At 44.2% G+C, this 287,513-nt stretch overlaps 8 protein-coding genes and 1 long non-coding RNA gene across 18 annotated transcripts; 5 read left to right on the top strand and 4 right to left on the bottom strand.

Moving 5' to 3' along the window:
- Positions 1 to 10,764: 10,764 nt before the first annotated feature.
- JDP2 (Jun dimerization protein 2) lies at positions 10,765 to 32,116 on the bottom strand. Of its 2 annotated transcripts, XM_077323265.1 has the most exons (5): positions 28,556 to 28,598; positions 26,931 to 27,008; positions 16,744 to 16,967; positions 12,450 to 12,554; positions 10,765 to 11,881 (listed from the first exon to the last, which is right to left on the bottom strand). In XM_077323265.1, exons 2-5 carry the CDS (start codon positions 26,935 to 26,937, stop codon positions 11,696 to 11,698), a joined length of 522 nt encoding a protein of 173 aa, XP_077179380.1. In that variant the 5' UTR covers positions 26,938 to 27,008; positions 28,556 to 28,598; the 3' UTR covers positions 10,765 to 11,695. The 2 variants fall into 2 exon arrangements, with proteins under 2 accessions (XP_077179380.1, XP_077179381.1); XM_077323266.1 differs by lacking the exons at positions 26,931 to 27,008; positions 28,556 to 28,598 and adding an exon at positions 31,697 to 32,116.
- Positions 32,117 to 32,142: 26 nt separating this feature from the next.
- On the top strand, positions 32,143 to 41,906 carry LOC143830584 (uncharacterized). Of its 2 annotated transcripts, none has more exons than XR_013228533.1 (2): positions 32,143 to 32,326; positions 39,798 to 41,906. It is a non-coding gene; the product is annotated as an uncharacterized LOC143830584 (long non-coding RNA). The 2 variants fall into 2 exon arrangements; XR_013228534.1 differs by having other exon boundaries at positions 32,974 to 41,906.
- Positions 41,907 to 99,109: 57,203 nt separating this feature from the next.
- On the bottom strand, positions 99,110 to 102,577 carry FOS (Fos proto-oncogene, AP-1 transcription factor subunit). The gene is made up of 4 exons (XM_077323264.1): positions 102,269 to 102,577; positions 101,413 to 101,658; positions 100,792 to 100,899; positions 99,110 to 100,651 (listed from the first exon to the last, which is right to left on the bottom strand). The coding sequence occupies exons 1-4, from the start codon at positions 102,407 to 102,409 to the stop codon at positions 100,034 to 100,036; spliced, it is 1,113 nt and encodes a 370-aa protein (XP_077179379.1). The 5' UTR covers positions 102,410 to 102,577; the 3' UTR covers positions 99,110 to 100,033.
- A 47,442-nt stretch (positions 102,578 to 150,019) lies between these two features.
- TMED10 (transmembrane p24 trafficking protein 10) lies at positions 150,020 to 169,521 on the top strand. The gene is made up of 5 exons (XM_077323263.1): positions 150,020 to 150,312; positions 155,267 to 155,387; positions 162,731 to 162,804; positions 168,026 to 168,152; positions 169,134 to 169,521. The coding sequence occupies exons 1-5, from the start codon at positions 150,073 to 150,075 to the stop codon at positions 169,253 to 169,255; spliced, it is 684 nt and encodes a 227-aa protein (XP_077179378.1). The 5' UTR covers positions 150,020 to 150,072; the 3' UTR covers positions 169,256 to 169,521.
- Positions 169,522 to 180,691: 11,170 nt separating this feature from the next.
- On the top strand, positions 180,692 to 216,527 carry NEK9 (NIMA related kinase 9). Of its 2 annotated transcripts, XM_077323255.1 has the most exons (22): positions 180,694 to 181,133; positions 184,877 to 185,054; positions 186,825 to 186,880; positions 188,557 to 188,627; positions 190,526 to 190,631; positions 192,588 to 192,719; positions 192,961 to 193,071; positions 193,470 to 193,534; positions 195,748 to 195,798; positions 198,578 to 198,770; positions 200,105 to 200,249; positions 200,895 to 201,095; positions 201,504 to 201,550; positions 201,926 to 202,081; positions 202,478 to 202,586; positions 203,352 to 203,513; positions 204,727 to 204,897; positions 205,070 to 205,132; positions 207,617 to 207,810; positions 212,082 to 212,246; positions 213,270 to 213,479; positions 213,959 to 216,527. In XM_077323255.1, the coding sequence occupies exons 1-22, from the start codon at positions 180,939 to 180,941 to the stop codon at positions 214,079 to 214,081; spliced, it is 2,904 nt and encodes a 967-aa protein (XP_077179370.1). In that variant the 5' UTR covers positions 180,694 to 180,938; the 3' UTR covers positions 214,082 to 216,527. The 2 variants fall into 2 exon arrangements, with proteins under 2 accessions (XP_077179371.1, XP_077179370.1); XM_077323256.1 differs by lacking the exons at positions 212,082 to 212,246; positions 213,270 to 213,479; positions 213,959 to 216,527 and adding an exon at positions 208,001 to 208,225 and having other exon boundaries at positions 180,692 to 181,133.
- A 2,012-nt stretch (positions 216,528 to 218,539) lies between these two features.
- Positions 218,540 to 223,215, bottom strand: ZC2HC1C (zinc finger C2HC-type containing 1C). Its single transcript, XM_077323257.1, has 3 exons — positions 223,060 to 223,215; positions 220,949 to 222,206; positions 218,540 to 219,357 (listed from the first exon to the last, which is right to left on the bottom strand). Exons 2-3 carry the CDS (start codon positions 222,185 to 222,187, stop codon positions 219,049 to 219,051), a joined length of 1,548 nt encoding a protein of 515 aa, XP_077179372.1. The 5' UTR covers positions 222,188 to 222,206; positions 223,060 to 223,215; the 3' UTR covers positions 218,540 to 219,048.
- A 53-nt stretch (positions 223,216 to 223,268) lies between these two features.
- On the top strand, positions 223,269 to 226,149 carry ACYP1 (acylphosphatase 1). 4 transcript variants are annotated; one of them, XM_077323260.1, is made up of 3 exons: positions 223,269 to 223,336; positions 223,909 to 224,004; positions 224,293 to 226,149. In XM_077323260.1, exons 2-3 carry the CDS (start codon positions 223,921 to 223,923, stop codon positions 224,506 to 224,508), a joined length of 300 nt encoding a protein of 99 aa, XP_077179375.1. In that variant the 5' UTR covers positions 223,269 to 223,336; positions 223,909 to 223,920; the 3' UTR covers positions 224,509 to 226,149. The 4 variants fall into 4 exon arrangements, with proteins under 4 accessions (XP_077179375.1, XP_077179376.1, XP_077179374.1 ...); XM_077323261.1 differs by having other exon boundaries at positions 223,333 to 223,387; XM_077323259.1 differs by lacking the exon at positions 223,269 to 223,336 and adding an exon at positions 223,357 to 223,493.
- A 1,741-nt stretch (positions 226,150 to 227,890) lies between these two features.
- On the top strand, positions 227,891 to 256,518 carry MLH3 (mutL homolog 3). Of its 3 annotated transcripts, none has more exons than XM_077323250.1 (13): positions 227,891 to 228,182; positions 229,367 to 232,654; positions 235,125 to 235,223; positions 236,651 to 236,721; positions 242,030 to 242,134; positions 244,719 to 244,791; positions 246,803 to 246,874; positions 247,674 to 247,782; positions 250,700 to 250,859; positions 251,624 to 251,647; positions 253,014 to 253,092; positions 253,592 to 253,743; positions 255,883 to 256,518. In XM_077323250.1, exons 2-13 carry the CDS (start codon positions 229,435 to 229,437, stop codon positions 256,060 to 256,062), a joined length of 4,344 nt encoding a protein of 1,447 aa, XP_077179365.1. In that variant the 5' UTR covers positions 227,891 to 228,182; positions 229,367 to 229,434; the 3' UTR covers positions 256,063 to 256,518. The 3 variants fall into 3 exon arrangements, with proteins under 3 accessions (XP_077179365.1, XP_077179363.1, XP_077179366.1); XM_077323248.1 differs by having other exon boundaries at positions 227,891 to 228,193; XM_077323251.1 differs by lacking the exon at positions 235,125 to 235,223 and having other exon boundaries at positions 227,891 to 228,193.
- Positions 256,519 to 256,677: 159 nt separating this feature from the next.
- Positions 256,678 to 266,949, bottom strand: EIF2B2 (eukaryotic translation initiation factor 2B subunit beta). 2 transcript variants are annotated; one of them, XM_077323252.1, is made up of 8 exons: positions 266,660 to 266,949; positions 264,704 to 264,824; positions 262,121 to 262,269; positions 260,559 to 260,722; positions 259,747 to 259,842; positions 258,372 to 258,509; positions 257,879 to 257,945; positions 256,678 to 257,024 (listed from the first exon to the last, which is right to left on the bottom strand). In XM_077323252.1, the coding sequence occupies exons 1-8, from the start codon at positions 266,826 to 266,828 to the stop codon at positions 256,867 to 256,869; spliced, it is 1,062 nt and encodes a 353-aa protein (XP_077179367.1). In that variant the 5' UTR covers positions 266,829 to 266,949; the 3' UTR covers positions 256,678 to 256,866. The 2 variants fall into 2 exon arrangements, with proteins under 2 accessions (XP_077179367.1, XP_077179368.1); XM_077323253.1 differs by lacking the exon at positions 266,660 to 266,949 and adding an exon at positions 266,460 to 266,479.
- Between the last annotated feature and the right edge of the window lie 20,564 nt (positions 266,950 to 287,513).

The following is a 287,513-nucleotide window of genomic DNA, read 5'->3' as shown; positions in this document are numbered from 1 at the left end:
TTATTTTTTACACTGTTTTAGGCCGAAAATCGGGCCCGTGAGGGGGGGGGATTTTTTTTTTCACTTGGGGGGAGCGTGGCAACGATGAAACGACAGCTCAAACACACCTGCCAGCTGATGGGTCTCTCCATTGCAACGAATCAACACATATTCGTTGCAATGGGTGTGTTTAAAAAAAAACAACCTTTCTTAAAGGGAAAGGGGCTGTTTGGGAGCATGCTAACGGCTGCCCATTGGCTGCTTGACGGCCAGGGGCGGGACGAGCTTGGCAATAGCGCTTCCTTTCTAGCAATTTTTGCTGAGACCGGAAGCTTGTGGGAAACGATAGAAACGCAACTGGATTCCACTACAAAGTCAGGTATGCATAATGACGAATTGCACTATTTTAAATGGCGATTTTTCGTTCAGCAAACAATTTGCTATAAGGATCCCGGTGCGGAAAGCCCCATAGAACTGAAAGGGGCCATACAGGCCAGCTCAGTGCAGGAACTGCCTGACACATCTGTCACAAGTGTTTGTCTAGCTGCTGCTTGAAAACTGCCAGTGAGGGGGGACTCAGCACTTCCCCAGGCAGCTGATTCTACAGATGAACTACAGTGTACAAAAAATTCCTAATATCCAGCCAATATGTTTCCATCCATAATTTAAACCCATTTAAATCCTGTCCTCACAGTCCCCTGTCCTCTTCTAAGTGACAACCTTTCCAATACGTAATCAATCAGATTGCCCTTCAGTCTCCTCTTCTCCAGACTGAACATTCCCAAGTCTTTCAGCCTTTCCTTGTAGGGTTTAGTCTCCAGGACTCTATGGCAGATGAGTCAATGTTTTCTTTCCTATATCCAAATTGTGCTGGTTTCAGAAGAAGAGGAAGAGTTGGTTCTTATATGCCTGAAGGAGTTTCAGCTTACATTCGCCTTCCCTTTCCTCTTCCCACAACAGACACCCTGTGAGGTGGGTGAGGCCGAGAGAGCCCTGATATTACTGCTTGGTCAGAACCGCTTTATCAGTGTCATGGCGAGTCCAAGGTCACCCAGCTAGTTGCATGTGGGAGAGTGCAGGATCGAACCCAGCTCATCGGATTAGAAGTCCGCACTCCTAACCACCTGCTCCTTTCTGTCCACATCCGTTTTGAAGTGAGATCTCCAGAACTGCATACTGTGCAGCCTGACCAATGAGGTAGACAGCGGGACGATGGTATCTTGTAGTTTGGATGTTCTGACTCTGTTGATACACCCCAAGACCACATTGGCCTTTTTTGCTGCTGCACCACACTATCTGTTCTTATTTAGCTTAGTTTCTACCTGTACCCCCAAGACCTCATTCATACACACTGCTACCTAGAAGCCTGTCCCCCATCCAGTAGGAGTGCTTCTCATTTTTGTGGCCCAGTTGCAGACCTTTGCAGTCTGCACTAATCCTTGTTGAACTGCAGATGGATCAAAGTTTCCTGTTGAGCCTTGAGACAAGCAGGATGCCAGCCTCATGCATCTATTGACATGGGTTTGGCCAAAATAATTTCTCCAGTGGCCCCAGGGCCAGCAGGTATTCATGCATCATGAGTATAAAATGGCAGCGGAGAATGATGTCAGCCACACTGAGGTTCCCCTGGGGAGAAAAGCAGGATATGAACAAAGTTCACATATGAGAGACTGGAGCTCCATTTGCCTTGCAAGTTCTTTGTTTAAAATCCATAAACCGAGACATTAAAAATGCAGTTGTGTAATGGAGGAAGTCTGGGGTACAACTCTCCTTCAGAAGTCATTTGGGTTCTTTGGAATAACTGAATGAATGGATCATGTCATTCCAGAGATGAGACTAGAGCGGAAGTGCTGCAGGCTTTAAGAAAGATGAGCAGGTGACAGAGAAAACAATCTTGCTTCTCTATAATAAGCTGGTGAAGTAATGATGTCATTAATTCACCTGGTCATTACAGAAGGAAACCGCTAACAGAAGGGAACCGTGGAAGCGCTGGAAAATTCTAATCCAGCCAACTCATTGCCATCTGGCAGTGAACTACAATAATTCAAAGGGCCCAGTAGATGGCTCCAGAGGCCCTTTATAGCTCCTCCTGGAAGGAGAAAGTTGCACACAAAATTTTCTATCACTTCAAAGCCTATAGTTTTGACAGTGCTGTTTTGGGACCTTTCTAGGCACTGGAAGAGCATCACAGCTGTGACTGAATTAGCTGGGAAAGGTAGCTCTAGAAAGCATTCCCATTTGGGGGAAACAGCACTTCTCACTTGCAACTGTTTAGAAAACAATTCCCCTGGGGATACAAAGGTCATAATGCTTTTGCTGTGAATGGGACACCAGAGCTATTATCACAAGCAGGTGACCTTCAATTGGACTGCTCCTGATGAGGCCTCCATTTAGAAGCAAAAACAATTCTAGCTGCAGAAGTCACATCTGTAAACCTCTCCAGGAGCAGTATAAATAAAGAAGTAAAGGGGGTTGGGGTGGGTTCTACTTCTCGTCAAAACAAAGTGGGAATCCAGTGGCACTTTGAAAAGTAAGAGCCAGCTTGGTGTAGTGGTTAAAAGTGTGGACTTCTAATCTGGTGAGCCAGGTTTGATTCCCCGCTTCTCCTTCACAATGCAGCCAGCTGGGTGACCTTGGTCTAGCCACAGCACTGATAAAGCTGTTCTGACCAGGCAGTGATATCAGGGCTCTCTCAGCCTCACCCACCTAACAGGGCATCTATTGTGGGGAGAGGAAAGGGAAGGTGATTATAAGTCACGGAGACTCCTTCGGGTAGAGAAAAGCAGCATATAAGAACTAACTCTTCTTCTTCTTCTTGTAATTCTGGGTATGAGTGTTCATGCTCATGCTTATGCCTAGAATAAAACCTTGTTGGTCTTAAAGGTGCCATTGGACTCAAACTTTGTTCTGCTGCTTCAGACCAACATGGCTACCCACCTGATCTTGTTTGTATCTGGTCATTCCAGCTGTGGAATGGCTGCCCTTGAGTGAAACAGGAACAAACTTCAGTTAAAATGCATCTTTGGCATCTTTCCTCACCTAGATTGTTAAGAATATCTAGGTGGTCACTCATGACCACATGACCTTTGTAAGGAATTGTCCACTAGGAGGGTCAGGACTCCCAGCTTCCATTCCCAGGTCAGAGACCTTGCCTCTGTGTCTTCTGCTGCCCACTGCCTGCTGGCCACAGGGACAATTTACTACTTTGTGTGCCCCTGTAGAAATAGTTGCTTGCAACTGCCAGCCTTTCCCCATTTTACCAGCTTCTAAGACATTTTATCAGCTTTTAAGACTGTTGTTACCCTCCACGAGCCTATGTAGGGAGTGGTGGGAAATAAATTTAATAATAATAAATAATAATACACTGGAGTTAATAATTGATGTCGACATGACAATACACTATATGCAGATTTCATAGACAGATGATGGAAATTATTAGGGTAATAAGATATTGGGAAATGGTTGCTAGAATGATTTCCAAAGGAATCATGTGTAATATTGAAATGACACCAGAGTTCATTTTGCTGAATGATGTAAGCTTGTATTCCTAAAACGTATTCCTAAAGACTACTGCTACTGGTCTTATGCAGGCAAAAACGTGGAACCGGATGCAAGTTCTAACAAGGAGGTCTTTCTTAGATAACATCAGGGAATATTATGTACTTGTTAAACTTCGAGCATTAAAGGGTGAAAGGAAGATATACAGGATTTTGATTCAGCATAGCTTGAAGGTTTGTTATGAATGGAACAGACCGTGTAATGTTTTCTTTTGCAATAATAAATCTAGCCTATCTGTTAATTAAAATATGGTTTCGATAGGATCTTGGCCAGGCCTGACAGAATGCTCCCAAAGCGAATCCCAGTGGGTGCCTTGATAGATTTCTACCACTAGAGGGCAGTGGGGGCATTCCCAACAGGCAGCCCTCTCTGCGGGAAGGCGGCGGATTTCCTGGCATGAGCGCCCTTCCAGGCAGGCGGGCCTTTTCAGCAGCTTTGCTGATTACATTGTTGGGCTATATAACCTGACGGCGCCACGGACGTTGCTACGGTGATTGCTCGGGTCACGCGCGTAAATATTGGCGCAAGACTGGCGGCTCTCAAACTGCTCCCCCCAGCTGTCCCTTGAATACAGGTCTGACCTGGAGGCAATTATCAGGTGATGTTATTTAGCTGCAATGCCATGAAGAGCGTTAACTGCCCATTACTGCACGTTAGCCCTTTATTAAAGAGAGAGTTTTTTTCCTAGCCAGTTGGCAACCTTGAAGCGTATAGACCAAGGGTAACCAAACTGTGTCTCTCCAGATGTCCATGGACTACAATTCCCACGAGCCCTGGGAATTGTAGTCCATGGATGTCTGGAGAGCCACAGTTTGGCCACCCCTGGACAAATAGCATTTCTCTGCAAAAACCTGTTGTCCACACTTAAGAGTTGCCAGCATTTCTACTTGACCATGGTCTTGTGACAAGCAGAAATGTAGTCAACAAAACTTGGAGCATGAGTGTGAACAGGAGGAGAAAATGTGTCTCCTGCTTAACCATCTGTGGGCCAATCTGTTCTTGAGGGCACAGGACTAAGGCCAGCAAGAAAGCCTTCAAACCTGGCAGAATGGCAACAAAAACCTCTGGAACCAATGGGGCAGGCTTGCAGTTTCCCTGCCTGTGCCACGTGTACCACTGCAAACTTCTTTACTGGTCCCTCTAGCTGTCCCCGGAATATTAGTCTGAGCTGCCAGGAACTAGCTGGTGACTTCACACCATGAGAAGCTTGAGCTGCTCATTGCCGCTGCTTAAAGCTCTACTGGAAGGACATGGCCTTTCCCCCCACGGTCCAGTTGGCAACCTTAGCCAACGTGCCTGTGCCATCATTCTGAGTGGATGTTCCCTTACACCATCACTGGGATGCCTGCACTGTCCCAAGTCGTCGTTGTCATCATCATTGTCATTGTCATCGTCATCATCATCATCATTTTCGATTTATTCCCCGCCACTCCCGCATGTGGCAGGTTACAGTGTCGTATAAAATCCCCATTAAAACACCCATTAAAAGACATCAAAACCCCCCAACAAGGTGGCAAACCCACTCCCAACCCCCACTACTAGAGGGGGTGGAGATGGAGGTCTAACAATGTACTACTCAAACCCCAGGGGGGGCATCGATTTACCTCGCCGAGCCCAGCCTCAACCATAGACCTGGCGGAAGAGCTCCATCTTGCAGGCTCTGCGGAATTCTGAAAGATCCCGCAGGGCCTGTAGCTTACCCAGGAGCTCCTTCCACCAGGTAGGGGCCAGAACCGCAAAGGCCCTGGCTCTGGTTGAGGCTAGGCACGCTTCCCTGTGGCTGGGCACGACCAATAAGTTTTCACCCGCAGATCGCGAGGCCCTGCGGGAGGCATAGGGCTATAGGTGGTCCGTCAGGTATGTGCGTCCCAACCCACGTTAAGCCTTAAAGGTTAAAACCAAACCTTGAACCGGATCCAGACAGCAATTGGCAGCCAATGCAGCTGCCTCAGCACAGGCTGGATGTGGGCTGTCCAAGATGTACCAGTAAGGACCCTAGCAGCTGCATTTTGCACCAGCTGAAGTCTCTGGATCAAGGACAAGGGTAGGCCCGCGTAGAGCAAGTTACATAAATCTATTCTGGTGACTGTTGCATAGATCACTGTGGCCAAGTGTTCGGGGGACAGGTAGGGCGCTAATAGTCAAACCTGGCAAAGATGGAAAAACGCCTGGCCAGTTACTTTCTTGACCTGAGCCTCCATAGTCAGGGAGGCATCAGTGGTCACACCCAGATTCCTGGTCTGGGATGCAATGGTAAGTTGCGCCCCTGCCAGGGTGGGTAAGCGTGCTTCCTGATCCCACCCCCTACCACCCAACCACAGGACCTCCGTCTGTGGTTGCTCACATATCTCAGGCTGACAACTCCAGGGATTTCATGGTCGACTATTCTAGGGGAAGTTCAAACAGGTTTTCTTCATCCTCGCTTAGATGAGGAACTTAATTGTGACCGACTGTGCCTGCAGAAGTGGGTATACTCCATTTAGAAGGGAAGTATTGGTTTTCTGGTGACCTTTCAAGAACTATCTAAGCCTCTGTCTCTAGCAGGCCTATCCTGAGTCATTAGTCACTGTTCCTTTGGAGTTCTTCAAGATGGGAGCCTTCAGTTCTCTCTGCCCTCTCTTCCTCTAGCCACCAACTGTTGTAATTAAACTAATTTGCTCATAGCTGAGACCCAGGCAAGTATGACCCCCCCCCCCCCAAAAAAAATATGACCTTAGCTGAGCTGCAGCCAACATGGAATTGACTGAAATACAGCAGTGGGACCATGATGGGAATGGAGCCTCACACAATTCCTGGAGTGGCAGAATCACACGGAAGTCCCTCGTAATACAAGAGTAAGGATTCCATGGCTGGAAGGCATGTAGTGGTGCCAGTGTGGTGTAGTGGTTGAAGACTGATGGACTCTCATCTGGAGAACCTGGTTTGATCCCCCACGCCTCTACCTGCAGCCAGCTGGGTGACCTTGGGTTAGTCACAGTTCTCTTAGGGCTTATCTCACAGAGCAGTTCTCTTAGAGCTCTCTTAGCCCAACCTCATAGGGTGTCTTTTGTGGGGAGAGGAAGCAAAGATGTTTGCAAGCCACTTTGGGACTTATTTGGGTAGGGAAAAGTGGAGTATTTTTTTAAAAGCTCTTCTTCCCGTGTAGCCTCCTTGCTGAACCCTCACCAGGTCTGGAGAGTGGAAATCCTTTGAATGGGGGGCGGGGGCTAAGGTTTCCAATTGGACAATAGGGTTGCCAAATCCAGGTTGAGAATCTTATGGAGATTTTCAGGACAGGGACCTCAGCCAGATATAATGTTTAGGTGTCTCCCTTCTGAGGCATCCATTTTCTCCAGGGCAACTGATCTGTGTAGTTTGGAAATTAATTGTAATTCCGAGGGATCCCCAGGTCCCACCTGGAAGCTGGCATCCCTAATGGACAGAGAAAGATGCTCTGCCCCTTTTGACCCAAAATTAAATAACATCTCCTGTTAATTGCTGGGAGATTAAATTGATGTTTTAAAGGGACTGGCTTAAAAGCTGACATCCTAAATAAAGGCTTGCAGGATGAAAGAAAAGCAAGATATAACTCTAAGCAAGCAAGCAGGCAAAAATTGTTTAGAAGGAAGGTTAAAAAACTGGTACTTTTAAACTTAGAAAACTATTAGTAGATGGGTGTGTCCCAAAAGAGTCTATTTAAACTGGGGAAGATGCGAAGAGACTTGAAAGGGGGTGGAAATTCCCTTTCAAAATTCAACTCTCTAGATATTTATGAGTTAAGGCAAAGCAAAAGTATTCCATCACAGAGCATGTTCTTGAGGCCGCCTTCTCATTATTTGTGCCTGCATATCCAAGTGGTCAACTGGTAGCCACTAGAATGCTCCTGGTCCCTTGAACAAAGCAGAAGAAGTTCTGTAGCCTCAACAGCTGCACGTCAGACTCAAATTGACACTAGATTTTCTTTGCACTGAGATGGGATGCCCTATACCTGATGAACATCTCCCTGCCAGGCAACTCAGAGAGGAAAATAGCAGCATCCCAACTGCAAAAGTAAGACCTCTGGACCTGGGGACCAGGCCTTGATATTTACTCCAGTAGTATTCTGGCCTTTGTTCGAATTTGGCTGGGATTAAGCCAAGCAGGGTGATGTGTCGTCCCTCACTGGCTGGAACTCGTGGTACCATCTAGCTTGTTGGCTACCAGTGCTTTGTAACCCAGTTATTTATTCCCAGTTGTACTAGCTACCCCCAAAGTAATGTTGTCCCATCTTCTTTTCTGGCAAAGCTCCTTTGTGACAGGCAGAAATGCAACTGGTCACTTGGTTTTCCTTCCCCTGGACATGCAGTGGGTGGACCTTTCAGGGGCAGTGTCCAAAGGCACCTTTAAGACCAACATTCAAGATACAAGCTGTCATGAGTAAAACTTGGCTGGTCTTACAGGGGGCACTGGACTCACACTTTGTTCAGAAATCAGTAAGAAGTTCTGCTAAAGCTGGGTAGATGCAAGAGCCACTTACCAGCACTAATTCCTTAAGGCCTCAGAAATATGAAGTCTGTTAACAGATACAGAAGCTGCCATATAAAGTCAGGCCTTTGGTCCGATACTGGCCAGTTGACTGATTCTCCAAGAAATGGAGGTTCTTTTCAGCATGACCACCCAACGATCTTTATGACACCAGGGAACACAACTGGACCCCGGTGCCTATGAAGTGTGTCTCTTTCACTGAGCCATGGGCCTGGGCAAAGGATCTTGCTGAGTTTGCTAGGGTCACTATGCCAGAATGTTGAGTCCAGAACCCACAATGTCAGTCAATGTCTTATCACTGAATTCTCAGACTAAAAACACTGCGTCTTTCTATTAATGAGACATGCAATCTCTTACTCTCAGCTGCAAATATTCATGTTGAACAATAGTCTTAATCAGGCAGAATGTAAAAATAGCTCATTCACAACACTACAGATAGCACGGCTGACTACCACTCTTTGCCTTGTAAGCCCTTCAAATGCACCGTGGCTGAATCCCAGGCATCTCAACACTGCAAGGACCCTGACCTGACTCTGCAGGGAAACCGCCTTGTGTATCTTGAAGGCCCTTGGTAGGCATGAAGGGACTTCTAGCATTGCACTTCGAAGTTCCTTTCTTTGGCAGTCAAGAAATAATTTCTCCTTGTTGAAGAATCCCGTATAACTTGCAGATTTAAGGACCCAAAATTAAATATAAGAAAGAGGAGCCTGCTCTCTTCCTGTTTGTAATCACTTCCATTCCTGGTCTCCCAGAAATGAGTGGGAAGGAGGAAGGCAAATATGTGGGATTTGAAAAGGGGAGAAGTGGTTGAGAGTTAATCTATCCGGATCGTGAGAATGCTCCCCCTGCTTTGGGTCTGATCTGTGAGAGGCAGCTGTTGTGATTAATCCCAAGTGCATCCTGGAGACCACATCCTTGTTCCCTCCTGTTTCAGAGCTGCTAACCAGACTCCAGGGTGCCAAGCTTGTGGTAATGGCACTGTGAGACACCATCCTTAGTGGTTTGCCTGCTAATAAGGCCTGGCACAGCAGCAGCTGGTCCAAGCAGGAGAGCTATAGTGGGAACTCTGGCAGACTCAACACAGCTGTTCTTTTCTCTGGGCTGGCCAGGGGCTGTCCAGTAGTGGGGTCTGGCCATGGGGAAGTGCACAGGCCCCACTTGTTCCCAATGTGCTCTAGCTGCAATTAGGAGGCACCATTTGTTGCAAGGACATCTGCTCAACACTTTTTTAAAAAATGTGTAATGGTTAACAGCCAGCATAATGTAGTGGTTAAGAAGAGCAGACTCTAATCTGGAAAGCCAAACCTGGTTCAATTCTCACTCCTTCATGGATGGAAGGCTGCGTCAACCTTGAGCCGGCTGCTGGGATTGAACTCCCAGCCTCATGGTCAGAGCTTCAGACAATATGTCGACTGCCTTACCACCCTGCGCCACAAGAGGCTCTTTAAAAGACATATATGCACATTATTGGCTTAGTTTTTAAACAAATGTAAAATAGGGTGGGCTGGATGTTTGGCAGAAAAATATATATATCAGCAGGTAGTAAAGAGGCCACAGGTTTCCTCTCTCTAGAAGGAAGTCCCATTCTTCTTTGAGGACTGAGCTTCAAATTCCCTCCTTCCACGAAGTTCAGACAGCAGCTGTACAGAGTTGAGCCTTCTTGGTGGCTACCCCCCCCCCCAAACTGCAGGTATACCTCCTGAGCTTATTCAAGGCTCATCTCATTGCAAAATAAATTTTATTACTTGGGATTGAGGACTGACTGGCTGATGCAATGTCAAGAGGTTTTAATCTGGGGTTGTTATAATTATGAGTTTTGAATGGAATTTTTGAAATTTTATCATTGTTATAAAATTTGTTGAAAGACACCTTGAAAATCAAGAACAGTAAACTAAAAATACTTAAATAAAGGACTTCTTCACAGAAGGCATGCCTAATTCCCTTGGAAATTCCCACTTCTTAATTTCCTACATGCATTATCCTGTGTGAAAATCAACACAAGCTTTGATTTTCATTACAAACAATTTTGGGGAATGATTCAATGGTACAGTACAACAGCCACTTGCATGATTTTCACTCATTCTGTTTTTCCCTAGTGAAACTAAAAGGAATGACCCTCAGGAATGAAACCAACCTCAAATACTCTCCACTTCACATTAAATGCAATATTCCCTCCTCCCACACCTGAACGAACAGCAAGCAGCAATTAAAAATAACTTAGCCTATGTTTAAATATTCTAACATTTCCCACTTTTGCATAGACTGACAGGTGTTTGATATGAAACACCACAGAGCCATGCTAAGAGACTAACATTCCTTTCCCCTGTAGGGTGCACCTCCAGCCGACATTCCTGACTCCTTTATTTCAGGGATGGAAGGAAGGAAGGAAGGAAGGAAGGAAGGAAGGAAGGAAGGAAGGAAGGAAGGAAGGAAGGAAGGAAGGAAGGAAGGAAGGAAGGAAGGAAGGAAGGAAGGAAGGTCAGCCACTTTTACTTGGCATCAGAGTACCATGAGTACTCAGGGGAGAAGAAAGGGGGGATAAGTATCTAAAGAAACCAGTATTGACGCAGTTTTCTTTGCAGGCTCCCAATCGCTAGCGTTTTTTACAACTAAGTATGTAATGCCATCTGATAGGCTCTGTACTCAGCACACCCCACCGTGAGCCTGTAACTACAATAAATCCAGGGGAGTGAACCACTGAACAAAGCACAAGACAGTGAAGGATAAGTAAAAGTTTAACATTTACTGAGAGATACAGGACTGAGTATTATGAATGACATACATGGATGGACATGGCAGCAGAGCCCGTGTGAGGCCCAGGCCCGTTTCCCAGCATGCCAAGGGAGAGGAGCCGATGCCACCAACATAAGTAACACAATGGAGATAACTGTGGCATATGCATATGTAACAAAGAGACCATAATAACATACATTTCTATGGGATCACATCTAGTGATTATATAAATCCATATAGAGACTGCTGTATAAAAAAAACCTTTGTAAAAAATATAAAAAAGTGTAAAAATGTGCATTTTCAAGGCATGGCCTGGACAGCTGGGCTGTAAACATTATACTGAGGGTGTGCTTGTGGGGGGGCGCCTGCGCCACAGTGCCACAGACAGGCCAAGCAATGAGACAGGACTTGTGTCAAGTGTTTGCCATTCTTGGTTTCTGGTTTCGTTTAGTTCTGAAGACAGTGCAGAGAACACAGGCCGGGATGCAGAGTGGAAGGACGCGGGAACTAATGCCGGGGCAGCTTTGCCTGCGGCCCACTTCCGCCTCCCCTTGTCCAGCTGTGAGAAGGGGGAAGCCGCACCACCGCCTCCCCATGCTCCAACATGTTCCGGGCTCAGATGGACTCCAATGGCTGTGTTGAAGGTTCTCCAAGGCCGGCAAATCGATTGAAGAGCCACGTTGAGGCTCCAGGTGAGCCCTCACAGCAGCCCGCCGGGCCAGGAGACCGGCTTCCCTACCGCTCTTTCTGTGGCCACCGTCTACATTCCCTCCGTTTGGTTGTCGCATGTCATCCCCAAGGAAGCACACTGTGTTCCGTTTGCACCAATCTTTGGTGCAGAGTTCTTTGTACAGTACATAGATGAGAGACTGCCAAAAAGATCTTGCTTGGGCTTTTGGTCCCTGACCCACCGGGCCCCCTTTCATTTCTTCTCTAGCTGCTCAAGCAGCGGGTTGGCTTCGCTCTCGGGCGTTTTGACACTGTCTGTCCGCACGATGCAAGTGGGGCGGTGGCGGTTCAGCATCAAGATCAGCTGCTGCCTCTCCTGCTTCAGCTCCTCTATCTGGGCTTTCAGCTCGGCGTTCATGAGCTCCAGGCGTTCCGATTCCTAAGGAGGACCAAGGAAACAGGAAGATTTAAGTTGCACGGTCCGCAGGGGTGACTCCACGCGAGGGGCTGTGGCTGACTGGCAAAGCACCTGCTTGGCAAGTAGTCCCCCGACATCTCCAGCTGAACAGATCAGGCAGGAGATGATGTGAGAGACCTCTGCCCCAAACCCTGCAGAGATGCTGCCAGACAGAAAGCCCAGCGATCTGACCTCTGGATACAGACACTTCAAGTGTTCCCAGGGCCCAGGCAGAAGTCCTGCCATCACTCCCAAGAGCCAAGCTCCCCTGTTCATGCCACATGGTCAAACGTTCACACAACACCCAGAGGAGGAAGGCCACGGGGACTTCAACCGGAACCCGACGTCTTCAGCTACATTTTAACAGGGGAGCTACGCAGAGGGACACCCAGGTGCCCAACCAAACAGATACACTTGCTTGTGCTTTGAGGGGGCCCTTTCTAGTCCCATAAGCACAACCCACCGCAAGAGGTCACTGTTAGGAACATGTGGGGCATCTTCTTCAACTAAGTCTCTACATGGAAGCCGTGGGCTCTGTCACACCACTCACCCGCTGCAGGAATTCTGTCCTCTCCTTCTTTTTGTTCCGACACCGAGCCGCAGCAACTTTATTCTTCTCTCGGCGCCTTTTCCTCCTTTCCTCTTCTTCGTCTAACTAGAGAGAGAGAGAGAGAGACAAACAACCTTGCTGCTACATCCAGACGGAAAGGAAGCCAGCGCTCCAGCTTCTCTTTCTGCCTTGGCACTGGCTATTCCTCGTGGGCTTTGCTGCACAGATCTCACGGACTGCTGAGCTTGGATTAGGCTGCAGCTTTCAGGAATGTAAACGTTAATAGTGCAATATCCTAAAGAGTCGCACCCTTCTAAGCCCACCGACTTCAATGGACTTTGCAGATGAAGAGCAAGCATGCTTTTATGGTCCCACGCCAGTTTGATTACTAGGAAACCGTTTTCGTTGATGCAGCATGATTCCAAAAATTGTTACAAGGCCCCTATGTTCAATATTCATGGTACTCCAAATCAGTGTTCGAGCTGTGTGCAAATGCAGAGAGGGCCACCAAATACTCTTAACCTCTGAAGAAGGAATCAGTTTTACAATCAAGGAAAAATCAGATCAATCTGTTTTCTTGCTCTAAGTCATAAGCCTCGGTAGGCACCCCTGTTGTGTAAAAAGCACCTGTGAAGCTGCATTACGCTGACTCAAATCTTTGGTCAACCCAGGGCAGCCTTGTCCACTCTGACTGGCAGCAGCTCTCCAGGATCTCAAGTCAATATCTTTTTTGCTTGAGCAGTTGTGGCGGGAGGGACCCATCAAGTCCCAGCCCACTTCTGGCAACCTGGAGGGTTTTCAAGGCAAAAGATGAACAGAGGTGGTCTGCCATTGCCTGCTATTGCCCAGCATCTTCCTTGCCCTGGACTTCCTTGGTGGCCTCCTATCCAAGGACTACTCAGAGCCAACCCTCTTAGCTTCCAAGACAGGATTAACCTGGGCCATCCACACCAGGGCCACATCAGCTACCACCTTATCCTAGTTAACAGAGCTCCCAGGGACTGAATTTTCTGGGACCTTCTGCCTGTGAAGCAGTTCCTGGATCACTGAGCCATGGCCCTTCCCTTCTGGTGCCACAGGATGTATTCCCTTCTCCAGCAGTCCAGTCTGAGCTTCCTGAATGGCATCCACGGTCCATGGGCTTCTCTTTGTGGGCAAGCATTGAAAGTCCACCCCAAAAGACTTCTCCAATAACTTATATGGCCCCATCTGTTCGGTGACCATCTAACTCCCATGGAGAGGAGGCGCCATCAAGGTGGAATGGATGAGTTTGATTTTAAATTTAATTATGAATTTTAGAGTTTTGAAACCTGTTTATAAATGTTGTATATTTTAAACTTCGTAAGCTGCCCTGAGCCTCAAGGGAGGGAGGGAACTTACATTTTCTCTGGGCAAGGACAAGACTCCTTAGGGTAAAGGCCCCTTGGGATTAAGGCTGTTGACACTTTTTAAAGCTTTATTACTTTACTGGACTAAAATCAAGATTCATCCTTGCAATGAAACTTACCAAATGCTAAATATGTGTGCTTTTTGAAGGATAATAAAAGAAGCATACAGATTCTCTTAAGTGCAAAATATTTTTTTTTACGCTTCCTGTAAGTTTACCAATAATATTTTCTCTCACCCTGTGTGGAAAGAGCCAGGACAACTTGGACAACGGTACAACTATTTCAGCCCTACTCATTGATCAAAAGCGAGTGTGTGTTTGGGGGCGGGGAATCTTGAATAGGGATCCTATTTTACACATATATCCTTTTGAGTGTTCAGGGTGCTTCATATGCATTATCTCTGCAGCTATAATCATAATAACTCCCCTCCCTCCCTCCCAACGAAGTCTGACAGCAGCTTAGCGAAGACAATCCAGTACCTTCACAGAATAAGCAAAGCAGAGACTTCCAGCCTGGCCTCTGTACTAGATCTCTGTAACAATCCTGAACCTGCACAACAAAATTGAGTCCAATGGCACCTTTAAGGCCAACAAAGTGCATGCACACTTCCTCAGACACGAAAGCTCACACTTTGAATAAATCTTTGTTGGTCTTACAGGTGCTACTGGACTCTGATTTTATTGTGCTATTTCAGATCAACACGGCTACCCATTTGAATCTGTAAATATGTACATTCGTTGTTACCCATTAAGCTATTGCTGTGAAGGAAAACTTCCACTGTTTTAGCACTAGGCCATAAGACAGTGGTTCTCAACCTTCCTAATGCCTTTGACCCTTTAATACGATTCGTCTTGTTGTGGTGACCCCCATCCATAAAATTATGCAAGTGTTCTTTCACAGAAATTAAACCGAAACCGACCAATGGCATGAAGATCCATTGTTCATGATTGTATATAATTTTTTTTCTCGGGGTTTCTCAGTTCAGTTCCTCCTCTTGTCCCACCATGCTGATCTCACTCTTTTCCATTGCTCCAGACAGATGAACGCTCTATCTCGATCTACCCCGCAAGGATGTTGTATAGATCAGTGGTCCCCAACCTATTTCTGGCTGGGACCGGGGGGGGGGGGGGGGGAGAGTGGCGCTCGTCGGTAGGCACAAACGCGCAGGTGCAGAACTGCCATGCCTGCGCATTTGCGCTCGCGCCTCCACCCCCGCAGTGCTCACCAGAGGCCACAAACACGCAGGCGCAGAGCTGCCGCTCCCCCTTCTCCCCCAGCGTGGCTAGGCTTGAGCGACTCGGCCACCAAAGCGGCCGATCGCTCCCAGCGCAGGGTAGGGAGTGCCGCACTGCAATGGGGAGGGAGGCATGTCCACTGGTGCGCCGGCGCCCACATCTCCCCCACCCCACTGCGGCCCGGTGCTGAGGGCTCCACGGCCCGGTACCGGGCTGCGGCCCGGGGGTTGGGGAACACTGGATGGCGCCCCCCCACAGCCAAGCTGCTTGCGCTGCCACGACTTCTGTGAAAGGATTGTTCAACCCCCCAAAGGGGTCCTGACCCCCAGGTTGAGAGCCACTGCAAAAGGAGAAGCTTGTCTCCAATTTTCATTGTCTTTTGGACTTATTATTATTCTGTTGTTTGGAAAGTAAGACCCTCACAGCAGCTGATACTTATTACACTGTGTCTGTCACTTATTAGGTGCATCTCACTTGTCTCTAATCTAAGACGCAGGATATCTGATCACGCATCTACTTTACTATGTGTAGTTTGGCCTTAGAAGGAAACTCACACACAGCAGCTCTGTTATCAAACATACGTGTGTGCAGGGCACCATGTTTGAACAGGGCTCAGAGTGAGGCCGAAAGAGAGGGGAATAAATATGGTGTGCTCAGAGGTTTGGCATAGAAATGGAAAGTTCTAAAGCAGGCTTAAAAAGGAAAACAGAGGCTGTAAAGGAGAAAAAATCAGAATTATCAGAGAGAACAGAAGATCCAGGCAGTGAGGAATGAGGATCAACATATCAAAACCCAGGACTCAAAGACAGGAGGGTGCAGAGTGGTCTGTGCAGGCAAACTGGCAGTGTGTATGAATTTAGGGAAGGGGAACTTAGTTATAGGGACTGAGCACAAGCACAGAATAAAAATTGGCTTTGGCAGACTTGCAGGGAGGAGGGTGGAAATTAGATTTAGTGCTTCCGACTGGCCCAGGGGGGGCAGGGCAAGGCGGATGTCCCACTTGTCCAACCAGAGAAAAAGGAGAGTGGCTGGAGATGTGAATGGAGCTCAAGTGGTCCATTCAAACAAGAACCGGCTGTGAAAGAATCTTTGGTATGAAGGGAATGAAGGCAGCCTTTCCCTAGATTATAGCTTTGCTTAGGTCTAAATATACAATATAATAGCCATGGTGCCTTCGTCTTGCTGTGTTGGGTTTGCTTCTTCTAAAGGTCCTGCATACCTTAGCTCTTTCCTTGATTAGCCAGCCATTGTTAGAGGGGGCTCAGATGCGGACCTGCCAAGGATTGAAATTCTTTTCACCAGCCCACCTCCACCCTGGAGATTTTCTGTAAAATGTGGAAGAGCATTCCACCTCTGCCAAAGGAAATTTGCCCAAATACTGGCAAAAGAGGAAGGAGAGATGCCAACAAAATGGAGGCACATCAGTCTTGCCAACACCTCATCATGAAAGACAGCCTACACGGATCAGAAGGTAAGCCCCTTGAAACAGGTAGCCAGGTTTGTTTAAAACTGTGCCTACAATTTCATTTGCTTAGTTATGGTTCATGGAAGCTGGCTTGGTGGATCATTGTTAAAATGATACGTCAGTAGGAAAAATCCCTGCTTCTGGATCGCTGGAGGCAACATTCTACAGGAACAGCTGGCGCCTGGCAACATCTCTTTGAAACTCACCTCACTTTTCACCGGCTGAGGCCTTTTCCCCAGTTTCACTTCCAGGAAATGCAGCGGTGAGATCATGGCTCCGATGTTGCGAATGTCAGCATACTTGAACTCTTCTGCTGTCAAGGTGGTACCAGGTAGTCCCGTCAAGGGGCCAAGGCCAGGCAGAGCTCCAGCTGTCAGGGATGGGTCTGGAATCTGCCCAGGCATCATGGCAAGAGATACAATCCCACAGTCTAGAAGAAAGAAACAGCAACCAATAGTCACTACAAAAGTTAAGCAGCTATAACATTCAGGGAACAATTTGTTTGTTTCTGTCCAAGTATCTTGTCACAAGAAAACCAATCCGTATTAAGTCTGGCTTTCAGTGCAGTGAAGAAATGTCTTTCAAGGAGGTCATTCTGACCCTCTGAATGAAATCCAGTTGAACACAAGTCTGTTATTAAGAAATCCCATTCATACTGTAGCTGTAATGCTGTGCAATGGTTACATAAGTTGGTGGGAAGATAACACCAAGGTAGGTAGTTGGCTGAAATAAAACCTTATCAAAGCTAAGATTACCGAACAGTAAGTATTTTGTATTACAATCCCAAATCCATACTACTCTCTAGTCAAGTATGTAGGCTGCTGGGCAGAGAAAAGGAAGAGTTTATTGATTACTATGCCAGAGGACGATATAACCAGTTTTGTGAATTTTGCTTTTTAACAAAAATTTACAAGGCAATGATTGCTTAATCTAGGAATCAGGTTGTTCAGTATATTTGAAGAAGAGGAGTTGGTTTTTACACCCCGCTTTTCACTGCCTAAAGGAGTCTCAGAGCAGCTTACAATAGCCTTCCCTTCCTCTCCCCACAACAGGCACCCTGTGAGGCAGGTGAGACTTGAGAGAGCCCTGACTGGTGTGCTCAGTCAGAAAAGCACTATCAGGGCTGTGACTGGCCCAAAGTCACCTAGCTGGCTGCATGTGGAGGAGGAGCTGGGAATCAAACTTGCCTCACCAGATTAGAAGCTGTAGCTCTTAACCACTACACCATGCTACCTCAAGAATGATTAAGCGACAGACAGCTTAAAAGGAATTTAGCAAGCTAACCACACCAGTTATTTAAGACTAGGAAGGTTGGAGTTATATCAGGTGCAGTCTTTGGGCTGATCCTGCGTAGAGCAGGGGGTTGGACTAGATGGCCTATATGGCCCCTTCCAACTCTATGATTCTATGATTCAAGGCAAATTATCAATTTAATCGAAAGTTACAATATAAAGATGCCATTGGGGGGGGGGGTAGCATTCCCATGCCCTATCTTCCAGCCTACCAGCAATATGGCAACACACAATGTGTTTGAAAAGGATAGGATAGAAATCCAGAACTCCAACTCAGTGAATACAAAAAGCAGAAGAAATAAGATAAACTTCATATCCAAGGTAAGATCAACACTAATGAGACAGATACTGCTCTGCCACTAAATCCAAATACTCATCTGTAACTACCATCTCTCCAAGAGGTTAGGAAAAGTCAGGAAGGACAAATGTTTGATACTATCAAGTGTGAGGTAAGAACCAGAGTTTATGACAACTACTTTAAGAAAAATAATATTAAAAATCATTTTCAATGGAAATTGTTTATTTAGGATATTCTTGTGCCCATTCTTTTGCTCAACAGCCATCATAAATGGTTATGTTTATGCAGAATACATTTTGAGCCCAGTGGCACCTTTAAGACCAACAATGCTTTTATTCAAGGTATGAGATTTCATGTGCATACACACTTTCTCAGATACAGTGAGTTTTCATGTGCACATACACTTGCTCAGATACAATATCATTGTGCATGCATGCAAAAACGTATACCTTGAAAAAAACTTTGTTGGCCTTAAAGGTGCCACTGGACTCAAAATTTGTTCTGCTGCTTCAAACCAACATGGCTACCCACCTGAATCCCATGTTTCTACAGTTACATTCCACTTGATCTCAGAACTATGGGCACATTCCAGAGTAAGTTAAATACAAAAATTCCATTTGAATCCAGAGACACTTGGATGACCATTTGTGTATGTGTGTTAAGTGTTGTCAAATTGCTTACAACTCATGACAACCCTATGAATTAATGTCCTCCAAAGCTTTTTATCTTCAACAGCATTGCTTGGGTCTTGCAAACAAAAAGCTGTGGCTTTTTTCATTGAAGTCAATCCATCTCACTTTAGGTATTCCTTGTTTCCTGCTATTTTCAACTTTTCCGAGCATTATTGTCTTTTCCAGTTACTTGTCTTATGATGAGACCAAACTACAGTAGCCTCAGCTTAATTATCTTAGCTTCTAAGGAGAATTCAGCCTTGATTCAATCTAGAACCCAATTCTTTGTCTTTTTGGCAGCCCGTGGTATCCATAAACTCTGCTCCAACACATTTCAAATGAATCAGTGTTTGCCCTAGCCCAAAGTGTATAAATTCCACTGAAATCAACTGGACTTAGAAAGTTAAGCACATATGCAGCCACCGACATTCGTGTTTACTAGGAAACAAGTCCTACTTACATCCTAAAAGGGAGCTTAGGGCTGCAATCAGCCCCAATAAAATCAGTAAGAGATTCACACACCAACAGTTTAGCCTAAATTCACTGAAGTTAATGGGCTTACAGGGAGGGGGGGTCACTTTGTTTAGGACTGAAAGAACAGGGGGGGGGGAATCACATGACTAATCACTGTAATTATACCAATTAACTGCTAAAGCAGTGTTAACAAACTGAGAACACAGATTTAGATGGCTATAGACAATCCACGGGGAGGGAAGGCACCAATGTCATCAGTTCTCAGAAGCTAAGGAGGGCTGGTACTTGGAAAGGAGACTGCCAAGGAAGACTCTGCAGAGGCAGGCCACGGCAAACAGCCTCTGCTTGCTGGGGTCTCCATCAGTCAGCCGCATCTCGACAGCACTTTACACACACAGGCAATCCATAATTCAGGTGGTTTAAAGGAAGGTCTTTCCAAATGGACTAAAAAGTTAGCCTTGTCTCTCTTTAAACCCACTCCCTTGGTGGGTTGTTATAAAGACACTTCTCTCCAGAAACCAGATGCTGTCTAAATCTATGGCATCCCTGTAAATGTGAAAAAGGAGAGCCCCGGTGAGCACTGTTGTTCAGAAGACTCTGTTCAAGCCTGCAAAATGCCTGGCAACCTAAGACTCCGTCGATTTCTTCATTCTGCACAGCGTTGATCCTTGCAACACAAAGAAAACCCACAGCCTCTCACACAGTAGTGGCATGCCATTCCCCCAGCCCTGCTTCTTTCCCTCCTCCTCTAATGCTGCTGTGCAGACAGGATTCCCATCTGACCAATGTGCCCAATCCTCTTTTCCTTCCTGGTTCCTCTCCTCTGCATCGGCCAGGACTGCCTGCATACATGGCCACCCACAGGGCATGGATTAGGTCATAAACTGGGCCTCAAAATGTATTATTCCTTTAATCGTATATTTAAAATACGGGCTTCCTCCACCTCCTCACACGCTACTGTCACAGGATTGTTGCTGGTGCTAAAACAGTGCTATTAGGAAGCTGCCACTATTAGCCCTGGAAAAAGAACCGCCTTTTAGACAAGCCTGGGAGACATTTTCCAGGCCAGCAATTGTCAAGACAGTCCAGAAGTCAACATAGTTTACCTTCTTGAGATTCCTACACATATCTGCAATTTAGAATTCTTAGCCATTTAGACAGTGGCCTGATCCACATCAGCCACTATCTGAACTGTACTTCCTTTTAGGAGGACTTTGAAAGCAATGCCCCCAAGTTTTGTGTCCTAGGACTGAGAGCTAAGATTAGCTCTCAAGAAACAGATTATCCTCTGGGATCACAGCTTGCAACATGTGAAAACATTTGCATCCTACATCTGTATAAAGGATCCAGACCAATGGCCAGTGTGGTATAGTGGTTAGAGTTTTGAATTAAGTTCTGCAAGGAACAGATTTAAATCCCCACTATGCCCCAGAAGCTCAGTTCTTGACCCTAGGCCAATCTCTCTTTCTCAACCTAACCTACAACCCAAGGTGACTTTTGGGAGGCTAAAACAGAGAAGGGGAGAATGATGCTGTAAGCTACTTTGCAGCTACCATTGGGAAGAAAAACAGGACATAAATATAAATATCTAAATAAATAAGTTGTGCTCTCCCATGGACATCTGCTGCAAATGCAGCACTGCAGGTACCTCACGTTTTCTCCTGTGGACAAGGTGTGCCTTCCACTGGATTTGCAGGGTGCAATTCAGAAAGCAGCAAGAAGAATTATGGGCCCAGCATTATGGACCCAAACCAATTCAAGTGCTCAGTGGCTGCAAATCTCATGGCTACTCATTTGTGCTGGCCTTTAACTTCCACTTCAGAATGTTTAATTTCAAGATGCAATTCAATTTCATCAAGCCAGGAAACCAAGACATAATTCCCAGCAGGTACAGCACTCTGAAGAGTCCTTCCATCACATGTTTCCTAGGACCATGATGCTATTCCACAGGTTCACACTTTCAGAACAAGCCCAATAATGTGGCACATCTGTAATGAGGATCTCCTGAGGGTTTTTTTCCAGATCAAAGCAGCTGAGGAGGACCAAGAGTCGGGACCATGCCCCTGAGAGAGGTTCTAACCATCTTTCTCCTGTGCTGCTTTTCCAGTCAACATACCTCAGAAATGTTATTTGCCCCACAGAGAGAGATTTACAGGTATTCACATGATACTGGTACTCTGCTCCCCCATGGAACTAATACCTGCTCTGTTAGCACCACAACTACAATCGATCTCCCTACTCCTAGCTTTCTGGCTGTACAGAACTAAAACAAAAAAAGTACAAGATCCCAAACATAGATCTCCCACATTACATCATCACAGAGTCGGACACATTAACTAAATCAGGAGGGTGTTTACAAATTGTCATGAAAGTAACATGGAGGCTTTTTTTAAAAAGCTCTTTCCATTATAAAACAGGAGAGAAATACTTGAATCTGGGCATAATACCTCAGAGCTCCCATTACTGTTTCACTTTACTTATAAAGATGCTCGCACAAAAAGGGCTAGATACGAACAAGCGCCTTGCTGTTGTCCTTAGGATAATTCAACCCCATTATCGTCTGCCTCAGTCCAGCCTGTGCAAACTTAAGCAGAGTTACGCCCCTTTAAGCCTGTGAACTTCAATGGACTTAGAAGGGTGTAAATTATGCTTTAAGGCTATGCCATTAAGCCTCTCCATTAATGAAATTTTAACAGGGCACAGCCTGGGGGTGGGTTCTGTTTGTCTTGTCTTGTACAAAGTGATTTCCTCTTCACAGCATCTGACGAAGTGAGCTCTGACTCACAGAAGCTGATGCTGGGATAAATGTTCATTAGTCTTTAAGATGCCACTGCTCTTCTGCTTTATTTTGCCACAACAGACTAATACAGTTAATCTGTCTGGAACGTCTCTTCCCTACCCGGCTAGAATGCAGACCTTGTTTCCTGCAGAGAAGGATTTTGATCTGCTTTATCTGTTTACTTCTACTTGGATGGTAGGAACACACCTTCAAAGAAGTACCTCACAGTAAATAGACAATCTGCCATCCTGGCATTGAATTGAATGAGTAATAAACTTAGTAAAATACAAATCCAGCAAAAGAATATCTGGCCATCAGCATTCATTCTGCAAAGCTGCTTCTGCAGTTAGACAGGTCGTTTTAAGATTAGCTAGTGTGCAATCACTTTCAGCTGAAATAATCCCAGCTCTGTCCCTTAGTCCAGTGGTCCCCAACCTTTTTATCACCGGGGACCGGTCAACACTTGACAATTTTACTGAGGCCAGGGAGGGGGGGTAGTCTTTTGCCGACTGACGTCACTGCCGCCACCTGAGCCCCTGCTCCACTTGTTTTCCTGCCGATACCCCTGACTTCCCGCCGCCAACTGGGGGGCGCTGCCTGCAGCAGCTGCGCAGTGCCACGCCAAGGGGGAGCCCCAGCTATGGCGGCTGCTGGAGAACATCAAAGGTGAGCCGGCGGCAGAATGGTAGGGCAGCCCCTGAGGCAGCAGCCGGGGAGGAGGACGAGGAAGAGCTGCGGCCCGGAACCAACTGATCCCCGGACCAGGGATTGGGGAAAGCTGCCTTAGTCTCACAGTGAATCCCCAGCCTGAAGCTACGTGGATTGGTGGAGATAGAAACAATAGACTTGGAAAGCAGCAAAATCTGGAGCTGGGCAGAGAAGACAATCAAGAATTCAGATGGGCCAGAACACTTAGCAAAGGTCAGCACTGAATTTCCTGCTACTTATATAGCACTACTGCAAACATAGATTACTCCCTCCCCATATGTAAGCCTTTTCATTATTTAGTACAGAGTTCCTGTTCCTTTTTCTATCACCCCTTCCTCACCAACTAAGTGATTATTCTATATAATCCCCTTCAGTTTACAAACGAGCTGGGTTGTCCTGTGTTAAAGAACATTATACGTGTGCAGAATGGGCCCTAGTTTGTGACAGAATTTTTCTCTCAATAAGAAATACTGAAGCCTGTTATATCAGGTATGATGGTGTCAGAAGAGATTCAACTATCAAGCTGCTATAAAGTGAAAACTACAGTCACGTGGAGATGCTGAAACTTTCTACTACCCACACTTCTCTCCCTAAAACTGCCTTTTAAATGCTGTATCTTTTCTATTAAGGTTCCAAGATCAGAAGTAACACCCACAATTTTTGGGGGGTGAAAAAGTACAAATTGGGGAGGAGACACACACAAACACACACACACCAATTTACCATAAGAAGCCTTTAATTGGCTCCACCTTTGCCCCTTCTAGTAAATTGACAGTAAAGTTGATTTGGACATACAGGAGTCCAAACATGAGGTTCGATTTAGTCCTAAAAGGATTATCCTCCTGATAAAAACACACAATTATTTACTTAATTTATACCCTGCTTTTCTTCCCAATGAGGACTCTAAGTAGTTTACGTCATTCTCCTCCATTTTCTTCTAACAGCAGCCCTGTAAGGTAAGCTATGCAGAGAGTGTGCGTCTGGCCCAAAGTCACTCAGAAAGATTCTGTGGCATTTTGGGGATTCCAACCTGGGTCCCCCAAATCCTAGTCTGATACCTCTAACCACTATACCACTCTAGCTCTCATTTTTTAAGATGATGGGATCTTAAAAGAGTGTTGATATTTTAAAAGAGCTAGCTATCAGGAAAAACAATTCACAGAGTAGTTCAGCAGTGGAATCAACTGCCTAAGGAGGTGGTGAGCTCCCCTCTCACTGACAGTCTCCAAGCAGCAGCTGGACAGATACTTACCCTGGATGCTTTAGGCTGATCCTACAATGAGCAGGGGGTTGCACTAGATGGCCTGTATGGTCCCTTGCAACTCTATGAGTCTATGACTCTATTGTACAAGAATACCAAATAGAAACTCAGCTTGGAAGGGATTCCACAAACTGGGAGAGAGTTTAAGTTGGGTTGCCATGTAGGTCTGCAGCTGAAAAACAAATTCAAGTAAAGACCAACATAATTAGCAGGGTAAAAGCTTTCAAGAGTCAAAATTGCTTTCATCAGATCTGATGAAGGGTGTTTGGATTCTCAACAGCTTATAGTCTAGAACAGGGGTCCCAAACCTGAAGCCCATGGACTACATGTGGCTCCCAACCTCTTTCTGTGAGACCCTCCAACCTGCTTGTCTTCTGCATTTTCCCTCTGTTCTTCCTGTCCCATACTGTTCTTCCTGGCCCAAGAGGCATCATCTACTGCTGTTCATCCTGTCCGTTTCTTGCAAAAAAGACAATAGCAACATTGTTTTGGTCTCCATGGTTCCTTCTCTCAGCCCCCTCTTGTTCTTATATTCTCCATAATAGCATTTTGGCCATTCTAGGTGCTTTGCTAGCCAGCAAAGCTCAGGCAGAAGAAGAAGCAGAAGAAGCAGAAGAAGCAGAGTTGGTTCTTATATGCCGCTTTTCTCTACCCGAAGGAGGCTCAAAGCGGCTTACAATCACCTTCCCTTTCCTCTCCCCACACCAGCCACCCTGTGGGGTGGGTGAGGCTGAGAGAGCCCTGATATCACTGCTCGGTCAGAACAGTTTTATCAGTGCCGTGGCGAGCCCAAGGTCACCCAGCTGGTTGCATGTGGGGGAGTGCAGAATCGAACCTGGCATGCCACCTGGCATGCCGCACTCCTAACCACTACACCAAACTGGCTCTCATACCACTCAGCTTTTCAACTCGCCCTCTCCATGGATTACAATATTAAAACTATTTATGTATATAAGGAAGGTAAAGATGCTGTATGAATGGGTTCAAGAGATGTCAGGTCTGCTTTTGCAAAAATTAAAGGCTGGAAAGGGACAGTAAAATGCCTAATATTTTTTGTAAAAAAAGGATACAAATTATTTTGCATACTGAACATTTGTAGAGGCTCCACCCATCAAACTAGTGACTTCCAAAGTTACTGGTGAGGCTGCTGCTACAAGCAAAAGCATTCTTCCTTCCACAATAAGAGCTGATTGCTCTGAATTCTGGCCTTGCTTTCTTCTGCCTCTCTTCCCTTCCTCACTTTAGCTAGGAGTCTTCTTATACATCTGTGATTGCAGGAGCCGGTGAGTGGCCCCTCTCTTAGCAGGGAAGCTTATGGGATTCCCCTTCTCACATCTTCCTCCAGCCAATTCCCCTCCCCCTGGCTGCCATTTTACTTCTCAAGATTGAGGATGGCAAGCAGTGGTGTGTGTGTGCACCCTGCATACAATCTGAAGCCAACTTAATGGCATATCCTCTGTCCCAGGTGGAAGGCTCCCGTCATTCACTCTTTCTATCTACTTGCCCTTTTTTGGAGGGCCCCCAATTTTAACATATTAAAATTAAAACGTATTAGCTGGTGTATATTTAAACTTCAAGGGACTGTTTTTATTAGGAAAAATCTAATAGTATTCAATGTACTTAGGATTGCAACACAACCATCTGGTAGGCCAGATTCACAATCCATTTTTTTTAAATTTGTTCCTAGACTGTGCATATAGCCCAGTGCTTCTAAGAACTGTAGTGGATAGGGCAGAGCAGGGGTCTCTTCTCTTCTTTGCCATGGTTGAATTGAAAATCCCTAGCTAATAGCAGCTAGAGTTGAGTGGAGTGGATTTAATGGGAAAGGGATGAGTTAGGCCCCTAAAATTATACTGCTCATATTTTTATTTATTCAAGGATAACATTGAAACTCGGCAACTGCTGCTCTGCTAAAATCCCTGTAAGATGTCTGCAAAAGGAAGTTGTTTCAAAGAAATGAAAAACTGTAGATGAGCACCATGTCTTCAATGACAAATGGACTACTGAGTACTTTGTTTAAACAAGGATGAAGCAGTTTGCCTGATATGTCTTGAAACTGTCTCATTATTAAAGGAGTACAATATTAAAAGGCACTTTGAATCCTGTCACAAGAGCTACTCAATCAAGGAGAGGTGCAAGTAAACAAGATAAGCTATCTTAAAAAATCAATGTTTTTGCAGCAAAATAATTTTAGAAAGCATGTTGAAGAAAACCTGTCTACTGTAAGGACCAGCTATCATGTTGCTAAATGTACTGCTGAGAGTGGTAGACCGTTCTCTGATGATGAATTTGTTTAAAAGTACACGGTTAAAGTAATGGAGGAAATCTGCTCTGAGAAGGTATCTTGTGTTAGTTGTGTCAGTTTATCTGCATCTATAATCACCAAGCTTGTTGAAGAACTAGGAGAAGTGCTGCATGTGTCACTTGTTGTCAAGGCAAAAAGTTTTGCTTTTTTTTCTTTGGCATCAGATGAGACCAATAACAATATAGACACTGCTCAACTACTAATTTTTATAAGGAGGATAGATTACAACTTCATAATTACAGAAGAGTTGTATGCACTACAGAGTTTGAAAGGCATCACAACTGCAGAAAACATTCTTCAAGGTGTGCTAATCAGTAGAAAATCTTGGTCTGAGTTGGAATAAATTGAAAAGCATCACAACTGATGGTGCAAGAAATATGGTAAGAAGCAAAACTAGTGTAGTTGCAAAAAGCAATGAAGATATATTGAAATTAAATGTTATACTTCCCATGCAATTTCACTGGTATAGTAAGATTCTTCAGTGAGGAAGCGTGATGCATACTGTTGTATCCAACATTAATTACATCAGGCATCACGGCCTTGTTCATTGTCAGTTTCAAAATTTTCTCTCAGAGATAGATGCAGAATATGGAGATGTATTGTACCTTGCATAAAACAGGTGGCTTAGTAGAGGCAAAGTCCTCAAACGTTTTTTCAGTCTTCATCATGACATTGATGTCTTTCTTAAGGAGAAAAGAAGATGTCAAGAAGCACTTTCTGACCCTGGATTTTTGATTTGGCTTTCTTACCAGATATCACAGAGCATCTGAACACATTAAATCTAAGGCTTGCAGGGGAAAGGAAAGCTTGTGTGTGACATGTATTCTGAATTGAAAGCTTTTGAAGTAAAACTAAACATTTTTGTGAAGCAAGTTATTGAAGGTAAATTTTCAAACTTCTCATTCTGCAATGGACTAAAATTTAGGAAGGATGGGAATTTACAATTCAATGTTGAAAGACATATCAGAACACTGAACCTATTGCAGGTGGAATTTCATAACAAATTCACTGATTGCCATAATCACTGGCAGTCTTCAAGCAAAGGTTGGATACACACTTTTCTTGGATGCTTTAGGATGCTTAGGGCTGATACTGAGTTGAGCAGAGGGTTGGACTAGATGGCCTGTATGGCCCCTTCCAACTCTATGATTCTATGATTCTATAAGCTTGGAAAGGAAATAAGAATGTTTCAGAATCCATTTAAAGTAGCACCAGAAGATGCAAGTAAATATTTTTCAGATGGAACTAATTGATTTGCAAGCCAGTGATAATCTCAGAGACATTTACAAAAAAAATAGTCTGTTAGATTTCTATTCCTTCCAATGAGCACATGCAAGCAGCAGGCTTGAGGTTTTTATGCTAATGTTCAGCATATATTTTTAGTTCTCATCTTGCTAGCAGGCGTAATTTTACTTATTTGGATCACATAGTCTCTCCAAGGATTCCCACAGATTCTCCATATGGATAGAAGAACAAGTACACACATCCTCCTCCAGAATACCCAAATAAAATAATATCTACATGCTCAAGTGTGCACATGCCCCAATTTGTGTGACACCCCTCTTTTTTTGGGGGGGGGGAGAGAAGAAGAATGCACATTGGACCTAAGTACATAGATGTATGCCCCCTCTCCAAACCATTCATCTTTCTATGTGCCTGCTGAAGAAGGTAGAGCAGCTGGATGTATACAGGCAAATGTATGAACCAGAGCTTAAGATTTTCCCCCCCTCCAGTATTCATCATCCAATGAACATGCTCATTTAGCAGCTCTTCACACCCTTGTATTTCTAACAGAGTTTGCTCTCACCTACACAATTCATGCCAACTACACCATTTAGTTCCTCAGCTGGCACAGCAGTTTGTGTTCAATCACTACGGTAGGAATGGGCCATTAGTGGATCAAGATTTACATCCGGACTTCCACTCCAAGGCTCACAGATTGCAAACCCAAATGCAACATTAAAAAGGTGCACTTATGTGCTCAAAAGGGAATCCAGCTCCAGAGAACTGCCAGCACAGCAGCATGACAATTTCAGACCTCCTGCAATCTTGGCCATCACTACACTAAAGAGACCATGAAGCCACAAGTTGTATCTACAGAATGGTCTTTCTCGGTCTCTCCTTCAAATAACAACATGAAAACATTACTTCTAAAAAGGATGATTTCAACCAGCACCACCTACAGCAGTGGGGTAGGATAGAGTAGCAAAGAGAATATAAGGTCACCTACTTTACAACGGTCTCTGCAGCAGCACAATCGGTAGGTGCTACTTATGACTCTTCTTCAGCAAAGGTCACAGCCGTGCAGAAGTTTACAGGATCACAACAAAGAAATCACTAATAGTTGCAGAAGAGGCAGGCTATTTCTGGGGCCTTGGTGAGGACAAAGCTCAGAAGTTACTGAAGGCGGCCATTTGCACTGAATTTCTCAAGGAATTCTGCTAAATCCTCCAAAGCAAACCAAATCTCAAGGCAGACAAAATTGTTGCCCCTCATTCGGAGAGGCAGATTTGGACCTCAAGTCCTCTCTACCTACCTGCATATGAGCACATTTAAATTATCAGGAAGAGCATAAAGAATCTGATATTCTCGCAACAGTTCTCAGACATCCCCATGTAAAAACAAGTTATGGGTTCCCAGAGGAAATATGCTCCCTCCCCAAAAAAGCCCTGCTGAAAATTTTCATGCAAGCTTCAAGAATCAAGCTGAAAAATTCCTAGCTTGACTCAGTGAAGTATTTCTCTCTGCTCAGCTCTGCTTTGCTCTCCAAGCCCCAACGCGCGCACACACACACAGCGTTTGGCAGTGGTTGCGTTCCAGAGCTGGTAATACAAGCCATGAAGAAAGCTGCCAAGACAAGCAAGAGAAAGAGCCAGGCCGCATTTCATTGGCCACCATACGCTGCATATGGCCCGGGAACCAGCCAAACGAGTGCTCTCACCCACCTTGAGGGCATAGGAGACCCTGTGTTTTCAAATACACCTCCACAGGGCCTTCATTAAAGAGAAATGGAAACACTCCCGCTTGCTCTTTTCTCTCTCCGGTTTTCCCTATCCTCTCAGTTTGGTCTCCAACCTCTTTCTCTACAGGGGATCGGGGTGGGGGATCATGGGAGGAGGGGAAAAAGAGACACATGCACACACAGAGAGAAAACTGCCTTCTGGAAATAAACTCAGAATACTTTAACTCCACTTTATTCCTGACTACTAAAGTGAACAGTGCATGAACAAACAGGTAATCTCAAGGGGCTGCCTTCTTTTTCTCAGGTTAGCTGGCAGAAGAAGGGATGTTCATGGAATCACACATATGCAGCCTCAGTCCCCCTGAGTTAACAAAAAGTACAAACACTCAACTGGAACTGAGATTTTGCTGGTTTTCAAAGCATGCAGTGATTAGCCTGCACTGCCACACTGTAATGTGCAGACCAATGAAGTGAGAAAGAGAGCTGCCTGGAAAAATACCTCTGCTGCTGGTCTAAACAGACTGAGAATCCTTCAGTCATTAACCAGAAAACAGGTTGCAGGGCAGAATCTGCATGGATGGATCTGGAGGGCTGATATATTTGTCTCTATAATACCTAGGTCAACAGTATTAGCCCAAAACATTGAAGAAAAAAGGGGGGGAAACTCACAGGAGACAATTTTGCCCACAGTTTAGGCATAAGAACCATCAAGGATAAATGCAGTTGATGGTTCTCTTAGTAACAGCAGCTCCATCAGATGCTGTGTGGCAGAATAACAGTAACACTGGAAATATGCTATCCCAAACGCTCACACTCCATGACATGCCAGAAAAGGTGTGACTAAACCAACAAACGCCCCAAAGGTGTGGAACTTGCAAATCTCCAAAACCACTTTTCTGACTCCTTTGGGAAAGGCCCTAAAACACTGAAGTATCAGGAGTGTGTCCGTGACACCAAGGCTACAACCGACCATGAGCATCTTCATACCTAGCATGAAAGGATGGCTCAGCCTCAGAGCAGCCCCAGTTCCCACTATTCCTCCAGATCCAGCAGCTGTGGAAACTGAAGGAAATGCACATCCCCAGGTCCCCTCGCTCAGGATAGGAGTGGGCAACAGGAAAATGTATTACACTGAATCCAGAACTACATGGAATGCAAGAATGGAGGGGAAGTCATTGCTACCTTGAACATTTTTGTTCCATGGCCCAACACATGAAGTGTGGGAGTACATTACAGCTGCTTTTCTGGCTATTTGCAATCCCCTGGGGGGAATTCCAAATTCCCATGTCTGTGGCCTTTTCCCCACATCTTTGTGGGACTGTCTAAGGCCTACTTAAACCCATCAAAAGTGGAGCTGAGAAGGCAGGGACAGTTTTTCCAGCCTGTTTCAGTCAGCTGGCCATAATGCACAGCCCATCTGCAGCTTCCTTGCTGGGGGAGGGAAAGCCATGGGTGCTTCTCCCACTTAACCCACTATGGAAGAGCAGAGATAAGCCACAAGCTGGAATGGCAAAGGCTGAGATTTGGGGATGCAGAGATATGTGGGGAGAAACAACACCGTTTAGAGACTTCAAGTAATGCACAGAGAGAAGAGACAGCTCAACTATGTGGCAAAGAGAAACTGGGGAACGGTTAATCAATAATGTGGTTAAGAAGAACACATTGAGTTAAAGTGGTAAAAACAGAGGCAGCTCTCTCGATTTAGCAGCCCCCAAGTTATTTGAACTATGTAGATAAGTAATAGGGTGACCCCTGACTGATGCCTCTGGCACATGAACCTTCACACCCCTGCTGCAGCAAAGGCTGATCCGCCTACGGTTCTACGGTTTCATTATGAGGGATCCTGCCTTCATGCAATGGCGAAATTAGATGAACTCCAGTTTCTTTTTCAACCCAAAATACTGAGCCGCACGGAGGTAGAAGAGGACTCTCTGGGGAACCCGTTAGAAGGAGCCGGTCACCATCCTGCAGTGGTCTGGCATCTGGCATAGGATCACCCCCATGCACTCCGCAACTCCAGAGCAACTTTACCCCCCAGCCTCCCACCCAACGATCAGGAATACCCCCCCCCCCGAGGACATCACACTGCCCCGTTCGTCCCTCACAAGGCCCTGGAAGGCTCTGCGGGCGCCCTCGCTGCCAGTCCGCCCCGCGGCTGGTAAAGGAGAACCAAGACGACGGTGACCCGGGCAAGGGGCCCGCGGCGGGGGGCTCGGGCAGAGGCGAATGCTGCTGCCCCACGCGCGCGGCGAAGCTGAAGAGGCCCAGCCGGAGGCGCCAAACACTCCGGTCCGAGCCCAGCCTTTGCAGGCAGGCAGCCCGCCCGGCCGCCCGAGAACACGCGGACTGTCCGCGAAGCTGAACCCGCCGCCCGCCCGCCTGCCCGCCGCGGTCCAGCGCCTCACTCACCGTGCCGAAGGCGCAGGCGGCGAGGGTGCCCGCGGGGCCCGGCTGCAGCGGGAGGCGGGTCGCCCGCTCAGCTCCACCGCCGCTGCCCTGCTCGGAGCGCGGCTCTCGGCCTCTCCCTCCAGGCCTGGCGGGCCGACGCGAAGCGAGCCGAGTTCGGGCCCGGGAGGAGGCGCCGTCGCCGCTGCCCCCGCAGGGACGCCTGGGCGGCGGCGGCGGCGACAGCAGCAGCGGTGCCCGCCGTGGCTGCCCGGCGGCTCCGTCCCTCGCCGTCCCTCCCGCAGGCTGTGTCGGGCGGCTGGGTGGGTTGCATCAGCCCCGGTTATATAGCCACCCTTGGGCTGGCGGGGAGGGGTCGGGAATGCGGAACCGGCCGGGCTGCCAGCTCCAGACGTCAGGGTGGGAGGGGAAGAGGGGACCGCAGGGGAGGAGAGCGCCGGGCGGGGGGCGGGACCACTGCCACGGGCAGCCACGCCGCAGGCCGCCGCCTCTCAGGCCGCCGCCGCCGCCTCAGCCCCGGGGCTCGCTTCCAGGGCGGGGACCCTCCGCGGCGCTCGAGGAGGACTCTGGGCACGTGCAGAATGCCTGCCTTCGTTGCGTAACAGATGGCGAGGGAAACGAGAGGGCTTCCAGGTCAGAGGGCGCAACTTCCCCGTCAAATTTCGTCCCTTGCGGAGGGAAAGCTTTCCCTGATACACATCTTCATTCGGGGGCGAGCGCTGAAGCGTTCAGCCGGCGCCTTAGGGTGCCTCCGGTGCCGGAGGGCATGCACAGAAACCTAAGAGGGACGTCTGTGGATGGATGGCCGCCCAGCCCATCAGCCATACACTGCAGCCCTATACAGAGTCGCAGCCTTCTAATGCTATCGATTCAAATAATGTCGATCTGTTTAGGACCCTCCTTACTTTGCTAAATTTCCAAGAAGTATCCACATATTATGTTAAAGGGAGCCAGCAAGGGGAAGATTCACCCACAAACATGATGCTTAAATTTCATTGTACTGGACAGTAAGCACTGGCTTGATAAATATATATTTAGTTTCTACATGAGGGGATCTAAAAACGTCTTTCTCCATTAAATATAGAGATGGCTTTAACCTTTGTGATCATCCATGATGCCCACTTCTCAGGTATTTCCTAGGCATGTAGAAACCTTTTCTGTTGATCGAGTGATCTTCTAGCACTTAGGCTGTGTTATAGAAATGGGACCTGCCTCCATGATCTTCCATCCAAATTGCATTTCTCTCCATACCATTTGCCCTTTCGTCCTTTCTCTTCCAGTCTCTTAGAAAAGAAGCACCAAAGAAACAAGAGACTGACTACATCAAGCAACAGAGAAATAAGTTTGTGTGGAGATTTGACTTAATAGCATTGATCTTTAAACATATGTTTCTTAAATAACATATCTTTACTTCTTTGCTTATGCATTTGTTGGAGAACCTGTTGTTGAGGACCTTTCTAAATGTTTGTTGGGCCATGTTTTTGATACTGATACTGATAAATTGGTTTTTCTATTACCAGACACTAATCCTTTTATTAGTTATAGTGTGTCATTGTTTGCACTGGCTGCAAGGAAAATTCGAGCCAAACTTACCCCATCAGGAGTTAATATTTTTAACCTTTTTGTGCCTGGTATTTACTGGGATCTGACTTATTTTCATACTTTTGTTTATACTTATTATCAGATATTGATTTAAATTGTATATACTGTATATGTAAGAACCTCTTGTGGTGCAGAGTGGTAAGGCAGCCATCTGAAAGCTTTGCCCATGAGGCTGGGAGTTCAATCCCAGCAGCCGGCTCAAGGTTGACTCAGCCTTCCATCCTTCTGAGGTCGGTAAAATGAGTACCCATCTTGCTGGGGGGTAAACGGTAATGACTGGGGAAGGCACTGGCAAACCACCCCGTATTGAAAATGCTAGAGAGCGTCACCCCAAGGGTCAGACATGACTCGGTGCTTGCACAGGGGATACCTTTACCTTTACTGTATATGTGATGTAGGCCTTTGGCTATAAACCATAAAACCTATTCACTCATATCTTTATGATTCAATAATTTGGTAAAGCCCCATTCTGTTTGGAAGGGAGTGTACATCGGACTGCAGCCTTAAGTATTCAAAAATACACAATTTATATTCACCTAAATATACTTCTAGTTAAAATATATGACTACAGAAAGGGAATCAAACATAGCCATGTTGGTCTAAAGCAGCAGAACAAAATTGGAGCCCAGTGACACCTTTAAAACCCACAAAATTTTATTCTAGGTATAAACTGCCATGTGCAAAGCACACTTCTTCTGCAGCTCTGACTCTGATCTCTCATACTAAATTTCCTTCAGATGAATAAAGAAAACAACTGTGTGCATAGTACAATTCTATATCTTCTGTCTTTCTAAGAGCATGTGATCTTTTGCATTTGCTTGCACAAAAAGCATGGAGCATGTTCTCAATCCTAGCAAGATGATAATGCATGCCCTATCCACCAGGCTGGATGGTGTATGGAAAATGAACAGAGATGGAACACTAAGGGCTCTATTTAGGCCTCACTTCAGAGAAAAACATGGTTCTTATTAAACATCTGCTTAAATTCTAATCTAAATAGGCTGCTTTCTGGAATATTCCCAGTAACTACTCAGATTAGGAGAAGGTGTGTCTTACATTCCTTCTGTCCCACTCCAACTCCCATTCTATCCTTGTCTGGAATACCACTGTAATGAAGCCAAAACTCCTCCACGCACAAGTGTATATTGCCCATAACTGTGTTATCTGGAGTTGGTACACAAAGCACTTGTAGCCAGTGTTCAGTCTGTGCTGGGATAGGAGAAAACCCAGTTCAATATATGCAGCTGTGAAAGAAATACACTGAGCTTTTCAACAGAATTTCATTTGGTTTAGAAGAGTAGCAAGGATCCATTTCTCAACCAGCATTATATCAGCAGAAGAAACAGTAATGAAAGGCAGTATCAATTAAAGAATGAGAAAATGGAAGACCAAACCAGTGATTTCTTTGAACACGTCTGTGGAGACTGGCAAATAAAAACTACCGTTTGCTCATGGTCATATCAGTTGGGAATAGCCAGGAGTTGCAGGGCATGCAGAGGATGGATGCAGAGGAGGCTGGGTAAAAAGCAAAAGGGATGCTTCATAAAATATCACCAAAAGGACATTTCACCAAGAATATCTCTCCAGTGCTGTTATTAGTGAATGCAATTTTGATCAATACCACAGAGACTGAAATGACAAATAGCCAACTGCACTCTGGTGTGAGCTGAAACTATCTTGAAATAAAAGTTATAAAGAATGTATTAAGAGCCTTAGTGGGAGTGTGCAGTCATGAACAAAAATGTTATTATTTGACAAAAAGCAAGGAGGAAGCAATAAAAGTAGAGTGTCCATTAGAAATCATTAGCTTTCCTTTTGTGCAGAGCAATCAAGAAAGATAGCTAAGGATTTAATGAATTTTTAGAATTATAATCACATGCTTAAGCCCTGTTGGATCTTGTGGGAAAGCTTTACTGATGGAAGGATTGCCAATTGATGGAGCAGGACTTTTCGTGTAGTTGCTGCTTAAAATGCTGCTCCTGGGCCATTACAAGATCACCTCTTCCCCCCAAGAACTGCATGAGGGAGCAGTTAGAGGTCTGCCATGCGAGGGGGGGGGAATGAGTGAAAATCACCCAGCTTGTGAAAATTGTCCATGGGGTCAAACCCCATGTGATTACATAGGCCTATTCTTAAAGTGTTGCTCTTATTCTATTCCTTCTTTAAAAGGTAGCATTGCTTCTTAAGTCGGCATCTAGTTAAATCTATAAATCCCTTAACAGAGGGACAAAACTACAGTACAAGGCTCCAATCCATTTCCCTACCATTGCTATAATTGTTAGATTCCGCTCATCAATGGCAGCATTGGAGGGAACAGGATTCCAAATGACCACGAGAATTCTAAGCTCCCTTAAATCTAATAATGCCCAGAATCAGTCCAGATAATTTCAGCGTCCTTACTGGAAAAGGGGAAGGCACTGGCAAACCACCCCGTATTGAGTCTGCCATAAAAACACTAGAGGGCATCACCCCAAGAGTCAGACATGACCCAAGTGCTTGCACAGGGGATACCTTTACCTTTACCTTTACTGGAAAAGATTCCCACCACCAGTGAATATTTTTTGACAGTATCATCTGGGAATCTGGATGGTCATTTTGTATAATTAGGTCTTCTGCTGCTGATGATGATTATTAACAAAGACCTTGAATGCAGACGGTTTTGGTTCTCTGATAATAAAGACAAGAGTCCCTCTTCTTGGCCCAGCCCTTTAATTTACAGAGAAAATTCCTGGTGGGTCATTGAGGACCAGTGGCAGCCAGGAACAAGCTGAGCTGTGTGGCCCATGAAGCAACGAGGCCTGCTTGACTCAACTTGCTCTAGGATTGTTTTAACATCCAATGCTTCTGCCTGCTGGCCTGTAGTTTGTTTTCCCATTTCTGTTTTGCATGACACAGACTGGGTCATTCACTTGGGATCAGAGAAGATTGCTTCTATATTGTCTCCTTGCTTCCTGAATAGTCAGCATTTTTCTACATTAGCCAACCGCCTGTATGTTACTCAATCATCTTAAGCCAGCCAAATTTTCTGTACTCTTTTTTTCATCCTCCTAATTATTTCCTCTGACTCCAGGCATTAGAATTTAGATATAGAGTTCTCATTACGATTTCTGTTACTGCATGCTCTTGATGTTTATTATGACATTAGTATCTATATGTCAGTCCAAGCAGCAGTGCTCATGGATCAAAGGTTGTCTTATGTCACAGTATGAGAAAAAATAATAGTAAGGAAAATAAAGTAGTTCTCTCCATTCTATAAGAAACAGCAAGAGAAGCAATCCATCTCCCATGAACATGAAAATGATGACCTGTACACAAGAGCCAGCTAGATATCAGGGAGCATTTTTAGTCAGCGTAGTTCAGCAGTGGAATCAGCTGCTTAAGGAGGTGGTGAGCTCCCCCTCAATGGCAGTCTTCAAGCAGTGACTGGACAGATAGTTATCCTGGATGCTTTAGGCTGATCTTGCATTGAACATGGGGTTGGACTAGATGTATAACTTGTATGTATAGATGTCTAACGTATAGCCCTTTCCAAATCTTTGATTCTATGATTCTAAATCAATTCAGTTTCTGAGGTGCAGTAGTTTGTGAGCATGCATGTGTGAGAGTTAAGATGGTTGAAAGGGCCGCAGTGGACCAGCTACTGGTGTTCCTGGAAGTCTGGCTTTCATCCTGGCCACAGGGTGAAGATGGTGCTTGTCGCCCTGATGGATGACCTCCATCGCAAGTTGGATTAAGGCAGGTCGGCCATGCTTGTTCTGTTAGACCTGTCGGCCGTGCTTGAAGGGGTCGACCATGAACGGCTGGCACACTGCCTCACCGGGACAGGCTCGATTCTCCCCCCCCCCCTGCTATTTAACATCTTTATGCGCCCTTTGGCCCAACTGATGCGGAGTTTTGGGCTGGGCTGTCATCAGTACATTGATGACACACAGACTGCCTGAAGCAGTCTGATCTCTCTAGGGGGTTTAGCTCAGTTTCTGTTCTTGTTATGTTGTTATTGTTGGGATCACTGAAGATGTGTTGTTTAGAACCACTGTTGGATTTTTATTGTTGTATATTGACTATGTTGTATGTTGACTCGTTCCATGTATCCCCCTATGATGTTGTATGTAAACCGCCCTGAGCCATATGGAAGGGCGGTATAGAAATCAATCAATCAATCAATCAATCAAAATATATCTCCTCATGGACAGCCGCCCAGACTCCCCCCCCCTCCGGAACCATTTGCCAGATGTTTGGAAGCCCTGGCTGAATGGTTGGAGCAGAGTCGTCTGACACTCAACCCCTCTAAGATGGAGGTCCTGTGGCTGGGGAGGGTGGGGGGGCAGACCAGGAAGCACGTTTACCCACCCTAGCAGGGATGCAACTTACCATCGCATCCCAAGCTAGGAATTTGGGAGTGACCATTGATGCCTCTCTAACTTTAGAGGCACAGGTTTCAAGCCAAACCCAAAGAAATAAAAAGATGACATAAAAGCATAAGCCAGGTAAGTCATAAAGCATTTTTTATTAAATGTCTTCGTGTCAGGGGAAAGGTAGTACGAGATTACCCCCAGTTGCCACTGTACCTAGTGCTGTTCTATAAATAGCGAGCCTCGCACGCAGAAGACTTTCCCGCCCGCGTCTTCCCTTGGCCAGCGAGCCCTTTTCCTTGCAGCGCTCCCGTCCCTCTCGTGCCCCCTGCGGCTCCCCTTCCAGCCTTCCCCTCGGAGTTCCTGGATCCCGCCCCTTTGCCTTTCTCTCCCGCCCTTTTTCTCTCCCCGCTTCCATGCTGGAGATCCCCGCCCATAGCGACGAAAGGAAAACAGCATCACAACATTCCCGCCCGGGGAGGCCAGCAGTCAGGATTGCTTCCGAGAAATCGGAAGAAAATGGGGAGGAGGGAAAGAGGGCAAGCTGTGCAGCGGGAAAGCGGGCGGCTGGGCGGCTAGCGCAAAGCTGGGAAATGAAATGCTGCCGCCCGGGGTGGGGGTACAGAGCAAACGGGAGCCTGCTGGATTAGAAAGTCTAGGCAGAGAAAGTAGCTGAATGGTGTTGCCATGTTGCCCCCACAGGACGGGGTACAAAAGAAATAGCTCCTTGTTAGACCTAAAGCCTTTTGAATGGAAAGCCCTCATGCCTGATTTTTGCATCTACCACTAAAACCAACATGAGGAGTGAGGAACGCACAAGAGATGGGCAGAATCGCAATGCACAGAGTCACTGTTCAGAAGCCTAGACTGGCATCAGTTATACTCATAGTCTAATCTGGAATTCATTTTTACTTACTTTGATGTGGGAGTTTGCAAGTTTCCTTGGGCAGTCTGATGCAGAGTTCAGTGAAAGTCAAAAGGCTGTTTAATCTCTCACCAGTCTAGATTAGTCCAATAGAATATGCATTGCCTATTTTGTATTTTCAACTTTGAACATCTGTATTGGTTAGGAGAGCATAAAGGGTTGGGTCCTTGTTACCAAGGAATTAAAATAGACAACTCTTTAAGAAAGATCCCAAACCAAAACATGTATAATAGCGTTTTTTGAGAGTCACCTGAATGACACAAAACTGTGAACTTTTGAGCACTCCAAAGCTCTTAAATATGTAAGTCATTCATTACCTTTGGATTTTTAATCAGATGAACACAGATATCTGGATCTTTTAAGAAACAGTAAATGGTTAATTAGGAAGGGTTGCATATCTTTAGGAGAGGGTAGCAGGGGTTTAAAATAAAAATGAATGTTTTTTTATTTATTCAATTTTTGAACCCCAAGTTTCCTCCAAAGAGCAGCCTTCTCTTCTCACAACTGTCCTATATTGTAGTTCAGTTTGAAAGATTGCTTCTGGTCCAAAAATCCTTAACTGTGATTTGGGGATAGGTTTTCCATATCTATGATCAGCATTTCAGCTGCTGCATTTTGCACTCCAAGCATACTTACATGCCTCTCAGCAGTAAGTGAAATGAAGCAACAGGCCACCAAGGAATCACTGTGCCAGCAAGTGAAAGGTTAATATCTCAGCAAAAAACGCTTACAGGATACAGCCTTGACCAAATATATGACATGTTTATGGTCCATGGATATGGCCAACCTGTTGAGACTCCCTGCTAGTGAAGGGTTAATACTGCACAGGGGAATATGCAGTCATAGGTGTGGTTTTCTTTTCAGTGCTCAATAAAGAAACATTTTCTCTCCCAACCAGTCTGGACAGGTGAGAAATCGGAAAAGGACTGGAGCCTGTGCTTCCCACTGACACAAAGCGGAGTTGTTAGCACAGGCTTCCTTGTTTGTACGCAAACTCCATCAAGATTACTTAACTCCCTGCTGCCTGATGTCAGAGTCCCCTGACGGCCTCTACGAAGTCTGCTTTCTGCTTATGGCTCTAATGGCAGGATAACGGGATATTCTAAATTGCTGGGGAAAGGGAGGGGAGCAAAACAAAATTAGATCTAGTCGAAGAGGCAGTACACAAACCTTCACTCACAATGCTCTGTGATTTGACCCTTGACTATGTCACTCTTTCCTCCAGCCCAAGTCAGTCTTGACCCACAGGCTCCTCGGACACACCAGACCATCTCGCTGCAACTCTGCCAATTTGAAATAATGGACTGGGGTGGAGCCTGGAGTCGGGAAACCATCTGCGCCTTCTGCCTGATCCTGCAATGAAATCATAAACTACGTTTGAGATACTACACCCACTATTTCCAAGGGAACAGATGATGGAAGACATAAATAACACAGGGCCAGTAGGTCACGGGAGGCTGAATTCTGTGAGGGAAGAAACCTTTCCCAATATGTAATCAACTATTGCAGCAATCACATGATCTGAAATTTATTATGCTGGCCATGGCAGGTAATCTGTGCAGGTTAGGATATAGGATTAGGACACAAAACCTTTTAAAAGTGTCAATGAACGGGTTGTAGTACATGAAAAATAATAAAAGTTCTGATTTCATCACAGGACAGCATCATGTATTATTTAAACCGTTTAGTAAAGAGTCGGAGGACTAGCCATGTTAGTCTGTTGCAGCAGAAATAAACAGTTTGAGGGTTCCTTAAAGCAACAATATTTTATTCCAGCACAAGCTTTTGTAGGCTACAGCCTATGTGAGATGCAAAAAGTGGGCTTTAGTACATGAAATGCTTATGTGGAAACAAAATCTTGTTCATCGTGAAGGTACCACAAAGACTCCTGTTCATTTTCCTTACAAAATAAGTCCTTGCATGTACACAGCTGTGTCACTCCTTCCTGTAGCTGCAGCACTTTATACATGTTTAGAGTTACCCAAACTGAACACATTACAAGGAGGAAATGTGAGGTGTGCGAGTCAATTTCAGCATTTATGAAATATCAGTGGCTGTAATACAGGTGCATGTAAACTGTAACTAAAATAATTTTTTTTAAAGGGAGTTAAGATAGAAGAGAGATTGTGAGCACAAAAGCAGGAAGGAGTACCTTGACTCCAGGCATGGTCTGGAGATTTTGCGTAGTCTCAGGAAATGGAGATCCAGCCACACTTGCATAAAGTGATGGGCAGAAATTTGTTCATGCCATTCACTACTACCTTGGTGTCTTCCACATAGGGACAGAACTGTATGGTTTCTCCATTGCTGGTGTGACTACAAATTAAGCACAGCAACAATGGGACTTCCACATGGTTGTTTCCCCCTGTAGTTTCCCTGCCTTAGTCCCCCAGAACTGACCACTCTACCTCTCCTGGTTCAACAGGGCTTTTGCAATTTTTTATAAAAATTGCTCTAGAATATTACTATATCAGTACTCCATTGAAACACAAGGTGCAGCAAGTTCTTTGAATTCCCAGCTTAGGTGGGGAGGTCCCTTGCCCCTTTCCATGCCAAGCTGTTCCTTTTCCATACATCTCCGCAAAGGAACAGGCTAAAGGCTTTTTAAAAATGAAAGCTGAGAATTCAGAGAATCTGTTACACCTGTCACTGCCATGGTGTACTGATATAAAGAGATTCTAGTGCTGACTTCTTTTTAAGGATCACTGTGGGGAGGGATGGCTACTTGCAGGGACGCAGTCAAGGAAAATTATTGCCATTTGATCCTGGTAATCTGAAATTTCCCATACACAGCATCCATTACAGCATTACTGTGATCTGTCCTAAAACTTTGGAGCAAAGCAGGTTTGGAAAAGATTAAAGAAAAGCCTGGGAAATATCCAGAGGAGCCCAAACGCACCATGATGCTGTGGAGAAACAGGAAAACCCAAAAGCACTAAATTTGGGGCAGATAACTCTTGCAGAAGACACCTGTGAAACACAAGATAATGGTTTATAGAAGGCCGGGAGAACACAAGGTATTAACATCTATACTGTGCAGCTATTTCTGCAGCAAAATGATAACACCCAGTATATCACAGAGAAAACATTTCAGGTAAGAAGTAAGACATACAGAAGCCAGTGCTCCCAGAGGATGTATATATATTTGAAAATATATAAGACTACCAGTTGTGCTTGCTTTCTTACTATGTAGAGGTTGCTGGGTTGTACTGAGTATTTTATAAAAATGGTGTACAATTTGTGTCTTTCAATAGGAAAACCAGTTGTGTTGGGAAACTAGGTTTCACATATTGCTTATATATGTACAATGAATAAATTCTAATATTTTGGTGTATATTTATTTATTCATTCGGCTTGTGGTGGGTTACATACATATACATTAAAACCCCAGTTTTAAAAAGACATAAAATCACAATCGTAATCCAGTCTGAGAAAGAAGATAAGGTGGAAAAACGACTAATCTTAGTAGTCCCAAAAGCAAGTCATAACAGGGTGAGAGGAAGGAGGGTGCAGATCAGAGAATCAGAGAATCAGAGAGTTGGAAGGGTACTCATGGGTCATCTAGTCCAACCCCCTGCAGTATGCAGGACACTCACAACCCTATCGCTCATCCACTGTAGCATGCCACCCCCTTAAGCTTTCACAGAATCAGCCTCTCCGTCAGATAGCTATCCGGCCTCTGCTTTAAAATTTCCAAAGATGGAGAGCCCACCACCTCCCGAGGAAGCCTGTTCCACTGAGAAACTGCTCTAACTGTCAGGAACCTCTTCCTGATGTTTAGATGGAATTTCTTTTAAATTAATTCCATCCCATTGGTTCTGGTCCATCCTTCCGGGGCAAGAGAAAACAACTCTGCTCCATCCTCTAGATGGCAGCCTTTTAAATATTTGAAGATGGCTATCAAATCCCCTCTCAGTTGTCTCCTCTCCAGGCTAAACAGACAAGTTCCCCCAACCTTTCTTCATACGTATTGGTCTCCAAACCCCTCACCATCTTTGTTGCCCTCCTCTGGACACGCTCCAGTTTGTCTACATCCCTCTTCAACTGGGGTGCCCAAAACTGAACACAGTACTCCAAATGAGGCTGAACCAGAGCAGAGTAAAGTGGTACCACCACCTCCTGTGATCTGGATACAATACTCCATTTGATACAGCCCAAAATCCCATTTGCCTTTTTAGCCACTGAGTCACACTGTTGACTCATGTTCAATGTATGGTCTACTAAGACTCCTAGATCCTTTTCGCACATGCTACTGCCAAGACAAGTCTCCCCCATCCTATATTGGTGTGTTTGGTTTTTCCTACCTAAATGCAAAACTTTACCCTTGTCCCTATTCATTTTATTCAGTTTAACCCACTTCTCAAGCCTATCAAGATCATCCTGTATTCTGATTCTTTCAGTTGTATTTGCAACCCTTCCCAGTTTAGTATCGTTGGCAAATTTAATAAGTATTCCCTCTAAACCCTCATCCAAATCATTTATAAATATGTTGAACAACACAGGCCCCAGGACAGATCCCTGGGGAACTCCACTTGTCACTCTTCTGCAAGAGGATGCTGAACCATTAACAATTATCCATTGGGTACAATCTGTCAACCAGTTATTGATCCACCTGACAGAATTTGAATCCATACCAAATTTTATGAACTCGTCAACAAGAATATCATGTGGAACCTTATCAATCACTTTACTGAAATCCAGATAAACTACGTCCACAGCATTCCCCTGATCCAGCAAGGTAGTAACTTTCTCAAAAAAAAGAGATAAAATTGGTCTGACATGATTTGTTCTTGTGAAACCCATGCTGAGTCTTAGAAATCATAGCTCTCTGTTCCAGCTGCTCAAGGACAGACTGTTTGATGATTTGTTCCAAAATTTTGCCAGCTACAGATGTCAAGCTGACAGGTCGATAGTTTGCTCTTTTTTCCCTTTCTTGAAGATGGGGACAACATTTTCCCGCCTCCAATCATCTGGCACCTCACCTGTTCTCCAAGAAGTGTCAAAAAGAATGGATAGAGGTTCAGAGATTACATCTGCAAGTTCTTTTAGTACCCTTGGATACAATTCATTTGGCCCAGAAGACTTTGTTTCATTTAAAGAAACTAGGTGTTTGTGACTGCCCCAACAGTGATCCTAGGCGACCATTCCCATCTCCCCTGTTGTGTTACGTTTCTTCCACATTGATCACTATTTCCCTCAGAAGACAAGACTGAGGAGAAATAGTATATAGATGTCAGATGTCAGAAATAGGAGTAATAGATGTCAGATTGCAAACCGTCACAGAATGGCTGAAAGAGGGGCTATATAGATCTCCCTGGCCATACCAGCCTCAACCATAGACCTGGTGGAAGAGCTCTGTTTTACAGGCCCTGTGGAATGCTGGAAGCTCCCACATGGCCCACAGCTCTTCTGGGAGCTCATTCCACCAGGAAGGGGCCAGGACTGAAAAGGTTGTGACACGTTCCATAACAATAACGTGCAAAATTATAATGCTTATATATATGAAAGTATGCTTTCTTGGCTGTAGGGAAAATGAAAATATCTGTTGCATCCGTTCCTTATGTTCACCTCTGCCTTCACTGGGCAAAGCTACAGCACAAAAGAACCAAGAAGAGAGGAAGAGCTGTCATTTGTTTAGGCAATGAACAGGGTGGTGATGAATGAGTGTTTGCACAGTCACAATTGCTAGCTTTACTCCACTATGCCTTTGGGCATGGTGAAGGGTTAAATCCGGTGGCTAAATGCTTCATTCTACCCATTGAACCAGAAAGTCTTTCTTTCTTCCTCACATTTTTGTGTTGAGGAGTTAATGAAAAGAGAGTGAAAAGCTGCTGTTTATTTTGTCCCCGCTAGCGCTGTGAGGGGAGTTCTTGGAGTCGGACAGTGCTACCACTGTGGCATCGCAGCAGTGAGGGAGGTGAACCGGGAGCTGAGAGGTGAAGGTCCCTGTTTAACAGCTTTCCGTTTGTTTACCAAAAAAATATTATTCCATCATAAAAATGCCCAAAATAGTTCCCGTCTTGACAGACTGACTGGCAGCTGTCCAGCTCTGCAGGGCCTTGCTAAATTAAAGGAAACAGAGTAGCTAATCTGGTACCAAGGCAAAGGCTCAGAACCTGCATATTCTTGGGACCATTACTGGAGCAAATGCTTGGGAGCTTGGGGAGGGGGTGTTCGCATTTGACCTAGGGATGTAGCAGAATTATCAGGCAGAATTTTTAACGTGGTATCAGATAGGCTCAGCCATTCCTGAATGGTCAACAGTGACTGCTACTTGGACTAATCCCCCCTTCTTTGCTCAGCAGAAGAAAACACAACTGTGTAATTCTATCTCAGAGTTCTAGAAATCGGATGAGGACAGGGTTGCTTATAATCCTATTGCAACTGTGAATCTAAAGATACCCCAGTGTGGTAATGATACCCCAGGAAGAAAAGTGGAGAGAAAGGGCTTGGTAGAAGAGACCCCAATACTTGACATTAAGTTTATAGATCCAGCTTGGTGTAGTGGTTAGGAGTGCGGACTTCTAATCTGGCAAACTAGGTTCGATTCTGCATTCCCCCACATGCAGCCAGCTGGGTGACTTTGGGCTTGCCATAGCACTGATAAAGCTGTTCTGACGAAGCAGTGATATCAGGGCTCTCTCAGCCTCCCCCACCTCACAGGGTGTCTGTTGTGGGGAGAGGAAAGGGAAGGCGACTGTAAGCCGCTTTGAGACTCCTTCGGGTAGAGAAAAGGGGCAACTCTTCTTCAGTAATATCAGGGCTCTCTCAGTCTCACCTTCCTCACTGGGTGTCTGTTGTGGGGAGAGGGAAGGGAAGGCGACTGCAAGCCGCTTTGAGACACCTTTGGATAGAGAAAAGTGGCATGTAAGAACCAACTCTTCTTCGTCTTCTTCTTCTAGAAGAGAAATCAAAGTCTGTTGACAACAATTCCTTCTCTCTCATCCCCAGATCCATAGTGAAGCACAGAATTCCAATTAAACTGCAGCTGAGCAAAGCACACCACAAAGAGCATAAAAGATTAATCACAGTTCATCTGAGGAGGGCAGCATGAGGTGACATCACTCTGCCCCCTCCCCCCATATCTGTAAGTCCACAAGTGGGTCCTTTGGTCACGGGGCATGTTGCACAATGGGAACAATTTGCAAAAATAGTTTCCACATGAATGAATTTATTGCCTGTAAATTTTATAAATAGATAGATACAATAAAAAGATCACAGTTTTCTTCTGACATGAAATTCAAGGCAATGCATGTAAGATTTCCAGGGATCACACCCTGATTGAGACCAGTTTTGCTTCACAGGTCCTGCTTTGTACCCTCCAATCATACACCATTGCCGGCTGGAGACCCAAAAGATGAGCTTTCCCATGGAAGCATCACCTCACCATGTATCAATGCTAAATATTCTTTTTAAACCCTGCTAGATCAAACCAGTGCTCCATCTAGTCCATCATCCTGTATTACACAGCGGCCAACCAGCCCCTCTGGGAAACCAAAACAGGACGTAGAGCCCAGGCCTTCCCCTGATGTTACCTTTTGACACTAGCCTTCAGAGGTTTAGTGCCTCTGAAGTGGAGGTTCCCTTTAGTTACCATGGCTATTGCCCTGTCCTCCTTAAATAAGCCTAATCCCCTTTTAAAGCCATTTATACTGTGGCCATCACTATATCCTCTTGCAGCAAATTCAACTTATTGGAATTCCATTGCTGCACTCTGTTCCAATGATACCATACAGTTCAGAATGTCAGTCTCCTGGGAGGAGGAGGAGAAGGAGAAGGAGAAGAGAGGAGGAGGAGGAGGAGTTGGTTCTTACATGCCACTTTTCTCCACCCGAAGGAGTCTCAAAGCAGCTTATATTCACCTTCCCTTTTCTTTCTCCACAACAGACACCCTGTGAGGTAGGTGAGGCTGAATGAGCCCTGATACTACTGCTCGGTGAGAACAGCTTTATCAGGGCTGTGGCGACACTAAGGTCACCCAGCTGGCTGCATGTGGGGGAGCGTGGAATCGATCCTGGCTCGCCAGATTAGAAGTCGGCACTCCTAACCACTACACCAAGCTGAAGGACATTGAAATTACTGCAATAGTCCCTACTATTAAACAGATATAAATATATAAGATCAATTCTGCACTTAATGGGGGGGTCATTGGACCAATGGCAGGTTTGAACCCTTCCGTAGAGTAACCTATGGCATTAGGGTGTGTGTGTGTGGGGGGGAGAATCTCATCCTCCCACCACTAGTCATTTGGCTGTCAGTTGTTAGATGGCTGTCAGTTGTGTCTGGGATGGCAGACTTCCCTTCTCTTTCAAGCCTGGCAAAACAATGGTTTTCAGGCCACTGTTACCCTTTCCTGTTGTTGTGCTGCTGACTGCCTTTCAGCTGCCAAAGTTTTCAAACCCCTTCCTGGAGGAAGGCCATAAAGATACCCATTTTTAGCACAGATAGTGTTGCCCAAGTGTATATCTTAGATTTTTTTCCCTCAGTGTTGGCCCTTACATGGTGGAATAACCCATCTGAAGTTGTCAGGAAATCCCCAACACTATTAATCCTCTGGAAAAATTGCAACACCGGAATTTTTATGAAGTTGTTGAAGACCTGCTGTTCGTAAGGCTGTTTTTCATATTAAGGTTAAGAATGGGGTTCTGAGTTCTCTGCTTGTTTCTATTTGTGTTTTTGTGTTTTCTTCTAGTTATTATAACATGGTATCCCCTGGCAGGGCCAATTCCAGGTTTCAGTGGGCAGAGAGTGACCTTGGGCAGAGAGTGACCTTTGTCACCATTCATTCCTCCCTGTCCACCTGCCTGCATAATTCTCCCTTGTAGGGTTTCAAAGTCCGTATAACCAACTGGCAGAGGGAGACATCTCGAGTGGAGAGGGAAAACCAGGAAGTAAACACAACATCCCTGAGCACATCATGGATGCCAGAGAAAACACTCTGGTTTGTGGGCAAAATCTCTGTGGTAGAATTAACTTCTCCCATAGAGTTCTGTTCACAAACCAAAGCATCATCCTCCAATATCACTGACCTCCCTACATCACTGACCTCCCTACATCACTGACCTCCCTATCACTGACCTCCCTACATCCAGGTGATGCAGGGATATCACATTTACTTCCTGGTTTTTGTTCCCCAGGTTTCTGAAAGCCCTAAACTGGGATCCAACTGGGGATTGTGAATCCTGCTCCCCTGCTGCTGTCTAGAAAATCTAGAAGAGCTATTGTATACCAGAGAACATCCAGTTTGGATCTGCCCTTCACATTCAATGCATTGCAGACACATTGCCTCCCCTTGCAGCCTTGAGAGAAGCTGTATATGTCCCAGCCAACAGACAACTAACAACTGTTCATTTATTGTGCCATAAACTGAGCATATGGAAAGTGCCATGGATATTCTTGGCAGTTTTTCTCCAAGCCCAGAATAGATGGGGGATAAGTATTCCATTGAGCAGAACATTGTCAAAATGTGGTTTTATTTTTATCTTTTAATCTATTGTGTTTTTATGGAGTAAACTTTGTTTATAAAAGTTCTTACCCGTCCTAAAATCCTGAGCTTTGAAAGGATTCTAAATCTAAATATATGAATAACAGATCCCCTGCATGCCTCCTTCCCATTGTTAATTTCCTAGCTTCCTCTGAGCAAATTCATCTTCTGCCCTTGCCCCATTCTCATCTACTTCCTCTTCCATTATCATTCTGTGCTCTGTGGTGATTTGCTCCTTGAGTCAGCAGTCTCTCCTGAGCATGCACTTCTTCCAGAAAACCTCCCTTACATTCCTACCACATCACATTCTTTACTGCCTTTGAGAACATGTGTAGTCTGTCTTCTCTTTGCGAATTTTCTGCATTACTTGAACACACACACACACAAATTCACTTAGGAAAGAAAGAGAGAACAGTTTTTTTCAATTATTATTATTATTATTATCTAAACACTGCCCACGGCGCTGCGGGCGCCGCGGACTAAATAATTCGCTAAGGGGTTCTGGGGCGGGATCTGTCCGTGATGAGGAAGGGTCCGGATTGGACCCTTCCTCTGGACAGACAATCGGAGGGACCAATCGGCAGGCGCAAAGCGCCTGCCGATTGGTCCCTCTGATTCCCAGCCCCAGCAACTGCTTAGTAGTTGCTCCCGGCCTGACGCGGTGTCAGGCCGCCGCCCCAGGAGCTGTAGTTTGTCGTTTGAGAGCTGTAGTTTGAGAGCTGTAGTTTGTCGGCGCAGCAGCACCAAAGTCAGCGAGAAGCGGGGAGCCGTCGGCAGAAGGTTTAGTGGTGCCGTGGCAGCAGGGTCTTTTGGGGAAAGGCGGGCCAGCGGGCAGGCGTAAGTGGAGGGGGTGGGGGTGGGAACGGCGCGGCCTTCAGGGGCTGGGGATGTGCGTCATCGATCGGGGTGGGAAGGGCAGGGGCTGTGGCGGGCGGGTACGGACGCTCGGGGTGGGGGTGAGAAGGACTCAGGTGGCGGCTGGAGGTCCGTAGCCGGGGCAGGGCATGCGGTGGGTGGAGGGGAAGTGTTTTCCCCGAAGGCCAGCGCCGTGGGGCAAGGCTCCTGCCCGGCAGCTATCCGGCAAGGATGGCGGGTCAGGAGGAGTGTGGAGTTAGCGGCGGGCTGTCCTCGAGACGGGCCAAGTGACCAATAGGGAGGCGCACTTCACACTTCGCGGCTCCTGATTCGCTCCTCAGAGTTTTTATCCCGGACAGGTCCCACCCTAACTCCTCCCCAACAGCCCTTACTCTTTTATTTAATCCGCTCTGCAGGAGCGGATTAAAGATTATTCATTTATTATATTTATATACCGCCCTCCCCGGGGGCTCAGGGCGGTTTACATAAGAACAAACAACAATACATAAAACAATCTATAAATAAATATTTTATATTTTCTAAGAATTAAATGTATTTAGGAACTATTTTAATTGTAATTAATCTATTATCTGTCCTTCATAGTATTTTCTTGTTACAAGAACCACAGGGATGATGAGTAAACCTCTGCTGTCCTGTATCCTTCTGCATTTCTGTCCACAGGCTGAATCATTTAGTCAATCAAGTATTGAGCACAACATACTGTGTTGCTTTAATCATCCTCTCTTTTTATTTTTCCTCTTGCAACTTTCCAAACTATCATCAGTGTACCAATAAATTACAGAATGTAGCAGCTTACATTGATGTAGCCATACATCTGTTTAGAGCAGCCTTTCTCAACTATTTTACCATAGAGACCTGAAACCGGTTTCAAAACCTGAAACATTCTTCAGACTTCCAGAAACCCCAGAAGTAGCAAAACCATGCAGAATATGGTTGGGAGGCATAGCTGTGTACACACCCAACCAGGGCCCCTCCCCTTCCCACCCCCTCCAGGTCCATCGTTGACCATTTTGGGAGGGGGGGGAATGCGTATGACATGATATGGTCATATTACCCAATGAATATTTAACAAGTTTAAAAACGTATATAAAATTAGTTAACCTCCACCCATTCTAAGGCCATCAAGAAACCCCTGAGGTTTCACAAAACTCTGGTTGAGAAATCTTGTTCTAGAGTGAAAGGAAAACGAATAGCAGCCACAAAGCATCACTGGAGAAATACACTGGCTAGGACATCCTTTTCAAATGCAGCATCTTTCACACTGTAAAGATGCACAAAAGTCAACAGTAGAAAAAAGCGGGTGTCCACTAGCACCTCAAAGGCTAATAAAATTTGTGGCAGAGTGTAAGATTTTTGAGAATCACTGCAAAAGTGATCAGGAAACGGGAAACATTGACTGGCAATAGGGAAAGGGAAAGCTAAATCTTGGGAAATATATTCACATGACTATGGAGGACAGAACTCTTCCACCAGGCTTTTGGATGAGGCAAGGTGTAAAATGAACATATTTGGCCCCTCCTCCTAAGTTGTTCCCCAAAATCCCCCATCTATCCAGGTAGCATTTCTATTCTCTTGCATTGGGTGTTGGCAGTCGGGGGAGGGGATTAGTTGGTCGAGGTGTGTGGGTAGGTTGGTTTTTAATTGCTTTTTATTATGTTTCCTGTTTTAAACTTTGTATTTTGTATTCTGATATTGACCTCTGTGAGCCGGCTGGCCAGAATCAGTGGCCTATAAATCCAAATAAATAAAAATAAATAAATACATAAGCTCTCTTTTCCTTTTAGTATCTCCTCCATCCTATTTGTTTTCTAAAAGAAATAATATATGTTTTAAAAATACTTTAAAATGAACTTTTAAACAGTGATTTCCTGTTATTTCCATCCACAGCATTGCTCATTTTGGATCCTGCTTCTTACTCACTGGCTTGGCCTCAGTCGTCTTAGTCTATATGTTAAACACTGTTAAGTACTAAAATAGGTAAGTCTGTTCATAGTCACCACCCATGTATCAGCACAGCACAGTCATGTTCTGCTGCTTTGTAATCTGCCCTTATGGAAATAGGAAGTGAGGGCAGCTCTTTTCTGAATCCCTCTGCTGATATGCTAAAAGGGGAGAGAGACATTAACATGATCAGAAAACTTTTAACATGTTAAATATAAAAGGGGTATTATGTGCTAACAGTATTTTCAAAAAGAGTGGAACTCACTAATAAACATTAAACTATAGGATGCTTCCTAATGACTGTGCTTAGAACATGGTAAATCTGACATTCTATGCACAATGGTATGGGGAGTAAACATGCATAGGTTTGGCCTGCTTGTGAAGTTGCAGTTTCCCACCTTTGTAAGGGGAAGAGTAGAAGTTAACTCTGAGGCCAGAGGTAAATGAGTGATTTGCACACCCATCTAATAACTGGGATACTCGGGGAGAGGGTGCATAGAGCATGCACAGGTAGCTCACTTGGAAGTCTCCCTGACCCTAAGGATCCCTTAACCCTGGCTTACCTGGATGGAATGCCTTATCCTTATCCTTGCAAGAGCAGGACTGATGTTTCTGAAGAAATATTTCTGTTTGAGGTTTATTATGCATGCACAGATTACTTTCAATTTTTACTGCAGTCGCGTCAGTAGGGCTTTGCTTTGAATGTTGTGCCTGCATGCTGCACCTTCTATTCCTTCTGATTTTTCTTTTGGAAATTGTGGAATATATATTCTGCATACCAATGAAAACAACTGTATAGTGTTGCGGTGAAAACATTTCCTTGTTTTGGTGGGATGTGGTTAGTTTCTCCTTATTGCACTGGACCTGTGCTTTTTGTCTGTTTGTTTTTTGAAATAGGAACTAGAGATTCTTCAAGGAAGGTAGGAAACAGCAGGGTGTGCATTGCACTGGTGGTACCCCCCCCATGCAAATGACCACTTGAGCCTGTCCCTTTCATGAGTCCCACAGTCCTTCCTTCCTTCCTTCCTTCCTTCCTCCCTCCCTCCCTCCCTCCCTCCCTTCCTTCCTTCCTTCCTTCCTTCCTTCCCCGCTGCTATTACTCTGGCAACCTGTTTGGCATCTCCTCTTTTTAGGCATAATCCTGTGAAACATTTAACTGTGCATACAAGTGCTACCTCTATCCAAACTTTTAAAGCTTTCCCTGCAAATCATTTTTTCTCCACTGATCCAAGATTAGAGATAAACTCATATCACTAAACTCAGCTCAGATGTAAAAAGAAAATGTGGGCAATAGAGTGGCTTCTGAGGGGTGAGAAAAGGGCAGGGGGGAAATACAAGGGAATCTGTATGCTTTTGAAATACCTTCAGCTTGGAAGAGAAGCAAGGAGAGAAACCACCACAAAACCACTCTCAGGGAGGTAACTTGGGTGAGGGGGGAAAGCCTTTGATATTGCTCTATCAAGGTATGAATGACTCTAGTCAAAGCCAGCTGGCAGAAGCAGCAGCATCCATCCAGTGACTCAGTGCTGCTTAGGCCTGTTGGCTGCTACCCTGAGCCACTCAGGAACCTTCTTGATCAGATGCAAGATGAAGTCCATATAACTATCAGTAGTCTCTGTCCTGTGTGAACTGATGGATAGGTGGGGTGTAGATTAGGTAGATGGTCATGGCCTAAGGCAATGTCTTTGCTGTGACAGCTTTTACTTGAACACCATTATTAAGAACAAAACTAATGTCATCATCATAAAATCTCTTCCTATTTCTGTCCACCTTATGAACATGAGAGTTAATCTTCACTGCATTCTCAAAACAACATTAGGGTGACTTAGAGAGGCTGGTAAATGCATCAAATGCAAGAATAGTGAGGGGGAAATCTACACCAAGAAAAATGATCTTCTTTGAATTGCCTATTGGGAAAATGAAACACTTGAATGTGGCTATATTAGCTCAACAGTATTTCAAGGGGTAGTCAGCCATCATTGCCAAGGGTGTTCCTGTCAATAATATCTCATATATCATCATGTTCTTTGCACTGGTACTAAAATGATGGCAGCTACTAGGTTAAACTGCACTGAGCCTTAGGGGCGGGTGGTATAAAAATGTAAGGAAGGAAGGAAGGAAGGAAGGAAGGAAGGAAGGAAGGAAGGAAGGAAGGAAGGAACAAACAAACAAACAAACAAACAGTGGGAGAGATTAAGAGAAATGGGCATTTTTCACAGCAATGGGTCATTTAAGAAAGTGGTTCATCAAGATGTAGAACACTGGAGGAATCCCTGAGGCATGTTCTGGCTGATGAATATGCTAAGGCGCCTCTCATTAGGACTGGAAAATGAACTCTGGCACCAGAGGAGTGTGTCACTGACACAGTAGACTAGGAAGTGAAACCTAATGCCCATCTTCCTTCTCTCTCACCAAAAGAGGCACCAGCCTACGTTCATATCAGAATTGCTCAGCTCAGAAAACAGGAACTGCCATAGATATGTGTTGGAGGTCTTCCTAAGGTCTTACTGCCCGAGGAAAAAAAGCCATTCCCTCCAAAAAAAGCCATTCCCTCCAAAGGAACTGACCTCTGTTGTCTGGAGATCAGTTATAATACCAGCAGATCTCAAAGCCCACCTAGATATTGGCTGCCCTAGGTACCAATGTGTTAATACATTCAAGGCCTGATGCTTATTGTATGTTGTTTTTTATGCCTTGGTTTTGCTATAATGGTTTTGGCTTGTTTTTAATGGCTGTGCTTTTAATTGTCTCGTTTTATTCTTTTAGTTGCAAACTGCCTTTGCACAGGTCTATAGAAAGGCAGCATATAGATTTTCCAAATAAATATATAACTAGATGTCCCATCCCTGGGTACCCTAGCCATAGGGGAGGAGGGGAAGAACACGGGAACTGCCCTAGGAATGCCAGCGCACTGTCATGGGGCAAAGGAAAAAGGACAATCAGGGCAAGGATCTCAAGGTAAAGTAGCCAACTCTGGGTTGAGAAATAGCTACAGATTTTCAAGGTGGAGCCTGGAGAAGGCAGGGAGTAGAGGGATCTTAGCAAGGAGCTGACCCTCTAAGGCAGCCATTTTGTCCAGGGGAACTGACCTTGACTGTCTGTAAATCAATTGTAATGTGGAAGATCTCCAAGCCAGCTCAACGGCAAAGGTCTCCTTGTGAGAAAATGCCTACTCGGGAATAGGTACAGGACAGTAGGAACTGGGTAGATCCAGGAGGAGGATCAGAAGGATCCAGCTGAAGGAGTTAGGAAGGAGACTACCTGGCTGGAACTTGCTAAGATGTAGGAAGGAAAGTAGCCAACCAGCCCTCGGTTCTCTACAAGGGGTAGAGACACAGGACTACCCTGGATGGGGAAAGTGGAATTCATGGCCAGGAGGCCACAACTACCATTGTGTCAGACTTAATTGTCGTAGCAACTGCCTGCAACCATCCTACTGGAAGCTGAGGTGGCCAGAGCTTGCAGCTATGAAGCTATCAAGAAAGACCTCAGCAAAGAAAACATGTCTAAGAACCTGGGTGAAAGCAGGTAGGGACAAGCAACCTGGGCTGCAAGTGGAACCAAGTGAATGAATAAAAGGGGAAACTCTGGCATCTCTTGGGCCTTTGGCCACATGGATAACATATGGACTCTTCCTGGATGGATGAGGCCCTTGGCGGGGGGGGGGGGGTGTCACAATAAGCAATTAAGGCAGCTAACATTTAAATTCATCCTTCTGACTGTCCTTTGCAATTTGATTTGCATACAATTATTAGAGGATTCAGCTGCTCATTTCTGCTTATTAAACTTCTATTACATTTCTTGGCTAGTCGGGAGCATTAATAGTAAACTTAACATATAACCAATATAAAACGTGCAAAAGTTTGATTTTTTAAAAAAACAAACAAGAGAACATTTTAATTAACATTCAGGCAATAAAATAAAAAACCAATAGCATGTACTGCCAGGAAGATGCATTGCTTGCTACTGCATATAAGTATTTGGGGGCTTCTCAGTTCAGTTTTGCTTCTTGTAACAAAATGCTGAGATCACAATAAAGAGCTGGCTTAATTTGCAATGGTCCTGGCTTCTTTTGAACACATGGATTTAACAGGTCTGATTCGGTACAAGGCAGCTTCATATGCTAAAGTGTCGGCACACATGAAAGAGGAGAACGTAGATTGAGATCCAGCTTGCAGTATTAGTGGCTTCTAATCTGGTGAGCCAAGTTTGATTCCCCACTCCTCCACAATGCAGCCACCTGAGTGACCTTGGGCTTGCCACAGCACTGATAAGGCTGTTCTGAACAAGTAGTAATATCAGGGCTATCTCAGCCTCATCTACATCACAGGGGGTCTGTTGTGGGGAGAGGCAAGGGAAGGTGATTGTAAACCACTTTGAGCCTCCTGTTAAAGCGGAATATAAAAGCCAACTCTTTTTCTTCTTCTATAAAGGGTGCTGGCTGTCTTAATGCATGAGCATCTGGGCAGTTGCCTGGGGGTCCCATAAGTATAGGGGCCCCATGCTAATCTATGTATGTGTGATATGTGAATGGACAAGCTGTGTTGATTAAGCTTTCCTGTACATGTTTTTTTAATGTTTAAACACTGATTTTGTTGGAGTTACTGATAAATGAGTTTATCAACAATTTATAACAATTTATTTGTTCCTCTGGATGGTTGTATAGGTAGGGCCCCAGTGCAGTACTTTGGCCAGAGGCCTATAAGGCTGTATTATTTCCATTCAAAGCAAAGATTTGGGTGTGCATGTGTCACCACCTCCTCTTCCCCCTCCACAAAAATGGGGGAAAAGAGAAGCACTGCTGTGGCCACTTTACAGGGAAAGCTAAGGAAGTGATTACAGCAGCTCTGGCCAAGGGATAGAGAACTTTCTGTAATTGCTTGGAGAATGACCAGTCCCTCCCCAGTGACCTCCTCCCCATCCCCGGCCTTTCTGATGCATATGACAAATGAATGGATATGAAGAGTTGAAAACTTGAAAACAGAGGCAGAGGATGAAGAAAGAGGGTGAAGAGTTCCCTTTTGGAGCCTCTAACTCTTCGTGTTGAATCAGGAGGTGGGTGGAAGTTGTTTTAATCTTTCTCCTTTTCAGAACTTGGAAAGAACTTTCCTCCATTTCCTTTCCCACTTTCTGCCTCTTAGCAGTTCTGTAGGGTGATATCATTGGGGTCTTTTCCAAACTCAGACTCAGACATTACAACACCAGGTCTTGGCTGCTGCAGATACCACCAGCTACACCCTGTGTTCTTGATCCCTCCTCCTTGAGTACTCCATGAGTATGAAGGACTCCCTACACCTCCGTTTAATGTCTAGGAAACCATGAACCTAATGTGACCTCATCTCTGGATACGGTACCTGCATCAGCACAGCTGCCTTCAAAAACAGTTCTCTTAAAATAGACTTTGGCAGTTCCAACAGTTTTAAAGCAAGTAAGTCACCCATTGCTCTCTCCCCGTCCTTTGGTGGTTTGTTGGACGTGCCACAGCCCAAGTCTGACTACAAACACTGCCCTTTGTGTTTTACCTCTCTGTGGGAGAAGCGTGCCTTACTCTGCACACACTCAGAGGCACAAACTGCTTTTATGGCTGCTTCACGTCTTCTGAAGCCTTGTCACTGAAAACAGATTCCAGAGCTGAGCTGTTGGCTCCAAATCCACTCTTCCCTCTTTTAGTTCCCCAAGACAGCAGGAGCCCCAGCCAGAAGGGGGGGAGCATGAAACAACTGAGAAATTAAAGGTGAAAAGGAAAATTGAACGTCTCTGTGATTTGGAGTTTCAGTAGTACAATAAAATGGATGCTTGGCATTGAATAAGTGGACATTCACATGTTTGGCATTATTCTGTAATGCAATATGGCCCTCGAAGCTAAAAAAAGAATACTCTACGGCTGATTTTAGGGACAGGGGGTGCATTTCAAGGAAATTAATACGTAAAATGAAGAGAGACTCAGGATTGCATATGCCAAAATGAACCAGCACTGCAACAGGAAGTATCTTGAATGGTTGGGTTCATGTATCCAGCGAACCCTACATAGTTGCCTCCAGCAGCTAGAAAGGCCCTGCTCAGTAGAATGGCTTCTCCTTTGTACACAGAAAGTCCAGGGTTCAATCCCTGACACCTCCAGTTAAAAGCGTCAGATGTGAAAGACCTCTGATGGAGTAAAAGACCTCTGAGACCCTACAGTAAAGATTCCCAACTGCAGCCTTCCTTCTCCTGTCTTAACGGACTCAGCCACAAGGAATGGGCCAATTCCATTGCTCCCCTACTCCTAGTGTGAGTGCTCTCATGGTTTCTGTGCTTGGGAGGAGGCAGACCCTGCACACCTACTCCTGCCTTAAACCAACTCCTACCTCTCCCCCCTGTCCTCGAGCCTGTTTACGTGGGTGGCGATGTCACTTCCAGTGACCTGTCACTTCCAGGGGGCCCACAGGAAGGCATGGCCAGCTGATGACTTCCGGGGCTCCTCGAAGCCTGGAAAATTATGTCAGGGGTTCCTCCTTGAAAAAGGCTGCCATTTAGAGCAGATGAGGCTAACTTTGAGAGATCAATGGTCTCTGAATCAGTAGAAGGCAGTTTCATGTGTGCTCATGTGATGGGCTTGTGGCCCTTCAGTGCCTACATATAGCTGCCATGGCTGTGCAAATCAAGGTAGCCTTGTAAATAGCCTCAGCATTTATTTATTTATTTATTTTTAAATTTATACTCCACCTCTCTTGACAATGTCGCCTTGAGGCTGCTTACAGAATAAAACAATAAAACAATCTTAACCCCGCCCGTGGCGCCGCAGGCACCGCGGACTAAATAAAGAATAGAATAGAATAGAATCATAAAGTTGGAAGGGGCCATACAGGCCATCTAGTCCAACCCCCTGCTCAATGCAGGATCAGCCCTAAGCATCCTAAAGCACCCAAGAAAAGTGTGTATCCAACCTTTGCTTGAAGACTGCCAGTGAGGGGGAGCTCACCACCTCCTTAGCCAGCCTATTCCACTGCTGAACTACTCTGACTGTGAAAAATTGTTTTCCTGATATCTAGCCTATATCGTTGTACTTGAAGTTTAAACCCATTACTGCGTGTCCTCTCCTCTGCAGCCAACGGAAATAGCATCCTGCCCTCCTCCAAGTGACAACCTTTCAAATACTTAGAGGGCTAGTCCCCTCTCAACCTCCTTTTCTCCAGGCTAAACATTCCCAAGTCCCTCAACCTATTGTCATAGGGCTTGGTCCCTTGGCCCCAGATCATCCTCATCGCTCTCCTCTGTACCCTTTCAATTTTATCTACATCCTTCTTGAAGTGAGGCCTCCAGAACTGCACACAGTACTCCAGGTGTGGTCTGACCAGTGCCGTATACAATGGGACTATGACATCTTGTGATTTTGATGTGATGCCCCTGTTGATACAGCCCAAAATGGCATTTGCCTTTTTTACCACTGCATCACACTGCCTGCTCATGTTTAATTTACAATCCACAAGTACCCCAAGGTCTCGTTCACATACAGTGTTACCTAGAAGCGTATCCCCCATCCAGTAGGCATGCTTTTCATTTTTCTGACCCAGATGCAGAAGTTTACACTTATCTTTATTAAATTGCATCTTGTTCTCATTTGCCCATTTTTCCATTGTGTTCAGATCTCGTTGAACTCTGTCTCTATCTTCCGGAGTATTTGCCAGTCCTCCCAATTTGGTGTCATCTGCAAACTTGATGAGTAGTCCCTCCACCCCCTCATCTAGATCATTAATAAATATGTTAAAAAGTACCGGGCCAAGCACTGAGCCCTGAGGTACCCCGCTACTCACCTCTCTCCAGTCTGATGAAACACCATTGACAACAACTCTTTGAGTGCGGTTCTCTAACCAATTCCCTATCCACCTAACTATCTGAAAATCCAGATTGCAGTCCGTCAACTTATCCATCAGAACTTATCCATCAGAACAGAACTTATCCATCAAAGCCGTAAGGGCTTGGGGGGAGGAGTTAGGGCGGGCTCTATCCGGGATGAGGAAGGGTGCCGATTGGCCCCTTCCTCCGGACAGACCTTCCATTATAAATATGGATTGCAAAAAAGATGTATTTGATTAAAACACTTCAAAATAAGAACCTACAAACCTACAAAAGGGCAAGTGTCAAAAACATTAGGAACATTCTCTACCCACCCACCCAGCCCCTCTCAATTGGCCAGTAGAAACTGAACTTTGGGATAGGATGATTGTTAAATATATATTTATACTTATATACTTATAATTATATACTTATACTTATATACTTATACTTATATAGTTGTTGTTGTTAGGTGTGAAGTCATGTCCGACCCATCGTGACCCCATGGACAATGATCCTCCAGGCCTTCCTGTCCTCTACCATTCCCTGGAGTTCACCGAATGCTTCAATGACTCCATCCAACCACCTCATTCTCTGTCGTCCCCTTCTTCTTTTGCCCTCAATCGCTCCCAGCATTAGGCTGCTCTTTATACATTATACAATTGCAAATAGTTAAAATAAATTAAGGTGACATAAAATAACATAATAAACATTAGAACAGTTTAAAATACGCCAGCAGCATCAATGACAAATTGCAGTATAAATTATTGCCATTTAAGCCAGGAATTGTTCACTATCAAAAGATCTTCAAGATGGGGGAGGGAGTTTATCAGTCCTTTGAGTTCAATTCCGGTTCACAAAAACATAAGGGGAATAAAAACGTTCAGGTTAGTGATTAATGGCAAGGCATTTGTCTTAGGCTTTGAGTAGCCAAAGGGAATGAGGCTGAAGGAACACATAACATGAGCAAGGGAAAGATAATTGGGTTTATGCAAGATCTGTGAGCTTTGATCCTGTGTGGAGTGCAGCAGTTACAAAAAAAGAGTATTTTCCTGACTCCTTTAACCCAACACTGTCATGCGGACCTGATTTTTCTAAAGAGCAGACGCTATGAGCCATGCTCACGCGATGTATACATTAACTTTGTGCAAGCAGTCATGGAAACTCTTGGTAAAAAGCACACAGCTTTTGACTTCTGCCATTTGAAAAAGACTGGAAGGATTAAAGTATTTCAAGAAATGCTGTGAGCATTCATCTTAGCTCTAATATTTCAATTTCTAGAATGACCATATCAGTAATCTGAGCCTTTCATACACTTTTTACCTCTACTGGGAAGAAATTTCAAGATGCATTCCAACCACTGCGAATTCCCAGGATCACTGTTCACTTCTAAACTTCCACCAACAAAGCTTGCAACATCTTCAAGGAGCTTAACAGGGTTGTCACAAATAATGGCATGCCCCTGATGCTAAATGGTAGCTATTTCAGAGTACAGTTGTGGCCAATCTGATTATCAAATAATGAGAACAGTGATCTGAGACAGGCTCATAGACTTGGTGGTCCTCGTAGGACCACCTCTAGGAATATATAGAGTTGTTGCTGTGCTTGTGTCTGGGTCTCCCAGACCATGTATACAAGAACGGAGCTATCTAGGTTCTGCCAGGCCTGCAAGACCGAGCTCTTTCACCAAGTGTTTGGTTGACACCAGGGGTGCCCATAGTTATGAACTTGGGGTCCTGCCCTATCTTAAGCCAGGGGTAGTCAACGTGTGGTCCTCCAGATGTTCATGGACTGCAATTCCCATGAGCCCCTGCCAGCATTTGCTGTCAGGGGCTCATGGGAATTGCAGTCCATGAACATCTGGAGGACCACACGTTGACTACCCCTGCTCTAATGCACAGAGAGGAAGAATAGCAACAACAAAAGTTTGAAGCATGAGAATATAAAAGGAGCTCTGCTGGACTATCAGACCAGTGATCCGTTCAGTCCACATCCTGTACTAAGAAGACCTGCCTCTTTCCTTCACTAGGCGATACATGGTCCATGTGTTTGCAACCCCACCCCCCTCACACAATAACCTACCCATGCATATCTCCTAAGATGACAGAGGTCACAAAGGCAGAAATCTATGGAGCAATCTGAGTGGTTAAATGGATGTGTTGAACCATCTAAGGAAATAACTGATTAAGCAAGGAGCATTAAGGAGTTTTTCCACATGACCATTTTTGCCAACTAAAAGTATTTAATTGTCCCATTAGTACAAATGCATTGATACATTGTATTTCTGTTATATGTACAGCATATTTTATAAGCAGCAAGGAACAATTTTTATAATCTGCATAATTCAGTACATCTTCCATATGATCCCTACCCAACCTTTGTAAGTGCAGCATGAATTGTGGTTGCTGGAGTGTCACAGGAAATTTTACCAGGCCTAATGTGTTATGAAATTTCAAGGACAGGGGGGAAACTGGCTCTTAGCCACATTCCATTGTTGCTGAATATACCGTCTCATTTCATAAATTTTATTTATAAAATTGATCTGGGATTATCCACTCCCGCTCTGTTATACAACTTTAAAAATACAATTCCAGTATTTTACACTGTTGTCCTGTTTTGCGCTCTGTATTCCTCCATAACCAGAGGCAGCAGACCTCTGAATGCTGAGGCTGGGAGGCAACATCAGGGGAAGGAGGCCTCCGTGCCCTGTTTGTTGGTCCTCCGGGGGAAATGGTTGGCTGTTTTGTGAAATGGGATGCTAGACTAAATGGATCACTGGTCTGATCCAGCAGAGCTCTTCTTATGTTCTTACGATCAAACACAGAGGCAGGACTATAAATACCCTTTCCTTTTCTATAAGTGACAGTGTCTCCCATCACCACACATGGGGAATCAATAACTGTGCTTAGACAGGAGAGAGTTAGGAACGTAAAAATCAAAGGCGTCTTGGAAGAATTTGGGAAAACAGACTTAAGGAAGGAAATCACCGAAAGCCTGGAAGACTACTTAGAGGAGGAAGGGATTCGGATTGACAAAATATACAGAGTCTATTCAAAGGCGACCGCACGCAAGAAGCAATCAAGAGACATCTTTGTGGGCCCTGACAGCAAGGCTGCAAGAAATACTCCACCCAAAAAGCTTCAGGCAACGCCGCTGAGCTCGGTGGATCAAGAAGCACAAATACTTCAAGACCTGCCAGCAGATACATCATGGAAAAGTGCACAATTCCATCTTTTGCGACCACCTGAAGAATGTGACGAACAGTGGAGCAATTACCTGGTCTCTCTTAGGAAAGACAGCAGCAACTTTTAGGTTAGGGCCAACATACGATGGGAACTCACTATATATTATTTGGGATAATAATAGATTGTATTCTTATATGTATTAACAATTACTTGGCTAAGAAAGACAACAGTAACTTTTAGGTTAGGACTAATATGCAATGGGAACTGAATATGTTCTTTTTAAGATAATAACAGACTATACTCTTACATGTATCAACAATTATTTTGCCAGCTGGTTGTTTCTTTTTCTTTTCATCTTTCTGTAAGCACTTTATATACAATAAAAATAAATAAAATATTTAAAAAAAAATAACTGTGCTTAGACAAGGAGGCTACAGACAGGTTATCACACTATCGTTGCTAAAAAGCAGAACTGTAAGCATTACGGAACAGCTAAAATGCAGTTGAACACACATGCATGAAGGCTAAAAGGTGCAAGCAAAGTGAACATGAGATAAAAATGTGGGGATGGGATACAAATAGCCAATATAGCCCCTCAAGACTGCATCAGCATTGGATCCCAGAAGTAACCCTTAAGGAAGCAGTAGTCCCACTCACTGACCTGAGATTTAATTTTAGCTAAAGTGTGTGTTGTTTGCAAAACAGATTTGAAAAAATGACAGGCAAGCACCAAAGAAATCAGAAGAGTAAATAAGTTTAGACGGCAAATCAAAAGAGGAATAGCAGAAGGTGCTGGGTATGTTTAATTTAATGCAAAGATGATTAAGGAGAGAAATATTCAAATATTTAGGGGTGAGCAACTGTTCACAATGTCTCCTGAAGAGAGGGCAAGAACCCGCAGAAGTACAGCCCGCATCCTTTGGGAACAATTTGTAGTTAGCTTCACCTGTCATAGGAATTAGAATTTGGAACCAATTTTTGGCTGAAAATCAGGATAAAAATTATAATAATAAACACTATGAACTTCCATATCTATACAATAATAAAGAACCTGCCTGATATGAATGTGGAATCTCTTGGAAGTTCTCAAGGGGTGCCGAGGAAATTCAAGACATCTTGGCAAACAGACACAAAGGCAATGACGACCCTCCTCCAAAGCCCTTCAAGCCAGTGTGGTGTAAAATGTTGGATTAAAATCCAGGAGACCCAGTTTCCTTCTCCCTCCTGGAAATGCATTTGGTGACTTCAAGCCAATCTCTCTTTGTCAAATCTACCTCACAGGAGTTTCTGTGAAGATAAAATGGAAGACGGGCTAATAACGTACAACACCCTGTCCTCACCTCTTTTCCATTAAGGAAAGGCCTACAACAAGTCTGGGAGCCAAAATAGGATTACCAACCTCCAAGTGGGGACAGAAGTTTTCTGAGGGTTTAACTCCACACTACACGGATCAGTTCAGCTGGAGAAAATGGCAGCTTCAGAAGTCTAACTACAGTACACAGTAGATTTGTGGGGAAGCCCTTCCCAGATTTCTTTCTCCACAGACACCATCTCCAGCCTTCCCAGGCCAGAGATGGTGACTCTTAAGCACCTGGCCCTTTGAATGGTAGATGTGCAGATAGGAGGAATTGTACTGTCTTTGTCAGTCCTTACTACTGCAGACCTCAGACCTAGTACTAATAAGACCGTGTAAGGTACAGCTGCAATATGCAAAACCACAGACTTATTAGAATCCAATTTTGGCAGGACCATATTCCCCACTAAACAAATGCTTTGCAACCTTTGTATAGAGAGAAGGATCCCTCACCTATCACAAACTCTTGTTTGAGCCACTGCACCATCTACTGGCCAATATTAATAACTGCACAATTTGAAGAACCTTATAGTATTAGGAAATTGCATTTCCAGTAATCAGAAAAATACATCCGCACAATAGAAATTGATCAAAATGCTGGGGCAGAAATTTTACAGTTCTAATCACTGTAAAAGAAAACTTCCAGTGTATGTAAGGGCTGTTAAGGGAGCTGTTTCCCAACGCAATTTAAACCGTACTTGAAAGATAGCTAAATGAGAACTAGTTTCTGTAACAGAAGGCTGGCAGGCTGAATGTAGCCCCCTCTTTTCCTCCTTATGTCAGGAGCTGCAGCTGGAAGTCAGCTGCCTGAACCTCATGGAGGATATGTGGAAGGGGTGGCAGAAGCATCTTGTTCGTCTTCTTTTCCACCCTCCTTTAAGGAGGTGTGGATGTGGGCAGTGATCCCCCGCCCCCCACAAGCCCAAGGCAGCTGCCCCTGTTGCTCGTTGGCTAAAAGTGACCATGTACCTAGTCCAGAGATAATAGATGAGAAAAGAGAGGACAGTCAAAAGACAAGAGGTGCAGAGAGAAATGTGCGCTGAAGGAGAAGATGGAATAGTTGAAAGACCAAGGGGTAGAGAACGATCCACGTGGTGGCGTAGAAGAGAGAAGAGGGCATAACAGAAATATAGGGTACAAAAATATCTCTGGTGACTCAGGAAAATAGAAAGGGATCCTGGCGACATGAAGAAAATAGGAGGTAACTAAGGAATTGGGGCTGTGGGAAAAGAAACCAGATAGGGGTGATAGATTTGAAAGAAGGACCAATGCTAAGACTTGTATGCTATGAGATATAGAGAAACAGGGTACTATGGGGTATGTAGAAGGAAGAGATGGAGCACCCAGAGGAGAGAATAGAAGGGGTTAACAGAAAGGGGGCATAGGAAGGACTATGGGGGGCACAAAAAAGTGTGACTCACAGGACACGGATAGGGTAATGTGGGATTAACAATTAATAATTTACGAAGAGAATACCGACTTATTTGCCCCAAAATTCTTTTCCACAATTGACACTGTGATTCTGTCCTCTTGGAAAAGAAATATAAGACAGCATGAGGTGAGAGTTGGGAATCCAACATCAAACCAGCAGCAGACAGTGAAAAATGTCCTGTCAAGCCATGATCAAAGCAGACATTCTGGCAGCTTGATTTTTCACTGCTAGGCTTAATGTTTTTTCGTATTATAGGAATATACAGAATTTAATAAGTAAAAATAAAGAATGGTCTTGGTCTAAAACAAGATCATAGTACTATTATAGACATACTGCATTGCAAGGAAAAGTGGCGCCATCTTAATGCGGTGTTGTTGTGTATTGGTGCAAGGCCGTTGTGATGCCTCAACTGTTACAGAGGTCATAAGCTTGGGCCACCCCAGCCCAGTTTTGGTGAACTGATATCTGCCAGGGAAACAAGGCTGTCCACTCACTGATTGGTGATGATGGCAGATGGCAGTATGTTGCTCCCACTTTTCACTGAACTTGTGCTTCTATGGAGCCTAGAAACAGAAGCTGAGCACTGGCAGTATATTTCAAAGATAGGACTTGTGAGCAGCAATTTCTAAGGGCAACACTTAAGGAAGGGCTGTGACTCAGTGTTTGTCATGCAGATGGTTCCAGATTCAGTCCCCGACATCCCCAGTTAAAAAGGAATCAAGTAGTAGGTGATGTGAAACACCTCCTTGACCTTCCTCAGCACCAGAAAGTAGCTGCTAGTCTGACCATACTGGCCTTGATGGTCTGCTTCATGTGTTCAGTTTCACTGAGAAGTACCTGAAAACTAAATCCCAAGCCAGTCTTCTGCTCAGAGGCTGTGCGGGGGCTGTAAAGGGAACTAATTTTTCTTTCACTGTAGCAGGGAGGTCAATGTCCAGTTGTTTACAAGTGACAAACTGCACTTTGAAAGGTTTGTTTAGCAGATAAGGACCCGTTTCAATCACTCTCTCTTGCTATTTCCTCCTTACCATCACTCTCTCTTGCTATTTCCTCCTTACCATTTCTGGCAGGAAGGCAACCTTTGGTGTCTCTTTTCTCTCCTCCCTTTGGAGAATTGGCTGTAGAATGGGATTGTAAAATAATCCAGTTGTTCCTGTGGTGACCCGTTGGCAGCAAGATGGGATGACACCATCGAGCAAAGACCAAACTCCCCCACTCTCATACACGCAAGTCTGTTTGGTGAAGGTTATGTTTGCTTTGATGGCATGTCTAAAAGTGGGAGAGGAGAAAGTGAAAGAGAGCTCCTAGGAAAACTGCTGACTTTCTGCCCTTATCTGATGCCCTGGGGAAATGACCCTGCCACCTCCACAAAGCCTTTGTATTCTGTGTCATTCACATCCAAGGATCTCTTAATTACAGTGGAAAGCCATTGCCTAGGAATATTTATTTACTATTTATTTATATTCCACCCACCTTCAGAAACTTTCTTTGGTGGCCCAAGCAAAAATATCCTAACAACACTCACGACCTTTGCTTGATTTGGATGATATGTGGATATCATGGAGACCAAAAACCTTAAAAGGTAAAGGTATCCCCTGTGCAAGCACCGAGTCATGTCTGACCCTTGGGGTGACGCCCTCCAGCGTTTTCATGGCAGACTCAATACGGGGTGGTTTGCCAGTGCCTTCCCCAGTCATTACCGTTTACCCCCCAGCAAGCTGGGTACTCATTTTACCGACCTCAGAAGGATGGAAGGCTGAGTCAACCTTGAGCCGGCTGCTGGGATTGAACTCCCAGCCTCATGGGCAGAGCTTTCAGACGGCTGCCTTACCACTCTGCGCCACAAGAGGCTCTTCCAAAAACCTTAGATCAGTGTTATTTACATTTTAAATGCTGGGAACAAAGACTGAGAACTTCTTGGCCATAGTCAATAATGGAAGGTCTATGGCCCAGCTGGGGTTCAGATCAACAGCACACAGACTGAAATCCAACCTGCCAAGTGACAACTGCCAGGGGACTTTCTTATATCTACGTTTTAGGGGCTATATATGGGCAGACAGTACCTGCACAATGTTGAAATACATAAGATCTATATTAGACTTTCTCAAGCTGAGTTTCATGAAACCCTGGGGTTTCTTGATAGCCCTGGAAGGGTTTCCTGAATAGATGGGAGTTAATGAAGTTTTAATATATGTTTTTTTTTAATTTGTTAAACATTTATCAGGTGATATGACCATATATGGTCATGTTAACCTATCCACCCCCATCCAAAATAGCCAATGATGGGCCTGGAGGGGGTGACCAAGGGAGGAGCCCCAGGTGGGTGTGTACACAACTATGCTTCCCAATCACATTCTGTGCCATTGCACCACTTCTGGGGTTTCTCAAAGCCTGAAGAATTTGTCAGGGGGGTTTCACTGGTAAAAAAGTTGAGAAAGGCTGATCTACAGAGTGCATGTTTGAGCAGAATATAGGAAATGCCCTGCAGAAGGCATCAGAAGAGATGTGTAATTAACATCAGGCACTTCCTGGTGTTTTTCAAATAATCTCCTCTGTGTCCTGATTGGTTCAACTGGAGACTTCCTGCTCCTTTGAGCACACATCCTCCCTGCTTGCCTCCAGAAGAACAGAGCAGTCAGTTAGAACTCTCTCCTCTCCTCTTTTTATATAAAGTTGTTTCTCTCTTCTTAATAAAACTGTTTTGACAAAGGATTATCGTTGGATGTATTTGGTTGTGACACAGATGTAACAGAATTTATTTTTGCTATATATTCCCTGTCATGTAAGAAGATCATAGTCTGACGAAGGGTGCTCGCACTTGAAAGCTCACGCCTTGAATAAATCTTTGTTGGTCTTAAAGGTGCTACTGGACTCTGATTTTATTGTGCTACTTCAGACCAACACGGCTGCTCATTTGAATCTAATAAAACTATTGTATGCTTTTAAGCAGCCTGGTGCCCACACACAAGAGCAGGAGGTCCTTCATGTCTAGAGATGGCATGGTTAAGGGTACCCTCGGCTGCCTCTCCAGCCTTCACAGCCACGTGTTCTCTGGCTTGGCACATGAGAGGCAAAACCACCTCGCTTCAAGGTTTGCAGTATAAGACACCTTACAGGAGCTGCTCTTGTGCTTTGCTTGGGACTTAGGATTGCCGATTCCAGGTTGGGAAATTCCTTGATGTAAAGCCTAGGGAAAGTGGGACTGGGGAAGGGGAGGCACCTCAGTCGAGTATAATGCCATAGAGTTCAACCTCCAAAGCAGCCACTGTCTCTAGCAGAACTGATCTCTGCAGCTTGGAAATCAATTTTAATTCCAGCAGATTTCCAGACCCCAACTGGAGGTTAGCAACCCTAAAAGGGTATAATCTTTCCTTCATACCATATTGATATAAACTTCCCCACCCAAATCATAAAGCTGCTATTTTCCCCAGTTGGGAAAAACACGTAGATATTTAGGAAAAATAAAAGCACTCAAGCCAAAAGGCCATTTAAATCAAGAGAAATTGCATGGGGGACCAACCCATCCAATTCAGGTCTCCTTGTGGCCTAAATTGATGGGAGATCTGATTACAAATTTGCAATAATTAATGTAATTGATTTCTTTGATTACTAGAAATGAAATTTCTAGGCTAGATTTCACCCCAAAAACCCGAACCATGTCCATATTCAAAATCCCAGAGTGTTCAGCATTGCTCACAAATGTGATGTTTCCGGCAACACCAAAGGTGCTGAATGACAATCGTTGTATGCAGCCACACAAGTCCAGAACACGGTCTGTTTCAATTTGGGGGAAAGGAAGGAGGAAGACCTGGGTTCAAATTGATCTGAATTCAACAGGATCAACAACAGAGGGAAAAAGCAAGTGCAGAGCCAGCCCAGTTCTCTTGGAGGACATGGCAGCTTAAATGACTGTATGATACTGCACATGACTGTATGGTACTGCAGAATGACTGATCACCATCCCCTTCCTGAATTTTGCCATCCTGAACTCACCAGGAATTTTCCAACCTGTCTGGAGTTTGTAACCCTACCTGGACTTGGAGCACCCATCCCCCACAGTAGTTCCAAATCCTCATGTCTGTTCATTTTTCTGGGGGGGGGAGGTTGACAATCACCTCTCTCAAATATTAGTCTCAGAATAAAAACATCCAACATTAACAAATTTATTTTTATTTGTCTTAATTTATTTTTAACATTCTGGGTTTTTGTGTGTGTTTGTGTGAGTTTTTAAATAGCATTTATTTTGTTATTTGCCCTGAGTTCCATTAGTTGGGTAGAAAGGTTGGCTTGTAAATATTTTAAATAAATAAAATTATCTTCCCCCTAGTTTTAAAAATAAGCATTAACATTAATATTAAAACACAAAGCTCCAGTTTTTATTATTGGCATCATTATGAGAAGGAAAGCAATCTGGCATGCAATACACAGTTTCCTCTTACTATTACAATTCTACTTGCCAAACCTAATACTATTACATCACAGGATAATCTAGATGTACACAAAAAGTCCAAACTCTGCTCCAGGAAGCACACTTACCAGGTCATATAGATATATTTCTTTCTTGCAGATCAAGTCCAAAGGGAACAAGTTCTGAAACAAAGGTGCAGGGCAGAGTACTAATTATCTGAGTTCTTTCAAAATCATCACAAAGTCCTTTCTTCCTCAGAACAATTTTATTGCCTAAAAAGAGGGGGAAAGTTTTTTAGAAGACATTATGCTATTGTTTAAGTGAATAACAACAGAACATGTTTACAAACAGCACTTTAAACACAAAAGAAAGATGGCTGATCACCTGAACCACAAAAAATGGAGGCAAACCAGTGAGGGAATCAGCATTCGTTGTAGTGACAAAAATATGAAGAGAGATCTGGTTCAATCCAAAGGCCCAAATGAATTTGTTAGCTCCTGCTTTATAAAAATTTGTTAGCTCCTGCTTTATACACACCCTATAATGACTGTGGCATGACTACTCCAAAAAGATTCCCACCTTCTGCTGACCATTCATCAGATTCTTTCTAGAACACCTCTTCACTTTCTCTGACAACTTATGTGCATGGGAAAATCTCTTGAGGAAATCCATAAACCAACTACATTATCCTTCTTAAAGCCTTTTCTCCCACAGTGCCTGTCAAACCCTGCCAAATTACTGTGGATGACTGTGCAAAACATACTTGTTTCACTGTCACCTGAATAAGCCTGTTCTTTCCTACACCTGTTTAATCTTGTCACAAACCAAACATTTAAGTCCTTTTGAGGCAAAGGCCATTTTCCCCATATACGACAGCAAAAATGAACTCTGTTACCTCATGAAGAGTAAAACAAACTCAAAGCAAATTAAGCCAAGCTACCCATGAGCATTTTTGTACATGACATTTAAAACTGCAGTTTACATTAGATTTCTGCAGTCTACCTCACGTTGTTGCAAACTTCCTGTGAGGGGGCGGAGGGGGAGTCTATACCTTTAGTGGAGTTGTTTGTGGTCATATCCGTCCTTGCTAAGAGGGGCAATTTGCCCGCAAACACCTTTATTCAATGTTGTCTGAACCCCATTATTATATTGCTTTACAACTGCATCCTAGCACTAGAAAACATAGAATCATAGAGTTGGAAGGGGCCATACAGGCCATCTAGTCCAACCCCCTGCTCAACGTAGGATTAGCCCAAAGCATCCTAAAGCATCAAAGAAAAGTGTGTATCCAACCTTTGTTTGAAGACTGCCAGTGAGGGGGAGCTCACCACCTCCTTAGGCAGCCTATTCCACTGCTGAACTACTCTGACTGTGAAAAATATACAAATATGTATCAGTTTTCCCAAATACTGACCAGCAATGATTGCACTCATGCAAAAACAAATAAAAGTTTACTCTTTAGCTTTCTAGGTGCTGCATGGATTCGTCAGATGACATCACCCTTAGCCCGCAAGGGTAGTCAGGAGCCCACATTTTACTCCTCTCTTTAGAGACAATGGCTATTTGCATGACAATGGCACACCTAAGAATTTTTATTAATTCCTTCACCCTCTGAATGTTCCTTCCTTCACGCCACACCAAAGGAATTCCATTCGCTTTGATAAACTCACCCAGCCCACCTAAACTCATTTACCATCCTCTTGTCTCAGGATTGTCAACACACTGTTTGCATTTTGCTTAAATCTCTTAATGAAGGCTTCCTCAACCAGGGTTTCTTGACAATCCTGGGGTTTCTTGACAGCCCTTGAAAGGTTTCCCAAATGGGCAGGAGTTAATGTGTGTCATTAGATCCCAAAGTACTGGTCACTTTTGCCCGTTTCTTCAACTGAACTTCTACACATTGGAAGGTAGCTATCCTCTATTGTACCATCTCAACCCTGTTTTTCCTCTTGTGTTAAGCTTGTAATTCCAGGGGATCCCCAGGTCCCGCCTGGAGGCTGGCATCCCTACATTTAGACCTTCTCTTGTCATGCACAAAAAGTCAGGAAGTACTAGATGCACCTGAAGCACTACTAACCAGAACAACTTTCCAAATGTTGAGGTGAGTAGCTGAAGAAATGGTGCACCTGAGCTGGCCTTTCTCACAGCTATCATAACTGGGTCAGAGCCTCATGATGACATTTGTTATGAATTTGCCACATGTGAGCCCTGAATCTTCTGACGTTGCAATTGTTCGAGAACTATTTGATCCAATGCCAGCCTCAGTAGTGCTGCCTATTGGCAGAGTTTAAATATGCAGGAGTACAGTACAAAGCTGCTTAAAAGAATAAAATAGTTTTTAATGAAGAAAAACAAACTTTACATAGAAAAAGGAAAGAGAAACCCAACTGTCGAATTCAGGCTTTCTCAACCAGGGTTTCATGAAACCCTTGGGTTTCTTGAGGATCCTAAAGGGTTTCCTGAATGCGTGGGAGTTAATTAATTTTCTATATATATTTTTTTAATTTGATAAATATTTATTGGGGGACCTATCATGTCGGCCCACTCACCCCCACCCCCAAAATGGCTGATGATGTGCCGGGAGGGGTGGGAAGGGGAGGGACCCTGGGTGAGCTTGTACACTGCTGTGCTTCCCAACCATATTCTGCATGATTGCACCACTTCTGGGGGTTCTTGAAGCCTGAAGAATATTTCAGGGGTTTCTCAATGGTTAAAAAGTTGAGAAAGGCTACTGCCTTCATTCTGTCTGTTATGGAGGCAAGCAGAGACGTAGTGTGCTCAAAGAAGCAGAAAGTCTCCAGTTGAGCCACACAGGAGGGGCATATACTGGAAAAACATCAAGAAGTTCCTAATCTAAACATGCTAACTAGCTGTCTTCTCCAATGCCCTTTGTAGGATATTCTTCTTATGTTGCTGACTCATGCACACTACAGATCTTGCATATCCCAACACTGCCTTTACCTCACGGTTCAAAAAGACTCAAGAGACATCCTGTGAGAATGGATCTGTAAACAATAACAGCTGGGAAAGCCTGGGCCAAATAATCCAATCCCTTGTTGATCACCGAGATCAGGAAGTGAGTCTACCCCATATCTCTAGTTAATTGTTCATTCTGTTTGTTCAAATCATTTGACTTGTTGACAGACTTTGAACAGGGGGATGTGATAACCTGAAGGTTAATCTCTTGCGCACCAGGAAATAACCAGACTGTTGCAAGGCAGAGTTAAGGCATTATTAAACTTGGTTCTTACCAGAAGACTGTGTGTGGTCTCTATCTGTTCTCAGTAATCCTTGGAAACTAGGCCCAGTTTACAACAGGCGGTGACAAAACTTGGGAAATAAAATTTACAAAGCCCATTTTTTATATAAGAATGCACATTCACAGAGAATAATATGTGCTTTGAGAACAACAGAGGTGTGATTTGAGAACAATAGAGCTCTGCGGCTGCGTGTGGCCACAAGCTGGCGTGCCGCCACCGCCCCTCCGCGCCATGGCGCTGGCCGCCTGAGGCTTCAGTGATTGCCGAGGCAGCTGAACCGCGCCGAAGCATTCACCCCTAGTGGAGGAATGGAATGGGACCGATGTCATATGGCAGATTAGCTGACTAGAGGTGAAGGTCCAGGACTCCTCATATATGAATTGGATGTCATTGTCTGACACGAAGGTATCTTGTAATTCGTGTGTCCCAAAGGTTTTCTGGAGCGCCCTGATGCCTATACATGAGGTCATCGAGGAGATGGGAACCACTTCCAGCCACTTCGAATATGAGCCAACTATTAGCAGGAAGGTCTGTCCCTGAAAAGGCCCTGCAAAGTCCATGTGGTTGGGGTTTTGAGGAGTTTGTTTTATTGTGAAGGTTGTTTTAGTACTATGATAAGCTGCCGCGAGCCAGCAGGCTAGGAGTAGCAGCCTAGAAATTGAATGAACGAACGAACGAGCACCCAGGACCACGGCGTACAAGTTGACTCCCATTTCCTGGCATTTCTGGGTGGTTTTCCTGACATGTTTGGCAACACCTGACCCAAGTAGCTTTTGGCTAATGTCTTCATATGTACTATTCCTGGGGGACCTTCATGAAGTGCTATAAGGACCTGGGGTTGCAGCTTGGGGGGTGGGGGGGAGCATCATGACCTGGTTGCCCCAGAGCAAGCAGCCCTTGTGGGTGGAGAGTTCCTGTTGCTGGGCTCAAAAGGGCAGAGATGTACTTGTGCCAGTCTTTAGGCCGTCCCTTCCACACCTAGTTGAGAACCTTGTCTCAGGCCGATGTGGAGGCGATGTTGGAAGCATGCAAAAACTGGGGGAAATCACAGACATATACAGTTTGAGAAGCCCACCAAGAGCCCTAATTGGCCGTTAATGTAGTCCTTTGATTAGTCCATAAAGTTCAGGATTATGAGCCTATGACTAGTTCTGTTTGCAAGCCTTCATTTGCATGTTGGTTCATGTTAGCACAGAACTGTCCACATACATAACACTTTCATTTTAGAAATCTAATTTGAAGGGTATTCGAACGAATAAAAATTGATAAACAAGTAATAAACTTGTTAGATGTCACAATTTATGTTCACTTGTGTTCGTTTTGCACATGCATAACAATCCTTCCACAGAACCAAGCATTCCTACATATATTTATTTAGATTTATTATACCCAAAAGGAAGACCAGATTTTTTCCCCCAAGTGTGCCATCAAACAGCAGGGGTCATCTTATGTTCAAATAAAGATTGCAAGTATGTAAACGTTTTAGTGGGAGTTGTTTTATATTCAGGGTCATCTTCCTTTTAGGTAGATATGGTATACCTCTTTTCTCCACAGTGGTGATCCAAAATGGTTTACAACATCATAAACCTACCTGGTTCACTCAATCAGGCCGAAATACTGCTGCTCACACAATCAGCTTGATGGGAACCCTTGGCTCCTGCTAAAGTGACTGTTGTGCAAAAATAAAGCACACCAGTCTTCTGCCTGTGCTAAACATCCTCGCTTTCTAGTTTTCTTTGAAAACAAATTCTTGAAAATTGTCAAATGAAAGGCACGAAAATTTATTCTCATGAGACCAGGTTAAGACAGAAATAATTGCCTTTTTAGTGGTAAAGAGAAGACACAACTAGTCCTCTGTTAGTACTTACACAATATTGTAAACTTAATCCTAGAGGAACCATTATGAGACAGAACACGTGTGAAAATCCCGGGCTAATGTGAAGTTACACAGTGCAGCCATTTTGAACACCTGGGCGCCTCTTGGTATCTTTGAACTAGTGTTCTGTTAATTCGTAACACTTTTTCATGCCAGATTCAAAGCTGTTTTATTATTTAATGGTTTTATAGATTTAAAGGCAGCATATAACAATATTAAAATTAACAAGCAATAAAGTATATATGATTGTTTCTTTTTAAAGTTTTACAAAAAGAACCTCCTATAGGTTCTCTTGCATGTAGTCTATATTTGGAACATGCTAGCCTTCAGATTATTCGGAAAGGTGGGAGGTTCCCCCCTCTCCATTTCCTTCTTGTTGTTTTTTGGGTGAACCCATTCAGCGCAACTAATTCTCTGTTTATTTTCCTCAACTGTGTTTTTAACAGAAAGCAACCACAGGGGCTGTGATTTGAAGGGACAGACAGGCAGGGATGCTAGTTAGCTTTTTCCTCTTGTACCTTATTGCTGCTGAAAACATTGCTATTGCCAAATTGTGCACACACACCCCTGCCCAAAAATTATTTTCTCCCCAGAATGGGTAAGAGGAGTGGCGGAGAAGATGATATCTGGTAGGAGAAAGTCTAAGGAGTTAAATAGCCTTCTGCATTGACTGTTTAAATTTCAGCTCCCGTGGCTGTTCTTTTTTGAACACGTCATTCCATGGGGTAATGTGAAATTTGCAAGATTAAAATAAATAAATCAGCATTTGTCTCCCCACCCCCAAAAACACAGCATACCAGTTCCATTCAACCAGAGAGCGTTGCCAATAACATGGACAGAAAAAATCCAGCCCCTTTAGCAGAAGCATAACGGGGTGCCCTTTGCTTAAAAAAAGCTTCACCTACCCATTTCCACATTTTAAGCTTCTATTGTAAAGGGGCAACCCTACAGCCAACTGATGCCGGAGTTTCCTACACTAGAAAAAATGCTGCAAGTCTGTGTTTGTGTCCTTCACATAGAGAGCTACTGCACTGTAGGGGGAAAAATACACACTGGAATGGGGGCCCCTGAGTTCAAACCACAGCATTACTCAGACCCTGGACATTCAATAAAAGCTAGTAGTGTAGTTATTACCTTCCCACATTTCATTCATATACCCTGGGAGATCACTGTGACCGCAGATGACACCTGAGTCACAAGTCAACCACCAGCACTCGAGGGAATTTCAGTGTCAACATTGTGTAACAATTCTAGAAAGGGAGGGGGAAGAGGCTTAGAAAATATGCTGCGACTCCTTCTTGAAGCAACGGAAGCCTCGGCACTCCGCTTTATGTATTTTATTTGTTATTTCTGTTCTATATTTATTTATTTATATACATGATGATATACATGATGATGCACCACAATATTTTAATTTTTACGTTGCCATTTTAAAAAGGAAAAACGTAGCAAAAAACAACAAAATCTTTCCAAATGGTCAGTCACAAATCCATGCCAATAAGTTTTTGAAGTATTAAAGTACTGAAGGGGAAGGATAGAGGGAGGGGAGAGACCTTAGTTCAGTTTATTGGAATTTTGGTCCTGTCCACACAGTCAGCCTAAAGATTCTGGTAATCACCTCCAAGGCCATACATGGTCAGGGCCCAGTATACCTGAGGGACCACTTTTTTGCCTATGCCCCTGAAGGAGCCTTACGCTTTGTCACCACCAAACGGCTAGTGATCCCTGGCCCGAAAGAAGCCCATTTGACCTCAACTAGGGCCAGAGCTGGAGGAGATCAGGTCCCTGACAGAATTAAAGCAGGTCTGCAGGGCCTGCAAAAGGGAGCTCTTCTGGCAAGCATTCAGTTGAGGTCAGCTGGAATCAGCAACACCCACTGGGCCCCTGAACCTCCCTACCAGGAATCCATGTATCTGAAACTAAACCATAGACCTGTTTGATTCCTATTCTGTTAAACTGTTATAGTCTGTTACTGTTGCCACTGTAATATTCCAGTTTATTGACTAAACTGAGTTTAATGTAAATTGCCCTGAGCCTCAGGTGAGGGCAGTATATTCTGAGAGTTTTCTTGTCAATGCCCAATCAATGCAAAATGTGAGTTAATGACCTTTAAGGAAATATTTTAAAAATTAGAAAAGGGGTTCAGAAAATGGAGCAGGCACAAGGGAAGGATGCTTAGATCTCATTTCTGTGAATAATAAACAATATCGCCATGTGGCTGGGCCCGACCCCCTAACCCGAGAGGTGTGTTGCTTGCCAGGGGCGAAAATTAAAGATGTTTCAGAAAGGCTGCCCAAACTCCTCAAATCTACGGATCGCTACCCATTTGTGATGGTCCATGTGGGAACGAATGAAATGTCCCTGAATACCATCGCTCCTATTAAAAAAGACTATCAAGATCTGGGGAGGAAGCTCAAGCAAACGGGGGCACAAGTGGTATTCTCTTCAATCTTGCCTGTCAAGGGAAGAGGAATGCGTCGGGAGAGGAAGATAATGGAGGTGAATCACTGGCTGCGTAGTTGGTGCCGGCAGGAGAGATTTGGTTTCTGGGACCATGGGATAGGCTTTCTTGAGGAAGGCCTACTAGCACCTGATGGACTGCACTTATCGAAACTGGGGAAGAATGTGTTTGGCAGGAACCTGGGGAGATTCATCAGGAGAGCTTTAAACTAAAGCCACTAGGGGAAGGAGACGATCAACATAGGGAGTGTATGGAAGGAAAACTATCGGAGGCAGCCCAACTGGCAAGGCCAGCTCATAGGGAACCAAAAGTAAAAGGATTCAGATGTCTTTATACTAACGCCCGAAGCATGGGCAATAAAAAGGAAGAGCTGGAACTTCTCATGCTGATGGAAAAGTATGATCTAGTAGGCATCACAGAAACTTGGTGGAATGATTCTCATGACTGGAATGTAATGGTGGATGGATATGAACTGTTCAGAAAAAACAGAATAGATCGAAGAGGTGGAGGAGTGGCACTGTATGTGAAGAAAGGGCTTACCTGTCAGGAAATTCTAGTGAAGGAGAGCATATCTACAGTGGAAAGCTTCTGGGTGAAAATAAGCGAGGGGAAAACAAACAGTGTGGTGGTTGGTGTCTGCTACCGACCGCCTGACCAACGAGAGGATGTGGATGCTGCACTTTGTGAGCAGCTTGAGAAAATATCCAAACGGCAGGACCTTGTCATCATGGGTGACTTCAATTTCCCAGATGTGTGCTGGGAAACAAACTCTGCGAAGCGTCCTCAGTCATGCAAGTTTCTGACCTGTCTGGCTGACAATTTCATTTATCAAATGGTAGATGAACCCACAAGAGGTTCAGCCATACTGGACTTAATACTGACCAACAGGCAAGAGTTGGTGGATGAGGTGAAGGAGGTGGGGACCCTAGGGGGAAGTGACCATGTCCTCATAGAATTCCTTTTGAGATGGGGAGCCAAGGAAGCTTGTAGCCAGACGCGGATGTTGGATTTTCGTAGAGCAAACTTTAATAAACTCAGAGACATGATGAGTGTCATACCATGGACGAGAATGCTGGAAGGGAAGGGAGCATGTGAAGGGTGGGCGCTACTCAAACAAGAGCTATTGCATGCTCAATCAATGACTATTCCAGAAATACGAAAACACTGCAGGAGCTCTAAGAAGCCTATTTGGATGAACAGAGAACTTCAAGAGGAACTAAGAAAGAAAAGGAAAATGTTCAGGAAATGGAGGGAAGGACAGAGCTCTAAAGAAGAGTACCTACAGGTTACTAGGCACTGTAGATCAATCATCAGAAAGGCCAAAGCTGAGAGTGAGCTAAGATTGGCCAGGGAAGCCCACTGTAACAAGAAAAGATTTTTCAGTTACGTGAGGAGCAAACGTAAAGTAAAGGAGGCAATAGGCCCGCTGTTGGGTGTGGATGGACAAACTCTAACGAAAGATGCAGAGAAAGCAGAAAGGCTTAGTGCCTATTTTACATCTGTTTTTTCCCACAGGTCAAAGTGTTTAGGCACGTCTAGAGATGGCTGTAGCCAAAGGACAGTGTCTGGGTGGCAGGTTAACATGGATAGAGAGGTTGTCGAGAGGCATTTAGCTGCACTGGATGAGTTCAAATCCCCTGGTCCAGATGAAATGCACCCGAGAGTACTCAAAGAACTTTCCAGAGAACTTGCACAGCCCTTGTCCATCATCTTCGGAACCTCTTTAAGGACTGGAGATGTCCCGGAGGACTGGAAAAGAGCAAACGTTATTCCGATCTTCAAAAAAGGGAGGAAGGATGACCCGGAAAACTACAGACCAGTGAGTCTGACCTCTGTTGTGGGGAAGATAATGGAGCAGATATTAAAGGGAGCGATCTGCAAACATCTGGAGGACAATTTGGTGATCCAAGGAAGTCAGCATGGATTTGTCTCCAACAGGTCCTGCCAGACCAACCTAGTTTCCTTTTTTGACCAAGTAACAGGTTTGCTGGATCGGGGAAATTTGGTTGATGTCATTTACTTGGATTTTAGTAAAGCTTTTGACAAGGTTCCCCATGATGTACTGATGGATAAGTTGAAGGACTGCAATCTGGATTTTCAGATCGTTAGGTGGATAGGGAATTGGTTAGAGAACCGCACTCAAAGAGTTGTTGTCAATGGTGTTTCATCAGACTGGAGAGAGGTGAGTAGCGGGGTACCTCAGGGTTCGGTGATCGGCCCGGTACTTTTTAACATATTTATTAATGATCTAGATGAGGGGGTGGAGGGACTACTCATCAAGTTTGCAGATGACAACAAATTGGGAGGACTGGCAAATACTCCGGAAGATAGAGACAGAGTTCAACGAGATCTGAACACAATGGAAAAATGGGCAAATGAGAACAAGATGCAATTTAATAAAGATAAGTGTAAAGTTCTGCATCTGGGTCAGAAAAATGAAAAGCATGCCTACTGGATGGGGGATACGCTTCTAGGTAGCACTGTGTGTGAACGAGACCTTGGGGTACTTGTGGATTGTAAACTAAACATGAGCAGGCAGTGTGATGCAGCGGTAAAAAAGGCAAATGCCATTTTGGGCTGTATCAACAGAGGCATCACATCAAAATCACAAGATGTCATAGTCCCATTGTATACGGCACTGGTCAGACCACACCTGGAGTACTGTGTGCAGTTCTGGAGGCCTCACTTCAAGAAGGACATCGATAAAATTGAAAGGGTACAGAGCGACGAAGATAATCTGGGGCCAAGGGACCAAGCCCTATGAAGATAGGTTGAGGGACTTGGGAATGTTCAGCCTGGAGAAAAGGAGGTTGAGAGGGGACATGATAGCCCTCTTTAAGTATTTGAAAGGTTGTCACTTGGAGGAGGGCAGGATGCTGTTTCTGCTGGCTGCAGAGGAAAGGACACGCAGTAATGGGTTTAAACTTCAAGTACAACGATATAGGCTAGATATCAGGAAAAAGTTTTTCACAGTCAGAGTAGTTCAGCAGTGGAATAGGCTGCCTAAGGAGGTGGTGAGCGCCCCCTCACTGGAAATCTTCAAGCAAAGGTTGGATACACACTTTTCTTGGATGCTTTAGGATGCTTAGGGCTAATCCTGCGTTGAGCTAGATGGCCTGTATGGCCCCTTCCAACTCTATGATTCTATGATTCTATGATTCTAATAGGTGCTCCTGACATTTATACAATCACATTCTTCACAGCAATCTCAATAGTTAAGAATCAACAGCTAGGAGAAGTATCACATTTTCTCTACTACACAATGTTGCCCTGCAAGCGATTTAAAATATGGCATATCTGCAGCAACAACAAAAGAAGGAGAAACAAAGGAGCAGTTGGAAGATTGACAATGAACTAAATATTTCATATGAAAATTTCCCTGTGTCCAGTGATTTAACATGGCATGGCTCATTCCTTATGGGAAACTTCCAAGAGGTCTCCTTTCCTCTACTTCAGAACAGACTCTAAGGTACTTTTTCTTCTTGCCCTCAAGTCACAGCTGAGTTATGGTGACCCCCTAAGGTTTTCATGGCAAGATATTTGCAGAGGTGGTTTGCCATCGTCTGCCTGTAACCCTGGTGTTACATGGTAGTCTCCCATCCAATACTAGCCAGAGCCAACCCCTACTTAAGTTCCAAGATGAGAGGGTACTCGCAGCAAATAATACAGTCAGTGCAGCTTACAAGTTTGATTCCACTCTCATTCCGGCATGATTTCATTTAGTAGGTTTTATTTATGCCACCATGCTTCTTAATTTATTATATATTTACAATATTTATATCCTGCTTTTAAAAGAGAAACTGTGAATAGGTATGGCCAAGTATCTCATAGATTGAATTTTCCTACTATTTTACTTTGCTTTGTCCCTCAGTGCCCCTTTGCTGCTTTTTGCACATTTGTCCAAACATACTTCCTTGTCTCAGGAAGCAGCATGTTTACTTTGGACTGGGTAATTTTTCAACAACAGTGCTCAAAGTGCACAAATACTCCATTGCACCATTACACACACACACACAAAATGAAATAAGCTGCATTTCATTCAGAATCTCAGCCTATGGACATGTTCAGATGTTGCTGTCTAACACACACTATTATAATAGTTATAACTGTTATGATGGAAGTTCATAGTCTGACGAAGAGTGCTTGCACTCGAAAGCTCACACCTTGAATAAATCTTTCTTAAAGGTGCTACTGGACTCTGATTTTATTGTGCTACTTCAGACCAACACGGTTACTCATTTGAATTACACGCTATTCAGTTTTTAAAAAATGGTTCTCCAGCTTTACCTCACAACTCGGATGGTATCTTTTCTTTATTCTTTCCTTTATATCTTTATTTACACTTCATCCTGGAGAAGAGGAGATTGAGAGGGGACATGATTGTTCTCTAAGTATTTGAAAGGTTGCCACTTAAAGGAGGGGAGGGAAAGGTTTCTGTTGGCAGTAGAAGATAGGATCTGCAGTATGGCAGTTAAACTATGTGTAGAATGATATCAGCTAGATATCGGGGGGGGGGGAATTCAGTCAGAATAGTTCAGCAGTGGAATTGACTGTCAACGGAGGTGGTGAGCTCGGAGGTGGTGAGCTCCGCCTCACTGGCAGTCTTCAAGCAATGGCTGGACAGATACTTATCCTGGATGCTTTAGGCTGATCCTGTATTGAGCAAGGCAGTAGACTAGATAGTCTGTATGGCCCCTTCCAAATCTTTGATTCTATGATTTTGGGGTTTTGGGATGCTCTTGTTTTCCCATTCAAATAGCCTTGGAAGGTATACTTGCCAAAAACTGTTACATGCTATGGAAAGCACTGCCATACTATTTCTAGAAGCAGCAGCAGAATCAACAAGGTAACAACAGTGTTTCATATCACCTACAACTTGATAACTTTTAACTGAAGATAATAGGGATTGAATATGAGACTATTGAATATGAGAGCTAGTTTGGTGTAGTGGTTAGGAGTGCGGACTTCTAATCTGGCATGCCAGGTTCGATTCTGCGCTCCCCCACATGCAACCAGCTGGGTGACCTTGGGCTCGCCAGGACACTGATAAAACTGTTCTGACCGGGCAGCAATATCAGCGCTCTCTCAACCACCCACCACACAGGGTGTCTGTTGTGGGGAGAGGAATGGGAAGGCGACTGTAAGCCGCTTTGAGCCTTCTTCGGGTAGGGAAAAGCGGCATATAAGAACCAACTCTTCTTCTTCTTCTATCCGCATACAAAGCAGATATTGAGCCACAGCTGCCTGAAAAGCCGATGCTGTGCTACTGAAGCTCAATGCCTCCCTGGAGCATTTGTACAATTAAGCAATTGTGTGTAGTATATGCCTATATATGCCCTACTATCAGTTTCTTTTTAAATATTCCTTTGCTGACTTCACCCATTTTGATGAAGTCATACAAAGTAGGTTCTTAGATGAACTCTTCTATATTCTAAAGAGCCTTAAAACAGCTTACAACCACATTCCCTTCCTCTCCCCAGCGGAACACACTTGACTATTTTCCGTACAAGGAATCTGTTACTGGACAGCCTTTGAATGTTGGTGGGTTTTAGAGCTCCCTCCACATGATGTCACCTTTATCCCAAGGCTTTCCAGTAGCGGGGTCAGGTCTTGGCCATTTTAAACTCGTGATTTTGGGAATCAGACCATTTCCACATGGAGAAAAGCTGCCTCATCAAGCAAATAACTTGTTTTTTTATGCTATGACAGTGGCCAAAATGGAAATTGTCAACCTTATCTCCGATACTGGCCAGGTTGGACAAACAGATTCTTCGTGCGGAAATAGTCCCAATGATAGGACATTCTGGAGGTAATAGGATTTACGTCCCATTGGTGAGCAACCAGGGATAAGACCATATGGAAGGGGAAATGCGCAATAGTCTTGGCAGCTTTGTCCCGTCCTCGCACCCACCCTCCCCTATTTCCTGCTCTGAGTAATTTTTTTAATGGCACAGTCCGCATTGCAGCACAACTGCAAACCTACATTGTGAAAGGTAAAATAAAATCTTCTTTAAAGTATCCACAGACTTTTTGCGATCAGACTGTTTTCTGGAGGTGGGGAATGAGCTGGGAAAGGGGGGGGGACAGGTGATCCAGCAGCCTTCTTCTGATCATACAGGGGTCTGAGCAACTTGTTTTAAAGCCAACCTTTAACACAAAATGTCTTTTTGGGCTACAGGGCCCATGTCCAACCTTCTCCTATAACCCAATTAATTGATGCAGCATTCTAATAGCACAATCCTATGCATTGATTTTAGTGGTCTTAGACTAGAGTTACTTTGCATACAACTGCACTATTAAATCACTCAAATTGAAAGCACCAATCAAAGGCAAAGTATTTATTACAAAGTCACATGTTTATAACAATGCACCATTTAATTTTTAAAAGGCAAAATAAAGTATGGGCTTGGTACTCAAAACTAGTCATTATCACATTCTCAGGATGTGCAAGATTGTCTTGAGGACATAACAGCTATCAAAGCAACTAGCAATTAAACTGCACTTAAGGCAAGACTGAGGGAGCATGAGAATCAATTAATATTAATGGTAGTTACCACATGATACAACAAGCAACCCAATAAGAATAAATTATGACTTGTGACTCAGCTGGCTGTGAAAAATGACATGGCATCTTTAACGGTATAGTTGATGTAATATCTCTCTGTTATTCTCCATGTATCCCCCATATTTTAGATATTTCTCCATAGTCAATCTACAGCAATTGCGATTTTTTCTCTTTGTTGTCTCACTTCTTTTTTATATATAGACTGTAACACACCAACCGGATTGTGCATATTTTTTAGCTGAACAATTAACACATGTCTTTTGATGGGGTCCTGTCATTCCCTCTTATTTGTGTCTACAATCATGGTCAACAACACTTCTAAAAATAAATGTGCAAACAGCTCTTTTGAGCCATGTGAATTTAAAAGGAAAGTACCTGAGCCACAACCCAAAACAGGTTATATTTGCTGAAATCAATGGAAATTAGTGGGTTTTTTTACTCTGTATTAAGTTGTGGCCGTTCTTGTGAAACACACAGAAAGGGCTTCGTAGGATTTTAGCGTATTCAGTACTATCAGGATGCCAATAATGAATTTAAAAGTTTGTATTTTGTGAAAAGACAGTTGAGTCTTTAGCATTTTACAATTGGGATTTTACATTTCACTGAAAGCAACTATTGCAGACCACGTTTGATTACATTTACATGTATACTAGTAATCCTATTGATTGATTCACAGAATCCCTGTTCATCTGCATGAAAAATGTACAGCTTGAATTATTTAAATAATTCTTGCACAGAAATGCCTAATCATAACCAGTTATTCCAAAATTACTTTGGAAGCCCGTCTCTTATACCTCTAATCCTAAACACATGATGTATATACACAGAAAAAGAGTAAGGTTTTATATTCTGCCTTACCTTTAGGAGTCTCAAAGCAGCTTACAATCATCTATCCTTTCCTCTCACAGACACCCTGTGAGGTAGGTGAGGCTGACACAGTTCTGAGAGAACTGACTGGCCCAAGGTCACCCAACATGTATCATGGGGAGGAGTAGGGGAATCAAACCAGTTATCCAGAACACAGTCTGCTGCTCTTAACCACTACACTACACTGGCTCAAGTCACAACCAAGTTATGGGAAAGGTTATTCAAGGCAAGTGCAAAGCAGAGATTATTTGTCATTGTTTTGATTTAGAACCACTGTTGGATTATTGTTGGTGTTACTTTTGACTATGTTATATGCTTAGGTCATTCCATGAATCACCCCGCAACATTATATGTAAACCTGAGCCATATGGGAAGGCAGTATAAAAAAATCAATCAAACAAACAAACAAATAGCCTTCCTCTAGAGTAGCCTTTTTATAACTTTTGACTGTGGAGGAGCCTCTGAAATAATTTTTCAAGTTTTGAAGCGCCCCCAAAATGATGCCAGCTAGCTACGCCACTCTGACACATAATGGCAATACTAGTTTCTCACCCAGTGTGATTCTTCCTTTGTTGCGCAATAAGTTTTGCCACCAAGTAATTTGCTTTTGGGGTTATTTACTGACTGCCTCTTGTTTAACAAAAGTCTTCTCTGTGTCTTCTATTATTCCAACAGCTGCCTCGACTAAGATGGAGTGCCCAGCTCCCTCATGCTTGGGCAGGGAGGAAAGGGAACAATGACAAGGGCCAGTTCACTAGCTTGTGGCCAGGTCCATAAACGCAAAGGGGGAAAGACCATGAGCCCCATCCAAAGCTACTGTAGACCCTGGATGGCAATCCCAGCTCTAGAGTCTTCCTTGGCTGACAACCACCCAAGCATCAAAAATGCTTAGCTTCTGAGATGTGATGAAATCAATCTATACCATACCATTTCGCATCCCCTAAACATATTACTTGAAATTAAATCTCACTGAACTAAAGCCAGCGGACAAAGTGTTACACCTGAACCTAGGAAACCCAATTTCAAATAGATGACCTTGAGCTGGCCAACATCTTTCAGATTAATCAACTTTGTGGGAAAAGTCCTAAATTCCTTAGAGCAGGGGTAGTGAACCTGTGGTCCTCCATGGACTACAATTCCCATGAGCCCCTACCAGCATAAGAAATACATAAGATGTAAGTGGAATAAAAAAAAATAGGGAATGGAAATGGAATTACATTTTTTCTAAGGGATTAAACTTTTACTATGAATTTAACATTGCTAAAAATAATCTATACATGGCATCTTTCACCCTTCAGTTTACAAAAAAAATTCAGATTAGAGGAAGAAAGATGCTGGTTCTGTGACAAAGAGAGAGCTGACTTTTTGGACGTGGGTTGGGACTGGCCTAGAGCCCTTTTATACTGGGACAAAGTGATTCAAATTATATCAAATAGTCTTAAAATAAAGATACCATGGAACCCAGAAAACATATTACTGAGTTATTTTCAAGAAATACAACCAGAGCATAAATAATTTTTTATTTGAAGAAATAAATAAATAAGATGCCATTTCCTTTTAAATGACAAAGTTTTCAAGGGCACCTAACACTGAAAGTCAAACACCCCAAATCCACTTAAACATCACGGAGGCATTGGCATTTACATTTACAGAGCAATTAATAATTAGGTATACATTAAAGAAATATATATCCTTCTCTCATATTCCCAGGCCTAATACAGATTTATGTATCGGCAGCTTATGTAAATGATGCCAGTGTTGACAGAAATCACATTTGGCACCTGAGTGCTATTAGAGATGGCATCATCACCTGGCTAATTAAAAAGCGGTTCACCTTTAAATAGGAAGTAGTTACATAACTGGGGTAGAAATATTTCTGTGTGTCTAGGTATTGCAATCCATAAATACATGCAAGAGCCATTTATATAATTTCATGTAATCAGCAAGCTCAGTGTATTCATCCTTTTGCATGTATTTATTTATATTCCATTTTCTCCCCAGTTCAGACTTGAAATGGCTTTTAGAACATCATTCTCCCCTCCTCCGTTCTTCCACAACAACAGCCTTGTGAGGGAGGCAAAGCTGAGAGTTTATGACAGGGCTCAAGGTCACCTAATGAGCTTCCATGGTAGAAGTAGGGATTTGAACCCCAGTTGCATAGCTACCACACTGGTTCTCATGCACATCAAGTTGCTGTCTATCCTGCAATTCAAAATAGTTCAAATTTCAAAATCCCACTGAGCCACCCTCCTAGTCTTAAAATCCAAGATCCTTAGGATAAACCAAAACCCCTTGCACAACCAAAACCACAAAAGGCTACAAGTGTTTTTTTTTCCCCTGGTCAATCATATATACAGTTCAAAAACAGAAAGACTGCATATTACCTGTACTATTTTGTTGTTTCCTGTAAACCGCCCTGAGCCTTCGGGGAGGGCGGTATAGAAATACAATAAATAAATAAATATTCGTTAAGGCCACCTAAGCATAATTCTATTTATTTTATTTTTCTATGTTTATCATCCACGTCTCATTGAGACCTAAAGTAGATTATAAAATCATACAACAATGTAAAAAGACAAGTAAAATACATGCAATAAACAATGCAGTAAAACTGGGTCACATTAGGAGAGAACAATGAAATCACAATAGCATAATACATCTAAGGCAGGAAGATGGGGCTAGTGAATAGATGTGTGTGATAAATTATAAGTTCTTTTCTTCTGAAAACACAAATGCATGTGTATCCATGCTGCTTCCAGATTGTTTAGGTTTTAAAAAGTTAATGGAGTTATTTGCTACAGATGAAAAAGGAGCAACAAGAAGAATGAGTGAGAACCAGTGAATGAGTGAGCAACTGTGGTAGACTATTGGATTATGATCTGTGAGACCACATATCAACAATCTACTCTGCCATGGAAGCTTGCTGAGTGATTTTGAGCCAATTGCATACTCTCAGCCTAACTTACCTCAAAGGGTTGTTTTGTGAGAATGAAGCAGAGACAGGGCAATTATATAAGCCAGGGAGAGCTCATCTAGGCTTATGCAGCCTTCCCCAGAAGTTTGGGTGGCTGCTAACATCATTAGACATCATTGGAGCCCACTTGCCCCAATGGTCTACAGGCCTAGTCTCTCTCCATAATGGAAATGGCAAATGGTTGGGCCCTCAGCTCTTCCAGGAGCTCGTTCCACTAGGTCAGGGCCAAGACTGAAAAGGCCCTTAGGCCAGGGACCGCCAACAGGTTTGCACCCACAGATTGGAGGGTCCAGCAGGGGGTATAAGGCAATAGGCATTCCGTCATATATGTGAGGTTCAGACCGTGGATGGAGCTAGGATTGGAGCCCACTTCTTCAGGTAAGTGGTAAAATTGAAAGAAGTGGGAGAATGCCTTTTGTTTTTCCCCAAACTTGTAACCTGAAATCAAAATTACCGGTGTCTGACGGCAGTTACATTTACTACAACATATATATATATAATTTTAAAATGCATTACTACATCTGAAGAAGTAGGCTGTCCAGTGCACGAAAGCCTATGCAAGGGTGCCCAGACCAAAACCGAATTTCAACGGCAAATCATCATTTAAGGCGCTTAAGTCTTTAGGGTGCCCCGGGCCTTCTGCTTTGTTTGGCCGCAATCAACTAACACGGCTGCTACCCCTCTGGAATAGGCCGCTTTGTTTTGCTGCAATGGACTACGAGGGAGGACGAAAGGCGCCGCTGCCCCTCGCAGTAGACAATGCAGGGTGGTGCATTGAATCTCTTCACCTAGAAGCTATTCAGCCCTGCCTGAAAGGCGGCGGCTTAGTCCAGCAGGCTGCTCCGTGTGCGCGTCGCCCCCACCCCGTCCCCCAGTTATAGGGAGGGTTCGTTCGCCTCCTCTCTGTTGTTCTGCTTCTATTTTTAACAGGAGCCGAAAGGCAGCGGGGGGTCCTCCCGGGAGTTCCTCAGGCTCCCTCGAACAGAGGCGAGAGGCTGCCTCTCCTTCCCATACAAATGGGCAAGACTGGCCGGACTATTCCGCGCGCTCCTCTTTCCTGTTACCAGCTTTTCGCGGCGTTCCATTCTGGAATCTTCCCCAAGCCAGAGCGAGCCACTCGTGCCCGCAATATAGCGTAGGCGAAGGAACGTGCCTCCACTTCCGTATATGGCCATTGCCGGAACTATTACCGTCACGCCGTCGGCTCGCGGCGTCTCTGCGGGCTTCCTGACGTCATGGCGCTGACGCGCCCTGCCAAGCGCCCTAGAAACTAAACAATAAACAAGAGCACTTCTAGCGCAGGCGCAGTCGGATGAGAGACGGGTTCCCGAGGCTGGAAAGTTCAATGCGGCTAAAGGGGGCGGGAGCGGTGTGTGTGCTGCGGGTCAAGCAAGGCGGCCTCAATTGCGCCTTTCAAGCGCAGCCGGGAACTCCTTTTGTTTGTTTTTGTTTTCAGGGGAGCGCCAGTGATGCTTCCTTCTTCTTCTATGAAAGGTTGGCTCAAAAGAGCTAGAAAATCCCCGTCCTTTTTTCCTGTTATAAATTCATTGGGTGAATATCGCTTCTTAGCTGGAGATCTGCATCGACATTTATTTGCAAACACCCTGCTAGAAACAAAGAAAGGAGCCTTCTCTCGATTTCCATCTCTTTGCGGAGTAGCTTTCAGCATTCAGCTTAGGGGTAGCTGATGTACCTAGGTTCAAATCCTTCCAAGCTTACTAGGTAAAGTTGGTCCAGCCTAACCGTCCTCACAAGGTTGTTGTAAGGACCAAAGGGTGAACGATCTACGGGCTCGTGAGTTAGTTCAGTACGATATTATATATGAATTTTTAAACCCTCCAAGATAATTGCACTAAGAGTTCATTTTCTCATATCCTCTCTAATTATTTTCCTCAGTGTGGGGTAATGGGAGTAGAGTAAAAATGACAGGTTTGAAACAATGCTTACAGTTTATATGCAATGCCTTTTATCTTTCCCCTGAAATAAGTTCTCAATAGTGGCCATGTTTAATGGATAGAATACAGTTTTTCACAATCTTCAGTTTGCCACTGAAAACTCTTATCGTTTTCTCTGGAGTGTGGCCACCTCAGCAAAATAACTATATCATGATAATAAAAAAGAATCCTTTAGTTAAAAGTGCTTAAAATATTAAACTATTGATGCGAATTCCTTGTCTTGTGATCTATATTCTTTAATTATAATTTTCCTGTAAAAGCCCTCCAAAAAGTTTTAATTCATATTTTATCAATCTAACTGTACAATAGTTTCATTTTAATATATAATGATTTTAATGTAGATTTTATTTAAGAGGGAATCACATAAGTGGAGGAAGTACAAAAATCTTGCACAAAAATTGCCCAAGAATCAGTTTTCCTCACTTTACATATGTTATTTTCTTTTGTCCTGCTAGCATATACAGATCTGTTATCCATTACTGAATTGCTGGGGATATTTTCAGTTTCTAGTATTTTATAATGTATTTTGTTGAAAATAAGATTAACTGCACCACAATTCAGAATTTACTTCAATGGTTTATTTACTGAAGAGATTTACAACCTAGGAGTCACCTTTAGGTTATTTGAGTTGTTTCCAAGTTCCTGGAATATTCATAAAGCCCTTCTTTCAATGAAAAGACACACTTCATGTTTACCACATTTCAGAACTTTCAGCCAGGAAGTTAAAATACTCTGACAGCTGTATTTGTGAATGTTGCTTCACTGGCCCTTCATCTTCACTGAGATTTTTGTATTTGCATCCATAAGCTTTCTACATCTATAGCCTCATATGAATCCAGTATTGTTTATGCCATAATTTTTGGTTCACTAATCTAGGCTACCCAGAGTAGTAACTGGGAATATTGTTAAATCTTAAAATGTTACATTTCCAGATATTCCAAGCACCGTTTACTAAAAGTTGTATAAATTTAATCAAATGCCAAATAAGGTACCAGTTTTTTAAGTAGCAACTGCTGCTTTAAATAGTTTGAGGGATCTTTTCCATACAACTGCCTATTTCCTAATGAAAATCATCTTTGTTTCTAACTATATTAAAGCAGCATGAAAGATCCCAATGCTTGGTGATATCACTGGGTACCTGGTGGTACTATTTAAACACTGCATTGGTTTGGGCTCTACAAGCACACGTACTCAAAAGCAAGTTTCACTAAGCTCAGTGAAACTTGCTCCCAAGTAAATATATAGGGATTTCAATCCTAGAGAGAGAAAAAATCACATAATATGTGACATTTTGTGAAATCTGTGATGTCTTTACAGCAAGGAAATTATAATGTAGTTTTACCATATCCATGGCATTTGTGCTGACATACAGATGTGTGAGTACATCTGCAGTTAGAAAGCAATATTACTGATATTTTTCATAACATTGATATCTCTGATAATGATTTCTCATAATAATCAAATCTCACAGATGGTAATAGTTTATCTGAAGAATCTTTGATGATGCACACTATCACAGATAGTGGTTAAACAAGAAATGGACGTGGTTAAACAAGAAATGAGAAGACTGAACATCGACATTTTAGGAATCAGTGAACTAAAATGGACAGGAATGGGTGAATTTAATTCAGATGACCATCAGGTATACTACTGTGGACAAGAATCTCGCAGAAGAAATGGAGTAGCCTTCATAATCAATAAGAGAGTAGGAAAAGCAGTCTTGGGATACAATCCCCAAAATGACGGAATGATCTCAGTTCGAATCCAAGGCAAACCATTCAACATCACAGTGATCCAGGTCTATGCCCCAACCACTGCTGCTGAAGAGGATGAAGTTGATCAGTTCTATGAAGCCCTACAACACCTTATAGAAGCAACGCCAAAAAATGATGTGCTTATCATCATGGGGGATTGGAATGCTAAAGTAGGAAGCCAAAAGATAACCGGGATAACAGGCAGGTTTGGCCTTGGAGTACAAAATGAAGCAGGGCACAGGCTGGTAGAATTTTGTCAAGAGAATACAATGGTCATAGCAAACACTCTTTTCCAACAACCCAAGAGACGACTCTACACATGGACATCACCAGACGGTCAACACAGAAATCAGATTGACTATGTACTCTGCAGCCAAAGATGGAAAAGTTCTATACAGGCAATAAAAACAAGACCAGGAGCTGATTGTGGTTCAGATCATGAGCTTCTTGTTGCAAAATTTAGGCTTAAATTGAAGAAAGTAGGGAAAAGCACTAGGCCACTCAGGTATGAACTAAATCATATCCCCGACGAATATACAGTAGAGGTGACAAATAGATTTAAGGAATTAGATCTGATAGACAGAGTGCCTGAAGAACTATGGACGGAGGTTCGCGACATTGTACAAGAGGTAGCAACTAAAACCATCCCAAAGAAAAAGAAATGCAAGAAATCAAAATGGCTGTCTGGGGAAGCTTTACAAATAGCTAAGGAGAGAAGGGAAGTGAAAGGCAAGGGAGAAAGAGAAAGATACACCCAACTGAATGCAGAATTCCAGAGAAAAGCTAGAAGAGATAAGAATGCCTTCTTAAATGAACAGTGCAAACAAATAGAAGAAAACAATAGAATGGGGAGGACCAGAGATCTTTTCAAGAAAATTGGAGATATGAAGAGAACGTTTCATGCAAAGATGGGTATGATAAGGGACCAAAATGGTAGGGACCTCACAGAAGCAGAAGAGATTAAGCAAAGGTGGCAAAATTATACAGAAGAACTATACAAGAGCGAGCTTAACATCCCTGATGACCACAGTGGGGTAGTTACTGACCTGGAGCCAGACATCCTGGAATGTGAAGTCAAATGGGCCTTAGGAAGTCTGAGCAACAATAAAGCTAGTGGTGGTGACAGCATTCCAGTTGAACTATTCAAAATCTTAAAGGACGATGCAGTAAAAGTGCTACACTCGATATGCCAGCAAATTTGGAAAACTCAGCAATGGCCACAGGATTGGAAAAGGTCAGTTTACATTCCAATCCCAAAGAAGGGCAATGCCAAAGAATGTTCAAACTACCGCACCATTGTACTCATTTCTCATGCTAGCAAAGTTATGCTCAAAATCCTACAAGCTAGGCTCCAGCAATATGTGGACCGAGAACTTCCAGAAGTACAGGCAGGATTTCGAAGAGGTAGAGGAACTAGAGATCAAATTGCCAACATACGCTGGATCATGGAAAAAGCTAGGGAGTTCCAGAAGAACATCTACTTCTGCTTCATTGACTATGCTAAAGCCTTTGATTGTGTGGAGCACAACAAATTGTGGCAAGTTCTTAAAGAGATGGGAATACCAGTGCATCTTATTTGTCTCTTGAGAAATTTATATGCAGGTCAAGAAGCAACAGTGAGAACTGAACATGGAATCACGGATTGGTTCAAAATTGAGAAAGGAGTTCGGCAAGGCTGTATACTGTCGCCTTGCCTATTTAACTTGTATGCGGAGCACATCATGAGAAAGGCGGGATTAGAGGAGTCACAAATTGGGATCAAGATTGCAGGGAGAAATATCAACAACCTCAGATATGCAGGTGATACCACTCTAATGGCAGAAAGTGAAGAGGAACTAAAGAGCCTGTTGATGCGGGTGAAGGAGGAGAGTGCAAAAGTTGGCTTGAAACTCAACATCAAGAAAACAAAGATCATGGCAGCCGGCCCTCTCAATTCCTGGCAAATAGATGGGGAAGAAATGGAGATAGTGACAGATTTTATTTTCCTCGGCTCCAAGATCACTGCAGATGGGGACTGCAGCAAAGAAATTAAAAGACGCTTGCTCCTAGGGAGGAAAGCTATGGCAAATCTAGACAGCATCCTAAAAAGCAGAGACATCACCCTACCAACAAAAGTGCGTTTAGTCAAGGCTATGGTATTCCCAGTTGCAATGTATGGCTGCGAAAGTTGGACCATAAGGAAGGCCGAGCGTCAAAGAATTGAGGCTTTTGAACTCTGGTGCTGGAGAAGACTCTTGCGAGTCCCTTGGACTGCAAGGCGAACAAACCGGTCAGTTCTAGAGGAGATCAGCCCTGACTGCTCTTTAGAAGGCCAGATCCTGAAGATGAAACTCAAATACTTTGGCCACCTCATGAGAAGGAAGGACTCCCTGGAGAAGAGCCTAATGCTGGGAGTGATCGAGGGCAAAAGAAGAAGGGGACGACAGAGAATGAGGTGGATGGATGGAGTCACTGAAGCAGTAGGTGCAAACTTAAAAGGACTCCAGGGAATGGTAGAGGATAGGAAGGCCTGGAGGATCATTGTCCATGGGGTCGCGATGGGTCGGACACGACTTCGCACATAACAACAACAACTATCACAGAGCAACTACAGAATCTCCTTTTTATAGTCTAAATATGTTTTATTAATATAGTTCACTCATGGACACACACAAAGATATTCCACATAAGATTTTCATGCTTCATAATTTAAACTACACTAAAAGAAATGCAATATCGTTTTCCCATTATAAAATTACAGTGAAAATGTTCTTATGTTGCAGAGCAACAACTCTCTGAAATATATTGAAAGTGCTAGTCAACCTGAAATTGGCTTTGCAATGTCTAAGATTAAATTCCATGTCAGGAAAGTGATTTCTAGCTAGGTTCAGTTTTATTAGGTGATGTATATCAATGGATTCACATTGGCTTTGTATGCAGAAAGCTCTGGATTCAATCCCTGGCATCTCCGATTTTAAAAGTATGGTGTGAAAGACTTCTGACTGAAAACCACTGCCAGGTCTGTGTGTTCAGTGATCATTGCTTCATCACTGTCTGTATGCCAACAGACAAACACATGGATGCTAATTATTAGACATTAAATCTCAGAGAGCTGTTTGGGACGTTTCTGAATCAGTATGGGTAATATTATACTGCTCAAGATGTCTGTTTGCTCTATTGTATGCACAGATTGAAACAGAATGTCAGTGCCTTTTTTTCTGTTCATACCTTTCCCTGAACCTTGGAAGAATGATCTCTTATATTAAAAATAAATGAAGTAAACTTGGTTTTGATGTGAGTCATGTTCTTCTTGTTAACATAAAATATATATGCCACTACTGCAGTTTCTGTTGAAAGAGTTCTTCACATCAAAGTAATAGGATACAGAGCCAATGTGGGGTAGGGGTGAGAGTACTGAAATAGGATCTGAGAGACCCAGGTCAGAAGAAGAAGAGTTGGTTCTTATATGCTGCTTTTCTCTACCCAAAGGAGTCTCAAAGCAGCTTACATTCACCTCCCCTTTCCTCTCCCCACAACAGACACCAATCCCCTACTCTGCTATGTAAGCCTACTGGGTGACTTCGTACCCAACATACTCTCAGCCTAACAAGGTTGTTGAGAAGATAAAATGGAAGAGTAAAGAATGAGGTCCTGCTGGGTCCTCATTGGAGAGAAAGGGGGGGGGGTTATAAATAAAATTAATAGGATATATAGTCACCTTAAATAACCTGGATCGTATATTTTCAAATTTTGCATAGGCATGATGAAGGCACAACAGAGTATAGGAGTGTCATATATACTATTCTCACTGGTATTCCTTCTGAGCTTATGACTACAGGAAGCCGCATTCAGCAGTAATGTGGAGCCGCACAGGGTCTTGCACTGCCATTGCTCATTTTAAGATTATAGCAGCTATATTCTGCTCAGGATATTAACTGCTTGACTCATAGAGGGGAGAATAGAGGGAACGTTGATCCTCATCATTTATCATTAGGATCACTTAAATGAGGAATCTCCATGAACTACTAGCAGTATTCTGTCTTCAGAATAGTTCATACATCCCCAGAAGACCCAGGAAAAGATCAAGAAAAGATCTGCTGTACTCTGTTTGTAAAGAAGCTTTCATTTTATTTAATTTTCACTGGGCTTCTTAGCCAATAGCTACATTTCTGGTGTTTTTCCTAGTCCATGTTATATTGCTAGAAGAGAGCAAAACTTGGTAGCATACCTAAGAGGGAGAGGGAAGTAGATTGCAATATTTGCAATTCCTCAGAACCAGCTTTTACTCATGAAAAGAGTGACCCTTGACTTAGATAGGATTCTTATTCCCTGGCTAACTGAGAAGGTTTCATTCTTATACTTCTCAGGGAATCCCTTGACAAGCTTTCTATTTTTGTGGTATGCTGCTTGATGCAAGAATGATTCTCTTCCCTCTGCAAACTGTGTGAAATCATATGTACTGGATTCCCCACACACACTAGTAACTATAAGAAAGGAAGAAGAGTCCTGCTGGATCAGAGCAGTGGTCCCATCTAGTCCAGTATCTTGTTTCACACACATGCCTCAGAGGGTCAACAATAAGGCACAGAGGTCAGAGTTCCCCATGATCTTGCCTTCTAGCAAGAGGTTTACTGCCTATGGAAGTGTGGATTCTCTTTTGCTATCATGGCTAGTAGCCACTGATAGACCTATCCTCAATGAATCTGTCAATTCCCCTTTTAAAGCCATCTACAATCATGGCCATCATTAGTGCATTGACAATGAAAGCCACAATGTAACCACTCACAGAGAACAGAAGTACTTTCTCTTGTCTGTTCTGTATCTATTGTCCATAGCATCATTAGTTACCTCCAATATATTACAGGAGATCTCTTTGCAAGACAGAGAATCATATCACTAGTGTAATTACCACAAAAAGCATACCATGTTGTTTCGTCTGGACAGAACATCTTGAATGCACCTGATGGCAAAGGAGTGCATCCTTAATTTCTGTCTACATTGACCACTGGTGATGCAAATTTCTAGTAGTCAGTGCTTGTGTCCTTTGCTGGTGTACCCTATATTTCAGTAACAGTGACAATCTTTGTTGGTACAGATTATTTCTGAACATTTCAGAGGCACCCAGAAGCTATTTATATTTACAAGTGAGACCTGCAGAGCCATTCCCACTGAAAGGAAAAGGGGACATCAGACATCCTGCACCACAAGGAATTGTGTCAGAGTGATTCTCAGACTTTTGGCTAAGATAAAATATTATGTATCAGAATGACTGTTCAATAATGCATGGCTTTCATGTAATGCTTTGAACTTTAGTCTACTCAACTTTGCCTATTTGATTTCATTTGTTAAAAGTTAACCAGAGCTATATTTGCGTGGTTCCGTACTATCCAGTGCTTGTTTTCAAGTACCTATGAGGTGGGCACTGAATTAAGTTGCATTGATAAAACTACCTTTTTAAAGTAGCTAATGCAAACATTTGCACTTAGAGTACAAGAGTTGTATTATTCTTTTTCACAATGTGAAGATACCTGTAGAATACCTGTGCACTTTTTTTGGCCGTCAAGTTGCAACCAACTTGTGTCAACCCCATAAGTTGTTCAAGAGACATTCAGAGGTGGTCTGCCATTTGCCTCTGTTTAGTGACCCTAGACTTCCTTTCTCTTATAGTTAGTGATTTCTTAATGTCTAGTCAGTATTGTACCATTAAACTCCGAATGTATGCCAGGTGTATGATGGTGAGGAGTTTAGGAAGAGGTATAAATGAAATTAGTATATGGATGGGAGACCACTAAGGATATGAAGTCGTACTACAGATAATGGCAAACCACTTCTGTTTGTCTCTTGCCTTGAAGACCTTATGGGGTTGCCAGCAGTTGGCTGCAGCTGGACAACACTGTTCACCACCAACCCCACCAGTATGAATGGACATGTGAATTTGGTACTACATTTGCCAATCTGGACTGTACCACCAGTGCTGATCCCAACAAGGCCTCAGCTGGAAGCAGTTAAAGGGATCTGACCAGTCTTCATGTGGCAGAACTGTCACGTAAACAGTGAAAATGCCGGACCATTGCAATGTGCAGTTTCATGCTTCAGAACTTCTACTAGAATAGACTTGGTATAACATATAACAGTGTTCCCTAGTGATTAGAGTGTTGGACCAGAACAATGGTTCCCAAACGTTTCGGGCTGCTGGCCTCTTGGCTCCCAGGCAACATCTCTAGTGCTTCCCCATGAACATATGAACACGGACCTTTTCCCTGGTGTTAGGTCAACTGCAAATGTATATTGCCTACACTTTTTTGTGTTGTTGTGCAGTAGCCAGTTTTTAGTACAGAAAAAGTACATCAGTACTTTGTAAAAGCCTCACTGGGGAGAAAGACTGATGAAGAGAGACTATAGTCAGGAGTAAGCAGAAGGTGGCTTTTCCAGCCTCCCAGAGATGGAGACTTCTGGGGAAGGGTTACCAACGCTGGGTTTCCTGGAGATTTGGAGCCTGGGAAGGACAGAAGCACTGCAAGACCATAATCCCATCCAACCCACCTTCTGAAATCATTGTTTCCTTCAGGAAGGTAAACAGCACTGGGATGGGAGACCACCAATAAAGTCCAGGGCTACTACTACTCAGAGGCAGGCAGTGGCAAGCCATCTTGGAATACCTTTCACTAGGACAATGCAGACAGAAGGAAGTCAGACTGCCCCCAAATTCCTCACTGCCTTCCCTGGAACCTTCCAGCACCCTAAGGGGGGTATACTGTTCACTTTGGGAATCTTTTGATTGGAATGTGGAAAGCCTCAGGTTAAAGTCTCAGCCATGACACTCAACGGATAACCTAGAGCCAGTCATTATCTCAGCCTAACTTGTATCACAGGAGCATTATGCAGACAAACTGAAGGGAAAGAATAACTATCTAGGCCTGTGGTCCCCAACCTTTTTATCACCGGGGACTGGTCAAGGCTTGAAAATTTTACTGAGGCCCGGGGGGGGGGGTAGTCTTTTGCCGATGGATTTTGCCATCGCCTGAGCCCCTGCTCCGCTTGCTTTCCTGCCAGTGACCCTGACTTCCCGCCACCCACTGGGGGATGCTGCCAGCAGCAGCTGCGCAGTGCCATGCCAAGGGGGAGCCCCAGCCATGGCGGCTGCTGGAGAGCACCAAAGGTGAGCTGGCAGCAGAGTGGCAGGGCAGCCCCCAAGGCAGCAGCCGGGGAGGAGGACAAGGAGGAGCTGCAGACTGGTCCCGGTCCCCGGACCAGGGGTTGGGGACCACTGATCTAGGCTACCTTGAACTTCTTGGAGGAAGGATGGGTTAAATGTGTATTAAATACACACCCACACCCCACTTGCTGGAACAGCAATAAATTATATCACATACTAGCTTTATTTGATTATAAGAGAGTTGGGGCGTTGTTTCACCCTTGCATCCAAGAAATCAGTCAAACAACTAACTCAGAAGACATCAGCATCCCACACTGTTGTGGGGTTCCCACATCAATTTATGATAAATATTAAAAGGCTTTTTTCACTTTTCCACAAGGTATATTTCTGAGGGAGGATAAAAGACATGAGGTAAAGGAAAATGAAAGACTGAGTAGCTGTAGGAAATGAAGACAGAAGATCAGAGTCAGATACACTCAAGAAGGAAACAAACAGGAAGCCTGATGTGACGAAAGAGCAATTATCTGAACAGAAATAATCACAAGCCTAAAGGAAGTATTTCTCCACTCTGTGAAAGAGTTATTTAACTGCCTCCACTTAACTGATAACTGAGCTCATGTTCTTTACCAAGAAAGAACTTGAGTTTATAGAAGACTGCAGTGTTAACTCCTGTGAGCACATTCCACTGAACAGCATACCTCCAAACAGAGGTGCATAGAATGGCTACTTGAATTTTAAGTAGGCCTATATTTTGATATGGGGATATGAAATGGTATAGTATAGCTCAATCTCATCAGATCTTGGAAGCTAAGAAATATTGGTACTTGGGAAACCACCAAGGAAGTCTTTGCAGAGGAAGGCAATGGCAAACCACATCTGCATCTTACTTGCCTTGAAAATCCTCTGAGGCTGCCATAAGTTGGCTGCGACTTGATGGCACTTTACATACACATTTTGGTGTATTGAGCAACAACCGTTGCTTAGGAATTGGACTAAAATTAGGTAGGCATTCAGCTAGTTAAGACTGGATTGAGGAAAGCATTTAAAGAAAACGTAGTAGTACCATTTCTCATTGTCTATGTCTGAGAAAACCAAGGTTTTGGGCCTGGCCGGTGTTAAATTATCCTCACATGAAATCAGTGTAAATCCGCAATTAGGGAAGTTTGGTAGTAAAGAGATGACACCATGCCTCAGCTGCATTCAGCTTAAATGCTTTTATTGACAGTGTCTTGAACACTAAGCAAACAATGCTTAAATTTAATCCAAATTCACTTTCCACATGTCAATACCTCAAGGTAGAAAAAAATAAAAATATAAATATCTCCATAAATAAATTAAACACACAATAAAAACGTTTTCATGGAAAACTTATGCCCAAACCATTCAACAATCTCAGACCACTTCAACAATGTATGATCAGTTAAAGTTACGATGAACATTAATGTACACGGAGAACTATAGTACGTGGACAACACCGCTATTTATTCATCTACCAGAAAATAAAATAGTCTCTTCTGTTTTTCGCAGTTTAAAGTCGGGTCATTGCTAAGTCATCAAAAACACAATATTGCCAGGAACACAGTAGTTATTGTTAATCAGCTGCACTAGATACGAGTTGAAGATACCCAGCACCATGTTAAAATTCCAATCATTTAAACCAACAGATTAATTAGTTAATGCTAGTGAATATTAAAGGAAGGGGAAGAGGAGGGGGAAGTCACCAACCCAGCCATGTTGAACATGCTACAAAAAACTACCGGTTCTCATGGGTGGGGGACAAGACAGAAATTCCATGCGATTTTGCTACATCTCTGGAAGAGGTATCAGGCTCAGGCCCGATGGCAGGCAGGCTGCGGAGCAGTCCGTTAGCAACAAGGTCCTTCCACTCCAGATGGGCTGCCCGTACGAGCCGCCGGCACAGAGGCCGCGCTTGGTCTTTCCCAGGCCTCGGCTGAGATCGCGCAGCTCCACGGGAAAGAGGAGAGGCTCCTTCGCGGCCTAAGCCCCATGCAGGCGGCGGCAGCGGCAGCGGCGGCAGCAGCAGCAAAGAGGGTGAGGGCGGTCTCCGCCGCGGCGAGGCCCCCCGGCCCTGCGGTTATTCCTGGCGGAGGCAGCCCGTTCACAAGGCCAGCAGGGTGGGCGAGCTGAGCGAGTCGGAGGAGGGCTCGTTGCTGCTGCTGCCCTTCCTGTGCGCGGCGGCGCAGCTGGGGAAGGCGTCGGTCTCCGGGTAGGTGAAGACGAAGGACGAGGTGTAGGTGCTGGGGCAGGGCGTGCAGGTCACCACCGGGGTGCACAGCGGCTCCAGATCCGCGTTGCCCGCCGGGCCCAGCGGCTCCCAGTCCGCCGCGTAGAAGGACGACGAGCCCGACAGGTCCACGTCCGGCACGGAGCGCGGCGTCTCGCGGGTGGAGCGCGAGAAGAGGAAGTCGTCGAAAGGCTCGGCCTTCAGCCCCACGCCGGCGCCCTCCTTGACCGGCTCGGCCTGCGCGGGCTCGTGCAGCATGGGCAGCGCGAAGGCCGCCTCCTCCTCCTCGGACTCGGGCGAGCTGGCCACGGGCGCGTCGGCCAGCAGGTCCAGCGAGGAGACGGCGAGCTCCTCGGAGAACTGGAGCTCCTCCGGGATCTTGCAGGCCGGGCGGTGGGCGGCCAGGATGAACTCCAGCTTCTCCTTCTCCTTCAGCAGGTTGGCGATCTCGGTTTGCAGCGAGGACTTCTCCTCCTCCAGCTGGTCGGTCTCCTGCGGCCGGAAAGAGGGAGGGACGAGTCAGTCGGTGGCCTCCCGGGGCGGGGGGGGGGGGAAAGGCCTGGGCAGAGAGGCCCGGCGGGACGGGCAAGCAGGGGCCCTGCTGGATAGCTAGCCAGGCCGGAGATACTCACCGCTTGCAGGGTGTCAGTCAGTTCCCTCCGCCGGTTACGGCATTTAGCAGCTGCCATCTTGTTCCTCTCCCGACGGATCCTTCTTTTCTCCTCCTCCTCTGGCGTCAGCTAGAGAGAGAAAGCGCGACGGTCAGCCTCCGCCGCCTGAACCCCAAAAGTTCATTTCCTGTCCCCTCGTCAGACCGCAATCAGTGAACCTGGCCCGCCTCCCAGCAGGAGATCCCTAACAGGACTTGGCTAGCTCCTATTCTCGTGCAACGTAACTTTTAGGCATGTCTATACAGAAGTCAGCTATGCTCAATAGGGCTTACTCCCACATTCAGCGGGTGTAAGATTGCAGATGTACAGTGTAATCCTAAACAGGTCGATGCCGAATCTTGTCCAACGGGGCTTATTCCCAAGAAAAGGCTCTTAAGGCTTGCACTCCTAATATCTCAGGGGGCACGAGCCCCACCGGTCTGCAAAATAGGCTTCTGTCTGAGGCCACGTGACTTCCGCGTTGGAAGGGACCGACCCGTCAGCTTTCTCGCAGCCCCCTCCCTCCCTCCCACCCCCACCCCCACCCCTCCCCTCCCCACTCTCCGCCCCGCGTGGCCACTGGCGTTCTTACTGCCTGCTCACCTGTTCAATTTTGCCCCTCCTGCCAATGCTTTGCCCTCTGCTTCCCGTAGTCTTGACCATGCCAGCCCTGGAGTAGGCGGTGGTTGCAGGAGCAGGGAGACCGTAGGGATGGGTTCGGTTTTGGGAAGGAGCCACGGAAGAGATAAGGGTGGGTTGGACCATCCATTGCAAGTCTGGGCTCGTGGAGATGGCAGTCACAGTGGGAACGAAATTGGCACTGGAAGCAGATAGGTCGGTGCAGAAGTCCTGGGAAAAGAGGAGGCGACGACTCGGGTTAGTAACAATCACGGGGCGGGTGAGGTGCAATGCACGCTTATGACAGGTCTTTGTGCCCAAGAGGCTGGTGCGCTATTTTGAGCAAGGCCTGCAGTCCCTGAGGCCAGATTGGCTCGGACGCTGCTGCTGCCATCATCAGACTACACATGAACAGGGGTTTGTTATAAATATCTCTGACGTCTGCCGTGACGCAAGCGCCGCTTAGGAGTCTCCTGAATGGAGCCGCGTTTTTATCAATGAAACGGCTTTACGCACCCGCTGCAGAGCGCCGCTAGGGCCGAGACCCCCCCCCCCCCCCCATCATAGCGCCAGGCTACATACTGATAACACATGGCAGATTTTATTTCCCCACACAATTGAGTATGTAAAAATATTATATATATATAATTAGGTAAAACATAAGTTATATACACAGAAAATCAATTTGGGGAAAACATGCATCGTATAAGTCAGCTCAGCTCTTCTGGAGCCCCCGCTTGTAGAACCACTTCTGCCCTATAATTCTAGTTAAGCAGCCGAAAGATCCGGACAGCCCTTCTCCCAACCCTATTAGCAACAAAAAAGTACGCCGATTCCTCACCTGTGCGTTGACAGGCGAGCCCATGCTGGAGAAAGAATCCGCTGGGGATGGATAGTAGGTGAGGCTGTCTCCAGCCGGAGAAGCGCTGCTGCAGCGTGAGGAAGACGCATCGTAGTCAGCGGTGAAGCCCTGATACATCATGTCGGATAGCCTGGGAACGGACAAACCCTTCGGGTCGCTGTGTCTATCCCAGACGAGTATCCGAACTGAGCGGGTCTTTGGCTAGGGTGACTTTGTACGCTTCAGCCACCTCTCTTTCTTTCCCCGCTTCAGTCCCTCGGTTTAGCTCTGCTGTTGTAAAGTGCGGTACCTCCGCCTTTTATTGTGTACAGCTGACTTTCTTGAATGGGAAATACGTCACGGCCGTACCATTTCGCAAGAGAGGGAAGCAGTAGCAGTCACGCTCCGCCTTTGAGGCAGCGCCAAGTGCCCGTCACCGTGACAGTCTTTCTTGCCATGCGCGACAAGCACTTCACGAAGTATCGTTACGCTTACGGATAGGATTTGAAGGGGGTCTTCACCTTCAAAAGCGAGGAAAGTAATTAGCGATCCCCCCTTTGCAGCGTGGTACGATCTAAGCTCGGGAACCCACTGACGCAGATATCCTTATATGGTATACATCCTGTGCAAAGGGGTGTGACTGACGGGAACCGCTCCAGGGCCGCGGCCAAAAGAGTTGCTGCGTGCCTGTGGCAACGGCAGGGGGAGCGGGGAGTAAAAGCAGCAACAGCCGCAGCCACGGTTTATGCATGCAGATTCCTGTCTTGTTCATTTAGTGCTGACCAGACATTGAAATAACGCCTTAAAGAGACAGAGCTGCATTTGTCCATTGAGCCCATCAAGAAGAAAGCCATCGAAATCTGCGCAGGGTTCTTTCCTTCTCTGATTTTCTTAAATTCGGGCCAGTACATGAGCCATTGAAATACTGTTGTATTTCAGGTATTGCTTCATTTGACCCAAATGTCTTTGAGAGGAAATACTTATGGGAACATGCCAGATTCTGAGGTGACAATAAGAGGGTATCTGATACACTGCATAAAGTCAAGAAGATACAGAGCAAACTTTCTTTCACAAAGAGGGGTTAAAAAGTTGCGTGAAGGCACATAACCTCATTTATGATTTCTGGTGCTGGACTGAATGAGTGAAGTAACTATTATGCAACAAAAAGTTTTTTTTCTGGAGACCATTAGTTGTTACCAGCAATGCTAGTTCTCCTTTAACCTTGCACCTGTCCTGAACTATAGTCATTTCTATTTTACAGGTGTGTAAATGAGGCAGCCTTGCCCACATCCTCTTGTCTTCTCATGCCCCACCCCAGTCTGTGGCCTGGTGAGTTTAATTTACAAGTGTCAAGTACCAGGAAGTAGTAATAATTTTAAACTCATATTTTGTTTTATGCAAATTTAAGATATTAATATTTTCAACTGAAAATTTTTAATAAACTCAGGAAGTGCTCAAACAATAAACTCCAAGTGACTTTGTACTGGGATTTAGGGATTTGGAACTAGTTTTACAGTTGTCTAGTATATTATATTTGTAACTAGTTTTATATTTGTCTAAGAAATGTATGGCAAAAACTTTCCTATAGGGGGTTGGACACAACTGAATGGATAACATCATCATCAATATATTAAAATTTTGATATTGTAATTATATAAAATGGTTCTTTCTTTTCTCAGATATCTTAGGATGCAAACTTAATGCATATCCCATTGCATTCACTGCAACTTAATTCCAAAGACATATATAGGATCAGACTGTTACCCATACTGAAGATGCTTTTCCTTCCCATATGAATATCTTTAAACTATGATCATATACATGAACAACTAACATTTATTTATTTAAATTAATGTACATTGTCCCACTTTTCTCCATATGAAAGGTACAAGCAAAGCAAATATGTAGCCCCTGGAACCTTCCCAGAGCCTTCACTTGAGAACATACAGAAGCACCATTTTTCCACATCTTCTTAAGATACAAGAAATACAAGAGACAGTGCAGATTAAAGGCAATCACTTTCTGGTTTGCATAGGTTGCCTGAGTGAATGAGCAGGGAAATCCTTGACGCAACCACCGTAGGCAGTTACAAAACTTCCAGTTGTTTTAGTTGTGTCAGCATTTTATCTTGTAGTAATTAAACACCAAACTGCAAGTAAAGAAAGTAAGCCTTACATCATATAGCCTGTATGCAGAAGCATAAAGGATATTGTAGTAATTTCCCAGCTAATCCTTCAGGGCTTGTTACGGCACTCTGAGGCACACAGGACTTGCGAGAGGGAGCACTGACTTCAGGTAAACACCACTAAAATGCTTAGAAACAGCAGAAATCTTAAAGGGATTTCCATGAGACTATTCTGGAACAAATCATGTTCAGAATTTCGATAATAATAACAGGTTGCATACAGCACTTTTACTGAATACATAAAGCTTCTCAGCTTTCTAAATCAAACATATATTGCTAGCCACAGAATACACACAAAAATGACCAGAGATTTGTGGACCCTTAAAAACTAACCAATTGATTATGACAAAGTTTCCCCTCCCCCTTAGTCAGATGCAGGTACATACTGATGCTGGTATAGGGGCTAGTCTAGGGCCACCTTCCAAATTAATGGCAGAACTCAGATATGAACTGTTGTCAGTTCACTGGTCACCCTCTCAACCATTATATATTACACAAAAAGATAGGTGATAATAGGGCCCACCTCTTGTTGCCAAACAGAGGAAATGATTCCATTACCTTTGCTAAGGAGTGCAAAAGGTTCAAATATGCTATTGAAGCAGCTGTGTGTTGACAGGGTAGCAAGATTTGGAGCCACACAGAATGCTTCTTCAGACAGGAAGCTACATCTCATAGCAATGCTAGTATAACCGATTTCTCCCCATAATGTGACCTTATTTCCCCAGTTGCTTTTGCATCTGTTTATCCTGCTGCAAACACACACTGTACACACACAAACCCAGTTTATGGTATAGACTGGAAAACTACCATGCAGCTATTTCCATGGGAACCTACATTTATTGTCATTGCAAATAAACTCCATCCTGTCTCTGGAGCCGAATTGTTTCTGCGTGTTGGACCAAAATACCACACATGTACAGGACCTCTGGAAAATCTAACCTAACGTCCTTCCTGAAGGCTTGCCGGGGCGGGGCGAGCGTGGAGTCTTGGCAGATAGTGCACGATTCATATTGACAGCCTCACGAAGCGCTTAATCACGCAAGGCGCCTACGAGGAGGGGGCGGGGGTCTGCCCACTGAAAGGTGTGGGGCTCTGCCAGGAGCCGCGCCCGCCTGTTCAGTATTGATGGGATGTCCCAGAAACGGCTAAGGGTGAGAGAAGTGGCGCTGGGATGCGCTCAGCCTGTCCCCGGCGGCCGGGAGGGAGGGAGGGAAGGAGGCGGCTGCTGGGAAGCAGCCAGTGAGCTGCGGTAAGAGGCGCAGGAGGCTTCTCTGCTTTTCCCGGAGTTTGTTATGGTCGCTGCTGCTGCTGCTGCTGCTGCGGGGAAGCCCAGCGCTACCCACCCACCGCGCCGAGATGACAGCGAGGCAGGGCCGGGCGCCAGACCGCTCTCGCCTGCCGCGGGAGCCAATGAGGAGCGGCCGATCGGCGAGGCCGCAACAGCGAGCCTGGTGGTGTGTTGACAACAACAAACAGCAGGTCTCCGGCGCAGTTTCTAGGCAAGGGAGGAGCTTCGTGCAATCCCGGACCCGCGCCGATCTTGCTGGAAGGCCGGCCCTCCTGCCGCCTGAGCTCATCGGCTAAATGCGGCGATTGATGCCGCCGCGTGGTCACCCCCAGCCCTTCAGGATCTGGGCCACGGGGGCGGGAGGAATTGGGCCAAGCGCTATTCTGGGGCTTCCCCGTCAACGGCAGCGGCGGCCGTCCAGGCGGCTTGCCCTGGGAGGGGAGCGATACTTCGCCGAGGAGAGGCCTGAAGGCCTGCCTGACTTCCCTAAAAGTTGCCCTAGTTTGCTGAGACGCCGGCGGAGGCTGGGCCGCGATCTCTGTGCTGAGGCCAAAGTGGAATGGTCCCTGCTCCGCCATCCCTAAATGGCTAGGCCGCCGGTCAAGGCCCACAGTGTTTGCAGACAGGGAAAAGTTAATCTCCCCTCCCCAACTGATTAGCCTAGTCCTCTGGCCAGAGGGCAAAGGGAAGGGGATGTGTACATGTAATTTTTCACAAAGGTCAGAACTATTTCATTTTCTCTGGCCGTTGTAACCATTTCACATATTACTCTCGTTTCAGTTAACCAATTTTTAACGTTTAAAATATGTAGGAGTTTCTCTCATCTCACTGGCAGAACAAGCCTTTCAGATCCGTTGCTGTAATTCCCATTTCACAAATAGGGAGCTGAGGCTCACAGACAGCAATTTGTCTAAAGTGACTAATGCGTCATGGCTTAACAGGGACTGTCATATCCTAGGCCTTAACCTTTGCTACCTTTCCTTGTGCCAGGGTCAAGGAGGTTATGTTGTTTGAGGAATTCACTAAAATGTATTCCATAACCATCAACATAATGTCTGGTTCAGATTTTTTAAGCAGAATCACTCCCTATTCAAAGCATTACTGGCAGCCATTGCCCTAGGCTGCAATCCTAAAAACACTTTTCCTCAAGTAAGCCTTGCTGAATAAAATGGGACGTCTAAGTAGGCCTGCTAAGGATTACTCTCCTAGAGGTGTATAGCTTTAGCCTTAAACTGGGGGGGGGGGGGGGATTATGCATGAGGCCCATTACAACCTGAGTGGCCAAAGAGGACATAAAATCCTGAACCAGCCCAAAGTGCGGTTGCCATGAGTGATGGACTCTAGAACAGTCGAGGTGTCTCCAGCTCTAATTCCAAGCCCCCCTCCTTCCTTGCTAGGTACGTCTGATAGTGAACCTAGCAAGGAACCAGCATGGTACAGTGTTGAACTAGGATCTGGGAGATCTAGGTTCAGATTCCCATTTTGCAAGGAAAGCTTGCTGGGTGACTTTGGTACAGTCACTTCTCTGAGCCTAACCTACTTGACAGGGCCGGACAGAGGAAAAAATGGAGGCACTCAGAAAAACAAGCCATTCTGTGTTCCTAATGGGAGAAAGGGAAGTTAAAAATGAAGTAAATAAACTAGGTAGCCAGGAAATTAATAGAAAGCCCAATCTATCCCTGGAACCTAGTGTAAGAGACAATCCATGCTACTCATAGTTTCCAACGAGACTCTACAAAAGAGAAAAGATTCACAGAGAATGAGAGCTCCTCAACCTCCAGTGAACGTTGGATATAACAAATGCCAGACATTGTAGCCCAGGTAAAAGCTGCTGTCACCACTACTAAGAAACCCACAACCTTCATCATCCAGTCAGCCACAGAGAAGCCATAAGAAAATTCCAGCAGAAATACAGACAAACTACAGATTGGGCCTCCTTCCCCTTGTCTCCCCACCTATACCATCTCCTTACCTGTATGTATTACCAGCAAACCAGAATCATTGGTGCTGAGGGTAGGTATTTTAACTTGGCTAATTTTTAAAATTATATGAATATTTATGCTTCTATTGTAACCAGTGTTATATTTGTTGTATACCGCCTCAAAGGGGGTGGACAGCAGATAGGAGGTCAGCTCAGGGATATTATTAATCTATCCCTATCTACTGGGGAGTTCCCTGAGTAGCTGAAGGGGGCGGTGGTCCATTCTCTCCTTAAAAAACCATCACTGGACCCATGGGACCCAGCCAACCACCGCCCAGTCTTGCACCTTGTGTTTTTGGGTAAGGTGGTGGAAAGGGCTGCCACGGACCAGCTCCTGGTGTTCTTGGATGAAACTTCAGCACTTGACCCATACCATTCGGGCTTCCATCCTAGCAATGGAGTGAAGACCGTGTTGGTCACCCTGAAGGATGATCTCCAGCGCCAGCTAGATTGGGGTGGTTTGGCTATCCTCATTATGTTAGATCTGTCAGCTGCCTTCAGTGTGGTCAACCATGAGTTATTGGCCCACCGGCTAGCTGGGGTGGGAATATGGGGCACAGCTCTTTGTTGGCTGCACTCCTTCCTGCAGAACTGGACCCAGAGTGTAGAGGGGGATGAGTTGTTGCGGCCCTGTCGACTCCCTTGTGGGGTCCCGCAGGGAGCAGGACTGTCCCTTATCTTATGTGCCCTCTGACACAGCTGGTCCGGAGCTTTGGGTTCTGCTGTCATCAATATGCCGATGACATCCATCTCTCCTTAGGGATGGCCATCTGGACTACCCCCCCCAGAACCATTCACCAGATGTTTGGATGCCGTAGCTGGATGGCTCGAGCAGAGTCACCTGAAATGCAACCCCTCTAAGATGGAGGTCCTGTGGCTGGGAAGAAAAGGGACAGGACAGGAAGCGCATTTACCCATTCTGTCAGGATTGCAACTGACCACCTCGGCCCAGGTCAGAAATTTGGGAATAATCCTGGATGCCTCACTGACCACAGTGGTGCAGGTCACGATAGCAGCCCGCTGGGCATTTTACCATCTTTGCCAGGCTACTAGCACCCTACCTGTCCCCTGAATACCTGGCCATGGTGATCCATGCAACGGTCACCTCCAGAATTGATTTCTGTAACTCACACTATGTGGCCCTGCCCTTGTCTCTGAGCAGGAAATTATAGCTGGTTCAAAATGTAGCCTCACAGGAACAGCTTGGAGGTCTGATATCCAGCCAGTGCTATGGCAGCTGCATTGGTTACCGGTTGTGGCCCAGATCAGGTTAAAGGTTTTGTTTTTGCCCTTTAAGGCCCTTTGTGATCTGGGACCCACATATTTGAAGGACTGCCTGTTGCCCTACGCCCTCCACAGAGCCTTACGCTCTGCGGGTACCAACTTATTGGTCGTTCCAGGGAAGCTTGTCTGGCCTTGGCCAGGGCCAGGCCCTTTGTGGTCCTGACCCCAACCTGGTGGAATGAATTCCTGGAAAAGCTGAGGGCCCTGCAGGAACGTTTGACATTCCGCAGGGCCTGTAAGACAGAGCTCTTCCGCCAGGTTTTTAGTTGAGGCCAGGCATGAAAAATTGGATGCTCGCCTGGGGAGACACTGCCACCACGTTCTGAGATCATTGGCTGGTGGTAGTTGGCTTAAGTATCCCCCTGGGACCCCGAGTAGCCGCACCGGGAGAGAGGGTGTCTGTTACTGCCATGAATTGTAAACTGTATGGATGATAGTTTTAATGGGTTTTTAATGGGAATTGTGTTTTATGTGGGCTTATTATGTAACCTGCCACAAGACAACTTGCCTTGGGTGATGGGATACAAGTCAAATAAATAAATAAATAAATAAGATGGCTAGTCTGAGAAGGGCAGTATAAAAATCTAAACATAAATAAACAAACAGATAATGATGAACGAGAAGTGATATCATAAATAAATAGATTATGAGCTAAAAGTGATGTCATAATTAAACAGATAATGATGAGCTAAAAGTGATGCTAGAAATACATGCTTAGGTCGGTGTTGTTACTGCATTCCAGGCATATGCTTTTCTCTGTCTCCCCCATTGCTACAGCTGCTTCCTTACCACAGTGTTAACTGTCCGGTCCCCAGGCTAAGAAACACAGGACTAACAAAATTTATTTCAGCCTAAATGTTCATGAGTCAGAACTCACTTCATTAGATACATGATTTCACCCATGGCAGACATATTTATAAAGGGAGGCTCATTTGAATAATTAACCAAAGAGAGAGTTCAGTCCATTCAAACTGGGTAAGGACCAGTCCCAGCTACTGATGGATGGGCAAAGTAGGATTGACATAAAATCAGACTTAATCAAGGAAGGTGCAGTGTGAGACATGACAAGCAAAACTAATCAACCTTCTTAAAAGGAGAATCATGCTGAGTTATTAGCACATATAGTGAGGGAGGAAACCCAAGTCCTTGTTCAATCCTGAGTGAAAAATAGTGTCGAAACTCATTAATTAAGCATTTTCTTGTTGGATTCTCCATCTGCCATTTTTGTAGACCTTTAAGAACTGCAATAGTTTGATAGACTGATTATTGCCATAAATTGGATGTGACTTGAAGACATTTCATACACACACACACACACACACACACACACACACAGGATAAACAGGATAAACAGTTGAACCAAGATGAATTTTATATGGCTCCTGTTAATTGAGACAGACATACCCCATCAATTTCTTCCAACTAGATTCCATTCTTGTTCTCCTCCAACAACCCAGAAAGGAGTGCAATTTTGTTCCTTAGTGCGTAATAATGAAGAGTTAAAGACAGAGAGGTCACTAGGAGTTTTGTACTAGTATCACTTTGGGACAGAAGTTAGATAGGCAAGCATGGTTATGTTTCACAAGCCATCTTTCAAAACTCCTGCACAACAACAGTATTCTTTCTCTCTTTCTCTCGCACACACAAAACAGTATAAATTTGTTAGCAAAATTTCAAGAGGCAAAATATGTTTCCATCACATGGCGTATATCTTTACACCACTCCGCGGGAGCGGTATAAATAAAACAGTAAGGGTGTGGGGGAGGGCTCAGTCCGGGATGGGGAAGAGAGGCCATTGGCCCCTTGCCCCCGGACTGATGAGCTGGGAGGCGCTTTGCACCTGCCCACCCCCCACCCAGGGCCTCCTTCGGCCGACAGCCAAAGGCAGGAAGGCGGCCGGCCGGCCGGCCTACCCTACTGTGTGGCCCTTGGGTGGGGGGGGCTTTGGGCTGTCCCTTGGCCCAACCCGAAGCCCCGAAGTTGGGGGGGAGGCAGGCGGGGGAGGCTTCGGCCCGGACCAAGGGACAGCCGCGTCGCCAACACAATGGGGCTGTCCCTTGGCCCGCCCCCAAGCCCCACTGTCGGCTGGAAGCCGGCCGGTGGGGGGAGACTTTGAAGCCGCCTGTCAGTAGTGGGGGGGCTGGTCCGGCTTCAGCGTGGGCCTCGGTGCCCTGCGCTGAACTGGGCGGGGGGGCCTCCCGGCCTCCCACACCCACCCACTGCCCACTAGCACCCGCTATATTTTTTATACAGCCGGCTTAATTTCTAGTACTTTAATAAGCCAGAAAAAAAGTTCATGACCTATACGTATCGAGCTTCTCTTTCTAAAGGCAAGGAAACTGAAAATGCGTGCATGGGTTTGTGGTTTCCCCCCAGAATTGTACGCACACACTTACGCCACACATGTGCGTGCTGAAAAACAAAGAGGAAGGTCATTCCAGTGGTATCAGCATGCACTACCACAGAAACAAAACAGAACCTTAACACAAACCCACCGCTGACATGGCTGAGAGAATGTTCACCACTGTTGTTTACACAGCCCAGTTCATGCCTGAAGTTGCATCATCCTTGTGGCCAAGACTTAGCTCGCCACAACTTCTGCATAGTTTTGTATGTGCATTTGTGTGACGGCAGCTTTTAGGTACCTTCCAGTGGGGATTGGCTTCAACTTTACTAGAGGCTTGCTGAACCACAAGAGCCGTGAACAGTTTTAGAGCGCACATGAGGCTAATAGATAATAAATAGGTCAGGAGATAACAGACAATATGTTGGTTCAAATGCGTAGCAGTGTTGGTCTGAAGTAGCACAATAAAATCAGTCCAGTAGCACCTTTAAGACCTTTAAAAATAAGAGATTTATTCGGCTTTCGAGTGCAAGTCTGACGACGAGATTTATTCATGCCTTGAATAAATCTTTGTTGGTCTTAAAGGTGCTACTGGACTCTGATTTTATTGAGACAATATGTTGGTAATGAAACAGGAAATTCAGCCCCTTCTCAAGTTGCATATACATATAGAATAATGCTGTCAAAAGTAGTCACTGTAATTGAGAGAGAAGAGAGAACTGTATGCAGATGGCGCTAAGACATAGTGCTCTTCCCTTGCTAAACAGCACATCTTTCATATCCAAAGGAGAGACTATGGTTTTTTAACTCAATATCTCTGCATTCTCCTCCATTTTACTATCCCATCCCACACAGCTTTTGTCCATACAGTTTCCCTGATCCCCAGCATAGCCTTTTTGGGATGCTCAAAAGAAATCCTTCTACTTGTTTTCACCAGCAGAAAAATTATTGGATCCAAGCCCATGTTCCCATTAAGAACAGTGCCTCCTATTTCACATTCACTTCACTGTGTGGCTGTTGCCATAATAACTGTTGTGAAATTTTCTCAAGTGTTGCATTGCTTGTTATACTATTAACCAGACAAAAGTTTATTTCTAAGTGTGCTTTACAGGAAATACAAGTTGACCAACAAACTGTATTAAGTACCCTTTTCTTCGTATAGATCCAATAGGGCTACAGATTTTGCCATTTGACTAGAATCTTCTCACAGCATGATGGATACTTTTGTCTTTGCAGCGTAATCTAGACCTATGACATGGTACAAATAATAATTAATAGAAACGGTGACGGTAGAGTGGGTGGTTTATATTTTCTGCAGAGTGAAATGCTGTACCCAGCTTTCTGCTTAAGGCTACAAATGTCCCTCATCCAGCAATTAAAACATTTTAAGTTTTCTGCCCATGTTCATTTCTGTCCCTACTTGCATGTGATATCTGACTAATTGGAGCAATTGGTAAATTTTTAATTGTAGCACAACTATACAGGCTGAACACAGGATATTTGGCATCTCCCAAGACTGTCTCTTGACCCTCTGGCTTAACTAAATAGTGCCATTCTGACCTTGCAAACTAGACAGAGGCCATTGTGAGAGGATTCTATGTATTAGGTAACCCTGAAATGGATGGCCCAGGCTAGCCAAATCTGGTCAAGTCTCGGAAGCTGATTAGTACTTGGATGGGAGACCACCAAGTAAGTCCAGGTTACCACACAGAGGCAGGCAGTAGCAAAGTACCTCTATTTGACTGTTGCCTTGAAAACTCTACAGGGTCACCATAGGTCTGTTATAATTTGACAGCATTTTCCTCCACTACCACCACCACGCTGCCTGACCTTGTGGCTAACAGAGTCATGGCATCTGTTAGGTGGTGGCACTGTGGAGGAAGGGAGCTGGGACACTGTCCTAGTTGAGACAGTGCTGGCAGGAGGCTTCACCCTTTTTTCCCACCCCCTGTTGGCCTTCCCATCTCCATCTCCATCTCCTGCCGTGGCCACCTTCCCCTTGAGGGAACAGTGGGTAGGCTATGGGTGTAAAAATCAAAGTGCGGGAATCAGTTCTGGTACGTATGGAAGGGGGGTCGGGGCTGTCTTCTCATCTCCTACTCTTTTTTCCAGCCTACATGACACAGAGCCCCCATAGTAATAGTTAAGACGGGGGAGAGATTTTTACTTACTCTTGTAGAATCACTGTGTATAGTGGTTAAGAGCAATGGACTCTAATCTGAATAACCAGGTTTAATTCCCGTCTCCTTTTCCACATGCAGGCAGCTGGGTGACCTTGGGCCACTGTTCTCTCCTTTGAGACTCCTTTGAGTAGTGAAAAACAGGGTATAAGAACCAACTTCTTCTACTGCTTGATTATCACAAGACCACCACTTGAAACAGGAGAATCCAGGTGTACTTGCCTAACAAAATCTATGCCAGCATACATTTTTGTAAGCTAGAGCTCATTTCATACAATGCAACTGATGAATGAAGTGCTGGTTCATGGAAGTCTATGTTGGAATATCTTTTGTAGAAGGAGGTTAGAGAAGGAGTCACAAATGTGGCACCACCACAGAAAAGGCCTTGTCCCATGAACTACTCATCATAACTTTCAGTGATGAAGGCACTCAGAGTTGGACCTCTAGCAAAGTTCTTAACATTAACAAGGTCAGCATTTAAGGATAATGTTTTTTTAAATATAATCACAATTTGCAGAATAGTTCTAAAGACTGTAGATAATGATAGCTTATTGGAGGCACCAGTAATTAGCCTGACAAACTCAACCAATGTGCCCCCCCCAAGCATCAAGAGTAGTTGCAGAAAACTTTCCATGGATCAGCCTTGCCCATGGTCCCTTATCATGTTCATCATATTTCTCAAAAATATATCCTTAATATTCACCCACCATTTCCAATTATGGCTCTCCTGTTTGTAGCACGTGGACAGTATGAGAGGACCACAGTGGACTGCAGGTCTCAGGAAGTCAAAGAATCTCATCACAGGAAGTGAGATCAGATTACCCAAATATATTAAGGCTGCAAACGCAAGCTCTCTTACTAAATAGTTAAGTCCCTCTGAATAGAGTGTACCAAACAGGATTAGGCTCAAGTTGTAAATAAAATGCTCACAACATTACAGGAACTGATCCTTTTCAGCCAAGCATGTATTATCCTCTTGTCCTAGTTACAGGAAATCACATGAGTACTGTGCTTCCGGAAACCACAAGGGGAGCTATCAATACAATCTTGTAAGATCAAATAGCAAGTAAATCCAAGCCTATTTTCACACCCTAAGGCATTCAATATCAAGCCAGACTGGTTGTTCCCAATATGCCTGCCATCTTTTAATGATCCCTGGATAGAAGTAATTCAAGGTGCCTGCTATTTGCATGTCTCATTTCTCACCTTCCAGTCTGACATATGGATATTAATGTCTTAGTATAAGACAAATGTTTCATAGAGTTAGTCCAGTCATTGTAGATGGCTCTAACAATGATTCCATGTAATTTCCCTAGGGGCACCTTCTTTGGAGGGGCTGTAATTCAGACACTGTACCTCCAAACCTCACCAAACTTGATGGGCATGTAGAAGAGAGTCAGTCAGAGAGCTCCTATGAGCTTGGTATTTCTAGCTTGCACATGATCTGTTATATACACTAGTAAACCTATGCCTGTCAAAATAAAAGCAGCAGGAGGCCTCCCTCTGATGCTCTTCTACATGGCCCCCCCCCATTGTTTTTAAGTTTGGTAAAGATTTAGATTGAGTGGGGACAATCTGTATGGAAATGTGTCCGTTCATGAACCACCATGAACACCTGGCAACTTCATGACGGTTTACCAACCATTAACTTCACAAAACAATATCAAAAAATTATTACAAATATTTATTAAACAAAGTGCACCAATAATATATTAAAAACAAAGTAAAAACAACACATATTTTGTTTTTAATATATTATTGGTGCACTTTGTTTAATAAATATTTGTAATGATTTGTTAATATTGTTTTGCAGCTCAACTTTTGGGTTCCTGACTTATGTTCAGGTTGGGTTTGGGTTCCCTTTTTGGTTTTGCATTAACTTCACAAACCATGAACTGGCCAAAAACTGTCACAAACTTTCGTTTGTGGGCCAGTTTTTGTCCATCCCTACTCTTAGGCTAATCTTGCCCATGTGCATTTGTTGCTGCAGGGCATGCAATATATTTGCAATATTTGCAAGACACTGTTGCACTCACTATGGAAAGGTAACTATGTTGACTACACTACTCTTGCTCTGATCTCTGTCTACTATGTTGACTGTATTGACTAAAGCAGCTGTCCCCAACCCCCGGTCCGGAGACCGGGATCGGTTCGTTGATCAGTCGGTACCGGGCCATGGCTCCTCCTTGTCCTCCCTGGCTGCTGCCTCGAAGGCTGCCCTGCCACCGGATCACCTTTGGTGCTCCCTGGCGGCTGCCATGGCTGGCGTGGCACTGCGCAGCTGCTGTTGGCAGCACCCCCAGCGGGCGGCGGGAAGTCAGGGGCACCAGCAGGAAAGTAAGTGGAGCAGGGGCTCAGGTGCTGCCGACGTGTCTCGGCAAAAGACTGCCCCCCGCCCCCCGGGCCTCAGTAAAATTGTCAAGCGTTGACCAGTCCCCGGTGATAAAAACGTTGGGGACCACTGGACTAAAGAACATGGCTGGACTAAAGGGACCAAAAACATGTCATTCAACAGCCTTTAGATAACCCAGTATTAGGATGGTTTTTGCTCAAGAACACAGTCACTCTTTAGCTGAGCACCATCTCTGTTTCTAATTCTGTACTTTTCAGACCACGGAAACAATAGTTGTGTCACAAGAATCTGAAAGAGGCTCAATCTTGTTCATTTCAGAACAGAGCATGAAAATACACTGATAATGACATACATCTGTTGTAGCTAAAAAGAAACAGATTGGAATGCAAGATGTTGGCTGCTCATTTCAGATACGATTACAAACAGCACTGGACAGCAAAATGACTGAATCTAATACAGAGCCAGAAGAAGTCATCTGTTCTCCGTGGGAGAAAATCTGCCACAGCACGGCGTATGGTGCAGGTTGTTAACTGTGCAGGCCAAAGAAGTCTACGGCAGCCAATGAGCTTAGATTACTATAATTCTATACAGCATGGGTAGTCAACCTGTGGTTGTCCAGATGTGCGTGGACTACAATTCCCATGAGCCCCTGCCAGCAAACATCTGGAGTACCACAGGTTGACTACCCCTGATCTACAGTAACGAGTTCATGACCTGAACCAGTGCAAGTGTTGTGGCATTCCATAGAGTGGGGGTCATCAACCTCCGGTCTGCATCCCGGTACCGGGGTGCGAAGGCCTTGGTAACGGGCTGCCAGCGGCCATGCCTGCCTCTCCCCCTCCCTGCAGCAAGAAGCTCACCAGGCCGCGAGAGGCCTGGCTAGCTTCTTGCCACGAGAGGGTTGGGGAAGAGGCAGGTGCGGCTGCCGGCACGCCGGCGGACACAAATGCACATGTGCGGAGCTGCCGCGCATGCATGTTAGCGCCTCCTGGTGGTGAAAACGTGCATGCGCATCACCTCAGCGCATGCATGTTTTCACCGCCAGGGGACTCTAACGCGCATGCGCAGTCCCCGGGCCGCCAGCTCTTTTCCACCCCCCGGAGCCAGTCCTCAACCATAAAAAGTTGGGGACCGCTGCCATAGAGAACCTCTACATTCTTGTCACTACTATACAGGATAGGACTGTAAATGTCTGACAGTAAACTTTTGTCATCTCTCATCTGTTTTTATGGTGGTAGAAACCTTTTGATTCTATGATTCAAGTGGGGCTTGGGAACTAGGGGGTCTGTGTCCTTGAGATTCTACTACTGTAGCTGGAAGGGAATAATCATCCAGGTCAGTATTATGGCAGAAGGGTGTATTATGGCAGAATAAGAAGTCATAAAAGAAGTCACAATTTTACTCTGTGCGCAACATTTGGTTAGAAGTACATTTCTCTAGACTTGGACTTGGATGTTTCATATAGCTATCATGGTTAATCAATGCTATCTTTGTCTTAATTAAAGGATTACATCCAAAATTATTGGAATATGCTAGTTCTATAGTGCATGCTTGGGGAAAAAATTAAGAGTTTCCTACAGGGGCAATCAGAGGAGATGTGTATTTAGCATAGTCATATTAGGAACTTCCTGGAATTTTTAAAGTATCCTCCCAGCCAGTGTCCCGATTAGCTTATTTGAGACTTCCTGCTCCTTCAAGAATGCTTCCTCCTTGCTTGCCTCCAGTCAGTTAGGACTTTCCTCTTTCTTTACAAAGTTTGTTTCTCTTTTTTAAAAAAAACTATTTTATTCTTTTAAGCAGCTTGGTATTTCGCTCCTCTTTGCATATTCAAACTCTGCCATCAAAAACAACCTACATTTGTTTTTAGCTGCCACTTCCACCTCATGGAAAAGACAATTATTAGATACTCCCTCAACCTGACATACATAAGTGTTGTCAAGTCACAATTGATTTATGACAATCCTAACAAGTGAGAAGCAGAAGTGGTTTTCCATTGCCTTCCTCTGCAGAGTCTTCCTTGATGGTCTCCTATCCAAGTAGCCACCCTCTTTAGCTCCGAGATCTGAACAGACCAGGCTACACCATGCTGCCTTTCCTCCTTCCTCAACCCTGCAGTAGGCCCCTAAAAGAGTACTACGATCACTACTCTCCATAGCTGACCTGTACAGCCTTCAGTGCAGACTTCATGTTACCCTCCCACCCTTTTACATTACTGTCACTCATTCCTGGGTTCATCCCACTTATCTTTGTTTTGACTGACCTGCCTGACTTCAGGCAGGGAGGAGGAATGTCTTACACTGGGAAAGGAGAACTGTTGCTACAGTTGCAACTGACATGCTCAACATAATATTTTGGGAAAGTGACAAACACCATTGTTGGCTTCCATTATAACAGCTGTTGCTCATACCTTGAGCAAAACACCTGTATTAATTTCAATGGAGGGGCCTGTTTTCCCAGCACAAACAATTGTTGTTTTAAAAACCCATTGTTTATGCCTTGCCTTTCTGCCTTCCTAAGAGCCACCAAGGTGGGTTAGCTTTTACCGTTGAACAAAATTGGAAAATTCTTGTATGCTAGAAAGTTGAGTGCTTGTTTCAGAGTGTATGTGCTAACAAAAAATCCTTGGAATGGAGGGATTAAGCTGTAAGGATGTTAACCCTGGACTAGCTATTTGTCCCCTTGTTGTGGTCGATCACAGTTGCCCTTAGTATTGTGGCATAAGCTTTGTAGGCTAAAGTTTATCAGATTCTCATAGCAAATTACCTTTAGCCACTAAAGCTTGATATTAAAGATAAACACTTGTGCCTCCTGTTTCACTGACAAAAGGATAACATTTAACGTATGTGCTGAAGATCTTATTGCTTGCCATTTCCCCCTGCAAATGGGTTCTAAATGAGTTAATGAAAGAGTCAGATAAAAATATTTTCTCTTTACAACTATAAAAGGCCAGTCACCGTGTCCTCACTTACAGTGTCATCCTGTGCACACTTACACCCTTCTAAGCCTACTGACTTCAGCTCTACTAAGGAGGGCTCATGAGGGCAAGTACTGAAATTTTGAGGTGTTACGTATTTTTATGACTTATAAAAATACATAACACCTCAAAATTTCAGTACTTGCCCGATAACGGTCTAAAGCAGCCTTTTCCAGCTTTTTGACTGTGGAGGAGCCCCTGAAATATTTTTTCAGGCTTTGAGGAGCCCTGAAAGTGATGTCAGCTAGCCATGCCCCCTACCATGCCTCCTGGCAGTGACATCACTTCCCATACCCTTAGCCCTCCTCTTGCTCCCTTCCCCCGCCTTTATTACTACTATGGGGGCTCTGCCTCATATAGGTTGGAAAGAAGAGCAGGAGCTCAGAAGACAGCCCAGACTACCCCCATCCCACTTCAGAGCTCACATGGGCCCATGGACCCCTGGTTGGGAATCCCTGGTCTAAACCTTAAAATATAAACATACTTTGCAGTGTTTGAGCAGAACTCCAAAGAGGTAGCATAGAATCATCTTAAAGCAAATAAATAAATAAATACAATTTCAGTTTTAATTATTTTGGGGGGGAGAGTTTAAAAATATATATTATATGGCATAAAACAGCAGACTTGTGCTGTTGGACTCTGCTTGTTAAGATAAGAATTAGCTCCTGTTACACTTCCTGTACTTTGAAACTGAGGGCTACTTTTATCTTAAGCTAATATTGAATGATAAAAATTTATTTTGTCATGCTATCAGACACAGCGTCTCTTGCACTCATAATTCCTGCAGAATGTAGGTTACAGTTCTCAGCCACTTACAGCTTTATTTATTTCAAAATTTGATTTCCCCCTCTAAACACACACACCTTTTGCCTACTAAAAAACAAACAAACATATTCTGTGTCAGGAGCCAGCCCCTGGAGGCTGGTGATGAGGCAGCAGAGGAGGAAGAGGAGCCTCAGCCAAGCACCAGCTGGGAAGCCTTGAGCACAAGGGAGCCTCTGGAGCTTGCCTCATCCCCCTGGCCATGCCTACTTGAGGTTGAGGCACAGAGTGTTTAGACTGGGTGCAACAACTGGAATTGTTTCCTTGTTCACATCTGTGCATCAAGACTCCCGCCAAGCCTGATCTCGTGACTCCGGATTGACCGGATTCACTATATTTGACAAGACACAGGTAGAGAGAGGGCTATAATAAGGGTGGAATAAATCCTTTTACGTGGGGCTCCAAGACAGAGAGAGATTTGGACACATTTTATATGTGGGAACATCTTGCTTTATGTTTTTTTACCACCTTATATTTTTACCACCTACTCTGTACTAAATTACACAGGCATATTTAAATATTAGATCACTAAGGAAAACCCCAAAAGGTGTTGAAATGCATTTGATTTTTGTATCAGGTCATTTGTCCATGTGTCAATATGCTCTGGATTTGTGCAATAATGTTGTGCAACTAATATTGATGTTTTAAAATTTTAAATGTGCACATGAATGTAATAAATATTTGCATTTCAATATTTAGTATATTCTTCTGTTGCTCAACCTCATAGATTCCTAATGTGACTACTTGCTACCTGCCTCAATCTCTTGGACTGTCTACTGCTCTGCCTTGCTGCCTGCCTTTTGATTTCTGAACTGTGTACCGACTCACCTCTGGCATGCTACTTAGACTCTCGTAACAGACTGCTTGTTTCTGTCACCAGCTGGGGACAGGCCATCATATTCTGTGTCACTGAATACCACAAGAGCTTCTTGCTGAGACAAGGCACACCACAAAATTATCAGGTCCAATTTATATCCTGATTTTTATCATTTTGGAGAGTGGTAAGAGAAATATGCCTTTGTCTTGGAGGAGCTGTGGTTTAGATGACAGATGTGAGCTTATGTACAAAACTTTAAATGCCTATGTATAAAGTGCACACAAACTTACATTATGGCTACAGTGCACCAGTCAGCTGTCCAAAGTCATTCACGTATCTCTGATGGCTTATTTGTGGTCATCAGATGCCTTCAAAAATAGCAACTATTAAACAGTAAATAAACTATTAAACAGTAAAGACCATGTTATTATCCATCATACAAATATACACAGGTTCTATCTTTTCCAGCCAGCCTGAACTGATCTCACTAACACTCGGTTGCTGAATATATTTCAAAACTATCTGTTGAGTGTATTTGTCTTCCATCCTTCCTGAATATATTTCAAAACTATCTGTTGAGTGTATTTGCCTTCCATCCTTCCACCAAAGTGCTCAGAACAGCCGACATGGTTCTCCCTTTTGTCCTCGCAACAACTCTGAGGGAAGTGAGGCTGAGTGAAGGTGACTAGCTCAGGGTAACTCAGCAAACTTCATTGTAAAATGGTAATTTAAACCTGGGGCAGAGTCTGCACTTACTTTGTTTATTCCATTGTCAATCCTGTTGAATTCAGATCGTTTTGAACTTGGATCTTCCTCTTCCCCCCCCTCCCCATTGAAACAGGATAGTGTTCTGCACGTGGTTAGGGTAGTTCAGAAGGGGGGGGGGGGAGCCAAGCCTCTTTCTTGCTTTTCTTGAAGGGGAGGGGAAGAGGAGCCAAGCAGGGAGCCTCTTTCTTTTCTTGGAGGTGGGGGAGAGAGGATCAAAAAAGGCAGAGAAGGGAGAAAAAATCCAGGACCGACAGAAGTTGAGAGAAATTAGGGGCTTCTCCTTTAAGGCAAGTTTGTCACATGACCACCTGTGGCCAATCACGGGTCCTCTACCACAGAGGAGAGCCCGGATTCAAAACAGCCTTTAAATATTGAGCATTAAAAGCACTCTAAGATATCGCACAATAAAGGTAGGGTCACTCCAGATCAAACCTTGCTGCAGAAGGAAAATTTAAATCACCCCAAATCCAAATGGAAATCTCATTCTGTGTAGAGGGCAGGGACTGAATCGATCTGGGGTTGGAATAAAAGCTCCATGCAGTTTACACCCAGGTCTCCGGCCAGCCACAATATCACACTGGCTGCTGGAGGAAGAGCCACTCCCCAGAACACTTTGATTTATTAATTCCTCTGAGCAACCCAGGACTTTAATGCTTCAAGAAATGTTGTGCAATTTACCCTTGATATCAGCACACCAGCCACTGAAATGAACCAGTCTTTTTGGGATTTCCCAAAAAGAGGAAATTCTGTAATTCTTCTAGACAGAAATGTCAGCAATCTATCAATTATTATAAAACTGTGTACAATTAGGATTACAGAATGAGTCTTAATTAAATGCACATTGTAACTAAGCTAGGATGATGGGCCACAGCTAACTGCAAGATGTGACAAAATTGAAGCAATTTTTACCAACTCAGCAACTGCACCATTTTTACCAATTTAGCAACTGATTTCTACTTTTTGGTTTTCATCCCAGTATTAAATGTTGAACTGACAATTATTCCTCCTTTTTAAAAAATACAGTTCCATCCAACTTTTGACACCTCGCAAGTTGGATGTCAATGGGGAATCTGTGCACGTGCCACTGATATCTCACGCGCTGGGTGTTCCTAGAGATTCTGTTTCAGGGAAAGCCCAATTATACCTTTGAAAAGCTCCAAGTCCTGTGCATGATGAGGCAAGTTAAACCTGCAAGTTAAACCTGCTCTGCAACTCCACTTTCCTGACTGATGTCTAATCCAGTGAAGTGATATCTATCTCCTCTTGTGCTGGCTGTCTATTATTTGGGGGAAGCCCTATTATTTCCTCCCTGTTTCTCAGCAGAAAAAACAGAAGGGGAAAAAATTGCCCCTGCCAATCTTCTGCTTCTAATTTCAGCCTTTGATGGCTGTTCTACATTTTTTTTAATTGAGAAAAATCATGGGATTGCCTTTCATATTTAGTACAACCCTAAACCAGACCCCTTTAAGCTAATGTTTGTAAATATTTCCAAGTAGTTATCCTCTCAAGAGAGATAAGAGAGGTCTGTGAAAGAAACACAATCATCTGTTCCCATCCCCTTGGCAATGGCACTAATGCAACTCGCTCTACGCTGGCCTGCCCTGATCCTTGACCTGGGAATTGCAACTGGTTCAGAATGCAGCTGCCAGGGTCCTCACAGTAACACCACGTAGGTCCCACATCCAGCCCATCCTCCAGCAGCCTTGCTGGCTTCCAGTCGAATTCCAGATCAAGCTTAAGGTTTTGGTTATCACCTTTAAGGCCACACACGGTCTGGGCCCAGTTTACCTGAGGGATCGCCTTTCCACCTATACCCTTCAAAGAGCCTTGCGCTCCACCACCTCCAACCTCCTGGTGGTCCCTGGCCCCATGGATGTCCGCCTGACCTCAACCAGGGACAGAGACGCAGTGGGCCTGCTCCTTTCGCCACGTGGAAGCCTTTCCCCACCCCCCCACCCCCAATGTCCTGGCTTTGCCGCTGGAAAAGGAGCAGGGCTATGTCTTTGATGCGGTGGCCCTGCTCCTTTCCCGGCGGCAAAGGCTCTTTTTGCAGCTCCTGATTGGCCCCTTCGAGATGTTATCCTGGACTCGCCCCATCCCTTTCTCCTCCCACATTGCCCTTTTTATTACTACCGCTCCCACAGAGCGGTTTACAGATTCTACCATTCCACAGTGCTGTATACTGTTATCACTACATTGTTGTTATTCTTATTACCACATTATTAAAAACTGAGTTATCTGTATTGTTTCTCTTTCATGTAAACCACCCTGAGCCTTTGGGGAGGGCAGTATATACATAAAATAAATAAGTATTGCCTGTCATTGTACATTAAAGTGGCCTCGCAATGTTCCTTACTCCTTTTTTATACCTCCATCATATGCTATGTTCTCAAACACAACACTGCTATACATCCCTTCTTGACAATTTCACTGCAATACTCCCATCTCCAGCATGGTTTGATGGCAGTGCACATGCTGCTGACTCCCTGGGAAACAGTCTTTTTTCACACTTAAAAAAAGGTTTAAACATAGCAATGGGGGGAAGTGCTGCCATACAGGTATCGCTCTACTCAAGATTAGAATTTCCCTTCCAAGTTCAACCTGTAGGTGAGTTGTTGGAGTTTCTGTCTGCTTTGCTGCATATTTAACGCTTGTTCTGGCTGGAAAAGACATTAGTGCTAGAAATGCTGAAGGCAGTGGGAAAAGAGGAAGACCCAACATGAGATGAATTGACTCAATAAAGGAAGTCATGGACGTCAGTTACCAAGACCTGGGCAAGGCTGTTAAGAACAGGACATTTGGGAGGTCATTAATTTATAGGGTCACCATAAGTTAGAAGTGATTTGACAACACTTAACACAGAGACGCACGCACATGAAGTCTACCACTCATTTTATTTTTATTTTTATTTATTGCTATATGCTTTACAACCACTGGGCATCAGAAGGGGCATGATGATCATTGACTATTGATTGTTGTATCTTGTAAGATGTCTATCAGGCTCTACTTTGGACGATCAGGCAAACTCTAAGATGATTTCTGTGTCAGATTCTGAAGAGAACAAGTACTTAAAGTATGGACACATAAGCACGGAGGAATTCCTTCCCTTCCTGGGTTCCAAATGTCACATGGTAGAGCCAGAAAGGGAGTTGCACACAGTCATAGATTCTACAAAACACATCCACAAATGCACACAGCACAAATGCCATCCCATGCATGTGCGTAAAGTGTCATTTAGTCATTGCTGACTTATGGCAACTGCATAAGGTTTTCAAGGTAAGTGAGATGCAGAGGGGGCTTGCCATTACCTTCTTCTGCAAAGTCTTCTTTGGTGGTCTCCCATCCAAGTACATACCTGGCTTAGCTTCTAAGAGCTGACAAGATCAGACTATATTCCACCATTCCACATCCCATGCCACATTACAATTTCATGTTCAATGTACCTCAAACGGATGTGATGGGCTAGCACAGGAAGGGCTTTTTGATAAAAGCTGTCTGTATTTCACACAATAGATGAGTAATAAGTGCATGACCATATGTGGAAGAAAAAAATTCTGGAGACGTCCTCAGCCATAATCAGGTGAATGCCCATCCCTGGGCCAGGCAGGAAACAGATCTACTGCCAAGAACAATGCTCCACCCATACAGTAGCAAGGAACAGAACATGTAATGGCATTGACCTATCCCTGTACGTGATCTTAAGTCTTCTTATGCTGATGTATTGTGTACACACAGTATGTGGCAAAGTTCAAAGTTATTAGTGTATGGGAGCCGTATGGGAGGATGGTATAAAAATCTAATAAATAAATACATACATAAACAGTGTCACTGGATGAAAGAAGTAAGCATATACAGACACCTCTGAAAAGATGCACTGGGAAAAAACAGAAGGGGAAAAAGCAGGAAAAAAAGCAGGAAGGCTAGGAAGACACCTCAGGGAAAAGACAGTTCTAAGTCAAGCCTGATTACAATTTTATCGTTTAAATGGTAAAATTAAATTACATTGACATCTTGTCAGATCTCAGAAGCAAGGTTGACCTTGGCTAGTACTTGGATGGGAGACCACCAATAATGTCCAGGATTGCAATGTAGAGGCAGGCAATGGCCAGCCACCTCTAAATAACTCTTGCCTTGAAAACCCAACGAGGTCACTATACATCATCTTTGCATTAACAGCAAAAATAAAAACTATACTGATGATTTAATATTCATAGATACTGAAGGCCATGTGCCACTTCCCGGGGAGTGTCTACACGCACACCTGTACAATTACATAGTGACACATAATTTTTTATAGAAATACAGGTATTAATGCATATGTTGTATCTACTCTCTACACAAAGTACACATGAAGCCGTGTCCGACCCATCGCGACCCCATGGACAATGATCCTCCAGGCCTTCCTGTCCTCTACCATTCCCCGGAGTCCATTTAAGTTTGCACCTACTGCTTCAGTGACTCCATCCAGCCACCTCATTCTCTGTCGTCCCCTTCTTCTTTTGCCCTCAATCAATGTATTCTATACGTGTATGCAATCATATAAGCATGAGCATGCTAGAGTGCCCTGATCTATGAGTGCAAGTCCCACCCTCATCCCTTCACATAGTTTCTCCTCTCTTCTCACGTCAAAGACTAGCTAAAAATGCTTTTTACTATTTCGAGAACACATCAAGGCCCTACAGACACACTGACAAAAACATTGCGGGCATAAATCTATAAACGCTGCCATTCTGCGCGCTGAACCCCCTTCTCCAGTCTCACGGCCAGGTGGGCTCACCTGTTCAGACCGCAGTGGAGGCTACCCCCCCCCCCTAAAGTTCTACGCCAGGTCCTGCCCGGCCAATCCCGGCTCTGTTGCCGAGGCTTGGCAGGATCGCTGACGTTGCTGTGGAGACAAGGGGACGTTGAGCACTCACAAACCCATTGACGTCAGTACGTCGTCTCCACGGGAACCAGCCCTGCGACGTCACTACTCCTTCTCCCTTCTCCTTCAGGAACCGGCGAGCGACGCACACCGAGGCGTCACCAAGCTGGGCGGAGGGAAAGTAGGCGGCCCTGGTTGCCATAGCAGCGCTAGGAGGTGGGGCCCGGTCTCCAAAGCAGTGCGGAGGGTAGGGCCTGGTTGCCTTGGAAGCGCGAGCGACTGTTTTGTTTTGGGTGGAGCGGTGCGATTAAGTGAAATGCGAGCGCAGGGCAGTCGGGGTGTTTGCGGTGCCAGGGGCCCCACAGGAGAGGGAGGCGAGTTTGTTTTGTCTTCGAAGCTTTTTGTGGCCGGGCGTGTCTCTGGTTTATGCCGTAGGCAGCAACTAGTGGGAAGGGAGTCGGAATTCCCTCTTCACTCTGGGGCAAAGGTGAAGAGCGGAGATGCCGACAGCCCCCGCAACAACACAGGGCCGGGAATGCCTGTCTAAATTTGGTGTGGGGGTGGGCCACTGGGTACTCCTCCCCTGTCCCCTGGGCAGAAAAACAAGCGGAAACAAAAATGTACTCGAAAAGGGAAGCCCCAACTCTGGCAGCCTTCAGGAGCACCGACGCATTTCTCCTGTAGTTTCTTTTGTAGTGCTGTATTCATAACATCAGAGTCCAGTAGCACCTTTAAGACAACAAAGATTTATTCCGGGCGTGAGCTTTTGAGTGGAAGCACTCTTCGTCATAATCATAAGAATACTTCTCAGGAAGGAAGCCTCACTAAATAACGATAGATTCAAATGAGTAGCCGTGTTGGTCTGAAGTAACACAATAAAATCAGTCCAGTAGCACCTTTAAGACCAACAAAGATTTATTCAGGGCATGAGCTTTTGAGTACAAGCACCCTTCGTCAGACAGTTCTTCATCAAAGTGCTTGCACTCGAAAGCTCATAAATCTTTGTTGGTCTTAAAGGTGCTACTGGACTCCGATTTTATTTCACTAAATAACATGAGACTTATTTCCAGTTAGCTCGGCTCAGACTTGCTCTCAGAGAAAGCCAACACTCCTAGAGAGTCAGAACCTCTCATTCTAAAAGCTGAAGCAACAGGATTTTATTTATTGTATTTACCAAGTGCTGTAAACCGCCCTGATATGGCAAACCCAATAGGGATGGTCTATAAATGTGGTAATAGGTAAAACATGTGCATTATACATAAACTGATGATGTCTGAGAGGGTAAGGAGTCCACAAGAGCATGCACTATTTTGTAAACATTTTAATATTTATTTTAAAAAATGGTATGCAGCCGTTTCATCCAACTGTGGGTCCCTAAGCCAGCAAACAAGACATTAAAACAGCATTTAAAATAAAGTATGCATGAAATACTTTAAAAACAAAAACAAATAGACATACCAACACAATACAACCAGGGAGGAAGGTTAATAAGAGTCACAAAACAAAAAAGTCTTCACCTGTTGGCAGGAGATAAGGATAGAGGGAAACAAACAAACCTTGAGGAGGGAGTTCCAAAGTTTTGCCACCACAACTGAAAAGGTTCTTTCTCAGGTTGCTGTCTCTTGAGTCTAAAATGGCAGGGGCAACCAGAAGCAGGGCCTCCAAAGATGACCACAGTGGACAGGTGGAGTCATATGGGAGATGGTGGTGCTTAAGAATGTTATATGACAGTAATACATTTCAAGCCATGTTTTTGTCAATTGCAAAGCAGTTTACAAGTACTAAAACTAGGGTTGCCAACTGCCAAGTAGATACTGGTGATCTCCCGCTATTATAACTGATCTCCAGATAGCCAAGGTCAGTTCCCCTGGAGAAAATGATTGCTTTGGAAGTTGGTCTCTATGGCATTATACCCGGTTTAAGTCCCTCCCGATTCCTGCCTTCCCCAGGCTCCATCCCCAAAATCTCCAGATATTTCCCAACCCAGAGCTGGCAACCCAACCCTAACTAAAAGGAACACCAAAGTAAAAAAACCTTTGCATAGTACTTATTAATTATTAAATTTATTTGCAAGTTGATTTGCTCGGTAAAATGTTTCTGCGGTAAGCAGAACACATGGATAGCAGTCCCCTCAGTTATATAGAATGTATCTTAGTTTCTAGATGTCTGGTTGACGAGTCATACATTGCAGAGCATAGGAGTAAAAGTTCTAGGATGCATTTTTATGTGCTATGATTATTTTTATTGTAATCCTACCATAAAGCATTCCTTAAACCTCCAGCTCTTGGAATCATGATGATTTCAGAACCCTCATAAGTGTGAAGAAACGCTTCAGAATCAGACATTTAAAAAAATTCACAAAACAGGTAGCAAATAGCATGAATTGGTGATCCTTTAAAACAGCATTTTATTTCAGAATTGTGTTATTTGAGGAGCTGACTCATGGCACGGGATGTCTGCCAGACACTGCATGTCTGCCAGACACAGGGTAGAGTCTCTAGTCAGATGAGGGAAGACCCACCTACAGGTAGTTCCCAGGATGACGCTGCCAGAGGTGTAGTTGAAAGCACATATACTAAGCAAGTTATGACACCTTTGAATGCCCGACAAACTGGGAAATAAATAATGCCTAGTAAGAAGGGGCTGAAGGTGTGGTTTTGAGGTAGAAGCACATGGGCACTGACCCAGTTTGGTATCTTTGTGTATCTTATCCTTTCTTCAACTTGCAGGTGCCAACACATTTTCTCAAGCTGCTGTTGTGATTGTTGCTATATGTTTTATTCCAGCTCTGTTTGGTTTGGCAGATAAATTAATGCAGGGTCAGTTTAAACTTGTTCCTGCACCACACCTAAGTACTTGTTCTCACATTTCACATAAAAGGTTTACCTTTTATCCAAGGCTTTACCTTGGATCTCAGTGTTGGCTGTGAATTAACATTGGCTTCTCAAACAAACAGTGATCTCCCTGTAACAGAAGTAAATAACAGTCGGGTACATGATTATAGATCTCTTCTCTTACAATTTTTTTAGAAGTTTGCTCTATACTAGATTTTCAGGTCCAGTCCTCTTGAGAAGATGGGATATAGGTTGCTGGATAAACCCTTAACCTCATTTCCTACATGTCCACACCTTCTCTCTTAACACTATGACAAGTAAGACCACACCCGAATCCTAAGATTTATCTATACATGCCTATTTCACCAGCTTATATTCCTTAGCTCTTACATGGTGAAATCTTCTTGTCTGTTATATCTGTTTTTTACCAGACCATGCTACCGTGTATTTACCAGCTTCTTGATTTGCAGACCTTATTTAGATATTTATATCTAAATGGGAACTCTAAGTAGCTTACAATTGCTGGTTTCTACATGTTGTTACAGGCTTAAAAGCAGGCTAAGTGACACTAGCTCAGTTTTATTGCAGCTCTTGTCTTGGGGAAGTTTCATTTGTGTACTACTGGTACAGAGAGTTCCTATTGGCTGATGATGTGACAGTTTCACAGTAACTTACTGTGTTGTCCAGTGTCCTCCAGGCAGCTAAAATGATGTTCTTGTGAGCAAAGAAATGTACCAGAGAAGGCAGGAAAAGGTAATGTGATGACGCACACAACACCACTATATTTTCTTGCATAACAGACTTGCCCAATATCTGGATGAATCTGGGTAAAAGCACTTTCATGGTTGGTTTGAGTGAAACAAGAAGTGATAAAGATGTTGGATCCTGTGATTTAACAGTAGCTTGTCCTAACAGCTGTCCTCTTTGTTCTGATTTTCAGTCATGCCAAGAGGATACAGATCTTTAAAAAATAGCTGCTTTTTAATGTTTTTAAGTTAAATCAAATTACTTTTTAAGCCACATTAGAAAGGTCTTTCTCAGTCCTTGGGATATTCTTGAAACGCCCTTCCAACACTTCAGAGGGGAGGGCACCATCCCTTGCTAAAGGCCCTCCTTTGGTTTTTAATTTCCAAAGACAATAGATAATCAACTGGAGCTTAAATATTTCTAGAGCTAGGGGGATCAAATAAATGTGGAGATCACAAAAAGTCCAGTTGACCAAATCTTTGTTTGACCATAAGTCTTGCTTGAGCCAAACAAGAATGCAATAAGTATAGGGGGGAGGGGGAAGCCAAGGCTAGCCATTTTTTGTTTCATAGCAAGCAGCCATTTGGAAGTAGAGGCAACAGCCCATCAGTAGCCCAGTGTGCTTTGAACCAAAGATAGATTTAGGCCAAGGCAATTCTGGCCTCCATCATCAATCCAGTTTCTAGCCTAATCCATGAGCTGGAAATACACTTTGGTGCTTGGAGGATGGCTCTAAAAAATTCCAGTTGGACCCTTTCTAGTGGCAGAAAGCACAATGGAGAAGGGCCTAGCATAAGGTGACCAGATTGTAATACTGGCAAAGCAGGACATCATTGCCCGCCCAACAGCCCGGGCTTCCCCCCCCCCAGTACCTTGGCGGTCGAGAGGCAGTGGGTTGCAGGATGGCTGGTGCACCTGCGCGGCCTCTGTCGGCGCAGGTCAGGTGAGGGCTGAGGGCGGGCCTCTGCCTGGGGCGGCTGGTGTGCCTGCGTGGTCTCTGTCGACGCAGGTCAGGTGGGGGCCAAGGGTGGGCCTCTGCCTGGCGCGCCTGCACATTCAGTCTTACGGTGAGCGGGAGCTGCATCGTCTGTAGCGGTGGAGAGGTGCATCTGGAGGCCAGCCATAGGGGCCAACCAGGGCAGAGCGCCGCTGCCGGCCATCCTGCTAGCTGGGGGGCAGGGAGGGAGGGAGGCAGGGAGGGGGCTCCGGCTGGGCCATGGCGCCGTCCAGGAGCTGCCGCAAGTGGCAGACAGAAGCGGCAGCGAGGAAGGAGGCGGAGAGGCATCGGAAGCGGGACCTTTGAAGACTCCGGCAGGACATGGGACTTTTCCGTCAAAGGCGGGAGTGTTCCACCATTATCGGGATGCCTGGTCAGCTTAGCCTAGCAGGGTTCTATATAGCATCTGTGAAATTGTCTTAGTATGGATGAGCTCCAGTGCAGCTTGAGCAAAAAAGGCTCCACTGGTGCAATAGAACTTCACTATACCCTGGGCAGATATTTCACCCAGACTTGAAACATTCATGCAATGCTCTAAACTAGAATCAGAGGTTCTTGAAAAGGAATAATAGATGGAGATCAGCAAGAGCTGTTCCAGGATCTGATTTTGTTTAGTATGTAATGAAGGTAGTATTGCCAGCTCTATTTTGGGAAATACCTAAAGGTTTCAAGGTGGAACCTGGGGAGGGTGAGCTTTGGGGAGAGGAGGGACATTAATGGTTGAGGCCACAATGGTTGGAAGTCATGTGGGCCACCTTCCTCTCCTTGGCTCCCTTCCCTGTGGTCATTTTTTCTGGTATGAAACAGAAAGGCGAGGTGGGGGTGGAGAAGCTGAACTTTGTTTTAAACTGTTTTAATTATTATTTTTATTTTTTAATGTTGTAAACCACCCCAAGCACAGGTGCAGAGTGGGGCAATATAAAAATCAAATTATAAATAAATATATTTTTTTTTAATGGCTGTTTTCTCCACATGAACTGATCTTTGTCATCTTGAGTTAAATTAAGAATTCAGCACTGGCTATCTCCAAAAAAGAAAAAAGGATTCCTTCATATGTATAAATCCAAAAAGAAAAAAAAATAGGGTGGTTAACTGTCTAAACAGAAGCACTGCCAAGAAGAATTTGCTACTCAATAGGCAGGATCTATGGTGGACTTTTGTCTCTTCACTCCTCAGCACCTCCTTTTCAGAGTTGCCAGCAAGCTCTCCCAACCTTCCCTCCTTGTTTCTTAATTATATTGTACAGTTCTGTTAACTTTTCAAAAATGGCCACTATCCAAAAACAATTCATTTTTTGGTTTGTGTGTGGAAGCCATTTTTAAAGCTTTGTGTGCAGCACAGATTGTGCTGGTGTTTTAGCTGTCAGAAACAATTCATGAAGAATCACGATATGGCTTCTTACAGTAATTGCCTGGCTAGAGAGATAACTTCTCAGAGCTCACTGCCTCCTAGCGATGTCCTGGTACGTTTCTTCCCAGCAGCTGACTGGCTGTGAGCTTCTCAGGGTAAGTTCCCTGTTCAAGACCAAATAAACTGGAACCTCAGTATACCTTAAATATTCTAGCCTGAGCTTCCTGTAACATAAATATGTGACTTTCTCATAAGTTAGGGTTTCACAAGAATCAATTATCCTGTGTCATACCACAGTTTGTATGGAGACTGTCTTATTCCTGTTGTGGCCCCTTTAAAACACCCAAATGGTATTATAAATATGTACCCTTAAATATCTCATGAGGGAATATGAGTTTTGCCAGGGAAATTACTGGAACTGTCACTGGGACAAGAGCAATCTTTGCCAGAGATGAAATCTAAGAAGCCCCTGTGCTCAGTGGGAAAGCACGTTGATAGGATTAAAGCATAAATATATAACCTATTTTGTTTGTAACACACTTGTTTTAGCTTCAGGGAGGCTGCTATGTTTTCATGTGTATAGAATATGGCTCATTCACTCCTAGCATTCACTCCACACTATTGCCACTGATTAATGATTTGCTTTACTATGATTTGAAAAGTCTGTTTGATACCATAGAAACCATTTTGAGGCATAATGGCATTTTGTGTATGGGAAATTCATTTAATGAAGATCTGGAAATTGTGTTTTTGGTAGGTGGGCAGAACTTGAGCTCCTTTTAGAAACACACTAAGATCTTTGCGTTTGGGTTGGTATGAAAAATCTGTATGTCAATTTCAGATGTTGTTTGGGATTTCACTGTGGAAATGATTTTAAAGAATGAAAGAATGTTAAATATTTCATCTTATTTGCTTATAAAAGCTCCAAAACTTTGCTTGTGCTCCTTACATGTAAAGAAAAGCATTTTTTTCCTTTGGAGGTTTTAAATGAGCAAAACCCTCTGAGTTTAAAAGTCCCCCCTCCCCTAATCTGGGCAGAAATCAGGTAGGAAGGAGGAAGTCAGTCAATGTTCCAGGCTCACCTCAGCTACCGAAATGCTAATAGGTCTTCCTAGAGACAACAGGAAGGTCCAGTCCTCCCACCCCCTCCAAAGCAGGGAACAGAGTCCTGGTGGTGGCAAATACTAGAGAAACTTTAGGAAGGAATTCCTGAAGAATCTCTAGGAAAAACTTATCTGACCCAGCTTGGTCAGTGGGAAGGAAAGAGAGGTGATGAAACTCAGGGAAGAAAGAAGGAGGTCTCTTTGGATGCATCACAGCAGACAGAACTCTTAACTGAGATCTGGATGAGGCAAACATGGACCATGTGCTTGCCTGGACAGCTGAAGGACGCTTCAAGATAATGAAAACATTGTAGTGAACTGCAACCTCCTAAGCTAAAGGGCCTACCCTATATCTTAACATCTGATAGGGCATGTATAGAGAAAGGGACAGTGGGGTTGCATTTTACATGTTTTTTTTAATCCTTTGCTCAGTATGGAGTTGTGCTAAAAGTATGCTTATCAACATTTCATTTTTAATAAATATTTTATAATTTTTTTATGCTGGTAGTGTTTCTCTGTATCACATAGACACCCACCATCTCAGACACAGTATTGCCAGGGAGAAGCTCAGCAGTTGGCAAGCAGCTATGTCACCAGGGGTGAGCAAGGTATAAACTGTCCCCATGGTGACCAGGTACTGGGCAGCAGGAGACACAGGCAAGGCCTCATATCTGGGAAGGGAAGCTGGGAGTCCTGACCCTCCCAACGGGTACTTCCTTTGGTGGCGGTGGCAAGTTACCTAAGAGAGAAAAAGAAAAGTATCTCTAGGGGTAACCTTGGAGGGCAGGGTGGAATAGGGCCAGAGCAGGCCCATTCCACCAGACATACATGTCTTCATTAGAGATTTGTTAGGTTTACGTATTTAACTGGTAAAGTCTGTGCAGCAGATCAAAGCTTTGTATAATTTGGAGAATTGGTCTTATTATAATTTCTTCCACAGTTAAAGGCTAACTATGTAGCTTTATTTTAATTGACATTTTATCATGTGCTTATATTGGTGCTTGTTCCAAAAATGTGCAGAGAGGAGTAGATTGTACGTAACAAAAAGCCAGGACAAAAAAGCCCATCTGTAAAAGATAATGGTATCGCCCAAACGACACGCACTCAACACTCCCGAGTGCATACACGCACATAGTACTGTTCAGCCTCTATGAGGAAAAGTGTGTGGAAATATTTGGTGCTGATTAGCTGCATTTGAGCCAAAGAGAGAAAGCATACAGAGCAATGTGGGTCATGGCTAGATGCTTTATATAACCCAGAGCCGCAGAGAAAACCAAAATAGCTGCCTCCCTGCTGCTCAGCTAGTCTCTTCCATCAAATGTGGATAAAATTAGAGCAGGCAGTGACGCTCACCTACGTCTGCACAGGGACTCCAGGGAGATAGAGAAAGCCAGACTCGGAGCTCTGCCATCAGTGGCATAGACTGCCAGAGTATTCAAGCAGAACCTGTCACTAGGGCAAATTCATGGGTACCTTTGTGAAGGGAAAGGCTAAAAGAACAAATAAATGGCTGCTAGCTATTAATTTTGGAGAAATTGAGGAGATATACTCCATTTATATGAAATCATCTCCAGAAAGAACATTTAATAGAGATATGTTTGAATTACTGCTATAATTTTGTATTAAACCTACATACTGGTCTCTGTGCAACAAATAATTTTCTCAGATGGCAAAGCAGGTAGAGAAGTAGCTAGCTTTAATTAAGGAGAGGTTGCTTATCTGTGCTCCAGAAAAGTGATCCGTGGAATTGGGTAAATTTTCTGACTAGTTCAGGCCTTGAGATTTTCAACTGTACAATTTTGAAGAAGGCCAGAGTGCACTGAATATAAAAGAACAAAATGCCCAGGCTAGAATGAGCATTAGATATTTGGATCCATATTTAGGCATGTAAATAAGCTTCAGGCTGATTTTTCAGAGATGCTGGCTGCAGTTCTCATTGCCTTGAAAAGGGCAATGATCAGTGCTTTGGAAAATGAGGCCAAAGCTTATTTAAGGGCCTATATATGGCTTTAAGTGTCTAACATCGAGCTTATACTTTGAACATTAGTGTCCTTTGAATAGCCTAGTTGTCTCAGAATGGAATGTGAAGTCTGTGGTTCAGATTTTAATTAGAGATGTTACTTTGGGCAGGGGGGAGGGGGAAACAGAGCGCAAAACTGTCATAGTGTATGATTAGAGCTCAAACCATAGAATCATACAGTTGGAAAGGATCTCCAGGGTCATCAAGTCCAACCCCGTGCACAAAGGAACTCACAACTACCTGCCCATCCACAGTGGCTCCAGTTTTAGGCCCAAGAGATTCCACCTCCAAAAATCTCCAGCCTGGCCTGGAGAAAATTCACCTACCATCCCATAGTGGTGATCAGCAATTCCCTGGATATGCAAGGAAGGGCCACAAGAGACAAACACTGGCACATCCCTTTCTGCCCACTCACAATCTGCCTAAGTTCATAAAATCAGCATTTTTGTCAGATGACTATTTAGCCTCTGCTTAAAAACTTCCAAAGAAGGAGAACTCACAGAATCACAATCACAGAATCACATTTGGAAGGAGCCATACAGGCCATCTAGTCCAACCCCCTGCTCAACGTAGGATCAGCCCAAAGCATCCTAAAAGCATCCAAGAAAAGTGTGTATCCAATCTTTGCTTGAAGGCTGCCAGTGAGGGGGAGCTCACCACCTCCTTAGGAAGCCTATTCCACTGCTGAACTACTCTGAATGTGAATTTTTTCCCCTGATATCTAGCCTATATCGTTGTACTTGTAATTTAAACCCATTACTGCGCGTCCTTTCCTCTGCAGCCAACAGAAACAGCATCCTGCCCTCCTCCAAGTGATAACCTTTCAAATACTTAAAGAGGGCTATCATGTCCCCTCTCAACCACCTTTTCTCCAGGCTGAACATTCCCAAGTCCCTCAACCTATCTTCATAGGACTTGGTCCTTTGGCCCCAGATCATCCTCATCGCTCTCCTCTGTACCCTTTCAATTTTATCTACGTCCTTCTTGAAGTGAGGCCTCCAGAACTGCACACAGTACTCCAGGTGTGGTCTGACCAGTGCCGTATACAATGGGACTATGACTTCTTATGATTTTGATGTGATGCCCCTGTTGATACAGCCCAAAACTCACCACATCCCTTCACCATGCTTCTCCTCAACTCCCTGCCTCAACTGCTAATGTGCTCTGTGGACATCACTGAACACTCCTCCATGGACAGGCTCCTCTCCTGCCATAGCCACTCAGGCTATGAGGCCCATTTCCTACCATGTTCAAAGGCCAGATGGCCACACTCTCTGCTGCCATATGGACTAGGTGCACTGCCACGACCCCAGACCTGTGTACCCTGAGGAGCCTTCCATCCTGGCTCTTGCACACACAGCTTTCCCTGATGATATGCTGCTGCCATATGTTCCCATTCCAGCCCTGCTAGAGCAGCTGACTGAGCCAGTGCCCAATGGATCAACCATCCAACTGTGGTTCCTGAGAGCAATACACTGGCCTCGGCTCTAGAGCTGCACTGGTCTACAAGGACTCATGCCACAACCTGGTACCTCCAGGACTTTGTTCACCACCTACTTAATGACTACTTAAGTGGAGATGGGTGTTGTGTATGCAGTTCCCCAGAGGACCAGAGCTTGAGATCACAGCTGGGATCGTAAAGCAACCAGTCAGGAGCTTGAGACCCCAGCTGGGGATCATAAGAACAGCAAATTGGGAACAAGGATTATGGCTGTCCTGTAACCAATGAAATGCCAGAGTTAATGGCCAATGAGAGGTCATCGCTTAGGACCAATGAGGTTACTGGGCAGAGAGCCTTTTGTTCTGTATATCTTTAACACTTTTGCTCCTCTTAATATTTGTGAAACAGCCTCCTGGGCGGAGACTGTCCCCCCCCCCCAGAGCGCTGCCTGCCGTCAGACCATCCCTGGTAAGCATGGCAGGAGCACTGTGCCTCCCCGGGGCGAGGGCGGGTGGGGTGGGCCCACTGGGGTGCCAAGTGAAACCCACCAACCCTCCTCTGTTACAGTCTCGCTGAGCAACTTCCCCCCCTCCCAACACACAAACACACACCATGCTAGTGCTCATTGTATTGCCTACAATGGGCTTTACTTCTAGTTTGTTTATAAGGTGGGATTGTTGGTGGGTTTTTCTCAGTTCACTTTGGCCTCCTATGCTAAAATCACAATGAAGAGCGGATTGAACTCCCAGAGTCCTAGCTTCCTTGAAACCACGGATTCAACATTTAATGCTCCTGTTAGCAGATAACCAGATGTTCTCATAGGAAACTCACACAGTTTCCCATTTGTTTTCCACAAAATATTAAAGAGGTTGGGGTTTTTAGTTACATTTATTTATTTAAACTTTGCTTTTCTCCTCAATGGGGACCCAAAGCGACTTACATTATTGTTTTTATGTATTTATTAAATGTATTATATTTGTATGCTGTCTGTCTTTTTCCTCCCCACTGTTTATGCTCGTAACAATTGCCTTATGAAGTAGGTCAGATTGAAAGAAGAGCTGTTTTTTCTCCCTCTGGGGGTGAGGACATCATCTTGGGTGATTTCTATCATTCTGTCGGGGAACCAGGAACTCCAAAGTTGTTCTTTCTTATTCCACTAGGTGAGAGTTACCCAGCCCTCAGTTTGTTCCTTCCCTAGACAGAAAAAGTAGTGTGGTTTGTACCCTACCCTTCTGCTCCTTTCCCCAGGACAGATATGTGATCTCCCTCTCTCCCTTCTCCCTCTCTCTCTCTCACTCTCTCTCCTTCTCTCTCTCTCTCTCACAGAGAGAAGTCTCCACATCTTTAAATGAAGAGAAAGAGCTTGGGAGAGGCACTGATTTCTATGGCTAACTTATGTTATTTAGCCCCACATACGATCAAATGGATATTGCAGGTTTTTCAGATAAAAAACCTCCATATCTGTTTTCCCAGAAGTCACAGTTGTATCAGTTTCTGTACTAACAGCAGTAACCCCTCTTTCAAACATCCGTAAACTCTCTGGGGCACCTCCCCCCCTCCAACCCTCATGTCTCTCTCTAAACCAAAGAGAGCCTCTGACTAGTTCCTATGAATCCAAGTGCTCAGCTATATTTGTTGGTGGAAAAAGTAGCAAGAGGATTATTCATACAGTATAGCCTAATTTAGTAGAGGGTCTTTCCAGACAATGTGGTTTTTTGGCAGGGCATGTTCTTCCATTGTGAAGGGATTGCTGCTGCCTAGCATTCAGTCCATTAAATGCAGTTGCTTAGAAACAGCTATTCTTGTCAAATTGTGAAAATCACACTTGTTTTCCTGTGAGGATGGTGGCTGAACCTATTTATTTATTTTGGGAATTTATCTATCTCTACAAGGTCTCATGGATACTCAAAGTGGCTTACAACACATGATATTATAATAATAGTTAATAAATCATATCACAATTGCAAAAAATAGGTACTAAGAGCTCAAAGCATTAACACAGCTTAAAAATAGCACATCAGCAGTGGATAAAATAGCCTATTTCAGCCTCCTCACCCCATGCTTGCTGGAATACAAAAGTCTTTAGCAGATCTGAAGGATAAAAATAGGCCTGACCTGCTAAACTTCTTTGCAAAGAAGATTCCATTGCTGAAAGTGCCATTGTCATGATTCTTTCTGTCAATTTGACTTTAGATGAAAAACAGTTTTGGAAGGAGGCCCCTTTCAAAGATCTGTGGGAACAGGGAGTCTCACATGGGCTAATGGATGATGCACTGCAACAAGGTCCCCACCATTTCAAAAAGGTTTTCTGTATTTTGTGCTATTTCAAAAGCATGCCAGCAAGGTTTTACTTTCTCTCAAAACATCAAGTATCAGGTGCGTGACATAGCCACACAGTTAGTCCACAGGTACACCAGTGTTTCCTGAAGCTAGTTTGCAAACATCCTTCAGCAGTTCTCAGGGAAATCATGGCTCACTGAAGACTCCCAGGTGCATGCATATGCACATGGGTGCCTAAAGCTGTGCACTGATTATTGAACTTTAAATTGGAAACATTTTAATTGGGCAACACTAGTGGACCTGCACATACATTTAATATGTGAAGCAGAGTTCAGACACCCTGAGCTGCAAGTAACCTACTGTGAGGTTTCTACCAGACTTGTCTCCATCTCCGCAGTAATGTCTGTCTATAGCTATTCATGATTCACACCACCAAAAATTACAGAATGGATTGCTACCACAGACTAGTCAGGAGCTATTGTGAACTTACTTGTTCCATCCAATAATGATGCAGCATCATGAAGGCCCAAAAGTATTAACTCATCCCTAGGTCTGCCTGTGGATGATGATCAGATATACTGTAAAGGTGATAGTTGGTACATGTTTTAATTCATGGGGAGGGGAGGAAGAGCATTTGTTTTTATCTTGACCTTCCTCCAAGGAACTGAGGGTGGCACACAGAGCTCTTATCACCACTTCATCCTCTCAACAATATTTTAAGTTAAGTTAGATCGAGAGAGAGAGAGAGCGGCTGGCCTAACGTCACCCAGTGAGTTTTATGGCTGAGTGGCAATTTTATAATAGGTCTTCCAGATCTTGGTCCAATCACTAAAGCACACAGGCTCTCTACATGTGTGGTTATGTTTTTTGCATTACTGAAATTTAGGAAATGGCAATGTGTTTTTGGAGAAAAAAAATTACTGTAGCATGTTCATAGTGGAAACCATGCTGTTTTCATAGAATCACAGAATCATAGAATTGGAAGGGGCCATAAAGGCCATGTAGTCCAACCCCCTGCTCAGCGCAGGATCAGCCCAAAGCATCCTAAAGCATCCAAGAAAAATGTGTATCCAAACTTTGCTTGAAGACTGCCAGTGAGGGGGAACTCACCACCTCCTTAGACAGCTTATTCCACTGCTGAACTATTCTGACTGTCAATTTTTTTTCCTGATATCTAGCCTATATCGTTGTACTTGTAGTTTAAACCCATTACTGCGTGTCCTTTCCTCTGCAGCCAATGGGAACAGCATCCTGCCCTCCTCCAAATGATAACCTTTCAAATACTTAAATAGGGCTATCATGTCCCCTCTCAACTTCCTTTTCTCCAGACTGAACATTCCCAAGTCCCTCAACCTATCTTCATAGGGCTTGGTCCCTTGGCCCCAGATCATCCTCGTCGCTCTCCTCTGTACCCTTTCAATTTTATCTACGTCCTTCTTGAAGTGAGGCCTCCAGAACTGCACACAATACTCCAGGTGTGGTCTGACCAGTGCCGTATACAATGGGACTATGACATTTTGTGATTTTGATGTGAGGACTATGACATCTTGCGATTTTGATGTGACTATGACATCTTGTGATTTTCCTGGTGGAACTGCCATCTGAGAAGCTAGCAGTGGTCCCTCTTAGGCAGCAGCAGTCCTCTGGGACACCCTGATGGGTGAGACACCTGCCAAAGGCAACAGCAGCACAGCAACAAAGCTCTATTATGAGTTGCTAGCATCTCCTACATCTGTTTGGAAGCATGGAGGGAAGGTAAATGTAGGGAAGCCAGACTCTAGGTAGGACCTGGGGACCCCCAGAATTACAGCTCATCTCTAGATTATAAAGATCAGTTCCCATGGAGAACATGGATGTTTTGGAGGGTAGATTCTATGGCATTGTACCCTGCTAAGGTCCCTGTCCTCCCCAGACTCCAGGAGATTCCCATCCTGGATCTGGCACCACCACCCCTTCCCATGCTGGTGATCAGGGCAAACCTAGGTGAGTTGAGGGTCAGATGGACAAGGGGGTTGCAGTGGGTGGTTGGAAGGGGAAGTCTTCCCACACAACACCTCTGCCCACACGCAGATGGATCTTGCAGAGCTCAATTAGGCTAGCATTAGGTACTCTGACAAATGATGATTTAGCAGCTCATGGCCCTGTTCAGCAGTATTGATCTCTCTGTCCTGTTGCAAAAAGGAGGGGGATTAATTGGCTGATATTTGAATTAAAGCAAGATCAAGATAACAAAGAGAGAAGATATGGTTTTTAGACCCCGCTTTTCACTAACTGAAGGAGTCTTAAAGCAGCTTACAATTGCCTTCCCTTCTTCTCCTCACAACAGGCATCCTGTGAGGTAGGTGGGGCAGAGAGAGCACTAACAGGACTGCTTTGTGAGAACAGCACTATCAGGACTGTGAGTAGCCCCAGGTCACCCAGCTGGCTGCATGTGAAGGAGGAGCAGGTAATCAAACCTGGCTTGCCAGATTAGAAGTTGCCGCTCTTAACCACTGCACCAATCTGGCTCTCTATGGTTGGATCAGAATTCTCCCACCATGACCAAATGTATTTCCCCTCCAATTCATTGAAATTCTAGCATGTATCCCCCACCCCATTATATGAGAAAGGTTTTTGGTCCTTCAGTAACCTAAAGAGGAACTGAAGAGTGTGAATGCTTCACTCTTCAAGACTTGTGCATATTTCTTCTTCATACATTTGGTCCCTAAACCCTCAAAATAACTCCCTATGGCTTCCTGCACAAAGAGGAAGTGGAGGCCCCCGATAGATTCAGCCAGAATAGCACCCTGTCTTCTATCCAAGGGGATTTCACTGTTGATAATTCTTCTGGAAATCCCCCTTAGCTTCTCCAGCAGCCCCACTAGTCTGGCTGACTCAGTGTGAGCTGCAGACAAATTAGCTGAGAGATGTCTGCAAAGCACCGTCCAGTGCCATCCTTCAGTAGCGCTGGTCATTTGAGGGGCTCCCGAGACTCCTCCTAGCCATCCCACATCATAACTCCCTCTTGCATTTTATTCCTATCTGCCTGCCAAGGCCACTAATGCTTGTCCTAGTCCAGGTAAAATAATCTCCATCAATGCAACTGTGATATATCTGTTGATTTAGAATTAATCTGAAAGGTCTTTCACTTGCTGTTGGCTTCATCTATCCTTCAAATACATTTTTGGCTTCAAGAGACATATCCTCAGGATTGCAGATTTGCATGAAATCCAGATTGAGCACATAGGCAAAATAAGATGTCTTCATGGAGATGTCTTTAGGGAGATCCTGCATGGAGCAGGGGACTGGACTAGATGACCTGTATGGCCCCTTCCAACTCTATGATTCTGTCAAACAGTGGACAACCTGTTGGTGGACTGCAGCCTTTATTGGTACTTATGAAAGCTGGTTCATGAGATAAAAACTGCAGGAGTCTTGACAGGAGTGCCTTCTGGGTTTTCATTGATAGCCATTTCCAGCATAGAGAAAGGCCACTGTTCCTTCCCCATGCCCTGAAACCTCCAAAGATTTGCAGGTGGGTTTGCAAGAGACAGAAGCTTTTCTAGTCAAGTCAAGTCAGATTTTATTGCATGTAGCCATAGGCCATTACAATACAAAAGGAAAATATAAAAGGATTTAAAACATTTCAAATCAGTAATAAAAAGAATGTGCAAACTCAGACAACAATCACTTAACACCATAAAAACATTTCCAGACTACATATGTTCACCTATCCTAAAGCTCCTCTAGGTACTTGCTCTCTGCAACACCACTCTGGCCCTTATTTTCTTTGCTGCAAGAGCAAATAATGACATTTTGTTAGAAACAAATGAATTAGTATCTGCTAACAAAAACAAGTTTTTCCTGGTCGGATTTATCATTTAGCCCATCTAGTAGGCCAGCTAGAAATTTGGCCCTAGGATCTGTATACAATGGGCAAGTGAGAATGTAAAGTGGGAGATCCTCCAGGACTAAAGCTCCACAAATACAGAAGCATTGATCTTTTGGTGTTTTATGGTATCACCCACTCAGTACAGCTGTTGGCATTGTTTGAAATCGCATGGAGGTAAAAGCTACTCTGAGACTATGAGTTGAAAGATAGACTAGATAGGAAGATCTCAAATGGTTTGTTTTGAATAATTTGTACCAGGGTGAACTTTTAGATTGCGGGATTAATGATCTATCAATCAAGGCATCTGAGATAAATACCCAGTATCTGAGTTGGTTATTATCTCCTTAAGAGTTTAACAGGTCATCTGGGATGGAATAACGTGACAAAATGTTATTTAAAAGTCTGGAGTGAGAAGGATCTTTGGCCAACAAAAGCTTAAAAGATTGTTCACTAAGTGAATTTTAACTTGATGTTTCATGCTTCCATTTCTTCCATACTTTTACAATGGCCAAATGTATGTGAGCCCTGATAAGAGCTGCTGATGTCCCCTTTGGAAGGACTAAGATGCGCCTGAGAAAAAGATTTTGAATAGTTTCTAAGCTGGTAATAATATCTTCCTTCCAACCCCAGATTTCAGCAGCATACAAGAGGTGAGGGACTTGCTAGTAAATAGTTTCAAGTCTGGGTCTATAAGATGTCCTCCCTTTGTGTAGTAGAATGTCAGAATAGACCCAACTAACCTCAGTGTAGAGGACTTGATGGTTTCTAGGTGTGCATTCCAATTCAGGGTCTCTTTAAATGTGACTCCCAGATATTTGAAAGAGCTACATTGTACGATAGGGTGCCCGTGTATACTCCAGTGTGATTTTTTGGGTTTTTTTCTAAATACAATTACTTTTGTCTTCTCATAATTAATGTTGAGTGACTCCTCCTTGCAGTATGCACCTAGTTCTTGCAACAGCCTTCTTAGTCCTATTTTAGTAAAAGAAATTAGGGCCATGTCATCAGCATACAATAAAATGGAGATTTTTTGTTGGCCAAGAGATGGTGGAAAAAAATGGGGACCGGAAAGCCTCTTACCTATGTTGTTTATATACAGATTGAATAGGAGGGGAGCCAATACACAACCCTGTTTTACTCCTTTATTTGTTGGAATTCTGTTAGTCAAAGATCCTGATGTTCCTACCCTGATTTGGGCATGTGTGTCTGTATGTAACTCACGTAATAAAGAGAGTAGCCGTCTGTCAATGTTTGTTCCTGCTAACTTTGACCATAAGAGGTTTCTATCAATGGAATCAAAAGCTGCCGCCAGATCAACGAATGCTACATATAATGATTTTGTTGGGCCATTTATACCAGAAAAGGCTAGTTGATATAAGGTTTGGCAGTGATTAACAGTACAAAGACCTTTTCTAAAACCTGCTTGTTGGGGATGTATACCCTGATTTTCATTCACCCAGTCTTCCAGTTTATGTAGCAAAAACTTGCTATACAATTTTGCTGATATATCCAACAGGCTTATTGGTCTGTAATTTTGTGGATCCATTCTGTCACCTTTCTTAAAAATAGGGACAATAATACTCAACTTCCATCTAGATGGCATTAGACTCGATTCATTTATTTGTGTAAAAACTTTGGCTAGCATAGGTGCCCACCGTTCTGAAAAGGCTTTAAACAAATCTGGGGGAATCAGATCTTACCCAGGCCCTTTTCCAGAGGTCAGTGAGAAAATAACCCCCTAATTTCTACCTCTGTTACTGGGGGCCAAACTGGAAGGTCTAAGATGTCAAGGAAAGCTTTTCTAAGTATTTCTTGTCACCAGAAGAGGTAAAGCAGAGGTGTATTTAGGTCCTTCTCCCCATCTAAACTTACTTAACTTCTAGGCAATAGCCAATGATCCAACTTTGGGGGAGGGATGAGGGTGGTCTGATTGCCCTCATGCAGTACAGTTGCCAGGTACAGAGCCTTGAGAAGACTCTTATTCTTTTATGGGTTGGCTAGGCTAGAATAAGACGATCGGTGTTGCCACCACACCCACTCATTTTTTGGTGCCTAGAGTATTGCCTGGGCGGTGGCTTTCACAAATCTCTTTAGAGGCTTCAGTCCAGGACACCATGCTAACAATAGCTGGTATGCATTAATTTTCTTGCTTGTTCTTTTCTCAGTGTTCTTCTGTTTTAAGGGCACTTGGGAGGAAAGCTCATGGGAGACCACCAAAGGGATGCTATGAGGAAGAAGACAATGGCAAACTATCTCTACTCATCTCTAACCAGCAATGCCACATGGATGGGGTCAACAGCATAATCTTCTTTTTACCTCAAACCAATTTAGCTGGTGAGTCTGGCTCTCCTTACGGAACTTGAGAATGCAGAAGTACCCCATCTGGTCTAAGTCACACTTATTGTGGTTTGGATGAGGCACCAAATGCTGGAGAAGTCTTACTTTAGAAAAGATATTAATACTGTTTCTCTCCATGTGCCACCCTGGTTTTCTGTGCCTTCCTCATGTGCCCTGGGGGAGGAAGACTTCCTGTGCTTGTTCAGTGCTTCCCATTCCTACCTTTCACACACTGATCTCTTCAGAGTATGAATACAGTCTGCTGATTCATCAATATGCATCAAGCTAACTTCTCCTTTCCCTAGAGGAATATTTGAAATAACTGAACATTCAGACTGCCACATTTACTGTTTGTGGAAAACTATCTAATAGAACAAATAGTGTCTTCAAGTCTTGTACAGCACTAGGGAGACCCCAGGTATATAGATCTGCCCTGCTTTTGGAAGTGCAAAATATTATTTTCCTCCCATCTTAGCGCAGTAGTTAGGAGTACCAACTTCTAATCTGGTGAGCCGGGTTTGATTCCACGCTCCTCCTCCACATGCAACCACCTTGGGCTTGCCATTGCACTAATAAAGCTGTTCTTACCAAGCAGTAATATCAGGGCTCTCTCAGCCTCACCTACCTCACAGGGTATCTGTTGTGGGGAGAGGAAAGGGAAGGCAGTTGACTCTGGGTAGAGAAAAGCAGCATATAAGAACCAGTTCTTCTTCGTCTAGACCAGGGGTAGTCGAACTGCGGCCCTCCAGATGTCCATGGACTACAATTCCCATGAGACCCCACCAGCGAATGCTGGCAGGGGCTCATGGGAATTGTAGTCCATGGACATCTGGAGGGCCGCAGTTTGACTACCTCTGGTCTAGACCAGTGGTTCTCAACCCTCCCGCTGACACGACCCATGCTGCAGTCGCGGTGGCAGGAGCAGGAGTCACAGTAGCAGGGATCGCGGGTGCAGCAGTGGTCATGCCAACCCAAAGGGAGGTGTAGGGTTGTGCGTGCGCTGGTGAACATGGAAGGCCAAGGTGGCCAGTGGTGCAGAGGGGTGGTGCCAGTACTGGCACCAGTGCACCAGCCGGCACCCATGGCAGCCTCCAATCCCCCGCCCTCCTGTTCTTAGGACACATGGGATCCCCGAGAAAAGCACTTTGGGGGACATGTGGGGTTGGATTGGGAGGGAAAAGGTGATAGTCAAGCATGCTCTGTTGGATCCAAACCTATGTCTGCCTAGTAGTGCAGACCTAAGCAAAGCAACACCCTAAACCCATTGACTTCAATGGACATATTGCACTGTACAGCACTTTTCTCTGAAACTGGGCAGATTGCACTAATTAATTTAGATTGACTCCTACCTCCCTGAGGTAAATTTTTCCCTCCAAAATAAAATGTTGTTCCTTCATAGACTGAATAGCTCTTGTAGCATTGTTTCCTTGTTAAAGAAATGAAGCTCACTGTCCCACACTGTCAGATTTTTTGGCTTAAACTAAGCCTTAGGACTTTTTGGAAATGTGCCCTCTATTCTTTAACCTCTATCATGAAAGCACCGAAGTGTTGACAACAAACAAATAGAAGATTTTATTTTACATTGAGGGTGAGGGTAGTTGGAACAAGAAATTCAAGATTTTTCTTGCACAAATGAGATATTTCCCTCCTAGACATACCAGTATCCCTCTGACTACTAAGGAGACCTATGTGCTTTCTTTCATACAAGTCTGAGGAATCCTCACACCTGATTTCCCCTTTTCTAAATGGTCAGGGATTCTCATTCTTTCTTTAGAAGAATTCTCCTTCTAATTTGACCTGAACTGGGAGTATAACTTCACTGCCCAAATTCCCACTGCTAAACATCTGCCCCAGTCCACCTGACAACATGTAGATCAGCTTTCAGTAAATTCATTTCTCTAACTAAAGTTTCTTCTCAGACCAGATGGCCAGGTAAGGCACACAGAAGGTCTCTCAGACTGCTCTCTGAACCAGAATTCGATTAAATTCCTTCCAGCACACAATTGGCATATCAATGCCTTCTCAGCCTTGCTGGCCAATCAGAGCTCAGAGCAGCCTGACAGTTTGGCTGTCTCTCCCTAGTGAAGATTTTTAACCCTTCACTTTCTTGTTGCTCTTATTTCAGCACTTGGACCTTAAAGTGCTGTCCATAAGAGTCCTTACAAGTTGTTTTGGGTATAATAAGTCTAAAATTCATGGAGAAAGCTAGGGAGTACCAGAAGAACGTCTACTTCTGCTTCATTGACTATGCTAAAGCCTTTGATTGTGTGGAGCACAACAAATTGTGGCAAGTTCTTAAAGAGATGGGAATACCAGAGCATCTTATTTGTCTCTTGAAAAATTTATATGCAGGTCAAGAAGCAACAGTGAGATCTGAACATGGAATCACTGACTGGTTCAAAATTGAGAAAGGAGTTCGGCAAGGCTGTATACTGTCGCCTTGCCTATTTAACTTGTATGCAGAGCACATCATGAGAAATGCGGGATTAGAGGAGTCACAAATTGGGATCAAGATTGCAAGATTGGGATCAAGATTGCAACAACCTCAGATATGCAGATGATACCACTCTAATGGCAGAAAGTGAAGAGGAACTAAAGAGCCTGTTGATGCGGGTGAAGGAGGAGAGTGCAAAAGTTGGCTTGAAACTCAACATCAACAAAACAAAGATCATGGCATCCGGCCCTCTCAATTCCTGGCAAATAGATGGGGAAGAAATGGAGATAGTGACAGATTTTATTTTCCTGGGCTCCAAGATCACTGCAGATGGGGACTGCAGCAAAGAAATTAAAAGACGCTTGCTCCTGGGGAGGAAAGCTGTGGCAAATCTAGACAGCATCCTAAAAAGCAGAGACATCACCCTGCCAACAAAAGTGCGTTTAGTCAAGGCTATGGTATTCCCAGTTGCAATGTATGGCTGCGAGAGTTGGACCATAAGGAAGGCCGAGCGTCAAAGAATTGAGGCTTTTGAACTCTGGTGCTGGAGAGGACTCTTGCGAGTCCCTTGGACTGCAAGGCGAACAAACCGGTCAGTCCTAGAGGAGATCAGGCCTGACTGCTCTTTAGAAGGCCAGATCCTGAAGATGAAACTCAAATACTTTGGCCACCTCATGAGAAGGAAGGACTCCCTGGAGAAGAGCCTAATGCTGGGAGCGATCGAGGGCAAAAGAAGAAGGGGACGACAGAGAATGAGGTGGCTGGATGGAGTCACTGAAGCAGTCGGTGCAAACTTAAATGGACTCCGGGGAATGGTAGAAGACAGGAAGGCCTGGAGGATCATTGTCCATGGGGTCGCGATGGGTCGGACACGACTTCGCACATAACAACAACAACAAGTCTAAAATGCATTGTTTTTCTAAAGTATTTTTTGTTTGTTTGTTCTGCTGTCAAGTTGCCGCAGACTTTAGGCAACCCCATAGGGTTTTCAAGGCATTAGATGTTCAGAGGTAGTTTGCCACTGCCTGCCTCGACATTATGACCCTGGTATTCCTTGGTGGCCTCACATCCCAATACAGATCATGGCTGAGATCTGATGAGATTGGGCTAGCTCAGGCTATCCAAGTCAGGGTGAAGTCATTATAGGTCCCTGCCAGGAAAGTGAGTTTTGCTGTAGCTATGAGCCTCTTGTGGCGCAGAGTGGTAAGGCAGCCGTCTGAAAGCTTTGCCCATAAGGCTGGGAGTTCAATCCCAGCAGCCGGCTCAAGGTTGACTCAGCCTTCCATCCTTCCGAGGTCGGTAAAATGAGTACCCAGCTTGCTGGGGGGTAAACGGTCATGACTGGGGAAGGCACTGGCAAACCACCCCGTATTGAGTCTGCCATGAAAACGCTAGAGGGCGTCACCCCAAGGGTCAGACATGACTCGGTGCTTGCACAGGGGATACCTTTACCTTTATGTTGGAAGCTAAAAAGAGGGGGTAGAAATTTCACTAACAGTACTACAAAGGACTGCAAACTAGGATGCAACTTTATGTGCTTAAATAAGAACCTACATTTAGCAGTGGTGTATCAAACCAATGGTTCATCTAATCTAGTACTGCTTCAAACAATGGTCATACAAGAATGGCAGACAACAGCCCTCTTCTGATGACTGCTTCCTAGCATCCATCATGCAGTGGTTGACCCCACCCCCACGTGTGCCCTAAACACATTTACTGTTGCAACTGGACAACAGCCGCTAGATCCCACTGATTTCACAAACTAATTTTAAGATTCAGGTGGGTAGCCATGTTGGTCTGAAGCAACAGAACATAACATCTGATGAAATGTGCATGTCCATGAAAACTTATACCCAGAATTAAACTTCGTTGGATTTAAAGGTGCCACTGGAATCAAACTTTTGTTCTAATTTTAGGATTGTACATCTGAAAGGTGGCCAAAATAGGCTGCATTCACATACAGTTGCATATGTGCTGCGTGTCCAAACAATTATTCATAACTGGGCTTGCCTTATCTACAAAGTGCACAATTGCTCTACTGCAAGAAGAGCTCAGCATGCAAACGTGTGAATGCCATCGTCTGATTTAACAGAAAATCTGTGTTTTGGAATAACTTTCTGGAATATTTTTGTTAGTCTTCCACCGGAGCTCTGTTAGATTTGCAGCTTAAGGTTTCTCTAGCTGACAGGTTTAGCATGGTGACCCTAGAAAAAATGAAATCCTTTACATCGCACGTCTTTACTGTGGATCACAGCCAACTCTGTTTTCGAAGAGGGCCCCTTTTTTTCGTTCTTATCGCTTCCGGGCTCAGGCACCGAGGCAATGTCTTGCTTCCTACACCCTTCCCCTGCTCAGTTCAGAAACCCCTCGGTGAAGGGGGAGGGGGGGTCCCTGCTCAGTTCGCGCGGAGGCCTGCGGCCTGCCCTGCCTCGCCTCCTTGCCTTCCTCACGCAAGCCGCGCCGGGTCACGTGGTGCGGGCCGGGGCGGGGACAGAATCCCGGCCTGCGTCGGTCTGTCGGACCAGCCGCCATGCTGTTGCGCTCGGAGCCCGGCGGCCGCCCCCGTGCCAGGCCGGCCTTCGCCCCGCTCCTCGTGCCGCTCTGCCTTCTCCTCCTGCTGCCGGGCCCCGCGCGGCCCATCTCCTTCCAGCTGCCGGGCAAGGCCCGCAAATGCCTCCGGGAGGAGATCCACCGCGACACGCTGGTCACCGGCGAGTATGAGGTCGCCCCGCCGCCAGGCTCGGCCACCGGCCCGTCTGCCGACCTGAAGGTGCCAGGCGGGGGGCTGGGGAGAGGGGCGGAGGGCGCGCGGGCGGGCGGGCGCGAGAGGCACGCCCTCCTTGGCGGGAGGCGGGAGAGAGCCCGCTCTTCCCCTCGCGCGCCGCCCTCGTGCCCCCGCCGCCGGTGGGCGTGGAGAGGTGTCCGGAGGCGGCGCGCGGGCTCCTTAGCCGGTGGCGCTCGGCCTTCCCGGCCCTTCCGCCTCGAGGGACACGTCAGCCCGGCTCGCCGCTCCTGAGGAGGCTGACAGGCGGAAGGAGGGGAGAGGCCCAGCCCTCGCTCGCGTGTCTTCGCCGCGGGGATTGAGCGGGTGACGCCGCGCGCCCACTGGGGCTGCTTTGCACCGCTCCCCCGTGCAACAGGTTGCCTTCCATTTTAGGAGCGCGCTCAGGGAATCTTGCAGCCGGCGCTGCTCCTTTGCCCATTGTGATTTCCTCCTCCCCATCTCGCCCGTTTCTTCTCCCCTTGAGGCAATCACTTCCGCGTAGCAGCTACAGACTGAGAGTTTTTAGCACGCGAGAAGAGAAAGAGCCTAAGGTCAGCCCTCAAAATAAGTGGCCTGGGGCCGAACCTTTTTATCACCGGGGACCACTCAACGCCTTTTACTGAGGCCGGGGGGGGGGGTAGTTTACTCCTCTACTCTCAACCACTGCCCTAGTGCTTTCTGATCGCTATGGTAATGTTCCCTTCAAAATAAGATACAGACACGCCACAAAAATGAAGTGTGTTGTAAAGGGCTGGGGGATGAAGTAAAGGGCGGGGGGGGGGGGAGAAGGCATCCTTCGGGGCCCACCTCCAATTAGTCGAAGGACCACATGTGGTCAGCCGCCCACAGGTTGGGGATCACTAGCCTGGGGAGTTTAAACGTAGATAAAAGATAATGGGAATTCACCCACCTCAAAGACAATATGGGAGAACGATTGTGAGGTTGCTTGATAAGTAATAATGCTTAGCCCTTAGACAGCCCTGTTGAGTGCCACAGGAACATTATTTTGGTGAAACAATTGTCAAAATATTGAAATGGATCGGTGTTACCCTCACAGTTCTGGTGAGGGGTTGAGAGAGAGGGAAGAGCTTGCCCAATGCCATCTAGGTGCACTGAGAGGCTGGATGTTTCTGATTTGTGAAGGAGGGGGTAGGCCTCTAGTGATAAGATTATGACATGGAGGTAGGACTACAATGACACTGCCATCAATGTAATGAAAATCTGGAATAGCTACTTATGCCCTTGTATATATGGATGAAACATCTTGTTGCAACGAACCAGAGTGGTGGGGTTTGGAACTCCATTTTGAGCCCTCATCCCACCTCTTACACCTAGTTCAGTTTACCCTGTTGCATATTGTCAATATGTTATATGTTTCCTTGCTAGAAGTCAGTAATGTGGGGTAGAACATAAAATCCTGGATACATAGAATCATAGAGTTGGAAGGGACCTCCAGGGTTATCTAGTCCAGCTCCCTGCAGAATACTGAAAATTCACAGCTACCTGCCCAACCACAGTGAGCCAAATTTCATGTCCAGATGATGCCCCCCCCCCAAAAAAAAAGCAATCCCTGGCCAGTCTGGTCTGGAGGAAATTCATCTTCTGACCCCAAAGTAGTGATCAGCATTTCCCTGGTCAAATGTTGGTGTTGATGGAAGGAGATAGTAAACTAGGGTGCTTTTTAAAACCATATTTCTTTGTGGTATATAACTTTGCCATTTTAATTTAAAACATATCTCTCTTTGCTCGAGGCAGTTTACAAGGAAAAAAATGTTGTAGCTCTTCTCAATGGATTGTGTACTTTGCAACTCATTAATTCCCCTCTGTAGGGAAGGTTTCAGTTCAGAGATGATAATGAGTCTTCGTGCCCCTTAGGAGCTTCTCATCTAAAAAGATAATTGCAGATGAGGGTAGCTGGTAAGTCTGTGGCAGTAAAATTAAAAAAGAATCCAGCAGCACCTTAAAGACCAACAAAACTTATTCCACCATAAGGTTTCATGACTCAAAGATCATGATCGTTTCTGAAGTGTTCATAGAGAATCAAATGGGAAATGGCTGAACCAGTGATCATTAGGCAGTTCAGACTACCTCCTTGCCAGACTTCAAAAAGGATGTGGCATTTCTTACTCAGCATAGATGCTAATATCTAAGTATATCTTTACAGATGTTAATTAGTTCAGGCATACTTGGGGTAGGCTACCCCTGGCACGTGCGCCATTTTGTTTGCTGGCATACCATCATATTCACAGGTGACATTGCTTGTTTGTTAGCATGATTCGAAAGGGTTGCTTACCCCTGCTCCAGTCTTACCTTGCGCTACACCTATTTTATATTAATCCTACTTCTTTGTGTATCTGTCAACACCTTGGAGGTGTTAAAGGTAAAGGTAAAGGTATCCCCTGTGCAAGCACCGAGTCATGTCTGACCCTTGGGGTGACGCCCTCTAGCGTTTTCATGGCAGACTCAATACGGGGTGGTTTGCCAGTGCCTTCCCCAGTCATTACCGCTTACCCCCCAGCAAGCTGGGTACTCATTTTACTGACCTCGGAAGGATGGAAGGCTGAGTCAACCTTGAGCCGGCTGCTGGGATCGAACTCCCAACCTCATGGGCAGAAAGTTCCAGACAGCATATCGCTGCCTTACCACTCTGCGCCACAAGAGGCTCATTGGAGGTGTTGTGGCACCTTAAAGACCTATTTCTGTTTGTATTTATTTGGAATGTTTTTATACTGTTTCTCCAAAAACCTGCCAGAAGCACCCTACAAAAAGCCATAAAAAGACAAAAAAGACAGTAAGTAAAATCCAGCATTAAAAAAGGCTTAAGGTAAAGGTAAAGGTATCCCCTGTGCAAGCACCGAGTCATGTCTGACCCTTGGGGTGACGCCCTCTAGCGTTTTCATGGCAGACTCAATACGGGGTGGTTTGCCAGTGCCTTCCCCAGTCATGACCGTTTACCCCCCAGCAAGCTGGGTACTCATTTTACCGACCTCGGAAGGATGGAAGGCTGAGTCAACCTTGAGCCGGCTGCTGGGATTGAACTCCCAGCCTTATGGGCAAAGCTTTCAGACGGCTGCCTTACCACTCTGCGCCACAAGTGGCTCTTAAAAAAAAAAGGCTTAGTGCAGCATAAAAACATAATTACAGGATAGTTTAAAACAGCAGTTTCCAGGTTAAGACATTATTTTTAAAAAGTCAGTCAATTTTAACATAGGCTTTCTTGATTAGAGTTCACCATATGTAAGTTTGGTGCCTCTACTTCAACCCAACCCCCAAGCCCAGAAAGGACAAAAAGGGACAAACTTCTGTAGACTTCAATGGTGCCAATGGTTTCAATGGCACCGAATCAATTTGGATTTAGTCAAATTTGATTGAATTGATTCGACCTAATCAGAACAAACCATCAGTGGTCCAAAGCAGTGGTCCCCAACCCGCGGCCCGGTGCTGGGCCGTGAAGGCCTTGGCGCCGGGCCGCGGCTCCTTCTTCCCTCCCCCCCCGAATCGAGAAGCTCGCCAGGCCACAAGCAAATCGGCCGCCAAAGCGGCCGATTAACTCGCGGCCCGGCAAGCTTCTTATTTCGGGAGGGGAGGGAAGAGAAGCTTGCTGAGCCGCAAGCTAATCGGCCGCTTTAGCTTGCGGCCCGGAGGGGCCGGGAGGGGGAGCCGCGGCCGCCGGGCCATCTTCTCCCCCCACTACGCCGCAGCGGTCCGCAGCGAGCGTAAGCTTGCGGACCGCTGGTCCAAAGCGAAACGGTCCGAATTTTTTTCCTTGCACATCCCTACGAGATACCCCAGTTAACCTAGTGATTACAACTAGTTTTCTTTTCAGAAACTAGCAGTGTATGAATACTCTTGTCCGGAGCAGTTTCTGGTTGGGATCATAATTCTTTGTTAGCATCCCATTTTTGTTGTCTTCATGGTAGCTCATTGCTGAGTTGTTTGCTCTCTGATTGTGACATCTTGGCATTAACAGTTATGCTTTCTGTTCTGGAGGAATGTGCCAAATGAGCCCGTTGACTTCATACCGGAGGCTCTTTAATGGCTGTCATCCCACTTGATCCCAGTCACATGTGGGCTCTTATTGTTCAGGCCAGCCGTGTGGGGAAAAGAGCTGTACTTGTGGAGGAGGATGTTACTGCGCATAACGCTGGAGCATTGTAGAACATCTTTCAGACTGATTGCTCCCCCACAATTGTGTAGGCTGACTGTTAACAATTTGCCCTTCATGTGCTTAGTTTTGTGGGCAATGTTCCTGGCTGTAAATCGGCAGCAGTCATCTGGTGCCAAAAGAAAAAGGAAATAGAATTGGCCTGATTTAAGATCTGCTTCTGGGCATATTTCAGCTGAAGCTGGGAAAGGATTTGCTTTGTCTGATTGAATCATAGAGCTGAAAGGATCATCTAGTCCAACCCCTTGCACAATGCCTTCTTGGTGCCTTCTCTGTACAAAAACACACTCAGTGATCCCTCTAATAAATGAGACCTATGTTATTAATATGCTTCCAGTGATCCTAAGCCTGCTTTGCTAGTAAAAGTGCAAACGTAGTGTCTCGCTGAATAATTGGTTTCAATTATGCAATCGTCGTCTGATTAGTGTAACTCATAGCCTGCTGTCATTAGAACCTGCTATAAATTTTCAGTTAGTGGAGTAAGTGCCTGTTTAGTAACAGAGGCCTACCCTACTTGCTAGCCTGTTCTCCCTTCCCCCCTTTTATAAAGAAGGAAGAGGCTCCCTTTTGTTTCAGTGAAAGCTTGTATGGGAATGTTTTCAAGTTAATAAATGCAACAAAGACATTTTTGACAACCTTAATTGATTTGAAATTTTAAATTGAAATGAAAACCACCTCTTCAGCTATAATTGGGGCAAGGGAAGGACAGAAATTAAATATTCCCAGTGTTTTAGAAATGCCTTATTGATGTTTTTTTAACCGGGTTACTTCTCCAACTTTTCATTGCTGCTGCAGATCACTGACTCATCTGGGCACACACTCTATGCCAAGGAGGATGCCACTAAAGGCAAATTTGCTTTTACCACAGAAGACTATGACATGTTTGAGGCCTGCTTCGAGAGCAAACTCCCTGTGGGTAAGTGTGAAAAGGCCCAGTTAGATGCTCCTGACCTGACTTGCCTCTTCTTTCTCTTTTATCTTCATTGAGTACATTTTAAGAGAGTTATATTTGGCTCTGGGCCGAGGGTGTTTGCTTTTTCCAAGTGCTTTGGCAACTTTTGGAATGTGAGAGAGCATTTAATCCCAGAAGATTCATTTCCTAATGTTACTGGTGAAAGCCAGTTGCTGCATTCCTTCCCAGAAGTGCCTGCAGTTGAAATCAGAATTGCTGTAAGGCACAAAGTAAATGTGATCCCAGAAGCATATACCCCCCAAAGGATATTAAGATCATCTAATTCCAACAGACTGGTGATCCTATCCCAAAAGAAGTACATCTGGCCTCAACCAGGGGTTTGGGCCTTTTCAGTCCTGGCCCCCACCTCGTGGAATGAGTTCCCATAATAGCTAGGGGTCCTGCTGGAACTAGGTCAATTCTACGGGGCCTATAAGACGGAGCTCTTCCTTTAGGCATTTGCTTGGGCCAATGAAATTCAAGACGACATTGGATAAACACCCACTGGGCTCCCTCTACATGGGTTGAGCACAGAAACCAAAGCACTATGAACTAATTGGCTAATCAGCTGGTGTGATTGGTTTTAAGGTTTTAATATATGAAGTTAAGTTAAACTATTGATAAATTGTTTACTGTTAGGTTTTTGTGGATTTTATAATGTTGGAAACTGCCTCCACCCAGCTTGCTGGGAGGGGCAGTGTATTATCTCTAAATAAAATTAAAAAAAAAACTCTGGATGAAGAAATCCCCTTTATGTCTTTCACATAAATGAAGATATGCAGACTTGTTAGAATTTTTTGGGAAAGATTTCCTAGAATCACAAAAGATCTGTTTGCACACACTCAAAATGACATGGAGTGACTTCCTATGGAGTGGGCACAGTCAACCCAGTCAGCAAACCGTGGAGGCAAAAAGGAGCATCGTCAGCTGTGTTAATTCTGTGTTAATTCTCACTTCTTCTGAAGGGGACGCTTTTGCTCCTTTTGCACGTGCCATGCACAAATACAATCCCTCCCTCTTTACATTGATGCTTCCGTACTTGAGATGGAGAGGGTTCCGTTTGCCCCCTGCTACTCATTCTTTTGCTGCGTGGGACTTCAGTCTGGAGGTTAGTCTGGAGTCACTCACTTTTGTACTCATGCTCTGATGAGCCAAAGTAAGTGTCCCTATTCTAGCACTGATGCATTGTCTACTCCTTGAAAGCAGAACGTGATCTAGCACACATGGCTACAGCAGCCAAAGACTTCTTGCATTGGTGCATTCTGTCTTAATAGAAAGAACGGGGAAGTGTGCAATATGTTGGTGGTATACCAAGCCTTGGGGACAATTGCCTAACAAATCCTGTAGCTGACATTTCCTGTGGAAGTGACACAGTTGCTCTTCTTCCTGCAGTATATTTCAGTTGAAGTTCAGGGTAAATATCTCATATATCGGATATAGTTAATTGGCAGTTTTTGCTCTATGCTGAGGCTTTGCCAAAAATGATGTTTGGTCTATGTCTCACCTCAAACTCCTATGCCATATGATTCCTGTATTGTGATCCCACAAAGCACATGGCACTGAATACCTTAAGTATTGTACAGTGTACTCCATTGGTGTGCAATGCATTATGGCCCTTTGGAGGATAGGAATCCCCTTGACTGAGATTGCATACCTTATGGGAACAGAATCTGGATTTAATTTGAGTGGGCATTGCCATTTGAATGTGTATCACTGAACTGCCCATTCCCCAAGTGTGCATTTGTGTTTCATACATTAGTAACTTCTATATCATTGTAGAGCCACATAGTAGAACCTGTATAAGTAGGAACACCCTTCAATTACATAACAGCTCTTTTTGCCATCTGGATTGTCATGAACAGTTCACTAGGAGAATTAGGTATCCTTCAGACTGTCTGTTGATTAGTACCAGAGCTGTTTCTTCCTAAATATAGGCATTCCTGCAGCTGACAGAAGTTATAGATAGCCCAGTTCTCATAAATGCTTCTTTACTAGCCATGATGGCTTGTTTATGGGGCCTGTTACTACTTGATTGTTGCTTACCAATTTTATTCATTCAATCTCCATAGAGGTGATCGGGTTGAGTTTGAACACCCATTGTGTCAAATCTGTGCACGTAATTTGTGGTGTAGTTTGTACTCAGTGACACTTATACTGGCTTTTTCTTGCCTGCAGCCTCTGTGCTGCTGAGTTTTGGTATTGAGTATAGCCTGCACATATAGCAAATTATGCTACAGGATTTCTGTACTTGAAAGTCTGCTTCTAGAAAGTTTTAAACCAAGAAGATATGAATGGTCTATGATGGTTTTGCCATACATTCAGATCGATCCTGTCTGTGGAGTTTCTTTGTCGAAGATAATTCATCAGGACTTTCACATTCTGAAGAATTTAACCCCAAGCAGCTTATTCCTTCACCCCTTTGGGGTGCTCTTGAGAGGATGCTGCGGCAGCAATAGTTGTATGGTTGCATCTGCCTTGGGGAGGCAGATCCATGACAACAGACATTTGGGCCGTTGGGCCAGGTGGGACCAGAGTAACTGGGATTTCTCAAGCACTTAGCCACAAAAATGGGGAAGAGGAAGTGAAAGGCACAGCATGCTAGACATAGGGAGGAGTGCCTCTTAATGAGTTTAAAGCTAGCAGTGAGCTTTTCTCTTGCGACATTTTGCTCTTGGAGCCCAAGATGGTACATATGCAGTTTTCAGCTTGTAGGTGTTCCAGCTTCTTGCAAGTATGTAGAGGAGACCAAGAAGGCTTATGGCATATGCCAGATATTGTTGTTGGGTCATCGGTTAACTGTGTATCTTAATTGCAATTTTGCATAATTTAGGGCAACATTCCTTTTCGATATCACTAATGTGTAAAAATTTGTTTTTAATTGCAACCACATTTTTAAGTTACATACAGTGCATTCTTGTTTTATTAATAAAAGTCCAGCGCCTTTTACAACCAGATAGTTGAATCAGTAGGCCTGAACTGATTTTTATCTGTGAATTTCAACCTTCCAAGTTTTGGGAATAGATTTTACTGAATTTCTGAGTCAAATTGGAGTTAAGGGGAAGCAAATTCACAACTGTGGTGGCAAGAACTTCAGATTGCCTCATCAGTATGTATACATTAGCCCTGTTTTAGCCCCATCATTCTCAGATTAACTGTGAGCAGAGTTTGTGCAAAAAGGTTATGCAAGCTACTTTTCATATGAATTTTGTGTTCGAATCGCAGGGCAGCTCATTTTGCAATGATAATAGAACATGCTCAGGCAAGAAAGAGGCTATATTCAGACGTCACAGTAGGCTCCAGTTAACCTGAGGTTGTGCAGGTATGGGGGCATGACTAAGGGTTTCTTGTTTGAAACAAGCTCTGGGTTTATGAGACCCATGAAAGCTGGAATCCAGTGAAATCAAGTAAATAGACACAGTCTGGATTAACATGGTTTATAATCCTAGCAGTGGGAGAGAAATGTCATTTCAAACTGGGAACCCTTAATTGTGCTCTGCGGGAGAAGAGAAAGGCAGCACAGGGTTGCCAACAAGCCATGCTCAAGTACATTTCAGCTTAATTGGACCTTGTTGTAACTAAGAGTGTGCAAAAAAAAATTCCATTGATCCAGTAAAACAAAGATCCGGTTCAGTCTAAGGATTCAGATTTGAGATTTCTGAATCGCTTTGGCTCCATTATGACCAATTGAGCCGTCTCTGGAAAATCTTGCCTGTCTAATGAGTTCTCTGGTATGGTGGAGTTTGAGGTAGAGGCACCAGATTTGGAGCATAGCTGTTGGATCCTCTCCTCAAAAGAACCCTCCAAGTTTCAGAAACCTTGGACTGCGTGGTCCAATTCTATGGGCACCCAAATAAGATGGCTCAGTCCTCCATTGTTTCCCATGGTGGGTAAAAAAGGGTAAGGCGATACAAGCAGAATGTTCTAGAAAATCTCTGCAATGAAAGTGAGGGGGAGGGAATTTTTGCAAGAGCAGCCCAGCAGGAGCACCTGTGCCATACTGCTCTGCAGAACCAGATGTCACTGTGGCAGCACCAACCCAACAGGACCAAGTTCACCTTAAAGAATCTTTGAGGTGGAAACTGAGGGGGAGGGGGCAATTCTGCTGAGACAGCAGGACCAGCAGGATACAGTTCAATGTATTAGCGCCCAGCAGCAGAACCCTGTGCCACCCTAATGGTGCCCAGCATTGTGGCAAATGCCAGTTCAAAAACCCTGGGCAGTAATGTACTGGTCCTGCTGCCCAGGATTGTGATTCTGTGTTACAGCTCTGTTGAGCTGGCATTTGCCACAATGGGACACTATGTTCTACTAGCAGGTTGGCTCTGTGTTCTGCTGCTGGGCACCATTAGGGTGGCGCATGGTTCTGCTGCGGGGATGTAGTACATTGCACTGGTTCTGCTGTCCCTTCAGAATGCCCCCTGCCTCTCATTTTCCACTTCAGAGGTTCTCTGATGTGAGCTTGGTCCTGCTTGGTTGGCACTGCCACAGCAGCACTGGTTCTACATAGGTCCTCCTTCTGGTCTGGCCTTGCAAAAATGCCCCCCACCCTTTTATTGCAGAGATTCTCTGGGACATTTTTGGGCTTATATTGCTTTGCCCTTTTTTCCCACCATAAGAAACAATGGAGGATGGGGCCTTTCTCTTTGTCCGTCCATAGAATCGGACCCCCTAGTCCAATCTTTTTGCAATTTGGGTGTTCTTTTAAAGAGAGGCTCCAGCAGCTATGCTGCAAATTTGGTGTGTCTACCTCAAACCCCACCCCCACCAGAACACTGAATAGACAGGCTAGATTTCCCATTGACTTTCCCCATTAGTATGTTATGCTAGGAACTTTTCTGCTGAACATAGCATGCTTCTTAATCCATGTCTTAATTGACTGGGTTTTTTTGAGCCAGCCACACATGAGAAAGTTTCCTGATTGTGTAGATTTATGAGGCTTCTTGCTATCTTTTTTTAAATGTATTGTCCAGTCAGTTCCTGTATTGTTGCCATGTGTTTGGCATAGTATAGCTCAAATGTAGTTTTTACATCTGTTTCCTGAGAGTCCAAAGCTCTAACAATGTTTTGGCTGTTTAATTTGAATTATTTGTCAGTAAAATGAAAATGTCCAGATGTTCTGTGGCTGTAGCGATCATTTAAAGGTAGCATGGAAGCTAATGGATGAGTAGTAGGATGGTTGGGGTGTTTAACAAGCATGAAACTACACCTTGGATGTCGAGGCAGCACCACGGGAAATACTCCCCCTCCCCCCCTTACACTAAACACTGGATCTACTGTGCTGTGCTGCCACCTTCCTGTGAAATAAATCCTCCTTGGATTGGAGAGTTGCTGGGTATAATAATAATAATAATAATAATAATAATAATAATAATAATAATAATAATAATAATAATAATAATCTGAGACATAAACATGGACCTATTTTGTGTAGATAGAGGGGTGCCAGGTCAGTTTACATTATGCTCAGTTTGATTGACTTCTTAGTAAATATGCATAGGATCTGGCTGTAATGGAGACTTTTTAAAAGTTGCTCTCACTTTCTGTTTGCTCTCTTTTAATTGAGACCTCCTTATTTGATTGGTGGAGAGCTACAATCACAATTACCATCAAGCAAAAGCCCATAGTTACTTATATCCCTGGCATGAGACTTGCACCTCAGAAAGGTTTGCAGTTTACCCATTGCTTTGGAACCCCCTGCCAACCACAATCTTCAGCATAGGGCAGGTCCCACTTTGGCCCATTATGCACGGCCGCTGAAAAGGCGATTTCGGGGCACATGGAAAACGCGGAGGGGGAAGACGCGAAGCACACCGGTTATGCACGGGATGGGGCGCGACGGTGGCAAAACCCAGAGTAACCAATTATGCACGCGGCGATCCCGGTGCCGCTTCTGGTTGCGCCCTAGTCACCTGGAAGCTGTGCTTTCTCCCGCGTTTCGCTAACGCAAGTTTTTCGGCGGCATGCACCGAAGCTGCGGCCGGTTGCAGCCGGCACCGTGCGTTATCGGTGATTTTAGTCGCCGCCATTCCACCCCGAATGTGCGTTATTCCCCCCGTGCATAATGGGTCTTTGGGAAGCACTGCTCTGGAGAGCCTGTGTCACAGAGTATCACTGCCCTAGAATTTACTTTTAGAGGCAGGATTAAACCTTGAAGAACCACAACTGAGCTAATGTCTCTTAGAATGGAGTCTGGGAATAAACTGAGTGGAAGGAACATTTGTTTAATTTGCTAGGGCAGCTCCTTAAGCAACAAAGAAAAGATAAATGGAAGGTTATATTGAATGATAAAGCTTTTGGGGCATAAAAAAGCTGGTAAACAGAAGGAAAGATAAGCCCACAGTACAAGACCGAGAAAGGTAACACGTCATTCAGGCAATGAGCACTGAAAAGCTAATCTCATGTTGAACTGAGGCAGTTTAGTGAAGTTCTTTCCTCAAAGGACCAGATGTTTGCTCAAAATAGGCTTCCAATAGGAGACAATTTATTTATTCAAAACATTTTTTGCCACCTTTCTACCGAGTCCGGAGCATAACAACATAAAAACATTTAAATAATCAAAACATTTAAAATTACATAAACATACAACAAACTGTTGATCTGGCTTGGTAGTTTAGAGGCAATTTATATTTCTTGTAGGTAAGCAGAGCACTAGGCTCTAGTGGTAATTTGCAAGCCCTTGACAGGTTAGGAAGACATCAGGAGGAGGAGAGATGGGAAAAGAGAGAGTTTAGGCAGTCAATATAGCAGTGACACATTTTTTTCCATTCCTAGATCCTGTCCCACTGTGTGTCCTATATATAGGTCTTGGTACATTGTCCCCAAGTGCCAGTGTAGTCTGCTGACTGACATCTAGTCTAGTTTAATAATTCATCTGTGGCTAATTATTTCATCTCTTCCTTCCAGTCCTTTCTGGGCTTCTGTGCCTATTTCCATTTCAATAGAATTCATCTTTTAGCTTCCTCCAGCTGTTCTGAATCTAAATGATTTGTATGTTTCCATATTGCTGGTGAGGGGAAGGGGAGGGCACTAGGAAATCACAGAGCCTTGTGTCCTGCATACTTCACATGCTTAGTTGCAGCTTGTTTCTGTTAGTTTTGGGAGCTTTGGCTTCAACCAATTCTATCTGCAGATTTATGTTCTCTTGTGATTTTTAGGCACAGCTGGACTGCCTTTCCAGCTATCCAGAGACTTGTATGGGAGGAGAACTGCAAATCCTTCCTTAATGCGATGGGGTTGGGGGGGGGGAGCTGGGAATTTCCTGGCAGGCTGAGCACTATATACAATGAATCCTTTCATTGCATTTCCAGGAACCGGGCGGATGCCAGACCAGCTCGTGACCTTGAACATGAAGCACGGAGTGGAAGCAAAAAACTATGAGGAGGTACATCCCTGCTTGCTGCCTGTGATCTTTTCCTGGCACTCACGTGATAGTGTATGTGGCCCTGGGGCTCACAATGAGAAGCTGCTTTCTCAGCCATTATGACAGCCTGCCTACACTCTAATTTAGAGCTCATTTGGGGGAGCTTTAAAAAGTTGCTGCTCCATTTGAGGGGGTAGATTGTGCCCAAGGACATACTTTTTTGCAAGGAAGTAGATTTATCTAGAAAATGGTGATTTATTCCATTCCACATTCAGAAACCTTAAATGGAAAGTAGGATAGTAGTCTCAACACATAACCTTGCTGTAGAAGTATTAATGTCCTTTTAGTAGCACTTTTGTGTTTTAAAAAAGTAAGTCATATAAACATGACTGGCAGGCAGGTTCTTGTATTAACAAGTTTTTATGTAACATCCACCAGCACTTTTAAATGCTGAGTTCTTCATTGCCGTTAAAGCAGAATATTTGGATATAGTCCTACAGCAGGAATTACCCCCAAATTATTGATTAAACTTGAAAGTAGTCTATCTCTTGCTCCCTCTCTCCCAATTTCTTGACACCTTGGACATCTTACTATTTTGAGATGTCGAACTTGGGTTCCCATTGCTCAGCCACAGTAGCTTCCAAAACTGTGTAGTTACAGCAATTTTTGTACTGTACTTCATAGAATCGGTCCTGTGGGGCCTGTAAAATGGAAATATTCCACCAGGTTTATGGTTGAAAATAAGACCCACCAAGAAAAGCTGGCCTCAGCACTAGGAGACAGGAGAGGAGAAGAAATAGATGGAAGATCAGTTCTGTATCAAACCCCCCCCCCATCTATAATCTATCTATTATAGATAGATTATGCTGATCTGGCCAAACTGGCTCTCCAGATGTCCATGGACTACAATTACCATGAGCCCCTGCCAATATGGTAGTCATGGTAATTGTAGTCCATGGACATCTGGAGAGCCATAGTTAGGCATCATCTCTGTTAGAGAAGAAATCATGTATAAAAGAGACCTAAGTATTTATCGCATCTTGGATAGCCGGAGGTCATCCCTTCATGTTTGCTCAGACCTATATGCGTTTAAGCAACGTGAAGATATATTTAGATTTGAGTCCAGTAGGATCTTAGAGACCAACAAGAAGTTCAGGGGATAAGTTTTTAAAAGGCAAGGCTCTTTCATCAGACCCAGTAGAGGCAGAGGTAAGCTTCTCAAAAGCTTCTGCCCTGAAACTCTTGTTGGTCTCTAAGGTCCTACTGGTCTGAAATCTAACTGGTCTCCTGCATATTTAGGGCAGCTACCCTCTGAAACTATCTTCATGAAGATATATTGTTCTTTTAGTTTCTTCAAAGATTCCTAACCCTATCAAGGGTCCAATTCCACTAAAATCAGCATTCTACCAGAAAGTATAGATACCCGTATTTGCCGGCGTATAAGACGACTTGGCGTATAAGACGACCCCCCAATATTTCTACTCAAAATATAGAGTTTGTTACATTACATTACAGTACTATGGGCCACTATGGGCAGCTATGTCTATCCCAACTGAAGTGCACCCGGCGTATAGGACGACCCCCCCACTTGGAGGCATGTTTTTCAGGGAGGGAAAGTAGTCTTATACGCCAGCAAATACTGTACTTAGTGTCATATGATAGCTTCAGTTTGTCCCAGATTACTGTTTCATTACAGTCTGTCTGAACTTCCTATGTGCACATACATAACAAGACATGAGTTCACTGTCACTAGCTTTTTAAATTTCATCCTGCATAAATTTTAATGAGACGGAGCTCATTTCATCAGAGACATGAAATGTTCAACCAGTAGGCAGATGTATACAGATGAAGAAATATCAGTTCCATAATGTGCTTGTGAAGAGTCGTAGTACCTTACTTATACTGGATGGAAGGAACTAGACAAAACTGCTTGGTTAAGTTTATTAATCCTCTTCACAGTTGCCGTACCAAAGGTTGATTGTGAACATGTGTAGATGCATTATACTGAATCAGGCCATTGACCTGTCAAGGTTAGTATTATCTACTCAGATTAGCAGTAGTTCGCCAGGGCCTTCTTCACTACTCCTCGTGCCAGTCGCCCTTACTGGATATGCTGGGGATTGAGCCCAGGACCTTCTGCATGCAAAGCAAGTGCTCTGCTACTGAGCCATGGTCCTCCTTTAAATAAGGAGGGGTAGTACTGAGGCTACAAGGAGGAAAGAGAGAGAGAGCCCCATGCACACCCAACAGTAGTTTTGAGGCTGGGAGGGAGAGTGAGAGACTTGGCAGTCTCACTACAGCACAGAGGGGTTTTTTTAACTTGCCAGAGACAAGAATAACGTGTGCAGAGTCAGCAGGCTGGCATGTCTGCTTTGTTACAAAAATTGAGTTTTGTTTGTGCTTCAGTTGTTGTAGATCAAAGGTGCTTCTGTCAGCTGGTTTCCTGGCAGTGGGTACCACTAAAGATGAAGGGGTGAGGAAATACTGGATAGAGCAGGGATCAAACTCATGCAGGGATTTGTGGCAGTCCTTACTGTTCTGATAAAGTGAAAGGCTCCTTAGAATGAAAACTTGGTAGTAAGAGTCTTTAACTAGGGTTGGGTGCTTCAGCGTCTGAAGCGGCCGTTCGCACCCAAAGCAGCCAGCGCCACAGTGTGGGGGGGAGGGGAGCTGCCAGCGCCTCCCCCCCCCCCCCCCCGAGCTGCAGCGCTGGCTCCTTTGGCCACGAATGGCCGCTTCGGACACCGAAGCGCCCAATCCTATAACAAGACCCTTGCTTGGTTTTGCTATAATGGATTAACATGACTGCTCTGCTGGAACGGATGTTCTTGTGTCCCATACTGATCCTTTTGGAGTAGTAAAAATTGGCATGGAAATCAGCATGCATTGTATATGCCAGTTGTGTTGATTTTAACAACCTGTTAGTTGTACTAGTTTTCTCCTGAAAACTCCCAAGACCACGATTTTATAGCTGATTCTGGTCTTGTAGAATTTGTGACACAAAGTCTCACTGTGTGGGACAGGGCTAGAAGCTGTTCCATACATAAGATTCCCCAACTCCTTCAGGCTTCTTTACAGAAAGGGCACAGATTTTCAGTGTTTTTCCTCCACTAAACAGACAAGATGTTATTTTGTTTGTTTCCCTTTTTGCCGGGGGGGGGGGGGGGCAGCTATACTGAAACGTGTTAGGGGTTCACCAGAAACAACCAGATTTTGCTTGCCACAGTTATGGTTTTGTAGGTATTTAGACAGTTATCTTATTATTTGGCACTGAAATGTTAGCACTATTGCTGAAAAGATGTACTGTAAAATTGTTAAATTATGAAGCCCTCCTGTAACTTTTGTAATTGCTGAGGTTTTGTTGCCCCCTTGTGGCCCTCCAACTGTCACTGCTGTGCTAAATTTATAGTTGTGTGTTTCTTTTATGTAATTAATTTACATTATTTCTAGTCAACCTTGGATGGATCATGAAAAGTTATAGAATCATAGAATCATAGAGTTGGAAGGGGCCATACAGGCCATCTAGTCCAACCCCCTGCTCAACGCAGGATCAGCCCAAAATTATGATTGGTTTAAAACCTGTACTCTGGACAAGAGGCTACTGTTGGGGCAGAATATGTAGAAAGAGAATTTTCTCTTCCTTGTGGTGTAATAATCAACCAAAAGGGTGACTGCAAGGAAGAAATTGGAAGGCAGTTGAGACTGGGAAGGGTAGTTATGATGGAGCTAGCAGGGGTGGCCAAACTGTGGCTCTCCAGATGTCCATGGACATCCAGCAGCACCCCATTAGGATGTGAATTGTAGAAACCTGCAGCCAACAAGAAATATGAGAACAGAACTTAAGCATAGTGTTTTTATATAATTTGTTAAATGGTGTAAACATGACATGGTACGATCCTGTTCACAGCAGCAGGCAGTATGTAAACTACAGCCGAAGTATCTTTCAGAGCTATTGTGTTATTGTACAGTCCGACTACCTGTTGTGGAAAAGCTCTCTCAGATAATTCAATTCTGCATAGTTTGCAAATAGCCAGGATTCAATACATTGGAAAGACACTGGAAGGTGGGAATGTGGTTTATCAAGTAGAAGGCTTCCTGTGTGCTGTAGAAGATCAGAGGATTTGGCTGTAATTTGTAAACAGTGGTCTTGAACTTTTTCAAACTTGGGGACACCTTCAACCCTTTCATGCAGCACAGGTTCCACTTTTAATTTATTATATTTGTCCATCTCCTACCTTCTCTAGTGTTACCAGTAGTAAAAGTGATTAATGCAAAAGTGGCTCCCCAATTTTGGCAGTTGCAGTTGATTCAAGCATGAAAGTCTCTGTTTTCTGATTCCAACAAACCTATAATAATTCCCATAACTAACCCCCCCTCAAGTAGTCACTGCTTCTGTTGTCATAACTTGGTGCTTGGGGGAGCAACAGTGGGAGGGCTTCTGGAGACCTGCCCCTGCTGGTGGACCTCTTGATGGCACATGTGTTTTGACTCGTGTGTGACATAGTGTAGGACTGGATGGGCCATTGGCCTGATCTAACATGGCTTCTCTAAAGTAAGATTCAGGACCTTGGCTGTTTTCCCCACCTCCATCTCTGTTATAGTAGAGAGAGAGAATAAAGACCTTAGTGGTATTGTTATAAGCTTAAAGTAAGAGCTGCTTGTTCAACACTAGGAGCATCTTCAGGATACCTGAGCTAATGTTCCAGGTTCTTGCATATGATATATTTAGAGGCAAAAGCGGAAGTTTTTGGTCCCATAAATGCCCGCATCCCATGTATCTTTTTGAAGGAATTCTGTGGTTGTTCACAGTCATTATGTCTCCTGTGTTCCTAGCACCATTTGTGGAGGCATGGTATGATATGGCACCTACTTTGCATGCAGTAGATCCCAGGTTAAGGACCTTGTACTTCCTGTTACAGGTGTCTTCTTGGGTCAATAAGGGTTGAGCAAAAGGGGCATGTTGACCCTCCTGTACTTTTTTGCCTTACACATTCTGTGGGAAAACAGAAGTGGGGGGAGATTTCTGGACCTTATTTGGCCAGGTGCAAGCCACAACAGAGAATCTGCAGCTATGGGGCCACTGTTGAGAGTGAGGGCAAACAAACAAACAAAAAAAGACGCTTGACTGCACAGTAATATTATAATGTCATACTAACCCTGATTGTCATGTCATAGAGAAAAGTGTAAGGGGGAAGGTGCTACTGGTCAGTGCCTTCTGCTTCAGTTATTTTTTCCTCCCCAGATTGCTAAAGTGGAGAAGCTGAAGCCCCTGGAGCTGGAGCTACGGCGCTTGGAAGATCTTTCAGAGTCTATTGTGAATGACTTTGCCTACATGAAACAGCGGGAGGAGGAGATGCGGGACACCAATGGTAAGCACTTGTGTGCATCCCAGTTGGAGATAGGGACTTAAAGCCTACTGGATATTAGATTTGTTGTCTCATTTTTATATATTTATTATATATTGGACATATTCTGCCCCTTGGGACAGTTCATAACAATGAAAAATACAATTTAAAACCAAACCAGAAAAAACAGACAATCCCAACCACCACCACCCCTCTGCCATGCAATGGCTGGAAAGGCCACTTTCCACCAAAGGTGGGGTGGTTCGAGGGGGGAGCCCAATCACTGTTCCACCACCTAGCCTCAACCAAATGCTTGGTGGAAATGCTTCGTCTTGCAGATCCTGTGGAACTGCAAGAGCTCTTACAGGGCCATCAGCTCTTCTGGAAGCTCATTCCACCAGGTTGGGGCCAGAACTGAAAAGGCCTTGACCTGGTCGAGCCCCACTACACCTCCCTTTGGGCCAGAGACCACTAGCCTGTTTAGATTTGCAGCACATAATGCCCTGCTAGGGGCATATGGAGATATGTGGTCCCTCAGGTATGCCGGACCCTGACTGTGAATGGACTTAAAGATCAAAACCAAGACCTTAAATTTGATTCGGAACACCACTGGCAACCAATGCAGCTGCCGTAGCACAGGTTGGATATGGGCCCTCCATGATGTTCCAGTGAGGACCCTCGCAGCTGCATTTGTACCAGCTGCAACTTTCGGGTCAAGGAGAAGGTAGGCCAGCGTATGAATTACAGAAGTCTAATCTGGAGGTAACAGTTGTATGGATCACAATGGTTAGGTTTTCCGGGGCCAGGTAGGGCACTAGTAGCCTCACGGCATAGGTGGAAAAATGCCAGCTTTGTGACCTGAGTCTCCATGGAATGGGAGGTGTCAAAGTCACCCCTAAATTCTTCAAATTAAGAAGTACTAGACCCATCTATGGAACTGAGGTGAAAGGGCTTGAGATTCTTGATGTTACTTCAAGTGATGAGTTTTGTTGCTTTTTGTTTCAGAGTCAACCAACATCCGGGTATTGTACTTCAGCATCTTCTCAATGTTCTGCCTCATTGGACTGGCCACCTGGCAGGTCTTCTACCTGCGTCGCTTCTTCAAGGCCAAGAAGCTGATAGAGTAAGGGGAGAGGGCAAGCTTCTCATCTTTGAAACCCCATCAGAACAACACAGAGACCCAGTGATGACTGTTCAGAGCCTCTTCAGAGTTGACCTGCCAAGTGAAGCTTTCTTGGAGGAAATGGCCCCTAAGAGAAGGGAGGGAAGTGCGGGGTACAAAACATAAAAGAGGTTCCTGAACTATTATTGGATACGGTTGGGAGGGGGTGGGAGTTGTGGTTTTAAGCGACTGTTGGGCAAGGATGAAATAAAACATTCTTGGAGATGGTGACAGTTGGTGTTTGCACTGTCTTTTTCTCTCCCTTACAGATAAAGTTAGGTAACCTCTTCCCACATGTCACCAACCTGGTTCTCTTAACCTTTTGCACACACTGGGGTTGCTATACTTGCAGCAGTTACCACAGAGCTTTTGGAGGGAATGGATCAGATGCATGGGGAACCAGCCTTCAGTGAAACAAATCTTGTTGCAAATGTTCGGCAACTTCACTTCTGGAAAGGGCATGAAGTAGAAGACAATTGTTGGGATATTTGATATTTCTGTTAGAGGCAGGAAAGGCACTTAATGGTTGAGAATATATGGATCATATTGCTTAGAGTACAGAAGAAGGCCTTGGTGGAGAGACTTCTCCGATGCTTGTTGTCATTCTCTGGGGATACCACTTCTCTTGTTCTGCAATGGTACTACAGTTCTTGAAAGCATCTTGGATACCATGAATGACTCTTCTTTTTATAGTAAGAAGTGCTTGCCAGATGTGTACTTCAAATGCATCCCAGGTTTATCCCTGTGCTTGGGAGAGGGTTGGAGATGGAAAGTCCATGCTCCATTGGCCAATGTAAAATCTGCTAGAGGTAGGAATATGACGGCTTTGTGGTGATTTACAAAACTGCAAAGTTACAGCCATGTAATATAATGCATAATGATGGATATATAAAATAGCTGGATAGTCTCTAAATAATTTTGATATGAAACTTGAGGGGTGGGGAGAGGGGTGGAGAAAAGGGGATCCAAATATTTTGCACATGGTTATTCTGAATTTTAAGTTGTCTTTTCCATTGGCCTCACACAATTTACCTTACACATTAAATGTTGCTATTAAAATGTTGTGTAGTTGGCAGGATAAACCTTTATTAATTGTCAGCTACATACCACTCATGTGGTTATAAACTCTTAGCAGCTGTTTGAGACCACTATCAAGTAAACAGTAACAAAAGAATTATTTTCTAAGGCTCAGGTCACGGAGGGGGCTGTCGGACACTAGCAAATATCTACCCCACCCCCAATATCTGGAAAAGATATCAAAGGGTGTAATCCCTACAGTAGCATCTTTTTATAGAAATATTAATTTCTTGTTTAGAGTTGATCTTAAATATTCTAGAACAAAAGGGCTAAGAATGTAGGTAGAAGTCTTCTCTGGCTTCCAAATCTGCCAAGTTTCAGATTTGTGTTGAACGAGAAGATTCAGTGTAGAGTAACAGTTATGTTGATAAACCTTAGAACTCCTTCACAGGTTACTTCTCTTTTTCTGCTTTCCAAAAACAGGGTGGATCCACATGCTTCAAATATATTTTTTGGAATTCTGTGTCTTAATAGGTGTGCTTTTTTTGATTGGGGCTGAGGTGCATAGGGAGAAGGGTTTTTTTTAAAAAACATTTGGAAGCTATTACTACATTAAAAATAATTATGTAATAGCAATTAATAGTGATGCTTAGAGAGTTGTGCTACATAAGACACAATGATAACGTAGATTCCTTATTTGGATCCAGTTGCACATCTGAAGTAGCTGAAAAGGCCGTGGGGAGAAATCTGTTTTGGAGTAGTATTAGAGTTTTCCAGTTAATCACGTTGTTGCCGATCAGGAATTATGACTTGGTTTGGTAAAATGAGACGGTTTTGCCTTAGCTGCACTGAAGTAGCTCGATTCTGGATTTGTTTCTAACTCTTGTGGTATAATTGCTGTCAAGTAGAGCAGGCAGTGAAAACCTGCACAGATTTATCTGCAAATATCAGATTGGGGATTTGTCACTTTCCCCCCTCAGGAAATGTATTTAGGAAGAAAAAAATCCTTTAGAATGGTGTATCTGTGAATGCCTCTCAATCTCTTTTACTTTAATTCAGTTAACCATCCTTCCTGCATCTGTGACGTAAGCGGCTTATCATTTCTACATCACTCTCAGTATACAAATTATGCAAAAATTCTGAACCTATTTATCCTCCACATCATAGGTCACCAGCCTTTTATTTAATGACAGCTGATTATTACCAAGTTGTGTTCCATTCCAGAAACAGAACATGGAAAAATGATGCAATCACCTAAGCAGCACAGAGAAAAATACTGTGAAATAAAAGCTTTTTTAAAAATAGTAAGACTGATGTTTTTCTCTTTTCCTGTACCTTCTAGCATTTGCTGGTAGGGGCTCCTGGGAATTGTAGTCCATGGACATCTGGAGGGCCGCAGTTTGACTACCCCTGTTCTAGAGGATGTGTGAACTGTGGCAGCTAGTGAGCTGCTGGTAATTTTGTAAGCTAGTTGTTGGAGACTGCTGCCTCACACAGAGGAAGCTTGTTGGTTAAGTAGGATTGTGAACCTGGGAATCCTGCAACAAAACCTAGAATACTGATTGGGGAACCAGACTTACCTCCGAGCTGGTGAGACTTAGTTCTTCAATGAAATGGCCTCCCAATTTATAAACAATTTGACCCAATTTGACTACAGGGGTACAGGTTTCAAGGTACTACGGAAATGATGTCTGCTGGCCACATCCCCATATGCAAATAAAAATAAAAAATAAAATTAAAATATGCAAATAAATATAAAAAACAGCACCCCACCCCACCATGGCTGCAATGTCCCATATGCAAACAAAAATAAACCAAATAAAAATAAAAAGTTTAAAAATCACAAATAAGCCCATCTCCACTGACTGCTCTCCAACACCTGGCATTCAGGGCCCTTCTTCCTCTAAGCTTAGAGATCCCACATTTATTATTTATTTTCTTGCATTTCTATACTGCCCTCCCATCACACACATCAACAGCAATCACAACAGTGGTCCCCAAATTAACAATATTACAACAGATTCATTTGAAAACCCACTTTAACAGAACCCCTAGGAAGGTCAGCTTGGTTCAGGTCACAGAGGGGGTTAGGATTAGGCAGTCGGACGACCAGTGGATGATGCTGGGTCGGACACCCTCAACCAAATGCCTGGTGGAGGAGTTCCTTTTTGCAGGCCTTGTGGAATTGATACATGCCTATCAGGGAGAACAAATAACCACAGAATTGTCCCCCCACCCCTCTTTTTAAACTAGAGCATTCACCTTGCTCCTGTTTAGGATTGGCAGAGGCCCGGGCTACAAAGCCTATTCAGGGCCATGATATGCATTGATTGGCATTCTGGAGTTATGCCTGTCCTGTGAGAACCTCCCCCCAGTACCTTGGGCAGCGACGATGGTGACGGCTGTGACCAAGAGGTTCAGGGCAGAGAACATGCAGGGTGGGGAAATTGAGCTGGTGTTTGTGGACGGCAGTGGCTGGAGGCTCCATGCATCTTCCATCTTGGATTCCTCACACCGCAATACATCTGAGGCCCTCCAGAGGTACAACCTGGTGCAGTACACATTGAAAAACCCTGTTGTAAACCCACTCTTTGCTAATGAATTAGACCCAATTTGCTAATGAATAAGTGATGCCATTTTAGAGGAGGTGTTTGCCATTTAAAAATTGCTGCAAGCAGCACTGCTGATAACAGGCCATCTTGCTTCCCCCCTCAGTGGTGAAACAGCCTTTCCCTACAGCTCTTTCAGCATGACGGAAACAAAATCACCTGATGCCTCTGTAGCACAGGCCCAATCAGGATCAGGCCTTGCACTAATATTTAAAAACCTTTGTTTTCCTCAAGATGGTATCAACTGAAACAGGTTGGACCCATAGCTGCTATAACATATTTGGTTCTCAACTCACATTCAAGAACTGTATGCTGTTCTAGAATGCTGAATAATCCATTTCAGAGAATGGTGAAGAAGTGGGGAACCAGGGTCAGCTAAAAGTAAATATGCCTAGAAATGTTATGGATGAGACAGGCACAACCAATGTTTCTGATCTCACAGTTAAATTAAAAATTGCTGTTACCAGAAACCTCTATGACTTACAGAAATGTTAGTTGACAGCTGTCTTCTAGAGTTTACATAGTGGAGCTGACTGTGGTCAGTTATGGTGTTGTGCAATAAATTTTCTGAAGAGGTAGTGTGAAGGTGGAGATAAGCAATTTGTCAGTGTGTTTGATGTTTCCCTTTTTGCTGAATCCTTTGAAGGCAAACAAGTTGATTCCCCTTCCAGAACCCAAGGTATTGGGAATTCTTAGTAATTGTAAAAAAACAAAACAAACCCACAAACATTATGTAATAAAATCAAATGTACCTATTTTTGCACCATTGGCCTTGGCTTTGTTTTTTCAGGCTTTCAGGAAAATGATATAGTGGGGGAAGGGAAAATGAGATTTCCCCAGGAAGGCCTTGTGAGTCCTCCGCTTGTTCGGTATCTCTTCTTTGATGTTCTGCCCAAGATTTCTATTCATGTAATGAATACATTTACAGGGAAATTGAAGTGTGTTATCTCTGGCCCAAATGATCAACTTGCAGCTTGAGAAAAAAAAAACATGTAGCACTTCTAATAAATTATGTGTTTTCTTAAATTGAGGCTTCTTGAGACTCAAAAATAATTATTGAAGGAATATTTAACCCTTCCTGTGGGATTGTGATAATTGGATGCATACTTCACCAGCGTGATATCACTTTTTCAAGTTGTACATGAATCGGATACAGTATGTGTCGTCATCCCATTCCCAAACGTAACGAATGTTCCTGAAGGAAATGTAAATGTTAACAAAGTAGTTTGCTATCTGCTTACAGGCAGGTTCAGCTAGTCAATCTGCACACCTATATCAGTCTAGTCTCCTTGCAAGCTCCAACTAGCCTGCTTCAGATCTGCTTTTCCTGTGTTTTGATTAGTGCACAACAAATTATGCTGCAGGCTGTGTTTAATTAGATGAAGTCTAAAACCAGGCAAGTCTTTAAGAAGGGGAATTCCTAGCGACTTTATGTATGATGCTGTTCACATGCCCTTGTTTGAAAGTTTTCAAGCATGTATATACTACCAAGTTCAACCGTCTGCTAAACTGAAGTAGAGGAGAGTGAAATAAGAATATGACTTCAGTTACAAGGAGCATGCATTCTTTTATATTGCTTTATCCCACTTATGAAAAATAAAATGGACTGGAATTATGCAGCTAGAAAATGATTAATCCAACATTATTTGTATCAAATACTTTATTTATTTATTTATTTAGATTTATATACCGCCCTCCCCGAAGGCTCAGGGCGGTTTACATTAAAACTAGTCAACGATACATGAAACAGTCTTCGTTAAAACATACAGTAATTAATAAGAGTGGTTGTAATCATATAACAGAATGTAACAGTATAACAATATAATAACTTCACTCAGTTATCTGTTTTTATATTCTTTGCACCTTACTTTCAAACATACAAAAACTTATCTTGTAAGGTGGAGTAGTATTTATTTAAAAACCTTGTCCTAGTACTGCAATAGGCTCATGATGGTATTTTGCTGTAGACATACTGATGCGGGTGTACATTTAACCAACAGTAACCTGGAGCTTAACTACCGCTATAGATTCGGCTCCATTTTCTTGCTGCTCCTCATAAGATGCTTGAAGAAGAAACTGTGTGCGTGCATGCGCACAGGTGCGCGTGCACCATGGGCAAACGGAATTTGATAGACTGCCCTTTTTAAAAGCATTCTTATTTTACTTGGGAATATCTTCTTCATATGTTGGGCTACAGCAGAAAGAGCCAGCAGCAGTTAATTCCCTTATGAGGTGTCAATACAGTCTGTATAGAAGTGATTTATGCCCACAAGGAACAAATTGAAAACAGTTGTCAAGTGCACACATATATATGGAGACATTTTGTTCCATCTGCCCTGTTAGGGCAAACTGTCTTTCATGTAAAGGTTTTGGCTCCATATCTACTATATAATTTCAGATGTCTCTTGTACAACATTATATGAGCAAATGCCTCAAATTCAGGATCTTTTGTTGCATTTTGTATTGAAACAGAATAGTCTAGCAATACTTTTGTTCACTGCAAATCAAGTCTGAATGACGTATTTTTGTGCAATTAAAGCTTAAGAAAAGACTTGCTGTCTATTTTGGGTCTGTTAGAGGATGTTAATCCTGATTACTTTGAATTTGTGGAAAAGATGTTAATGATGATGAGACTTGTAGTTGTGGAAAAGTGCTGTGAGGGATATAAAGTACATGAATTAATATGTGACATAGTAAAGAAACAGCAGTCTTTGAGAACACGTAACACATTCAGAGACACTCAGTGTTAATTGCATTTTGTTGTTGCATAGGGTTTATTTGTGTGCTTATTTTTATATGAATTGTGTGAATCTTTTTAAAAAACTGCCAGGCCAGCATTATTTTAAAGTACTAATCTGAAGGACAGCTGGAACACTCCATTCTTTAGATATAAAAATTTAGGAAATATTCTGCATGCTAAAGGTGGTGTAAGTAAGATAAATGTTTGCCCAGATAACACTGGGCAAGTCCCCAGATAATTTTCAGGAGACATTTCTACTATTTAATTGAACTAAATTTAATAGGTCTTTAATGTTTATAAAGGCCTGGACTTTTTATTTCAAATATATCCTACCTTTTATGATGCAGACCTTAGCATGGTGTGTGTGTGAGGGGAGGGGGTTGTGTGTGTCAGCGAAGCTAACTGCAATCCCATAAAGGAGTTCAGACTCTGTCCAGAAGCTAAACTCTTAGCAGAGTCATTCAAGGTGGAACGGTCACAGTTGAGACACAAGGTGCATCCACCCTCTTCAGGCATCAAGGGCCATATCAGCAGAAGAAAATGAACAGTTCCAATGGCGATGAGAGCAGAGGAATCCTTGAAGTGTAGCTACTAGGCAGCAGCAGTAATAGAAGGTGACACTAGTGGAGGATCTTTTGTAGACAACACTTCAGTTAGTGTTGTACAGTTAGTACTGTGCAGAAGGCAATGATAAACTGCTTCAAATTCTATGATGAGATAATCCAAAATGATAAAATATATAATTCTGGAAGATGGAGGACCCAGGTTGGCTGACAATCAGGTACGGGGGAAGTGCTGAGGACAAGTATGACTAGTGCTATTCTTAATGAAGCAGCTGGACTGAAGCCAAAATGACATCCAGTTGTTGACATGAATGGATGCAAAAAGAAAGTTCAAAATTGTCTGACGCACGGTATGTGAGAAGTATGAATCAAGGTGAGCTCCAAATTGGAAAACAAGAAATGAAATGTTTAACTATTACAATCCTGAGAATGAGTGAACAAAAGGATTAGAACATTTTCTGTCAAAATTATTAAGTATTTTACTTGGGAGCTAACAATACAGAAGAAACTGAGTTGCTCTAATACTGAGGTGAGATGTAGCACAAGCAGTCAGGAGCTATAATGCAAAGTTTGACCAAATAATATCAGACTTCGTGGAAAGCATATCAACATAACCATCATTTAAGTTTGCATGCCAACTGCAGATGCTGATGAGAAAGAAACTGAAAGCTTTTATGTAAGAGTCCAGGAAGAAACTGACCACGCCTCTGAACAAGATGTGCTAATAAACATAGTATTGAATGTTGCTGGAAAATTTGAGTTGGGAGCATTAAATGAAGCAGAAGAGTGAGTCATAGAATTCTGTGACAACAATTGATTGTAAATACACATTTCAGGCAACCAAGGAGATGACTGTATATGTGGACATTACCAGACAGGTAATACAAAACATTAAGAGCACCAAAATATAATCTAAGTAGCATTCTTAAATAGTTTTAAGACCATGTAAAGAACAGATTTGCATTCCTAAGTTCAAATGAATGTGAAACAGAATAACTATGGGTTGAAACATGAGATATTATCATGAAAGAATGCACAAAGACTATTCCTGTAGCCATAAGAAAAGCAGCGATGGATGACTAACTGAACTGTTATAATTAATAAAAATAGATAAGTAAAAGGCAACAGAAATAGACTCAAATTATGGCCTCCACTGCATCTTCAAGGTCATGCTTGGCTGAAATGGAGGCACAGGTCACAAATATAGCTGGCCTAGTGTTTTACCATCTGTACTAGGTGAAGCTATTAGGGGCCTATTTGGTTTCAGGAGACCTAGCCACAGTGATCCATGCAACAGTCACCTCCAGGCAGGATCACTGCAGCTTGCTTTACACAGGGCTACCCTTACCCGATCCCGAAATTACATCTAGTGCAGAATGAAGCTGCACAAGTCCTCATAGGGAGGGCCTATATTTGACCTGCCCTCCAACAGCTGCATTGACTACTTGTGGAGTTCTGGATCAGGTTCAAGGTGTTGGTATTGACCTTTAATGCTCTATATGGTCTGGACCCTGTGTACCTGAGGAACTGCTTCTCCCAATATGTCCCCTGGAGAGCACTATGCTCTGCTAACACCAATTTATTGGTAATTCCTGGCCCTAAAGATGTTTGCTGGGCCTCAACCAAAGCCAGAGCCTTGCCAACCTGGTGGAATGAGTTGCCTGTTGAAATCTGGGCCCTGACAGAGCTGCCAAAGTTCTGCAGGACCTGAAAAATGGCAGTCTTCCACCAGGTTTATGGTTGATGTCTCCTCCTTCCTCTTGGTTTCCCCCTTATTTAAAACTATCCCCAGTCTGGTTAGCCCAATATTTTGTTGTTTTGATGTGCAGCCTGTACTCTGTTCAAGAGGCTGCTTTTAGGACATAATATGGAGAAATAGAATGGTTTCCAGTTGTCAAAAGTATCAGGCAAGGACGTATTACTCTCCTGTTCTCTTCAATCAGCATGCAGAACATATAAAGAAAGCTGAATTAGATTTAGATGAAGGCTGAATGAAAATTGATGGAAAGAATACTGAGATACACAATGATACCACATTACTGACAGAAAATAGTGGAGAAATTACTACTGCTGAAGGTTAAAGAAGAAAGTACCAAAACAGGATTACAGCTGAACATCAAGACAAAATTATGACTACTGAAGAAATAAAGGTAAAGGTAAAGGTATCCTCTGTGCAAGCACTGAGTCATGTCTGACCCTTGGGGTGACGCCCTCTAGCGTTTTCATGGCAGACTCAATACGGGGTGGTTTGCCAGTGCCTTCCCGAGTCATTACCGTTTACCCCCGCAGCAAGCTGGGTACTCATTTTGCCGACCTCGAAAGGATGGAAGGCTGAGTCAACCTGAGCTGGCTGCTGGGATTGAACTCCCAGCCTCATGGACAAAGCTTTCAGACAGCTGCCTTACCACTCTGCGCCACAAGGGGCTCATACTGAAGAAATACACAAGTTCAAAGTTGATGAAATTAATCAAGCCGTTTTATTCCTTGGCTCCATCACCAACCAAAAGGGAGATTGCAACCAAGAAAACAGGAGATTGAGGCTGGGAAAGGCAGCCTTCCATGACCAAATTAGAAATGGTCCTTGAGTACAGAGAGGAGGGAAACCCTTACAAAGGTAGAATGCCAGCAGGGAGTTGGGGGCAATCCAATGTACTGCACGGAGTGCAACATTTAAGATTATCTGCCAGCTGGATAGAAGTCATGGATGTGCACTCAGTGCAAGGAGCTCCTGTTCCCAGGGAACAAGGCAAAATGGCTGTTTGGGAGAAGCAGAGACAGGCACACAGATAAGTATTCCACTCTGAGAACGGCAGCCTTGCTGCTGTCAGGGAGTATGAGGGTCATGGAGAAACATGTTACTTTGCAACATGATGAAATGTTTTTAATATAAATAATAAAGGAACAGTACATTCTATATAGCCTGATAGTATAACCATCTTCAGTGGATTCAAACTATTCCCATCAATTTGTTTACAAATAAGAACTAATCAGATGATTCTAGATTTGTGTTAATATCACGTTTTAATTTTAAAAAAATTAGTGCTTGAGGATCCCAATAACACGTTAAACTGCAAGCCACTCTGAGTTCTTGTAAGATCGAAAGGCAGCTAATACTTTAAATAAATAAAAGGTATACTATATATTTACTTAAAACATTTCTATTCTGCGTCTTAAAGGACCTGAGGCAGGCTACCATACAACGTGGACAACATTTAAATTAGCAAACCTTAATTAAATACAAACTAAAATACAATCTTATTTTAAGATTCAAGTAGGTAGCTGAAGCAGTTTTGAGTCCAGTGACTCCTTTAAAACCAACAGAATTTTATTCAAGGGATAAGCTTTCATGTGCATGCACATGTCTTAAGATACAACATTTTACTCAAAGAAGAGTGCATGCACACAAAATCTCATACCTTGAATAAAACTTTGTTGGTCTTTAAGGTGCTACTGGACTCAAAGTTTGTTTTTATTTTAACCTTACATTTTATTCACAAGCATTTGTCCTGCTACAAAAAAGCAACAATATGAAAAAGTCTTTAAACAGGACAGTGTAGGTTAGTCTTGGCTTGGAAACAATCATATTAACTAACATACAGAAAAAGTCAGGGAATGTTTTCAGGTCTTTCTCAGCTTCTGTTTACAGTTCCTCCAGAGTCTGGGATTGAACAATTTAGGATACAAATGCCTCTGAAGATCGGGTACTAGTGCCACTCGAAGCAGCAGGGATCCTTTTAAATTCTGCCACGCACTACCATGGATAAGCTGGGAAATTATCCAAAGGAATTACATCTCTTGAAGGGGGTATGACTGTATTTAGGATACTACTAAAAAACTGAACCTCAACACCATGTTAAATCTGCACACCTGGTGAATATTGCATACGAGCAGGGATGGCCAAACTGTGGCTCTCCAGATGTCCATGGACTACAATTCCCATGAACCCCTGCCAGCAGCATACAGGCAGGGGCTCACGGGAATTGTAGTCCATCTGGAGAGTCAATTTGACCACACATGGCATTACAGGACGCTCACAAGGCAAAACGTTATTGGGGGCAGTGGTATCTTTTTCTGTGAGGACTCCATGCAACGCAAAAGCTTACACACTGTTTTGTTGGTTTGCAAAAGCTATTACGTGGCTTTGGGATTTAGATTTTGCTATGACCCAGTACGTGCTGAGCTGGATAGCCCAGGCTACCCCTCTCCCCCGACATCTCAGGAATTAAGTTGGATCAGCCCTGGTTACTTCTTGGATGGGAGACCACCGAGGAAGTCCAGGCTTCCTACCCAGAGGCAGGCAATGGTGACCGCCGTCTCCTCGAGAAACGGGGCCATTCGCTACAAGCCACGAAAGGCAACACGACCGGGAACTCTCCAGCGGTCCCCCGCCCCGCCCGCATCAACAAGCGACCTCCCACTTCCCCCGCGTTATCAGCTCGGAGGGAGGCGGGCTAATGGCGGCGGCGATGAAGTGGTTCCGGGTCGGCGGAAGGAGCCGTCAACATGGAGCGCTTGGGGGCTGAGGGGCCTCCGGGAGGCCGGTGAAGGGGGAGTCCAGGGGACCCTTTTCCTGCTTGGTGGGAGGGGGGGCGCGCGCATGCGTACGGCATCTCTGGCGGCAGAAGCAGCGGGAGGAAGCCGCTCGCGGTCCCCGCCTCGTGCCCCCTGGATCCCCCCCACAGGGCTGCTTCTGCCCCCCCGGCAGGCGGCGGCGGAGTCATGTCTTTGGGCGAGTACGAGAGGCACTGCGACTCCATCAACTCCGACTTCGGCAACGATTCGTCCAGCAGGAGCGGCCCCCGCCCCCCGGCGCCTCCCGCCTTGGTCGGCGAACAGGAGGAGCTGCATTATGTCCCCATCCGCATTCTGGGCCGGGGGGCCTTCGGGGAGGCCACGCTGTATCGCCGGACTGAGGTACTGGAACCCCGGTTCCCCCCCCCCCCCCCCGCGTCCCTTGGAGACGTTTGTCCAAGTTACGGAGCCTGCAGCCCTGGGCACGCTTCCAGGCAAAAACGCGAGGAAGCTGGGTTTTCCTTCGGGAAAGTTTGTGCAAAACTGTAGATCTGAGCACGTTCTGAACTGGCGCAGATAGTCCACGAAAGCATATGCCGGAACAAAATGATGTTAGCCTTTTAAGGTGCCACCGGAACGCCTGTTTGGTTTTTTGCAGCAGCCTTGCTGCTCATCTGGAATTCTTACGGGGAAGTACACGCTGTTGAGTGCAGGGTGACTTTACTTTAAATATCCGTTTCGCTGTCATAACTTGTCTCCCTGCTACAATCTTAACTCAGACCTGCTAAGAGTAATGCAAGCTTAAATGGACTCCCGGGAATGGTAGAGGCCAGGAGGGCCTGGAGGATCATTGTCCATGCGGTTGCAGTGGGTTGGACATGACTTTGCAACTAACAACAACAACTAAAGTGATGCTCAGAGATGTGTAGGGGAATGGGGTTGTCACAAGGCTGTGCAAAACTTTTTTGAGATAAAAAGATTTATATGCTGCCCTCAGACAATTTCCAACATTTTAAGACCATACCAAGTGGTGAAAGCTTCACTCTTTTAATTTTTGCCTATCATGTAGTTGATTGAAGTACAGGTGTTCAGGGAAAGGATGATGGTATACTTAGGAATCACTGAAATCACTGTACGAGAAGCAAAATTCCCCTTGACTGAAATACTGCTAGCAGGAGATTTCAATGCAAGGATAGGCAAAGATGGCTCTGCACTCTCAAGGGCACTGGGCTTGGACCCAGATGAACCCCTACCCAATTGTCTTTCTGATACAAGACGTTCCAAAGACTCTCATATAAATAATGCCGGAATCTCATTGGCCAAATTTTGCATACGTTTTGACAGATTGATGCTAAATGGCTCGTTCCCCCAAGATCATCCTGGGGAATTCACATTTGCCTCTGGGAGAGGTAGCAGTGTGATTGACTATATATTGTTTCCCCCTGCTTTGAAAGACCAATTAGAGGTATTTTGTATTGGAGACCGCACTGATAGCGATCACCTCCCACTGATATTGACTATCAAGATGTCTTCTCCCCTAAGGTCATCTCCACCAATGGGCTCTGAAAATGTCCAAGGTACCCTATGTAAGATCCCGTGGTCACAAAGCACTGCTGGAAAGATCAAACATCTATTTACTGCCAGTACTTTAACAACATTTAACTCCATACCCAACATCAATGATAATCCTTCTGAGGGTATAAAAGATTACAATAATATAATCACTCACATACTTCAGCTATTTAGCCCCCAATCAAACTCACAGAAAATAACTCAAAGAAGAACCCTAAATCCCTGGTTTGATGATGAATGCTGCAAATTAAAATCTCAAATCCATTCCATTTATCTTGATTATAGGGAATCCAGTGCTAAGCTTATGCCTGCAGAATATTTCCATCTGAAAAATCAATTATATCAACTAACAAAGAAAAAGCAAAGTGATTATATTAAAGAACAATGGGTATACAGGAATACTTTCACTGACTGTTAAGATGTGCCCCCCCCCTTTATTCCTTGGTTTGTGTCTTTGGGACCTGGAAAAGTTTCAAGATTCCTTAAAATAGCCCCTGGGTCCCAAAACTAGTAAAGCATTCAAATCTGGGATTTAAAAAAAAAATCAGACTACCCAAGGAACTGATTCTAGGGGGAGAACTCTTCCCACTGGCTGCGCTGGGTTCAGGCTCTGCAAAGGCGCTGATACTGCAGGGATAATACTTCATGCTGGATCCACCACAGCCCTATTTTGTTAAACAGCCCAAAAGAGCCCCAGCTGAGCCAGGGAGGAGATCTCCCTCCCACTTACTTTTAGGCTTTCTACTGTAGTCTCATTTAAAGGGACTGCAGAGGAAAGCCCAAAAACATCTGAGCGGCAGGAGCAATCTGCTCCCCCAGCTGTTGTTTGGGTTTGCTGGTAATTCCCAGATATATCTTTCCTCTGGTCTGCCAGGAAATTGGGATGTCAAAATACACCAAAAAATACGAGCAAGGTGTTTTTCAGGTATAGTTTCAGTTTCAGTAGACCTGATTGCACTTCCGTGCTGATCAGTTTTAAGATAAACCTTTGAAGTGTAGCAGTTGTAATGCCCTTCTTCAGGGACTGTTTCCCAATGGCTTGTGTGACCTGAGTATCCTGATGTCATCATATCTTAGAAGCAAGCTAAGCACAATCAGCCAGGGTTAGTACTTGAATGAGAGACCACCAGGAAGTCCAGGGTTGCTATGCAGATGGCAAACCATCTCTGTATATCTTTTGTCTTGAAAAACGTATGGGGTGGCCATAGGTCAGTTGTCAGTTGATGGCATTTTCTACAGCCACCATGTATGCATCATTCTTGGAAGTGACAAAGCATTTCTTGATTCTAGAAAATAGGCACGAGAAGTGAGTGAATGGTATTCCCCTTACTGAAGTTGTGGCTGTCTCAGATATTTTGATACAACTATGTTGTTAAAGGGAGATAAAGCTGGCCATAAGGTTCCTGTTTGTAGAGCATCTGGGAATTTGTGCTAAGTTTCTTTGTTTGAATTTCCATGTGGCTGGCTCCAGTCTCACCTACCCTGCAGTTAGCTTCCAGTTCTAGCTTTTCATTTGGATAACTGGGGAACAGTGGAATTTGGATGTTTGGAAAAAAATATTGGACAAGTATGCAAGAATATTGTTTCATTGTTTTTAAACAGCTTCCTATGCTGGCAGAAAAAGAATGATGGGATGTGAGAAGAGAGATAGAATGGCAGCTGTACAGCTGCATTATATTTCTGCAAGAATTTGCAGGCATATCAGTTACGGTTCATAGCATAGATGCTAATAACAAAGACTTCTTGGACTCATAAAGCAAACACAAATGTTAAGGAAAAGAATTTCAGACAGGTTTATTAGTACAGTCTTTTTATGGCACGCATAATTGAGCTCTGATTGTTGGATGTCTGAAAAATTCAAATGCCAACTGGATTTGCTTTACCACAATCTGTTCTTTGGTTTAACAGATTTAGATTTCTCATTGCTTTCTGAGGTGGATATAGTAGTAGGTTGCCAAATGGCCAAATCTATGAGCATTCCCTGAATGTCTACATATGGGAAACCGTTTCCATGAGAGCTCCCAGATTTCTCCCTTGCTTGCTATTACTCCCATTCTGTTACATTTTTATCAACTGTGTGAGGTTATTACTTTAGCATTTCCATGGCGGTTTAATCTTCAATGCAATACCAAAGAGAAGCTACAGAACACTAACACAGCTCCAGGGGCTTGCTGGATAGAATCATAGAGTGATGTGAAATTTGAAGAGTACGGATGAAACGTGGATATTAAATGTGGGGAAATATTGTTCCCCTTGGCTGTCTTTTCTATATAAATGATTAGCAGTAGTATCTAGCAGCTCCCATGAGTAAAGCTTTTTGTTGTTATGGAACATACTCTATGTCTTGGTAGAGTTATGTGTAAAATAAAACCATATTCTTTTTTTTTTCCAAGCTTATACCATTTGGTGATTATTGAAAAGAAAAAAGGATGCTAGTTGTAAATAATGCATCAGAAACAGTAAAAAAATTAATCTGAACCCCATATATTTTGTCATATCTATTTCTTGTAACAAATATCTAGCCTTGTGTAGCTGTGTAACAAAACATTTAACTAACGGTGCTTGTATTCCAGGATGACTCACTTGTGGTGTGGAAGGAAGTGGATCTGACAAGACTTTCAGAGAAAGAGCGACGTGATGCTTTGAATGAGATAGTTATTCTTGCTCTGCTGCAGCACGACAACATCATTGCCTATTACAATCACTTCATGGATAATACCACACTGCTGATTGAATTGGAATATTGCAATGGTGAGTGTTTTCTCTCAAACAGCAAACCCCTCTCCCTTCTAGAAATCTAAACCAAATTAATCTTGGAAGACTGCCATTTATGGTTTGTGGACAAGTAATCTAAAACATACTTTGTGGGAAGCATAAATAGCTAAGGAAGAGATGGATTGAAAATTGGACAGTGTCAAATGCAAATAATATTTGCAGAGTAAATAAAGTAGAGGCTGTGTTAAATGAATTCTGTATTTGCTCTGCAAATATTATTTTGCTTGAAAATAAGCTTTTAGTCATTGCCTAACATACCACATGAACTGTTAGATATTGCTGTGGTTGGATTTGCAGTGCCATATTGCACATATAGGATTTTAGTGATCACAAAATGAAGTGGTTCAGCAAACCTCAAACACTTTTGGAAAATAAAGCATAGAATATGAGACATAATGTCTTGGATGTGAGCCCCCCCCCCTCTTAAATTCATGGTTGATTTGGGTGTTATTTTTAGCTCATTATTATCAGTCTTCCTAATGAAGGATACTCACTGCACTAAATCAGTTCTTGTTACTTTGGGTCTGAATGGCATTCAAATTCAGAAACCATTATAATTGGTAATATCAGTGTAGCACTTTCACTTTTTCTTAAAGGTCATTCGTGTGAAGGCAAATCCTTATCCATCCATGGTTCCTCTATATATTTGTGAAACAGCCTGGGGGGTGGTATATGTCTGGCGGTCCAAGTTGGAATAGGGTCAATTAGGGTTTAACCGGCAAAGCAGGCTGCACCCTGATTGGCCCTGCCCCTGCAGCTCCCGCCCTCTGTCCCTGGACAGAGCCTCTTTGCTCTCAGACACACCTCAGTGCCTGGAGCCAGCAGCAGGTAAGGGGAGAGGGCCTTGGCACAGGGTCCTGGTGGAGGGCCTGCTAACGAGGGCCGCTGGGCCTGCTAGGCTGGGCTTGCTAACTGCTAAGCAGGGCCTGTTAATGAGGGCCTCCCGGCCTGCTGCCTGCCTGCTAAGGAGCTCTGTCCTGGGCCAGCCCCTGCCCACCCCACTTGATCTGGCTGTGAGCTGTGGCCCAAAGCCACCTTGAGCTGCCTGGCCAGGGGGTGGGGGGACCCTTTCAAGGCCTGTTCTTAGGAACGGGCTTTGAAGCTAGTCTGAAAGACCTGGTGGACTGAGCTCCCGGGAGAGCTGCGGGCCCTGCGGGATCTTTCAACATTCCGCAGGGCCTGCAAGATGGAGCTCTTCCGCCAGGTTTATGGTTGAGGCCGGGGCTGATAATAGATCTATGCCTCCCCCGGGGACTCGGGTTCTGGACCCGAAGCAAAACATCATCAGGACCTCCTCTCCACCCGCTAGTAGTGGGAGGGAGGGGGGGGAGTTGAGCTGCCATTCTTGCCATGCCGGCAATATTGGCAATGTTATTATTGTTTTATGGGGTTTTAATGGGGAATTGCTATATTGTTACCCGCCACGAGCCGCAAGGGAGTGGCGGGCTATAAATCTAATAATAATAATAATTATTATTATTATTATAATAATAAGTGGTTATTTTAAAAGCTACATTTGTGTCCTGAAGAAGAGCTGTTGCGTGAATACACATTTTTTATTATTTTTTAAAATTACATTCAGAGTTCCTTGTGATCAGATTAGGGTACAGTCAGCAGCACGGGGAAAGATGGGCTTGTTTTTCATATACACGAGATTTTAGGAATACCATGAATTCTTGGAAGGATTTTTAGTAAATACTGATACAGCAATTACAATCAGTAATGAAATATTTCTCTCATTTACAGGAGGAAACCTCTATGATAAGCTCTTGCGGCAGAAAGACAAGTTGTTTGAGGAAGAGGTAATATGAATGATAGTGGAAATTAACCACGCAGCTAGTTTGCTGTGGAATCTCCTAACCTTTATGTTTTTTCAGTTTTTCTTTCCCCCTTGGCCTTCAGACTATTCTCTGCTAATCTTTAAATCGCTCCTGTGGAGCGGTATAAATAAAAGGCTAAGGGGTAAAGCCTATTGGAACTGTCCATAGAGTTTTCATGGCAAAGATACTGGAGTGGTTTGCCATTTCCTTCTCCAGTGGATCACCTTTTGTCAGAGCTCTCAGCTATGACCTGTCCGTCTTGGGTGGCCCTGCACGGTATAGCTCATAGCTTCACTGAACTACGCAAGCCCCCTTGCCATAACAAGGCAGCGATCCTTGAAGGGGGACAGCATCTAGACAGCATCCTAAAAAGCAGAGACATCACCTTGCCAACAAAAGTGCGTTTAGTCAAGGCTATGGTATTCCCAGTTGCAATGTATGGCTGCGAAAGTTGGACCATAAGGAAGGCCGAGCGTCAAAGAATTGAGGCTTTTGAACTCTGGTGCTGGAGAAGACTCTTGCGAGTCCCTTGGACTGCAAGGCGAACAAACCGGTCAGTCCTAGAGGAGATCAGCCCTGACTGCTCTTTAGAAGGCCAGATCCTGAAGATGAAACTCAAATACTTTGGCCACTTCATAAGAAGGAAGGACTCCCTGGAGAAGAGCTTAATGCTGGGAGCGATCGAGGGCAAAAGAAGAAGGGGACGACAGAGAATGAGGTGGCTGGATGGAGTCACTGAAGCAGTAGGTGCAAGCTTAAATGGACTCCGGGGAATGGTAGAGGACAGGAAGGCCTGGAGGATCATTGTCCATGGGGTCGCGATGGGTCGGACATGACTTCGCACATAACAACAACAAAGGGGTAAAGGGGAGGAGAAGGGGTGGGCCAAGTCCATGATAAAAACTCGCAGGGGCCAATCAGGAGCCGTGAAGCACGGCTCCCCAGTGGCTGCTTGGCCCGGCCTCGGCTGGCCTGGCCAGGGAGTCTCCGAGCCAAGGGAAGAGGCTTCCTCGCAGGTAAGTCCGCCGGCCGGGGTCCCTTCGCGCTGAGGAAAGGAGCAGGGACGCGGCAGCCCTGTTCCTTTCCCGCCCATGAGCCACGGCCCCGACTCACCAGCCATGGTCTTCTCCCCACGCCGTGCGCCGCCCGCCACAAGGGGGGTGGGGAGCGTGGCACATCTGGCCGCGGGACTGCCAGGCCCCGGGGAACCTTCGCCTCGTGAAGGCTTTGCCGGGGAGGGGGCTTTCCACCTAGTAACTAAATAACAGAGAACAGAGAAAGATATGCAGTGTACCTCTCAGATCTAGCAGTAATAAATGATAGAATACAAAACAAAGCTTCTTCAGAAACAAGTATAGATATGAGCTTCTAAACATATGCAGGACCCAAACAAAGATTCATAAAGACCTTTTTGCTTCCCAGCTGTCCTGAAAGGTTAGCAGCCGTCAGTCCTAATTATTTTTAATATTAAGTTACCAATTTCTTCAGCGCTTCTTGCCCTGCATCTTGCAGGCCACGTGAGCAAATTTTTTGGGAGAGATTATTCTGGGAAAAGGATCACAGCATTGAGATCTTAAGAGACCAGTTTCCCTGCAGTCTGTTAATTTCCATAAGAAAGATTAATATTTTTGTTTTACTCAAAGGTTTTCTCTTTGCAGATGGTGGTGTGGTACTTATTTCAAATTGTATCAGCGGTGAGCTGCATCCACAGAGAAGGAATACTTCACAGGTAGATGCATTTCATGAAGCTAGAGCTAGTAGTGATCTAGTTTCTGAAAGTAAGACCTGCTTGAAAGCCTTGTTTCTCCTTCTGATGCAGAACTTCTTTCCTCTGGTAAAAAGCGAAAAGAGATAGGAATTTTGTGTTCATGGTCTTTGAAGGACTGTCATTTTCTTCTATTTGTGTCAGTGCTGAATGAAGTTGCTTGCGTTCCTTATTCACTGCATATATTTACAAGAGGTAGGAAGCTCAGCACGTGGCTGCAGCAATTCCAGCACCCCTCCATGGGGCAAATATGATTGACAGAGAAAATGTTTGTCGATGAGATGCTAGTTTTCTGGATAAAGTACTTACAAGAAATATAAAAATTGGTGAAACAACAACACTGGAAAGAAAATAGTCTGATGCAGTTTATGTGCATGACGGATATAGGTGCTTTCCTGAGTCACTTTCTCATGAAACTCTGTGTAACCAGACTCTATGATGCTGAGGGAGACTGAACCCCAAGAAAACAGTGACCTTTTGTGAGATAGAGATTAAGAACAACCGCTTGTGAAACAGTTCTCACTCCAGCTCCCCCTAACCAGTTTGGTGTAGTGGTTAGGAGTGCGGACTTCTAATTTGGCACGCCGGGTTCGATTCTGCACTCCCCTACATGCAGCCAGCTGGGTGACCTTGGGCTTGCCATGGCGCTGATAAAGCTGTTCTGACCAAGCAATAATATCAGGGCTTTCTCAGCCTCATCTACATCACAGGGTGTCTGTTGTGGGGAGAGGAAAGGGAAGGCAACTGTAAGCCGCTTTGAGCCTCCTACAGGTAGAGAAAAGTGGCATATAAGAACCAACTCTTCTTTCACTCTCACTACTTTGAGAATGCCCTGTTTTGCTTCTGTAAGCCTAGTGGGAAGTGGAATTTTTCAGCTGTAACTTATAAAGATGTTGTAGATGTGATTTGTTTGCATACTGTTAGTACATTGTTAAGTTTAGCTTCTTTATAACGACAAGATAATAACACTCAACACTAGTTATTACAGAAGGCATATTGTTTGTTTGTATATCAGCTGAAGTTTCCGGGTCAAAGCCAAGGGTAGTCCTGTGTAGAGCGAGTTACATAAGTCCAGTCTGGAAGTGACCATTGCATGGATCACTGTGGTCAAGTGGTCCGAGAACAGGTAGGGCTCTAGTAGCCGATCTTGGCGCAGGTGGAAAAATGCCGTGCGGGCTACCTTTGTGATCTGAGCCTCCATGGTATGCGGGGTGTCAAAGATCACCCTCAAATTCCTGGCGGTCAGTGCATTAAATTATGCAAATGGTTTGCTCCAAACATCTGAGCATCAAAATCGAACTTCCTGGTGCAGGGGAGTGTAAAATGGTTATCCAGTTTGCCCAAAATCCATATAGCGATAGCGCATATGGCAGTGTCTTATTTACGGAAGATCCCAGTTAAAAGAAATCTTTTGTTGCAGTTGCTGGGAAAATCCTTTCTCTCAAGCTGCCTTATGTACAGACAACTGGTCCATCTAGCTCAGTATTATCTACACTGCCTGGCAGCAGCTTTCCAGAATTTTAAGCAGAGAACCAACTCTTAACTTGAACAGGAAATAGCAAGGATGGAACCAACCTCTGAATTGGCTTGTGTCTTTAAAACAGAAATTATGTGAAACAAAACTATTAATTGATATAAAACTACATGTAGAGTTACATGAGTTTTATTTTTGTTTCCGTTCACATGTTCCGTTCACTTTTTTGCAGTGAAACTCAAGAGATGCTCTAACCATGGAGAGGAATTAAATTAAACCTATAAGAATAAAATTAACAAAAGATGAAATGGCACAATGCAAGTCCTAAGCATGGTGAACTAAAGAATTGTGTCAAACTTTTCATTCTTTTTTTTTTCTCCTTCTGTAGAGATATAAAAACATTGAATATCTTCCTCACTAAAGCAAACCTCATAAAACTGGGGGATTACGGTCTGGCGAAAAAGTTGAACTCTGAGTATTCCATGGCTGAGACGGTAAGTGCCCGCCCTGAGTTTGAGAGAATATTCTTCCTACTCCCCTTTGGGATGCTGTATGTGTGGGCAAAATTTGAGTCATGATGGCTTGATTTTGGTTTCTTTCCATATTTCCCTTTTGGGTTTTCTCATCAACATTTACAGACTATTTTATTGTACAGATCTGCTGGTGGAAAATGTATCTTATTCTAAAAATATTAATAGGTGATTAGACTGAGATATAATTTTCCAAACCAAGAAATGTAGCAATATTAAAGGAGTTATTTTCTTCCTTTCAGTATGTAATTCAGTTCTTTTGGCTTGGAATGGTTACCAGTCCCTACTTCCTGACAAATATACTGGTGTTGTATTTGTCTGCCATATATACCTGTAATATTTTAGGTGTCCTTTTACAAAAAGAAAAATGAAAAAAAAGCAGAGGCACATGGAATCATCGAGAGCAGGGTCTGTCCTATTTCATTATCGCTGTGAAACCGAATGATCTTTCCACAGTATACCTCAAATGAAATAACTGAAACTGATCTAAGCCAAGTAGTACATGATGCATCCAAAAGGTTAGGTAGGTCAGGCCATCTAAGTTTATGATATTTCCCTTGGCACCCAAGCTTGCACTTGCAAATCCCTACATATCTTACATTTCTACATATCGTGTACTATCTGACCTCATTGTGTTGTTGGTCTCCTATTATGTTTAGTTTATAAGTCATTCCTTAACCTTCATTAGGTTTCCTTTTTCATGCATTTAGCCATTTATTTTCATTGCAATCTTTAACCGCTCCTGTGGAGCGGAATAAATAAAAGAGTAAGCCCTAAGGGGGAGGAGAAAGGGCGGGCTCTGTCCAAGATAAAAACTCCGAGGGCCCAATCAGGAGCCGCAAAGCGGCTCCTAATTGGGCCCTCCGTGTGTCACTCCAGGGCCAAGCGGCCAATGGGGAGCCGCGCAAAGCCCAGCTCCCCATTGGCCGCTTAGCCCAGCCTCGCTTTGCCCAGCCGGGGACTCACTGCACACAAAGAGAAGGAGCCTTCCCCGACGGTGAGTCCCCCCCCCTGCTGGCTTCCCCTCACCAAGACACACACACACACAACCCCCCTCACACACACACACACAACCCCCCCCCATCGCCCCGCTGCTGCTTCCCCGCCCCCACAGAGACACACACGCACGCACACACAAACCCCACTGGCCGCCCCCCCCCATCGTACTGCCGCCGCTTCCCCACCCCCACAGGTACGCACGCGCACACACACACACAGAGCTACCCACCCATGGCACTCTCCCACCCCTTCCCCCACCCCACACATCCATGCACACTCCTCTCTACCCCCCTCTTTCCTGCCCATCTCCCCCTCCCGATTCCCCCCCCACGATTCCCCCCCCACCCTTCACACACACCCTGTCCCCTCCCATTTCACATTCCTCTCTGCCTGCTTTCCTTTCTTCCTTCTTACTTCCTGACTTCCTCTATTTCTCCTTCTCCTTCCTGTCTCTCTGTCTCTCCCTCTCACTTGCTTCCTGTCTTTCTCCTTTACTTCCTTTCTTTCTCCCTTCTACCCATCCCTTCAACCATCCCTTGCCCTTTCTCCCTCTCATACCTCCTTTCCTCTTCTTCCTTCTTTGCCTACAGTCTGCCTCCCCATTCTCTAGCACCCGCTGTCTTCCTTCTACAGCGGGCTTAATTTCTAGTATTATTCATAGTGCATCTCCAGTTGGTTACACACATTCGATAACTGAAAGGCAATTTGCCAGTTGTTAACAGGATTGTAATACCCAGTAGTTAGTTATAACATCACAATCTTAAAAACTAATCATGTTTTGGGGTTGGATGGAGGTTATATTTAAAACAGGAAACATGGCAGTTGCAGGAGTAATATAACAACTCCTGTAACTTAAGGTATGACTAGTGATGACAAGATAAGAATTTGGATAGAATATCTCTAATATTTGCTTTTGTGTAGTTGGTAGGAACCCCATACTACATGTCTCCTGAGCTCTGCCAGGGAGTAAAATACAACTTCAAATCTGATATCTGGGCAGTTGGCTGTGTTGCTTTTGAGCTCCTCACACTGAAGAGAACTTTTGATGCTACCGTAAGTCACAGCTCTGATGCTGCATAGTTTTCTCTTAATTTTGTCTCTTGCTTTGCCTGTGTGTGTTGGTTGGGAAAGACTAACCCAGTGTGGCAAATGTATGAAGTGAGAGATCTAGGTGTATTGGAAATCTCCTCTTTAGGGGTACTAGGGCAGTAGTCCTGAACCCTCTTGCTGATGTCCTACTTGCCTACTTAGAATGATAGATAATAGCTTCTCTTATTTCATTATTTCCTTTTAGAATCCTTTGAACCTCTGTGTGAAGATTGTGCAAGGAAACCGAGCCATGGAGGTTGATTCCAGTGTGTATTCTCTGGATCTCATTCAGATGGTGCATTCCTGCCTTGATCAGGTGGGTGAGATAACTGCTGCCTGCTTTGGTGTTTATAATACATGTCTTTAGAGTGAGGGAGACTGGTCTTGGGTAGCCTTCAAAGATTAGGGATGTAAATTTCTTGGCCTTTTGTGCCTGTGAACTCTTAATACTTTGATTTTGTATTCTTAGCTGTCCAAGAACCCTAGCAACAAGAAAGCAGCCACCCCAGTGCCCTTGACTTTGGAAAGCTCAGTCTGCACAGCTTAAATATGCTAGTTTAACTTTTCACATTCTGCCTAATAACTTTCATTCTTTAGCTTTTTGGAAAATGGAAAGAGGTCACAAGACTGTGGTTAGCTGTTATGCCCTAAGACTTCATTGTTTAAAAAATGATCCCTTTCCTTAGGGAGTGACCTGTCCCTCACCTCTTTCAGGATCCTGAGAAGAGGCCTACTGCAGATGAGCTCCTTGATTGTCCCCTTCTCAGCTTACGCAGGAGGTAAGCGGTCACACATATCTTGAACATCACGAGTCTTCGTTTTTTAATTTACTTCATTTATACTCTATTTCTCCCTAGTGGGGGACCCTAGTTCAGTTTTGCCTTGGAGTCTGAAATGCTATTTCGAAGGGCAGAAGAAGGGCTGTTATTCAAGAGTCCTCGGAGGATGTCTCTGAAAAAGTCAGGTCTTGCAAGAAACAAAGGGATTTTTGATTGTACTAGCAATTTAAAAATCTAAACACAGAATCTCAGCTCTTGTCTTACATTATAGAGCAGGGGTAGGCAAATTGTGGCCCTCCAGATGTCCATGGATTACAATTCCCACGGGCCCTGTTTCCCACGGGCAAATGCTGGCAGGGGCTCGTGGGAATTGCTGTCCATGGACATTTGGAGGGCCACAGTTTGCCTACCCCTGTTATAAAAGGTAAAGGTATCCCCTTGTGCAAGCACTGGGTCATGTCTGACCCTTTGGGTGACACCCTCCAGCGTTTTCATGGCAGACTCAATACGGGGTGGTTTGCCAGTGCCTTCCCCAGTCATTACCGTTTACCCTCCAGCAAGCTGGGTACTCATTTTACCGACCTCGGAAGGATGGAAGGCTGAGCCAACCTTGAGTCGGCTGCTGGGATCAAACTCCCAGCCTCATGGGCAAAGCTTTCAGACTGCATGTCTGCTGCCTTACCACTCTGCGCCACAAGAGGCTCGTATAACCCCTGTTATAGAAGTACAATAAACCTTCATATGGGGATAATAGAGCCTCTTGTGGTGCAGAGTGGTAAGGCATCAGTCATGCAGTCTGAAAGCTCTGCCCATGAGGCTGGAAGTTCGATCCTAGCAGCAGACTCAAGGTTGACTCAGCCTTCCATCTGGCGCTGTAAGTGTGTCTGGAGTGTCCGAGGCCGGGCGGGCCGTGTGCGTGCGGTGCAGGGGCTGGCACCGCAGCCGCGGGCGCCGCTGTTGCTGGCCGCTGCTACGGCAGGTTGTGGCGCGGGCCGGGGCCAGGTGTTGCGGAGGAGGCGGCGGCAGGGCTGTGGTGGCTGGCCCTTCCTGGGCGTGCTGTGAGGCAGCGACCGGCCAGCCAGAATGCAAGAGAGGAAATGGTGGCGGCCAGTCAGCCACATGCAGGCAAGCTGGAAGGGGGGGCCGGATTGGGAGGCGCAAAGTGCCTCCCGATTAGTCAATCCAGCAGCAAGGGACCAATTGCGAGCCGCAGTGTACGCGGCTCACAATTGGTCCCATGCCGCCGGACTGACAATCAGAGGGCCCAATGGGCAGGCGCTTCGCACCTGCCCATTGGGCCCTCCGATTGTCAGTCTGGGGGAAGGGGCCTATCAGCACCCTTCCTCATCACGGACAGGGCCCGCCCTCGGGGCCCTTACCAAATTATTTAATCCGCTCCGCTAGGAGCGGGTTAAAGATGATAATGAAAATTCACTAAATATCAGGGCATCTGATTGTCAAAAGGACAATGGGGCTAGAATTACATACTGGGCACCAAGCACAATTCAACAACCAGTGTTTTCCGTCAGCATACAAAGTGGTAGGGAAACAGCATTTACAGAAGAATGTGTTTGTGTATAACTTTTCTCACTTGCCATGTCTCCTGTATTCTCCCAGCTTACTTTCCCAACTAAATTTGCTGGAGATGAAAAACAGATGAGGGTGGGGTGGCAAAGGAAAAGTAAGGGGGGTACTTAACACTCCTCTCCCCATCTGTGCATATCTGCTGCAAACACATTGCTAGAGCTCCACTGTTAGCCTACTGAAAGGAACATCCTGGATGACGTCTGCAGATTAGGGGGAACATCTTCAAATTCACTGCATGGTGCTTTTTTTCACTCATCCATCCCTCCACCTCTTTCTTTATGTGTAAAGACTTGACGTCTAATGTAAGAAGCATAAATGAATGCTGTGTTGCACTTACATAAGACTTTTGCTGTTTCCTCATTCCCACAGTAGGGCTGCACTTTGTTTTCACTGGCACCCTAGGAGCAGGATTTCAGGGAGCACAGCAAGCTGTTACAGGATGGCACGGTCACTGAGGTTTGCTCATATTTCACCACTTGATGGTGGAGCACCAGTCCACCACAGAGGAAGTGATTCCTCTGTGTGGCTTGTGGTGTTGAACAAGCCCGTTCTGATCTTCTATGAGAAGCACAGTAGCAACAGACGGTTGCTGGTTCTTTTGTAATGTTTATTCTTTCTTCTGGCAGGGAGATGGAGGAGAAAGTTGCACTGCTTAATGGCCCAAACAAGCGACCAAGGTAAGATGGGAGGTTTTTGTGTGTTGAGTGACACTGAAGAAAAATCAGTCCTTAGTAGGGTTGCCAACCTCTGGGTAGTGTTGGAGATCTCCTGGACTTACAGCTGCTCTCAAAGCAACAGAGATCAGTTCCCATGGGAAAAAAATGGCTGCTTTGGAGTGTAGATTTACTGTGGGACAATCCCCAGACTCCACCCTTAAAATCTTCAGGAATTCCCCAGCCAAGAGCCAGTGGCCCTAGTCTGATAGGATTCATTCCTTGCTTGTTTGGAAATAACAGTGAAACAATGTTAGGTTTAATGACATTTTCGATGTATGATTTTATAGGATGTGATAATGATCATTTCATAAAATTTATGGTTGTCCTTTTTACCAGTCACCCTAAACTTGAAATGACCTCCTACCAAATTGCATTCTGTCTGCTTTACCTATTAATTCAACAGCTGTATGATTTTATAATAACAACTAGGGGCCTGCCCTGTTGCATTCAGGAATACAATGGGAGTTAGATTAGGGGGGGTGGAGTGGAAGAACTCTGCAGACGGCCTCCCCCTTCCCCCAGGACCTGGACAGGCTGCAGGCAGCTGTTATGGAACTCAACTGCAGGGGCAGGTCTCACGCAGGAGGGATCTGCAGCCTCTGAGCCTTGGAGGGAAGTGGAAGGAGGAGGAGGTGGTCAGGGATGGGGGATGGAAGGTCACTGGGCAGACAGGCAAGCCATTTGGAGGAGGAGGCACTCAGGGGCAGGACTGCTGCCCTGAGTGGGTGTTAAGCACTGAGTAGCAATTAAGCCATGAGACACGCTCCTCCTCCAAGCCATACCAGAAATATGTAGATCAGATAATAAATTACAATTATGATGCAGTCTACAGTCATCCTTTATTTTTTGCTTGTGTGTAAACATTTAGAAGATGGTAATTTTCTGGACAAGACTGTATACTGTTACTTATTCATAATTTTTGCTCATATCAGTAATTGGAGAAATTCAGAAACCTTGTATGTGTCATCAGATTAGATTGCAGTTTTAATCTGAATACATTGGTGATACTTTCTGCTATTTTGCTCATCTGTTCTTGAACTATCTATGTAGCCTTTGAATAAGTATTTTTTCCCAATAGCAAAAAAAGTCACCAGACTTTCTATGCAAAATAAGAACATTATGCAAGAAAAGCCCTGCTTGATTGGTCCAGTGGTCCATCTAGACCAGCATATCCTATGGCCATCTAGTTAGGGCTAGTAACAGAAGCTGAGACCTAATGTTGCCTCCTGGCTCTGAGATTCAGGCTTAGTGCCTCTGAATGTGGAAATTCCCCGTGGCTAGTAGCCACTGATAAACCTAAACACTTTTAAAGCTGCTTATTCCTGTGACCATCACTGCATTCTCTGGCAGTTAATTCCACATTTTAGTCACTCTCTGTGTAAAGAAGAAGAAAAGTTGGTCTTTATATGCTGCTTTTCTTTACCAGGAAGAGTCTCAAAGCGGCTTACAATCCCCTTCCCTTTCCTCTCCCCACAACAGACACCCTGTGAGGTAGTGAGGCTGAGAGAGCCCTGATTACTACTGTTTGGTTAGAACAGCTCTATCAGTGCTGTAGTGAACCCAAGGTCACCCAGCTGACTGCATATGGAGTAGGAGCGGAGAATCAAACCTGGCTCACCAGATTAGAAGCCACTGCTCTTAACCACTACACCAAGTACTTCTATTTGCTTGTCCTGAATCTACTGCCCATCAGCTTCATTGGATGCTCTTAAGTCCTACTATTTTGTGAGAGGGAGAAAAAATTCTCTTCCTCCACTGTCTTCACTCCACGCATCATTTTATAAACCTCTATCAGGTCCCCCTTTCTGGCGTCTTTTCTAAACTGAAATGTCTCCAGCCTTTCATCATAGGAAAGGTTCTTCAACCCCCTATTATTTATGTATTTATTGTATGGCATGTGTAGATACAGCCAGGATATCCCACAATTGTCTGATTGCCAGACAAGTAATGTTAGGAAGTGATTTGCCATTGCCTGCCCCCATGTCACAACCCTGATATTCATATGCACAGTAACTTTATTGGCATAAAACTAGGTTATGAACAGGAAAAATGCTAATCATACTACACCAATAGTTCCTTATTTAAAAACAATATTCATTGGTGGTCACTCTTCAAAGTGCTACCCAGGGCTGACCCTGCTTAGATTTCGAGATCTGATAGGATTGGATTTGCCTGGGCTTTCTGGGTCAGGTAACCCCCTAATACACCTCCTCTGTACTTTTTCTAGCTCTGCAGTGTCTTTTTTGAAATATGGGGACCAGAACTGTACACAGTACCCCAAATGAGACTGCACGATCGATCTGTGTAGTGGCAGTACCAATATCAGCCCTTTTATTTTCAATGCCTTCTGTAATAATCTCTGTTTTTCACTGCTGCAGCACACTGAGTTGACACTTTCATTGAGTTGTCCACTGCAACTCTTAAGATCTTTCCCCCTCAGCCCCGGCAAATTCAGACCCCTTTAGCCTATTCTTGAAGCTGGGATTCTCCCTCCTCCCGTGTGGCTCGCCTTACACTTATGAACATGGAGCTTCCCTGCCACTTCCCCTCTTCCTTTAGCAATCCCTTTTTCCTATGTCATCCAAAGACCATCTGTTACTCTGGCTGGTCTTCCTGCTCCGGATATATATTTAACAGTCTGATCTCTTCATTCTCTTCCAGCCCCTCTGCTGTTGTAGGACCTGGAATGGGCTTTATGCTGAACAGCCTTGACTGTTCCTTCCTCCCTTGTGTTTTATAGATCAAGCACCATGAATGAGGCTCCCATTGCAGTGGTGACTTCACGCACTAGTGAAGTGTATGTATGGGGAGGTGGAAAGTCCACTCCTCAAAAGCTAGATGTCATCAAGGGTGGCTGCAGTGCACAACAAGTCTGTGCAGGAAACACTCACTTTGCAGTGGTGACAGTGGAGAAGGAGCTCTATACATGGGTGGTAAGTAAAATGTGTTGGAAGAACATGGGAAGCTCAGGATGGAGTGGTAGAATGAGTGACTGTGTTTGAACCCCCTCCCAGCTTATTAACGTAATAAAGGAGGCCTTTCAGTACATGAAGATGTTGGGTACAAGCGTTAAGAATGTGCCTTACTTATGTCGTATCTAATATTTTCAGTGTCAGGAATTATTTGCCTTATGAATGTTTTTATTTCATTTTGACATCATGCAGCACACAGCTGTCCATGTATTGTTGCACAATCCTGAGTGGGGATTTCTTTAACTGAACAAATATTGTCAAATCACTGCAACTCAAAAAAGGTATTAAGAGTAATCAGCAAGGTTGATGGTTGTTGTTACAGTATAAAATGAATTAGTTAGTGTGAAACTTTAAAGAAACGTTGTGATGATAATAGTGTAAATTTCTGTAAATATGGACTTATTTTTCCTTTTTCCTTTATTTCTGTACTGTGTTCATTTTTAACTGAAATTGTATGATAATCTTGTTGTCCCAGTTAAAGCCAAAGAAAAAATTGCTACTTAAAAAAAAAACAAGTTGTAGAAGGGCAGTTATGTGGCCATTCTTCCTGCTTAGAGGTGGCTGTGTTTATATGGACATGGCCAGAGAGAGAAGTTTCATGAAGATTTTGCTGAAGTTTAGAGAGCAAACAGTCCTTTCTCCTGCCTCTCGTAACAAGTGAAACCATAATGACATAAAAGGGTTCAGTGGCATTCTTGGATTTGTGGAATATTTAACCCAGTGATAACCAGCAATTGAGAGGTCAGTTGATTCTCATGACAGGACTAGACATGAGAGAGAAATTGACCTGTGGCCTGCCCAATCAAGACCAGGGTCCAAAAGGCTTTTCTGTTCCCTCCTACCAGCGATAACCCCCACCTTTTGAAAATCCTCCCTCAATGGTTGGCCATCTGAAAAAGCATTCTATGGAACTCAATAATTTTATTTATTTATTCCCCTCATTCCTACTCTGCCTTTCCCCTCAGTAGGATCCCAAAGTTGCTTATGCCATTCCCTTCTCTGTCACTTAATTTTCACAGCAACAACCCAATGAGGGAGGTTAGGCTTAGAGAAAGCAAGTGCTTGGTCTGGTGTTGCCTAGCAATCTTCCATGGCAGAGTGGGGATCTGAACATGGTCTTAGTCCAGTACCCTACCCACTATGCCACACTGGCCACATTCACCTGGAGGAGTGCATTGCCAGCATTTGCATTTGCAGCTCTTTCCAAATCTCTGCAAAAACCTTATACTCTTTTATTTGTTTCTGGGAATTCTAGCTAAATGTCCTTCAGTATCCTTTACTTCTGTATTTTACAGAACATGCAGGGAGGCACCAAGTTGCATGGCCAACTGGGGCATGGAGACAGAGCCTCATACAGGCAACCGAAGCATGTGGAAAAACTGCAGGGCAAGGCTATTCGCCAAGTCTCTTGTGGAGATGACTTTACTGTGTGCATCACGGGTGAGAGGCAAATATATGGCAAAGTTTATAGACTGTAGTAGAATTGAAAGCTTTAACTGTGAAAAAAAGAAAGTGACCTTTGCTACCAAGAAAGCATGAAACATAATGGCAGTGGCAAAATGGGACAATGTATCCTTAGTTATAAAGGAGCTCAGAGCTCCTTGTAGAAAGGGCAGGATAAAAATGTGCTAAAATAAACACATGAAGTTGCCTCTTACTGAATCAGACTATTGGTCTATTGAGATCATCATTGCTTGGCAGCATCTCTCCAGGCCCCCAAGTGGTGGGCTTTCACATTATCTGCTACCTGATTCACTTAATGAAAGATGATGGGGGTTGAACCAGGGACTTTCTGCATGCCAAGCACTTTCTGCATGCCAAGCACATGCTCTACCACTGAGGCATGGCCCCATTATAGAAACGGAAACTTGCGTAGATATGGAATCCACTAGTCCCTGCATGTAGCTGATCTCATTTGATAATAAATGATTTGGTTTGATAGAATTAGGTTATGTTATATTTTAGCCATGCTGTGTTAAAGTTGCAGATAACCTCGAGCAGCCTTTGGCTTTTAGTTCAGCACATCTAGTAAGTAAAATGAGGTCCTTTTCCTGTCTAATTCAACTGACCCATCCTTTTTTGCAGATGAAGGTCAGGCCTTTGCCTTTGGCTCTGACTACTATGGCTGTATAGGGGTTGACAAGGCTTTTGGCTCTGAGGTTCTTGAACCTGAGCAGCTGAACTTCTTTCTCAACAACCCTGTGGAGCAGGTATCGTGTGGGGATAACCATGTGGCTGTGCTGACCCGAAACCGAGAGGTCTACACGTGGGGCTGTGGAGAATATGGTTTGTGATTTATTTTATTTTCAGCCTTTATTACTGGGGGTGGAGCGATGGAACAAAGTAGATGAACAGAGACTTCAAAAGACACGTAGAAACTTCTCAAGTTTCAGAATGTGTAACTACAGTGCAGTTGCATAGCGAAACTATTGGAAAATATTAGTTGTTGGTGAAAGGATTAGTTTTCCATGGAGCCAAGGTTGTAGATTTCAAGAGGAGTCCATTGTAAAAAAAATAGACACTAGAACTGTTTTCCATCAAACATAGAATGTTATATCCCTGATTGTAAAAAATGCCTCAGTCCTGTTTCCTCAAAATTGGGCAAAATTCCTTCTAAAGAACAGTCATTTCTCTATAGTGTGGTTTTAGCATGAGGAGTAAGGGCTATGTCTGATTGTGTCTTTCCAAATACAGGACGCCTAGGGCTGGATTCAGAAGATGATCATTCCCTCCCTCAGAAGGTAACACTAGCTGGTCCTCTGCCATACGTAGCAAGCTTCAAGGAGGTTTACTGTATCTCTGGTCTGGAGCATTTTTCTTTGATGGGACAGCAAAACGGTCCAACAACATTTTTTGTAAATCTGGCACAGTTATTTCTACCAATTTGGTAGTATTCAGATGGTTAAATGTTGCTAATGGAAGAAATTAATTCTAAGATCAGTTGATTCCAGTGCACTGCAGGTGGACCTTCTGAGATATTAAGTGCATCAGTCCATATCTCTGCATCTATTGTTGTATTCTGGCTGAAGCTTTGGTTTCTGCTTTCCTGCCTGGAATTGTTGGTGTATTGATGTTTTGTGTGTCTCACTTATGGTCTTTGATGTTGCTTTTTGTAGGTGGAAATTCAGAAGACCTCCAATATTGTCTCAGTCCAGTGTGGCAGTGATGGAACCTTTCTGCTCACACAAGCTGGCAAGGTCTTAGCTTGTGGCCTGAATGAATTCAACAAGCTGGGCCTGAACCAATGCACTTCAGGGATCATTAATCATGATGTAAGCAGCAGTTCTGGGATTACACTGAAAATGAGAGAGGGGGGAGCGGCGTTATGGGATCATTCTATCCACATCTTTGGAAGAAGTATGGAATATAAATAAATGGAAATGGCAAGGAAGTTAGTGTGTCTGTTTTGCTTAGGATCTAGTCAGAGCCATAAAAGGAGAAGAGAGGGAGGGGAACAAGTGTTATTTACAAAATCTCGCAGAAAGTTTATTTCAGTTCTGCATTATGACTGTTTGTGAGAAACCTGTACATAGTTTAGAATTTGATCTAAACAAGACCTGTATCTATACCTGTGTGACTTATTGAAGCCCTGCATCTTATCTTGTGATCCTTGTGATCCATGTGATCCTGGCATTAGATTTGTCACACTGATTTCTCTCATCCTTTAGGCTTACCAAGAAATTCCCTACACCACCATCTTCACTTTGGCCAAGAAGCTCTCTTTCTATAAGATTCGCACCATTGCCCCAGGAAAGACACACACAGCTGCTATAGATGGTAAGATCTGCTGAAACGGCATTCAGCCCTGCAGTATAGTCCCACTAATTTCCTGTAGGGCGGATTTACTGAAATCATCTTAACTTGTGTCATCTTCAATCTGCTGTGTAGCCTAGTTCTATAAACCAGTGGTCCCCAACCTTTCTGAGGCTGGGGACCGCCCGCGCATCGGGCCGCGCCCGCGGGCCGCACCCACATGGGCCACGCATGCACGAATGCGTGGCCCGGCCCTGATTCCCTCTCCCCGCCCTCCCGCAGTAAGAAGCTTCCCGGGCCGCAAGCTTGCGGCCTGGGAAGTTTTTTACTGCGGGGAGAGGGAGCCGCGGCCCGGCGCCATGGTCTTCGCGGCCCGGCACTGGGCTGCGGCCCGCAGGTTGGGGACCACTGCTATAAACCATTGTTGGTAGAATGGTCTGGTTTCTACCACTGTGTATAGAACCATGAACACTGAAATTCTTGCTGTGAGGCTGACTGTGGTTTCTGTTCCCTAGAATGATAAGGAATGTTCCATATAGTATCATCATATAGTATCCATATAGTAACAGCAGTGGAATTTCAGAACTTTTCAGGCATAGGCCTGAGTGTTCATGGAAAAGCTATTGAAAACACTTAACCTTCCAGTGATGTAGCAGTAATGGACGTTGCAACGTAACTGGTAGTTTTTCCGCTACCTTACTATGACATGCACTGATATTCGTGTGGCCCAATGGATTTTCCTGCAAAGTTTAGCACCTTCCTGTCCTGATTTTTTGTTTTGCTTTTCAGAACGGGGCCGTCTGCTTACTTTTGGTTCCAACAAGTGTGGGCAGCTGGGTGTCGGAGACTATAAGAAACGTTTGGGTATTAATCTGCTTGGAGGACCCCTTGGGGGAAAGCAGGTTATCAGGGTTTCCTGTGGTGATGAGTTCACTATAGCTGCTACTGATGGTGAGTATGGCCACTGGTGGGCTGGTGATGTATTTCTGTGGGCCTAAAGATGGTTAGTTGGAGAATGGCAGCACAAAAGGGCAGATAATTACAGGAAACTCTCTCTGACAGTGGGAACAATTTGTATAGTCAGAGTGTACATCTAATGGTTGTGGACTTAATTATTATTGAACAAAAATTAGTCTCCATTGGCATTGATCTGAACTCCGTACTACCTCTGGAAGAAAAATGTATCTTCCGGATTATTAAACAGAGAATACTAGACCATGAGCAGCAGGAACTCATACTTACCCAGCCTCGAGTCAGCTCACCAGCATTCTTTGGCATCACTATGCAGAGAAATATTATGTCTACATATTTGCATCTTCTTGATGTCCCACCCCTGAGAAGAGCTTTTCTCCTGGCATGAATGAATGCTTTCCCCTCAAAGGTCTTACAGGGAAGATTCCAACGTAACCCATACCACGCGAGACTCTGTCCATGTGGTTCTGGCTGCCCTGACACTGTCTCACACATTTTGTTAGAGCCAGTTTGGTGTAGTGGTTAGGAGTGCGGACTTCTAATCTGGCAAGCCGGGTTCGATTCTGCGTTCCCCCACATGCAACCAGCTGGGTGACCTTGGGCTCGCCACGGCACTGATAAAACTGTTCTGACCGGGCAGTGATATCAGGGCTCTCTCAGCCTCACCTACCCCACATTGTGTCTGTTGTGGGGAGAGGAATGGGAAGGCGACTGTAAGCCGCTTTGAGCCTCCTTCGGGTAGGGAAAAGCGGCATATAAGAACCAACTCTTCTTCTTCTATATGAGCAGTGTCAGGTTGACAGCTTTGTTGCTTTGCTGGGAAACAAGCCTTCTGTAAGTAAATCTATGACCTTGCAATTTCTGCTCTCTGACTAAGACCCAGAGGTAACCATTTTAGTTGCCAGAGTTTTAACTAAGATGCTTTTATAATATGCTGCCTACCTTGTATTTTATCCTTTATAGTTTTATTTAATCATTTTAAGATCTGTTTGGTTATGTAACCCCATGGCCTATTTTATTATTTTGTTAAAATTTAAACCCTATTTTTATGTTTTATACATATTTTATGCCAATAAAAGGTTACTGACTGACTGACAATTATTAGCATTTCAATATCTAGCTATTCAAACAAAAGGTGTCTGAAAGGCTGTAGGAACTGATGGACTTTTGGTTGACGTCTTCTCTTCTTTAGACAACCATATCTTTGCCTGGGGGAATGGTGGCAATGGCCGCTTAGCTATGACGCCAACAGAAAGGGCTCATAGTTCTGATATTTGCACATCGTGGCCTCGGCCCATTTTTGGCTCCCTGCATTATGTTCCTGATCTGTCATGCCGTGGCTGGCACACCATCATAATTGTCGGTAAGTAGAAAAAAACGCGATCAGGATTCTGTCCATGCATATGTGTCTTCTTTAACTAGGGGTTGCTTGGAAGAGTGGCCATATTCTTTCAGAGGGAAATATATCAGCATGTGTCAGCCTTCTCAGCTTCTTCTGAAGCCTGTTACTTTAAAAAAAATCCCTTTCTCCACAGAAAAAGTGATCAATTCTAAAACCATCCTTCGTTCAAGTAGCAGTGGCCTGTCCATTGGGACTGGTAAGTAATCACTTTTTTTGCGCTCTTTAAAGGTTCTTCATCAGATTAAGAACCCGGGCTTTTCTTGACATCCATGTGTTCCAGGTTATTTTGGATGTTAGAAGCTTTGGGCAGCTTCTCTGTTCAAACCCAGACAGGAGTCACACCATTTCTTCTCTTTGAACCTTGGCATACATGCTAAGCTAGACTGTATGTGGGCGCATGTGGAGCACTAGAACTCCATAAAAAGAAAAAAATTAACTTTACTTGTATTTGCAGTCCTTGATTGCAAAAAGAACTGGTATGTAGTTGTGAAAATCATCAACCTATTAAAGAACAAAGAGAAAACAAAAGAGGCAATGAGTACTATGCTCTGTCTTCCTAGGTCTAAAGCTTCTTGGTTTTAATTTGAGTTGGTTATTTTAAGATTTTGCTCAAGATATACTTCATCCTTTTGTGCTCTCTGGGCCTTCTCATGAAGCCACATAATTTCACTTAGATCACATCTTAGCAGCCTGATTGACATGAGCTTACCTGAGTTTGCAAACTAAGTGGGATGGGCTATGGTCAGTATATGAATGGGAGACCAACAAGGAAGACTGGGATTGCTGTGCAGAGGAAAGTAATGGAAGACCACATGTGCTCATCTTATGCCTGGAATGGCCTGTGGTAGGGATTGCCATGAGTCAGTTGTAACTTGACAGCATGTTCTTCATATCTTGGCATCTGCCAGCCATTCCTGGTATTTTCCCAGTTGAATGTCTTTTCTTTTTTAAAATCAAAGCTGCCTCTCCCATTTAAGCCCAGCAGATCCTTCTACCTATGGGCAAATGCTGATTTCCAGGCTTCAGAATTTATTTATTTTTTAAGTATTTCAGTGCAGAGCTGCTGAGCGCCACCATGAGCCCCTGGACTCGCCACCCCCACAGCCCTGATCAAAACCCAATGGCATCAGTTTGGTGCTCCCATCCATGAATAGAATAGTTGTTCATGAGGTAAGAAGCGTTATAGGAAAAAGGACAGGACTACTGAAGAGCAGGTTTTACACAGTGCATGCTGAAATAAGATATGGTTCAAGAAAACAAATCTACTTTCAAATAACAACCATCTTGCATATAAACATTAAATAAGAAGAGACAGATTTGAAGTAATCTAGCTCATTGTATTTTGTGAGCTTTTGGGCTAGCAAACAGTTTGAGAACTCTGTCAAAAAATTTGGGGCATATTGTGTCTCTACTGCCGAGGTTCCTAAAGATGACGGATGACTTTGGCTCACTGAGAATCTCAGGCAGTTTTTTGACATTTCAAGGCTACTGCAAAATTGTTTTGCTTGGGCAGCAGTGACAATTGGAGTGCAGTAAATTCTCACAGATATGCAACAGTTAGGAAATAAGTCTGCTAAGATAAGTTCTTGAAATGTATTTAAAAGTTGAAGAGAAAATACTTCTAGTCCCAGGTTGACAAAAGGATGGCAGCCTTCAAATGCTTCATTTCTTCCACAAGATCATTAGACACATCACCACAATATTCAGGACTAAATGTTTTGGCCAGGTTTTTCATTTTATTATTTTCCAAATCTGGGAATTACCACAAAGAACCATAGATGAAATCTAACTTACTTACTGCTTCATAGCATCTTGTTATGTTGCTAATTATGCAGTCAGGAAGAACAGAACACTTTCTTCTAGAAATGTTCCTCTGGATAAGATTCATGTAGGTTTTCACTGACACTTGAAGTCTTATCTGCACACCTTGCTTCACCAATTTTCTAGTATCAATTAATAAATGCTAGGAATCCTTCCCTGGATTGCTGAAGTAAACATAATGCAGAATGAACACAGCCTACCTCATGGGCTTGCTATGAGAATAACATGGAGCATAGGGATAATGATGTTGTAAACTGATTTGAGTCTCTAGTCGGGAGAGAAATGGGGTATATATCTCAATAAAATAAACCTGTGCAGCTTCTAGAGTCACAGAAAATACCTCTTTTGTTCAATTGGCTGCCTTTTAACATAGGAGTAGCCTTTCCCCATATTTAGAAGAGTTTTTTATACCCCTCTTTTCACTACCCAAAGCAGCTTACAAACACACCTTTCCCTTCCTCTCCATACAAAAGACTCTCTGTGGGGTAGGTGGGGCTTAGAGAGCTCTACAAGAACTGTAACTGGCCCAAGGTCACCCAGCTTGCTGCACATGGAGGAGTGGGAATCAAACCTGGTTCTCCAGATTAGAGTCTACCTCTCTTTAACCACTAGAGATTTTATTTACATCCTTTTGTTTGCCTTTTGAAGGTGAATTTAGGTTACCCCATGAGGGTCAAGAGTGTAAACTGAACATTTATCTTCTAGGGTTGTAATTTTTATCCAGCTAGGGTGAAATGACACTTTATCCCACAGAGAAGCGAGATTACCTTCTTTTTTATATCATGGCTCTCCTGAGAATTGACAGCATCTGCATTCCTAGACCAGGACATTCTGCTGAAATGTTCCTGTTTTTGGCCAGTTGCTCAGAGTTGTACAGCTGAAGGAGCAGAAGATGAGGAAAGTGAGCGGGAAGCTGAGACCCCTGATCCCAGCAGGGGTTTCAGAGGAACCATGGAAGCAGACCGTGGAATGGGGGATCGTATCAGTTCAGCAGAAGACATTGGAGATTGTAGTGCTGCTGCCAGCAGCTCTTGCCCCAGCTGGCTGCGTAAGGTAACCATTTCTAAATGGATTTTTCTGTAGATTCTGTAGTGAGAAGATAAGAGAAGTGACTGTTTTCCACCAAAGACCTAGGAGATGTGGCTGAGAGGCTCATCTGTAGACATGCATGTCTTATTTGCAGTTCTTTAAACAATCACAGGAAATCTCAGAATCACTTCTTTGGAGTCTTTATTTTTATAAGGTATTAGTTGGAATTCCTTGATGGATGCAGCTTTTTGGCTAACCGCTTCAGACCAACACAAAGCAGATCTTATTTAGAAGGATAATCCACCCGGAATTTCAACTCAGGATCAAAAGGGGGTCCAAGGAAAAGAGATCCTGCGACTGCTACTTTAACAGCGAATCTGTGTTCATAGCTGATTTTTCAAACATTTCAGAGAACTCACCAACTACATAGATGTCTGTGGTAAGTTAACAGTGCACCATTTAGGACACTTCCAGTTTTGAGGCTGTGTACCTAAATATTGAAATGGAGAGAAAGGATTGGTATTCTGTTCGTGTAGGACCCACCCAACTGCTTAGCATCCTCTCATCCTGATGTCAGTGAGGCGATGAGCTTAGCAGCTCATGATCTACCATGTCAAATATTGCTGAGAGGTCAAGTAATATAGTAGCGCTGACCCGCCTCGGTCCAGTTGGTGGCAGGGATTGTCCATCAGGGCGACCAGTATTGTCTCAACCCGACAGCCAGGCCAGGAGCCCAACTGGGCTAGGTCTAGGACCGAAGCTTCTTCCAGGAATGCTATCAGTTGGACCATGGCAGCCCTTTCCACTATCTTCCCTAGAAATGCTAAATGTGAGACAGGATGGTAGTTGGTGGGCTTCCGCGGATCCAGGGATGTTTTCTTCAGCAGAGGCCGTACCACTCTCTGACTGCTCTAGGAGGTTTTCCTGTTGATATGGCTGGTGCGTCTGGTGATGTCATGTGTGAACTCCAGAATGAGATGACCCCTGATAGTTGACACAATCATTCCCTGGTGCCTCTCTCAGTTCTTAGAGCCCAGGTAGCCTGTAAGTTTACTGAAGGTCCGTAGGCAATTAAAAGACATCCTATGAGACACGAGCAAAAGCTCATTTTGAAGCATATTCTGTTGTGGTGATGGTGGCAAACAAAACATACTTTTTTGCCACTAGCATGTCTGCGAAGTATATTCTGGTGGAGCTGTTCCTGGTGGCTTTATGGTATCTGCTCTGCAGGAAGACTCCTGACTGATTGACTGTTTTAGACAAAACTTTGTAGATAAAAATCTCTTGCATCCATATCAACTTAGTCTCTGCATTAGCAGTGACAAGGTCAAGATGGTGTCAGTGTCTCAACTCGTTGAGTTGTTGGGAAATTTTTCAGTTTATTCATCTGACAATATGAACATGATCTTTGAAGGGTTGAAGCCCTGCTTGTATGTCCCTTGCCTTTCTGGCCACTTAAATTGGGGGGATTTCAGATCCCTGCTGGAGACCATGTTGCCAGCAAGGCAACCATAGTTGTAGGGACCACATTACTTAATTCTTGGCCTTTTTGCATGCCTCCCAATCTGTTTCCAGGCACAATTCAGGATGCTGGTGTTGACCACTAAACCACATATGACTCACAACTAGCATACCTCAAAGACTACCAACTCCCTTATGAATATGCCCAATCTCTACAGTCATCATTCAAGGACCTGATTCAGGTGCCCTGCCTTTTGATCTTAGGTGGGTGGCAACTTGGGAGGGGGTGGTCTTTGCAGTTGTGGCACCAAGTCTTTGTTACACTGGTATTCAGAAGACTATTGCCTCTGAATGTGGAGGCTACCTTTTGCACCCAGGGCTAGTAGCTGATGATAGACCTATCCGCTGTGGAATCTGTTTAATTCCCTTTTACAGTCCTCTGTGCCTGTGGCCATCACTAAAGACTCTGACAGCAAATTCGATATTTTAACCAACTGTTATTTCTCCTAAATTTACTGCCAATCAACTTCATTTTATGCTCTCAAGTTCTAAACTGAAAAGTCTCAGCCTCTTCAGATGTTTCTCATAGGAAAGGTGCCCTTAATCATCTTAGCTGCCCTCTTTTGTACTTTTGCAAGCTCTGCAATGTCATTTTGATATATGATGACCAAAACTGCACACACTATTTCAAGTGAGACCTCACCACAGATCTGTATATGAATATTATAACATTGGCTATTTTATTTTCAATCCCATTCCTAATAATCCCAAGCATGAGTTTGCCTTTTTCACTGCTGTGGCACACTTCGTTGATATTTTCATTGAGCTATCTGTGGCGACCCTAAGGTCTCTTTCCCACTCAGTCTCAGCAAGTTCAGAACTCTGTAACTTACGCTTAAAGTTAGGATTTTTGTTCTTGAGTCTTCTTACCTTCATTGAATTTACTTGCCACATTATTACTTACCAATTTGTGAGATCCTCCTGGAGCTCTTCAGTAGGCCTCGGTTTTCATCATCATGAATAATTTTGTATTGTCTGCAAATATGGCCACAAATCTCTCCCCTCCACCTCCAGGTCATTTATGAACAAATTGCCACTAGCCACAATGATTATTCTTGTGGGACTCCACTGCTTATTTCCTTCCACTGAGAAAATTGTCCATGTATTCCCACTCTCTGCTTCCTCTTGTTTAACAAACCTTTAATCCATAAGAGGTAATTTCCTTTTATCTCATGACTGCTACATTTATGCAGGAGTCTTTAGTGAAATCCTTGTCAAAAGGCTTTTGGAAGCCCAAGTATATAATGTCTACCTGGTCGCTATTATAGACATGTTTGTTCACTTTCACAAAGAGCTCCAAATGGCTGGTGAGGCAGCACTTCCCTTGGCTGAAGCCATGCTGATTTTACCTCAGCAGGCTTTGTTCCTCTGTGTACCTAATCATTCTGTCTTTGATTACAGTTTCTACCAATTTTCCTGGGACAGACATTAAGGTAACTGCCCTGTGATTTCTTGGTTTTCCCTAGACCCCCTTTAAAAAGTGGTATAACATTTGCTACTCTCCAGTCATCTGGTACAGTGGCTGAATTTACAAGTACTGGTTAGTAGACCATTTCAGGTGTTCTTTAAGAACCCTTGGGTGAATGCCGTGAGGATCTGGAGATTTACACGGTTTTATTTTTCCCAGCATCTCTAAAACTTCAGCTTTTTAAACCTTATTTTCAACTTATTTCACCTTATTCACTCTTCCTTCCTGAAAATAGTGACTGTGTTCACACCCATTCCACAATGAGCATAGATACAAAGTAGTCATTTAGCTTCTGTGGCATCTCACTTTAATCCTTTTATTCCTTGATCTTCCAAGGGCCCAGCTGCTTCTCTGGTTGGTTTTCTGTACTGAATATATTTTAAAGTATGTTTATTGTTTTTCTTGATGCTTTTAGCAATCTGCTCCTCCTAATTATTAACTGAGATTTCTTTTGCCAGATCATGTGCTCCCTTCCATACTTTTTGTTGTGGCAGACATTTCAGTTTTTAAAAAGGGCTTTGCCTGTTATGGCTTTTTAGACATGGGTTGTTACTGTGTAGGCATCCTTTCAGACTTGGCAGTTCTTTTATTAACCTGGGAATTATATTCTACCCGGGTTTCAATTGGTGTGGTTTTAAATAGCTTCCAGACATCCTCTAGTGATTTGGTTCTCTTGTGTTTCTTTTTCAGCTTCCTTCTGACTAGTCCCTTATTTTTGCAAAGTACAATTCACGTAACTGCTTACTAGCATTGTGATCACTGCTCCCAGCTGGAGCTGCGACAACCTCTTGAAGTTAGTAGGAAGAGAAAGAGGACCCATGATCCAAAACTGGACCAAGACACAGTTTACCTTTCTATGCTCAATATCTGCTGGTACATATACTGACTTCCAGTGTTTTCATATATAGACCACGACTGCAGCCCTCTCAGCATTTGGGGAAAGGTTTTCCATCTTCTAGTCAGAAATCTTTCTGTATCCTTGATTAACAAAAACTGAGTCCAGTAGCACCTTTAAGACCAACAAAGATTTATTCAAGGTGTGAGCTTTCGAGTGCAAGCACTCTTCCTCAGACAAAGTGGAACAAGAGATAAGACAAAGTAAATTAGTGGCAAATTAGTAGACTGTGTCATGATATCCAAATAATCTTTGTTGGTCTTAAAGGTGCTATTGGACTCAGTTTTTGTTTGCTACTTCAGACCAACACAGCTACCCACTTGAATGTATCCTTGATTCTTATTCTTTAGGTGTTAGTTAGCTGTGTAAAGAAATGCTGATACAGACTTCTCACACTTCCTCTGTGACTAGGAGCTGGAGAATGCAGAGTTCATCCCCATGCCTGAAACACCTTCTCTTGCAAGTCTAGCCTCTTCGGGATCGGAGAAGGAGACTCTTCCCTACAAAGAGCTGAAGGGACTCCACTTGGCTTCTCCTCCTCCTGTCGATACCAACAAGTCTACAACAGAATCCTGGGTAATGTAACCCTTTGTCATCTTCTGGAATCTTTTGTAGTGGTTTGGGACAGAAATCATGCTCACAGAGGTTGGCTTAAAGCAGGCTACTTATGTAGAAAGAAAGGATAAGGCGCACACTAATGATACAAAGTCAGATTACTAAATTGACATGATCCACACAGTATATTAAGGTAAAAGAATTCAGACCTGCCTGAACATCATGTACTTGTGAAAGTGTCTTTTTTAAGGATAGGTAATATACTTGGTGAAAAATTAACCCCAAGATCATTTCGAGCAAAGACCAGACTGGTGAGAGTATTTAAGGAATATTCTGCCCTGCCCATAGGAAATCTTTAGGCTTCTTCTTTCCTTCTCATTTCTCTTTAAGATCAGAGGGAGAGGCCACCAATCCAAGAAGCTGATCTGGTGGGCACATGAGAGTGGACCTTTTCAGTGGTAGCCCCACAAATATAGAACAGCCTCCCTAGGGTGGTAAGTCTGGTCCCCTCACTTTCAGTCTTCAGGAGGCAGTCAAAGACAGTTTCATATAGGACTCATTTGAGGATTTTAGTTGTTATTTATTGGCAGTCCCAATCAAGATTTTAAATTGCGGGCTTTGATATATTTTATAATAATATATTTATTACGTAATCCGCCCTGAGTTCCACAAGGTAGAAAGGGTAGCTAATAAATGTTTTAGATAACAAAATAAAATAAATATTCAGAGATCTAAACAGGATTGAAGGAGGAATTTTTGTAAAATGCAAGCGGCATTAATATCTACAAACAAAACCTTGATACTATTCCCCAAATAGGGAGTGATTCAGGAGTGTGGGCAGAGAGTTGATAACAGTTTTGTCTGTGAGCTGATATTTTAGTGTACCAGTTTTTCAAGAATTTCGATTCCAATTATTTAATATTTTGATCTGTCTCTCCTCAGCATCCATAGTTTTTAACTATGACTTGGGCGTCGTTGATCTTGAAGGTTTTGTGCATTTGTACATACTGACAAATTTATTCCTGAATCCTCCTCCCTGTGTAGCAGCACCTCTTTGATACAGCAGAGGCCTGCAGTGAGGAGAGGACCTCTGCGGTGCCAACAGCCTGCAAGTGCAGTCTCCTGCAGGCTGAACTAGAACGACTGAATGGCTTGGTATTAAAATGCTTGGCTGACCAGAAGAAGATGCAGCAGGAAACGGCTCGTCTCAGTGCTCAGCTTCAGAGCCTCTCTAGGATGGGAGGAACACAGCCGGTAAGAGTGTCTTCTGAGGAAACTGGCAGAATATATGTCAGATTTTAAGTATTCTTGGAGTCCACTGAAACTGATCTGGATTCGTATCTTGACTTCCGACAAGCCACAGAGGCTAGGGTGTAGCACACTACTTTAGGCTCCTTGTATTTCTTTGGCTTGAAAAGGTTCATGGAGGTGAGGGAATAGTGGTCTGGCTTTAAGAGTGGCTTCTTTTCAGCTCTTTCTCATATAAAGGTTGATTTGGAGGATTATCCTGTTACTTTTTAAGGGGATTTTAATGTCCATTTAATTCACGGATGTAGTAGGAGTCTGGCCACAAAAGTTCTAGGATGAAGCCTCTGAGAAGCAATACGGGTCTTGTAATACTTCCGTGACAATCTGGCAAATGGTTGTTAGCCATTGCACTTCAATATTTCACTGTTTGTCCATTTTGATGTACACAGTAATATGGAGAATGATTTTCTTGTTTATCCGGACAGTTGGAAGTTCATACCAAAGCCACACAAACATCCAAAGAAGAGATGGAAGCGGATCCCAAGCCTGACTTGGATTCTGACTCCTGGTGTCTTCTGGGAACTGATTCATGCCGCTTCAGTCTCTAGTGCTTTGAGTCCACTGGAATCCATCCAATTTCACAGCACACTAACTGAATACAAGAGCAGCTTTCCTGACTCCAGGTCCTTTGTGAACAAGGAGATTAGATTCTCCAGAACAGCATCCCTGTATGCATGGGTGTGGGTGGAGGGTGTGACCTTCTTAAGCTATGAGCAGAGGAGGAAATTAAGAGGAGGGGCAGAGCTCCAAGGGCCACACTCCAATATCACCACAGCAGCAAGCGCTCCTTGCATGAGCCTGCCCTCGAGGTCAAGTAACCACACCACAGGAATTACTCTGATCGCTGTAGGCTCTTCATACTTTCATAACTTCCTAAGGACAGTATTGAGCCCCCAACTTTAGTCACTTCCATCTACAGGCAAGTAAAATGAGAATACTATGTATTGAAACTGGTTGAGCTCCACCATTGCAGTTGAGTTTAAAACGTTCTGAAAGGTTACGGGGCAGGACCCCTGCCTCTGTGGGAAGCCAGGAAAAGAGTGTGCGCCGAAGGTCAACGAAAGCTTGCAAAACAGAGAAATGGTAGCACTTATGTCTTTCACTTCGGATGCATATCTAGCCCTATCCTTGTCTGCACAGAACATGTTTAAAGCTTCAGCTAAAGGGGATGTTTGGGAGAGGATCTCAGGCACTCAATCTTAGCACTTCCTGCTAAAAAGAAGAAAACAAAAAAAAATGGCTAAAGCTTCCTGTTATCCAAAAAAAGTTCACAACAGCTGTTTTCAAGCCAGAAAAAGAATGTGTAGAATTTGAATTAGGACAGTTATTTTTTCCATCTGTTCGGCTTGATTTGAGTACCAGAACTTCTCTGCTTGTGTACCTAGTTTCTTAGAAGAGCTATTGAATGCCTCTTACTCTCCCCCCTACCCCAATTTTTGCTTCCTGTCCAGGTTCTGAGCCCAGAAGGCAGCTGTGTGGGCTGTAACAATGCACTGACCATTCTCCTGGCAGTGTGGGGCCATATGGCACTTCAAAGCATTTTGTATACTATCAGCAATAAACTGTTTATGAAGTCACTTTGATTGCAGGATAGTCCATTTTTCTATTAAATATTGAAACTGATACTTTTGCTAATCAGTTTGTCCAATTGATTAAACTGTGGAGTAAAGATGACTCCTGGCAGGCACATCTGTGTTCCTCCCCACAGTTCCTCACAGTCTGACATAAATCTCTGAAATAGTCTCTGTACCTTCTTGGGATTCTGTACTTTTGATCTGGTTGTGTTATATTGTGATCTTATATTGTGAGAGCCAGTTTGGTGTAATGGTTAGGAGTGCGGACTTCTAATCTGGTGAGCTGGGTTCGATTCTGCACTCCTCCACATGCAGCCAGATGGGTGACCTTGGGCTTGCCAGGGCACTGATAAAAACTGTTCGGACCGAGCAGTGATATCAGAGGGCTCTCAGCCTCACCCACCTCACAGGGTGTCTGTTGTGGGGAAAGGAAAGGGAAGGTGACTATAAGCCGCTTTGAGCCTCCTTCGGGTAGAGAAAAGCGGCATATAAGAACCAACTCTTCTTCATCTTAGTCTCCCATACTTCTCTCTCTCAGATCCCTAGGTACACTTCTAGAAATATACTCAGGCTGAGGAAATATTCTGTAGCTGGAGATGAGTGCCAGAGCATTCTTTTAGGAATAGCATATTTCTAAAAGCTTTACCCGGATCAGTTTTAAAGGAGTATAAAGGAAGTCTTTTTCCTGTGTTCAGCCCCAGCCTTTACTATTGGAGGGAGGAGCACAAAGAACCTGCATATAATGAATTCTAAATTGTTCAGCAGATGATTGTGACTTTTGATTGTTCGTCATCCATGGGAATCTCCTGCAAGTACTGGAGCTGCTTTATATGAAAGGTGGTATACAGTAGGGATTTTGAGAGAAAAGAAGTAAGCCTAGGCCATGTCTACCAAAGATTTGCTGACCTGATAGGGGTTGCTCTCTTGCAGTGCACGGCTATCTTTATTTCTCAGTGTTCAATGTCTGGAAGACAAAATGCAGTGTTCCCGTTGGAACCACTGGAGTAGTGGATTACTCTATTGAGGGGGACCTGTGCTCCACAACAATGTGCCTTAGTAAAGAATTCACACTGTCCAATATGTGCCTGTTACAGACCACGATTTATGCACCAACTATTTTATGCAACCAAAGAAGCATTTTAAAACAGATCTTGTTCTAGACTTGAGAGTGAAGGACACGTGGGCTGGGGTGCCTTGGAGCACTTTCAGACCCACATCCCTTCCCCATCCAACAGTGCTAATTATGCAGATATATTGCTCTCTTGCTAGCATTGTTGTTGATTTGTTATAGTAGAACATGTCTTATATCTGCACTGACACTAGCTGAAAACTAGTTTGTCATTATCTATCTTTGAGATGTTCAATGGTGGAATGGTTTGAAGTTTTGTTTTAGCGGTTAAATAAACATTGACACTTACAAGCCTGCATGTCCTGACTCTTTTTAAAAGAATGTAGATACTTGCTTACTTGTACCTCCCAGATGGCTATGTTTACATCGAAATTCTGATTTCGTTAGGATGGAACAAATTTGTTCACCTTAAGTTCACTTTGCTCTTCTATAGCCACTTTTAGAAATGCTAACATGAAAGAAAATGCCTGCGTTCTCCAGTAAGACACTGTCTCTTTACTGCCAGACAACTTGACCATTGTATCCCATCAGTAATCAGTGCATTAACATGACAGGAGTAACCTGCATTGGTGAGATATCTCTGCACTAGTTGAATTGCCTTTGATGGGTTTTTTTGTCTCAAACAAGTAATTGAGACAGTGTTTTCTGCTTTCTGAAAATACTCTGAGATGGTATCTATGCTTCCTGACATGCAAGCTTGGTAAGGAGTAAGCAGGTGTATTTACTGGAGATAGTAAGAGTGCCCACTGTGTCTACTGAAGTGCAAAGTGTTTCTCCTAGCTGCTAAACATGCACATGAAGCTGTCTGATACTGAATTAGACCATCCATCCATCAAGGTCAGTATTGCTATGAAGTTGCAAATTGAACAGATGAGAAGCAAAATGGTTGCATTATGTCTGAGAGTATTTTTATAGAGTATAATCTGAGCCAGAGATTATTCATAAAATGTAAAAGGCAGCACTTCTGAGTGTGTAAAATCTTCCCTTCATGCATGCAATATTCCACAGAATTGGAATTCAGGGCTACACTTCAGAGAGACTAGAATTTTAACTGGCTTTGCTGAGAAAGGAGGCAGGGGTCAGAATGTCACTTTCCTGGAATATCACACAGTTGGGTAACCTAGCATATTACTATGGTTTTCCACTTTGTACACAACATGTTTCTAGCTCGTATAAGAACTTTTATTTAATAAATCCTTTATCATTAACTAAAACATTTATATCCTCTTTCCTCTAGCTTCCAAGTGGCTTATAATAATAGCTAAACAGCCCAATCTTAAAAACAAAGGTAAAGTAGCGAGACCCAATCCCTCATTAAAAGATGGCAGCTATTCAAGCCCCTTCTAAAGCTCAAGTAAACAGTCAGACCTTGTAACCTCCTTAGGATCTCCACCCTCAGCAGAGAGCCCATTCCACAGAGCTAGAGCCATGATGCAAAAGGTCCGGACCCTGGTCAATGCCAGACTGGCCACTCTTAAGTGGTGGGCTAGCCAATAGCTATCTGATGGCACAGAGGAACATATGGAAGGAGATGGTCCTTCAGATATGTGGAACTTCAGGTGTGAAGGGTTTTGCAGGCCATAATGCCCTTGGAGATAGACTGGTGGCTAATGAAGCTGTCTCGTCATGGGCAGCATTTGGCTAGCTTGACAGCAGCTGGACTACCAAACTCTGGACCAGTTGTATTTCCAAGTTGTCTTTGGGGCAGCCCCATTTATAGTGATTGCAGTAACGCAACTGTGATGTTACAGAAGCATGGATTAGCATGAACAGATCAGCTGAATCTAGATAACAAATTGGTGAATCAAATGCAGCTGATCAAAGGTTCCCTTGGCCACAATGTCAACTCACTTTTCAAGCAACAAGGTGGGTACTATGAGTACCCCAAGCTCTTAAATCTGCTCTGAAGAAAACAATATTGCGCCATCTGGGACAGAAGGAGTCAGTATCTCTGGAGTACTATTCTCCTCAACCAACATTGGCTCTGTCTTGTCTGGATTCATGAACTATATAGTTTCCCTTTTCTATAGGGTACAGTTTCATATAATGAGGTGGGAACTGAACTTACACAAATCATGCAGCCTCATTCCATAGCATTCACCCCATTATCTCCTACGCTTATTTTCTCACAGGCTGCCTTGAATAAGTGTCAATTTACTAGTATTCACAGGTGATAAAACAACTTCTGGGGTTAAAACCCAGATCTCAGAGAGGGTGGTATGCAGTGTTGACCATTCCTAGTCCTGTTATGTCTGACAAGCAAGATAGATAAGAATGCGAATTACTACGATGGCCAGCCTAGGTAATTATAAGGCCTTTATTTCAGTTCTGCTCTTGGCAATGGTTCTGTATACGGGAACAAAGAATGTTTCTCCTAAACACATGTCCTAAAGAGTCTAAAATGACTGCAAGGATTTAATGAAGTCTTAATGGAATTTTGGTCTGGACAATTTAAGCAGTAATTCTCCCACAGGACATGTGGCAAAGCCAGACAAAATTCAAGTGCTTCAGCATAAATTGCAAGGAATTCTTGTGAAGAAATGCACAGAAGAATTGTGATCATCAGTCAGTGGTAGTAGGATATGGAAGAGGCCTGCTGAGGCCTACTTAAACTCTTCTAAGAAGTATTGATCCTAATATAAAACATGAGGGATTTAATAATCTGCTCACAACTTTTGGGCTTAAAGACTTTACAAACGTGTGTTTTTTGTTTTAAAAAGCCACAGCCATTATTATAATCTCTGCTTGTTCTCCTGTCAAATTGAGGGAAATGGAGAGGGTCCCAATGTAACCACTCCAGTGGAAGTCTATATTAGCAACATCTCTTTTGCTGTGGTGGTGGTGGTCTATTCTTTATGTTTTTACACTTGGGAATGTGTCTCTCGGCCACCTTAGGGGCAAACTGACGTGTACAATACGGGCACAATTTGTAGTCTGGATTTTCCATGGGAGGTGCTGGAAGAATGTCTGAGGCCTTCCCCCCTTTGGAGATTACTCTTTGCACTTCACGAGCCCTACGGAGTGTGTTGATGAAAGACTCATGCTTCTGTCTCCAGTTGCTTTGTTTGGATTGCATACCACTTTGCTTGGAATCATCAGTGCTTTTGGTCGAAGTTCTTTTCTGTAGTGATAAAGAGAAGCAAAGCCATTAGTGTAATCATGTCACTTCAAAATGTACAATTTCCCCTGCCAGCGTTATTGATGTGAATCCAAATCAGTTATCATATATGTGAAAGTGCGTCATTTCTAATGCTGTAACTTCCCAGTCCTTTGAAGTTCAGTAAATGGAGCTCCATGATGCGTGTATAGCAGATGAGCCCAGGAGGTATGGAGATGGGGCTTATATTAAAAAATACTTTTTAAAAGTCATAGTAGCTTCCTTAATTCCACTGCAGGTTGACACTTCCTCTCTAATCAAATGCCACTATTATTTTTAATATCTGAATATTGTGGTTGTAGTGCAGATAAAATCACCTGAACGGGGAAGAGTTAACAGAATTAACTGTGTGAAATTGTACAGACTTCCTGAAAGAGCAAGCTTTCAAGCTCTGCTGGAGTCTGCACTATAATAAAGTGAGAACATTTTCTTCATTCCCATGATCCTTTGTACCCTGCTAAGCTCTTGACCTCAGTGCTGTTTGTAGCATGGCTTTCCAGACTCGGGTGGCGGACTCTGTGTGATTAGTTATGTCATTTCCTGTTCTATGAAAGGAGTTATACAACGTATACTTCTCTAGGCTAAGTCTTGGAGTCATAAATCAAAACCGTATGGCATCTCGTTATTTTTTAAAGCTCCTTACTCAACATAATTAATGTCTGACAGTCACTACACACAGAGCTGCATTTAAATGGGTAAGTAGAAATTAAAAGTACTTTTAGATTATCACAATGTATAAGGGAGGGAAGGCAGCATGGTATAGCCTGATCTTATCAGATTGTGGGTGATAAGCAGGGATGGTACTTGAAAAGTAGACCATTAAGGAAGACAGCAGAAGGCGGCAATGGCAAACCATCTCTTTCTATCTCTATAAGAGTTAAGGGTTACTCTAAGGAAAAAAGTGAACTGCACCTTAGCTAGACAAGGTGGGAACTAGAGCATTTGATGTTATATTTTTAAAGTGTGGGTTAGTTAGCTTGGCAGACACACGTAAATTACTCTAGAGATAAGAAATACTATATAAATTGGTGAGTGTCTTAGTATATAAGTTGACTATCAATAAAGCCCCTTGTAATTTAAAATACAATGGGCACTAGCCTTCTCTCCCCACCCTCTGGACAGGCCCGCCAAGGCCTGGAGAGGCTTCAGCAGGCCTTCTCAGGGTGGGGGGGAGAGTGCTGGCAGGGACTCCCCCCCCCCCTGCCCTGGGCAGGCCCACTGAGGCATGGAGAGGCCACGGTGGGCCTGCAGGAAGACTGAAAGGTGTGTGTGTGTGGGGATACTGGCAGAGGCTGCGGCCTTCTCCAACACCCCCCATGTGCCAGTAAGGCTAGGGCTTGTCTCCCTTCCCTCCCAGTCCCTAGCTGTGGTACTAGGCCTCCCCATTCCTCCCAGCTCACTGGCTGCCTTACCTCTCATAGTCAGTTGAGTGGAGGGGACTGGCAGTGGAGGGGGATGTGGCCAGGGGGAGGATAGATGGTCAATCAGGCAATGAGTCCCAACTCCTCCCACTACCCCTTTCCCATTTTATTTATGGTACAGATAAGTGTCTTACCTGAGAAGTATCTGAGCCCATCAAGAGATGATATGTCTCTAATTCAGTGCCCTTTGCTCTGGCTTTACTTGAATCAAATACTTTTCTCTTGGAGCCATGATTCTTGCTGCAGATACTTATGTGCCTCTCCAACCTGGAACAGTAAAGCTTCCGTCCACAAAAATTGCATTCACCCCAGTCTTCTACACTACTCGGTGCCTCCATGTATGATGGTGGTGCTCCCTGTCCTGACGGGACTGCTGCTGGAGACTGGGCATGCCTGGAAGCCATGTCTGGATAAAGAGTTGCATTTTCCTGGTAAACATCTCGAATTTTACTGTTGCTAGCCATCAACCGTTGTTTTTTTAGCCTTTCTATATGGAGCTCTGAGGGAAATGGGGTTGTCTCTGTGGAAGCTACAGGGATATTTGGAGTTTTCCTGTGACCAGCACTTGGCTGAGCTGTCGGTCTGGAAAGATTCCAAGAGATGTCTACGGCTTTCCTCTCAGGCATCCATAGTCCTTGCTCCTTTCTTGTTTTTGCCTCTGCTTGCTGCTTCTCCCACTGGATCCTCCGGAGCTCCTCTTCTGTTCTCCTCAGCTTCTCCCTGAGTAAAGCCTCCTTTCTCTGGATCTCCTGCTCCAAATTCCTACCAGCAGCCTCCAGTTTTTGAATGTATCCTGACTCTGCCCTTCTTGGATGAGAAGCTGCTCTCTTTGACTGCTCTGCTGAAAAAGGGAAAGGCACTCCAATATGCTGGGCCTTGACTGAAAGTGATCTTCCTTTTTTCTCTGAGCTAACATTAGGGGAAGCAATCTCTGTAGCTGGTGGGTTTTCAATTTGCCAAGAACAAGGTATGGAATCGTTTTCTGATTTTTGATGAAAGACTGGTTTTAGTGGGTATGCCCTGTCTACACCTCTCCGCTTGGGTCTCCAGTGGGAGGATAGAGTGCCGGCTTGTTTCTTGAAGTACCAGTTGTGAGGACCAGCAGACCAGAAGCCTGCATTCTCTGAAATCAGCAGACTATTTTCTGCAGGCTCAGAACAGGAAGCACTCCGGCCTTTTTGGATACAAACATCTTTCAGCTTCTTATCTTTGTTAGACATGAGTTGTTGCTGGATATTAGTCCTCAGGTGTTCTAACCTTGGCTGTTCTCTAAGAGGCTCTGAATGACATTTCTCCTGGCTTGTTGCAGGAAGACTGGGATTGGACACCATTGGATCCACATGGGGACACACAGCCAGCTGCAACTGAGCCATTCGGCATTTATAGCAAATCCTGGGGAAAGACCACAAGTGGTATATGCTGTGATTAGGCCTCTTGTTTCACTTATGATATTAGGAAAATGAAATGCAAAGACTCACCAGTCCTAGAGAGCAGATATGTTAAACTCATTTGTTATGAGGGCTTTGTTCCTTTGTCAATCCATATGGCTTTACTCTGTTTATAAACTTTATAAGTGACACTGGCAAGCCCAATTAACAATATTATTTTTGCTAAAACAACAACAATTGATTCCTAGCAATGGGAACCTGCAAAAGCCCCAATAAATATATTTAATGATATGCAAGACAAGTTTGTTTCAAGAGATACTGTAAAGGGGGCAGGGTATCTGATTTATTTATTGCATTTATATAATGCCCTTCCCTAAGGAACCGCTCAGGATGGTTCACATGTAACAAAAACATGAACAGCATATCAACAATACAAATTTTAAACATAGCATAAAGCCAATTTTTTTGAAAAAATGTTGCTTAACCTGAAAACAATTGCAGTAGATATTTAGGCTACAGAAGGAGGCAAACTACAATTCATTTTAAGGAGTAACATTTGGATTAATGCCTCTCAGACCCCAGTTTTAAAATATTCCTAACTCTCCGTGTTTCATTTGTATCCTGCCTCTCTCTAGTGGGAATATCTCTCCTATTTTATCCATGCAATTAACTTGTGAAATTGTACGTGATCAGCCCAAGGTCACCCAGCAGGCTTCCATGGCAGACTAGGGTCCCTAACCACACCCTAACATGGGTCCCTAAGCACAATCCCCCAACAGGCAGGGAAGGTCATAACTGCTTCACCTTCATCATCATTAGATATAATAATAATAAATATTTGCCAACATAATGCTCACCGCAGGCACTTGGCTGTGCAGTTCTGTACAATGACCTCCAGCCCAGAAACTGGAGGATGTGGTGGAGGCTCGGTAGCTATAGCAACTCGTCTAGCCACGCGGCTCCAAACATCCCTCCCTCCTCTTCCGTCCCATCCGCGCTGCCCCGCTCCGCCCGCCTATTCTTATCCGAGCCTCGAGCCGGAGAGGTGTTTACAACAGTTGCTTAGCAACGAGCACGCGGGCGCTACATCCGGCTCAACGACAACATTTCCCCGTATTTCCCTTTCGCCTGAATGTAATTATTTAGTCGGAATAATTCGCCGCTCTCGCCAGCGGTTTACCCAAGATACCTAGCTCTATTATCACCCGAGACGTTGGAGCCTCTCTAGCCTCTGGAGAAGAGGACAGCTCTATGATGATGGATGCTTAGTGTGGCTGAGCCGTTAGCGGCGGTTAGGCTCGTTCCGCACGGGGGCCCTTGGCTGGCTGGGGAAAGAACTGCAGCCTTCTGCTGCTGTTTGGCACTTGGAGCAGCCACTCGGGTCTCAAGATTCCCGCCTTTTACCCCGTACTCCGGGCTGCAGCTAAGGGCGGGGTTTGAAGGACTGTCCCACCTGCTCTCATTCACATTTCCCCTCCCCGTGAACCTTTGCCCTTCAACCTTCCCCACCTTCTCCATGCTCGCCTTATAGGGGGAGGCAGTCTAGAGCCTCCTGTGGCCCAGGGAATTACTCAGCCTGCGTCCTTATGCTGCAATCGGTGGAGGGTGGCCGCAGGCACTTCCTGTGCTGGCATTGGGAAGGGAGGACATGGAGTTGGTCTCTGCATGTCTTTCTCTGTCTAACCGTGTTTCTGGTTTTGATCCAGGTGGTACCAGCTATGGCTGAGGGAGACGGCCTCATTTCAGTGGATTATGAAGTGTTTGGGAAAGTCCAAAATGTGTTTTTCCGCAAACACACACAGGTATGTGTGTTCTGTCCTCTTGTTTTGCCTTGATGGTGCTCAGTACTAAGAATCTCTGAGAGCTCTGGGAGCTTCATATGCATTTATGTAAAATATTTATAAATCATCTTTCTACAAACAGCATCTGAAGTGGTGCACAGCTATTACAAACATAAATTATACAATTATATATATACCAACATTCACTTTGTAAGTTGATTGCTGTCAGACAAAAGTTGTCGGTTCCTGCCAGTTCAGACTAATTGCAGTGTATTGTGTTGTATGCATCTGTGTTTTTCTTTTCTTCAGGCTCAAGGGAAAAAGTTAGGTGTGGTTGGCTGGGTTCAGAATACGGACTATGGCACTGTGCAAGGACAGATCCAAGGCCCTATTTTCAAAGTGAGGCAGCTTCAAGAATGGCTTCGGAAGACAGGAAGTCCCAAGTCCCGCATTGAAAAAGCAGATTTCCACAATGAGAAGAAAATAACCCAGTTAGAACATAGTGACTTTTGCATTGTGAAATAATAAGAGCATTAAACATAGGAGAAAAGATTGATTCCCATTTTACAAAAAAAAACTGGTCCTTTCATTCTCTCTTGCTATTAACTGCCAAATTCAGAGATTCCTTTAGTTTAGATTTTATGTATTTTCATTATATTGTTATTAAGTTGACTGCTCTGATATAAAGACAGTTTTACTGATGTAAGGATGTATTAGGTATTAATAAAGACATTGCTTAAATATACATGGCCCCATATATGTACAAAAATGAATCTAAAACACTGAGAGTGAGTCACCTGGGAAGGCATAAGTGGGTTGGGATGTTCCCATTCTGTTTTTGTTGCATCATATATATTTAATGTTTTGTTTTGAAGTTTGTAAGCCGCTTCAGGTTTTATGTGAGTGAGTTTGTATGGCACATAAATAAATGGAGGGAAAAAAAGGAAAATGGCCTGTTCTTTACAGTGAATTCTTTTTCTAAATTGTTTATAAAAATCAGACCTCAACATTTTGTCATGCTTACACTGACCAAAAAACAGAAGCAAAATAGCCTATTCAGGTAAAAGGATAATGCTATGAAAAGGGTGGCTTAATTTGCAGTGACTGAGGGCTCCTGGGACAGATGGCAGATTTAATCTTCATTGCAGTAGTGTTCCTGAATGCACACTTTTTCTTTCTCTTGCATGGATAAATAACATTCCTGGCAGAAATAAAGCCATGTACATGGGAATACCCTACACCCTTTTGACAGTGCATGGACAGCAAAAGTCACAAGCAAGGAAATACAGCACATAAAGTCTGATATATCATTTGTAGGCAAAATCATGAAATCTGGCTCACTTACTTTGGCCATATCATGCAATCCAATTAAATGGAGAAAGCAATTATGCTAGGATTGGCCAGTGGAAAAAGGAAACACGGCTGACAAAGAGCGCAGTGTTTGGACGTGATTGGGATGGATACTGGCCAGAATACTGCATGGCTGAGAGGTAGTGCAGGATTGGGGATCGTGGTGACAGCTGTGTAATGGGATCTTGAAGCTGTCTACGCTTGTAGCCACCACCACTTCCTATGGTATTGAATTCTGCATGTTAATTACTCTTGGATGAAAAAGTACTTTTATCTGTTCTAAACCTGCTGCTCTTTAATTTCATTGAATGTCAATGAGTTCTTATATTGTGAAAAAGGAAGAAAAATACTACTTTTTATCCCATGCATAATTTTGTAAACCTCTATCCTGTCAGCCCTCAGTTGTTACTTCTCTATCTAAAGAGCTATAACCTGTTTAACCTTTCTTCTTAGAGAAAATGTTCCATCTGCTTTCAGCGTTCTGCAGGGCCTGCAAAACAGAGCTCTTCAGTCAGGTTTATGATTGAGGCTGGCATGGCGAGGAAGATCTGACGGGTCCCCCAAGCCCTCCAGTTTTACGAGCATAACACCCATCATGTGATCTGTGCTCCCTCCTCCCACTCTTGCATTAGATTTCTGAGTGACCGCCATGGTTTTTAATTGTTTTTGGAGTCTGTTTTATGAGTCTTATTGATGAATGTCCGGATGGGCTTTAATTGGGTTTTTAACAGACTGTTGTAACCCGCCAAAAGCCTATTATGAGAGTGGCGGGCAATAAGTCGAAATAATAAATTGTTTTAGTTGCCCTTTTCTGCACTTTTCTCAATGCTATAATGTTTTTTCCCCTGATGCTCAATTACCAGAATTGTACACAGTATTACAAATAAGGCCATACCATCAATTTGTACAGAGGCATTGAACTGGTTGATTTGTTTTAACTCTCCTTCCTAATAATTCTCAGCATAAAGGTAAAGGTATCCCCTGTGCAAGCACCGGGTCATGTCTGACCCTTGGGGTGACGCCCTCTAGCGTTTTCATGGCAGACTCAATACGGGGTGGGTTGCCAGTGCCTTCCCCAGTAATTACCGTTTACCCCCCAGCAAGCTGGGTACTCATTTTACCGACCTCGGAAGGATGGAAGGCTGAGTCAACCTCGAGCCGGCTGCTGGGATTGAACTCCCAACCTCATGGGCAGACAGCTGCCTTACCACTCTGCGCCACAAGAGGCTCTTAATTCTCAGCATAGCATTTGCCTTTTTATTTCAGTTACACACTGAGTCCACATCTTCAGTGAGTTATCTACCACAACTCCAAGATCTCTCTCCTGGTCTGTCTCTGCCAGTTCAGGCCCCATCAACATGTATTTATAGTTAAAATGTGTGGTTCTAATATGCATTACTTGCCCACATTGAACCTCATTTGCCACATTGATGCCCACTCTGCTGGCTTTGACAGATCCCTCTGAAGCACCTCACAATGTTCCCTGGTTCTTAACCATTAACATCTTAGAGTCATTCACAAATGTTGCCACTTCACTGCTTACTCCCAATTCCAAAATATTAATGGACACATTAAAAGGCACTGGACTCGGTATTGAGACCTGTGATAGCCTAAAGGTAAAGGTAAAGGTATCCCCTGTGCAAGCACCGAGTCATGTCTGACCCTTGGGGTGACGCCCTCTAGCGTTTTCATGGCAGACTCAATACGGGGTGGTTTGCCAGTGCCTTCCCCAGTCATTACCGTTTACCCCCCAGCAAGCTGGGTACTCATTTTACCGACCTCAGAAGGATGGAAGGCTGAGTCAACCTTGAGCCGGCTGCTGGGATTGAACTCCCAGCCTTATGGGCAAAGCTTTCAGACGGCTGCCTTACCACTCTGCGCCACAAGAGGCTCTGTGATAGCCCACTGCTTATTTATTATTAGGCTCCCAACCCTGCCCTCCTGAGGATCCACCCCCAAAATCTCCAGATATTTTCCAAGCAGGGGAGGGCAACCGTAAAGTCTATATCCGTATTAAGTAAGAAGTTGCTTAAAGTTAAGGGATACTTTGAGTGTAAGAAATCAATGCAATTCTGCTGCATTCTATTATGTTGTGCCTTTAAATGACTTTAACTCATTATGAATTATGCTCAGTAAAAACATACAAGGACTCCACTAAATGTCCCAATTCATCCTCTGCTTAACGGTTTATAAATGCATGGGGCGCATGACGTTCATCAGCGAGGCTACATTACACGATTAGGCCTCACGTGGTATGAACGATAAAAAGCCTCGTGCCGCCCATTTTAAAAAAAAACATTGTTATTTCAAATAATAAACTTAAATGCGAAAAATCCCGCCACTTCCACAAACAAGGTATCTCATTGTTCAAAGCCAAAGGACCGCTGCTGTCCCGCCCCAATTCCCGCATCCCCCCTTAAGAGCAGCTCAGTATCAGCCTCTCAGCGTTGACAAGCAGCACCCCACCGCCGTGTTGCGGCTTGCGGCGGGAGGGGGACTCAGTTAAAGCACAGCGACGTGTTAAATATACCACAGACGACTTTTACAGTTCCCATAGTGCATTGCAGGTACATCCTAGCGCAGGCTGGGAATTGAAGTCCGTAGCTGCGCCTAAGATGATTTTACGGGCCTTCGGCCCTTCGCTGCAATCGGGTGGTTGGCGCCGTTCCTGGCGCGAGCGTGTCTGGGGGGAGAGCGGGCGTCTTCGTTACGGTTGGCGGGACGGCGCCCCCTTTTGTGCTTGAGGGGAGCGGAGCGCAAAAGGGAAACGGGAGTTGGCGTGACTGCGCCTGGGAAGAAAGGAAGGAGGAGACAGAGACCGTAGCTGCTTCTGCTGTGGCGGGGACGGGGTGAGCGGCTGGTGGGTAACTTCCTAGCTGGCGCAGGGCGACTGTCTCAGCGGGGACTTGCTACTTGGAAGCCAGTGGGGCTTGCGTGGGACCGGGCCGCGGCACCAGCGGATGAGCTTTGCCCATTTTTCCTGTATAATTAACACCTCCTAACAAAGAGGAACTGTACATAGAGTTTTTGCCTTTTGGAACTGTCCAAAATGGACAGTTCCATTGGACTCCGGGGAACAGAGGACAGGAAGGCCTGGAGAATCATTTTCCATGGGGTCGCAATGCACCTAACAACAACAACAAAGAGGAGGGGTAATTATGCCTTTTGGGAAGCAATCTAAATAACTGGAGGTATTTAATTCCACATGAATGTATTGTCTCCCTTAAAGGAACTCAAGTGGGTGGCAGGTGGTTAACCCCGTTATCAACATTTCGCTAAGCAACACTGGCCAAGGATCACCTGTAAGTTTGAGAGTTGAACAGGGATTTGAACCTCGATAACCTACAGCTATACACCATTCCACATTGGCATATCTCTCACTCTCCCTATTTTCTGGACCCTGACCCAGTCACTTGTGCCTTGTTATTTATTTGTCCATTTAAGGGTATTGAGAATTGTCAGTATGGTGGTTCCTCAGGAATTCAAGTGAGGAACGGATGCATTTTATCTCTAGTGCTCCAGTGCATAAATGTATGCACATGTACATGAATACATGTAGCACATAGCCTACCATGTCACACACTCCAGCTAATGAGAATGAAGACAGTGAAATCATGCCACATATTTTCCAACACCATCAATGTACCAGCTCAATTCTTGTTGCATTTTACATATTGCAATTATGTGCCCTAGTGCTGGGTAGAAATGGTCAAGGAGAGCATCCTCCTGAATATATCTGGGCAAAGGTAAAGGATGTTGTAGATAGTGAGATGCATTAACTGATTTCTTTTGGCAACTCATAAGTGTTATAATTCACAAATATCAATGTTTATCACAGTTCAGATACTGGTCATTGGGGAGGGCATTCACTTAACTGTAGAAATAATAGTCATGTTAAGAATGAAGAGTATTATTCTCCAGCTATTTAACTTTTTATAAAAATTCCCACTGAAGTAATGTAGGTTAAATGTTGAAGAATTTATGAGGACTCTGGTTAAAAATAATGTAAGTTTTTGTTTTTTGTTTTTTACAGGAGATTCATAGAGTGAGAAAGTGCAATGCATATCCAGTCTCCTGAGTTGTTCACCCTCTGTTTTTGTCATGATCAAATGCTTGACTGAAGAAGTACAAACCAGTTTGCGTTCTGGGGTGGCCATCACTTCTCTGGGACAGTGTGTGGAAGAGCTTGTCTTCAACAGCATAGATGCCAAAGCAACATGTGTGGCCATTAGACTGGATTTGGAAACCTTTAAAATCCAGGTTGTAGATAATGGCTCTGGGATGGGAAGAGAAGACATCAGCAAAGCAGGGAACAGATACTTTACAAGTAAATGCTATTCTGTGAAAGACCTAGAAAATTTAACATTTTATGGCTTCCGTGGAGAGGCTTTGGCAAGCATTGCAAATATGGCCAGCATAGTAGAAATATCATCCAAGACAAATAAGACTGCAAAAACGTTTTTGAAATTATTTCACAATGGGAAAGGACTGGAAGTTTCTGAAGCAGAACTGAATAGACCAAGTGTTGGAACAACAGTGACTGTGTACAACTTATTCCACCAGTTACCTGTACGAAGAAAATGCATGGATTCCTTACTGGAATTTGAGAGAGTAAGGCATAAGGTAGAGGCACTTTCACTTATGCATCCCTCGGTCTCTTTTTCATTAAGAAATAGTGCATCCTGTTCTATGGCACTTCAGCTGCCCAAGACAAAAGATGTGTGCTCTCGGTTTTCTCAAATTTATGGTCTAGGTAAATCACAGAAATTGCGAGAAGTATATAATAATTCTGGAGGATTTGAGATAAGTGGCTATATCAGTTCTGAAGGGCATTACAATAAAAATATTCAGTTTTTGTACGTGAATCATAGACTAGTTCTAAAAACAAGACTGCATAAGCTAATTGATTTTTTAATAAGGAAACAAAGTGTTATATGTAAAACAAAAAGTGGGCCTGTGACTTCAAGTCCTGCTCGCCATCGTTCTGGTCCAGAGCTCTATGGAATCTTTGTTATGAATATCAAGTGTCCACATGATGAATATGATGTGTGTTTGGAACCTGCAAAAACTCTAATAGAGTTTCGTAGTTGGGATGTTCTCCAGCTTTGCATTGAAGAGGGAGTGAAAGCCTTCTTAAAGCGAGAACTTCTGTTTATTGAGCCAGGTGGTGAAGATGTTAAGGAATTTAATGAAAACAATGGCTTTTGTTTGAGTTCTGCTGTGGTTTTACATCCTTCTTTTTCTGAGGAGGAGCACACTCAGGAGAATTTCAAGAGAGCTTGTGATAATATTGTGGATTCTTATGAAATGTTTAATCTACAATCAAAGTCTGTCAGAAGGAAAATAAATATTGAAAAAGAGACATCAGATCACACAGACCCCACTAACAATGTTAAGGAAACAGTTGCTCCCCCAGATTTGGCTATCAGTGAGCCAATTCATAAAAGTAGTAGTAAAGTGGAAAATCCTTTCCCCAACAAAAATAGCACCACTCTTGATCTTCCAAAATTGAGTAACCTACACAAAGAGCCAAATGCATGTGATGATCCACAGAGTGAGGTCATAAATTCCAAGTATCCACAAAAAGGCTGTGGACAGGACTTGTCAGATACTATACAAATAGACAACAATTGTGGGAAGTTACTTTGTTCTGGCAAAGACACAGACAGCCTGCATAATCCGGCATTTCAGGAAAGTAGCCACAGCTTTGCAACTCTTGGACATTTTGTAAATGTGAGAGATGTTAATATAGGCAAACATCAGTTTCCCTTTAAAAATCACCTGGTGGGAAAATACAGGATGGCAGAAGAGGATAGAGAGCCTTCTGTGGGGTTAAATTCTCATGGTTTAAATTCCCATGGAGAAGCAGCAATGGAACAAGAATCTTTAAAATTATGTTCTACAGGCCTTATAGTGCACTTGATGCAAAATCAGCCACCAGATAGAACAGCAGACATTAACCATTTATCTAACATACTGCCCGTATTAGGTCCAGTAAGTGCCAGGGATGTATTTGACAAAAAGCTACCATTTTCTAGTACTCAAGAATGTTTGAGGAGAACTAAAGGAGGTATGTACACAGGAAATGGCAATGAAAGCATGGAAATTGGGCAAGTGTCAGGCCAAAAGAATGAGATGGATTCACTTCCTTCAGTTGGCAGCGCTGACTTCGTGACACAACGTGCCAAACAACTGATTTCTATTGCTCCATCTGGTTCTGTTCATAATGTAGATAGCATAACCTCAAGAAAGCAGCCTGAAAATTTAACTAGATTTGGGCGTGGTGCCTTCAAAAAACTAAGCTTGCACTCCAAATTAGGGTCCTTAGATAGATTCAGGAGATGTTATGGAACCATCAAGAATACACAATTAGTATATAAAGAAAAGGGGAATGAGATTGCAGTCCCAGCCTGTGTTGTGTCTTTCACTGATAAGAATAAAAACCTTGAACACTCAGATATTTGCGACCTTCCAGTTAAAGAGCATATTGGATGTAATGATAATGACCATGATTGTCTTCTTTCCTTGGAAAACTCTCAGTCCTGCTCTGAGGAAAGGAGGAAAACATATGTAAGAGTGAACCCTCTGACTCTGACAGATAACTCTCAAAGCAGAATAAATGCTCCAAGAAGCTCTGGATTCAAAGGAACACTGGCCTCTAAAGTGTCTAGAATGAAGGGAAGCCTTAAAGAAACAATGCATTTAGAACCCAGAGGGCAACCTTTTGAACAGCCCCAATTGTATTCCTGTCCCCAAAATGAAGGCAGATATGATCTCTTATCTCAGAATAATCTTTTGCAAAGTAACTATTCTGTATCTAAGATGTCCACAAGAGAAGTAGGGACAGAGAGCCAGAGTTTTGCACCATGCTTCCTAGAGACTAACAATCCCATGAATATCTCTAACACAAAAGCAGTGGATATGGAAGATACTGTCAGCCTTTGTTTTATTGACACCGATGGAGACTATGTAGTTTCCCAAAAGAGAAAATTGCCATTGCCGGATAAAGAGGTATGTCCTGAAAACACCTGTGAAGGCACAAGTGCTGTGGATGACTCTTCAGAGCAAAATGTGAACATCTGTGATCCTATAGTGGTCCTCTCGAGTAGCAGTGAAGATGCTACAGATGAAGCAAATCCAGCTGAAAATGAGGAGTCACATCCTTCTGAGTGGTTTGATCACTTTGATGCATCCTTAGGTAGGACAGTATACATCAATAGAAAGACTGGACTGAGCACCTACAGCGCTCCTAGTGAGGAACCGAAAGCTGTATGTACAAAAGATATAAGTACAATGGCTGTAAATGTTGTCATGGAGAATGGTAAGTTCATGATGTCTAGCTGTGGGAGCAATACTAAGCAGGCCTCCTCAGAACAAAGTTTCATCTACCACATATAGAATGTTCTTGCAGAGTTCCAGTGGTCAAAGGCAATAGCATGCTTGTTTGGTACATTTTTATCCCATCCTTGATCCAAGGAGGTCAGTGTACATAATTTCTCTCCTCCATGTTACCTTCACATGACCCTGTAATGTAGATAAGACTGAAAGAGAGAATGAGCTGCCATGACAAAGGCAATTTGAAACTTGGTCTCCAACACCCTACCCACAACACCACACTGGTTCTGAATCCTGTAGACTTCATGCTGTTAGTTTCTACTAGTATAAGCATGGTTCTGGCTTAATTCTGTTCTCTTGTTTCAAGAATGTTAGGCTATTGAGAAGATAAAGCTCAGTATACAGGAAGTAACTTGATGTCTGCCAGTTGATTTTATTTATTTATATTTACATTTATAGACTGACCCCATCAAACCAGTCATCTATGGTAGTTTACATTAATATAGAATAATTAAATAACAGTTAAAATAATCAACAATCAATAAAATTAAAACCTTATAGGCCAGATAAAGTTGTCTGAGACAGCCGGTTGAAATAGAGTTAAAATCTAAAGCGAGGAACAGGGGAGGCCCAAAGACGATCAATTTGTATGACTGTTCATACTGGCCTCAGCCATAAACCTGGTGGAAGAGCTCTGTCTTGCAGGGCCTGTAGAACTGTGTCAGCTCCATCAGGGCCCTGATGTCCTCTGGGAGCTCACTCCACTGGGTAGAGGCCCGAGCAGAAAAGTACAGATGGACTTCTTTGTGCCAGGGACTTCTCTGGTGGAGGTCAGATGAACTCCTTGGGGGCCGGGGACTACCAGTTGGCTCATTGTAGCTGACTGAAGCGCTCTCTGGGGAACATATTCAGATAGGTGGTTCCGTAAATATGCTCGGCCCAGACCACGTATGTCAGCCTTTCTCAATGTTTTTACCACTGAGAAACCCCTGAAATATCCTTCAGGCTTTGCCTGATGTGATCATGCAGAGTATGGTTGGGAAGCAAAGCTGTGTACACACCAACACAGGGCTTGTCTCCTTTCGACCCCCTCCAAGCCCATCATTGGCTATGGGGGGGGGGCAGTGACCATATATGGCCATATTACCTGATAAATGTTTAACAAAGTTTTAAAATATACATTAAAAATCAATTAACTCTTATTCAGGAAACTCGTAGGGCATATGGCCTTAAGGCAGGGTTTCATGAAACCCTGGAAGAATTTCCTGAATGGGTGAGAATTAATTATTTTTTATATATTTTTAAAATACACTTGTTAAATGTTTATCAGGTGATATGACCATGTCAACCTCTCTCCCCACCATGGGCCAATAATGGGCCTGGGGGGGATGGGAAGAGGAGGGGTGAGTGTGTACATAGCCATGCTTCCTACAACTATGCTTCTGCACAATCACGCCATTTCTGGGGTTTCTTGAAGCCTGAAGAATGTTTCAGGGGGTTCTCAATGGTAAAAGAGAATGGCTGTCCTAATCATTGGTACTGATACCTTGAAGTGAACCCAGAACTGGTCTGGGAGCCAGTATAGCTGCTGCAGTACAGGTCTTATGTGGACCCTCCATGGTGTCCTAGTGAAGACCTAAGCAGCAACATTTTGGACCAGTTGTAATATCTGAACCAGGGTCAAGGGTTGGCCCATGTAGAGGGAGTCACAGTAATCCAATCTAAAAGTGACCATTAAGCTTAACTTGGCGAAGGTGGCAAAAGGCCAGCTTTGTTACTTCCATTGACTGGGAGGCATCAAAAATCATGCTCAGATTTCTGGCACAGTCATCAACTACACTCTGTCCAGGGAGGGCAGGCATGCTTCCTGATCTGGCCCTTTTCTTCCCAGCTGCAGGCCTTCCATCTTTGAGGGGTGTCAGGCCATAGTTTGGGAAACTGCTGTCTTGAGCCAGCTTGGTGTAGTGGTTAGGAGTGCAGACTTCTAATCTGGCGAGCTGGGTTTGATTACTCATTCCCCCACATGTAGCCAGCCGGGTGACCTTGGGTTTGCCACAGCACTGATTAGACTGTTCTGACCGAGCAGTAATATCAGGGCTCTCTCAATCTCACTTACCTCATAGGGTGTCTTGTTGTGGGGAGAGGAAAGGGAAGGCAATAATCAGCTGCTTTGAGACTCCTTCGGGTAGAGAAAAGCAGCATATAAGAACCAACTTTTCTTATTGCAGATGAACATTTAATGTGCACATTTCCTTGATAACTTCTCTTTGGTCATTTATAACACGTGTAACTTTTTTCCCTTCAGTGTAAGGCATTTTAAAAAGCGTAATTATTTTCTGGGACTATTTTGTAGATCTAGCCACAGTTTGATCTTTGAATAGTAAAAATAACAGGATGAATTTGCAGATATGTCTGTAAGAGCATATACAGAAGTAATTCTTTCATTGGCTATTTAGGGTTCCAGTACACATGTCATCCTTTTAGAAGTGAGTTTATTGTTCCATTCCTTCCAAGAGCTCAGAAAGAGAGGCATTTGCAGAGCCAAGACTTCAGAGGTAGGCCCAGTTTGCCAGGACATAGAGTACTATGTTAAATAAAAACAAATCAAAGAAGGCTGCCAGCTGTCCCAACAGGAACTTGGAATTACTCATGGTCTGTTAACAATGGGACTTGTATGACTCACTTAATGTGTGAAATTGGAACTAATTCTTTTAGGTCAAAGTCAATTTTTGAGTGAGTGTGGCTAGTATGAGATGCCCAGTTCCATGCAAAAGTCTATCTCTGGTTTGAGGAGAAATTACTTATGTCCTCTTCTGATTGTGCTTTCATTCTAGGCTGAAAATGGCATCAAATATAATTTTTAAGATCCAAGCAAAGTTGAATCATTGTTCTGGTATGCATCTTTTCCCAGTGGGAACAGAATGGGCAGCTGACTTTGTGATCTTTTAAGATATGGTAGGGTGTACTAAAATACAGGCTGGACAGAGAAGCAGATGCCATTTTAACAGTCCTTTCCAAAGCTTATTGATTCCAAAGGGGTAGTCATATTAGCCTGCTTAGGTATAATAACAGAGGCTCTTGTGGCACCTGGAAGACAGCAAAGTTGAAAAAGAGATTTGTGAGCCAGAGTGCAGTTCATTAGATGCATGAAGTGCCATATTCAGTTGACAACAAGATTTAATCTCAAAGCTGCAAATAGCAGAAGATGGTGGTTATAATAGGAAGTTATTACAAAGAATACACCATTTCCTAGGGCAAGGTGTAGTCTCTTACATTGTAGAGCTCACATAAAATGAAACTCAGTGGGAAAAGTAAGTTATTTACTCATAATGGGCATGATCCTCTCTGTGCTCCTGTGACAGGATGATAAATTGTATGTATATAGCAACTGCATGCCTAGGAGAAATGTAAACAGTGCTTGCTCTAAGGAGGAGCCGTACTCTATAAAACTTCCAAGTTACATGCCATATTAGTTGATTGATTTAAGTAGTTTCTGGAGCATTTGCCTCTTAGTATTTTGTAAGCACTTAAGCTCTGTTTTGCCTTTTGGCGTGGAGGGATAGAAAGCCATTCTGTTTTTCACAGAATGCCACATACCTTTAACAGCAGGATGTCTAGAAGGTGTTTATTGGCAGTGTGATTAGTCAGTTAGAACCCTGCTTAGGTTTTGTGAAGATTTAAAAACCAATAAAATCTTATTGGAAGTTTCCTTTGTGCTGTTCTTGTTGAACACTTACCTGAAAGAGAAAATTCTCGGCCAGGAACACTCTCTTACTTCTTGATGAATTGGATAAGTAGAATAACTCTGAATAACATGCATAAAAATAACATGCAAAAGAATGTATTTGTAATGGGAAGAAAAAACACCTTTGTGGATGTATTTCAAATTTGATAGCATATCTAGTTTTCCTTTATAGAAAAGAAACATCTCACATGTGAAACAGCCTTTAAAAGTCAAGATTGTATGCATGTTCTGTTCCAGATGCACAAGGAGAATCTCTTCAGTCCGTATTTTCAGAGTGGAACAATCCTGTGTTTGCTCACTGCCCAGAGGTAGGTTACATTAGGTAGCCAAAAGTTGAGGGAGGGGGGGATTATTTCATGATTGTATTATGTTGTGATATTTTTTGAACTGATACAGGACCATTTGCTATCTGTAACCACTCCGTGGGAGCGGTAGAAATAAAACAGTAAGGGCCTTCGAGGAGGGCCCTGTCCAGGATGGGGAAGGGTACTCATTGACCCCTTCCCCCAGAGTGACGAGCGGGCTGCCCAATCAGCAGGCGCAAAGCGCCTGCGAATTGGGCCCTCCATGTGTCAGTCCAGTGACAAGCGACCAATTGCCAGCTGCTCATAGTGCAGCTGGGGATTGGCCGCTGGCACCAGAACTGATGAGTCGGGAGGGGAAAAGCGCCTCCCGATCCGCCCATTCCCTGCCGTGCGCCTCTCAGTCAGCATGGCTGGCGGCTCAAAGAGCCGGCGACTGCACTGCCCAGGAGCTGGAGAAAGGCTGCAGCCCAGGGGGTGGGAGGAAAAAGCCCTTCCCCACTGCCCCACTGCCGGGGAAAGGCTGCAGCCCGAGGGGTGGGGGGGCCAAGGCTGCCTTTGGCGCGGGGCTCCGAGCCCTGCGCTGAAGGTGGGAGGGGTTGGGGGAAAATGAGTCGAGGGGAAGAGTGGGGGCCAGGGAGTGGGGAGGGGGGCCGCTGTTTGGGGGGCCTCCCCAACCACCGCTGCCCACTAGCGCTCACTGTATTTCGGATACAGCGGGCTTAATTTCTAGTTATTATATAAACATTTATTATGTGTGTATCCAGGGTTTTTAAAATTTTTTTGTGGCTACTGATTGTATGTAACAACGATTGTAAAAGCAATGATCACTGCACTCTTGAAGTTAGTGCTAGTTTGCTTAGAATTTTTTTTACTGGAAAGCCAAAATGCTTAAGCCCCTATTACATTATTGGACCAAATTGAGGAGAAAGCACTGCCCTCTAAAATGTTTTCCCCATCTGGAAATTAAAATGTTTATTACATGGCAATGTGGTTACTACGGTAAAGCTAACTAGCCCCTAATATGTGATAGAGAAAGAAAAGATGGATTTTTTCATTCCATATCGCTGACACTGGTATGTTCTCCTCGTTTTCAGAACATTCAACCAATGTGAGAGTTACCTCTGCTTTCAAAAGAGCTTTTTGCATTGGTGGAAAGTTCCTTGTGCTCTAGGAACACAGAATTCAGGCACAGCAGAATGAGCTGTAGATTCCAACTAATTCATGTTTTATGTACTGTAATTTTAAATTATGTTTCTTTTCCTCATAATAGATACTATCTCTACTTTCATTGCATTGACAGTTTGCAGCTGAATCTAATTGAGATTAATGTAACCCATTTCCAAAGAACCTTAATAGATGTGGTCATAAATGTACAAAATTCGTGCTAATATGCATATATGTACTTGGCTTTGTTGTTGTTGTTATGTGCGAAGTCGTGTCCGACCCATCGCGACCCCATGGACAATGATCCTCCAGGCCTTCCTGTCCTCTACCATTCCCCGGAGTCCATTTAAGTTTGCACCTACTGCTTCAGTGACTCCATCCATCCACCTCATTCTCTGTCGTCCCCTTCTTCTTTTGCCCTCGATCGCTCCCAGCATTAGGCTCTTCTCCAGGGAGTCCTTCCTTCTCATGAGGTGGCCAAAATATTTGAGTTTCATCTTCAGGATCTGGCCTTCTAAGGAGCAGTCAGGGCTGATCTCCTCTAGGACTGACTGGTTTGTTCGCCTTGCAGTCCAAGGGACTCGCAAGAGTCTTCTCCAGCACCAGAGTTCAAAAGCCTCAATTCTTTGACGCTCGGCCTTCCTTATGGTCCAACTTTCGCAGCCATACATTGCAACTGGGAAGACCATAGCCTTGACTAAACGCACTTTTGTTGGCAGGGTGATGTCTCTGCTTTTTAGGATGCTGTCTAGATTTGCCATAGCTTTCCTCCCCAGGAGCAAGCGTCTTTAATTTCTTTGCTGCAGTCCCCATCTGCAGTGATCTTGGAGCCCAGGAAAATAAAATCTGTCACTATCTCCATTTCTTCCCCTTCTATTTGCCAGGAATTGAGAGGGCCGGATGCCATGATCTTTGTTTTCTTGATGTTGAGTTTCAAGCCAACTTTGGCACTCTCCTCCTTCACCCGCATCAACAGGCTCTTTAGGTCCTCTTCACTTTCTGCCATTAGAGTGGTATCATCTGCATATCTGAGGTTGTTGATATTTCTCCCTGCAATCTTGATCCCAATTTGTGACTCCTCTAATCCCGCATTTCTCATGATGTGCTCTGCATACAAGTTAAATAGGCAAGGCGACAGTATACAGCCTTGCCGAACTCCTTTCTCAATTTTGAACCAGTCAGTGATTCCATGTTCAGTTCTCACTGTTGCTTCTTGACCTGCATATAAATTTCTCAAGAGACAAATAAGATGCTCTGGTATTCCCATCTCTTTAAGAACTTGCCACAATTTGTTGTGCTCCACACAATCAAAGGCTTTAGCATAGTCAATGAAGCAGAAGTAGACGTTCTTCTGGTACTCCCTAGCTTTCTCCATGATCCAGCGTATGTTGGCAATTTGATCTCTAGTTCCTCTGCCTCTTCGAAATCCTGCCTGTACTTCTGGAAGTTCTCGGTCCACATATTGCTGGAGCCTAGCTTGTAGGATTTTGAGCATAACTTTGCTAGCATGAGAAATTAGTGCGATAGTGCGGTAGTTTGAACATTCTTTGGCATTGCCCTTCTTTGGGATTGGAATGTAAACTGACCTTTTCCAATCCTGTGGCCATTGTTGAGTTTTCCAAATTTGCTGGCATATTGAGTGTAGCACTTTTACTGCATCGTCCTTTAAGATTTTGAATAGTTCAACTGGAATGCTGTCACTATCACTAGCTTTATTGTTGCTCAGACTTCCTAAGGCCCATTTGACTTCACATTCCAGGATGTCTGGCTCCAGGTCAGTAACTACCCCATTGTGGTCATCAGGGATGTTAAGCTTGCTCTTGTATAGTTCTTCTGTATAATTTTGCCACCTTTGTTTGATCTCTTCTGCTTCTGTGAGGTCCCTACCATTTTGGTCCCTTATCATACCCATCTTTGCATGAAACGTTCTCTTCATATCTCCAATTTTCTTGAAAAGATCTCTGGTCCTCCCCATTCTATTGTTTTCTTCTATTTGTTTGCACTGTTCATTTAAGAAGGCATTCTTATCTCTTCTAGCTTTTCTCTGGAATTCTGCATTCAATTGGGTGTATCTTTCTCTTTCTCCCTTGCCTTTCACTTCCCTTCTCTCCTTAGCTATTTGTAAAGCTTCCTCAGACAGCCATTTTGATTTCTTGCATTTCTTTTTCTTTGGGATGGTTTTAGTTGCTACCTCTTGTACAATGTTGCGAACCTCCGTCCATAGTTCATCAGGCACTCTGTCTATCAGATCTAATTCCTTAAATCTATTTGTCACCTCCACTGTGTATTCGTCAGGGATATGATTTAGTTCATACCTGAGTGGCCTAGTGCTTTTCCCTACTTTCTTCAATTTAAGCCTAAATTTTGCAACAAGAAGCTCATGATCTGAACCACAATCAGCTCCTGGTCTTGTTTTTATTGACTGGATAGAACTTTTCCATCTTTGGCTGCAGAGCACATAGTCAATCTGATTTCTGTGTTGACCGTCTGGTGATGTCCATGTGTAGAGTCGTCTCTTGGGTTGCTGGAAAAGAGTGTTTGCTATGACCATTGTATTCTCTTGACAAAATTCTACCAGCCTGTGCCCTGCTTCATTTTGTACTCCAAGGCCAAACTTGCCTGTTATCCCGGTTATCTTTTGGCTTCCTACTTTAGCATTCCAATCCCCCATGATGATAAGCACATCATTTTTGGGCGTTGCTTCTAGAAGGTGTTGTAGGGCTTCATAGAACTGATCAACTTCATCCTCTTCAGCAGCAGTGGTTGGGGCGTAGACCTGGATCACTGTGATGTTGAATGGTTTGCCTTGGATTCGAACTGAGATCATTCTGTCATTTTGGGGATTGTATCCCAAGACTGCTTTTCCTACTCTCTTATTGATTATGAATGCTACTCCATTTCTTCTGCGAGATTCTTGTCCACAGTAGTATACCTGATGGTCATCTGAATTAAATTCACCCATTCCTGTCCATTTTAGTTCACTGATTCCTAAAATGTCGATGTTCAGTCTTCTCATTTCTTGTTTGTCTTCTCATTTCTTGTACTTGGCTACATGGACTTAAAAATGGAAGCAGTCTCAGTAAGGGACTTTGAATAGATTAGTTACCTTTGACATGCATGCCCTCCTTAAGGGAGGATATAGATTAACAGCTGAGTAGAAGACTTCGTAGTGGTGCATGCTCTGGTTACATCTAGTTTAGACTAATGCAGTGTGCTCTGTATGGAGCTAACCTTGTGGAATGTCCCAAATCTACAATTGGTGCAGAATGTTGTAGCCAGAATTCTGGCTGAAGTGGGCTGAAGTAGGGACCATGTCATTCCAATCTTGTTCCACTTACACTCACTCTCAGTTTGTTTCCAGTCTCAATTCAACGTTCTGGTATTGACTTTTAGAGCTCAATAACTTACAGACTGTCTACTCTCATATGAAGCTACCCAATCATTATGGTTATCTTTGGAAGCCCTTCTTTGGGTACCCCCGCCATCTGAGGGTAGAAAGTTGAGAACTCAATAAAAGGCCTTCTTTGTTGTGGCTCCAAGATTATAGAATTACTTTCCCAAGGAGATTTTTCCCCTTCTGTTCCCATTTATCATGGTCTTCAACCAGTGGGTGAAGACTTGACCTTCCATCCTCTTCATGTCTTTTAAATATCTGTTCCACATAATATATTTCTGGTAAGGCCTTGGTGGAGGAGCGTGTCTCATGGCTTATGTGCCATTCAGCGCTTAACACCCACTTAGGGCAGCTGTCCTTTCCCTGAGTGCCTCCTCCTCCAACTGTCTTGCCTGTCTGTCCAGCAGCCAGCCAATCGCCTTCTGTTCCCCACCCCTGACCACCCTCCTGTTTCCACTTCCCTCTGAGGCTCAGAGGCTGCAGAACCCCGCTGCGTGAGAGCTGCCTCTGCCGGTGAGTTCCCTTCCCAGGAACCTCCAGCCTGCAGCCTTTCCACGTCCTAGGGGGAGGGAGAGACCATCCACAGAGTTCTTCCACCTCCCCCCCCCCCAATCTAGCACCTGTTGTATTCCTGAATGCAATGGGCTTGGCCCCTAGTAGATAGATATATTGATGTATTGATATTGATGTATATATTGATGTATTGATATTAATGTGGACATCCTAATATGTTTGACATTCTTTGTTTTGTAGGTTGCTCTTGATGTGAGCAGTGGGCAGGCTGACAACCTTGCTGTGAAAATCCATAATATCCTGTATTCTTACCGGTTTACCAAGGATATGATTGAGTCAATGCAGGTAAGCCTCATATGCTTAAATGGCACTATTGTCGCTGTCACTAGAAAAACATTGTCTTCAGTGTTGCTGAGATGTAGATTGGTAAAGCCACAGATCTTCTCATTCACCTCCACATCCTCTATGATAAATGCTGTCATGTACCAACAATTCTGCCACGTACTCTGGCAAAACTGGACTCTGGCTATGGAAGAAGACAATGGACACAATCAGACTTTGAAATGGGACACACAAACATGTGGGTGGGCATTTCACAGTGTGATCCTAGTTGGGGTTACACCCTTCTAAAGCAATTATGGGCTTACAGGGTTGCACTGTCTGCTCTTCTAGTTATTCAATAACATTTTTGAAAGTTTCAAAGAAATTTCAGAGGGTAGATCCTGTGTGAAGTTGTTGAATTGGAACTGATATGTAAATTTGACACTATCAGACTTGAGCTCACTATGAACTGGGAATGAGTAATTTACTAAATATTCTGTTTGTATTATTTACCAGTTTGTCACAAGTGATCCACACCCGCTCTTGGTGGATTGTTCTTTTGTCTGATTCTTGTTTGTTGTTCTGCAAAATAATGCAACATGCCACTGTCCTGATTGCTGGGTCTTCTGGCTTTGCAATTCAATAACTCTTTCCTCTGCCCCTTCCCTTTTTTTTCTTTATGTATCTGTGTATATGTTTCTTCCAACTGAATGTACCTCTTCATGCATCTGATGAAGTGGGTGCTGGCTCCTGACAACTTACATCATAGGACAATTATTTGTATTTAAGGTGCAACAAGACACTTTGTTGTTTTGGATGCAACAAGCTAGCACAACTAACAAAATGTTTGTTTGTTTGTTCTTATATTTATATACCGCTGCTCTCAAATGTCTCGCGGCGGTTTACAAAGTCAGTAAAAACACAATAACCCCCCCTAAAAATACCCCTTAATTAGACCTTGCTGCACATTTAGACAACTTTAAAGTTTTGTTGTAGAATGATTAAGCTTGATAAGTGGGCTAAACTGAATACAATGAAGTTCAATAGGGACAAATGTAAAGTCCTCCATTTAGGTAGAAAAAACCAAATACACCAATATAAGATGGGGGGAGACTTGTTTTGGCAGTAGCATCTGCGAAAAGGATCTAGGAGTTTTAGTAGACCACACATGGAACATGAGTCAACAGTGTGACTCAGTGACTAAAAAAGCAAATGGGATTTTGGGCTGTATCAAACAGAGTATCGTGTCCAGATCATGGGAGGTGATGGTACCGCTTTACTCTGCTCTGGTTTGGCCTTACGTGGAGTACTGTGTTCAGTTTTGGGCACCCCAGTTGAAGAGGGATGTAGACAATTTGGAGTGTGTCCAGAGGAGGGCAACAAAGATGGTGAGGGGTTTGGAGGAGGAGGAGGAGGAGGAGTTGGTTCTTATATGCCGCTTTTCCCTACCTGAAGGAGTGTCAAAGCGGCTTACAGTCGCCTTCCCATTCCTCTCCCCACAACAGACACCCTGTGAGGTAGGTGAGGCTGAGAGAGCGCTGATATCACTGCCCGGTCAGAACAGTTTTATCAGTGCCGTTTTATCAGTGGAGACCAAGACGTATGAAGAAAGGTTGGGCGAGCTTAGTCTGTTTAGCCTGGAGAGAAGACGACTGAGAGGGGATCTGATAAACATCTTAAGTATTTAAAAGGGTGCCATATAGAGCAGTGGTCCCCAACCCGCGGGCGGCGGCCCAGTGCTGGGCCGCAAAGGCCTTGGCGCCGGGCCGCAGCTCCCTTTTCCCGCCCCCCTCCTGAAGCGAGAAGCACGCCAGGCTGCAAGCTTCTTGTTTCGGGAGGGGGGGGGAAGAGAAGCTTGCTGAGCCGCAAGCTAATCAGCCGCTTTGGTGGCCGATTTGCTGGCGGCCCGGAGGGGCCGGGAGAGGGAGCCGCGGCCGCCGGCATGGCAGGCGCAAACGCACGTGTGCAGCAGTCCACGCATGCACGTTTGCGCTGGGGCAGCCGCGCATGCACGGGGCCCCGGGACGCCCTCTCCCGCCACTCCGGAGCAGCGGTCCGCGGCAACCGGAAGGTTGCGGACCACTGATATAGAGGATGGAGCAGAGTTGTTCTCTCTTGCCCCGGAGGGATGGACCAGAACCAATGGGATGAAATTAATTCAAAAGAAATTCAGTCTAAACATCCGGAAGAAGTTCCTGAAAGTTAGAGCGGTTTCTCAGTGGAACAGGCTTCCTCGGGAGGTGGTGGGTTCTCCATCTTTGGAAATTTTTAGATAGCCATCTGACGGAGAGGCTGATTCTGTGAAGGCTCAAGGGGGGGTGGGCAGGTTACAGTAGATGAGCGATAGGGTTGTGAGTGTCCGGCATATTTTATTATTATTATTATTATTATTATTATTATTATTATTATTATTATTATTATTATTATTATTATTATTATTATTATTATTATTATTATGCGATTTATTAGTGCAGGAGGTTGGACTAGATGACCATGAGGTACCTTTCAACTCTATGATTCTATGTTTCTATGATTCTCTATGATTCTATGATTACATAGTTACTATTTGGAATTTTTAATCAATAATTATCATTTCCATGTGTTACAGGTCCTTAATCAAGTGGACAATAAATTTATTGCTTGTTTAATCAATACTAGGCCAGATGAAAACAAGGAAATGGGTAAGAGTTCTGTCCCCTTAAAATTAATAGGGATTAAACTTTTTGACTGGACATGGAATGGAAACAGAAAAAGTATATCAAATCAGCCCAATGGTCCATCTTCCTTAATATTCTTGTTTCTTCTTGTTTCTGTGCCATTTTAGCCCAAGCCAATTCCTACTGATGCATGCACAAGATTTTAATTGTGATTTTTGGTCTTTCACTGCAAATATTTAAAAAGCATATGTAGGAAGAGGTGAGTTAAAAGCTAAATTATGTGCCTGAGGACACTTTCACACAAGTAACGTAGCACAGACTGAAGCTGCTGACAGATGTATAGGCAAGGTTGTGAGTGGGCTGGCACAAACAAATAAGAAGAGTACTTAACTAAAACCCCCAACAATGTAAACTATGCTGTACAAATTGCAATGTATTTTGCTTCCAAAGCTCTAAAAACATTATTAAAAATAAACCAGTGCCATCCAGCAAATACTTATTCAGAACTGGATAAGTAGAGCACAAGTCATGACCATGCAGAATTGCTTGTGAAATTGCGTGAATGCAAACTATGGAAGTCATTTACCATACCATACCAATTGAGATGAAATGTTGGCTAATGTTGAGAAAATGGGAAATCTTCAACTCTACAGTCAACTAAAAATTCTCTGAGTAACTGTGGCCAAGTCTGTCTTGAGGCCCCTGAGTCTCTTACCCCACTTTTTGCATGGCTCATTCACCCAGTTTCTACATGTGTACACCTCTGTATCGGCCTAGGTTTGATGGAAGGAACCTGAACTAAACCAATATCAAAAAGGTAGTCAGTCACTCTAAGAATGAAATGCCAGGCAGCTCCTATATTGGGTATTGCAAATACCCTCCCATAGAGGGATTCAGTAGAAGGCCATTTTCCCAAAGACCCGGGGAACATCTTCCTATCTGAAGAACTGAGCAGTGACTCATAAAAGCTCATTCCCTGCCACAAATCTTGTTAATCTTTTAAGGTGCTACTGAGCTCTTGCTCTTTTCTACCTCTACAGACATACTGCTAACCATCTTCAACTAACAACCCAGACTTTCCAAACTATAAACAATGGGTCTATTCTGGCAATTTCCCAGTTGTTTTAACAACTGAACTGGAAGAACCCTGCTCTTTCACAATCATGATAAGTACCCAGCCATAGATAGTTATCTATCTAATTTCCAGATCTCACCAAGGAAACATATTTGATACTGTCCTGGCACAAAAGGAAAACTCCTTTCCACAATACAGACAAAGGATTTCCTTTCAGGCTGGCTCATTTTTAAAACATAGCATTTTAATTATTTTTTTTATATTTCCTCATTCTAATGCACACAGCCGATCCCCTCCTTAGTCCCTGTAAAAGGGTATAAAGAATAACATTGCAGTTCATTTTTGGTTTGGAATGCACCCCATCCTTTCAATTGGCCTCTTAACTTTTTCTGCTTCATGGGCTTGTCTCCATGTCGCCTTCCTCTGCCTGGTCAGTTTTAACCCTCCCCCCCCCACCACACACACACACACTGCTTCCTCCTGTTTCTCTCCAGGAGCAGGCTCAGATTTCTTGCTTTCCCACTTTTAATTTTATTCCCCAGTAGGTAAGCAGTTTTTCTAGGGAAAGGCATGTGTCATTCATTGCATTGCTCTTTTCTTTCTGTAATTTTCAATGCTTTTTTCTACTTGTATAATAAAAATTGTAAAAGCCCTTTCTGTTTAACAGTCCTTTTTCCCTTGCTTTTCATGGTGTTGATCTGAATTTGGACCTTAGTATACACAGGTTTAAGAACCCATTTATACTAAAATACCCCAAATACATGTGTTTTTTTTCTGTGCTAGCTAAGGGGAATGCCTTTGCACACTACAGCTCTTACTGTAGACTGATTTCGGTAATTATCCCTTTCTCCCTGGCCTAACCTCATAGGATGGGAATAAAATGAAATAATAACTGAAATACATTTATACTGAAAAATATGGTAGAAATAAAGGTGATTATCTCTTTTTTTCCATTTCCAGATGGAAACCTTCTTGTGCTTGTGGATCAACATGCCACCCATGAACGTATCCGTCTCGAGCAACTTATCATAGGTACACATTCAGAGGAGGGAGCACAATGACTTCAGTCCTGAAAAATGTAGGGGAAGTAGGGACTATCTGATCAGTTGTGATGACCATATAATTAATTTCAGAGAATGGAAATACGGCATTAGCTTGAATGGGTACTTGCTCAGGAATGACCAGTGATGGCAAAACCTCTGCTGGTTTCTTTTGTTCTCTCGTGTTCTCATACTTTTAGCAGAATGGAGGTCACTTAAACTGCCTACAAGGAATGTAGCTGCTTCAAGCCTTAGGAGTGTCTGGCGAGTACTCTGTAATACTCAGCTGCAGTCCATTGTGCATGTAACAGTTCATTGACCTCTTTATCAACAAGAGCTATGGATTTTCAACAGAGAATAGTCCAAGAGAAACTGCTCTGGTTGTGACTTGGCAGCATAACTGCTAAAGAATGTGAAATGCCCTCTGGGACTGAGGGAAGTGTTTGTTGGAGGGTTTAGTAATAGTCATACACTTTTAACAGTTTACTCTGTTGTATTGTGAGATGTTCATTTATTAAAGGAAATGTTGTAATGTTGCTTATTAAGGTGGCTACAATGACACTGGTTGGAAATCCATGTCTGCTAAGAAGGCTGTTGCTGAAGGCAGGCTGAAGTACAGAGAATATTTCTGCTTCTGATCTTACTATCAGTTGCCAGAGAATGTGGCCATTTCTTATTGCATCCATGTGCTGTGTTCCAAACTTGAGGGATAGGGTGGGGGGTGGTGGGGCAGACATTGACGATGGCTTCTGTATGCTAGTTAAAAAGCTATGCATTTATTCTGCCCTCAGATTCCTATGAGAAGCATTATGAGACATCAGGTAAGAAGAAGTTGCTGACTTCCACTGTGAGTCCACCAATGGAGATTGAGATAACAGAGGAGCAGAGAAGGCTCTTATGGTTAGTACTAGCCACAGTGTTAAATATATTGGCTGTATTTTAAGTGCCAATGCTGGAATTTTCCCAGACTGTACTGGAAAGATGAGGCAGTTCATCAACTGCAGTGTGGAAGAGAAAAGCAAAGGGCCAAGAGAGTCGGTCACTGGAAAGAAGTTCTGGAAAGGAGCTTGTGTTTAGCCTACTGAACAGAAGGGTGGGGTGAGGGAACATGTTGCCAGATTTCTAATGTTTAAATGTGTGTGTGTGGGAGGGAAATTAATTGATCATTCTGACTTAGAGGGTTGAGTTTTAGGTGATTCTGCTTAATCCAGACCATCACTGCTTCTAGGTAGCCAACAAATGTTTCTGGGGGAGAATCCAGATGACCATCCATCAGGAGATAAGTTTGCCACAGGCAGAGGAATGTGTGGTTAAGCATGAGAGAAACTACTTTAATTAAGAACATCTGGATATTTTCTCTGTGGTTTGGGTGCCAAATTGTCGTGTTTTTTCTCTACGGTACCGCACAACATGATTTTTTATTTGTTGTCTTTTTGTGGTTTATTGGTTGTTCCCCTGTGTTTCTCAAATAAGATCAAGAAGGGTTTGAGAATGCATGGAGAAACAATGAGGAAACCGCAGAAAGGGACAACAAATGGAAAAGGATGTTGTGAAGAAGAGCTCGTTCAGCTTAGCACCCAACCTGTGGGAAAACTTCCATGTGAAAGGCATCATTGTAATAAACAACTGAAGGAAAATGTGAAATCCTGGTACTCAGAGATTTTTCCAAAAAGGTTTCCATAGATATTTTATGTTTTTAGTTTTCAGCAAGCAATAGAAAAATGGGCAAATGAGAACAAGATGCAATTTAATAAAGATAAGTGTAAAGTTCTGCATCTGGGTCAGAAAAATGAAAAGCATGCCTACTGGATGGGGGATACGCTTTTAGGTAACACTGTGTGAATGAGACCTTGGGGTACTTGTGGATTGTAAACTAAACATGAGCAGGCAGTGTGATGCAGCGGCAAAAAAAGGCAAATGCCATTTTGGGCTGTATCAACAGGGGCATCACATCAAAATCACAAGATGTCATAGTCCCATTGTATACGGTAGTGATCCCCAACCTGTGGGCCGCGGACCACATGTGGTCCTTCGACTAATTGGAGGTGGGCCCCGAAGGATGCCTTCCCCCCCCCCGGCCCTTTACTTCATCCCCCCCAGCCCTTTACAACACACTTCATTGTTGTAGCGTGTCTGTATCTTATTTTGAAGGGATGTTTAAACATTACCATAGCGATCAGAGAGCGCTAGGGCAGTGGTTGAGAGTAGAGGAGTAAACTACCCCCCCCCCCGGGCCTCAGTAAAAGCCGTTGAGTGGTCCCCGGTGAGTGGTCCCCGGCGTTGAGTGGTCCCCGGTGATAAAAAGGTTGGGAACCACTGGTATACGGCACTGGTCAGACCACACCTGGAGGACTGTGTGCAGTTCTGAAGGCCTCACTACAAGAAGGACGTAGATAAAATCGAAAGGGTACAGAGGAGAGCGGCGAAGATGATCTGGGGACAAGGGACCAAGCCCTATGAAGATAGGTTGAGGGACTTGGGAATGTTCAGCCTGGAGAAAAGGAGGTTGAGAGGGGACATGATAGCCCTCTTTAAGTATTTGAAAGGTTGTCACTTGGAGAAGGGCAGGATGCTGTTCCCATTGGCTGCAGAAAAAAGAACACACAGTAATGGATTTAAACTACAAGGACAACGATATAGGCTAGATATCAGGAAAAAAATTTTCACAGTCAGAGTAGTTCAGCAGTGGTATAGGCTGCTTAAGGAGGTGGTGAGCTCCCCCTCACTGGCAGTCTTTAAGCAAAGGTTGGATACACACTTTTCTTGGATGCTGCGTTGAGCAGGGGGTTGGACTAGATGGCCTGTATGGCCCCTTCCAACTCTATGATTCTATGATTCTAAGCCACAAATAAGGATTATACATTGGGAATATTGGTATAATTGATAGGTTGCTTTTTTTACTAGGAGAGAATACAGCATGGTATAGCCTAACGTCATTAGGTCTCATTTATTTTATTGTTTCTTTTATTGGCTGTCCTTTCTCAGGAGGCTATGGGTGGCTAAGTAGAGTTGGTCCTTGGATGGGAGACTGCCAAGGAAGACTCTGCAGAGGAAGGCAATAGCAAACCACTACTGCTTCTGACTTGCCTTGAAAGCCCATTGCTGGGATCACTATAAATCAATTGCAACTTGATGCCATGTACATACATAATTATTTTCTTCCTCATGTAGTATTTGTGGAGGCCCTGGGCAAATACTTCTCAGCCTAGTTTCAGGTTCATCAATAAGATCCTCATATTCTTTACAGTAAAACCACACATCTGTCCAAATTAACACATCTCCCCTTTTCTTATTCTGTTTAAATGATTAGACAGTATTCTATTTTATTGGACTGTGACATTTTAAATTAAAAAGAGTAAGGCACATTGATTTGTTATTAATCTATTGTACTGTTTCAGAATATTTCTATCGTACATGGACCACCATAAAAGCAAACACAACCTTTCAAGGGCGGACGGCTTTAATCTTTGAACACGTTCTGTGCACCCTATATAGTTTCTGCTATGGACGTTTCCTCTTCCACTACAGCTTCTATTTGTGCATGATTTATGGTTTTCAGTGGGCCCTTATGCAAACAGTAGTTGTAGCAGAAGAGGAATCATACTTCATAGCAGATAATATCCAAGAATCTTTTCTTTGTAAAAAGAGCTCCAGATAGTTATGTGAATAAACCATTAAACAATGTGGGAAATCTGTTCTTTTTTTCTTTTGAGAAAGTGTAGTAACTATGGCTTGGGATTTTAAACACCCAAAGAAGGGGGAATGGCTGAGGCTGATCTTCCATTTCTGAGACTGACACTTAAATTTTAATTTGCAGTTGCTGTCACAAAAGTCTAGAGGAATGGGGGCTTGAATTATCCTTTCCAGAGAACAATCCCTTGCAGATTCTGGTAGGAAAAGTACCACTGTGTTTCGTAGAGAGAGAGGCCAATGAATTGCGCCGTGGAAGACAGTCAGTGGCTAAGAGCATTGTGCAGGTGAGATGGAGATGCAACCAACTTATTGGGAAGGATCCAGTGATGCTTGAATGAAAAGGAAAGCGTTCTTAGTGCTGCTTTACTTGTGCCAACAGTAATGCAGAAGTGGCAACATGTTGTGCTTTCCATTGTATTCAAGCAAGTTGAGAGTGGGACCAGTTTTCTACTTAATGTTTTATTGATTGTATTGTATGGATGTTGTAAGCCAGGGGTCCCTAACCCACGGTCCGCGGCCCGGTACCGGGCCGCAAAGGCCATCGTACCGGGCCGCCAGTGGCCGCACCTGCCTCCCCCCCCTGCAGCAAGAGGGGGGGAAAGAGGCCGGCGCGGCAGCCGCGCCGGCTGCCGCGCCGGCTGCAACGCTAACGCGCATGCACGTTTGCGCCCCCTGGTGGCCAAAACGCGCATGCGCGGCAGTTCCGCGCGTGCTCGTTTCTGAGCAACTGCGGCAGCCGGGCCGCTGGCTCTCCCCCACCCCCGGAGGCGGTCCCCGACCAGATGAAGGTTGGGGACCACTGTTGTAAGCCACCACAAGCTACCTGGTTAGGACCGGCAGCATAAAAATTAAATAAATACATATACGGTATGTACAGATTCATTATATTCTGAAATGCTAGTTATCTAAGATTCAATCAATAAACCTTTAATGGCATGAATATTATTCAAGATTATGATAACCACTGTGTTGGATGGATGACTAATAATTGTGGAGATACACACAACTACATTAGTCTGATTTTCATCTTTTTGCCATTTTATTTTAGGAGTTCATTCGAGAGCAAGTTGAGGTACGCTATCAAAGAAGAGCTCTGAATTGGATAGACTTCCACATTACCTTCCAAATGCTGTGATGTATATTTGAGTTCTTCCTTTAGAATCTTTCAGACAAGACTGGATCTCCAGCTAGTTTTTCCTTTGTCAATAGCAGCAACAAAGTTCTCAATCCAGATTTGGGCTATAGGTTGAGAGAAGGGAGGGGAGAGGAAGCCTCCACATCATTCTGCTTTCCCGATCTCCTCACATTCCTAGAACTGGTATTTGCACATTTGGGAAATCCATTCCAGCATCTTACAGACAACCTGTATCCTTCCTCAATCTAGGCAAATAGCAGCTGTCCTTCTACCTTGTAAGGATTACAAGAAAGTAATGTGTGCAAAGTATTTTGAACCCTGAAAGCACTATATAAATGCTAAGTGTTGTTATTATTGGAGCAGGAGCACCTATCTATTTCAGAGCCAGTGTTTACTTTGGCCCACCGGTAGGAGGAAATTCACTCCTTTCTTGAGGATTGTGAAATGTAGTCAAGCAGGAACATAGCTTCCAAAACAAGTATAATAAAGAGCAATCCTCAGAAGGGCATAAAAAGATGTTCATTAATAAACTAGGAAAAAAGCCCATTGTAAAAAAAATACAATGGGCGCTAGAAGGTGGGGGCAGAGGGAGGGACAGGGGAGGGGAGGGCAGTGCGCGGGAAGGAAGCGCTCCTGAAAGAAGACGCGTTGTCGAGGGAGGGCGGCGGCGGCGGGGCGTCCTTGGCTCCTCCTCGGCGGCTATCTTCGACTGCGGGCGGGTAGTGCGGGGCTCCCTTGTCGCTAGGCAAGGGAGTCCCCGCCAGCCGCCCGCAGAGTGGCTGGCGGGGATTCCCTGCCCGGTGGCCAGAGTCCAGTAGCACCTTTAAGACCAACAAAGATTTATTCAGGGCGTGAGCTTTCGAGTGCAAGCACTCTTCCTCAGACTAAGAACTCCCTACATGACAGTTGGAATATATAGCAAAAAATAATTCTGTTGAATAAGTAAACTGTGTCACACATCCAAATACAGCCATATGATAATTCTTTGCCAAAACAGCCAATCAGTCCCCTGGAATTCACTTGTAGTTCACAAAAACAAAGGAGAAATAAAACTGTCAGTGATCAAAGGCTCCCAACCCACCATTTGCTGTTTGCCCCGTCTGTCACCATACAAGTGTGAAACATTCCTGTAAGGGAATTGCTGGCAGTGAAGTTGAAGCCTGCAAGCTCAACTACTTCCACAAGGCGGTGCCAAAATCTGTGCTGTCACAGTAGCAGCATTGTGGCACAGGAACTGTTTTTAATTGTTGGGATATTTTATTGGTCTTTTTTGAGATTTGCAGTGATGTCTTTCTGTTTTCAGCTACTACAGACCACAGGAGGAGCACAAGGAACACTACCACGAACAATTCTAAAGGTTTTGGCTTCCCAGGCTTGCCATGGTAAGGAATATACTCTCCATACCACCTGACTTTTCTAGCCCTTCAGATAGCTCAAGGATAATTTTGTTAGTATGGATTTTGGAACAGTATAGACTGGCAAAATGGGTACCCCAAGCATCATTCTACCATTAGGATCTAGCACTTTGGAACTTGGGCCAGCTCAGTTAATTCCATGTTCCCCGTGGTAAATAAAACAAGCTGCCTGCAGAGATCATTTCACCACAGGCATCTCTGACACCTCTTACAGAAGAATCTGGAAGCATAACATTAAGATTGTTATGTTTTAGTTATGTGGATCTTCCATTATTCTTGGAACATATCTCTGAATACCAGACATTGAGGAAAGGAGATATCTTTAAGTTTGACTTGTAAATCTGATCAGGCAAAGCAGCTCTTCTGTTTTTAAATGTTGGAAGGGCTCCTTTCCCTTTATTCAGCTTCAGTGCTAGAACTGCTCCTGCTTGCAGAACTTCAATGTCTGTATTCCCCCCCCCTCCAGGTGCCATTAAATTTAATGACCCGATGACTTTTGAGGAGAGCTGCCAGCTTATGAAAGCTCTGTCCTGTTGTCAGTTGCCCTTCCAGTGCGCTCATGGGAGACCCTCCATGCTGCCTCTTGCAGATACAGCTCACTTGCAGCAGGAAAGTCAGGTATGTGCTATGAAGCTGATGAGTGCTTTAACTTAGTTCTGTGCAGATTCCATACCAACCAAAAGCTGAACCTAGTTCTCTTTCTCTTCTAGTTTAAAAGCAACATGTTCTTCATGTGGCACAGAGATAATGGTTATCTGAGGGCTTTTTCAATATTTTTAAACCTATGGGAGTGCAAAAATGTTTTCCTTTTTTTGGCTTACTGAAAATGTTTCATTAAGTAGAAAAGGATAATGAAGTATGGTGTTTCCCAAAAGATCAAATTTCCAGATGGACCATATGAGTTGTTGAGGATATCATGCAGGCAAAATCCCAGTTGAAACATGCCTCTGGGCTTATGTGGTATTAAAAATCCTCACTTCATTTCTTGCAAGGTAACCAACAAAGAAGTAAACTATGAGACTCATGGCAGACAGTATGGCTCAGTATTTGAAATGCTGGATTTGGACAGGAATTTTGAACTAAAATGCTAACTCAGCCATGGTCTCATGGGGATAATATTAGGCATATCATAAACCTGAGGGCTGTGTTTGCCTCTTGTAAGATTAGATTATAAATTCCTGTGCCATATAGGTTGCTGTTGCCTACTCTCTTGTGGTAGCAATAGGATTGAGCCAGCCTGAGGGGAATCTACTGGATGGTGCAGGACTTCAACCTACAACAGTGGCAGCAACTTCTTCCTCTCAGGGCAGCAGGAGGTCTTGCAAAGGCAGCTTGTTGGACTGGGTGTGCAGAGATAGCTGCTAGAAGCATTGTCCTTCTCTGCACCCTCCCCTTCAAAGAGCTAGCAACAGCTGTATGTGCTGACAGTACTGGACCTTCCCCAGACCCGATTTGGCTTGCATCATTCCCAACTGCTCCCCTCCCCCACTCATCCAGAGCAAGAACATCAATCAGGATCCAAGTACCTCTTGCTCGATTGCTGCACTTCTCAGCCAGATTGTGACTGCAAAACAACTTTTCTTGCAGCCCAGGACAGAAAAAGACCTTTGTACTCATGAACAGAGAAGTCTTTTTACAGACCTGAGAAAAGCCCCAATATTGCAGAAAAATCTGAAATCTTTAAAAATAAAAATGAGTGATTAATGGAAGCATCATCTGTCACATTAAAGCCCAAATGTTCGCAGTAACTACTGCAACTACAACTGTATTGCCAGCCTTCAAGCCTTGAACCTTCTCAGCAAAATGCAGGGAGAGGGGCAGGGCCTTTTTCAGGGCTCTTTTAGCATTTGAGGGAGGATTGAGCTAGGTCTGGCAGCAATAAGCAGGTGCTTTATTACCACTCCAACTGCTTGACTTCACCAGGAATTATTGCTTTCTACTATTCTACAGTAGCCATCTCACTAAAGTCAGTGTGGTATAGAGTTACAGTCTAAGATCTAGTGATCCAGGTTTGAACCCTAACTCTGCTGTGAATGTTTTCTTAGTGACTTTGGGTCACTCACACACTCTCAGCCTAATCTACTTTACAAAATAGTTGTGAGGATAAAATGAAGGACAGGAGAACAATGTAAATTGCTTTGGGTTGCCATCAGGAGGGAAAGCTGAGCTATATATGAAGAAATTAGATATTAGATATATCTGAAAATTGGAGGGGAGATAAAAGGTAGTTTGATGGGTGGGCAGAAGGAACAATTAGGATATGGGAGTTGCCACAAAGAGGGAAAGAAGAATCAGTGTGGGGAAGAAGATATATGTGAAAATGAAGTAGCCCCAACAAGTCCTTGCGACTTCTCCACTGTGCAAGTGGGACATAGGTTTACTCTCAGGTACTGGCTGCCAGGGCAAGGAAGGAGGGAAAGCGGAAAATACGGGAGCAGATAAAGGGAGACCGACCAGCTAGTGGGAAGTAGAGAAGGAAGCAGGGGAAGGGAAAACTAGATGCCTCTCATAAGTTCTTGCAGGTTCTCTGCTTTTTTAAATTTCGTTTGTGCAAGAAATACCTGATTATCGCCTGTACACATTGCTTCTTGGGAGGAAGACATTTGTATGGCACAGATTCTCATTTATTGTGCATAAACCCCTCTGATCATGTTCTTTGAATCGCCATTTGTATGGAAATAATCCTGGTCATTGGATTATATTCTCTATGTTGAGGCGTGTGGCGTCATATCATTAAATGTTCTTTTTTTCCTCCAGCCTAAGCCTAATCTGGCTAAACTAAGAAGAATGGCCAGAGCCTGGCAGCGCTTTGGAAAAGATAGAATCTCACTGAGGGAACATGAGCCCTCTCTCAATGCTTCGTTGGTTCCAAGCATCTCTTCTCCAGCAGCTCCTCCTCTGGGACACAAACTGGTGAGGCCCAGCTTGCAGCCTTGAAAGCCCCTCAGCATTCTGATTGGAGAAGCAGCCCAAAACTTAGTTCTGATTTCCTGGGGACCAGGGAAGGTCTCCATCTCACACTAAAACTGTGTAAGCCAAAGGCTTTGGAATGAGTATCTACATCAGAACCTTTACTCTGAGGAAGCAACAGCTTTTATAGAAGGGGACCACATATACTTCGCCATAATTTGGATTGCCACTGTTGCCCAGGCCAAGCAATATTACAGCTTGATCAATTGTAGCATGAGTTGTACTCAAACACTAATTAATCATGGGGAAACAGAATGCAGGCCAAAACTTCTGTGTGAATTGTCATAAGAATAAAAAGGGGCTTTTCATGCAACTAATTATCATAGCAGCAGATTGTTATCTGCAAATTAAGATAATCTGTGTTGCAAGGTATAAAACAAGTAACCCTAAGCAAAACAAAAACCTGTTTGTTTACAAGGCCTGGTGGTATTGAAATGCACTCCCCCTGCCCCCCTGGCCTCTCACTAAGTCATTTAACAGACTGAAGGTAGCTTTTATTACCAGTCATTTCTTCTATAGCTAGACTGTTACTGAGCTGTATCCACTGTTGAATGTTATATAGTGATGCTCACCCAGAATATCTTCAGGGAAAGAATTATATTCTATTGTTTAATAAAGTAGAACAAACACATCATGAGATGACAGTGAAAAGCAGGGTCAGAGGACAGTACATTTTGAAGTCAGCAGTGTCCTTTGCTGCCTAATGTCTATTTACTTATTCATGGAAATCAATATATAAATGCATTATTGAATCAATTTTATGTCCATAGGTCAGAGTTCACGGTCATCTGGGTGATAGAGCTCGCTCATGAGTCGATAAATGTAGGAAGGAGCATTGCCTCCAATGTTCGAGATGAAGAGAGTGATCAGTTCGGGCGGAACATAGTCGAAGACAGGACAATGAACATTGACCTTAGACAGAATCTCTCCTGAAAGAAAAACATTGAAAATAATGTTGACAAATGAAGAGAGGGCAAAAAGCAACCTCACCCTTTCATTGGCACTGGTTGTCCATGTGATATGCAGAGAAAAAGCCCACCCTGTATGCAGCAGCAGTTGCCAGTTGTGCTTCGCTGTTTGTTCTTACAACAGCTGATCAGCAGAACCCCAGGCACATATGCGCATAAGAACATAAGAAGAGCCTTGCTGGATCAGATCAATGGTCCATCTGGTCTAGCATCTTATCTCACACAGTGGTCAACCAGTTCCTTTGGATAGCCAACAACAGGGAATAGAGGCCAAGTCTTTCCCTGATGTGGCCTGGCTCTGGGATGTGGAGGTTTCCTTCAGCCATCATGGCTAGTACCCATTGATAGAATTATTCTAATCTAATCCCCTGACATCCTCTGGCAGCAAATTTCACATTTTAAAAACTCTCAGTGTAAGGTAGTATCGTTCCTTTATACGGAGTGAACATTTTCCCAAAAGAATTTGGAATAGAAAATCTACCAAAACAGGCTAATTGTTTTCAGCCAGGTACATATTTCATTAAAATCATGTACCAGTGCATATTAGAGACTTGTCATAATTTAATTATACAGCACTACACTCATATTCCTATATATACTTCACAAGTGAATGTGCCAGAGGAGGGCAAATTCTTTTATATTTTTCAATCAGTTAAAAAGCAGAGCAGTTAATGGTCAAAGCAGATGCAGAAATAAAGCAACAAAATATCTACAAAGTTCATCCCATACAAAAATTTAATTCCTCAAGAATTCCAGAATTATGACATCAGGGATACATCCTCTTAAAAAAGATTTTTTAAACAAATGATCTTTACCTTCTGTAAAAGGCAATACTTCCTGTGGCGAGACAAACTTATGGAATGAATCTTCTTCATTAAGGAACTGGAGGAAGGAACATCAAAAGAAGCATTATTGTCATCTTGTATTTGACACCACTCCCTCAGAGCTCCCCTTCATAGCTTTCAAAGCATAACCATTGAGGGTCTTAGGACTTCAGATTCAGTACCCAGTACCAGTCCCTGCTTATACAGGACAATAGACTGGTATAAATCCTGGTTTATATCATAAACTCTTTCGCAATTACAATGGCTACTACTGCTAATATATGATAGGATTGTACAGCATTGGCTCAGCTGTCTTTTGAGTCCCTCCATTTTTCATGTCTTACTGGCAAACTACTTTGCTTACACTAACAAAGGCTTCATATTGGTCTATAGATAAGATTTTTTTCCTTCTCTTGCACCTCTTGTTTGTTTTATGAATGCTTCTCTGCATCAGAGATACCTTTCCATAGGTTAAGGTGCCTACCTGTGGTGTGAGCTTGAACATGGGTGCGCAGACAATGAGAGGGGTAGAGTGGTGCTTTGCTGCTAATGCCAAGGTGTGAGTTCCACTGACCGCTATTAGTGCCCCATTTGCCAATATAGTCTTTGTCCCAATAATGACCTACAAAATACAAATGAGTATTAGGAAAGAGTGCATGAAATCAAATTATAGTGAAGGGCAAAGTGAGTGTGTAATGCTGTGGCATGCCATGTTGTCATGATGATGATATTCATATCTAGCATCTACGTAAGCTATAATCTACTAGAAGAAGAAGAGTTGGTTTTTATACCTCTCTCCTCCCTACTTCTTCCTCTGTGGCGCAGAGTGGTAAGGCAGCAGACATGCAGTCTGAAAGCTCTGCCCATGAGGCTGGGAGTTCAAGCCCAGCAGCCGGCTCAAGGTTGACTCAGCCTTCCATCCTTCCGAGGTCGGTAAAATTAGTACCCAGCTTGCTGGGGGGTAAACGGTAATGACTGGGGAAGGCACTGGCAAATCACCCCGTACTGGGTCTGCCATGAAAACGCTAGAGGGCGTCACCCCAAGGGTCAGACATGACCCGGTGCTTGCACAGGGTAGACCTTTACCTTTTTTCTCCCTACTAGAAGGAGTCTCAAAGTGGCTTACAATCATCTTCCCTTCCTCTCCCCACAACAGACACCCTGTGAGGTAGATGGGGCTGAGACAGGACAGCTCTGTGAGAACTGCACTATCAGGACTTTGACTAGCCCAAAGTCACCCAGCCAGCTGCATTTGGAGGAGTGGGGAATTAAATCCAGCTCACCAGATTAAAATCTGCCGCTCCTAACTTTTACACCAAACTGGCTCTCTATTCCCATGAGCCCCTGCCAGCGTTTGCTGGCAGGGGCGATTTGCAGTCCATGGACATCTGGAGGGCCGCAGTTTGACTACCCCTGCTCTAAGGCAAAAGAAAAAAGAGAACCACACCCACTTTGTTACAATAATTATATTTCAAAAGTAGAAGCTGTTAGGAGGTTGCCAGGTTGCAACACTTTGTGTTCTTTTCAAAACAGGCTCTCTTTACTTAGTGGCTTGAATCAGCATCCTTGTTCCAACACACTCCTTAAACCAGTTTGAAGGGGTAAAGCATCTTTTAACATGTGCACTGAGAGATACAGTATTGGGTGCTCTTTGTCATTTCAAGATATGCAAAGCAGATATCTCCCTTTTTATGGATTTGTAGGCACCCAATGGATATTAAGAGTTCTCTTAGACCAGAGCCCCTTCTTGCATTACCTCTTTTCAAATTGCCAATGAGGCATAAACACACTGGCACTCTTGGTTTTCTTTTGGAAAAATTTCGAGAAGCACAGAAACCAAACAGCCTGCTCATGCCTACCTTGTTGACTCGAGACATAACAGCAAAGATGGCTGCATCACTCATGACTGTGGTTTCTATATCCTCTTTGGCCAAACGGACAGCCATTTCATGGCCCTGAGAGAGAGAGAGAGAGAGAGAGAGAAATCTTGAAGATTGTAGAAGGAGAGACTGGGCAAGTAAACTTTGTGCCTGTTTGCCATGCAAAGTCACACTAATAGTCTCTCCAAACTCAGCATTTCTTCTATCAACAGGTAGCCAGACAGATGCCTTAATACAGTGGCAATAACCATCTCTTCTTAATCCTATCTGAAAATAGAGGTACACTTTCAGCTTCGGCTATAGCTAATCATCAGTGACATCTATCCTTCAAGCTTTCCCCTATTACTTAAAACTAACACTACTACTATTACAAAGCCATATGACAGCGATTTCCATAGAATCTTTGTGGTTTTGTGGAAGGAAGAGCTTCTTTGCATCTGAAAAGTGCTCTTTATCTGTTCTCAGGATTTGTTTTTTAAAGAATCTAATATTTAATTTCTCTACATGACTCAAGATTATATGACTTCAATGTTATTCTTTAGTAATATTGCTTCCTACATGTAGCTGTTTGGCACTTCTGACTTTGGCCCAAGTCAGAAGGTTAACACAGCAAAACAGTAGTTTCTCTGGGAATACTTGCTTGAATCAGCCTCTCCTGCTGGAAAAGGTGTCCAGCCCTCCATAGCCCACTTTTCTGTTTACAGGGCTTGTACGTGCCCTCACAAGAAAGAGGCAGCATTCTGTAGCCAGCACCAATAGCAAGCTCATGAATCTGAGACAACTAGCTTTACCTGGCAGAAGGGTGCACATTCAGCCACAATGACATGGAATTTTCTTTTCCGCGCTGCCTCTTTCAGGAATGCCTCCACTGTGTGTGAGTAGCCAATGGTCATGATCACCTCATTGGAGTGGATGTGTTCCAGTGCTTGCATAGCAATATTGTCGGTTGTACCCTCTGCAACGAACAATAGTTCACCCATGAGAGGAGAGCCAGGTCCAACACAACTTCACTGAACTAACTAGAAACTAGGACCAAAGTTAAAATAGAATGCAAACTCTTGCCTTATCCCACTACATCTGAGTCTATAACCTAATACATGGATTGGGTCTTCTGGCACTAAGAAGAGAGAAAATTTGTGTTGAATACATAGTTCTCACTTAGTGCATGTCTAAGGTTTGTAATCACATTGAATCCATTGTAGCTTTAATAAGGTCTGCAAGACACAGTTATGGCTCCTTCCCAAAAAATACACTGATGACACCCAGCTATTTCTGTTAATGAACAACCATCCGTCAACACCACCACATGGGTTGGCCATGTGTCTGGAGGTCATGGTGGAGTGGGTTAAGCTGAGTTGGCTGAAGTTGAATCCCATCAAAGCGGAGGTCCTCTGGCTGGGTCAGTATGTGGAGAGACAGGTGATACAATTCCCAGCACCTGACAGAGCCCAATTAACACAAAGGCCCAAATCACAAAGATGGTGGCTGCCTGGTTTTTTTCCACCTGTGCAGGCACAGCAGTTTGCACTCTATCAGTGTCAGATCTAGCCAGGATGCTCCATGTGACAGTCACCTATAGATTAGTGTTCTGCAACTTGCTCTACATAGGGCTTCCCTTAAGAGTGCTCCGGAAATTCCAGCTGGTTCAAAATGCAGAAGCACGAATCCTTACCGGGACACAATGGAGGGCATACATGACACCAGTCCTTCCCAGCTGCATTGGCTCTAGATCAGAGACCAGATCAGATTCAAGGTTTTAGTACTAACCTTCAAAGCCCTAAACAGTCTGGGACCAGCATATCTACAGGACTGCCTTTTCCCTTATATCCCCAAAGAGTATTAAGATCGTCAGAGCAACAACTGCTCAGGATCCCTGGCCCAAAAGAAGTAAAATTGGCCTCTAATCAGAGCCAGGGCTTTTTTGGCCCTGGCCTCAACCTCAGGGAATGCTCAGATCAGGGCCTACAGGACCTTAATCAGTTCCGCAGAGCCTGTAAGACACCTGTTCCACCAGGCTTATGGTTGGGATCCAGAATAAAGGGTCAGAATGAGGGAAATGTGCTCAAGCCTCTATAGAGTAAAACGTGTTGTAAAATTAAATATTAATATTTATTAACGTTAAAAACCCAAGGCTTAAAATATTAAAATCCAAGTGTACATTCATGCTAATGCCACCAATGACTGTTTAGACTGTCAGTGGTTGCAGGATCTCCATCAGAGAAAAATCTTTCTGAAACGCCTAATACCTGAAATCTTAATGGCAGATGCTATTGGTTAAACCTATGGCATCTCATACCTATGTCCTACTTCTACAGTACAGTCCTCATCTTTTATTTCTGCTAGCATGTCTTACCTAATTCAATTAACAGCTCACTAATAGCTTCAATTACATTGGCCCTAAGTGGGCTATAATGGGTGTTGAAGTCCTCATTGAGACCTTCTGAGGTCAGAAGTTTGTGCAGTGACTCCTGCTGGTCACTCTCCTCACTGCGTCCTCGGAGCCTGTGGAAGAAACACAATCTGTCAGAGCTTTAAAACCCAAGAGCATTATGTTCTGGGACAGCAGAGGGTCCCATGCATGCTTAGGAGTAGCATGTGGCTTCCTACTCAGGCATGAAGTCATATCCTCTCTTCTACCCCAAGAAGCACAGCTGAGAAATATCCTTAGCTTGTCAAAGTAAAAAGGAAAATGACATATTTTAGAAAGAGCTGCTGTGCTCTCTCTTCGCGTGTTAAAAAAACAAACTGTTTTAAAAAATCTGCTTCTCTGAACAAACTGAAGTCAATACTTCTTTTAATACAGAAAAGAAAAATATACTTCTTGGAGAGGTAATGCTGTCTAGTGGTTACAGTGTTGGGCTTATGCCTGAGATCAAATCTCCATTGTTTTAAAGCTTACTAGGTGATTTTTTCTAGTCACCCATTTGTTGTAAGAGGTTGTAGAAGGGGGAAGGAATATGTTTTCTTTAAGCTCCTTAAGGGAAAAGGCAGAATAAAAACATGTAGCCAGACAGGCATAGGCAAGAGCAGCTTTCTTTCATTGTTAACCAACTGAAGAGAACATATGGTCATGGTTATAATTTGCTTCAAGAGACTGGAAAGCCAGAAAAACTAATTTCAAGTATACTCTGTTTTTAATTCCCCAAAGCACTACCAATCAATTATGCATGCTAGAAATTAAACCATGCAATCTCTTCAAAGCCAATTGTTATAAACAATTGCTCCTCTACACTTGCTATCAGAACTCGAACAGGGTCATCTAGTCCAGGGTCATCTAGCACAATGCAGGAACTCACAACTACCTTACCCACCCATGGTAACCCCACTTTCATGCCCAAGTGATCCCTCTACCAAAAATCTCCAGAATCCAGCCTGGCCTAGAGGAAATTCAACTACTATTCCATGGCAGCAATTAGAAATTCCCTGGGTATGCAAGGAAGGGACACTGGCACATCCCTTCCTGCCCACCCACTCACAATCTGCCTAAGTTCATAAAATCAGCATTTCTGTCTATTTAGCCTTTGCTTAAAAACCTCCAAAGAAGGAGAACTTACCACCTCCCAGGGAAGCTTGTTCCACTGAGGAACTGCTCTAACTGTCAGGAACTTTTTCCAGATGTTTACTTGAAAATTCTTTTGAATTAATTTCAACCCACTGGTTCTGGTCTGCCCCTCTGCGGCAAAAGAAAACAACTGTGCTCCATCTTCTATATGGCAGCCCTTTAAGTTACTTCAGCCTTTCCTCATACAACTTGGTCTCCAAACCCCTCACCATCTTTGTAGCCCTCCTCTGAACACAAGCCAGTTTATCTACATCTTTCTTCAGTTGTGGTGCCCAAAACTGAAAACAGTACTCCTTGCATGATCTAGACACTATACTTCTTTTAATCCAGCCCAAAATCCCATTTGCCTTTTTAGCTACCGAGTCACATTGCTGATTCATGTTCAGTGTATGGTCTACGAAGACCCCCAGATGTTTTTCACACATACTACTGTCAAGACAAGTCTCACCCATTCTATGGTGATGCATATGATTTTTCCTAACTAAATGAAGAACTTTACATTTTTCATTATTAAAATTCATTTTATTCATTTTAGCCCAGTTTTCCAGCCTGATAAGATCATCCTGTATCCTGATTCTGTATTCTCATGTGTTTGCTATCCCTCCCAGTTTAGTATCATCTGCAAATTTAATAAGTACCCCCTCTATTCCTTCATCCAAATCCTTTATGAATATGTTGAACAACACAAGGCCCAAGACAGATCCCTGATGCACTCCACTCATCACTCCTCTCCAAGAAGATGATGAAGCATTTACAAGCACCCTTTGGGTGTGATCTGTCAACCAGTTCATGATCCACCTAACAGTAATAGGATCCATACTGCATTTAACCAACTTTTCAATAAAAATATAATGCGGAACCTTACTGAAATCAAGATAAAACAATGTCCACAACATTCCCATGATCTAGCAAGGTAGAGATAAGGTTAGTCTGACATGACTTGTTCTTGAGAAAACCATGCTGACTCTTAGTAATTGCAGTGATCTGCTCTCGATGCTCAAGGACCAACTGTTTGATGATTTGTTCTAAAATTTTGCCAGCTATAGATGTTAAGCTGACAGGTGGGTAGTTACCCAGATTCTCCTTTTTTATTAAGGAAGAGTTTGGCAAAAAATAGCACCTGCAAAGCAATCATAACTCAAAAGAATATCAGAACAATGGCAACACATACACATGGCAATAAAGCTCAATAAGAATGTTTAAGGGGGTCATTCTGCCAAAGATCTTCCCAAAACACTGGCTGGCTTTTTAAAAAGTTGATGGTGATGTCATCTTTATTATAAGTGGTGGTTGGATTCTGACAACAAAAGAACACCACTGAACTTGTGAATCTTAAAGGACAAGGACACATGTAGCCAACAGAAGCAGCTTTACCTGCTGTACTCCTCACGAATTATCTTCAGCACCCGTCTCACCATGTTGCCCACAGTTGTCTCAGATGGATGTGCTGCAGTCATTTTCCTGCCTTCCTTATGAATCAGATCCATCAGTTCTCCTAAAAAGAGTAAGGATGATGATCTGAATCTCCTTTTCAGAGAGTAGCATTTGCCCACTTAGTTCCAACAGTGTACATTCATAAAATATTTCCATACAATCGGTTGCTTTGCTTATCCACACAGTTAGCAGGGAACTGCATGGATGCACCTTACACTTTTCAAATCAGTTGGTTATGAAGCAAATGTATTTGCCTTTATCAGCAATATACTTCCTGGACTCCAAGTCGTGCACTATAGTTATGACCTGGGAGTGCAGGAAATTGACATTACAGAAGCAGTCCTGTGATCCAGTCCACCTGCTTTGAATCTTTTAAATAAGTGCCAACTTTGTCCTTTATTTTCTGTCCAAACATTTAACCTTTTAAAGTAGAGAGCAGCGCCCTTTGCATCTATAAAGTCTTACAAGCAAAAGCTTTACTACTGAACCTACAAAAAACTGTTCATATCAAAGTGAACTTTCAAAAAAAACTTTCAAAATCAGAATCAGTTTTATTCTGTGGGAAATAGTATTTGTTTATTATTGTTCACCTTTCTCACTGAGACTCAAGGAGCATTACAAGATATAAAGTGTGATCAAATAACAAAACAATCAATGAACAAGGCAATAGGACTAGGATTACAGCATTATAGAATAATGCAAACAACAAGCTATCTAAAGTTAAGTATACTTTAAACAATACAGAATGTGGATTACAAGGCAAAATACATAAAACCTTTCCAGTCTCCCAAATTGCTAGCAAAGGACGATGGGACAGGTTTTTCTCCTCCCATGACAGAAACGAGAGGAGGAGGAATGGGAAATTCTTTGCAGAGAAGACACTGAAAGTTTTGGCCATGACACCTAAGGTGACTTATACTAACGCAGCTGAGAAATATTTCAGACTGCTTGTTAATTATGGTAAATTTTTTCTGTATTTTACCCCTTACCACTCCTAGCTGTGTCTACCCCCTCCTCGACTACCAGTGCAGTCCTAAGCAGACTTAGACCTTTCTAAGTTCACTGAAATCAATGTTGTACCTTTCCCTAGAATGGCCTTGTAAGTCTGAAGTTGGTACACTCATCCAGTGATTTTGGGGTCAAAGTGCTCCAAATGAATCTGTTTTCTTAACAATTGCACCTTTGGGTTTTCACACAATGCTTAAAAGGCAGAAACTGATCTTTTAAAAAAGGGTATGTTAGTCTGTTGACGTAAAATTAAATAAATCAAGTGTCACCTTAAAGACTAATGCTAGTTAGGGATCTCTTCATCAGATGTATTATGTGTACCAAGAAAGGTATCCAGAAGAAGAGTTGGTTTTTATACCTTGCTTTTCTCTACCTCCTATCAAAATTAAATTGTTATTATTGTTAACTTAAGGCATCTCAAAGTGACTTACAATCGACTTCCCTTCCTCTCATCTATATAAGTGAATTATGAAGATTAAAAAAAAACCCTAGACAGCCTTTCTACCAAATCAAGTTGACTTTATTCTGTGAAAAATAACATAAATGGAAGTCATACATATAAACGACTACTTCCAGCACAACCCTATCCAGAGTTACTCCAGCCGAAACTCATTTTGGCCTTAGATAGGAGTAACTGTATAGGATTGCATTAGATACCTATTTAAAAGCACAGGTGTCTTACACCTACATTGCTCCTGGCCATCCTAAGGCGAAAAGCAAACTCTTTGTAGGGGAACAGCTTGAATAGGTTCGTGTGTGTTCCATACACAAAGATATCTAGGGCGAGCATAAGTCCTGCCAATAATATGTGCTGATGGACGATGGCCCAACTGCAATAAGATCCTCGTGCGTCCTGCCGCGGAGGCCAGCCCTCTCGCTCGTTCTCACCCGCGTTGTCCCAGCGCCCGTGCGCCACGATCCTCCGAAGCAGCCCCACGGTTTGGCGGGCAGCCTCCTCCGAGCGCGGCCGCTCCCCGCCCCGCTTCAGCAGCGCCACGAAGTCCTCGATTTGGCCGCACAGCTCCGACTCCTTCTTCGTCGCTGTCATCGCCGACATCTCGCCGATCCCGAGGCAGGGAGGGAGGGGGAACTGCTCAGTGGCGGCACTGCAACGAAAGGGATCCGCAAGCGGCCGGAATGCCTCCGAGCGACGGACGCCCTTCCGGTCCAGGACCGTCCCGATTGGCCGAGGGAACACGTGGGCTCCATGCGAGCGGCCTGCCCGTCCGTCCGAGGGGGCGGCGTCTTTCCGCGTGTCGGTATGACGTAGACTTGGGGGCGGGGAGAAGCGGGGCGGGCCTCTTTCGGTGTTTGGGGTTGCGCCGACGCAAACTGGACCGAGGTAGCAGGTGAATTATCTGTGGCTCGTCCAAGGCGAACGGCTTGGTGGTGTGGCATAAGGCCTCGTATCTAAATTCACACATCGAATCTGTTATTTAAATCCGTCCAAAAAATTAACACCCCCCCCCCAAAAAAAAAAGCGGCCACATTTTTGCCTCGTAGGAATTAAGGAAACGCTACGTTTTGTTTTGTTTCTGGCTGTTACACAGTTGTAAAAGTAGGGATGGTCACTCTTTCCAAATTTTGGTTCTTGTTTGGAGGAGGGGTGCAGAACTCCAGGAAGGTGGAAAAACGACATCCCCCCCCTCAAAAAAAAATTATCGTTTTGGGCAATTCCAGACTGCCTGTTTTCTGTGAACTGTACTTCTTTCCCTCACCGTTATTCCAGAATTGTAACATTCACAAACATTGCTGTCCCATGTTTTTTCCATTGTGCTTCTAATTTTTCCTCAAAAGTTGGTTTATGATCCACCCCTCCCCGAAGGTGTAAAACTGCTGTGTAGTCCCTACATGTGTGGTGTAATAGCTATGCCAGACTAGGATTAGGTTTTGAGAGATCAGGATTAAAATCTCCAGTTTGATATGACTTGCTGGTTGACCTTGGGGCAGTCATCCAGAGAACAGTGTTAAAAGAACAATGGACTCGGGTGATGCCCTGTTTAGAATGACATTGATTATCTTTCAGCCTAACCTGTCTCCCAGGACAAGGTAGAACCATGTGCCCTGCTCAGAGCTTTTTGGAAAACAGGCAGAATAAAATATATTACTTGTATGAAGCTACATTGTTCAGTGATACTTTTGCACATGTTGTTAGGGGTTAGAAAAGGATATTGGGTTATTGCCCGCCTGTATTGTCCTGGGTATGCCCACCAGTGCTGTACTACCCATTATGCATTTGAAATATGGGTGGGGACTAGGGTTGCCAGGTTCAGAAAGTTCAGGGAGAAATCTTGGTGAGGGGAGGGGGGATTTTGGTAGAATATAATGCCACGCAATGTCAGAATCTTGAACCTGACCCAGAATTCAACTGGGAACCATTGCCTGAGAACAGGCTGGATATGGTCCTTCCAAGGTGTCCAAATGAGGACCCGTGCTGCTGCATTCTAGGTCAAGGTCAAGGGCTGGCCCGCATAGAGCAAGTTAAGTAATCTAACCTGGAGGTGACTGTCACATAAATGCTAGCAGTAGAATAAAGTCTGATTCTAGTGGCACCTTAAAGACAAACAAAATTTAATGCAAGGTGTCTGAGGATAAAAGCTCACACCTTGAATAAAATTTTATTGTCTTAAAGGTGCCCCTGGACTTAAATTTTGTTCTGCTGCTTCAGACCAACACGGCTACTCACCTGATTATGAACTCTAGCAGTCACTGGCAGTGAAGTCTTAAGCACTGTTGCTTAAGAGTTACTTCATACTAGAGCCCCAGTCTGGGATCTGAACCTGGAGGTAGTAGGGCAATCCTAAACAGAGTAAGGCCCATCTAAGACCATTGAGGGCTAGTGTGGCATAGTGGTTAGAATATTGGACTGAGATATGAAAAACCTAAGTATGAATCACTGTTCTTTCGTGGAAGCCTGCTGGATGCCTTTGGTCAGTCACATACCCTCAGCTTAACCTACTTCACAGAGCAGTTGCAAGGATAAGATGGAGGAGAGAACAATGTAAGCTGCTTTTGGTTCCTGTTATGAAGCAAGGCAGAGTATAAATGAAATAAATAAAGCAATAGATTCCAGAGTACTTAGGAAGTTTCTGTCCTGTCACTCCTCATTTCCTATAAGCAAGACAGAAAATCTCTAATACTTTCTAATACTTTTCAGCATTAGATCTGCAATGCTTAGACTTGTATAGCATGTGTACCTAATTGATTTGTTTTTCTGCTACTTGCTATTCTTTTGGTGGTACAATATGTTTTGCTTCCATGGTACTACATCTCATATGCTTATTTGAATTCTGAAGGTCTGAACATTTAAGTATTTAGGGAACACGATGTTGGATAACAACTAGGGTAGACAACTCTGGGTTGGAAAATACATGGGGATTTGGAGGGGGGGTTGGAGCTCACCTCCCACAGCAGTCGAAGTACCCATTTTCTCCAAGGGAACTGATCTTGGTCATCTGGAAATCAGTTGTAATAGCAGGAGATTTCTAGGTGCCCCCTGGAAAAGGGCAAAACTAGTAACAATATAAAAAGCATAAATCCATAAGGTGGACTCTTATGCAAATAAAACATGATTTGACAGCACAAGAACCAGAGCTAATGGAAGCTACTTGCTCGTTAGAAGAGCTTGAGTGCCAAAATGAAAATGGGTCAGACTGATAGCTGCCCATACTTGAGCTCTCTCTGGAGGAGTCGCTGGGCTGATTAGGTCAAGAAGGCTTCCACACATCAGGCATTCTGCAGAATGCACAAAACAGAGAACACATTTATCATAGAAAATAAGATTGTAGTAAACATTTATGGAATTTAAGCAGTTTTCATTGCTTTGTTCCTAGAGCATCTTGCAGCGTTTTGTTGCATCGTACTTAAGTTTTGTGCTGTTTTGGATTACCCTGTTTTTAGTGCATTGTTCTCTAATTTTGTTATTTTGTTATCCGGTCTTATCCACCATTGGTTGTATGAATTATATTGTGTTAATTGCATTGTTTTTAATTGTGTGATCTGCTTAATCTTTCTGTGAGAATGAGGTTAATGGATAAATAATATAAATCGGGTATAATTCCATTTGCAGCAGTGAAGCCAGTTCTTGTAATGCTTGCTTCAGCCACTAGAAGAAGGCAGCACCTTTAGTCAGGCAGGGCTGCCGACCCCTCATCTTGCCCTGTTCTCCCCAAAAGCAAAGGAGTAAAAGAGGACTGTGAAGGTGTCATGTAAGGTGTCTGCCCTGCATCTGTAGTGGCAACAGCTCATCCCTCCTGCTTCTGATTCCTTTCCCCCAAGGCAGTAGTACTCACACACAGCAGCTCGTGGAAAGCCACATGCGTAAGTACCTGCCGTTAAAAGAGCCACATCCCTGCAATGAGGTAGGTACCTCAGGCAGAGTCTCAATTTACATGCTTCTCTGGCAGGAGCTATTTCAGGATGGGAACCCCCCGCCAACCACAAGCCCCATCAGGCAGCAATTTTGCCTACTTTTGCTAAAACATGAGGCAGATTCCACACAGGGCTCATCGGGCACAGTTGACACATCAAAGAGCCACAAGCCACTGAATATCACTGCCCTAAGGCCCACTGCCCGTAAGTCCCCAACCTTTTTATCACCGGGGACTGATCAACGCTGGACAATTTTACTGAGGCCTGGGGGGGGGGGTAGTATTTTGCCAAGGGACGTTGCCGCCGCCACCTAACCCCCTGCTCGCTTTCCAGCCGGCACCCCTGACTACCCGCCGCCCACTGGGGGGTGCTGCCAGCAGCAGCTGCACAGTGCCACACCAAGAGGGAGCCCCAGCCATGGCAGCCGCTGGAGAGCACCAAAGCTGAGCCCCCGAGGCAGCAGCCAGGGAGGAGGACAAGGAGGAGCCGCAGCCCGGTACCAACTGATCCACGGCCCGGTACCTGAGAGAGCAGCAGGAGCATTATGGCTTGGATATTGAGCCTTCTGGATACTGGAAATCTGGTTTAGATCTGTCAAGTTCACATCCATCGGCCAGTTCAAATGCATCTTTACTTGGTTTTAAGTTCCCTAAATCAGTGAGGCTTTACTTCCAAGCAGTTGTGCATAGGATTGCAGTCTAAAAGCTGGGCAGAAGGCAAAAAAATGAGAATTGTACCTGGTCATGCAAAACTAAGGGTGTGTGTGTCAACAGTCATATTTTGTCTCTTGGAGTCATTAAGCCAGATTCAAAGGAAGGAAGGAAGGAAGGAAGGAAGGAAGGAAGGAAGGAAGGAAGGAAGGAAGGAAGGAAGGAAGGAAGGAAGGAGGGAGGGAGGGAGGGAGGGAGAGAGAGAGAGAGAGAGGAAAGGAAGGAAGGAAGGAAGGAAGGAAGGAAGGAAGGAAGGAAGGAAGGAAGGAAGGAAGGAAGGAAGGAAGGAAGGAAAGAAAGAAAAAGAACGAACAAACTTGTGTCCTTCTCTTGGAGCCTCCCCCCCCCCCATGAGATAAGGTTGCTGCAAGCTAATTTGGAAAGGGCGGAAGGAGCCTTGAATTGCATCTCCCACCCACAGTTTCATCTGGGCATTTCTCAGGAACTTTTGTGTTTTTTTAACCCAGAAACCCCTTTGGTGTTCCCTGATCCAAATAATAACAATCCCACGATTTCTCATCTGAAGGAGACGTTCCTGAGGTCATGCTCCTTCTGAGATACGTCTGTGGAGAGCTGCCTTCTCAGTGCCTGGGCTTGGTTCCGATTGGCTGGGCCAGTTCCAAGCCAGCCTGGTTTCAGTCTTGCTTGTCAGTTTCCCTTGGCCTTACAAGAGGAGATGCTCCTTGCAGTTGTCTCCAGGCCTGGTCCCCACTTTGCCCTGAGTGTAGCATCTTTCCAATTGGCTGAGATATCAAAGTTTTGGGCAAAGGCAGTTGTTATTTCAGCTGGGGGAGGCTGGCTCCAGCATCAGCTGTCTGAGAAAACCCATCTGGCGCATTCCCAGGGAAGGTTACTGCAGGCTTGGCATCAAATGCCCTCAAGAAGGAGAGGAGGGGAGAGGTGATGGGGCGAGCGGAAGGACATTCCTTCTGTCCAGACACACCAGTTCTCCACTCTCTCCCCTTTCTGCCATCAATCTTCTTGGGACCACAGAGACCACAGTCCAATATAAATGGGGCTCAGTAACTAATGTATTTTGCTCACCAGTGTGAAAAAACATTACAGCTATTGGTCTTGCTGTTACTATTCCTATTATTAATTTTATATTGAACACTAAACTCTACAAAATAAGCAGAGAGGGGGGTCTGCTTCCAAGGTGTTTGCAAGCCAAATTTCAACAGTTGGGGCAGGGTTACCAACCTCCAGGTGGTGCCTGGAGATCTCCTGGAATTACAGCTGATCTCCAGACTACAGAGCTTGATTCCCTTTGAGAAAATGGCTGTTTTGAGGCATCATAACCTGCTGAGGTCCCTGCTTTCTGCTCCCCAAACCCTACCTGCCCAGCTTCTACCCCTGGATTTTCCCACCCCTGGGATGGCAACCCTAAACCACAATCCAGAGAGAGGGAGGGAAAGGGAAGGCAGTGTTAACAAGGAAGGAATGAGAGCAAATATTTAGGTTTGTTTCAACTAGAGATGAGGAGAGTTAAGTCAGGACATTTCCTTATCACTTTCTCAGTTCAGCAGCTGGCATCACATGATGTCAAGTGCCAGAAATGGATTGCTCCAGTGTCAGAGGAAATCCCCTGGCTTCTAGTTTGCCTCCAGGTGTGATTCAAAGCACAGATTCTTCCCAGAAGAACCTAAATGGCACGCATATGAGAAGGACTGCCTTCTCCGATATGAACTTATTTCTCCAACCAGATCATCTTTGGAGGCCTTTCTCCAGGTGCATTTGTCTTTAGAGGTGAGGTGCCAACAGATTTCTGTTTTATTTTACACTTTTACCAAAAACCTTTTATCTGGTGACACCCCAGTTATAGAACCCTCTCCCTAATGCTATAATTATATACCAATATTTGAACCTATTTTAATGTGGCTTTTTCATGTGGATTTATCTGTGGATTGAAGGTTTAAAAATATCACTTCATATAGTGTTTCATGTTGCTTAAATTTGTTTTGTATACCCATCCCACCCTACCGTTTTTTTAAAAAAAATTAAAAAATGTTAAAAAGGACTAAATAAGTCAATACAGGGCAAGTCCTTAATGACAAGGTGAGCTTGTGGCTTTGGGTGGCCAGTTAGGGGAGGCAGCCATGTCCGCCTCCTCTGCTGCTACCACCATCTCACCCCACTCTGCCATATCTCATTCCCTGCTCCCACTTGCCCCTCATTCCTCTCTCTCCTCCCAGAACTGGAGTATACCTGAACACATTACAGTGAATCTCCATATGTATGTATGTATTATTCAGTTTATAGCCTACCTTACTCTAAGCTCAAGATGGGTTACAAGAAAGTCATACCTCCAATATAAACCCCCCTCCCCTAAAATCAACACCCCACTAAAACATCAAGATAGTGAAAGTTCCATTCTCCTATCTACAAGGAGAGCCAGTTTGGTGTAGTGGTTAGAAGTGCGGACTTCTAATCTGGCCGGGTTCGATTCTGCGCTCCCCACATGCAACCAGCTGGGTGACCTTGGGCTCGCCACGGCACTGATAAAGCTGTTCTGACCAAACAGTGATATCAGCGCTCTCTCAGCCTCACCCACCCCACAGGGTGTCTGTTGTGGGGAGAGGAATGGGAAGGTGACTGTAAGCCGCTTTGAGCATCCTTCGGGTAGGGAAAAGCGGCATATAAGAACCAACTCCTCCTTCTCTTCTTCTTCTTCCTCTTCTTCCTCTTCTTCCTCTTCTGCTTCTGCTACTGCTACTGCTACTGCTACTGCTACTGCTACTACAAACAACCACCAGGGGGTCCGCTTGATTACCTAGTGGAGTCTGACTCAGTGATCTTAAGAACCCGGCCTCAACCCAAAACCTAGCTGAAAAGCTCTGTCTCACAGGCCCTGTGGAATGCTGATAGCTCTGTCAGGGTCCTCAGCTCTCCTGGGAGCTCATTCCACCATGTTGGGGCCAGGACTAAAAAAGCCCTAGCCCCGGTTAAGGCCAGGTGTATTTCTCTGGGGCCAAGGACCTTTAATAGATTGGTACCCGCAGAGCAAAGAGCCCTGCAGGGGGCATAAGGACACAAGCAGCCCCTCAGATAGGTAGGGCCCAAGCTGCAGATGGCCTTAAAGGTTAAAACTAAAATCTTGAACTTGATCTGGGCCAGAACTGGTAACCAATGGGCCCTCAGGGTGTACCGGTGAGGACTCTAGTAGCTGCGTTCTGCACCAGCTGGAGTTTCCAGGTCAGGGACAAGGATAAGCCTGTGTAGAGTGAGTTACAGAAGTCCAGTCTGGAGGTGACCATCACATGGATGACTGTGCCCAAACAGTCCGAGGACAAGTAGGGCACTAGTAGCCGCACTTGGTGAAGATGGAAGAATGCCATGCACCCTACTTCTGTGGCCAGGGCCTCCATTGACAGGGAGGCACCCAAAATCACCCCCAAATTTCTTGTCCCAGCAAAGGTACGCTTCCTGTCTTGCCCCTTTCCTGCTCAGCCACAGGACCTCCATCTTGGAGGGGTTGTGTTTCAGGCGGTGAAGTTCTCTCCAAATACACCAAGAGCTGATCTGCTGTGGCCCTTTCAACTACCTTTCCCAGGAATGCAAGGTGTGGAACCAGAAGTAGCTTGCCAGGTCCCACGCATCCTGAAATGTTTTTTTTCAATAGAGGGTGAACCACCGCCTCCTTCAGCACCTCCTGGAACTCCCCAGAAGATTGACAATCTCTCCCAGAGGACCTCCTATCCACTGGTCACTCGTTTTGAGTAACCAAGACAGACAAGGGTCAAGGGGCAGGTGGTCACCCTCACTGACCCCAGCAACTTGTCCACTTCGGGTTCTGAGAGCTGCCTGAAGCCATCAAACGTATCCCCCCACAAAGGCCAACAGGCCTCCAGTTCCCTTTCTGTATTAAAGGTGGTGGGAAGGTCCTGGTGGAGCAACAAGACTTATCTGTGAAAAAGCTCACTAATGCTTCACAGCCTAGTGCCAATTGACGACTGTTTTGGCACCCTTCCTGGAGGGCAGTCAAATATTGAACTACCCTATATAAGTGGGCCAGGCTAGAGTTCATGGACGTGATAGAGGCAGCGTAAAACTCTCATTTTGCTGCCCTAACCGCCATCTCATATGCCCTCATAAGCATGTGCTAGGATGTCCTTGCAACTTCATCCCGAGATTTCTGCCACACTCTATATGCTCTATATTCTATATATCCTGCGTGTACGTGCATACACCCAATGGCATTTACTTTACAAATGAAATGGGGACCAGAACCTGGATAAATATAGGGTTTGGATCACATGTCCATGCCCCATCAGGCTCTCCCAGCTTTCACAAGATGTGAGGACTCGGGAAGTCCTATCAGGTGTGTGCTGCTGGACTAGAAGGATGTGCCTGCTTAGGAGTCAGGATGGTGCTGTTAACTGCTAAAGATCCTTGGGTGGGAAAACACAGGTGGAGTAAAGGCAGAGCTGAGCACTGTCAAGAGATAATACCCCCTGCTGAGCAAATACAGAAAAAGATGGCCTCTGATTCGCCTGCGCACTCCAGTAATTGTGCTTCTTGCCCCTCGGTTTACTGTCCATCTCTCCTCAGCCCAGGTGCCTCCCATCACTCTCCCAGGGAATTTCATGCATTCGATGATGTCTGCCCTTGCTTACGAAAACTTGCGCCATAATTAGTGATCTAGTTCTAAAGTACTGTGATACTTTAAAATACATGTTTATTGTTCATTGAGCCAGGAGCCCAGAAAAAGCTATGAGGGGGTGAGTTTTGCCCAAGACAGGAGGCTTGAATTTCTCACATTCATTGGAAATAATCTGCCGTCATGACATTGTCTGCATGACTGCAGTGGGGAGAAGGGCTCTGTGTGTGCCAACCAGCGGAAACAGAGGCAGTATTGGGTGGGAGTCATATAAAGAAGCAAGAGGCGTCTGTCTGTATGATCAGCACATGGAGGCTGTAGGGAGGAATGCCAGGATCAAGAACAGGGCAGAGGCTTACTGGAGGGAACACTGGATTTATTTTGGAGAATGCAGTACAACTGCAGGGCCAGATCAAATGAGGTGGAACAGCAGCCATTCCTGGCAGCCCAAAGGGTTGGGCAGGCAAAGAGAAAGCCCTTCCTTTCAGTGCAGTTGTTGGAAGACAGAGGATGTGGCTCAGCCAGCAGCAGAAGCCAAACTGTTCTCCCTCCCTCCCCCCTTGTTCTTTACCCTCCCCCATGGGTGCCCCAACCATCCTTTCACTAGACATCCTGGCGAAATCCTAATTCCTAATAGAGGACCCTGGAGTTCATGCCGTCAAGCAGGAGGCCATGATCTGCAGATATATAGCTGCAAATAAGCGAATGGGAGAATGTTTAGGCTCCCAAATGTTTGTTTTTCTTTGTGGAAATCACGGCACCACCATCCTTTTTTCAGCCACTGCACAAGCAACTGCCTTCCCACACTGGAGCCTGTGTGTCCCTGGAGCCTCTCTGGAACTGGCTATCCTGGCAAGAGCAGCAAAGGTCAGTTTCCAAGCGGGTCCCACTCTTTTCCCAGGCTGCCGAGTCTGCTGTGCTGGTGTGGCTGGAAATATGAGCAAAGCTGGTTCTTCTAGTCCCACAGCAACCATCATGTGTCTGCACAGGAACCCTGAGTTTGGAAGTAAAAGCTCGCATACAATTCTTATCTCATTCATACTTACAGCAACTTAGGCTGAGAATGATTTGCCCAAGGCCACCCAGTGAGTTTCTCCAAAAGCCAAATTGAATACTTTGTTGGATGTGCCACACAGACACCTGTTTTAACTCAAACAGTCCAGTCCCTCCCCCACCCCCCATTCACATTCTGCTTCCTTCTGGCACATGCTCCATGTTATCTCACTTTGGGTCAATATTATTATGATTGCTAAAACCAGCTGTATCCATATGATAAGTAGAGATGCTGAGCTGGGAATGCAGACCGCTGGAGTTTCTGCAGCCTGCCTTCAGAATTACGGAAGGAAAGGGCAGAATGCTACCTAGTCAATTCATAGTAGATAATCCTTGTCTCCCCTCCCCTTGATAGAGGAGACTCTGACTGTTTCTGCAGTTATGAGTGCCTTCCTTGTTCCCCTGAAGACCCAAAGTCCACAGAGGACCGAAGGGATTTCTCCAGCATGTGTACAGCAAACTCTCCCCCGCCCCCCTCCAAAAGATAAGTCTGCTGGTGGGATAAGAGAATTCTCTACCTTTAAGAATTTGTCTGATAAAGTGAGACCTGTCCATAAACACTTACACCATAATAAATCTGCTTTTAAGGTACCACAGTATTGTTTCCTTAGTTTTATTATCACAGCTACCCTACTGGAATTTGGCCTTGCAGCTAATAACTTGAATATTCTCAGGACTGCAGTCCTAGATAAACACTGGGAAAGGGTGGCAAATGGTACAGGGTGCAAAATTCAGGTTCCTTAGGACCTCAGCTTTGCACACAAACAAACAAAAAAACTGTGAATATGTGGGCAATATGTACTGGAATTTCCTAAAGAATGACTAAGATTTCTATCTTGCATTGTTCTTTACCCTTCCAAATGACTAAAAGGTATCCCCTGTGCAAGCACCGAGTCATGTCTGACCCTTGGGGTGACGCCCTCCAGCGTTTTCATGGCAGACTCAATACGGGGTGGTTTGCCAGTGCCTTCCCCGGTCATTACCATTTACCCCCCAGCAAGCTGGGTACTCATTTTACCAACCTCGGAAGGATGGAAGGATGAGTCAACCTTGAGCCGGCTGCTGGGATTGAACTCCCAGCCTCATGGGGAGAGCTTTCAAACTGCATGTCTGCTGCTTTACCACTCTGCGCCACAAGAGGCTCTTCCAAATGACTACCCCTCCCCAATTATGCACACAGCAAAATAACAACAACTCATACAGAAGAAAGAGCACAGATCTGTGCAGAATTTATGCAGGCTGCAAAAGGCAGCTTCTCTTGGGGGAGGAGGGCATAGCATCCAGAGGGACTGGGTTCAGAGTTTGCTTGTATTTTTAAACACTGAGGACATACAGCAGTTGTCCCAACCTCAGAAGTCTGCACCCTCAGGGGAGAAGGGTTGTCCCTTTGCCCCTCAGCTGAGGAGAATCCTTCCTTCCCTGCCTTCCAGCCTCACCTGGCTGGTTTTTCAATTGCTGCCCTGTGCATCATTGTGACAGCTGCCTTTCTACACATGCTGCAGGATGTGTGTGTGCATGCATGCACATGCAATATAAACAGTGTTCAATGGCAGCACAAACACAGCCCTGCCAGACACCCTAAAGCTTGCTCTCGCTATGGTAACTGTCCTGCTCTGTTAGCTGGCATCTGGAGCCTGCTGTTTGTTTTTGTCCAAGATCAAGACTCTGCAGCCGATTAAGCATGATCGCCATGGGAACCAGGATTTCTCAGGCTGCCAAGCTCCATTCATGGGGTCTGCAATCGTGATGTCTGTGGCAGTTCTCTTAAACAAGGAGAAGTGACTCTCCTTTTGACACTGGTCTCCATGTCTCTTTCTGGCACCCTCAGACTTGTAAGAGATTGAACTGGGGTTGCCGGTTAAAGAACCTGGCCTGAGGTTTTATCTGAAGAAATCAACTACTTTTCACAGCAGGGATGCAAATACTTCGCTAACATCTGTCCATTAAGCAGTTACTTATGCCACTAGGACCGTTTATGCAATGGGAACTTCAGTGCCCCAGCTCTCATGCAGGAGCACAAATTGGAGGCGGATGAGGTGCCCCAGGCCAAGTATTCCCCCATGTGGGTGCAGGAAGAGGTGGGGCAACCTGCTATGACTAAAACTCCAGCCTGCAGCCTGGCATGAAACCTCCAGTGCATAAACGGTCTAGGAGAGAAGTCAACTGGAGGTAACAGCCTTCAGTTGCCATTCCAGATGCTCAGAGACCTTCTGCAGTGAAAGTTCAACCAGCTATGTTTTTTCATAGGAGTGAAAGCAGCAATGAAACAATGAGAACCACAATGGGTGGTATTTATGCTTCTGCACAGCTCCTAAGGGTCCAGAAACTCTCTCAATGTCTGGATCTAGCATTCTGCTTAGACCTTCGGACACTATGGGGATCTTCACTGGCCAGCCAGCCACAAATTTTGTTAAGGGATCTGTCACCCTACCTTTCCTCCAAGGAGCTTAGGGAAACCAAAATAAAATTTTCTAGCACATTTTTTGTTTCCCTGCATGTCCAAACACTAAGAAGTTGTAGAGGCGTCATTTCTTTTGGGCAAGTGATCACTGGAGAACTAAGGCACCATCTAAAATTAATTCTGTTTTGCTGCTACAATAGCTACCACATTTCCCTCCTGGCCTTTTAAGGGATCTGCATGCTCCATTTGGCAATAGAGAGACATTTGTTTAACTGCAGTTTTTAAAATATTTTGAGCTGAATGCTGTCACCACTCTTTTCAAAAAACCCTGCCTGTTGAAAAGTTCTGGGGCACTCAAAAGTATTAAAAAGGTACTCTATGCCTCTTGCTTTTGGCTCACAGCATCTTTGTACAGTGACGTGTCTTGGGTATGGCACTTGCCCTGGGCATCACTTGATGGGGGCTCCACTGAGCAGTTTCTGGGGCAGCCTTAGGAAGTCAGCTGGAGGATGCTTCAAGCCACTGGCCTCATGCTGAGTGGGCCCAAGGTCTTCCTCTTGTTTTTAAACTGCAGTTCTGGCTACAGCCACTAGGGGCATAGGAACCCTCAGCATAGCAATAAGCCCTTTAGGATCGGTGCCTCATCTTGGTCTAGGATCAGCTAACTAGACTTCCATATCTCTGACTTGCCTTACAGATTGTACAAGGAAGCCAACACTAAGCTGAGAACTGTTCAGTAATTGCCAGCCAGTAGTCATTTTTCTCCAGTAGTCTAGCCTTTCTCCTTGCTCACAGCTCAGCCAGATCTTGCAAAACAGTAATTAGGGTGTTGCAGCAAGATAAACCTTTCCCTTTTTTGCCTCCCTCTTTTTCATACCTTTCTCATTCATTTCTGTCTCCCATCACCTAATTTTTCCATGTCTCTCCCCCTCCCCCTTTTATTTTCACTTCTGTGTCTCAAAACCTTCTCATCCCTATTCTGCTTGGCAAAGAATGTACTGAACCACCACCACCTCCCCGTTTGGACTCTGATTTTGTGCTTGACATCAGCTGGCTTTGCCACAATGGCATGGATTTGCTGAGCACTGTACATAGCCCCAGCCCAGCGTGCTCTCGTCAGATCTCAGGAGCTAAGCAGGGCCAGACTGGAGGAAAGCCCATGTTAAACCAACTCTGAATGCCTCTTGCCTGGAAAACTATCTCTGGGATCACCATAAGTCAGCTGTGACTTGACAGCAAAAAAAGAAAAAAGGAGTGTTAAAAAGTTATCTGCCCTGGGCGCCAAATAAGCCAGGCACACTACTGTTTTGGGGGTTTTTTACAAGTAGTGCCTGGGGCAGCAGATCCACATCAGATACCTCAGAAAAGAGTCAGATCCTGCACTACCAAGTGCTTTATGTAGCCAGCTCTCTCTCTCTGCCCATTCCTTCCAAACTACTCTTCATCACACATACCTCTCGCCTCCCTCCCATCAGCTGGTCGTGGGTGGGTGGATGTCATCTTTTCCAAGCATGAAGGGTAAATCACTCAAAAGTACAGATGCTTCAGCCCACCTATCAGAAAACAAGACTCCTAACCCTTACTTAGCTCACAGATCAGCTGACCATATTAGGTGAAGTATTTTACTTGCTGTAATTCCATGCTGGGAAAAGTTTCACATCTTTGATTACAGGTGTTAAAAGGAGACTTGGGGAGCAGTTGGTTTCTTTTTAAAAGATTATATTCCCACTAGGATAGGATGTGCCATGGTATTCAAGGAAGAGATGGGGCATGTTCCGTATGTGGATCTGCCAAAGACGGAGCTTGAGCTCTGAGGCAGGATCCAGGCAGACGCAAAACCAGCCAATGCACTGCAAGGATCCCTGCCTGTGGTATCCAATCAATTTGTTTGATCCAGTCAATTGCATGCGACCACGGGTGATTCTTTTGTCTGTTTTGGGTATCGAAGTTGGGGTTTTCAGTATTGTTGTCACCTGCTACATGTACTCACTGCTCACCAATAAACAGCTGTTTGTTTGCCCAGTAGCCTGGCATTCTTCCTACAAACCCACATATTTAACAGGGCACATAAATAAACTGAGCTGCCATGCCAACAGAAGCACAAAAATGCCGAGATTCTATAATCCTGGGGGCAAAGTTGGTACTGCTCCTGTGTAGAAACCAAAACATATACCTTAGAGCTCTAAGCAACAAAAAATAAACAGCGATGTTCCGGCCATGTGCAGCAGCTGGAGGTGACTAAGTGCCTGGAGCTTCCTGCTATTGCCGAAAGCAACAAGCAGCGGTGCCTGTAGCAATGGAGATGAACAACATCAGATCACTTCCCCCAATTGTCAGCCTTCTTAGCAAACAGGGCCACAGTCCACCTGGTCTGCAGGAACCTTCCATGGTGTAGGAATTTATACTTTATAGCACAAGAATGTTCTGACATCATTGGCGGAGTTGGTAGACGCACATAATTCAGATCTCTGAATTAGATAGGCATAGAGAGGAAGCCTGAATTTCCCTCTTATCCAGAGAGCTGAAAATTATTTGAGGGAGGAATTGCTAGTCATTCATCCCACTTTTTAATATTGTAAACAAGTGGCACAAGTTTTTTTGTATTCTTTCAGACACCTGCAAAATCTGGTTAACCAGATGTGAATTTGAAACCATAGGAATGTGTGTGCACTCCATGGACAATACCTCTCTTTTCAGTGAATCTGCTCTCTTTTAAAGCTATTGCCAGTTAAAGGCTTCACTTAGTCCCGGATGGTGATACACTGTCCTATTCCAGCTTTGATCTCCAAATCCCATCTTTTAACTCCTTTCCTGTGGTCTCTTCTTTTGATCTGTTGTGGAGCTTCAAACCATCCCAGCATGGTTAATCCACTTTAAACCAGAAACCACCAATGGTATTTAAGAAAACAGCTTTTTGAAAGGAGCTTCACTTCTCAAAGCACAAATAACTATGATCACTGTTCTTTTTCTTTCTTTAATCTGACAACACAACACTAAATGTTTGAAAAAATAATAGCAATAAGGGTACAAGAGAGGAGCATCTGAAATGAGAAATTGATACTGTAAATCATTGGTTTTTATTGTCATTTTATGGTTTTAGGGGACGGGGTTATGTAAGCCGCCTCGAGCCTTCGGGGGGAGGCGGGGTATAAATATAATAATAATAATAATAATTATTATTATTATTATCAAGACCACCTCATTTATAGATAATAAAAACAAGGGAATAATAATATTCTTTGGAATCGGGCCATGAATGCATCCTGAACACCACATATACATAAGCTCAGTTACTTTGAAATGCTTAAACACCTTCATGTATATTATCACAGAAATCATCAAGGGACCATTAAAATTGTAGGGTAAATCAGGGTTTGCCTTAAACTAAAGTTCATGATGAATTTTTAGCTGTTTGTGGTTTATGGAATATATTTGTGGCAGGTCAACCAGCATGAACTTTCCATGAACTTCCCAGCAGTTTGTGGAGGTTCATGCTGGTTTATGAATGGATACATTTCCAGACTGTCTCCACACAAACAAAATGTTTACTGAGTTTCAAAGCTGTGTGTGTGTGTGTGTGTGTGTACTTTTCCAACCTTGGAAACACTGTTGTCAGTTTCCTCCTCCTTTGCTGGTGCTCCTTTGTGTTCACTTGACAGAGTTTGCAAAATCCTACCTCCCTTGCTTGAATTTGTGACTCCATGCTTTGAGATCAGTCCTTTTAAGCTTGCAATGCTTAAATGATGCTGGGTTCTGCTGGGCACTCTGTGACTGCACTGGTTCTTCTGGGCACTCTGTACATTTTGCTAGGTCTGCTGGGGTTGCAAAAATGTCCCTCTTGTTTGGATTGTGATTCAGCTTGCATTGCTACATTTGCACAGGGCTCTGCTAGACCAGAGGTCCTCAAACTTTTTAAACAGGAGGCCAGTTCACTGTCCCTCAGACCGTTGGAGTGCCGGACTATAGTTTTAAAAAAAACCTATGAACAAATTCCAACTCTATGCTCCAGAGGAGCTATTTGTCTACTATCCCAGTACCAGCTCGTGACAAGACCTGCTCAACTTGCCCACTCTGACAAAATGTGAGCTCCTCCATCCCCCAATGCACTGGCTGCTACACTGTCAGGCAGTGAGCTAAATCTGGGAGATCTACCTCCAATGATGATTAGTCCTGTCATGGGCTTGCCGACTGCTCTGAATGCTAAAAGCTGTTGCAGAAGAGTTGGTTCTTATATGCTGCTTTTCTCTACCCAAAGGAGTCTCAAAGCAGCTTCCATTTGCCTTCCCTTCCTGTCCCCACAACAGGCACCCTGTGAGGTAGGTGAGGCTGGGGGAGCCCCGATGGTACTGCAGAGGAACAGCTTGCAGTGCAATGGAAAGCAGAGGTAACTCCGGCCGCATGTGTAGAACAGCAGGGAGGGACCCCCAGCTAACCATGATCACCCCAACATCCTAGTTCAAGAGAAGCCCTTGGAAAGCATGCCTGCAAGAGCTCATGCAGCTGCCCTCCCAAAATGTTTCTTCCTGCTCCCCATATCGAATGTCCTGGTTCTTGAGAACCTGTGTGTGTGTGTGTGTGGGGGGGGAGTCCAGCTCCTCTGCATCCAACATTTACCCAAAAGGATCCAACAAAAAAAAGGGAGGGGTGCCCAGTGGCTGCTGGATCCCGCTCTTAGTAGCTGTGCCAAACTTCCAATCCCCCTCCCCCAGCAGCTGTAAAGCGGGGGGGGGGGGAATCCAGCCAGATGTCCCCAAAAGTGTGTGTGTGTGTGGGGGGGGAGATTTCCATGAGTCTAATTTTCATGGATCCAAGCCAGCTGCCCTGGCTGGCCCTGGCTGGGCTGTACCAACACTCGCCTGCTACCCGCTGCCGTGAGCCCACCTCTCCAAAAGAGCTCTGTGCTGTGGGTTAGCAACCCCGTTGCACTCATGTTCTGCCAGCGCTGACATGGCACTGCCTGAAAGAGGGAGGAGTGGGGCACAAGCCCTGTGAGCCCCACAATCTCTGAGGCCGCCACTCCGCTCTGGGGGAGCCTCCATCTCCAGCCCCCCCATGGGCCATGAATCCCCGCCCGCAGCCAGACCCGGGTGGAGGGGGGAATGGCTTCCTACCTGACCTCCACCGCCACGCAGAGCAAACTGCTCTCCGTGGCGTCCTGGGCAAGAGGCCCTGGACCCACACACGTGGTGTCTTCTGTGAGACTTTGAGTCTGTTCTGCTGGGTTTCCACTGCTCCCCCCTCTTTGGGCTGGTTCTCCCCTCCATTGGAAAAATGGAGAATGTGACACCTTTGTTGGGGGGCTGTAACTTAGACCCCATAAATCCAATCTTCACCAAACTCAGGCACATAGTGGAGAGTCAGCTGGAGAGCCCATGAGTTTGGCGTCTCCAGTATGTGGGGGATTCTACTGCATACCAAACCTCATGAACCAAAGTGCTTCATTCAGTGATTAAAAGTTTGGCACAGTTTGTGGCTCATGAACTGTGTATCATATGAGCTGTGAACCAAAATGAACCACATTTTCCTAGTGCTTGCCCATCCCTGCCCATTGCAGTTTCAGCTCCATATCTACAATAAGTGGGCCTACTTTACAGGATAGTGACAAATTAACGTGTGTAAATAAAACAGTTTGAACATTGGAAATGCTATGATATTAAAGTGATGCTGAGACTGAGAAACAGTGGCTTGCCTAGACAGATTATGACTGAGCCGAGAGGGATAATCTGTAAGAAAAAAGCAAGATGACAAAAATAAATAATATGTAACTGCAACCACAATTTCCTTTTTTTCAAGCAAAAAGCTAAAATATGGAGTTTGGGCTTTGAGGGGGGGGGGTGTTAGTTACCGGTCTAAGTCCATTGACTTCAGTTGACTTAAAAGGGCGTAAGTTTTCTTAGGAATGCACTGTCATTGTCCTTTGGCTCTTGCTAGGTTCTAGTTTGAGAACTGGGAGAAGTTTAGCTCTCTAAAGCTGCCATCTTCTCCAGGGGAACTGACCTATGTAGCATGGAGGTCAGTTATAATTCCAGGAGAATTCCAGTTATCACATGGAGGCTGGCAACCCTAGTTGGTTCATATGTTATTATTTGATTTACTTAGTTTCAGAATTTATATTATGCCTTTTGGCCCTTATCACGGCCGCCAAGCTAGCAAACAGATTAAAACATACATTGTAAAATCACATCTTAAAAATCATTACAAGCAGCAAAAACACACTACTAAAGCAATTAAAACAAAAGCTCAAATATATATCAGAACATAAAAACAATTAAAATACAGAGCAGCCTGCAGGAATCACTGAAGAAGCATCAAATTAAACAAAGTTTTCATGCACTGAGCAGGGATAGCAATGTAAGGATTTTCGCATTACAGTTTAGAAGTGTTGCCACCCACAAAAGTTGGGGGCTCCTGAGGCAAGGCTTTGGAAGATGGCCACAGTGGCCAGAAAAGTTCCTAAGGGAGCAGGCATTCCTTCAGGTATGTTGGTCCAAAGCCATATAGGGCTTTAAAGGCCAACACCAGCACCGTGAATTCTGCTTTGGAACAGATTGACAGCCAGTGTAGACGGGCCAAGAATTGAGTGATGTTGTCCTTTTAACCAGTGAAAGGCTTGCCCACACTGAAGGAGCCTTACTGGCAACAAAGAACCAATGTAGATTTGTAACTGCTTGCACCATTCCCCTCTCCTCCATTTTACAACAATTCTGGGAAGTAGGTTGGGCTTAGAGTATACAACGGATGCAAGTTACCCAGCAAGTTCTATGGCAGAATTAGGATTTGGCCCAAGGTCTAACCCTCTGTCCACTATATCACAATTATATCACACTTTCAAAAAGAACCACTGTCTAGACATGTGCACACAAAAAATCGTACAGTTTCGGATTTGGCCCAAAACGATTCAGGCTGAATACGAATTGCATGAATCCCCCTTCACTTTTTTGGATTTGGCCGAATTCAAAAAAGTGTTGGGGTTTTCTTGTGCACATGCTCCCCCCCCCCTTCCCAGGCAGCAGAGAGCATCTCCTCTGCCTTAGAAGGGAGCAAAAGAGTGCTTGCCAAACAGCTGAACAGGTGTGCTGAGAAAGTGTGGGAGGTGCATTTAAACAGGCCAGATCATGGTTGAATTATGATTCAGCAACCACTGATTTGGACCATTTAAATGCAGGAGACGGATGGTTTGGCCTGGTTAGGTCTGAAAAGTACCTGAATCAGCATTGATTTGGGTACTTATCTGAACCGAAACATCCATGGCTACAGTCTTGTATCAGTTGTTCTGTCTGCAAGTTCATCTCTGTGCACTCTTCAAGGAGGCGCTGGAACGTGTCAAGAAGGAAGTGTCCATATGCACCGTCCTTCAGAAATATGAACTGTCCTATAATTCCAAAGAGACCTCCCAGAATAAGCATCTCTACTATTTTCTCTCCAGGGAATAGTAAGTTCTTAAATGTCTACTAAATCTCCAGTGAGTTTTGAGTTGGTTTCTCTTTCCAAATGCTTCTAAAGAATGCTAATGGAATGGAAGTTATTCAGAAAGGATTAACATGCTCAGTTTCACTACTGAAAGAAGACAGAAGTGATACTCAGTAAAGAAGAAGAAGAGGGCTATATCCTTATCACACATACCCACATGCATACACCACCAGATCTACAGATAACATTCCATGGGATTGAGGGCTTTCTCTCCATGACATTTGTACAAGAGCAATTCTACCTCTGTAGTACTGATTTTCTTTTTTGTGATTCTCAGGTTTTGTATTTTCTCACGCCTACAGTTTCACCTGTGGCCGCTACTTTTGGAACCTGTGTTTTATAACTGGGATTTTAGGAAATTATTCTGCCAAGCAATCAGTAATAGCTTGAATGAACTGAAGGAGGCAACAAGGCATTGTGGGGGAACATGGATAAATTACCTGGAAATTTCTTCCCTGTAGGATTCTGTATTCCCTCAAGGGTTTAACCCTATAACCCTTAACCCTTTTCTCCCTTTAAGTGACTCTCTGCATTTCATGTCTCCTGGAATATGCTCAGTCCTCATCAGTCCTTTTCTTTGGGGGGGGGGGTCTTTCAAAATTTTTAAGTAATATTCTTTCCCTACCTGGGGAGTCCTTTGAGCAAATAGATGCTCATGCCTTGCCTGCGAAATGCTTCCTTTTCTGATGGGCAAAAGCTGCCCGGTTTGCTATTTGATGTGCTGACTTTGCCTACTTATCACTCAGATCCCTTTTTTTAGTTACTCATCTTCCTGCTAAATCCCAAACAGCATTTAAAATTGTGTTTGTTTGAAAAAGTGGTCAACCCTGGGGGGTGGGGGAGCTGCTCTTTGGAAAGGAAACAAGCTTCTACTCCTCCTTTGAAAACGGTTACCTTTGTGGTTCTTTAGTTCTTGGTCATTATGGGTTAATTTAATTACTCACTGTCACACACCAAACAGTCCCTGTGTGGGGTCTGAACTGAAGAAATCTGTGAACAGGCCCAAAAGAAGTTGCTCACCAGCTAACAGGATGAGGGAAAGGTGGGCACTTTAAAAAAGGAAGTGGCCAACCTAGGAGGTGGGGCCTGGAGATCTCACAGAATTACCACTGATCTCTAGATTATTGGGATCAGTTCCCC

Source organism: Paroedura picta, chromosome 2 (assembly GCF_049243985.1).
Source record: "Paroedura picta isolate Pp20150507F chromosome 2, Ppicta_v3.0, whole genome shotgun sequence".
NCBI lineage: Eukaryota > Metazoa > Chordata > Lepidosauria > Squamata > Gekkonidae > Paroedura > Paroedura picta.
The sequence above is the reverse complement of the archived record's forward strand: the minus strand, read 5'-3'. Positions and strand labels throughout refer to the sequence as shown.

Excerpts from the sequence above, each read along its gene's own strand:
- ACYP1 (XM_077323258.1), top strand. The coding sequence starts at position 223,464 with ATGCTTAGTGTGGCTGAGCCGTTAGCGGCGGTTAGGCTCGTTCCGCAC. Across the intron at positions 223,584-223,908 it reads CACTTGGAGCAGCCACTCGG|GTGGTACCAGCTATGGCTGA; the intron begins GTCTCAAGATTC and ends GTTTTGATCCAG. Across the intron at positions 224,005-224,292 it reads TTTTCCGCAAACACACACAG|GCTCAAGGGAAAAAGTTAGG; the intron begins GTATGTGTGTTC and ends TCTTTTCTTCAG.
- EIF2B2 (XM_077323252.1), bottom strand. The coding sequence starts at position 266,828 with ATGTCGGCGATGACAGCGACGAAGAAGGAGTCGGAGCTGTGCGGCCAA. Across the intron at positions 259,843-260,558 it reads AATGTGCACCCTTCTGCCAG|GGCCATGAAATGGCTGTCCG; the intron begins GTAAAGCTAGTT and ends TCTCTCTCTCAG. Across the intron at positions 258,510-259,746 it reads TTATGTCTCGAGTCAACAAG|GTCATTATTGGGACAAAGAC; the intron begins GTAGGCATGAGC and ends TGTATTTTGTAG.
- JDP2 (XM_077323265.1), bottom strand. Across the intron at positions 12,555-16,743 it reads CTCAGCCGGTGAAAAGTGAG|TTAGACGAAGAAGAGGAAAG; the intron begins GTGAGTTTCAAA and ends CTCTCTCTCTAG. Across the intron at positions 11,882-12,449 it reads GGACAGAATTCCTGCAGCGG|GAATCGGAACGCCTGGAGCT; the intron begins GTGAGTGGTGTG and ends GGTCCTCCTTAG.
- NEK9 (XM_077323255.1), top strand. The coding sequence starts at position 180,939 with ATGTCTTTGGGCGAGTACGAGAGGCACTGCGACTCCATCAACTCCGAC. Across the intron at positions 181,134-184,876 it reads CGCTGTATCGCCGGACTGAG|GATGACTCACTTGTGGTGTG; the intron begins GTACTGGAACCC and ends CTTGTATTCCAG. Across the intron at positions 188,628-190,525 it reads AGAGAAGGAATACTTCACAG|AGATATAAAAACATTGAATA; the intron begins GTAGATGCATTT and ends CTCCTTCTGTAG.
- TMED10 (XM_077323263.1), top strand. The coding sequence starts at position 150,073 with ATGCTGTTGCGCTCGGAGCCCGGCGGCCGCCCCCGTGCCAGGCCGGCC. Across the intron at positions 162,805-168,025 it reads AAGCAAAAAACTATGAGGAG|ATTGCTAAAGTGGAGAAGCT; the intron begins GTACATCCCTGC and ends TTTCCTCCCCAG. Across the intron at positions 168,153-169,133 it reads GGAGATGCGGGACACCAATG|AGTCAACCAACATCCGGGTA; the intron begins GTAAGCACTTGT and ends TTTTTGTTTCAG.
- MLH3 (XM_077323250.1), top strand. The coding sequence starts at position 229,435 with ATGATCAAATGCTTGACTGAAGAAGTACAAACCAGTTTGCGTTCTGGG. Across the intron at positions 251,648-253,013 it reads TCATTCGAGAGCAAGTTGAG|CTACTACAGACCACAGGAGG; the intron begins GTACGCTATCAA and ends TTCTGTTTTCAG. Across the intron at positions 253,744-255,882 it reads ACTTGCAGCAGGAAAGTCAG|CCTAAGCCTAATCTGGCTAA; the intron begins GTATGTGCTATG and ends TTTTTCCTCCAG.
- FOS (XM_077323264.1), bottom strand. The coding sequence starts at position 102,409 with ATGATGTATCAGGGCTTCACCGCTGACTACGATGCGTCTTCCTCACGC. Across the intron at positions 101,659-102,268 it reads GCTCGCCTGTCAACGCACAG|GACTTCTGCACCGACCTATC; the intron begins GTGAGGAATCGG and ends CTCTTTTCCCAG. Across the intron at positions 100,652-100,791 it reads TGACTGACACCCTGCAAGCG|GAGACCGACCAGCTGGAGGA; the intron begins GTGAGTATCTCC and ends TTCCGGCCGCAG.
- ZC2HC1C (XM_077323257.1), bottom strand. The coding sequence starts at position 222,187 with ATGGCTCAGTTGCAGCTGGCTGTGTGTCCCCATGTGGATCCAATGGTG. Across the intron at positions 219,358-220,948 it reads TGGGCTCAGATACTTCTCAG|AAAAGAACTTCGACCAAAAG; the intron begins GTAAGACACTTA and ends TTATCACTACAG.